This window comes from Microtus oregoni, unplaced genomic scaffold (genome assembly GCF_018167655.1).
Source record: "Microtus oregoni isolate MIOR12 unplaced genomic scaffold, Mior012 000000F_ref0000247, whole genome shotgun sequence".
Lineage (NCBI taxonomy): Eukaryota > Metazoa > Chordata > Mammalia > Rodentia > Cricetidae > Microtus > Microtus oregoni.
In genome coordinates, this window is record NW_024543059.1 from 85,807,915 (window position 1) to 86,086,320 (window position 278,406).

Sequence of the window (278,406 nt, forward strand, 5' to 3'; positions counted from 1 at the left end):
GTTTGCTTCTGTTTCCTCTTAGGCCGGTACCACTGCATCAGGTGTGGTGCTCAGTCTCCCCCAAATTACCATATTCCAAAATCACGTGTTGAATGTGATTTGTGCTTATCTCTTCAACAGACATTCAATTCCTCTTTAATTGTTGCATCCACCTCTAGATCGTGCTTGTTGGAGTTCCCAAACTACATTCACCCTTGTAGCCGTCCTTGTCCACTCACTCCCAGCCTCTGCCCTCCTTCCACCCCATTCTGGTGATAGAACCCTGGGCCTTGAGCTTGCTGGAAAGTGCTCCACCACTGAACCAAGTGTTCCAACTCCAGGTTTTTGTTTATGTGTTTTAGTATTTGCTAAAACCTTTTCCCACCATCTTCTCTCGCCAGTCCCCTACTCTTTGTTTTCAAACCCTTGTTCCATACTTGTCATTGTTTCTTTTTCTTAAGTGTTTTTCCAGTCCCAAAATTATTAACATTTTTAATAAAATTGCATGCATCCCATAAACAAATTGGATCAGTACTAACATGTACAGTATATTAATCTTATAACCTAAGGACTTGACTGTCTATGCTCTTTTTCTCCTATACTTCCTGGTTCTTCCTAGTGTTTATGCTAAAGACTTCTGTGATAGTTTTGGTTTATCTTAATACTAAACTGGTTGATCAGAAAAAGAAATTAAGATTCAACAGACATATAAAGTTCCTACTACGTGACTGACTGTTTGTATTACAGGTATTAAATATACTTTCTAATGAAAATACTACCCTAAGTCACACAACTAATGAATTATTGGGGCAAAATTCAGTCCCTAATGTACAAACCAGAATTACTCTTTCATGGATCCTTAAGATTGCAGAATGGTATACGTGCCTTCTGGCTTCCTCCCACCGTGTACACATGGGTTATCAGCAGCCCCTGATGGTGGGAAGCATTAGATCCTATCCTGATGGATAACTTTGCAAATAGAAGTATTGTATCAGAGATGACAGGAAAGTCAGAGGCAACAAGGAAAATAGCTAAGAGGTAGCACAGAGCTCAGAGTTGGCACTAGACAATTTCAGCCAGGAGTTAGATCTCATGGTTGGTGTGCTTAAATAATAATAATAATAATAATAATAATAATAATAATAATAATAATAAAAAATCAAGTTCTTTCTGTGGAAGTTCACTAGCAAATATAGCACTTCTGCAAATGTTCAGGTTAAGCCATTTATGGTAGTTAACATACTTTGAAAGTAGGGAACTGTCCTGTTGTTTTGGGACAAGGCCAAACTCTGGAACTCACTGTGTAGCCCAATCTGGCTTCGAACCCATGACAACCCTCCTGCCTTAGCCTTCCAAGTGCTAGGATTGTGGGCGTGTGCTGCTATGCCTAGATGCTGCTAAATTCTAATAGACATAATGTGAAAGGAGTGCTCCAAAAATGGTTTATCTTCGAACAATTTGAACGTAGTTGAAATCAGCCTGTCTGATTCACCTCGGCTTCTTCACACAGGGCAAGGGTTACCTCATTTCCTCCACCCTGGCTGTGATAATACGGTGTAATACGGTGTAAAGGTATCTGTTGGGGTTTGTGCTTTTCTGTCATTGATTTCTTCTTTGCTTCCCTGACTCCCTTTTTCCACTTCCCCCCACCCTTATCTCTAGCAATATTTTCTCACTACAGGAACTGTTGACATGAACCCTAACACACACACAAGCACACACACATATGCACACACGTAAACAAGAAAGAACAAAACCCCAAAATAAAACTACCTGTATTTCAACCATAGATAATGCTAAAATTCTGACAATGAAAAAAATTAAGTAGATTATTAAATTAAGCAATAATATATAGAAAAATTTTCTAAGCTTATTTAGGTCTCTTTGGATAAGAATGTCTATTAAAAAGTACTTGAGAACTGAATTCTTGTCACAAAGACAAGACTACAATTGCCTTTAAATTTATGGAGTAGGAAGCCAAGTAAACAGAAGGGAGGTACTTTCCTGCTTGCAGAATGTTTACATCGGCGATGCAGAAAGGCCAGCTCTGCCCTCAGGACTGTAAGATGTATAAGCATTTTGATGGATCATGCCTGCTTCATCTCCCTCTAGCTGAAAAGGAGTGCAATTGTTTACATTTTATTTGTGACCAATCTTGCAATCCCTCGGGTAGTCAGGGCACATGTGCTGCAGAATCTTTCAGGACTGTGACTTGGACAAAGGATGTGGCTCACTAGTAGAGCTCTTGCCCAGCGTGCGTAAAGCCCTGTGTGTGTTTAAAATGTTCTTTTTAAAAAAACTTTTTTTTAAAAAAAAAAAAGTATTATTCTATTCTATGTATAAGTGTTTTGCCTTCACTGGATGTCTGTGCACCGTGTGCATGTCTGGTTCTCTCAGAGGCCAGAAGAAGGCATCAGATCCCCTGGACCTGGAGCTGCAGACAGTTGTGAACTGCCATGTGAGTCCTGAAGTTGAACTCGGGTCCTCTGGAAGAGCAGCCAGTGCTTTTAACTCCTGAGCCTTGTTGCCAGCCTTTACTTTTTTTTTTTTTTTTTTTTTTTTTGGATTTTTCGAGACAGGGTTTCTCCGTAGCTTTTGGTTCCTGTCCTGGAACTAGCTCTTGTAGACCAGGCTGGCCTTGAACTCACAGAGATCCGCCTGTCTCTGCCTCCCGAGTGCTGGGATTAAAGGCGTGCGCCACCACTGCCCGGCCAGCCTTTACTTTTATTTTTTTAAATTGTATCTGAGTATGGATTTGTTTGTGTAGATGCAGTAGCCAGTGAAGGACAGAAGAGGGCGTTGGATCGTCTAGAGCTGGAGTTAGAAGTTATTGTAAACCACCGACTTAGAGGGGAACTGAGCTCTGGAGCCATTTCTCCAGTCCCGAGGCCCTGTTTTTAATGCTTAGCACCACTGTCAAAGAGAGGTCTATAAGCGTGGTCCTTCTTTCCTGGAAGAATTATGGTATCAAGCTTTATCAAACAAGATAAAAGGCTGGGTAGTGGTTGGCACACGCCTTCAATCCCAGCACTGTGAGTTCAAGGCCAGTCTGGTTTTACAGAGCTAGTTCCAGGACAGTCAGGGCTGTTACACAGAGAAACCCTGTCTTGAAAAAATGAAAATTAAAAAAAAAAAACACTTCAAGATATAAAAAAGTTATCTTCATATCAATTTCTACTTAATGTGAAGAGATGTCTGTCTTTGTGTTCTATTGCTGTGAAGGGACACCAGCAACTCTTATAAAGGAAAAACATTTAATTGGGGTGGCTTACATTTCCAGAGGTTCAGTCCTATGGTGGCATGCAGGCAGACGTGGTGCTGGAGACAGCTGAGATCCATATTTCACAGATGTTGTGGAACAGTTGTGTAATGATGCAAGGATGTGCTGCATTCTTTTCTGTTGCATTTGTTTAGCTCTGTAAAGCTGTGTTATTGTGCCTGCCTAAACACTTGATTGGTCTAACAAAGATCTGAATGGGTAATAGCTAGGAAGGAGAGGGCTAGATGGGGCTGCCAGGCAGAGAAAATAAATAGGAGGAGAAAGTGAAGCTCAAAAACTAACAGCGAGGATCAAGAATGAGAGGAGGATGCCAAGAGCCAGCCACAGAGTAAGAAGGAAGGAAAGGTATATAAACTAAAGAATGATAAAAAAAAAAAAAAGCCCAGAAGCTAAACAAAGAGAAGCAGAATAGCAGAATAATTCAAGTTAGAATAGCTGTCTAACTAAGGACAGGCATTCGTAAGTAAGAATAACTCTCTGTGTATTTATTTGGCAGCTGGATGGCGGGCCCCCAAAGAGTAAACACACACACACACACACACACACACACACACACACACACACGTTTCTGAGGAATGGGGTTTAGGAATCTAACAATCGGGCCGAGCAGTGGTGGCGCACACCTTTAATCCCAGCACTCGGGAGGCAGAAGCAGGAAGATCTCTGAGTTCGAGACCAGCCTGGTCTACAAGAGCTAGTTCCAGGACAGACTTCAAACCATGTCTCATTTTATGTGCTATGAGAAAATGGGAGGAACCAACCAAACCAAACAATATGGCTGCTTCCAGCTGGCCAGGGAGGTACATAAAGCAGGATCTGATGTGTGACTTTCCCAGAGAAATGTAGAAGACACATCCATTATAGTATAGTGCCAGCAGATCAAGGATGACTCCTACAGGTCCAGATTGCTGAGGAAATTAATTGGTTATGGGATACTTATAAAGTCGCGGATGATTATAGAAGGTTGCATTCATTTGAATTCACTAAAATCTCACCTATATGAGTCCTATTTTAGATTCTAAATATAGTACATAATTAATATAAATTTGGACTCAATGTACAACCTAGTGTCAAAACAAACATGATTATGGGCTCAGTATAAGCCACAGGCAGATCAGGTGGTGGTGGCACACATCTTTAGTCCCAGTATCCAGGAGGCAGAGGCATGCGATCTCTGAGTTCGAGGCCAGCCTGGTTTACAGAGTGAGTTTCATGACAGCCAGAGCTACACAGAGAAACCCTATCTCAAAAAATAAAACAAACATTTAGAAAATACACAAAACTAGATACCATAAAAGTAGTGTATGTGTTCTCTGCCCTTGCCTTTATTCAGATTCTTCTGGTCTTGGTAAACACTGTGTGACTGTAGGAAGATTGTTTTGCTGAGGTCTGTCATGTAGAAAAGCTAAATGACAGCCTGCTGCAACACTCCACCCCTTTCTCTGACTCTTGAATGATTTCTGTCCTCTCCTTCCGGATGTTTGCTAATCACTGGAGGGGATATTATACGGTAGCTTATTTTGCCTACAATTAAACAGTGAGTTGCTGTTTTATGGGTGCAGAGATACTGAGGAGGAGGAGGAGAAAAGAAAGGAAGAAAGGAAGCTAACTTGAATATTAGGTAAGCGTTTGATTGATTTAAATTAAAGAAAGTTGAGGCCAATTTAATAAAATTACTGGGGATGGAGTGTAGCTCATAGCAGAGCGTGTTCTTAATACAAAATCAGGCCCCTTGAACTGACTGATAGGTGAATGGATGGATAAGTAGGTGGATGAGTAGACAGACAGACAGATCTCAGTGGTAAAGTACTTACTTAGCATATGGATTTGGTTCTCAGAACTAAAGGAAGGATACCGAAATTTTGGCCCATATCTCTATTTTGTTTTCTTAATTTTTTTTCATGTATATGTCTGTGTACCCACATGTGTTTATTTGTGCCACACACGCATATATACAGTAGCCAAAGCGGCCAGAGAGCACTGAGTCCCCTAGAGTTAGAGTTATAGGTAGTTGTAAGCCATTCAGTGTGGAAGCTAAAGGCCAAATCCCAGGGTTTTTGCAAGAGTAGTAAGTGCTTTTAACTGCTGAGACATTTCTCTGCTCCCACCCCTCCCCCATTTTGTTTTTGTATCAAGCAGTGGTGACACTGGGATTCTGAAAAATAGAAATATTTCAGGGATGGACAAGATATTAACAAATCTCTAGTAACTTGTAGGGAATAACATGTCTGAATTTTGTATATTAGTAGCATTGTAATAGCCTAAATCAAGTCCCTCTTCTGACTTGACATGAATGCAACCAATAGTAGCATATTTAATAAACCTAATGGTTTTAGTAACTATTTTTTAATAAGAAAGAATGTCTTTGGGATTTTCAGGTGCCTTCTGAAAACTCAGTTTTAATTGCCAACCTTGTGTGACACAAGATTTGCTGTTGGGAAGGAGAGCCGGATGTCAAAAGCCACCATGCAGCCTGAACACATGAATAAGTCAGCAATGGGCTACTAGGAAAAAAAAATACTTGGCTACCTGTTCAACCAAATGACAATAAAAGATTTAGAAAGTACACAGAGGGCACAATGACTGTAAAGAACCTTTGTTCTTTCCAAAGTGGGAAGGCGTTTTCTCTTTAAATAATCAAGGGCATGATAAAGTCAACATTAGTCCAGGAAGCTATATACAGGAACTTTGTCCTGCAGAGAGATTATTTAGGCCAAACCTCTTCTTAATGCAGGCAAAGACTCTAAAGGGATTTTAAAATGATTTATGTAGTTATTATTCTTTTTAGACACCCTCTCACTATGTAGTTTAGGTTGGTCTGGAACTCCCTACATAGACCAGGCTGGCCTCAAACTCATAGAGACCCACCTCCCTCTGTCTCTTAAGTGCTAGGATTAAAGGTGTCCACCACCACACCTGGCCAAAACAAGGTTTTGTACTTTAAACAGATAGAAAAATCAATCCCAGTTTTGTATCGGTATAATAGTGGATGTCAAAACTCCTGACATTATGAATAAAACCATCAAACTAGAGTCAACTTTAAAAAGAAATTCCTTTCCTATGAATCTTCTGCAGCTGTCTAAGTCCACACAGGGCTTTTCCTACATCTTCCTCTTCATTATGAAACAAAGGTACGTTTTACTTTAGCTCAGGATTACTCTCCTGTATATCTTACTTAAAAATGTTCCTCTCTACCATGCTTTTCTTACAAAGGGTCTTACTCAAATATATTGTGATTTGTATCCAGAGACAATGAGGGAGTATATAATGTGACTATAATACAGAGTGTCTTTAGCAAACTAACAGAGCATATAGATATATATATATATATATATATATATCATAACTTCTATAGTAATATGCGCCCCAAAGTCACAAAAATGGCAACATTCATTAGCAGACCCAAGTGTATAACCTCTCTGTATCACATTAAAGGGTTCAAGGTCCAAGGTCTGCCTGAGTCACATGGCAAGTTCAAGACCAGCTTAGGCAACTTAGAGATACTCTATCTCAAAATTTAAGAACAAATTTTAAGATATTTTACATGTAGTGATGGCAGGAAAAATAGAAATGAAACAGTCTGCGAATTACAGGGAATTAATGGGAAAGGGAAAACTGGGTATGGGGGAAATGCTCAAAGTACATTAAACACTTGTATGAAAATGTCAGTGAAGTTTGGCTGCAGAGCAATGAACCACAGAGCTCAACAAACCCACGTGGAAGTTTGACTGCTTTGACTGGGAGGAGAAAGTGAAGGGCCCAACAGACAGGTGTAAGCTTACTTAAATAGCTGGGCCGTGGGTGGTGCAAGCCTTTAATCCCAGCACTCGGGAAGCAGAGGCAGGCAGATCTTTGTAAGTTCAAAGACAGCCTGGTCTACACAGGAGTTCCAGAACAGGCTCCAAAACTACAGAGACTGTCAGGAAAAAAACAAACAAACAAACAAAAAGTTGGGGAGCTTGAGCAGACCCACATGCAGCCACGCAATACATGATGTAGTGTCAGAGGGCACCTGGGCTGAATGCTGGTAGGCTGCCAGCCGATGGGGGCCGGGGTCAGCATAATGCTGGAATCCTAACAGTCCTTATGTGTAGTAGGAAGCCCCTTGTTTGTTCCCAGCAGATCAGCCCCGAAATAATCACACAGAAACCATATTATTTGCAATACTGTTTGGCCAGTAGCTTAAGTGTATTTCTAGCTAGCTCATATCTTAGCCCATCTCCATTAATCTGTGTATTGCCACAAGGCTGTGGCTTACTGGGTAAAGTTCTAGCATCTGTCTCTGGCTGAGCTACATGGCTTCTCTCTGACTCTGCCTTCCTTCTCCCAGCATTCAGTTTTCTTTTCCTCACCTAGCTCTACTCTACCCTATTGGAGGCCAAGACGGTTTCTTTATTCATTAACCAATGGTATTCACACCATACAGAGGGGGAAGCCCACATCACTTATGTAACTCTATAATAAAAAAATTTAAATTAATCTTTTATACATATTTTTATGATCTGTAGCGGCGTAAACGAATGCAGACAAATTGTAAAAATATATATAGTTTTAATGTAGAAATAGACTTACAGAACCACCGTTCCCGCGGAGACCAGGAAAGCAGAAGCGAGCGCTCGGAGCTTGCTCGCCAAATTTATAGGCAGACATTAGCCCGAGGCGAACACGCCCCCTAAGGGGCGGGACTTATCCCTACATCTCCCCTTTTTGTCTAAATAAGACAGAACTAAACCAAATACAACTACATACAATAACAACAAGTAATAAATATAACAAACAATATTAAGAACAAAAGCTTTGCTAAACATTCTATCTCAAGGAGTCCAAATAATGTAAAGAGTAACTACAATTATATAATCTTCAACTCAGTCAAAGATCTGAGAAGGGAATAAACACTACTCAACAAACGAGATATATCCAAAATGTGCAACAATTGACAGAGACAACTGACTACCTGGGCAATCACCCAAAGTCTCGTTTGCAATGTTGAGTCAACCAATTTTGGCTAAGGCCTAACATAACTGACATACCATTATTAAAGGCAAGGAACTTTTCAAAACTATCTTACCCTGTCTTGGCAGGATATGACAGTCCTGTTTTATCCATTGATGCACGCTCTGTATCTGTGTCAGTGGTTGAGGTATGGGCATTTCTTTGCCCAAAGGCCAGTTCTGCCAAATAGAAAGGCTCCAGGTGGAGTGTCTTTGGTGCTCAACATTCTCTCGGGAATAGAGCGGTGTTGCCAGGAGCAATTGTGTCTCACTATCACGAAACTCTGAGTTAGATTAAAGGCCATTTTCTACAGCTCTTTGAAGGGATTGAAGATTATCTATCTATACTGAGTATAATCTCTATATATCTAAAGAACCTGATTAGTCTGATTATAAATGACAAACTTAGATGACTATTTATCTATATAATTCTCAATATCTATCTAACTTAAAGACTAAGACAATAAACAACTGTGTAACAAATGAGGATAATGACCTCCAAATATAAACACTGTACAAATATACATTGCAATATGGCAAATATACATCAATACACAAACATTATATAAGTATCTTAATCAGAGGTAGAAATGTACATTGCAATATGGTAAATATATACAATATATATATCAATACAATATATGTCAATACATAAAAATGTTTTAAACAGACATAGAAACATGCATGCATACAATAGTCCATATAATTTAACTTTGTTTCAATATACAAGAATTGATACCAATATATTTGTCTAAAAGCAGTAACTCACAATTATAAATCTATTATCCCATCATTCCCTCTTTTTTTTTTTTTCAAAATGATCCTTGAGCTTAGAAAATTCCTCCCCCAACCTCCCAACCCCTAAATGATGTCCCTAAACCCAGGGGTAAACTTTACTGGGAGAGGGGACGTCGTCCTCTAGAATTACTTCCAGCTGTCATGGGGGCGATGTTCTTTCTGGGGGATCCTGTGAAAGTAAAATGATGGTTAAATTTCAAGATCAATGTCTTTTAAAATTGCAAATAGTCTCTGAGTATTTTGTGGAGGTCTGGCCAGAATGTTGTACAAGATGTGCACCATTTCAGCTAACCAAGTTGGGATCGTCTTGTGCAGCTGGTATCCAAAACAGGTCTTGTAGTAGCGTTATCAGTATCATGACGTCATATCAACCAGGTAGAGTTGTTGTTGTGGGGCCCCATCTTCTTCCTGGAAAGTTCAAATGTCAGTTCAGGAAAAACTCATTGTTCATTGTGAAAAACTTAAACATTAATCATATAGACATATATAGACATACATATATATTCAATGAAAGGCATGATAGATATACTCAATGAAAAGTATGATAGATATGAAGAAAAGCAAAGATGTTTTCTAAACTCATATTTCTTTCTGTCCCATATCATGGCTCTTGACATGAGACAGAAACTCCAGAAACTCTGGGTTTTTCTCTTACTAACAGGCTTGGAATTGGAGAGGGACTGAGCCAGAGTCCAACTTCAAAACCAGCTCTATATATTTATAAAGAAATGTTTAATAAGACATATAAATAAAAATTAATACCTACAAAATGTGTCCATCCATCAGTAATTAAATATTCAGGATCCCTCAATTTCTTTGAAGATGAGTATTTTCCTGTGGAGATAAGAAAAGAACCCTGCCCCCAACCAATCTGTATTTCTTACCATCAGTCTGATCACCATCCTTGCGCAAGAATTGTTATTTATCTTTTCCAAGTGGCTTCTCTTCTTCAAACCGAACCTTTATTAATTTTCATGGTATCCACAATTTTTCCTCACCTGTGGAGATAAGAGCAAAACCCCTTCCCCAACGTAGCACATATCCTGGCTTCCATTGTGAGGTCAGCACATCCTTGAAATAAACTGGTTGATTTAGTTCAGTAGACTTTTCCATTATCCAATGTCTTTCTGTAGCCGTTGTTCCCTTCTCATTAGCGTTGAGAAAATTCAAGGTTAACAAAGCATTATGTAGCCTATTTCTGGAGGTGTTTTCCACCCCTTTCTGTTTGTTCAACATATCTTTTATAGTTCGATTTGATCTTTCTATGACTGCTTGACCTGTAGGATTGTATGGTATACCTGTAACATGCTTGATATTGTAATAATCAAAAAACCATTTCATTTTCCTAGAAACATAAGCAGGACCATTGTCCGTTTTTATTTGTGTAGGTATACCCATGATAGCCATGACTTCTAATAAATGAGTGATTATTGAATCAGCTTTTTCTGAACTTAAAGCAGTTGCCCACTGAAAGCCTGAATAAGTGTCAATGGTGAGATGAACATATTTTAATTTGCCAAATTCTGCAAAGTGGAACACATCCATCTGCCAGATTTCATTCCTTTGGGTGCCCTTTGGATTAGCCCCTGCAGGCAGTGGCGTTTGGTTATAGAAAGAGCAAGTAGGGCATTTCTTTACAATCTCCTTAGCTTGTTGCCATGTAATTGAAAATTCTTTCTTCAAACCTTTGCTATTAACATGATGTTTTTTATGAAATTCAGAGGCTTGTAGCACACTGCCAATCAATAATTGATCAATTTCTGCATTACCTTGTGCTAGAGGACCTGGCAGACCCGTATGGGATCGGATGTGTGTTATGTACATAGGGCAAAGCCTGTTCCTGATCAAATCTTGAACCTGGAGAAACAATGAGGTTAGTTCAGTATCATCAGGTATAAATTCAGCAGTTTCAATATGTAAAATAACTCTTTCTGCGTATTGTGAATCTGTAACTATATTAATAGGTTCTTTAAAATCCCTTAGCACCATAAGAATGGCATATAATTCCGCCTTCTGGACAGAATTATACGGACTTTGTTCCACCTTATCCAAGTCTTCTGATTTGTAACCTGCCTTCCCTGATTTATTGGCATCAGTATAGAATGTACGGGCTCCAGTTATTGGAGCATCACGGACGATTCGAGGAAGAATCCAAGAGGTTCTCTTTATGAAGTTAAGCCTCTTGCTTTTTGGATAGTTGTTATTAATGTCTCCCCAAAAATTAGCACAAGCTCTTTGCCATGGTTCATTATCTTCCCATAATTTCTTTAGTTCATCAGCAGTGAAAGGCACTATAATTTCTGCTGGGTCTATGCCTGCTAGTTGACGAAGTCTCAGCTTGCCTTTATAATTAACTCAGAGACTTTTTCCACATAAGTTTTCAGTTTCTTACTTGGTTTATGTGGTAAAAAGATCCATTCCAAAATAATATCATCTCTCTGCATTAAAATTCCTGTAGGAGAAATTTTTGATGGTAGTATGACGAGAATACAATTGAGCTCTGGATTCACCCTGTCCACATGTGCCTGTTGTAATTTTTCCTCAATCATTGTCAGTTCCTTTTCTGCTTCAGCTGTTAATTCTCTGGGACTGTTTAAATCTTTATCACCATCCAAGGTTTTGTTCAAATGAATTATTAGATCAGGTGTTATTCCAATAGCTGGTCGTAGACTGGAAATGTCTCCTAACAGTCTTTGAAAGTCATTAAGAGTCCGTAGGCGATCTCTCCTAATTTGTGCTTTTTGTGTCTTAATTTTTTGCAAACCTATTTTATAACCTAAATAGTTAACAGAATCTCCCTTCTGAATCTTTTCAGGAGCTATTTGCAATCCCCATTTAGGTAAAAGTATCTTTATTTCTTCAAACAGTCTGTTCAAGGTATCCATGTTTGAATCGGATAACAAGATGTCGTCCATGTAATGGTATACTATAGATTTGGGAAATTTCTTGCATATTATTTGCAATGGTTGGTTCACAAAATATTGGCACAGGGAGGGGCTATTTAACATACCCTGGGGGAGAACGGTCCAGTGGTACCTCCTGGAAGGTTGAGAATTGTTATAAGTAGGCACTGTGAAGGCAAATTTTTCTCTATCTTCTTTTTGCAAAGGTATAGTGAAAAAACAATCCTTTAAATCAATAACTATGAGAGGCCATCCTTTTGGTAATAAAGAGGGCAAAGGAATTCCAGATTGCAGAGGGCCCATAGGTTGAATAACCTTGTTGATGGCCCTGAGATCTGTCACCATTCTCCATTTACCTGATTTTTTCTTAACCACAAATACAGGAGAATTCCAAGGGCTGGTAGATTCTTCTATATGTCCAGCATCTAATTGTTCTTGTACCAGCTGTTCTAAAGCCTGTAACTTTTCCTCAGCTAAAGGCCATTGCTTTGTCCATATTGGTTTCTCAGTCAACCATTTTAGAGGCAAGGCTGTTGGTATCTCTGAAGGGACATCAATTGCTTGTTCTTGTACAGCCCGAATGGCCGGTTTTCTCCGTTTGTAATATCTTTTAATATTATTCTCAGAAATATAGGCTCTAGATTTAGCAGGAATGTTAATTTCGGTATTCCATTGTTGTAATAGGTCACGACCCCATAAATTCATTGCGATATTGGCTACATATGGCTTTAATTTTCCTATTTGTCCCTCTGGCCCTATACATTCAACCCATCTCGTGCTCTGCCTTACTCGAGATAGGGTTCCAATTCCCAGGAGCTGAACATTTACATTTTGAAGAGGCCAATACGGATGCCAAGATTCTGGGGTAATGATACTTACATCAGGACCTGTGTCCAGCAGGCCAGTAATAAAAATGCCATTTACACACACTCTCAGTTTAGGTCTTTGATCATTTATAGAAGTTTGCCAAAACACACGTAACTTATCTTTCTGATCATTATTGCTTGTAACAGTAGGCATGGGGCTTCCTAATTGTCTGATGAGGCATGTTCTCTGCAGAAACTGGATATGACTGAACCATGTTTGCCATGGGGGCCTGTGAGGCCCCCCCCTCACGTTTCCCGACTGTATCAGGTTGCCTTGTCTATCTCTTGTAGACCTGCATTCATTCGTCCAATGTCTGCCCTTTCCACATCTTCTACATAAACCTGAAGGCTGAGTCCTCCTATTTCTGTTATTTCTAGAAGATGCATTATTATTATTATTATTTCTGAAAGATGCATTATTATTATAATTATTATTATTATTTCTGAAAATCCGTTGTCTACAATTCATTTTCATATGACCCATTTTGCCACAATTAAAACATTTGGTATTCTGGTGTCACCTTTTACCATTGGAAATTGCTTCTTCTACCCATGCTTCAGTGCCATAATCAAATGTATCAACACTGAGTGTATGCAAGACCCATTCTTCCAAAGGCGCTGATCTGAGCTTTAAAGGCCCCAAAATCCTTTTGCATTCCACATTTGCATTTTCATAAGCCAAAGACTCAATCATTATACGTCTTGCTTCTGGGTCAGATATCCCTATTTGTACAGCCTTAGTTAATCTTTGTAAAAAGTCACTAAAGGGTTCTCTCTGACCCTGTTTAACTCTGACAAATGATTCCATTCTCTGTCCTGGGTCTTGTACCCTGTCCCAAGCCCTTAAGGCTGCTGTAGTACACATGGAGAGTGTGTTTTCCTACAAATTAGCTTGTACCTGAGGATCGGAAAAGGGCCCTTCACCTAGAATTTGATCTAGGGAAATGTCAATTCCCTTCGCTTTTTCCTGCTGTTCTAAGAGTCTAGCCTCTTGCCTGAATAAGCATTTCCATTTCAATTGCGGTCCACTCTCGAGTACCGCAGAGCTCAGCTGGAGCCAGTCCGAGGGGGTTGCTCTGCTTGTCGTGGCCCAAGATTTTAGCATCTCTTTAACAAAAGAGGCTTGCATCCCAAAAGTCATGACAGCCTGTTTTATTTCCTTGAGATCATTCATACAGACAGGCTCCCATGTATCCTCCTTGATGACCCTAGGGTTTTTGGAACCAATCACCTTCTCTGTTGTTATTACTGGAAAGGCAGGTAGAGCTGTAGGTAGAGCTTTGTGGAAATTGTCCCGGAGAGACTTACCCACAGATGTAGTTAAAATTTGCCTTTCTACCCTTTGCTCTTCTTCATCAGAATTTAGAAATTCCTCAATCTTTTCAATTCTATTCACCATTGCCTTCTGCAATTGTCTGAATCGCCTGTCCAGAATTATGTTCCAAAGCCTTCATTGAGGATTCTAATGTATGAAGTTTGTCCGTTAGAGATAACATCTCATCTTTGGACATAATTTTTATGGCATAAACTGTGCCTTCTTGTATTGACAATCTTTTCGTCAATCTGTCATAAGCTTTAGACAAAATCCGATTGTCACATTCAGCAGTTTTGATTCTCTCAGTTAATGTTTCATTTCCTACAGAAAGGGACTGAATCTTATGGTCCAGATCAGCTGTTCCCTCTTCCATACTAATGAATTTCTCCTTAATATCAGCCACTAATGTTTCAGTTCCTACAGAAAGGGACTGAACCTTACGATCCAGATCAGCTGTTCCCTCTTCCATAGTAATGAATTTCTCCTTAACATCAGCCTGAAGAACTTCAAACTGATTCTTGAGAAGATTGTTATCAGCCTGGAGAACTTCAAACTGATTCTCGAAAAGATTGTTATCAGTCTGGAGAACTTCAACCTGATTCTTGAGAAGATTGTTATCAGCCTGGAGAACTTCAAACTGATTCTTGAGAAGATTGTTATCAGCCTGGAGAACTTCAACCTGATTCTTGAGAAGATTGTTGTCATTCTCAATTGTTTTTAAGCGTTCAATCTCTACCTTAAGAATCCTGGATTCGTCTCGTAAAGACTTTATCATATTTCTATTATCAAACCATTTGGTGCCAATGAAAACTACGAATCCCAGAAGGATCCATAGATGTGGGGCGATAGACACCTCTTGTAAAATCTCCCACATGGTACAATTAAAAAAAATTGTTAAATTCTTGAACAGTAATGTGTTCAGACATTTTATTTATAAAAGAAAAATTTTTTTACCTGCAATGATCGGTTCCTGCCAGTGGTGGTTTCTGTGTTTTTGGAGCCTGTCCTAGAACTAGCTCTTGTAGACCAGGCTGGCCTCGAACTCACAGAGCTCCACCTGTCTCTGCCTCCCAAGTGCTGGGATTAAAGGCGTGCACTACCACGGCCTGGCAGGCCTCAAACTCACAGAGATCCGCCTGCCTCTGCTTCCCAAGTGCTGGGATTAAAGGCGTGCTCTACCACTGCCTGGCCGGCCTCAAACTCACAGAGATCCGCCTGCCCTTGCCTCCCAAGTGCTGGTATCAAAAGCGTGCGCCACCACTGCCCGGCCAAGTCACTTTATATCAGACCAAATCTGACGCTGTGGCAGCTTTTGTTGCAAAACCGCAGGTACTTGAGCTTCTGCTAATTCAGGCAGTGGGGTTCCGCTGCAAAACTTAGCCAAGGCAGGCAGAATGGGACTGTGTCCCCGAGTATGTCTCGGACTCGGCACTGGGGCCTGAGTCACGAACTGAAAAACAGCACCCAGGAGGGTGCTGTGTTAGCTAGCGGCTACCCGCTTGAGTCGGGGGCAAAATAGCCCGACGTTGGATGCCAAAATGTAGCGGCGTAAACGAATGCAGACAGATTGTAAATATATATATAGTTTTAATGTAGAAATAGACTTACAGAACCACCGTTCCCGCGGAGACCAGGAAAGCAAGCAGAAGCGAGCGCTCGGAGCTTGCTCGCCAAATTTATAGGCAGACATTAGCCCGAGGCGAACACGCCCCCTAAGGGGCGGGATTTATCCCTACAATGATCATTGGTATTTTGCCTGTATGTATGTGTGAGAATATCAAAAGCCCTGGAACTAGAGAGACAGACAGGGGTTTGAGCTGCCATGTGGGTTCTGGGAATTGGGCCCTGGTCCTCTGGAAGAGCCACCAGTGCTCTTAACCATTGGGCCATCTCTTCAGCACCCTAATTTTTTTTTAAATACTTATTTATTTATTATGTATACAATATTCTGTCTGTGTGTATGCCTGCTGGCCAGAAGAGGGCACCAGACCCCATTACAGATGGTTGTGAGCCACCGTATAGTTGCTGGGAATTGAACTCATGACCTTTGGAAGAGCAGGCAATGCTCTTAATCACTGAGCCATCTCTCCAGCCTAGCACCCTAATATTTTTAAAATTCAGTGTTGGAGATTTACCACAGTATTAGAGTACTTGCCTAGAATATATAGGACCTAGATTCAATCTACAACCTCACATATGTACAGTATTTTTCTTTGGGCCACCAGCTTACAAATGGCAACAGGGAGACTTATTAATTATGAAAGCTAAGCCTTAGCTTAGGTTTGTTCCTAATTAGTTCTTATAACTTAAATTAACTCATATATTTAATCTACTTTCTGTCACATAACTCATTACCTCATCTCTCTGTATTACCCATCTCATCTCCTGTTTCCTCCACATCTGGCTGGCTACTCTACTCTTCTTCTTCACAGCATTCTCTCTCTGCCCCAAAGTCCCACCTATCTCTCCTGCCCAGCTATTGACTATTCCACGTTTTTTACACCAATCAGAGCAATATATCTTTACAGTATACAAATATCCCACAACATTTCCCCCTTTTGTCTAAGTAAAAAGGGAAAGTTTTAATTCTAACATAGTAAAACTATATATAATAAAAAACAATTATAAGGTAAGAATTACATTTACAATATCAGTCTATCTTATTTAGCAAATTCAGAGAAAATATCTTATTATCTACCCAGTCATCAGTATAGTTAAGGGAAGTTTCCTGCCCAGTGGTTAACTTTGCCAAAAAGAAACAAGCTCCATATGGAGGTTCTTTGATGTCTGTCATCCCTTTTTAAAGTAAATTGGTGCTTCCAGGAGCAGATATATCTCACTGCCATAAAAAGTCTTATGTTATTAAAATATCTTAAATGTCATACTCTGTAGGTCTCTTAAGTGTTTGAAGACCATCTATTTATTTAAAATATGTTTCTAACATACATGGATCTACGTAAGAAGGAGAAAAAGGCAAGATTTATTGAGTAGATTGGGAGCATGTGGGTTGCAGGAGAAGGTTGAAGGGAAGAAAAGTAGGGGAACAGAGAAAAATGTATAACATAATAAAACAATAAAAAATAAAATATGTCTATTTGGCCTTGAAAACATACCTAACATGACTATAAGTTTGATTGTTACAGATGACTAACTTCTAACCTGTATTTCTTTATTATCCAAAGTAGCTTTCAAGGATAATAAATTTAGATTACATTGTTAAGTGAGATGCATAGGTACAATACCTTAAACAAGAGTAAAAACATATAAACAGTATAACAAAACTAACCTTAAATTTGTATCAGCATTCAAAAATCCATACCAATGTAAAATATTGGAAACTCGTAGTTGTTTTTAGTTCAAAAATAGACTCAACAATCCACCATTTTATCCCATTATTTCTATATCTCCCTTTTTCCCTTCAGAAAGAGATCCCTGAATCTAATTTCCTTTGTTCAACTTTTTTCTTGACCATAGCCAATAAAAACTTATAGCCAACTCCCCTAAACAATGACAAACATTCATAACCCACTGAATTACCAAAAACCATCCACCCTACCTCTTTGGACTGTGCATGTCGTGTTTTCTAGACTGCTTCCTGGTGTCTGGGGATGATGGCATCTTTAGAGGACCCAAAGAAAATTGGGATGATGGTCAAGTCCTGGGAGAGCTAGCTGTATTATCTTTCTTTAGTTTCTGTTTGATGGGAAATTGTAGAGCTTATCTGAAGTCTTGGTTGGATAGCCTGTGAAGCTGGACCATCTTGGCCAGCAGCTTTGAACTTGCTCTGGATGCAGAATTTTGAGAAAACTGCAACAGAGGCAGTCTGAGAGGCGGGATCACTTAGGTTGCTTGTCTTTACTGATGTCATCTTTTAAAGATGACATATGTATCTATATTAGCAGAAGTATGGAATGTGAAGTGTCCATAAATCGATTTAAAATGCTTTTTTTATGTTTGAGCAGGTTAAAAGGCATCTGTTAACTTCCTAAGTTTGTTCTAGCATGTGACTTATTACCTCTTCTGTCCTGTTTCCTCCAAGACCAGCTGATAACTCCATCTTTTTCTTCCCAATAGTCTCTCTCTGCCTGGAATTCCCCCCATCTCTCCTGAGGAGCTGTTGGCCCTTCAGCTTTTTATTACACCAGTAACAGCAATACATCTTCACAGTCATGGTGTCTCTTCACAGCAATAGAAGCCCTAACAACCCTAACTAAGACACAGTCAAAACTCTTCTACATAGACTAAATAAATCCATTACTTTTTTTTTTCAGTAAACTGAAAGAGAGGCTAGACCTTTTGCAGAACTTCTGCTGCCTTATAAGAAAGCAATTGGGTGCAGGCATTGAGTATTCATGGGGAAAGAAAAGAAGTATTGTACAGAAGGTGAGCAGAGGTTATTGATGTTTTAGGAAACTTTGGGCTTGGCCCAGTGTAAAGGTCAGCTCATATATAAGAATGACTGTACACACTGCCCAGGAATCCTAGGCAAAGTTCTACTCACCCAGTAAGTGTGCATTTTCACTCTGAATTAATGTTCCTCCCACTTCCTTCCACTGTCTCATCTCTGGTCTTCGCTTGATAGTGACAAGAACCTGGTAATCCCAAGCCCAGGATTCAGGCAAGTCCATCTGAGACCTCTGTAGTTCCTGTCCAGTAGCAATGGTCCCAGGCTTTCAGAGGACAGCCACAGAACTGTGGGGATATTTGGTGAACAGCATAATCCTTGCACAAATGAACTTCATCTGCAAATGTATTGTAGGATTAGCTGAATAGAAGGGCAGTCTGCCCAGAGTCACAGCTCCCAGCCGAATCAGAGGCTTAAGAAGCCCCCTGCAAGCTTCAGCAAAATGAGTATATTACACCTGTCTCTGGGTGTCTGCAAAGGGAACTGGGGTCACTCTGTTCTGTTTACTGTTACATAAAGGAAGGAATTGCTGGTCACTCTGTTCGGGTAACTCACATATTTTTTTCCTAGTGTTTTGATTTATATTTAACTTTGACTTTGAGATAAAAAGCAATTTCTTGACTCTCAAAGGACTTTAGAGTATGTATCAGGTGATAAGGAAATTTTGATCAGAGTCAACAGTCCCAATGGTTGATCACCAGAAATGCAGGAGAATTTCTTCAGGTCCTCAATCTGCAAGGGCAGGGAGCTACCTCCTCCCAGGAGAGGGTCCCCTGGTACTCTAACCTAGATCAAGTGTATTATAACACAGGACCTGAAAGAGCAGCGCCAACACCAGCGGAACCCAAACAAGCAGAAGCCGCTTTTCTGGAGCAGCCTTTCTGGGCAGAGGAAGCAATAAAAATCAAATTCATTTCAAAATGCTAGCAGAGCCAACTCAAGCGTCAAAGGCTCACCTGACTACATGCTGTGCATTGATATGAAAGTAACCTAATTAAAATTCTTTTTTCATTTTTTATTATTTTTTAAAATTTATTTATTTAACATTTCCACCTCCTCCCATCCTCCCTTTTCCCTCTCACTCCTCCCCTTCCCCCTTGCTCTCCAGTCCTAAGAGAAGACAGGGTGCCCTGCCTTGTGGGAAGTCCAAGCCCCGCCCCCCCTCCATCCAGGTCTAGGAAGGTGTGCATCCAAACAGGCTAGGCTCCCACAAAGCCAGTACACGCAGTAGAATCAAAATCCAGTGTCATTATCATTGGCTTCTCAGTCCACCCTCATTGTCAGCCACATTCAGAGAGTCCGGTTTGATCAAATGCTCGTTCAGACCCAGTCCAGCCGGCCTTGGTGAGCTCCCATTACATCAGTCCCACCGTCTCGCGGTCCTGACTTCCTTGATTATGCTCTCCCTCCTTCTGCTCTTCATCTGGGCTTTGGGAGCTCAGTCCAGTGCTCCAATGTGGGTCTCTGTCTCTGTCTCCATCCCTCGCCAGATAAAGGATCTATGGTGATATTCAAGATTTTCGTCAGTGTGTCTATGGGAGAAGGGCAGTACAGGCACCCTCTCCTCTGCTGCCCACGGACCTAATTGGGGAAATCCCCTTGGACACCTGAGAACCCCTCTAGAGCCAAGACTCTAGCCAGCCCTAAAATGGCTCCCTTGGTTAGGATAACTTCTTCCCCGCTCCCATATTTAAAATTCTTTTAAAGAAAACTGTATAGCAGTAGACAATAGTGCAGCTCTTTGAAGTCTTATTTACTAATGGGTTCTTTCTCTTGAAGAACTACCCAAAACAAGCCAGATTCAACTCACTTGACACCTTGAAGGAATAAACAAGACAAAACTGGTTTTTCTTGCTCTTGACCTGTAATTCCTGTTCAATAGCTTTAGAAGCTATAATACTATAGAACAAAATATGTGTTAAAGGGATGGCTAGCCACCCGATTCTCTAAGCACTGAACTATGTTCTCTCTCTCTCTTCCCTCTTCCTATAATTTATTTTGAATAGAAGTCTTTATAGAATAGATACTATTTTTGGTAGTTTGAAAGAAAATGCCCTCAAAGGGAGTGGCACTTTTAGGAGGTGTGTGGCCTTGCTGGAGAAGGTGTGGTCTCGTTGGAGGAAGCGTATCATTGGGGAGGTGGGCTTTGAGGTCTCATATAGGTTTAAAACACTGCCCAGTGAGACAGACTACTTTCTGTTGCCTTTGGATCCGGATGTAGCACTCTTTTTTTTTTTTTTTTTTTTTTTTTTTTTTTTTTTTTTTTGGTTTTTCGAGACAGGGTTTCTCTGTGGTTTTGGAGCCTGTCCTGGAACTAGCTCTTGTAGACCAGGCTGGTCTCAAACTCACAGAGATCCGCCTGCCTCTGCCTCCCGAGTGCTGGGATTAAAGGCGTGTGCCACCACCGCCCGGCAGGATGTAGAACTCTTATCTCCTTCTCCAGTACCATGTCTGCCTGCATGCCGCCATGCTCCCTGCCATGATGACAATGAACTAGACCTCTGAAATTGTAAGCCATCACCTTGATTAAATGTTTTCCTTCATAAGATCGTTTCACAGCCATGGAAACACTAAGACTCTATCATAGCTCTGTCTTTTCTTTTTCTTCCAGTAGGTTTTCTAACTTCTGACATAATAACATAATAAGTCATTGAAATCTAGAAGCCACCAGCAGTGGTTCAGTATATAAAAGTACTGGATTATGTGTATACATATGCTTGCAGTATCAACTATACTAACTACTGTTTGATCTGGTCTTAGTTCCTGTGGCATGTAATCCATCCATGGTTGTACTTGGATGTGTAGGGCACTGAAATTAGAATATTACTTCTTCAAAAAACTAGTTTACAAAGGAGTGAGTTTCTTTACAATGTTTTCATATATAAGTAGTGAATTTATTTATTTTTGTTTTGAGACAGTATCTCACTGGCTAGTCCTGGTTGATCTAAAACTCCATCCACACCAGGCTGGTTTGGAACTCACAGAGATCCACACGCTTCTTTCTTCTGAGTGGGTGCTGGGATTAAAGGTGTATGTCATCATGTCTAACCCATTTTCGTTTCTTTTTGGACACACGTTCCTGTGTAGCTCAGACGGGCCTCAGACTCAGTATGTAGTCAAGGGTGATCTTAAGGTACATGCCGAAATTTTAGGTATATGCCTTGTGACCAACCTAAATTAGAATTTTCTGATAATGAATTTTTTAGTCTAAGTATAGGCCAAATATCGTATAACCAAACAATTGCTGTGTATGTGGAAATCAAATATAACTAGATAATCTATATTTTTTTCTGACATTTTCAGTCAAATATCCCAGAAATGTCTAATTTGTTTGACCCTAGCTATCCTTAAAGTTATTTCTTGTTGTTATTTGTGTCTTCAGTGTTAAATAGTTTTCCTTTTCAGGTCAGATGAAGGGTACTGGAGAAATGGCTCAGCGGCTAAGAACGCTGGCTGCTCTTTCAGCGTTCCCAGCTTCAGTTCTCAGAACTCTCATGCAGTTCACAACTGCCCTGTTCCGGGGATCTGACACCGCCTTCCAACCTGTTTTATGCAAAGCATGCAGGTGGAGCACAGACACACATGTAGGCCAAAGATACACGCACGTACACCGGAACACACACAGAGATCAGATAACGGAAACCAAAGCTAGTCTCCTGGCCCAGTGTACCAAACTGCTCTTTTTCTTTCTTCTGATTATTCACTAACACTTCTCATCTCTGTCCCTACTTTTGCTTCTGCCATCTCCTCTTTATTTTGTGTTCGTTTCTCCTCCGTCCCATTTTGAAATTCCTGCATTATAAATGTATCTTCTTTTCTTTTTTTGTTTTGTTTTTTTGAGACAGGGTTTCTCTGTAGTTTTGAAGCCTGTCCTGGACCTAGCTCTTGTAGACCAGGCTGGTCTTGAACTCACAGAGATCTGCCTGCCTCTGCCTCCCAAGTGTTGGGATTTAAGACGTACACCATCACTGCCCAGCAAATGTAATTTAAAAAAAATTTTTTTTTTAAAGTTTCTTTCTTCTTTAGGCATTCATGGTGTAAACTCTTGCTTGACAAATGAAGAAGGCCTGGGTTTAATCCCTAGCATTAAAAAAAAAATGTATGGACTTCCTGAGACAAATGAGGATTTGAGTTCCAGCCTGTCCCTTCAGTGTATATGGAAGTGGAAATTTATTTCATGTCTGTGAGCTCCGGGTTCACTTTCTGTGGGGTGCCAAGTCCTAATGCTTACTTTATCAGGCTGCTGTGAAAGTTAGAGAAGATAATGGGCAAACCAGTTAAGAGTGAATGGATTCTTACTGCCAGAAGAGCTTCAGGTTTGACTATGTGCTCAAGCTCTGTGTACAGACTCGCAGCTCATGGTCTGCTAACACTTGCTCTGGTGAACTTTTGAAGCGTTCTCACTTTATCTCTGATGTCATCATCAACCATTTCTGCTCAGCTCTGCCTAGTTCAGGAAATACATATTGAGTTTCTGGTTGTTGTTGTTGTTATTTCAGACAGGGTCTGGCCCTTTGCAACTCTCTATATAACCCAGGCTGGACTTCAGTTCACAAGGGTTTTCCTGCTTTAGCGCTGTAAGTATTGGAATCATTACTGACATTGTGCAGAGCCTGGGCCCTGGAGCCCCTAACAGGCTAGGCTAGACCACTTGTCCTCGGTAGGTCAATTAAATGGACAAGAAGCAGTAAAAGGTAGTAGAAGGTTTTATTCAATGTAACCACATTAGGTATGTTCGATGTATTTATTATTGGGGTCTCTCTAGTCCTGGCTCCCTTGGAAATTGCTAAGCAGATCAGGCTGGCCTTGAACTCACAGAGCTCTTCCTACTTTGGCCTCTCCAGTGCCGGAACTAAAGGCACGTTGTCCCATACCCGGATATGACCACATTACGAAGAGGAACAATCAAAGAGATCCATTGAACACCCAAAAGCCCATATTCAGGGTCTAAAATGAATTTAAGTTTAAAATGATTTATTTTATTGTTATGTGCTTTGGTGTTTTGTCTGCATGAGGGTTGTTGGAATTGGAGTTGAGACAGTTGTGAGCTGCCATGTGGGTAGTAGGAACTGAAACCGGGTCCTCTGGAAGAGCAGCCAGTGCTCTTAACTGCTGAGCCATCTCATCTCTTCAGCCCTGAAGCTTAAGTTTAAATAGAAGGTAAGAATTGTTTATAACTAAGTGGTTCTGGTCAAAGTGTGGTCACGCCTATCATTGGCTCATCGTTGCCCTGGCTCAAGTGTCTCCTGCAAGGTGTTTTGACAAATTGTTTGAACTGGGTGAAAGTTCTTCCTCTGGCTGACCCCAGCCTTCATTTTTTTTTTCTTTCTTCCAGTCTGAGATTCTTCTGGAAACTGTAATATCTTGGGAACCATTGTTTGAGGAGTCTAATCACTAAAGGGAGGGCACAAGTGCCTCTAGAACAACTTTGTTGCTGCCAGGATGGTTGTTACAGTATTACGTGTGCGCCCTTCTGCCTGGCATCCATTCTTTGTGTGACCCAAAGAGAGGGATGGGATTGGTCAAACACATTCTGTACACAGGGAAGCAGGTTATGGACTGGACTGTAAACTGTGGAGCCAGGAAAGGCCAGTGAAAGTATTACTTTTCTTTTAATTAGAAAGCAAGACATGCTCCAAATTAACAGACTCAGGAATGAACACGGAAACATCACAACAGACACCAAAGCAATTCAGAACGTTATAAGGGAATGCTTTGAAAACCTGTGCTCCATTAAGTCCGAAAAGCTAAGTGAAATGGATGACTGTCTGGGTTTATCACAACCACCAAAGTTAAAGCAAGAAGAGAGGAACAGCTAAGCAGACCTCTGGCCTCCTATCGTCATTTTTTTTTTTCTTTTTTTGCAGTCCTGAGGATTGATCCTAGGGCCTCATACATGCTAAGCCAGCATTCTTTGAGCTACCCTGGCTTCTCCCATATCTTTAAAGCAAAGTTGCCCAGGTTAGCCTTGAACTCCTAGGCTCTTGCCTCCGATTCTCGAGCAGTTAGGTCTACGGTTGCATTTTTGTACCACACCAGGCTCCTGACTTTGCTTCATGCCTTGGATTAATGGTGTAGACGGGACTGTTTACACTGCTTGAGGTTATTTTTCAGCTCCATGTCCTCCAAGGCAGCCAAGCACATGTCTCTGCTTCGTCATTATAAGTGCTTCTGGCTTTTTTTTTTTTTAAATCACTTTAAAGTTTCCTGCGGAAAAAAATGGAAAAATCTTTTTTTTTTTTTCTGACCAGTGTATTTGGGGCACTGAGCACGGTGGTATCTGCCCAGGACTCCAGCACTCAAGAGGTCAAGGTCAAAATGAATTACATATTTGTAGCCAACCTGGGCTATATAGCAAGTTTCAGGGCAGCCTGGGCTACAAAAGAAGATCCTCTCTTAAAACCAAAATAAAATAACAACAGAAAAGAATTTATGTTGTAAGGTATATTTTTCTTGCTAATATATTTTAAATTTTCCTTTTCCTTTATAATCACACATTTATGGACTACCAACTATTTTCTGGGTATTTGTTTACATACTATATACACATGCTGCTCATAATAGTGCCAAGTTGTAATTATCATAATCTAGGCACATAAAGTTTATTTTAAAAAAAAATGGAGAAAAGGTTCAATGGGAAAGTACATAAGGTACTAAAGCCTGGGCTCAATTTCCAGTAGTTTTGGGGGTTGGGGAGGAGAAAGGGTAAGGAAAGAAAGCAGATGTGATAGCTCAAGCTTGTGGTCCCAGCACAGAAAGGCTGAGGCAGGTCTTGCCAGAAGGTCAAGGCCAGCCTGGGGCCAGCCTGAACTATAACGTGAGATCCCGTCTTTTTTTTTTTTTTTAAAAAAAAGGTAAATATTGTATTACTTACTTTCTTTTTGCTGCTGCGGCAAAATGCCTGAGAAAACAACTTGGGAAGGAGGCCTATTTGGGTTCAAGATTGCAGAGTTTTTGGTTCAAGGTCACTTGGTTCTGTTGCTTCTGGGTCTCTGGTTGGGGTGTAGGTGGTGTGGCCTCTATTTACCAGAAAGCAAACTGGCTACAATGAGAGCCCCTGAGGAGAGGCCTGGGTAAGATACACCCTCAAGGTCAGTGACCCACTTCCAAACAGGCCTGTTCCACAATGTACTCTATTTCCTAATAATACCTTCAAATTTTTAATACATCAGTGGCTCCGGCCAGAACCTTCGCTATCCACTCCCTTTTTCCCAGCCTGAAGCTCATTCGTTGGCAACCAGCCTTTACCAGATGATGAACCTTAGCGGGCCTTTTAGATTCAGACCTAGTAAATACCAAAGTCTAGTTTGCATGCCATCATCCAGAAGTTTTCTGAAGACCGGATGACACGAAGATTTAAAGGGAGGTATTCTATGCTAAGTCATCTAATTTCATTTTTCTCTTGGTTGTTTCATAACTGTTCTCCCCTAAGTCATGGTTTTAATCATTTGCAATATAAAGAAGCATAAGCTTAATTCTAGGAGCATTGTATTCACAGGAAAGGGATAATAAATCTGCCATATCCGATGATCAAACCGGACCCAGAATATTACATTTCAACCTGCCCACCGCCAGCAGAGGCTACATAAATTAGAAGGTTTTAAAAAGTAGTGTATTTGAGATCCTTGCAGACAGGAATAAGTAAAAGGCTCTCCCATAAGGTGGTCTCTCTCTGTCTGCACCTTTGTCCTATTTAGTGACATTGAGCCCATTTTGGATTCCCGAGACTCTCCAGAGCTGTCCGAGTGGGGGAAGGGGGTCATTTCCAACCAAACAAGCAGGTTCCTAGACGAAGGTTGGTAACCTGCACCAGAGATAATCTTGTTTTCAACTCACTGGTGGTCATTTTTAGGAGCCAAGATCCGCCTCCCTGTTCTCTATCAGGGTTCTTTGGCCCAAAGGACTTTGCCCTTCCTTAAATTACGGGTCATCCTGCCACTTTCTGCAGCCGGGCTGTCGGCAGGGTCACCCTTCCTATCACGGTCCCGCGACCGTGAGGCTGTCACGGGGCTGTCCCGGTGTGGTCCCCTCAGGGACGCGGCCAGTAAAGCGCGAAGCTGGGGCCGCCCGAGCCGAGCCGGGAACGGCGTTTGCCTGGGCCGAGGCGGAAGCCGGAGCCTTTGGCGGACGGGACCGCGGGAACCCGGAAACGCCTGGGCCGCACCGAGGCGGCTGCGGCGACAGAGACGGCGGGAGCCGGCGGCGCTGCGGGTCAGCGGGCGCGGCGAAGCCGGCGGGCTCGGCAGCCTGGGGCGCCCGGCGTCGCGGAGTCCGGGGCTCCTGTGCGAGCAGCTGGCCGAGCCGCACGGCGGGTGAGCGGAGGGTTCTGGCGGGGGGTGGCGGGCGCCGAGGCTGGAGGCTGCGGGCTGAGGTGGCGTGGGGGGCGGCTGAGGTTCCCGGGCCACCTGGACCGCAGCTGAGAGCGGCTGCGCTCGTTCAGAGGGTGCAGATGAAGGGGAGCCTTGTACCTCCGGCCCGGACGTGCTGGAACGTTCTGGGTGGAGGAGGAAAAGGTCCAGAGGAGAGGGGTGTGGCAGGCGATGTGCCCGCAAGCTCCAGACTGGCGGGCCAAGTGCCCAGGGGGCCAGGATGGCGGCCAGTCCTCCCGTGGCCTTCGCTGGAGCCCCCTCCGCACCTGCGGTAGGGATGGGTCTGCCGGGCGAGGACACGGTGCTCAAGAAGCTACAGGGACTTCAGGAGATGGACAGGGTGCCCGTGGTAAGGTTCGAGCGAGGGCGATTGGTGTCTGAGAGGGTGTGTGTGTGTGTGTGTATGTGTGTGTGTGTGTGTGTGTGTGTGTGTGTGTACACACACGGTTTCAACTTAAGCCAACCAAAGTTTCTGCTCGTTCAAATGAATTAAGGGGTATTAAATGTAGTAATGGATCTTTCTGTAACAAGCCACTTATATTTTGTTTCTTTTGAGGAGCGTGTCCCTTCTTATATTCTATTAAATGTAACATTTAAACACCAGAGTTGAGTCTGTATAGGCACTTCGTTTGGTAGTTGTAGGTGATGTTTGGGTGTTTCTCACGTGGGCGTCTTAATGCCATTGCTACTAACTCAAGTTGTTTCCTTTCAAATGAATTCTAGTTTACATTTCTGACTAACTTCCTTTCCTTTATTTTACCCCCCTACTGTGGTTGCCTCTATTTTTTGGCCTCTTCCAGATTCTAATAACTTCCAAAGGGAACTTGTAGCTTTTAGCCTGTCTGCCTCACAACCCCTGTCCTGATTGCACGCGCATGCGTACGCGCCCTCTCAGGCCTGTCCTCTCTCCCCGGTGTTGGTACGTGATGCGGGGCGGGGCGGGGCGGGGCAAGGCGAGGTGAACCCCGTGGGAATATTGGGCAAGCCTTCATATCGCTGAGCTGTAACTTCAGTTCTTTGTAATCGCTTTTTAAAGCCGGAAATTTAATGCCGTTCTCTGGCACTTCTCTGGGAAATACTCAGCGACCATTTATTTATTTAGTGGTCCTGCAGATGGAACGTAGGGCATACTGCATGCTAGGTAAGTGCTTTCCTATTAAGAAATACCCCTAGCCCATAATAGATTTTTAAATAATTTAGGCAGTCATTAAAAACCCTTCAAAATTTAAACCCTTGCGTGACTTACCCCCTAAAGTTACTTTATCCAGCGCACGTTGTATGTTTTTAAGTTTTATTTGTTTAGTTTGAGATAGGGTTGTTCATATCATAGTCCTCCTGGCTGGCCTGAAACTTAATAAGTATCCCAGGATAGCCTCTAACTTGTGGCAGTCTTCCATTGGATCCTAATTATCTCTAAAGCAGGGTGATTATTGTTCCATTTTATAGATGGATATTGAAGATTACACAGGCCAAGTAATTTGCTCTAGGTCCTACTTCATTTGTGTTTGAAATGGATATAATGTGTATTTAAACATGTGCCTTTTAAAGAATTTAAATCCTGAGTTAATGTGGACAGGTAAGAGAATCAATGGAAATAATTTATGTTAAAAGCCTCATGTTATGATTCAGTAATAGCTTCTTTTCTTTAAAATTTTTGAAAGGTGAATTCCTACTTGACATTAAATAACTTCATGGGTTTTCCCCCAAAGTTCAGATCAATGTGAATTGGTTGCTTGGTATTAGATTTCAGTTCTAAAAACAGCAAGTGTATTCTAAATCTATTCAACGTAATTATCTCCATTAATGAAAGAGTATAATTCTCCAATAATGAAAGAGTGGTGTGTGTATTCTTTCTTTTTTTTAGACTTGTCAGGGATGGGTATAGGGTTGTATATCATTCAGAGCACACTTTTGCACTAGGCCTGCTATGTTTATACACACAAACATATATGTTTATATATGTATGTATACATGTGTGTCTATATTATAATTTTAAAATTTATTTTTTAAAAGCTGTTTTTAAACATTTATTTTCTATATGTGTTTTGCTTGAATGTATGTATGTGTACCATGTGCATATAATACCCTCAGAGGCCAGAAGAAGGTTCTGGATCTTCTGGGACTGGAATTACAGATGGTTGTATACCACCAGTGGTAGGAATTGAGCCCTAGTCCTCTGAAAAAGCAGTCAGTGCTCTTAAAACCTGGACCATCTCTCCAGCCCTGTTATATATTTTTAGTCATCATTTTAAAATGTGTTTTGCTGTTGGTATTTATGGCAGTGACTTTTGAAGCTAGAATATTAAGCAGCTTCTATAGTTGTTTGCCCAGAACTATTTATCAACCACATAGAAGCTACTATTTCAAATGAAAACAAACCAAACCAAACTGAAAAAAAAAAAAATGAAGATAAGTGACTGTCTTCTAGATTCGGCAATGCGGTAGAAATTAATTAGAGTTAATCTAAAATTGAAACTTTAGGTCAGATAAAAGCCTAAGAAGCAAGTTCATTCCACAAAAAAGATTTACATATGACTTTATATCTACTCTGTTTTTTTCTCCTTAAAAGTTGGATAAGATTTTTTTCTGGAGCCAGTGAGATAACTCAGTGGGTATTTTTATTTTGTGCATATGGATGTTTTGCCTAGATGTGCCTCTGTACCAGTTGTATGCAGAAGCCAGGAAAGGTCATCAGATCTCCTGTAACTGGAATTTTTATTAGTATTATTACTAATAGTATTATTATCTTAGCACTTCATGTACCTAAGTTTTACCTGCATTTATGTCTGTGCACCACTTGTATCCAATGCTCTCTGAGGCCAAAAGAGGTCTTTGGATCCCTTGGAGTTAGAGTTACTGACAGTGTGAGCTGCTGCCATGTGTGTAGTAGGAATTGAACTTGAGTCCTAAGGAGGAGGGGTCAGTTTCTTAGTCACTGAGCCATCTCTCCAGCCCCCTAATCTCACTTTCTTAAAGTGAAAAAGAAATGACACCTTCTTTTCAAATTAAATTATATTTAAATAAACAAATCGGTGTGTAGTGACTAGCAAGAAATCTGACATGTTATAGATGCTGAAGTTGTAGTTATTAGAAAACGTGAGAACCTTTATCTTCTGTGTATAGGAAGACTTGTTACCATCCTCAACTCTGAATGTTCCAGAGCTCTTTTTTTTTTTTTTTTTTTTTTGGTTTTTTGAGACAGGGTTTCTCTGTGGTTTTGGAGCCTGTCCTGGAACTAGCTCTTGTAGACCAGGCTGGTCTCGAACTCACAGAGATCCGCCTGCTTCTGCCTCCCGAGTGCTGGGATTAAAGGCGTGCGCCACCACCACCCGGCTGTTCCAGAGCTCTTAAGGAAGACTTAATTCACAAAGAGGTGATTCTTTATGGAGGATTTCAGAACTAAGGATATTGTCTAGGCCTTTGATAAATCTTAACACTGAGCAAATGCCTAATGTGACAGGGGCTGCTGATGAGGGAGTCAGGGAATACAACACTAAGAAAATTTCTATCATGTTGCCCAACCTAGGACAGATACATGGTCACTTCCTTAATCTTTCTGCTTTGTTTCCATTTGAGATGTGATGTATCTTTTTTTTTTTTTTTTTGGTGGTTTTTCATTTGTTTTTTTTTTTTTTTTGAGACAGGATTTCTCTGTGGTTTTGGAGCCTGTCCTGAAACTAGCTCTTGTAGACCAGGCTGGCCTTGAACTCACAGAGGTCCGCCTGCCTCTGCCTCCCAGTGCCGACATTAAAGGTGTGCGCCACCACCACCCAGCGAGATGTATCCTCTAACCTGTGTGGTTGATGAACAACAGTTCTGGGTAGACAACTAGAGAAACTGATTATATTCTAGTTTCAGAAGTCACTGGCATAATGTGTGCTGGATAAAATTCATGAGTGCTCTTGTAAGACAAGAGGGCAGGGGCAAGCGCTAGGTGTGCTGGAGGACTGGGGGATAGTCCAGTGGTAGATCATGTGCTTAGCTTACAGTAGCTCCCAGGACTACCAAGGAGAGGGAAGAGAGAAACACTCCCTTCTTTGCTTGTAGGTCTATAATTACAGGACTCAGATACTATCATCTCTTAGTGACGTTTCCTAAGTCTTCCAGGAAGGCTTTTTAAAAAGACAAATATTTGTTCAAAAAGTACACAAAGGAATGAATAGTTTGAGATAGGCAGTAGTTTATGACAGGAAATTTAGGTAGGACCGGGTTATGAGGAGCAGTGTAGCTCTGTTTGGTAAGGTGTCAGTTGGACTTTACAAATAAGGAAGGGATGTGGTTAAATGTATGTTTTCTTAAGCCACCTGCTGAATGGAGGGTAAGTTAGGATGAGTTTAAGCATATCAGATTATAGTACGTCTAAGCCTCTGAGACTGGTAGAGCATCTGCGTGGTGTCTTGCATTTTGATAGTGGCCAGTTAAACAAATTGATTGGTACAGTAGAGCGTGAGGGTGTTTGCTGAGCATGGTGAGGTTCTGGGTTCTATCTCTAGTGTGACTAAAAAAATATAGAATAAGTGGTAAAGAATCACTTTGTAACATTGGTAAAGTTTCTCTGATCCTATGGAAATGAATAATTCTATTTTGTTTTGTTTTTTTTCAAGACAGGGTTTCTTTGTATAACAGCTCTAACTCTCCTGGAATTCACTTTGTAGATCAGGCTGGCCTCGAACTCACCAAGATCCACCTGCCTCTGCCTCCAAAGGCATGTGCCACCATACTAAGCTCCTTCCTTTCTTCCTTCCTTCCTTCCTTCTTTCCTTCCTTCCTTCCTTCCTCCCTCCCTCCCTCTCTCTCTCTTTCTTTCTTTCTTTTTTCTTTTTATTTTTCAAGTTAGGGTTTTGTTTTTTTGTGTGTGTAGTTGTGTAGCCTTGGCTGTCCTGAAACTTACTCCGTAGACCAGGCTAGCCTTGAACTCACAGAGATCTACCTGTCTCAGCCTCCAGAATGCTGGGATTAAAGATGTGCACCACCACTACCACCAGACTTGTTTTTTTTTTTAACAATTTTTTTTTTATTGATTCTTTGGGAATTTCACATGTACCCTGATCCCACTCATTTCCCAGTCCTTTCATGTCTGCCCTCCACCCTTGTAACCCCACAAAATGAAATAAAAAAATTAAAACTGAAATTGAAAAAAAAAAGCATCTCACTTGTCTCCAGTTCCGCCATATGTGTACCACTTTGCTCCTCCTTCTTTCCCATGTGTCCATCACATATTTGTTTGTCTAGTGGCATTAGGCGCTGTGGTGTGTCATACAGTATACCATTTTACATAAACAGCTTTGCTTGCAAATGTTCATTGCAATGGTCTGCTTCAGGTGGCTTCTGCTATGCCATCAATACTGGACCCTCACTGACACTCCTCTCAGCTATCCTGCTGTCGCCCCAGTCATGGAGATCCTGTGGTTATGGTTCAGCCACTTCTCCCAAACCCAGGCCACCAGGGTCAGCTCTCCAAAGTCCATGCCATTGGGGCCAGCTCTCCTTGGCCCATGTCACTGAGGGTACCATCTTTGGTAGCTAGAGAGGGGTAGGATCAGTTCTCCTGCTGTGGCCGTGTTGAGGGCCAGCAAGGACACAGCAGGGCCCTTGGACATCAGCATGGCTTCAGGTGACAGCACAGACCATAGGCTTTTGCACGACTTTTGGTAATATGGACCAAGAGCATCCATACAGACCCTGGCTGCTGTAGGACCATGGAGGACCTAGACATAGACAAGACGTGGCCTGCAGCACAGGCCACTTGCCTCAGCCTGTTCCTCACTGAGCTGCAGTCTCCAGTTCTGCCACTATCCACAGCATTTGAACTGCTCAGCTTCCCTTTCTTGCTCATCATAGTGGCAGGATGTATTGGTGCACCACAAAGTCTGCATTTCTTTAAAGTGTTTATTGAACCAATATGAAATGCAGAGAATCTATGTACCCCAATTTTCCTGATAACTGACTGATTCATTTTTATTTTATTTTATTTTTTGAGACAGGGACTATTTAGTTCTGACTGTCTTGGAACTCCATATGTAGATCAGGAAGGTCTCAGATTCACAGAGATCCTCCTGCCTCTGTCTTTTTTTTTTTAAAAAAAGTTTTAACGCATTTTTTTTATTGATTTTTATTGAGTTCTACATTTTTCTCTGCTCCCATCTTTGCCTCTCCCCTCCCCTACAACCCTCTCCCAAGGTCCCCATGCTCTCAATTTACTCAGGAGATCTTCTCTTTTTCTACTTCCCCTATTTTTGTTTTTTGTGGGGTTTTGTCTATTTGTTTTTTAAGACAGTGTCTCTCTAAGTACCCACGGCTGTCCTGGAACTCACTGTGTAGATTAGGCTGGCCTTGAATTCAAAGAGATCTGCTTGTCTCTGCCTTCTGAGTGTTAGGATAAAAGGTGTGTGGATGCCATCACCCTAGCTGGATCAGTTCCTTTTAAGTACTGAAATTTACTTGTTTTCTGTACATCTGTATGCATGTCTATGTGCATTTTTGTGACGTGGATCAAACCCAGAGCCTTATTCATGGTAAGCACACATTTTAACACTAAATTATACTGCATGCACACGCACACACATTCCCCAAACTTAATTCTTACCAGCTTCCCTAACATTAAGAACTTTCTTCCTAATTTGATTGAAAAGTTAATTGGTTTTTAAAAATATCAGGTTTAAATTCCTACATGAATTTTTCTGTGGCTGCTGTAAAAATTAACACACAGTTTGGTAATTTAAGACAAGAGTTCATTCTCTTCCCAGAGGCCTGAAATCCAAAGTCAATGTTGGCAGGACTTTGCTCCCTCCAGTGGCCCTAGGCAAGTGTGCATTCTTTGCCTCTTCAGTTGCTGGTGACGACCAGCATTCCTTGGCTTGTGTCTGCAGGATTCCATTTCTGAAGACTAGCACCTTCAAATCTCCTGTTCCTTCTTATTGTCTGCTTGGCCTAAGATCTCACTGTAGTCTATCTTTGATCTTGTAAACTTCCTGCCTCAGTCGACTGAGTAAATTATAGCCATGCATCACTGTTTCAACTATTTTTTTCATTTAAAAATGCATTTTGTTTTAACAAATAGAAATTGTCTATACAGGGTATATAGCATAATGATTTTATGTATATCAGGGAATGATTTACTTAACATACTCATCATTGTACTGGTGATAATTTGTGTGTATTTGGAGGGGTGCTATCCTTGAGGGTTATTTTCAGCAAATTTTTCAAAGAAAAAAATATAAGCAGAGAACTGTGTTTTCTATGGATCCCCAGACTGATTTCTCTGTCTCGGGAGACTTTTTAAATTGATAGCAGGGCAGAAGTGTGTACACATACTGGGTGGGCAGGAAATCTGGGGACTGGACTCATCCTCACCCTAGCAATTGTCCGTGACTGTCTTCTCTTTCATTGGATAGCACAGTAAGTTGTGGGACTCTCTCAATGGCACTTTGACAAAGACTGCCTGGAGAGACGACTCAGTGGTTTAGAGCACTTGATGCTTTTGTGGAGGATCCAGGTTTGGTTTTTACCACTCCCATGACAGGTCAAAACTGTCAGAAAGTTGAGTTACCTGGGACCTGATGCCTCTTCTGACCTCCACAGGCTCCTGCATCCACATGGTGCACTGACATACATTCAAGTACATACACATATACATAAAATAAAAATTTACTAAAAAAAACAAACAAACAAAAACCCCTTTCAATGCTGCATCTAAAGTTCATGCCCACTTTACTGTTCTCCATCTGGACATTCTGTCTCCCTCACAGAGAGGGAGAAGCAGGCACATGTAAGCTAGTGGTGGTGAACTACCCGAGTCATCAGTTAGCTTAGAGGCTAAGAACTGTAAACTGGCCGGGCGGTGGTGGCACACGCCTTTAATCCCAGCACTCGGGAGGCAGAGGCAGGCGGATCTCTGTGAGTTCGAGACCAGCCTGGTCTACAAGAGCTAGTTCCAGGACAGGCTCCAAAACCACAGAGAAACCCTTTCTCGAAAAACCAAAAAAAAAAAAAAAAAAAAAAAAAAAAAAAAGAACTGTAAACTGTCACCAGGTGCCGCTGCAGTGGGGAAGCAGGGCACAGTGCTGCAGGACAGAACTCTTAACTTGTCTGTTTTCTTTGAGACAGGTTTTCCCTGTGTATCCCTGACTATTCTGGATCTCACTCAGTAGACCAGGCTGGACTCGAACTTACATAGATTCCCCCTGCCGCTGCTGGAATTAAAGGCTCTGTGCCACCACTGCCAGGCATTTTTTACTGTTTTTTTTTTTAATCTGAAAAAAATAAAATAAAATTTTGCATTACTGCAACAGGGAAGAGAGCTAAGAACAAGCTTCTGTGTGTAGCCTGCCATCCACAGAACGATCCCATTGCCTCTGGCCACTGGATGGGAAATCCATCTTTGACTTGTGAGCTCATGGAAAACATGCAGTCATTTGCGTAGCAGTTCATGTCAGTCCTGTAGGGCAGTGCCATCCCTGGGTCCAGACGTAAAGGTATTGCTGAATGGCATGCTGATTGCAGGGCTTGGGCTTTGCAAAACCTTCCATTTCTTCCTGTGTTCTCCCTTCACACTGAACTGCTGCATTTTCCTGACCTTGGCTTGTAGGGAAAGAGTGAAGCAGTCTTTGTCCACGTAACAATTTTGTTGTCTATTTTTCTCTCGGCCTCTTAACCGTAAAAGGAAGAGTAACAATATTGAATATCTAGTAGAATCCTGTAAGCATTTTTAAGATGCTACTCTGCTAAAAATAAGGTAGTTTTGAACATTTTTAAAAAAGAAACAATATTATTCACTGTGCTGTGTACTAGATCCTTGTGTATTATTCTCTTATGTCCACTTTTTTGGAGTTGATGGGTCTCACTCCGAAGCTCTGGGAGGCCTGAAACAAGTCTTCCAGAGTGAAAATAGACCAGGCTGGCCTTGAACTTGAAGTGATCTCTTGCCTGTCTGCCAAATGCTGGGATACAAGTATACACACTTGGCCTATCTTAATATTGCTAATTTCTTAATTTTTTTTTGATTTGTTTCTTGAGACAAGGGTCTCATGCATTCCAGACTGGTCTCAAATGCACTCCATGGCAAAGAAGACCTTGAACTCTTCCTGATGCCCCGCACCACTTCCCAGTTGTTGGGATTATAGGCTTGACCCATCATCCTAGCTTCAAGAGTGTTAATTTCACTTGCATTTGACCATAAAAAGGGTACTCTTTCCATAACCTTCTCCCCGTAATGAAACAAATGTAGGTTCCAGAGACCAGAATGTGGTATTGGGGGTAGTCAGCCTAGTACAAGTTCGGATGACTGAAATACAGAGTTTATAAAAGTAAGCAGAATATAGGACCCTGAGATCTGTAAGGCTTTAAATTCAATCTGCCTTTATTTCAGCCTCCCATAGGACCAGACTGAATTTGTTTTTTAGAAATGCCACGTTTGCTAAATGAAGCATGGTTTTGTTCCAGGACAGTGGTAGAAGTTTTCTGATTCTGTCTGGCTCTTGGGCTGTGAATTTGGGGCCCAGTTTTATTATCTCCAAGTTTTGTAGCTACTTAGAAGCTACCACTGAAAGCTCTTGTGCTCCTGTTGCCAGTACAGTGGTTGGTTAGCCAGTCCTTCATCATGCAGCTTCTGTAATGGAAGATGTAGCGAACTTTTCCCTCTGCATGACAAACTACCAGCATCTCCATTCCTGTTAACCTGGTCAGATGGGAAAAGTAATTCCAGATTCCTGTCATTATGATTCTTGTACTTCTGAGGAAGAGTTAAGGCCACATTTGTTCTCAATTACTGTGCCAGCTAGGGCTTGGTTGGGAAAAGAGAATCCTTGTGTTATGGGGTAGGACATTTAGAATAGTAACAAGGAAAATAAAGGTGAAAGAAGAAGAGAATTAATTTCAAACCTGCTCAGTGGCCATGGTAACACAGGTGTAGACTGGACAAGTCAGAGTTTCCAAAGAACTCTAGAAAGTCACATGTCTGCAATCCTGCCATCAGAGTAGGAACATGACTAAAGCTGGTGAAAAATTTATGGAGCACTGCCACCTTTGCAAGGAGGCTTAGAGTCTGATGGAGGCTGAGGCCACTGCTGCCCAGTGGGAAGAAGGGCTGACCTAGAGCAAGGAAGAGTGAGGAGACACTGGAACCTGTTGGTACTAGGTTAAACAACTTTAAATTAGTTATTTGTTTTGTGTTTATTTAGTGTGGCACATATGTAGAAGTCAGGACAGCTGTCAGGAGCTGATTCTCCCTTTTCATGATGTGAAGTTCCAGGGGTTGAACTCAGGTTGTCAGGCTTAGTGGTAAACACTACCCATCCAACCATCTCCCTAATTCTCCCTACATTAACCCTGGCAGTCTTCAGTTAAAGTCTCTTAATTCACACCTACCTCTTACCTGGTTATAACACGACCGCATACAGAAAGGCTTTGGGGGGATCTTTGGAGCTTATCTAAGTTGACATAGCTTCTCTCTCTTTCATTTTTACCCTATATTTCCTTTTCCTGCTGTAGCAGTTCATATATAGTTTTCATTTCTTTCCTCTCTTCCCCTTTCTCCCTCTCTCCCTTCTTCCTTCCTTTCTCCTATATCTTGAATTGTTTGGGTGTATCTTCCCTGGTAACGAATAAGGCCCTTGCAGAAACATAGTTTAGAATGTTTTGATTTTTACTGTGTACCCAGTGCTAATGACAGTGTCTGACCATACTAAGTGTGACTTATATATCTGAAGGCTTATTCCAATCTGGACGGTTGAGACTTGTTTATGTTTTTAAATTCTTGTCTCCTTAGTTTTGAATTTTTCATAGTAGTTGGTGTGTCTTGGTACTACCTGGCTTTTCCATTATGTTCTGTTCTTTGGAGGGTTCCTTTAACCCTTGTCTTTAGTGTGGGGAAATGAGCAAGGGGCAAAGTGACAGTGCAGAATAGTGCAGGGCAGGAGATAGTACAGGGAGCGTGTGGAGTTAGTTCACTGACGCATGGCCACACAATGCAAGGGGAAAGCTTCTGTTGTTAGGCCACATTGTTTTCTGTATCACTGGATGCTGAATAAGTTTTATCTGTAAGTTGGCATGAAATAGGTTTTGTATTTGTATAGCTAAAGAAATATTTGATTGCAATTTTGCTTGAATATAATAATGAAAACTCTGTAGTGTATGAAAGAACAAGTTAAAAATTGACAGACCTGTAACTCACACCAGTGATAGTGTCTTGTTTAAACAGACACGGAACACCTTGGGGGAAGAAAGGGCAGTGAGAAACAGTGAAAAGCTGTTTAATTTAGAATATACTAGGAACTTGTAGGCCAAAATGTCTACTGAGGATGTGGCTTAGTGGAAGATTCTTGACTAGCATGTGCAAGGACTTAGGTTCTGGATACAGCATAGCAAAACCAAGTTTTGCTTGGTGTAACGGCGTAAATGAATGCAGACAGATTGTAAAAATATATATACAGCTTTAATGGAGAAATAGACTTACAGAACCACCGTTCCCGCGGAGACCAGGAAAGCAAAGGGGTTAAAGGAGAGTACTACCACCAATCAGCCCCATGTTACTTTAAAAAAGGGGGTTATTGACCTTTTATGTATCTAAGCATAAATCAGCACAGGACGTACATCTGTAATCCCAACAGAAGCAGAGGATTGCTTCAAGTTAGAGGTCAGCCTAGTCTATATGGTGAGACCTGTCTGAAAACAACAGGGAATAGAGAGATGGCTTAGCCTTTAAGAGCATAGACTGTTTTTCCTGAGGACCAGAGTTCAATTCCGAGCACCCACAAAGGTTGTTCAAACCTTACCTGTAACTTCAGCCCCAGGGGAATCTGGTGCCTCTGGCTTCTGTGCGTACCTGCACTACTCACAAACACATACATATACTTAAAAATAATAAAAAGTAAATTAAAGCATGTTGGTGTGCTGTTTTAATCCCAGCACTTGGGAGGCAGAGGCAGGTTGAGTTTGAGACTAGCCTGAGTCTGATCTTATATATCAAGTTCCAGGACAACCAGGGCTACACAGAAACCCTGGCTCGAAAAACGCAAATAATAATAAAACAACAGCAATAACCCTCCTAAAATTGAGCTATAATAACATACTTTTCAGTTATAGAATCAAAGTTGATCATATCAGTATCATTAATTACTTCATTTCCTTCTCTTATAAGAACATTTTTTTTAATTTTCCCCAGTTATTATGTATTTCAAGAGCAGAATTACTTGTATTTTTTTGCATACCATATATACTTAAAATATTTCTATTTTAATATGTATGAATGTTTGCCTGCATGTATGTGTGTATACCATGTGCGTGCCTGCTGTCTGAGGGTGCCGAAGAGAGAAGCAGATCCTCTGAAACTGGCATTGTGAACTGCCATGTGAGTGTTGGAAACGGAACCAAAGTCCTCTCCAATAGCAGCAAGTGCTCCTAACTCTTATATCTGCAAAATTTCACTCCTATTTATACTCTTGAGTCAGCTAGAAGAGATACAAATCCAGTGTTAGATAACTCATGAGCTGTGGTGAATTTTGTCATTAGTACACAGTACAGGTTTATCTACATGGAAGATGGTGAACAAAAAAATAGTGACTGAGCTTAACATTTTCAAATGTCTTTGCTTTTTCTGTTCATTTATTTAGGAAAGCCTTAAAAGGTCTGCTTTTCCATCAGTAGTTGTTTTGGGCTAGTAGCTGATGTGAACTTAGATTTGCATAACCCTATGTATACATGTGCTTGTGTGTTATAAGGCATGGTTTTACTTTACAGCCCATACTGGCCTCCAGCTCACTGTGCAGCCATTCTCCTGCCTCAGATTCTTGAGTGCTGAGGTTGTAGGCATGTACCACTCATCGAGCTTGTGTCTTCATGCGTAATCTGTTGTGTTCTGATTTTTAATAGACTATTATATTGTGCTAATCTAAAATCAAGTTTTTGTTTTTACAATAGAAAGAAAATTTCAGCATATTTTTAATACTTAGTCTTTTAGAGTGTATGTTGGTTTTGTTTTTTTTTTTTGGAATAACATCTTGCTGTGTAGCCTAGACAGTCCTTATATTTGATCTTCCTGCCTCAGCCTCCTGGATGCTGGGATATATGCTACCATGTCATGAGTTTATTACATTTTTGACAACATTGTGTAAGCATGTAATCTATTGATTTTTTTTCTTTCTTTTTCTTTTTTTTTTCACTCCTCTGAATCAAACCTAAGGCCTCATGTAAATACGCTAGGCAAGTGCTTGTGCCACTTAGCTGTGTCTCTAGGCTTCCATTCCCCCCCCCCCGAAGACTATTAAATAATAATTACTGAGAATCTCTTTGAATTTGAAATATGTCAATAAATTTTTGTTCAAAATGTTTGTTCAAAAAGAAAATTCTGTTCAAAAAGAAAGTTCTGGTCAAGCCACCATCTGAACTCATTGAATCTAAATGAATGGAATTTAGACCAGTAATGCATATTTTCCTTCAAGAGATTTAGAAGTAATAAACTCAACTTTATAAATATTAAATGTACTCAGCTATTTAGATGAAATATGACAATTTATAAGCAAGTGCAAGATTTATTGATGAGGGCTTGGATCTGACCTGGTATGTCAGGACCTGAATTTGATCAGTCCAAACAAAAACGAAGGGGAGTTCTAAAAGAGAGCCTAACCAAACTAGAAACATTTACTGCCCAGAGGACAGGAAGGATTTGAGAGGTAGGAGCTACATGATTTCCATCACGTCACTGTGGTTTAAAAGGGAGAGACTGAAACACGCCTAAGCCCTGCATTTGAGAGTGTGTACACAGAAGTTTGGGAATGGAAAAGCAAAGTTATGAAAGTACATACTGACTTGGAAACTTCTTTGTTTATTGAGACAGTATTTAACTGTGTCCCTGGGTGGCCTGGAACGCTATGCAAACCAGCTGGTCTTCAATTTGTGGTGATCTCCTGCCACTTACCCCCAAGTGCTGGGATTACTTGCATGTACTACCATGCCTGGCCAGAAACTGAACCTTTTACATTTTCATTTGCTAATAAATGGGAACATAGTTGTTAAAATCCGTGTAGTAATATTCTTGGTAGCACAGAATAAGTACTAACTGACTTCTTTGAACATATTTGAAATCACTCTTAGACATTTTCTGTGGTGGCTGGCAACTTTCTTTCTTTGTAGAGAGAAAAGCACCATCGTGCACTAGCATTTTACCGTAGCGTGTACTATGAACCAAGAAGGCTATTAATTACATGAGCTGGTTTCTCTAATATCTAATTATGTGACCATGAACAAATTTTCATACTTCATTATTTTACTCATTTTTTTTTTCTTTTTTGAGACAGGGTTTCTCTGTGGTTTTGGAGCCTGTCCTGGAACTAGCTCTTGTAGACCAGGCTGGTCTCGAACTCACAGAGATCCGCCTGCCTCTGCCTCCCAAGTGCTGGGATTAAAGGCATGCGCCACCACCGCCCGGCCTATTTTACTCATTTTTAAAATGAAAACCAGTTATCTTAGATAGTTTATAAAGCATGACCCACTTCTAAAATGCTGTCCAGTTACTTTCCACTTCCCAAGTGTTGGCAGTTTAATAAGTATAGCTTATTGTGGCTTTACTTTTTATTTCTTTAATGTCTGCGAAGCCAGACATCTATTCTTTCTTGGTTCATTTGTCTTTATTATTGGTGAAATATCTTTTGACAATTTTTAAATTGATTTTTGTCTGTTTTTCTACATTGTAACAATTCTCTTTATAAATTACATAATATATATTCTGGATATAAGCCCAATATATAAATAATTATTGATACACATAGGTGTATATATACATAAATATACATATTTATTTATTTTTCACTTTTAACATGAGGAGGTTAAAGTAGATGTTGTTTTCAAGTATGAATGACCTACAACATGCTATCTTTGCATTGCAAATTAGGACTTTTTTTTTTTTTTGCTATTAAGGATTTACAGAAGTGAGGCAGAGGGGTTAATAAAGAAGTCTCTGTATTTGTTCCTGCAAGGTGATTCATTTGTATAGCAAAGAATTATATTAAGTTTTGTCTCTGAAATTCAAATAAAATATTTATGATAATATCTCTAGTGATTTATGTATGTATATTTAGTGGTAAACATGTTTTTCATTATTAAAATTTTATGCTTATAATTTGGCATTTGTTCATGTTTGGAGTATATTTAGAAGTGGGTTTGAATTGCCAAATTTTTTTTTTTAAAGATTTATTTATGTATTATATATACAGCATTCCTTCTATGTATGCTTGTATGCCAGAAGAGGGCACCAGATCTCATTATAGATGGCTGTGAACCACCATGTGGTTGCTGGGAATTGAACTCAGGACCTCTGGAAGAGCAGTCAGTGCTCTTAACCTCTGAGCCATCTCTCCAGCCCCAATTGCCAAATTTTGTAAACAGCACTTTTGCCTTCAAGAATAGTTTTCTCAGAGCTGGAGAGATGGCTCATTGGTTAAGAGCACTGGCAGCTCTTGAGAGGACCTGGGTTCTAGTCTAAGCACCCACGTAGTAGCTTACAACAGTTTGTGACTCCAGTTCCAGAGGATCCACTGCTTTCTTCTGGATGGTGTAGGTACTTCACGAATATGGCATACAGACGTGCATGCAGGCAAACACTCATACACATAAAATAATAATGACAGCATTTTTAAGGGGCTAGAAAGATAGCTCGGTTGTCCAAAATATTACTATTGCAAAAGACCTGGGTTCAGTTCCCAGCACTCACATGATAGCTCACAGCCAACTAATTGCAGTTGCTGGGGATTGCACACCCTTTTCTGAGCTTCATGGGCACCAGGCACACACGTGGTGCAATACATATATACAGGCAAAATAAATGTTAATCTTTTTAAAGATAGGTTTCTGAGCCGAGCAGTGGTGGCACACACCTTTAAAGGCAGAGACAGGCAGATCTCTGAGTTCAAGGCCAGCCTGGTCTACAAAGAGAGTTCCAGGATAGCCAGGACTGTTAAACAGAGAAACCCTCTCTCGAACCTCCTACTCCTCCAGCCCCACCCCAAAAAAGAATAGGTTTCTGTCTGGCATAATAGTTCATGCCTTTGATTCCAGCATTCTGGACTGTACTCCATTGCTCTGTACTTCTGTCTTATGATGGCACTTTTCTGTAGCTTTCTAATAAGTATGAAAGCTCAGGATTCTATTTAACTCCCTCAACCTGCTCTTTCCAAATTGTTTTCATTGCCCAGTCCTTCATATATGCATGTGCATCTTGGCAGCATATGACTTGTGGCTCCATTTGCTTCAAAGGCTAAGGCAGGAGAGTCACTTGAATCCAAGACTTTGAGACAATCCCGAGCAAAAAAGTCAGGTCCTGAAACTGACAACTTAAAAAGTATTACCAAAAAGGAAAAGAAGAAAAAAAGAAAGAAATCAGCTTTCTAGTTTCTAGTAAAGAAGAAGGTATCTTAGTCATTGTTCTATGCTGTGAAGAGACACTATGATCAAGACAACTCTTATAAGAGAAAGCATTTAATTGGAGGGCTTGCTTACAGTTTCAGAGGTTTAGCTCATGATCATCATGGCAGGGAGCATGGAAGCTTGTGGGCAGGCCTGGTGCTGGAGTAGTTGAGAGCCACATGCTAATGGAGGGGGGCAGGTGACACTGAGCCTGGCTTGGCCTTTTGAAACCTCAAAGCCCTGACACTTCCTCTAACAAGGCCACACCTCCTAATCCTTTTTAAACAGTGCTACTCCCTGCTGACTAAACATTTAAATACATGAACCTATGGGGGCCATTCTTGTTTGGTTCACCACAGAAGGCTATAGGGATTTTATTTGGAATTATATCTTTAGATCAATCTCAGGCAAAAGGTATAAGAAGACCTTGGGTGCAAAACACTGGCAACAACTATGCCTAAGCTGTTTGTTGGAAGATCTGAGTGAACTGTCTCCATGTTTCTGTAGTTATGGTGGTTTATAGAATTGTTGAAGCCTTCTAGATCTTTACTGATTTTTTATTCTCATTTTTTTTAGAAAAGTAGTTAAATATTTTTAGTTATGACTGGATTTATCTATGATTTTTCCTTTATTTCTGTTCATTTTGTTTTATGTGTTTGAAGCTACCATAATGGGGTACATATACCTTTATAATGGCTATAACTTGTTGGTCTATTGACCCTTTTGTTGTGGGATGTTTGATTGCACAGTGATGCTCCAAGACAGTTAATGAAGTTAAACTTTGAATCAAGGGTGGAGTCCACAACTACCTAACCAGAATTAGCCTTAGAGATTTTGGCTGGCCCAGATAGAGAGGCACAGGAAGAGATAGGGGGAAATTTGGAGAGATTTGCAGCCTTTTCAATCTCTGAAGGTGGAGAAAGAAAGTCAGCCAGTCGTTCCTCTGTTGCTTTCTTGATCTATCAGGTTTGTACTCCATTGTTTAACTCCCAAATTTTTATTAATAATAGAACAATTTAGGTAAACACTTCACTCTTTTACTACTATGAAATATTCTTCCAGTCTAGGAGTAATTTTTATATAAACTTTTGCTTGATATTAATATAAGTCCATTTTTGTCATAATTTTCTCCTGGTATCTTTTTCCTTCCTGCCCATCTCTCTTTCCTACTCCTCTTTCTTCCCTTCAACGAATCCCTTTCTTTTTCCTTTTTTGTGAGACTGGACTTCACTAAGTTGCCCAGACTGGTCTTAAGTGATCTCCCTAGCTTCGTCTCTCAAATAGCTGGGACTCTAGGTATCAAAGGACTATGACGGCCTAGTCCTTTTACTTTTGAACATATTTCTGGTTTTACATTTAAGGTGAGTCTATTGGGACTGGATTGTTGCTTAGAGAAAGATAGCGATCTCCATATGTGTGAAGGTGTAGGTTCAATTCCTGGCGTTACCCAAATCATATTTAAAAGAAATAATGATAATACTAGTAAAAGTCTCTTGGAGCAATGTTGACATATTTTATTGGAGTAGAAGGACCGTGGCTGTTGTTATTAGGGAACCTGGGTAAAAGTGCATGAAAACTATTCTATTTTTTGTCTTTATGACTTTAATATTATTTTTAAAAGTTTAATAATTTCTTGTTACTATATTTTTTATTCTTTGTGTCTTTCACATTATTCATCTCCATCACATTTATTGCCCTGTCCCTTCATATCCACCCTCTGCCCTTGCAACCTTATTCCCAAAATAAAATAAACTAATATCTAAGAGGAAAAAGAAATAAAGAAAAAGAAAATTGAATATTGTCATGCAAGCTGAAGTGTGACACAATGAATCACACAGTAAACTCTTTTATCCATATATCTTTACTTGTAAGTGTTCATTGCAAAGAGTCATTGGTCTGGTTCGAAGCCTCTGGTTTCTGCTACACTATCGATGCTGGGTCCTTACTGGAACTCTTCTTGGTTATCCTGTTGTTACCCTGTGTTGTGGAGATCCTGCAGCCTTGGGTCTGCAGGTCTGGTCTCTTTACATGCTCCAGTAGATCTCAGATGGGCGGATGTTGGTGTGGGTCAATTTATAACCCTGGTTCTGGGTAGTTGCAGGGTTGGTCAGCCCATTAGCTCTCCCTTATCCTCACCACCAGGGTGGGCTCTGCAGCACTGCCCTGGCTAGTTCACCTCTTGCAGTGATTAGCAAGGGGTAGGGCCAGTTCTCCCTCTTTCACGTCCTCAGGGTTGGTTCTCACACCTACCCCTTCAGAGCCAGCACTACTGTGTTACCTAAGCATGGCATAGGAGCCATTCTCCTGAGTGTTACAGTTGATGAGGGGCAGGGACAGTTCTCCTGCTCTTTATTTTTTGGTTTTTCTAGACAGGGTTTCTCTGTAGCTTTGGAGCCTGTCCTGGAACTAGCTCTTGTATACCAGGCTGGTCTTGAACTCAGAAATCTGCCTGCCTCTGCCTCCCAAGTGCTGAGATTAAAGGCATGCACCACCACCACCCAGTAACTGCTCTTATGACCTAAGGGTCAGCTCTCCTACCTACCTCAGGCGTTGCTCTCGCAACTTTGGGGCTGGCTCAACCACATCTCCACCAACAGGATTATTGTGTTGTCCAGATGAGGTGCAGGGCCTGCTTTCCCAAGTGTTGCAGTTGGTAGGGAACACGGACAGCTCATACATTCTTATGACCTCAGGGCCAGCTTTCCCACCTACCTCAGGTGATGATGAGGGCATCTCATCCCCATAAGCTGCCACACGACAGATGAGTAATGGGGACATCTCTCCCATGCTCACTACTTTGTGGCTGGCTCTATTGTGCCACCCAGGCAAGGTGCAGTGCCTGTTCTCTTGAGTATTTTGTTGCTGTATTTTTATGGTAACTTCCTTAAAATTCTTGTGACACCAATATCTGGGTTATTTTTTGTGTCATCTGTTGATTGTTGCCATTTAACCAAGTTAAGGTTTGTCTTGATTTTTGAACAATTGCCACGAGCCACAGAATTACTCAGTAATTAATCAGCCTCCTTTCACAAGGTCTACCCATCAAAGCCAAGGGCTCTGGAGGTTAGGCCAAGATGCAATGCGTGTTGGAATTATCATCTTGTGAATAAAGAGACGGTTTCTTGCTGTAGGTTTCTCACTGTAGCTTAACTCCTTTTGTTACAAATTCAGAATTTATCTCCCACAGTTCAGCACTATTTGATCATTTACTGGGCACAATTTCTCCAATGCATTTGGGGTATGCTGATTATATCCCCTAGCTATGTGTGAAAACAGTCACACAATCAAGAAACCTGCTTCCCACTACCAGGTCTCTGTTCTTTTCTTCAGTGTAAATTTAGAGATCTGCCTTTCTGCAGTTATCTTTATTGGCAGGCATTTGGTCAGTGTTTATGGTCCAGGCAAAAGTATTCCATTTAAGACATTCCCAGATATTCAAGGACATATGTTGTAGGAGATGAGGGCCTGCTTTTTGTCCCACCTGGCTCCTGCACAGCTAGCTTTACACCAGAAATAACAACACACAAATTGTATTCTTTTAAACACTGCTTGGCCCATTAGCTCCAGCCCTTACTGGCTAATTCTGATATCCCGATCAATCCATCTCTAATAAACTGTGTAGCACCGGTCTTAACTGGGAAAGATTCAGCATGTCTGACCTGGCGGCTTGCTTCATGGCGTCTGCCCGGGAGAGGGGAGTATGGCCTCTGCTCCAGAGAGCAGAGCTGTCGAGTCTGAGCTCACTTCCTCTTCCTCCCAGCATTCTGTTCTGTTTACTCCACCCACCTTTGTTCTAACCAATAAAATGGGCCAAGGCAGTTTCTTTATTAGCCAATGACCTTCCTCCATCAGACATAGAATTACCAAATGCCCCAAACATTAGCTGCTCAGAGAGAAAAAATAAGCGTGCCTTGATTTTACCTCATTTGTAGATAAGAAAGCAACGAAACTAGATAAGAAATAATAAAAGTAACCTTGCATTAAAAGATTCCTAACTCCTCACACTCACCTTAACCCAGTTTATTGATGACTTTAGTTCAGGATATTTGCTGCTTGTGTCTTATTCTTGGGAAAAATAATTAACCATCTCCCCACAGCCTGGAGAAAGACAAACCTCCACTGGTGCCTCTGATAGACATCAAGCCCTAGATCTGATCATTTAAAGGCTTGGGTCTCCTCTTTGTTTCAGCTGCTTAGAGTAAATGCTGTGAACTTCAGATCTAAAAGGCCTTTGAGCTTGCTAACATTTGACAAAAGTGCTAATGGACCAAGGGCTGCCTGGTTACTCAATGCCTGCAAGATTTTGTGGGTCTTTATAACTGGGTAAGAATAAAAAGAACAGAACATAAGTTGGAGCAGGAGTTGGAGCAGAAGCATCCCAGAAATTAGCAGAGATAAGAAGAAGAAAAGAAGAAGAAAGGAGGAGGAGGAAGAGAAAGAAGAATGTAGCAGATAATTGGTATTAGAATTGAGACAGAATTAGAGCTAAGAAATTATAGACAGGACAGAAGAACTAGACTAGAGGAGAACAAGGAAGAGAGCAATAAAGAGACATGGCTAGAAAGAATATGTTGTGAGGAGTTGGTTTGTTTTTAACCCCCAGATTTTAGTCCTTTCACTTTCTGTAGTGTCTTTCTTTTGAACCCTGAGAGGAAACTCTAGAGGCCAGACCTTTAAAGATTTTGATAATGAATATATTCATTTTGAGTTGTATCTTGAACACTTGTATATTATGAAACTCTGGCTCCTACTTAAATCTTTTTTATTCATTGCAGCTTGGGGGAAGAGTAGAAATTCTGTTTGCTGATACTCACTTTGTATGTGGCAGGAATGGCCAACAGGGAGACTCACAGTCTCTGCAGATTCTAGTGGGAAAGGGAGGAGTCACCACCTCTGCTCTCATTGGTTCAGGTGCTGGGAGTTAACAAGGCTTTCCCCTACAATTCATACAGTATTTAGCTGGAATGGTAACAGTTTTTAGGATGACTGTCTTTAGTCGTTTGATTAGAGAAACAGAGTTTTCCTCTGCTGTTTGTTGTTCTACACTGTTGGCAGTTCCTAATTATATGGCACTGTAGCACTTGGTAGAAAACACAGGTAACCAAAATCTCCAAGAATTCAATACTGCCTCATTTCTTGCCATATTTTTTCAGCCTGAGTTTTCTGGGAGGTGCCTTTGTCTTTGGTCCAGGCTTTTTGTTGTGATTAGAGGAAGCTTCTATCATCTTGTTTGGAACCACTATCTCTTGTTGGATAGTAGTTTCTGTATTTTAAATACAGAATACTGATTAACTTGCCCTGTTTATTTTGTTTTTCAGACAAATGAAGAGAAAACAATGTCTGCCAACCTAAAGTATCTTTCCTTGGGAATTTTGGTGTTTCAGACTACCAGTTTGGTTCTAACAATGCGTTATTCTAGGACTTTAAAAGAGGAGGGTCCTCGTTACCTGTCGTCTACAGCAGTGGTTGTGGCTGAACTTTTGAAGATAATGGCTTGCATATTTTTAGTCTACAAAGACAGTAGTAGGTATCTAGGGTGTTTTCTTTGCTTTTAATTTATTAGTTTAATTTTTATATATTTGTGAATATATTTGTAACTGCACATTTGATCTCTTGCATTATTTAATTTCTCCAGACATTATTTAAATTCTCTAAACATCTCAATATTAAAAAAAATATTAACACAGGGCCCAAGAAGAAGGCTTAGCTGGTAAAATGCTTGCCATGTGAGTGTGAGGACCTGAGTTTGGACCTTCAGCCCCCACATAAGTAGCTGGGTGTGGCTGTGTGAGCTTGCAGTTTCAACACTGGGAGACAGAGATAGAAAGACCTGAAGAACCTATTGACAAGCTTGAGTTCGGTAAGAGACCATGTCTGAAATAAGGAAAAGAGTCACTGAGGAAGACAGGCAACATCAACTCATGCATACACACACACACACACACACACACACACACACACACATTGAAATAGTACCAATTTTACTTGGTTGGTACTAAAGCTATTCTAGTGTTTTTTGTTTGTTTTGGTTTTGTTTTTATTTTTGTTTAGTGTGTGGGGTTTTTTTGTTTTTTTGGCGGGGGATAGAGTTTTTCTGTGTAGCTCTGGCTGTTCTAGAACTTGCTCTGTAGACCAGGCTGGCTTCTAACTTACAGAGATCTGCCTGCATCTGCCTCCTGAGTGCTGGAATTAAAGACATGTACCACCACCTCCTGGCACCAAAGCCATCCTGTTCAGTCTGAAATACGATCCATGCCTAGTTAATGCTATGAATATGAATCCAACTGCAGTCATAGTTTATTAAATAAAAAAAAAGTAAGTTCTCTAATTCTTTGAATTATAGAGAGTCTACAATAATTTTTTACTAAAGACTTTTTCTAGTTCCATTGACTAACCAAACAATGAGTCACTCATTTGGTACATTTAAAGGAGTTTCATTGGGATATAACTTATGAACCGTACAGTTAATTATTCTTTGGTGGTAGAGGTTGAATGTTGGGCTTTGCATGTCCTGAGCATGTGCTCAGCACTTGCTCTCACTTCGGGGTACATTCCAGCCTCAACTTAGCCTTTTGCAGGCAGGTTTTTGGGGGATTCAATTGTGAATTTTTTTCTTTTTTGAGACAGTGCCTTGTTATGGTATTTAAGCTGGCCTCAATTTCTTGATCATCATTCTTAGTCTTCTGTGTGTTAGATTAATAGGTGTGTGTTACCTGACTTTAATTTTTAAGCTGCAATAATGTGTGTGCATACACATGTGTATGTCTATGTGTATGTGACATTTACCCATTGCAACAATGCATTTTATATTAACAATGTTGTATGGCTATCACTATTTCCAAAACTTTCACAGTATGCTGAGTAAGAAAGTCTATGACTATTAAATAGTAATTCTGCATTCATCTTTTCTGCTTCTGAATTTATCTATTCTAGATATGTCATATAAAGTAGATTATATAATGGTGTTCTCCTTTTTCTGGCTTAATTCACTGGCATATTTTCAAAGCTTATGTGTCAGATTTTTGTTTTTTATACTATTTCATTGTATAATATACCACATTTTGTTTTCTTAGTCATATGTTGATAGACACTAGTTATTTATACCTTTTGGCTACCATAAACCGTGTTGGGATGAACAGTGGTTAATGCTACAATAGCTATACAAGTATCTGGAGTTTCTGCTTTCATTTTGGGGGGATAGATATTTACCCTCCCTCCCCCAAAGCAGAATTGCTGGGTCATTGTCATCTGGTTGTTCTTCATTTATCTTTTAAAAGAAATGTACTGCATGTATGTATGTGGTGGGTGTGCATGTACCATGGCATCTGTATGTAGGTCAAAGGACAACTTGTGGGAATCTGTTTTGTTTGACTATCCCAGGGACTGAATGCAGGTCATTAGGTTTGGTAGCAGGTACCATTACCCGTAGAGTCATCTTCCTAAAAATCTTTTTAAGGAATTATTAAACTTTTCCCACAGTATCTGTACCATTCTATTTTATTTTATTAATTTTTTCGTTCTTTATTTATTGTGAGGGTGTGTGTGTGAGTGTGTGCCATTGTGCAAGTGTGGAGGCCAGAGGAGTTACCACATGTAGGACTTCATTCTCTCCTTCTATCATGTGGATCCTGCAGCTTGAACTCAGGTTGTCAGGCTTGGCAGCAAGCTCCCTTACCTACCTACTGGATCATCTTGCCGGCCTCCATTTTATATTTTTTGCTGGCATTGTATGAACTTCTCATTTTTACACCACTTCTTTCTTCCTATTATACTCTTTCTTTGTGTGTGTGTGTTCAAACCTACAACCTCATGTATACCAGACAAATGGCTGTCCTCTGAGTTGTGCTCCAGTCCCTGCCTACCCTTCTTTATAGCCATTCTAGTAGGTATGAAGAGGTTTTCATTGTGGTTTTGACTTGCACGTCTCTAATTGCTAGTAATGCTGAACATTTAACATGACTTGGTTTTATGTATATATATATACACACATATCTATATGAAGGTCAGGAAAGAGGGCAAACACAGTTTTAGGAATGATTTTTAGATTAAACTGCTGTGCATATAGGTATAACAGTAAAATATGCAGAGAAGATAGATTTGGAGACAAATCAAATGATTTCTTTTGGATTCATGTTAAGTTGGAGATACTTATAAAGCTAAGGATGAGACTAGATAATAAGTACACTAGAGGATAAGAAGACCGTAAAACAGCCCTGGCTCTTTCCCAGCACTCAGAGGCCTGATTCAGAAGATGCAGTCAATAAAAGCAGGCTATGAAGAAGCTACCAGCAGGCAGAAAACCATGACAGGGGCTGGAGAGATGGCTCAGAGGTTAAGAGCACTGACTGCTCTTCCTGAAGTCCTGAGTTCAATTCCCAGCAACCACATGGTGGCTCACAACAATCTGTAATGAGATCTGGTGGCCTCTTCCGGTGAGTAGGCATATATGCAGACAGAACACTGTATACATAATAAATAAAAAAAAATTTTTAAAAATAAGAAAACCATGACAGCATAGCAAGACAGCAGGGAGGTTAGCTTTTCTTGCTAAGGTCTAGATATTACAAGTGCCTACTGCATTAACACTGGAGCCCAGGAGACCTTTAACATGAATGGTTGCATTGTGGCTAGATGTGCTGAAACCAGCTCTTTGTGAGCTGAAGCGTGCCGAGGTTTGTAGTACACCAAGGTGAATGCCAGGGCTGGAGAAGCAGCTTAGGTCGTACTTCCTAGTTTAGTTGCTTGGCATTAGTGAAGTCTTCAGTTCCATCCCTAACATTGTGGAAAGCTGGACCTGGTGGAACAATACCTGTTATACTAGAGCTTAGGAATGTGTTTGTCTTTGTGCCGTAGTGCAGGTGTTCCCAAAGGTCAGAAGTGCTGGATGGATCTTCTTGAAGCTGGAGTTACAGGTATCTTTAAGCCACCTAGTCTTGGTACTCGGATTCAAACTCTGGTCCTCTGCAAGAGCAATACTTTCTCTTGATTGCTGAGCCCATTTCCTGTCCCCAATTTTCTGGTTTTAAAATAAAAAACTGAGGCCTATAAAGAAGGAGCTTATGACTTCTTCAGAGCTACTTTACTGATATTTTCCCCATTTTGTATTCTAGAGTGTAGTGTGAGAACTCTGAATCGAGTGCTGCATGATGAAATTCTCAATAAACCCATGGACACCCTTAAACTTGCTATTCCATCAGGGATATATACTCTTCAGAATAATTTACTCTATGTGGCACTGTCAAACCTAGATGCAGCCACTTATCAGGTATCTAAGATACATTTCTAATAGTCTTTTTTAAAAACAAACAAAAATCCCTGCAAGCATTAATAATACTGCTGTTTTCTCTTTTAGGTTACATATCAGTTGAAAATACTTACAACAGCGTTATTTTCTGTGTCTATGCTTGGTAAAAAATTAGGTGTGTACCAGTGGCTCTCCCTAGTAATCCTGATGGCAGGAGTTGCTTTTGTGCAGGTAACTATTCAAGATAAGTATGCTTTTCATTTCTATCACAGCTTGAAAACTTGGTGTATTTTGCATAGGGAATATGGTTCTATTAGCCTGGCGGTGGTGGCGCACGCCCGCCTTTAATCCCAGCACTCGGGAGACAGAGGCAGGCGGATCTCTGTGAGTTCGAGACCAGCCTGGTCTACAAGAGCTTGTTCCAGGACAGGCTCCAAAACCACAGAGAAACCCTGTCTTGAAAAACCAAAAAAAAAAAAAAAAAAAAAAAAAAAAAGAATATGGTTCTATTACTTGTTGAGCAAGTAAATGCTGACAGATTTTTTTTTATGGCTTCCTGTAAGCAAATACTGCATTGAGAGTATGTGGCATAAATAAATAAATGTGCGAATAAATTTTTCGTAGTAAAGAACTGAACAGTTGGGCTGCAGCATATCTTTACTGACGGGGGCTCGCCTTGGTCCTCAGCACCACACAAACACACACATAGTTGTGTTTTGTAACCCTGGCTGGTCTGTAATTTCCTCTGCAGATGACTCTGTCCTCAAACTCTGGTAACTCTGCTGACTGCCTTCTGAGTGTTGAGATTACAGGCATGTGCCACCATGCCTAGCTTTTTTTTTATTACTTTTAAATTTGTTTGCATGTGTCTGTGGGTATACACATATTTGTATAGAGGCCAGAGGAGGACATTGGGTGTCCTCTATCACTTTTTGCCAGTTGCTTTAAGGCAAAGTCTCTCCCTAACCTTTTCATGGGTTGGGTGGAAGCCAACAAGCCCTAGTGATTTTCCTATTTCTGCCTACTTCTGAGCTGGGATTATAGGTATGCCCGGGGTGCATAGACCTAAACTGTGGTCCTTGTTATTACACAGCACACACTCTTAACTGCTGAGCTAGTTCTAAAGATATAGATCTCCATCTTTTAGACTTTAGATTTTTTTATTAACTTTATATGTATGTGTGTAAGCCTGCATGAGTTTATACTGTGTGAATTCAGGAGCCATGAAAGTGAGAAGAATGTGTCAGATCCCCTGGAACTGGAGTTACAAATAGTTGTGAGCTGAAATGTGGATGTTGGGAACCAAGGAACAAGTGCTCTTAACAGCTGTGCTATCTCTCCAGCTCCCCCCTTCCCCTACCCCCTACCCCCGACCCCAAGAAGGTCTCACCATATAGCATTGAGCTCACCACCTTCTCTTTCAGCCTGGAGAGTGCTGGGATTGTAGGTATGAACCAGAACGTTTGAAAAGAGAAAGAAAAAGAAAAATGAAGGAAAAATTCAAGAAAATAAGACTTGACACAATGAAACTCTGTTTCAAAAGCAAAACAAAGCAAAACAAACAAACAAAAAACCCAGCATATGAAAAAAAGAAGCTTAGGTTTTATAAGAACCGTGGAACATCTGAGATCATTGGTGATCCTCTGATCCCTTTAGCATCTACTGTCTTTATCGATACTGTTTTCCTAACTCTCAGAGCTTTCTAATGATTCCCTGTTCTTATTCTTCATGGAGTCATTGTTCCCAACTTTTGTATTCCTTTTTTATTTTGTATGTGTTTATGTGTATGATGTGTGTGTGCGTGTGTGCTTGGGAGTCACATGAGATAGCAGCTACACTATTAGTAGAGACCTAGAGTGTTTCTATCCTCATAGAAAGCTTACTGGGTAGTTACATAGAGCCAAGGGAGAAAGGAGACGGTCTCAAGAGTCAAGGCATTAGTCCATTAGTGTCATGTTGTTGCAGTAAAGGATAACTGAGTAGGAAGTGAGTCTTTCATTGTTAAAAGGTTTTAAGGGGACTGGAGAGATGGCTCAGTGATTAAGAGCACTGACTGCTCTTCCATAGGACCTGGGTTCAATTCTCAACACCCACATGGTGGCTCATAACTGTCTGTGACTATAGTTCCAGGGCACTCAAAAACATTACACAGTCACATACACCGGCAAAATGCCAATGTACATAAAAATGAAAATAAATACTTTTTCCATTTTTTTAATAAAAACATTTACTTTTCATTTATACACCAACCCCAGTCCCCCCTGATGGAGGAAGGTCATTGGTTAAATGAAATGAAACTGCTTGGCCCTCATTGGTTAGAAGATAGGTGGGAGGAATAAACAGAACAGAACGCTGGGAGGAAGAGGAAGTGAGCTCAGACTCCACAGCTCTCCTCTTGGGAGCGGACGCCTCAGAGAAACGCCATGCTCCCCGCTCCAGGGAAGATGCACGCAATGAAGCTCCGACCCAGGATGGACTTAGGCTAGAATCTTCCCGGTAAGCGCACCTAGCTGTGCTACATAGAATATTAGAAATGGGCTAGTCCAGGTGTGAGAGTTAGCCGAGAAGAGGCTAGATAGAAATGGGCCAAGCAGTGATTAAAAGAATACAGTGTCCGTGTAATTATTTCGGGGCATAAGCTAGCCGAGCAGGCGGCCGGGGTGCTGGGAACGCAGCCCTGCCGCCCTTATTACTACACCCCCTTCTTTCCCCTTCTCCTATTTCCCCTCCCCCTCAAATAAACAATTTTTAAAAAGGTGTTTAAGCCTGTGTGGTAACCCATACCTATAATCCCTTCACTTGGGAGCTGAGGCAGGATTGCTGTGAGTTAAAGCTATCCTGGACCATGTAGTATACTCCCCCACCCCCACCTCTCCAAAATTTGTTTAACATTGAAAAGTCTCTGGTAACGATGAAAAGGAAAAAAAACCAGTGGAGTTTTATTTTATCCATAAAGAAGAAGATTGTGTCATTTATTGGAAAGTGTAGAACTGGAGATTATTGTATTAAACAAATTAGGGTAGACTCAAATAATGCATTTTTAAATTTGAAAAAAATCTAGATTAAGGGCTGTGCCTGGTGGTGCACACCTTTAACCCTGGTACTAGGGAGGCAGAAGCAGATGGATCCCTGAATTTGAGGCCAGTGTGGGCTACAGAGTGAGTTTGAGGACACTCAAGGATATGTAGAGAAACTCAGTCTTGAAAATCCAAAAAAAAGAGAGAGAAGGAAAAATCTAGATTTATAAAATGATATGAAAATAGAAAGGGGCTAGTTTGAAAAAGACAGTAGGTACCCACAGAGAATGGGTAGCAGTAGTTAAAAGATGTCAATTAATATACCATGTCATTAACATCAAGATCATGTGGGTACCAGGCCTGGTGTAGTAACTTTACAGTCTTTCATTTTCTGATGGACTATATTTTCCTTGCGGAGTTTTTGGTTCCCTCCCTACCAAGCTTTCTTTCTACTGTGCCTGATTTAGCTATCCTCTTCCATTGTAAGTGCTTTTGCTGGTGCAGCACCATGGTGTACTTGTGGAAGTCAGGGGACAACTTGTGAGAGTTGCTTCTCTCCATCCACCATGTAGATCCGGAAGCTCGGACTCAGGTTGTCAATCATGGCTGCAATGTCACTGCCCTCTTTAGTGTTGTTTTTATTTTTATTCAGTGGCCTTCAGATTCTCAAGAGGTGAATTCTAAGGAAATTTCAACGGGCTCGCAGTTTGTAGGCCTCATGGCAGTTCTCACAGCATGTTTTTCAAGTGGCTTTGCTGGAGTTTACTTTGAGAAAATCTTAAAAGAAACAAAACAATCAGTATGGATAAGAAACATTCAACTTGGTAAGTTTTAAAGAGTTTCTAATAATATGTAAACTGGGCGGTGGTGGCGTGCACCTTTAATTCCAGCACTTGGGAAGCAGAGGTTGATGGATCTCTGTGAGTTTGAGGCCATCCTGATCTACAAGAGCTGGTTCCAGGACAGGCACTAAAGCTACAGAGAAATCCTGTCTCGAAAAACAGACAAACAAACAAACAAGGCTTTCTAATATGTATTTATTATTGATTAATTATTCATTTATTTTTCATACTGACCACAGTTTTCCCTACCTCCTCTCTTCCTTTCCCTCCCTCCCCATTTACCCACCCCCTCCACTTCTCATCTCCGTACAGAAAAGGGTAGGACTCCCATGGGCATCAACAAAGCATGGCACACCAAGTTGAGGCAGGACCAAGATCCTCTCCTGAATCAAGGATGGGTGAGGCACCCTAGCATGGGGAATAGTTTCCCAAAAGCCAGTTCAAATGCCAGGGACAGGTACTGATCCCACTGCTTGGAGCCCGACAAACAGACCAAGCTACACAACTGTCATACATATGCAGAGGCCGGGTCAGTCCCATGCAGGCTCCCTAGCTGTTGGTCTAGAGTTGATGAACTCCCAGGAGCTCAGGTCAGCTGTCTTTGTGGGTTCTCCCATCATGACCTTGACCCCCCCTTTACCCCTCCAACTCTCACAATCCCTCCTCCCTCGCTTCAACAGGATTCCTGGACCTCTGCCCAGTGCTTGGCTGGGAATCTCTGCATCTGCTTACATCAGTTATTGGATGAAGGTTCTCTGCTGACAATTAGGGTAGTCATCAATCTGATTACAGGAGAAGGCCAGTTCAGGCACCCTCTCCACTATTGCTAGGGGTCTAAGCTGAGGTAATAATCCTTGTGGATTCCTAGGAGTTTCCCTGGCACCAGGTTTCTCCCTAACCCAGAAATGGCCCCCTATCAAGACATTTCTTTCATTAATCTTTCTTTCCATCCCTCCCCCAAGCTGCCCAACCCAATCTTTTGTGTTGCAACACCCCCCTTCTTCACGCTACCCCTAGTTTGCCCAAGAGATCTTTTCCATTTCCCATTCCCAGGGAAGTCCATGCCTCCCTCTTTGGGTCTTCCTTGTTATTTATCCTCCCTGGAGCTATGAATAATAGTCTGGTTATCCTTTATACTTAATATCCACGTATGAGCGGATACATACCATGTTTGTCTTCTGGGTCTGAGTTATCTCATGCAGTATGATTGTTTATAGTTCTATCCATTTGCCTACAAATTTCATGAGGTCATTGTCTTGTATAGCTGAGTAATACTCCATTGTGTAAATGTATCACATTTTCTTTATCCATTCTTTAGTTGAGTGGCGTCTAGGTTGTTTCCACGTTCTGGCTATTACAAATAATACTGCTATGAATATAGTTGAGTAAGTGTCCTTGTGGTATGACTGAGCAGCCTTTGCGTATATACCCAAGATTGGTATAGCTGGATCTTGAGGTAGATTGAGTCCCAATTTTCTAAGAAAGTGCTATAATGATTTCCAAAGTGACTGTGCAAGTTTGCACTTCCACCAGCTTTGAAAGAGTGTTCCTCTTGCTTCACATCCTCTCCAACATAGGCTGCCATTAGTGGTTTTGATCCTAACCATTCTGACAGGTATAAGATGATATCTCAGACTTGTTTTGATTTGCATTTCCCTGATGGTTAAGGATGCTGAACAGTTGTTTTCTTGGCCATTTGAGATTCTTTATTCAGAATTCTCTTTAAATCTGTACCCCATTTTTTTTAATTGGATCATTTGGTATTTTAATATCTAGTTTCTTGAGTTCTTTATATATTTTGGAGATCAGCCCTCTGTCTGATGTGGGGGTTGGTGAAGATCTTTCCTCATTCAGTAGGCTACCGTTTTGTTTTACTGGCAGTGTCTTTTACCTTACAGAAGCTTTTTAGTTTCAGACGATCCCATTTATTAATTGTCAATCTCAGTGTCTAGGCTACTGGTGTTACTCTGATATGTATTTCTAAATAACTGCATCAGTCATGTCTGGTGCTGCACACCTCTAATCCCAGCTCTCAGGAGGCTGAGGCAGTATCAGCATGAGTTTGAAACCAAGCAGGTTACATAAGGAGACCCTATCTTAAAAAGAAACTGGACAAAGATTTATGTTCTTACATTTGTAGATTTCCCTAAGTCTTTAAGTGCATGGGTTCTGAATGCAAAGGTGCTGTTGTTACAAAGAACTGGTCATGGCCTTGCCCTTAGAGAATTGTATTTGAAATCAATGGCTTCCTTGTAATATGGAAAAGTAGGTTGATTCTCAGGGTGTAGCTTGCTCCTGCCCTCAGTTTTGGAGTCCTGGTGTGTTTATCCTTACTGCTTCTTCCTTTGTGAAGACACTACAAATAACTTACATATTTTACTCCTAAAATGGAAGGTGTTGGACATGAAATGATTTTCATCTCTTTTAAAGACATCACATGATGTTTTATTTCGGTGTAATGTTTTGACTTTTTACTGTAACCTTTTTCTTAAGTGATGGCAAATAACTTAGAAGAAGAAAAAAAAACCAATCAACTAAACCAAAAAACTTCCTTTATTGTAGTAATTCCCTTTGAACATATGCTTAAATTATTTATGATACTGTTATTAAATTCTTGAGTAAGGATTTGGACATTAATTTTATCCTGGTTTATATCTTGGATAGCTACATATAAAATTGTATATATAAGAGTGGCTTATTTGTACATCAGAATGTTCTATTGTATGTCTCTTTCCTTTGTCACCCCAAAGTTTGGGCATTTGAGAAATAAACACCCAAACGTGTTTTCTGTTAAGTTGATGTCTCTTGATCTTAGACATATAGGCCTCTCTAAGTCCTATACAGTAAGTTGTGCTTTTTAATAGCCTAGGATTTCACGTCAACACTTCCAAGTTTGAGTAAAGTCCATAATTCCAGTCATTTTCAAGTAAATATGGTCATAAAAACCCCAAACTTAATTTTGTCACAATTTCTAGACTATTTTAGAAAGCTATCTCTCCTCTGATAACATTGAATGTAAGTTTTTTTATTTTTATTTATTTATTTGGTTTTTTGGGACAGGGTTTCTCTGTAGCTTTGGAGCCTGTCCTGAAACTAGCTCTTGTAGACCAGGATGGCCTCAAACTCACAGAGATCTGCCTGTCTCTGCTTCCCAAGTGATGGGATTAAAGACGTGCGCTACCATTGCCCGGCTAAACCTTGAATTTTCTTTTTTTTAAGAAAATATTTATTTATTTATTATGTGTACAATATTCTGTCTGTGTGTATGCCTGCAGACCAGAAGAGGGCAGCAGACCTCATTACATATGGTTGTGAGCCACAATGTGGTTGCTGGGAACTGAACTCAGGACCTTTGAAAGAGTCGGCAATGATCTTAACTGCTGAGCCACCTCTCCAGCCCAAATGTAAATACTTTTAAAGCAAAATTTAATTGTTCTGCTTGTCCAAAAGACAAATTCACAGGCTTGAAAATATCAAGCAGTTTGATTTGTCATTTCATAAAGAGTGGTTAAAAACCTTGGTTCTGAAGTTACAGTGCTCAAATCTGGAGTTCATCAGTTATCCATGTGCCCTCCAGAAAGTTACTCAACTTTTTGTGCTTCATTTTTCTCATCTGTAAAATGTAGTTCTTAGTTTTCATACCTCCCTCATATGTTGCTATGAGGGTTAAATCCAAGAATTCATATATTTAGAGTAAGTATCTTATATATGCGTACTATATATGTAGTCATATACATCTGCAAAAAGAAAAGAAGAAGTAGTCAAGGTCTCTGGGTTGCCTTAAAGTGTGTTGAATTGTGTGATGAAAGACATGTCAGAATTTATATTAGGGTGTTTTTTGATATCTTATTCTTTATTTTGCTATGATAGCACAACACTCATGAAAAAAAAAAAGGTAAGCCAAACTGGGTTTAGAAAGAATATTTGTAAGTCAGGATCATAAAATAAAAATTTGAAACTGTAATATTTCAATAAGGAAAGACTGACAAATAAATGTCAGCCAACAAGTAGAAAACAAAAACCTTACCTGTGCCTGCTAAGATGTTTGAATAAGAATTTATCCTCTATAAAAAAACATAGATGCCAAAGCAATTACTTTTAGCAATGGTTACAAATGTAACAAACAAACAGAAAAACTGGTTGAATGAATAATCATTTTGGTTAGATAGCATAGTTGAGGTTATGCTTTGGAAGATAGAAAATGTGAAGTAAAAGAAGATCCAGAGCCACACTGCCTGAATTCAACAACTATTGAGTCCATTCTCTTGTGTGAGCCTGGGCAAGTTTCTTCATCAATAAGATGAGCTTACAAGTGTCTCCTTTAGAGATTTGTAGTATGTTAGTGTCCGTAAAGCATTTGGAACAAGTGTTACATACATATCTGATAATATTATTAGACAGTAGACTATATAGCCACTATAAGAATGTAGTACGTCTATTTATATATACTGACGTTATACATATCCTTGTATGCTGTTAGACAACTTTCTGTCACCGTAACAAATACCGAAGATAGGTTAGTTTATAAAGAGATAAAGTTTGCTTTGTCTTAAAATTTGGGGACTTCCAGCTGTTGGTCCATTGACTTTGGGTCTGTGGCAAGGCAGGACATTATATCAGGATGTGTAAGACAGAATAAGCTATATATTTCATGGTGGCCAAGAAATAAAGATAGAGGGGAAGAGACTAGGGGACCCACAGTCCTGATCATGGGTATGCCTCCAATGACCTAATAGGGAGAAAAAAAGAAAAAAACAATTCTTTGACACGTGGAATCTTGGGGGGCTTTTGAGCTCCAACAAGTACTTTGTTGGTTTAGTATTTGTGAAATTTTAATTTTATAAATTAAAATTTAAAATGCCTTTGGGCATATTTTTAAAGTCACATGCCATGCTTAATTTTATACTCAAAATGAGACACATTAAAAGATTAGAGCTTCAGGGCGGTGGTGGCACATGCCTTTAATTCCAGCACTTGGAAGGCAGTGGTAGGCGAATCTCTGTGAGTTTGAAGCCAGCCTGGTCTACAAGAGCTAGTTCCAGGACAGGGTCCAAAGCTACAGAGAAACCCTGTCTCAAGAAAAAAAAGTTTAGAGCTTGTAAAAACCATCACCCGTATCCTCTTCTACAGCTGTACTGTAAGATGTGGTCCTTGTAGGTTTCCATAGGCCAACAGTGCTCCAGAAATCTTAGGGTCTGAATTTCACTGAGCCAGTTTTCTTTATCAGTGAGACTTAATAGTAAGTACAGAACCTGATGCTGGCTTTGACCAGTTTTTAGAGCGGAGTATTAGGTAACAAGTATTGTATTTTAAGGATATCTTAACAATAAAGTTTATTATTTCAAAAAATAGTTGCAAATAACATCACACATGGAAAGTAGGCCAAAGACTACGCAACTCAGTGAACTCACAGTTAAAGTAGAGTAGGTATTTGGAACAGAAGCTGTGGTGCTTCACATTGGATTTTACACTTTTACTGTCAAGTGTATATTATTTAAATATATAATTTATTTTTATTTTGTGTTCATTGGTGTTTGCCTGCATGACTGTCTATGTGAGGGTTCAGAAGCCCTAGAACTGGAGTTACTGACCGTTTGTGAGCCACCATGTGGGTGCTGGGAATTGAACCCAGGTCCTCAGAAAGAGCAGCCAGTGCTCTTAAGCACTGAGCCATCTCTCCAGTTCTCAAGTATATTTTTATGTAGTTATGCACTTACTCACTACTAAAATAAAATAAACAAATTAATCTATGACAAAATTAGAGCTAGAAAAACATTTAGCTTTATGTCCTCTTTCATAACTCGTATTCATTGCTTCATTCATTAAAACTTATGTATGAGCTTTCACATATATAATTATGCATTGTCTCATAAAAATGTGGTCATAGCAATAGGAAAAGTCAAGATACAATGAAATGGGGGCTGGGGAGATGGCTCAGAGGTTAAGATCACTGGCTGCTCTTCCAGAGGTCCAGAGTTCAATTCCCAGCAACCACATGGTAGCTCACAACCGTCTATAATGAGATTTGGTGCCTTGTATAGGAATGTAGGCATATATCCCAGAATACTATATACATAATAAATGAATTTTAGAAAAAAGATACAATGAAATGCTAAAAGCAGGCATTTTACGAATATTTGAATGAATCAGCAATCTAATGCTGTAAGGCTGTTAAATTATTTTTTAAAATAGTCTTATGTCTCTTTGCTTATGTATTTGTTTTGTAGTCATCATATAGTAATATGTATATTTTTTGTTTATATATAAATCAACTGAATTTTTTTCTTTTGTTTTTTCAAGACAGGGTTTCTCTGTGTAGCCCTGGCTGTCTTGGAACTAGCTCTTTAGACCAGGCTGGCCTCGAACTCAAAGAGATAGGCCTGCCTCTGCCTGATTGAGTGAAATGTTTTTAAAGTATTCAAAGTTGCCAGGTAGTGGTGGCACACGCCTTTAATCCTAGCACTTAGGAGGCAGAGGCAGGCAGATCTCTGAGTTTGAGGGCAGCCTGGTCTAGAGAGCTAGTTTCAATACAGCCAGGGCTACACAGAGAAACCCTGTCTTGAAAAAATAAAAAGAAAATTCAAATGTCATCAAAAAGAAATACTTAAGTTTTACCCCAGTACCTGGGAGACTGAGGCAAAAGGAGCAAGAGTTTATGCTGCCTGCTGAGCCTCAGGTCAGCCTAGGATGCAAACCAGTAACCTGCCAACTGGAGCAGGGGGAGGAGAAGGACTGTCAACAGGAAGAAATTTCTTCAGAAAACCTGCCATATGACCTTTGCTTTACTTTCTTTTAGGTTTCTTTGGAAGTATATTTGGATTAATGGGTGTATACATTTATGATGGAGAATTGGTATCCAAGAATGGATTTTTCCAGGGATATAATCAACTGACGTGGATAGTTGTTGTTCTGCAGGTAAAGAATATGTCTTTTGTTGTTGTTGTTTTTGGTTTTTTGTTTTTCAAGACAAGGTTTCTCTGTAGCTTTGGAGCCTGTCCTGGAACTAGCTCTTGTAGACCAGGCTGGCCTTGAACTCACAGAGATCCGCCTGCCTCTGCCTCCCAAGTGCTGGGATTAAAGGGGTGCACCACCATGCCTGGCAAGCATATGTCTTTTATTTAATGCTACTGAATATTGCTTCAGGACAGAGAATTAAAGTGGGTACTAGTGTTGGTATTTAAGGGGTAAGGAAGGTCCTTCCTATTTTCATCATATCTGCTTTGTTCAGAGAAGTTAAAATATAACTGTTCTTAATGCCCTCATGGATGCTGATTTTCAAAAGAGGTCATGAATAAAACTCCATGGTATTTAAGTTCAGTGCCATGAAATGCAAATATTAGTGTTGTTGTTGTCACTTTTAGATTTATTTACTTTTATGTGTATCAGTGTGTTGTCTACATGTATGTATATTCACCAAACGTGTTTTATGCCCATGCTAGTTAAAAGAGCGATCAGAAACTAGACCCTCTAAATGTGGGTGACAGTTGCATGGCCGAGGAAGACTGTGGGGCCACTGACACTGGCACAAGGACTTATTCCTACTACTTGTACTGGCTTTTTGAAAATCCATTCTGTTTGGATGGATACCTTGCTCAGCCTAGGTGTAGTAAGGAGGGCCTTGAACCTTCCCCAAAGCATTGTGCCTTATCCTCTCTGAGAAGTAGATGGAGGAGGGAAGGTGGAGGGAATGAGAAGAGGAGAGGGAGTGGGAACTGGGATTGGTATGTATAATGAAAAGACAGTTTGTTTTCTTTTTTAAAAAAATAAAATGAGAATCAATGTAAATTAAACAACTAAAAGGGAGTGTAGGGAAGAGAGGGTCAGATCCCCTGGAACTAGAGTTTCAAATGGTTGTGTGCCACTAAAGTGAGTGCTGGTAGCCAAACGCATGTCCTCTGGAAGAGCAACCAGGGCTCTTAATCTCTGAGTCATCTTTCAAGCTCCATGAAAATGTTAAGTTTTATAATTAAATAGTTATGTGACATAGTGGTGGGCACTTTTAATTCCAGCACCCTGGAGGCAGACATCTATGAGTTCAAGGCCAGCCTGGTCTACATAGCAAACTCCAGGATAGTTAAAGCTAAGAGTAAATATAACTTTGAATTTTTCTGCTGCAATTATCATTGCATAGAAAAACTGTGGTCAGTCCTTTAAAGATGGAAGATGCTGCTTGAGATAATTGTGAAAGTTCATAAACTTCATTTCGTATTTACATGTTAGAACGTTTTTGCCAAATATCTTCAGTGTGAATATGACTTTGTTTAGGAATTGAATAATTTCATCTCCCAAAGTACATCTTGACATTCTGGAAAATATAAAAATGAAGGGAGAACTTGTTTTCCTCAATGCCTACTTTTCTAGACCTGGAAAGTAGAGAAGGGTCAAAGGGTAGTGCTGTTTCAAAAGTAGGAAATGGGGGAATGGAGGTGGCACATGCCTTTAATCCCAGCACTCAGGAAGCAGAGGCAAGTGGATCTCTGTGAGTTCAGGTCCAGCCTTGTCTAGAATTCCAAGATAGCCAGGGCTACACAGAGAAACCCAGTCTAAAAAAAAAAAAAAAGTAAAAAGGGTGTTTTCATTTTTATAAAAGAAATAAAGGATACAGAAGAAAAATTTAGAGAAAATTGAAAGTGGAGGTATGGTAAGCATAGAGAACTTATATGTGATGTTTTTAATCCAGTTACGAGGAACCTGTCCTTTAAAAGAGGACTAAAGGATAAGAGGGTTTTTTTTTTTAAGTTTAAAAAAAATATATTTAGCACCAGGCAGTGATGGCACATGCCTTTAATCCCAGCACTAGGGAGGTAGAGGCAGGCGGAGTTCTGTGAGTTTGAGGCCAGCCTGGTCTACCAAGTAAGTCCCAGAATAGCCAGGACTGTTACACAGAAAAGCCCTATCTCGAAAAAACCAATGTGTGTGTGTGTATGTGTGTGTATGTAGCTTGTATTGAACCCAGTGCCCTCATACCTTCTAGGCAAGTACTTTACTACTGAGCTACCTGTTACTTATTAAGTTTGTTTTTTTGGTTTTTTTTTTAAAAAAAACTTGTTTAATTTTATGTCTTTGTGTGTATCTGAGTGTATGTTGTCCATCATGTACATGTAATGCATGCAGTGGTCAGAAGAGGCGTCAGAACCTCTGGAACTGGAGTTACAGATGGTTGTAAACTGCCTGATATGGGTGCTGGGAACTAGACCCAGATCTTCTTCAAGAACAGCAAGCACCCTTAACCCAGCCATCTCTCCAGCTTCTCCCATCTCCCATTTGTAGGTGGACACAATCTAGAATTTGAGAATGATTTGGTAGAAGGTTCTTTATATGCTGTGGGGATAGCTCAGTGGTAGAGAATTTACCTACCATGTGATAGGTTGGGGGTTCAGTCTCCAGCACTGCAAAAAAACAAACCAAACTGTACACCTTGACAGCAATAAGAGGTAGATTAGAACGGGAGAGAAGCTGGGCAGTGGTGGTGCACGCCTTTAATTCCAATATTCAGGAAGCAGAGGTAGGGGGACCTCTGTCGAGTTCAAGGCCAGACTGGTCTACACTAATTTCCAGGACAGCCAGGACTGTTTCACAGAGAAACCCTGTCTCGAAAAACAAAAACAAAACAAACAAAAATAGAATGGAGAGAAAATTAAAGAAGGCAAAGAGAAGACTGCTGGAAAGATAGTAAAAAAGGGTTTTTATGCAGATGTAAACCTCGTGTGCACTTGTCCTTCAGCTGTCCAGACAAGTGTTTAGCTACTGAATTTGGTGAAAATAGACTTTCTGTAACTGACCGAATTCTATTTGATGGTTACGTTGAGGACTATGAAACAAAACTGGGGGCTGGAGAGATGGCTCAGTGGTTAAGGGCTTTGCCTGCTCTTCCAAAGGTCCTGAGTTCAATTCCCAGCAACCACATGTGCTCACAACCATCTGTAATGAGATGTGGTGCCCTCTTCTGGCCTGCAGGGATACACACAGACAGAACACTGAATACATAATAAATAAAATTTTAAAAAAAGAAACAAAACTGTGAGTCTGTTGTTTTTATGTTAATATGAATCATTTGCTAGGATATAATTAGATTTATAGAACAAGCCTTAAACCTTCCCCGAGAAATGAAATTGTTGTGAAAAGCAGTTTTGTGTTCATTTAAAAATTATTCTCTTAAAACTTTTACAGGCACTTGGAGGCCTTGTAATAGCTGCTGTCATTAAGTATGCAGATAATATTTTAAAAGGATTTGCGACCTCCTTATCCATAATATTATCAACAATTATATCCTATTTTTGGTTGCAAGATTTTGTGCCAACCAGGTAAATACTCTTTTCTATTTATTTTTTTTTCTTTTTATTTTTACTCTTTCCTGTATGTCTTATTTTGTTGTTAGTATTACCATGATTCCATTTAGGTTTAATTATTTATATAATTTTCCAAAAGTTTAATAAATGGCCACTCTATGCCTGCAATCACTCTGTTGGATTCTGGAAAAAAGAAACATATGAATGAGGTGGTTATGTTCAAGAAAGTCACAGTGACTAGAAAGCCAAGCACAAGACAAATTATGAGTGTCAACAGAAGTATGTATACAACTCATTAAAGAAGGGGCTCAAATCATTGGAATAATCATATTATGATAGGTTTTCTGTTTATAAACAACAAAGAGTACATAACTGATCAGAGTAACAAATATTCAAACAGTGTAGTGATTAATCACAATGCTATAAGCATTAGAGTAGCTCACTCTAGAGGAGTCTTGGACAGTAGACCCGAAGCATTGTCAATAAACACTTGTTAACAGAAAGGAAATTGTGACTGAGAGACTAGTGTCTACCGTGACGGTGTCATGGAAAAATACATGGAGTTATGGGCCACATTTCTAGAATGGATGGGAAGAGTGTGGAGGATGTTGTTGTTTGGAATACCCTGGCACATAGGAACTTTGAGGCTAGCTTGGGCTACATAGTGAAACCCTGTAACAAATAGAGCAAAACAAAGCTTCTGTTTTTATAGGAAGGGTAACGATGCTGACTCTTGTCCTTTTGGTTTTCTTTCTTTTCTTTTTTTGACTTTGAACCATTAATAGAAATCTTTTTTTTTTATTTTATGTACATTATCTTTTGCCTACATGTTTAGTTCCAGATCCCTTGGAACTAAAGTTATAAGCAATTGTGAGCTGCCCTGTGGGTGCTGGGAATGGAACCCTGGTCCTCTGGAAGAGCACCCAGTGCTCTTAACCACTGAGCCATCTCTCCTGCCCCCCATTAATAGAAATTTTAAAGCCAAAACTAATCCATGCTTCTGGCAGCTTAAAAAAATGTATATATAACAAGTTATGATTGCTAGTGGGGGTTATATCCAGTTTCTATGAAGTAGATTGTATCTCTACATACATAGAATCAAGAGGAAAACGTGATTCTGATTTCCTTCTTGTTAAACACCCTGTAAATATTCGTCCTGAGCTTTGGCTATTATTACCTTGGATTCTGGACTGAATTTACCTAAGTTTTGTATACAAGAATGAACTTTTCCTTCTACTCTTTGTTTTTTAAGCTCTGGGCGTTTTCTTCCTGAACGAATCCCATACAGAATATACATTAGGTGAGGCACTGCACTCTTTTCAGTGCAGTGGATGAGAGTGCAGGCTTAAAACCTGCGTCTGCACTCCGTCCTACCTCCTACATATTTGGGACTTTTGGGCAAGTTTTTCAAGTCCTTTAAAAGCCCTTTCCCCAAAGGTACAAAGTACTTAGCCAAGCACCTGGAATACAGAATGTACTCAACATTTATTGCTGTTACTGGAATATATTTCTTTCCAAAATTGCAATTGTTTTTATATTACATATATAGAAAGAACTTAATTTGCTTTTAATCTAACTTGATCTTTTTCTTTTTCTTCAACCTATTTATAGTGTCTTTTTCCTTGGAGCCATCCTTGTAATAGCAGCTACTTTCTTATACGGTTATGATCCCAAACCTGCAGGAAATCCTACTAAAGCATAATCATGTACTATCTTGAGCTGGTTTTTCACAACGGTGCCCTAGGAATCTCAACATTAATCGTGCACAGAGGACTTCAGCAGATTCTGTGAAGATATCATCATGCAAGTCTGATCATACTGTTCAAATGATTTGAAAATGTGTAGACTTCAGGATGAAATGTGTACATCATCTGGAAACCCAAACTTGGAAGTGTGTCCAGGGAGTAGGGTTAGAGGGATACTGGGAGGGGCCTGAAGTCTGAGCTCATAACGACTCCACCCTTTTGGTTGCTGCAGAACTGTCCAGTGCAGCCTTTGGAAGAGCACACAAATACAAAAACCAATGTTTGCAAGGTAGATCTACTTAGTCTTATCACATGTTTTTAATCTTACTTTTTCTGTACAGATATATCAAATTACATGGACTATTCAAAGTTAGAAAATTATAACTGCCTATAAAGCTGTGAACAAACAATATAATTTAAAACCATTTTCATGTATCTGGGATTTTTATATTCATAGAAGATTGCTAAGCAAATGATTGCTAAATGTTATTTGTTAAATTACATAAAACTTGATAAAGTAGTAGTCTGGGTTTGATTCATATTTAAATTTAGTGTAGAGAGAATCTATTTCTCCCTTTGTATCTTAGACCATTTATTGCTTTGAGACAGCTGAATGCAGTTTGGTTCTTTATATGCTGGAGTAGCCAGTGACTTTGACACTAATGAAGTTTTACCTATCATTTTCCAGTTGTATTTCTTTTCCATATTTAAGAGAAATTCTTAGTATCACCTTAAATTGAATTTGTGTGTGTTGCCGTTAAATTTTTAATGAATTTAAAGGGATTAAATGCTCATTTAATAATTGAAAATAAAATAACAATTACTGTCTTATCCCCATGTGGAGAAATCTGAACTATGAAGTATATACTGTATATAGTTTTGAAATGGAGAATTTTCTTGTTATTCTTCAGTAAGAATTTCTTTCAATCTGTCACTATTGACAGAAGCAACAATCAAAAAAGTAGTATTAGTCATATTAGTGAACCAAGAACAAACTGACTTTCTTACAGACATTTCCTACTGTCATTTTTTTGTTTGTTTGTTTGTTTTTTGTGTTTTGTTTTTCGAGACAGGGTTTCTCTGTGGTTTTGGAGCCTGTCCTGGAACTAGCTCTGGTAGACCAGGCTGGTCTCGAACTCACAGAGATCCACCTGCCTCTGCCTCCCGAGTGCTGGTATTAAAGGCATGCGCCACCACCGCCCGGCTCCTACTGTCATTTTTATTGTTGTTGTTACTTAAGGCAGGGTCTCATTATGTAGACCAGGCTGGCCTCAAACTCACAGAGATCTACCAGCAGCTCTGTCTCCCAAGTGCTGGGATTAAGGGTCTGGGTCACCCTGCCCATCTCGCTACAGTATTTTAAGTAGCACTATAATTTAAATTCAAAGGCTATTTAGAAATTTTTAAGTCTTAAGAGCCCACCATCCCTAGGAATAACATGATCATGTGTCTGGAAGAGATGGCGGCATTCTGAGTTCCCTCACTCTGTCCCCATGAGTGATGCTGGGAAGGAGCAACCGTTTGCTCTAAAATAGTACATTTTGTTTCTTTTTAACACTGGAGTTGAGGATACAAATTATGAGTTATTTAATAAGCTGACTCAAAAGAGAGAATATATTAGAAATAGTAAAATGAACTGGGAGAAAATAATAATTCTATATTTGGAATATAAGTTATTTAATTATTGACTATATGCAGAATTACCTATTGAATATAAAATGTATTTTACTTTATTTTTTCATTTATATTGTATATATATCCTAAATGTTTGTTCTAATAGATACAAACCTATAAGGAGATGACAATTTTTTTATGTAGTTCTAATAGATTTTGTTAAATGGAGTTTGACTCAGAAGTACTTTTGTTAAGTACTGTAAGGTACCCTTGGCTAACTTGGACTGGCTGTTTGGTCTTGCTAGTGCAGATGTACTCTCCACAGTGTACATGCCTGACCAATTCCATTCACTTTCAAAGTACTTGAAATTACAGAGTGTTTAAAGTCATTGCATCAGCAATAACAGAGTAATACCAGGTTTATGTTTTTCAGTGACCACCCTATAGAGATTGAACAATTGCATTTTGAGCATGGTGTAAGATACCACAACATTCAAGCTATGTCCTAGGACCTACAACTAAGTGCAGCCTAGGTCTTGCAAATAGAGAAAATTCATGAGTACAGATCCATGTTCAGTTCACATTAAAGTGTTGAGTGGGCAACTGTGCTAATACAATGTGGATTCACAATTAATGGTTACTTAGATCTAGTCTACCCCTGTCTTAACCCTACAATACAAATAAGTTACTGGGTATCAAGGTTGTTAAAGTAATAATACATTTCAGGTGTCTGAAAATTTTTATTAGGTATCATTTATATTGTTCTTTTCTAGTCAGTTAAAAATGTTATTGGGCTGAATATATAGTTTAAAATTTTATAAGGAAATAATCACACAGGGAAAAATGGCTTGTAGACTAGATTGTATCATACATATTGATACTGAAGTTTTGTTTAATGTGGGTTGTTTTGATGACATTCAAAAGTGCGATTGTGTCATGCTTTTATAATAACAGATTATTTAAATTTTATGCTTTTAAAGGTGTACTTGTTTCTCAGCTATTTTCACTGATATGGAATGTGTGAATTTATGGAGAATGAGTGCCAGCTCAGACCCACATTAAAGTTAGGCAGAGAGCTTGACGCACCAGCAGGCCCTTGAGTGCAGCATAGCGGCTCTTTACTGAATGCTTTTCCAGTTGTAAGTTACTTTTGTAATAAAATACATAGTTTAAAAATGCAGAACCTAAATGTTTACCTCAATTCCTATGGAATCCCACAGAATTTCATAGAAAGAAAAGGCAGTTTGATATTTAAACCAGAATATATTAAGAAATTCCAAAAGAAAATTGACATTCTGCACTGAACACTTAAGTAGAATACTGACTATTCTTACAAATCAAGTTAGTAGACTTTAAATGTCTTTATGCAGTCATTCAACTGAGATGTTTTGTTTTGTTATGTTTGTTTTGTTTTTGTGGCAGGGTCTTACTCTGTAGCCCTGGCTGACCTGGAACTTGCTATGTAGACTAGGCTGACCTAGAAATCACAAAGATCTGTCTGCCTCTACCTCCCAACTGAGAGGATTTAAGGTGTGTGCTCTTAGTCCCATGTGAGCTTTCTTTTGTTTTTAAAGAATGGCTTTGGCATCACTCATTCTATTTAAACATTCATTGTAAAAAATATTTAATTTCTAGAGATATAGCTTCACATTGAATTTTAAAAAGTGTTTATATTATATTGAAAGTCATCTCAAGAATCTCCAAGATATTTAAAGTAGTTATAGGGCCAAAGAAAATGCACCTTTACCACAATCTGGTCCTATGTGCCTTGCTTTACCAAATAAATACCTGACTTTTTTGGAGACTATTTCTGTAATTTACAACTTTAGATACATACTTGAAATTGGAATTTTTTTTTAAAAAAATTGAATAACTATAATTCTAGCTTTTGGTTGTTTCAACATTTGCTCTTTAAGTACATTATTTAGCAAACGGATACTAAGTATCCTATCAGTGTATCTGAATAGCACTTGTTTAAGTGATTTGTGACACCTGCACTATGGTTCAGGTTTGAGACATTCACAACAGTCTATAAATGTCTGTTTGTTGTTTTTTTTCCTGTAAAACATAATTTGCTGTGATTTGGAACAATATTTTTTAAAATAATTTTGACTCTAAATTGATCTATGTCTGTACTTCATTTACATAAACTGATTCTTTGGGGTTTGGGAATGTGACTTGTATGTTTAAATTTTTATAAATTCAAAGAAATGTATAAACTGGTATTTTATTAAGTGACTTTTTAAATGATAAATTCCTCATGTCAGTTTTTTGTATCCATTATTACCTATGTTTAATAGATAAGGGAAATAGATTCTTTTCATAAATAACTATATGCATTTTCCTATATTTCCGCTTTCCCTTCTCTTTTCTTATGTTTTTTAATTTATTTTATTCAACATACATTGGTGTGAGGATATCGGATCCCCTGGAACTGGAGTTACAGGCGGTTGCAGACTCTCATATAGGTGCTGGGAATTGAACCGGGGTCCACAGGAAGAACAGCTAGTGCTCTTAACCACTGAACCATTTCTCCAGTCCCCGCTCTCCCTTTTTACCTGTGTGTGATTAATCTGTGGATTAGTTTCTTATTTTTGTATTTCAGAAGTGACTTGCTCATCTTCATCTCCCGGTAACTTGGTATCACATGTTATTCTGTTTCCTTTTCTTTGTTTTAGCCAGAGTACTTAGAATTTCTCTGACTACATAGTGATCACAGCCCCAAAGGATTTTCTTTGAAATAAAATACTTCTTTGTTGCTGGACAGTGGTGGCACACGCCTTTAATCCCAGCACTCGGGAGGCAGAGGCAGGAAAGTCTCTGTGAGGTCCAGGCCAGCCTGGTCTACAAGAGCTAGTTCCAGGACAGGCTCCAAAGCTACAGAGAAATCCTGTCTTCAGAAACAAAAACAATACAACAACAGCAACAATAAAAAAAAAAACCTGTCTTGAAAAACCAAAAATAAATAAATAAATACTTCTTTGCTGCCAGTGAGGTTCAGTTGTTACTTTGGACCTTTCCTTCTCTGCCTGAGTGTAATCGCTTCTGTTGTGACACCCACATTCATCCCCACTTCTACTCTGATGTAGCCACACATGGAATACTTTAACAGCAAAGAAAGGATAAAAATCTCAGCATTTTACGAATGAAGGTATTTTTGCTAAGTTCTCATGAAAAGCAGTAACTGAAACTCAGATGTTACTTTCTGTGCTAGAGTATTTCTTCTTAGACTGGTGAGATAGCTCAGTGGTTAAGAGCATGTACTGCTCTCCCAGAGGACTCACATTAGGAATCCCAGGGGATCTGAGGCCTCTGTGTTCCACCAACTCTTGTAGCCACATGCAAACACACCTACACATAATGTAAAGTCATAAAATCCAGGCATAGTGGCACACGCCTTTATTCCCAGGACTTGAGAGGCAGAGGCAGGTGGATCTCTGTGAGTATGAGGCCACCCTGGTCTACATAGTGAGATCCTATCTCAAGTAAATTAAAAAAATGAATAAATAAATAAAAGTTTGCAAGGCATGGTGGCATACAGAAGTAGTAAGTTCCCTTAAGTATGAGACCATGCTGGTCCATATAGGGAGTTACAGTACAACCAGGGCTATGTACTGAGACCCTGTCCCACCCTAAATCTTAAAAAAAGATGCTGCTTTTGCTAGAAGCACATCACAAGCTAGATGTGTTGGTGCAAGCCTGTAATCCCAGCCTTCTGGAGGCTGAAGTCAGTGTGGGCTACAGCAAGTCTGAGGGTCAGCCTGCGTCTCCCAGTCTCATCTTCCTCCATCTCCTCTCTTCCTTCCTCCTTTCCTTTTCACTTTCTTTTTAATTATATCTTTGAGAGTCGTTTCGCCCTTTATTTGTTATTTGTCTCTTTTTTTCCTTATCAGTTAAATTTTATTTTATTTTAAAAATTTGGGGGTTTTGTGTGTGTATGTTTGGTTTTCTGAAGCATAGTTTCTCTGTAGCTTTGGAGCCTGTCCTGGAACTCTCTGTAGAACAGTGTGGCCTCAAACTCACAGAGATCCTCTTGTCTCTGCCTCCTGAGTGCTGCGATTAAAGGCGTGAGCCACCACCACCTGGCTTTAAATATTTGGTTTTATGTGACATTTGTCCCTTCAGTGACTTTAATCTTGCTGTGAAGGACTGTGCAGTGTAGACGTGAACAATTCATGGGCTATATCAGTGAACTCACAAAGATAGTATTGTTAAAGAACTCCTTTGATTGTTGATTTTAGTTTTGAGATAGGGTCTCATGATTTAACCTGGGTTATCTTAAAGCTATGTAGCTGAGACTAACTTCAAATGGCCCCTGCTGCCATAGCCTTCCAGGCGCTGGTCTTCCCTATCACACCAGCCAGAGCATTTAAAATAATTTTTTAAATTACATTTTACTTTTTTATGTGTATTTTGCCTGGATGTAGATCTGTGCGCTATTTTCATACCTGGTGCCTAAGGAGGCCAGAACAAGGTCCTGAACCCCAAGGAATTGAATTTACACACAGATAGTTGAGCTATAACATGGTAGGTTCTTAGAGTTGAACCTCAGTCCTTTGGAAGAGCAGCCAATGCTTTTAATTGCTGAGCCATCTCTCCAGCCCCCTTAAACTACGTTTAAAAACATTTTGTGTGGGGGGGAGGGGCGTGCTATGGTGCCAATGTGAAAGTCAGAGAGGACAGTTTGTGTGTATAAACTTGGGCTCTGGGATCCGCTTTAGAGCATTAGGCTTGGCAGCAAGCACCTTTACCAACTGAACCATCTCACCCGCCCCAGTAAACAATTCTAATATGTTTTAATTCTGCATACGAGCATATGTCTGTGTGTGGATAACTGTATGTGAGGTACCAGTGGAGGCCAGAAGAGTGTGTCAGATGCCATGAAGTTTGGATTACTAGTGGCTACCAGATGTGGCTGCGAGGAGCCAAACTCGGGTCTTCTCAGGAATAACTACCTTTAACCACTGAGCCAGGTCTCTAGTCCCATCTTTTTAAATTAAGTTTTAACTAACTTTTCATTTTGAAACAGAAATAAAAGTTGAAAGATTAACATATCACCCAAATGTAACTTCTAACAGCTTTCAGAACTTGGCCTCGGCCAGGACATACCCCTAAGTGTTTTTGTGTGTATCCCCCCCGAAATAGCCTTCTCCTTGCTCCTCAGTTCCTTCGTCACACTTAAGGAAACTCAGAGTTTACCAAGTTCAGACCACAATGGTTCCAGGTGCCTTAAAAATGGCTTTTTACAGATTTTGGCTTTGAAGGATACAGTTGAAGTTTGTATTTGCTATTTAGTCTAAAACACTGTTCCCCAGTGTCTACTCTTTCTCCAGGACAGGACTTTTGGAGACTCACAGACTCTCATACTTCCTGTGTGGATGTCCTTTGCTTGACTTAGTTTCTTTCATATTTTATTTTATTTTTATTTTATTTTTTTTTTAGCTTGAAGCCAGGTCATAGGCTAAACTAGCTCTGGGTTAATGTCTTAGGCAAGAATATTTTACTTTTTTGTTTCTTTTAAAGTCTGGTCTCTCTATGTAGTCCTGGCTATACTGGAACTTGCTATGTAGACCAAGTTGGCTTGAAAATCACAGAGATACACCTACCTCTGTATCTGAGTTCTGGGATCAAAAGTCATAGCTCACAATATTCAGCTACAGTTCATCTTTTTATTAATTGTTTTTTAATTTTTTTTAATTATTTTTTATTTGTTTATTTTTGTTTTTTACAGACAGAGTTTCTCTATGTAACAGTCCTGGCTGTTTGGAACTTGCTTTGTAGTCCAGGCTTGCCTTTAATTCTGATGTGCTTGCCTCTGCCTCCTTAGTGTTGGGATTAAAGGCATGTGCCACCACTGCCTGGCCAATTCATCTTTTTTTTGGGGGGGGGGGGGTTTCGAGACAGGGTTTCTCTGTGGTTTTGGAGCCTGTCCTGGAACTAGCTCTTGTAGACCAGGCTGGTCTCAAACTCACAGAGATCCGCCTGCCTCTGCCTCCCAAGTGCTGGGATTAAAGGCGTGCGCCACCGCCGCCCGGCTCAATTCATCTTTTTAAGACGATGCATTACAATCAGTGTTTCCAACTGAATTTATGGGTGGGGTTTTTGCTTTTATTTTTAGAAAAGACACATTGTATCCTGGAGCTCTCTGAGCAACTAAGGTAGGCCTTAGACTTGTGTTCCTTCTTCATCTGCCTCCTGAATGCTGGAATTACAGGCACTAAAATTTAGAATTATATTTTCCTTTTTTCCTGAGACAGGGTTTCTCAGTGTAACAGTCCTGGCTGGCCTCAAACTCACTGAGATCCAACTGCCTCTCCCTTCCAAGTGCTGGAATTAAAAGTGTGCTCCATTACCGCCCAGCTAAATCATTGTTTTTAGTTATATCTGACTATCGTCTTAAAATGAAATAATTTGGCTCTTAATGTTAACATATTCATGTCTTGTTATGAGTTTAAATGCTACAAAACTAGTATTCCAATGACAAACCTTCTCTGTGAAGTTCAAAGTGTATTTGCACTTTTATTATTAGAATGTAGCCTGTCTGTTGCAAAATGACCTTGGCAGGTCCCATGGTGGGTGAGGACCATGTGGGTGAGAGACAGACAAACATGTCATACAGAGTTTGAGTGTGGAGTTTATTGAGATAAAGAAAACGGGAAGGGAAGAGAGAATGAGAGAGAGAGAGACAGACAGATAGAAAGCTGCCTCTGTAGAGACAATGGTAGAAAGGAAGAGAAAAGAGAAGCAGGAAAAGTCCTGCCTGCCCCTTCAGAGGAAAGGGGGGGTGGCCGGACACCAGGAGTGGGTGAAACTTGTTTCTTTTTTTTTAAATTTTGAGACAGGGTTTCTCTGCAGCTTTCTGGTTCCTGTCCTGGAACTAGCTCTTGTAGACCAGGCTGGCCTCGAACTCACAGAGATCCACCTGCCTCTGCCTCTGCCTCCCGAGTGCTGGGATTAAAGGCGTGCGCCGCCACCGCCCGGCTGAAGCTTGCTTCTTAAAGGGACCTTTGCACCTGCATACAAACTAGGACCCTGGGTTGGCCAGGATGCAAGCAGGGTACATCCTGCCAGATGACAGGCAGGCCAGCATAATGCCTGAATCCTAACACTGTCAACTAAAGATATATATTCAAAGGATGTATTTAAAAGTAAATGTTAAGGTCAGGCATGGTAACACACACTTTTGATCTCAGGATTCAGATAGAGGCAGGAGGATCTTTGTGAGTTCTGGTGTGACCTAGAACTAGTTCTAACCAGCCAGGTCTACAATGAGACCCTCTGTGTTTGGGAGTGGGAGGAGGAGGGTTAATGGAAGTCAGGTCTTCTCTTCAGGTTAATAGTGTGATAAGAATAGGTTCACTAGTTTTGTATCCAGTTTCGTAAATTTAATCCTTTATTATTGAATATGCAAACCATTTAACCTGATTTAAAGGTTTAAAATATGTGAGGCAAAGAAATAGTTCACAGAGGAGTCTGCTGAGCTCTCATGCCTGTCCAACTCCATTCCCCAGCACCTTCTGTGGGGAATAATTTCTCCCAGCTTATAGTTCTGTTTCTGAAAGGCGAACATATGTGTGTCACTATATTTACTGTGGTTCTTTTCCTACACAACCGTGTTCTCCGTTCTGTAAGGCTTTTCAGAGGTTTATCCATTCTCAGTGATCACCTCAACACCCACCATGCTTTCTTTTGCTTTCAGAGCTCCTTTTGTTGTTGCTGGTCTAAACTTGATTTGTTCCTGTTGACTCTCACCAAATTGTGTGCTTCTATTCAGTGAACACTTCCACATGCACCCCCCACCTCCTCCCCCATTCTAGTCTTTTTAGTTGTGGCATTTCTTTTCTCTGTGTAACAGTTCAAGCTGTCCTGGAACTTGTTCTGTAGACCTGGCCTTGAACTCAGAGATCTGCCTGCCTCTGCTTCCTGAGCGCTGGGATTCAAAGTGTGCACCACCACTGCCCTAGTTGTATTATTTTTATGTGTTGGGAACATACAGACATACTTCAACCCTAGGCTAAGACAAGCCGATGGACACTGTTGTAGATACTCAAATGGCTTTGAATAGCTGGCCAGTAGCTTTAGTATAGCTAAAGTATGATTTTTTAGAGGTTATGAAAGTTGGAGTAACCGTACAATACTTTTCTTTTTTTGGACTGGCTCTCATGTAGCCCACGGCCTTGTTACATTGGTCAGCCTTGAACTCAGGACCAATCTGTCTCTCCATCACAATTGCCAGAATCCCAGGTGCATACAACAACACCTAGTTTACAATAATAATCCCAGCCCTTCATGCCCATCCAAAGTAAGATCCTGGAATTACTTAGGAAGTCTGTCCCACTATCAACAGCTTCCAGTTAAGACTCAAAGGTTTCTATGTATGAATTTTATTTTTTTCTTTTTTCTTTTTTTATTTTTCTTTGAATTTTATTTTTAAAGTAAGTATAATAAATTATTACTCATCAGGTCAAGATGTTTCCTGTACCATGCATGACATTGGTTTGGTTTCCATTTCTTGTCAGCAGGGAAATAGAAGGAATAAAACATCCAATCAAATTTACTCTTTTTATTTTGAAATTTCCAGAGAAGCTGCAGTAACGCACACATTCACTTGGACCCTATACTTTCTCCTTTACCTTGTCTATTAGTTCCTTACAGCCACGGAAACAAAACAAACAGCCCCAAAGTTTGGTGACCTGAAACATCTACCCCCTCAACTCATTTTAAAGACAGTCTCATGTATCCCAGGCTGGTCTCAGATTTGCCCTTGAATTTCTGATTCTGCTGCTTTCACCAGGGTTCAGGCATGCACTTCCATTCTGGGTTTATCCATCATTGGGGATAGAATCCTCAGCCCTGTGCTGAGGGTAGGGACTCCACAAGAACTGCATCCCTAGTCCAGTACTGTGACTAAGCTGGGTGGTCCTAGGTGAAGGTCTCAGAATTGTAGTCAGGCTGTCTGCAGTCAGCTCAAGACTTGACCAGGGCTAGAGGATTTACTGCCAAGATGATCATAGGGGTTTTCAGCTCCTTGCCAACTGCACCTCCATAGCACTTGTAGTCTCATGGCATTACCAAGTGACACCCCCTGACTTGGAGTGAATGAAAACCCTACCAAAACCTTTTATGACCTAGCCTCTGAAGTCACTTCACCTCTGAAGTCTGCTTCACCCTGTTAAAACAAGGGCATCACCAACCAGGCCACACAGCAGGAGAGGGAGCCTAATCCACTTCTTCCAGGGAGGGCTCTCTTGTCTGTGAACTTTCTTAGAGCCACCACATCCAGGTGCACTGTTCGCCTGCCCGTTTGCTTTGTCACCAGCTTCCCTTCATGGAACAGTTGGAGGGTGGATAGCATGCGTTGTGCTCCTTCACTAGCTAACACTGAAGGAAAAGCTTTTCAAAACAATTGCTAAAATCAAAATTTTGCCAGGCATGGTGGCACATGCCTTTAATCACAGCATAGGAGGCAGTCAGGAGAATATCTGAGTAGGAGGCCAACCTGGTCTACATAAGCCCCTGCTTCCCCCTCCTACCAAAGTTCGCACTGTGGTAGTACTTTATATATTTTTTGTTTGTTTGTTTGTTTTGTTTTGTTTTTAGAGACAGGGTTTCTTTGTGTTGCTTTGGAGCCTGTCCTGGAACTCGTCCTCTATACTAGGCTGGCCTCGAACTCAGATCCACCTGCCTCTGCCACCCCAGTGCTGGGATTAAAGGCGCCGGCTTACTTTCTATTTCATATTCAACTTATATCCATGCTGTTTCTAATAGTCTTCTAGTCAAACTGATTTCTATAAACAAAAGTGTGACATTACCTTGTTTAGATTGGTGGGGCGGGTGAAGGGGCAATTGTCCCGGGACTGTGTGTGTGTGTGTGTGTGTGTGTGTGTGTGTGTGTGTGTAAGCCAGCATGACCAAGCTGAGCATCAGATCAATAGCTAATCCAAACAACAAAACAAAACAAAATACAAAACAACCCTCTACGTACTACCAACCATTCCTGTAAAGCTGTTTCTGTTGCCTTCAGTTCTGTTTCGGTGGGGAAGCAGTTGATGCGGATGCGCATAGTTTGGGACGCCTATTTAGAGGTTCTGAGAAACTCTTTGTCAGATTTGAGCAGGTTATAACTTTTGAAACTTGAATTCTTTCATCTGAGAAGGAGAAACAGTTATCATACCCGCTGCTCAGCACCTTAGAAAGAAGGGACTAGCCAGCTAGTCCAGGGACCTGGCCCCACCCGGCCCCAGGACACCTCCCTGCCCTCCGTTAGTGCAGTTTTGAGGGGCGTGGCCGCATGCGGAGGCGGGGCTGCGTCACGGGGGCGGGGCGGGCGACTCAGCCCATCGCACGATGTGACGCGCCGCCGGAGGCAGGCCGGGCCCTCAAGATGGCGGCGTGCGCCCGGAGCGGCTCGGCCCGGCAGTAGTGGCGGGACAGCACTCGCCGCTGGGGCCTCCCGCCCCCTGAGTGGCTGCTGCAGCGCCGGGAGTCGAGGATGGTAAAATGACCCAGGGGAAGAAAAAGAAACGGGCCGCGAACCGCAGTATCATGCTGGCCAAGAAGATCATCATTAAGGACGGAGGCACGGTGAGTGTCGGTTCCGCGCCGCAGGGCGGCCCGGCGTGGGCCCAGCTTCCGCGTTCGCCGGCCCGGGGAGCACCCAGCTCGACCCACGGTCTCCGCGGCCGGTCGCGGCGTCTCGGGGGCCTGCGGCCTCGGCCCACGTGCACTCGGCCGCGGGGAGGAGGCGTCGGCCCCTCGGCAGCTCTGCCAGGCCCAGCGCGGCGCGCGGGGAGGCCGAGCAGCCCTGAGCTCCATATGCTGTGGCGGGTGGCCGCCACCGCCGCCCGCTGGGTCAGGGTACGTGCGTTGTCCCGTCGTGGTCGCCGGAGCCGGAGCGGCGGCTCGGAACTCCTGGGCTCGGGGACCCGGTCGGGGGCTGGGCTCGGTTCCCCTCCCGGCGTCGGGAGCCTGACCTGACTACCTGGGGCCTACACTCTCCTTTAGAGAAGTCATCACCTTGTGCCTCAAAATAACAGTCTTTAATTTGTCCTGATGGAAGGATCAGGGAAAGACTCTTTGAAAGGCAGGCGGGCTGGGGCTAAAAGATGTACCTTTTTAGCTGATCCTTATTCTTGGTAAACTTTATGCAATGTGCAGTGGGTTACCAGAAGAGGATATAGGATTTGTAACTGACAAACGAGCGTACACTTTTGTTGTGCTGAGATTTCCTTGCTGTTACCCTCTGCTCTTTGCTGGATCCTTTGGTATCACGTTCGGAAGTAGAATGGGAAAATGAGATGTGTCTCTTTCCCGTGAAGTTGCAGACATGGTTTCTTTCATTCCATTTGTTTGTAATTTAATGGAGCCTCGGTCAGTGCTAGCAAAGCACTAAATATGTAAGTAGGCCACCACCGAGGATTTGCCGAATTCAGCTTGAATTAAATGACAACTTTCTTTTGACATTTCAGATCATGGCCTAGTCCAGCTGCCAAAATTTAGAGAGCTTGGGACATATGGAACGATTTCAGAATATGTTTGGTTAACTGTCAGACTTATTAGTTGTCATAGCTTTGACATTTATTGAAAAAAAGAAAATTCAATGTTTTCCAGATCCTTGTTACTGTACCTGATTAAAATATTACTTTAATCTCATGAGTTCAAATTACCTGCTCTGACCAAGTTGGTAGGAGCTATATTGTAAGGATATTGTTTTCCGCTGTAGAAAGACATTTTTTGTTGGGTGGCATTGTTTCTTTTTTTGATTTTCGAGATAGGATTTTTTTTTTTTGTGTAACCTTGGCTGTCCTGGAACTCTGCTCTGTATGTAGACCAGGCTGGCCTCGAACTAACGGAGATCCGCCAGCCTCTGCCTGAGCACTGGTATTAAAGGCGTGTGCCACCAATGTCTGGCGAAAGACAAAATTTTAACAAAGTGCATTTTATAAAGCCAGATGACATTTAAGATCAGTATTCTTTGCAAAAAGACAAGAATGAAAGATTAAGGAATACACCTAAATTGTACTGTTATTGCCTCTTTCGAGGATTTTGTTTTGGTGTGCTCTGTCAGTGTGTTTTTTGTTTTGTAGTGAGCTGGGTCAGCCCTGCAGCATACTCATCCCATACTCTTCGGTTAGAAGAGATCCATGTAGCTCAGGATGGTTCAAACCTACCATCCTGCTTCTGCCTTCCAGGTGCTGGGATTACAGGCCTGTGCTACCGGTACTGGCAAGAGGCGGATCTTGCTTGGTTGTTTAAATCTTGCTATTTATGAAGATAGAGCAAATGTCTAGGTTGCCTTAATACACAAATAGCACTTTTCACTAGTCACAGTGTAATAACTTGGTGGTAAACTAAATCAATGGCTACTTTTCTTGAGGGCTGAGGTCTTAGAGCATTGTCCTTTCCCATCTTGCTATACTTTGTTTTTCTTTCTATTCTTCTTTTTTTTGAAAAAAAAGATTATGAGCAGGTGGTACACATCTTTAATCCCAGCACGCCTGAGGCACAGACAGGTGGATCTCTGAATTCGTGGTGGACCTGAGTTCCAGGACAGGGCTCCACAGAGAGGCAAGAAGAAAGAAAGAAGAAAAAAAACCTAATGTCCATGCCTGGTGCCTGAGCAGGTCAGAAGAGGAGGGGGTCACATGCTCTGGATGTTGAGTTACAGGTGGTTTTTCACTGCCATGTCAGTTTTGGGAACCGAACATGGTATTTCCAAGAGCAGCAAGTGCTCATAATGACTAAGCCATTCTTTTTTTTTTTTTTTGGATTTTCGAGACAGAGTTTCTCTGTAGCTTTGGAGCCTGTCCTGGAATTGCCTCTCAAGTGCTGGGACCACCACCCAACCCATTTTCCATTCTTAAGAACTGGTACTGTCAGCTGAGCAATGGTGGCACACGCCTTAATCCCAGCACTCGGGAGGCAGAGGCAAAGGCAGGCAGATATCTATGAATTCAAGGCCAGCCTGGTCTCCAAGAGCTAGTTTCAGGACAGGCTCCAAAGCTATAGAGAAACCCTGTCTTGAAAAATAAAAAAACAAACAACAACAATAACAAAACCTGTTACTGTCTCCACAGTAAGAGCTTTGCTTTCCCCATTGAATCCCACTGGGCCTTTAGTATGTGGGTATATGGCTGGCTGGATATGTCTGTGTGTCTGTCTGTCTGTCTGTCTGTAGTTTGATTCTTCCTCGTCCATGTGAGTGTTTTGCTTTAAGATAGCATTGCTTTTCTGCCTCTACATGTAAGTTAGACTACCATTGTGGACATTGAGGTTTATTGTTATTTGGCATGTGGGTGTTTGGCCTGCATATGTCTTACCATGTGAGCGGGGTGACTGGAGGTCAGAAGCAGCCATCGCATCCCTTGGAACTGGAGTTATTATTGGTAGTTAGCGGCCATGTTGGTGCAGTCCTCCCCACTCTTTCCCACCTCTGTTTTGTTTTGTTTTGTTTTGGGACAGGGTTTCTCTGTGTAACAGCCCTAACTGTCCTCAAAGTATCTCTATAGACCAGGCTGGCCTCCAACTCACAGAGATTCACCTGCTTATGCTTCCCAGGATTAAAGACGTGTGCCATCATCCTCTATCTCTGGTTTTTGCTTTTTGGGATTTTCTTTTATTGATATTTATTGAGCTCTACATTTTTCTCTGCTCTCCTCCCTGCCTCTCCCCTCCCCACTTCAATCCTCCCCCAAGGTCCCCATGCTCCCAATTTACTCAGGAGATTTTGTCTTCTTCTACTTTCTACTTCCCATGTAGATTAGATCTATGTAAGTCTTAGTTTCCTCATTGTTGTCTAAGTTCTCTGGGATTGTGGTTTGTAGGATGGCTTTCTTTGCTTTATGTTTAAAAACCACCTGTGAGTGAGTATATATGGTAATTGTTTTTCTGTGTCTGGGTTACCTCACTCAAAATAATGCTTTCTAGTTTCATCCATTTTCCTGCAAAATTCAAGCTGTCGTTATTTTTTTCTGCTGTGTAGTACTCCGTTGTGTAAATGTACCACATTTTCCTTATCCATTCTTCAGTTGAGGGGCATTTAGGTTGTTGTCAGGTTCTGGCTATGACAAAGCCGCTGTGAACATAGTTGAGCACATGTCCTTGTGGCACAATTGAGCATCCTTTGGATATATACCCAAAAGTGGTATTACTGGGTCTTGAGGAAGGTTGTTTCCTAATTTTCTGAGAAATCGCCATACTGATTTCTAAAGCTGCTGTACCAGCTTGCATTCCCACCAGAAATGCAGAAGTGTTTCCTTTTTCCCCACAACTTCTCCAGCATAAGTTGTCATCAGTGTTTTTGATCTTGACCATTCTTTCAGGTGTAAGATAGAATCACAGAGTTGTTTTGACTTGCATTTCTCTGATGACTAAGAATGTTAAACATTTCCTAAAGTGTCTTTCAGCCATTTTAGATACCTCTGTTGAGTTGAGAGTTCTCTGTTTAGGTCTGTACTCCATTTTTTTTTTATTGGTTTATGTGTCATTTTGATGACCAGTTTCTTGAGTTCTTTGTATATTTTGGAGATCAGACCTCTGTCTGATGTGGGGTTAGTGAAGATCTTTTCCCATTCTGTAGGCTGTTGTTTTGTCTTGTTGACTGTGTCCTTTGCTTTACAGAAGCTTTTCAGTTTCAGGAGGTCCCATTTATTAATTGTTTCTCTCAGTGTCTGTGCTGCTGGGGTTATATTTAGGAAGTGGTTCCCTGTGCCAGTGTGTTCAAGTGTACTTCCCACTTTCTCTTCTATAAGGTTCAGTGTGGTTGGCTTTATGTTGAAGTCTTTGATCCATTTGGACTTGAGTTTTGTGCATAGTGTACTTCCCACTTTCTCTTCTATAAGGTTCAGTGTGGTTGGCTTTATGTTGAGGTCTTTGATCCATTTGGACTTGAGTTTTGTGCATGGTGATAGATATCGGTCTATTTTCATTCTTCTATATGTTGATATCCAGTTATGCCAGCACCACTTGTTAAATATGCTTTCTTTTTTCCATTTGATATTTTTTGCTTCTTTATCAAAGATCAGGTGTTCGAAGATGTGTGGATTGATATCTGGGTCTTCTATTCGGTTCCATTGGTCCTCCTGTTTGTTCTTATGCCAATACCAGGCTGTTTTCAGTACTGTAGCTTTGTAGTAGAGTTTGAAGTCAGGGATTATGATGCCTCCAGAAGTTCATTTATTGTACAGGATTGTTTTGACTATGCTGGGTTTTTTGCTTTTCCATATGAAGTTGAGTACTGTTCTTTCAAGGTCTTTGAAGAATTTTGCTGGGCATTGTGTTGAATCTGTAGATTGCTTATGGTAAGATTGCCATTTTTACTATGTTAATTCTGCCAACCCAAGAGCATAGAAGATCTTTCCACTTTCTGGTGTCTTCTTCAGTTTCTTTCTTCAAAGACTTGTCATACAAGTCTTTTACTTCTTTGGTTAGAGTTACTCCGATATTTTATGCTATTTGTGGCTCTTGTGAAGGGTGATATTTCTTTGATTTCTTCCCCAGCCTTTTTATCATCTGTGTACAGGAGGGCTACTGATTTTTTTTTTTTTTTGAGTTAATCTTGTATCCTACTACATTGCTGAAAGTGTTTATGAGTTGTAGCAGTTCCTTGGTAGAATTTTTGGGATCACTTATGTAAACAATCATATCATCAGCAAATAGAGTTTGACTTCTTTTCCAATTTGTATCCCCTTGATCTGAAATAATTACATTGCACATATATATTATGTTTTCTTTATCCACTCCTCTGGTAAGGAATAGCTAGGCTCCATAACTTAACGAATGTCAACAATGTTGCAGTAAGCACTGATCTGCAGATATCTGTGATGTGCTGATTTGAACTCTTCTGAGTAGTAACAAGGAGTGGTAGACCTGGTCTTGTGGCAGATCTGTTTAGTGTTTTGAGAAACCTCCATACTAATGACCAGAATAATTGGAGTACCTTACATTCCCACCAGCAGTGTATAAGGATTCTTTTTTTGGTGGCATCGTATCTAGCGTTTGTTTTGTTTTTGTTTTTATTTTTTAGTTTTTTTTAACCCCTTACTGAGTGTCAGTTTTATTGATGAAAGATGGAATTTCAATGTAGTTTAAATTTGCATTCTCTGATGATTCGTGAGATTTAGCATTTTTTCTACTGTTTATTGAATGTTATCTTCTGATACTGATTTCATTGCTGAACTATTTTTTTTTTTTTGGATTGCTAGTTCCCAAATAACAACACTGAGACTTATTAAGTATGAAAGGTTGTCCTTTAGCTTAGGTTTGTCTCAACTAGCTCTTATAACTTAAATTAACTCATTTATTGTAATCTACATTCTGCCACATGGCATTACCTCTCTTCCATGTTGCATCTCCTAATTCCTCTTCTTGTCTCACTGGCATCTCCCTGCCTCTCTTTTCCCCAGAGTTCTCTCTTTTCCTGGAAATTTTGCCTCTCCGCTCCTACCTAGCTATTGGCCATTCAGGTCTTTATTACACTAATCACAGAATATATATTCACATGGTGTTTGAATATCCCGCAGCAGATTTACTAGTTAGGTTTTTTCTTCTTTTGGTTTTTTGAGACAGCGTTTCTCTGTAGCTTTGGAGCCTGTCCTGAAACTAGCTTCTGTAGACCAGGCTGGCCTTGAACTCATAGATAACTGCCTGCCTTTGCCTCTGCCTCCCGAGTGCTGGGATTAAAGAAATGTGCCACCGCCTCCTGGCACACTATTTAGGTTTTTCAATTTTTTGTGTATTCTACTTGTTACTTAATGTGTCAGATGTATAGTTAGCAAGAGTTTCCTCCCATTCTCTAGGTGGCTGTCACTGTGTAGGTTTATTTCTGGCCTCTCCTTTCATTTCTGTTTAACTATATGCCTATTTTGTGCCAATACCATCCTGTTTCTTGTTAACTATCTCTGTCATATAGTGTGAGATCAGGTATGCCCTAGCATTGGTCTCGTTTGAGGAATGGCATTGGAATTTTAATGGGGATTGCATTGAATCTGTAGATGGTTTTTTTAATAGGATGTTCATTTTCACAATATTAATTCTTATAATCAGTGGTCATGAAATGTCATTCTATTTTCTAGTGTCCACTTAGATTATTTTCTTCAATGTTTTCATATATAGTTTTCTTTTACTTATGTAGTTATATTTACTCCAAGGCATTTATTTTACATGTACAGGTGCATTACCTGCATGTATGTGTACCACATTCCTGCCTGGTGTTCTCAGGGGCCAGAAGAGAGATCGGATCTCCTGAGATTGGAGTCCAGATGGTTGTGAGCTGCTGTGAGGGTGCTGGGAATTAAACCTGGATCCGCTGCAAGAGCAGCTAGACCTTACTTGCTGATTCATCTCTCCAGCCCCTGTATTTTTATTCTGAGACAACAGTAAATGGGGTTGTTTTCCTGTTTTTTTTTTCTCAGAACATTATTATTTATAAATAGGAAGGTTAACCAGGCGGTGGTGGCACACATCTTTAATCCTAGCACTCGGGAGGCAGAGGCAGGTGGATCTCTGTGACTTCAAGGCCAGCCTGATCTACAGAGCAAGTTCCAGGACAGACGACAAAGCTACAGAGAAACCCTGTCTCAAAACCAAAAATAAATAAATGAATAAATGGAATAAATAAATAGGAAAGTTACTAAATTTTGTATGTTAATGAAAATGTTTATCAGCGCTGAGAGTTTTACCTTTAGGGTTCAATTTAAAGAATTACATGGTTTGCAATTAGGAATATTTGACTTTTTCCTTTCCTTTTTGTTTCCCTTTTGTTTATCTTTCTACTCTAGCTAAGGCTTCAAGCACTGTATTGAAGATGCGAAGGAGGTAGACACCCTTGTTTCTGAATTTAGTAGAAAAACTTTTGAGTTTTTCCCCATTTAGTATTCAGAGTTAAGAGTAGGCAGAAGAACAGCATGAGTAACTGTAGAGTAAGTTACTAAATGTTAAATTATGCCTGTGAGCCAGGTGATGGTGGCGCACACCTTTAACTCCAGCACAGGAGACAAGCTGGAAGAACCCTGTGAGTTCAAGGCCAGCCTGGTCTACAGAGCTAGTTCCAGGGCATCCAGGGCTATTACACAGAGAAATCCTGCCTCGAAAAAACAAAAACAAACATACAAAAAATTATGTCTGTGTATCTATTGACTACCATTTCGCCAGTGAAAGTAATGACAGAATAGGTGCATTTGCTTTTGAAGGGTCTGTACATAGCAGTAAAACTCTTAGCTCTGAGTTTTGTTGCATATAAAGACATGGTGACCATATTAAAGTTTCTAAGATTAAGAAATAAAACTGAGAATGGTGGCATTCATCTAAAACTAGTGCATTGTTGAGGGTGAGGCAAGAGGTTTGTGAAGCAGAGGATTAGTTTTGAGCTGTGTGAAACCTCGTCTCAAAGACACAGGAAAGGAAAGATGATTGGATTAAAATTAACTTGTGACAGTTCAGAATGCATCCTGCTATTGTTATCTTCTGTGATGTAAATTAACACTCCTGTAAAAGGATGTGAGCTACAGTTATTCACATGAATTATATATTTTATTAAAATTTTAATATTTTATTAAAATTTAATTTTTGTTAGATTTTTTATTTAGACTTATGTTTACTGTGTGTGTATGTCTGTATGCTTGCATGTATGTCTGTAAGCTATGTGCTCTGGTGCCCAAGAGGTCATAAAGGACACTGGATTCCCTGGAACTGGAGTTGGAGTCACAGACTGTTGTGAGCCATTGTGTGGGTTCTGGGAATATAACCCAGTCCTCTGGAAGGAAAGCAAATGCTCTGAACCACTGACCCATCCGTCCAGCCCAAATTCACTTTTTTTTTTTTCCTAAGATCTTCATTGGTCTTTTTTAAGCACAGGGATTAAAAACATGGGATTAGACTACTGATAAACTAGATAGTTCTTTGTATTAACTAAAATCACTTCATTGTAGTGAATCCACAAATGAAATCATTACACAGCAAGATTAAGGTAGCCATTCAAATGCTTCCCCAGTTGTAACTCACATCCCGGTGAATTTCTATACAGTTAGAGTGGCCATTCTAAAGCTGAGGAACGTCCATTAAGGTTTTATACTTTCACTATCTATATTATTATTATTACTACTACTACTGTTGTTATTTATGAGTGTGTGAGCATGTGTACATGAGTGCACACACGTGCCACTGCATTTGTGGAGATGAGAGGAAAAGCCTCAGGAGTCTACTCTTCCACCTTTACCTCTCCTTCCATCTTTATCTGGGGCCTTGGGGTTTATTGCAGCAGGTGTTTTTACCAGCTGAAACCACCTGGTACATTTTAATGCCTTTCATTGCCTCAAAAAAGGAGAAGGAAAAACAGAAAAACCAATCTGACAATTGAAACCAGAAAAGTAGCTTTATATCCTCTTCTGTGACCCCTGTGTCCCTTTGCCTGCAATTGATTGTTTCCTCATCACCTAGTATTACCTTCTCGTAGCCTCCTTTCTATTTATTTATTTATTTAGGTTTTTTGAGACAAGGTTTCTCAGTAGCTTTGGAGCCTGTTCTGGAACTAGCTCTTGTAAACCAGGCTGGCCTCAAACCCACAAAGATCCGCCTGCCTCTGCCTCCCGAGTGCTGGGATTAAAGGCGTGCGCCACCACCACCTGTTCTTGGTAGCCTCCTTTCTAAATGTTACACTGTACTGACATACGTACACTATAAACTTATAGGTTCTTGAAAGCAAAGAAATGGACACAACCTAGATGTCCACCAGCAGGTGAAAGGGTAAGAAAAATGTGCTCTATATACAAAGTAGAACATTCTATTATAAAGAAAATATGGAATTATGAAATTTACAGGAAAATAGAAGGATCCAGAAAGTATATTAAAAGAGGTGACCCAAACTCGTGGGAAAAAAAAAATGTGCATTCTCTGTCACATGCAGATCTAGCCTATAATGCATATCTGTGTATGCATGAAAATGTGTAGTTCTGGATAGTAGCTTAAGAAGATAGACTCTCAGCCGGGCGATGGTGGCGCACGCCTTTAATCCCAGCACTCGGGAGGCAGAGGCAGGTGGATCTCTGTGAGTTCGAGACCAGCCTGGTCTATAGAGCTAGTTCCAGGACAGGCTCCAAAGCCACAGAGAAACCCTGCCTCGAAAAACCAAAAAAAAAAAAAAGAAGATAGACTCTCACGTGGGTCAGGGACTTCACTATGCAGGTGTGGATAATTTAAACTCCCAATCCTTTTGTTTGTATCAGATGCAGGGATTCTAGAGGTGTACCACTGTGCCAGACTACTTTAGAGATTTATTTTTAAAAATTTAAGGTGGACACTTTTAGTTCTAGCCCTTATGGTTCTACAAGAGGATCTCTGTGAGTTTAAGACCAACCTGGCCTACAAAGCAAGTTCTAGGACAGTTAGAGCAGTTCCAGGGAGAAACCCTATCTCAAAAAACAAAACTAGAACAAAAAAAAAATAATAATGTGTATGAGTGTTTGCTTGCATGTGTCTGTGTACCATATGTGTTTATTGCCCATGGAGGCCAATGTTGGATCTCTTGGAGTTGGAGGCAATGTTAGCCTTTGTGTGTTGCTGTCTTATGGGAATTGCTTTGTTGGAAATACCTAAAAAGTAGTTGCTATATTGTTTGCAAAATGAAGTGTGCTCAGAGAAGCAGAGCTCCAGATATCCTCCTCTTACTTCTTCTACCTTCTACTGTGGAGGATGACTGCCACCCAACCTTTTCTTTCTGCTTTTAATGAGAATAGTCAGTGTCTAGACCCAGTTCCCAGTGCTTTCTACTCCACAGACAACAATGGCCCCAAGCTATTGCCTGAGGACAGAGGATCTTTATAGACCCACATATCTGTTAAACAGCTCTAAGAATGTTTATTTCCTTTTGCCTCCCTATCATCAGGATTGGTTTCAAGACTCCCCTCTCATGCCAGAAAATGTTAATTCTCAATCCATTTAAATAAAGCAGCTTACTATTTGTATAACATAGTAGATAAGCAGCCTCCTGTACACTTCCTTGGTCTCCAGATTACTTGTGGTATCTAGTGCAGTGTCACTGTTAAATGATGGCTGGTATATTTCTTAGGGAGTGATGACAAAATACCCATTCATGTTTAGTAGGGCATTAGTTTACATGTGCAGTTGGTTGAATCAATGGCTGCAGAATCTCTGGCTATGGAGTACCAGCTGCACTATCTTTGGTAGGTGTGTGGCAGGCAGCACCTCTATAGCTTATCTTTCAGCATTTGCTTTAGATGAGCGTATGTGGATAAGTTAGCAAGCACTTTTCTAAGATTATGTATTTTGTTCAAACAAATATTATTAGGAGTACTGCTTACTAATATAATCATGGTATCTGCCAAAAGTTGCAGGTTATTGTAGTGTAACTTGTTTGTGGCTGCCAAAAGCTTGAGGTTTGAATAAAACAGATAGCTTTTTTGAAGTAGTGTTCTGACAAGTATGATTTAAAATTTTTCAGTTATTTAAAAAGTACAAATTGTCATTAGCATGGTTTCAAGTTGAAAGTGTGAGTAAAAAACTAAGACTTAAGGACTGGAGGTCTAGCTTGGTTGTGGAACACTTACTTGTCCAGCATGTGCAGGCCTCTGAAGTTGATGCTTAACCTTCCAAACTAAAGAGTTGCTGCTTTTAGCGAGGGTGCATCAAGATCCCCAAAATCGGTTGTCTTTTGAAAGCAGATGTTGTTTCTCGTCTTTCATAGTGGCATGACTTTTTCAAGGTATAGAAGCAGTTAGGAATTCCCCTATGTGAAATTTTTTTTCTTTTTCTTTTTTTTTTTCTTTTTTCTTTTTTTTTTTTTTTTTGAGACAGGGTTTCTCTGTAGCATTTTTGGAGCCTGTCCTGGAACTAGCTCTTGTAGACCAGGCTGGCCTCGAACTAACACAGATCCTCCTGCCTCTGCCTCCTGAGTGCTGGGATTAAAGGCATGCGCCGCCACCACCCAGCTTGTGAAATGTTTTTTAAAATAATGAGTGAAGCACTGTGACACTAAGACAAGTCCTGAAGTAGGCTCCATCCTATTGATGACCACGTGGATCTAGTTGGCGGTTTGTAAGTTTTAGTTTTACCTTCTTAATGAGTTCAGTTTGTAGGCATTCCTATAATATTGCTGCTTAACTTGATGGAATAGCCACACCTTCCCCACTAATTAAAAAGGGGTGCAAAAATGGGTCTCCGTTAATAAACCTTTTTTACTTGAGACCTCTTTTCTCCTGAAGAATTTATGCACTCTGATACATAAGTGTATAAAGGAAATATACAAATTAAACTTAGTAGAGTCTTTGTTTTCTATAATTAAGGCAGTAGTTTTCTTTTTTTTCAAGATTTTATTTATTTATTATGTATACAGTATTCTCAGTATTCTGTCTGAATGTGTGCCTACAGGCCAGAAGAGGGCACCAGATCTCATTACAGATGGTTGTGACCCACCATGTGGTTGCTGGGAATTGAACTCAGGACCTTTGGAAGAGCAATCAGTGCTCTTAACCACTGAGCCATCTCTCCAGCCCAGGCAGTAGTTTTCTGTGAGAGCAGAAAGCACTGCAGATCATAACACAGTTGCAAGTCTGAGTTGAGGTCTTGGCAGCAGCGTCACGTAGGGCACTACTAGCATCTTGCATGCCACTGAACTTACAGCTGTTAGCCACTGAGTTTACATAGCTGCCCAGGGAGTATCTTTAGAGTGTTGTGCTGTATATCACAAACACTGGAAAGAAAACAACATTGAAGTCTGTTTCTTCTGAATGTTTATTGCCTTTATTCTGTTGTAGAGTTGAAAACAGTAAGTTGAGCTGCTCTTAGTCCAGGAGTGTGTGTAGGCTACCCCTTGTCAACTAGCAACCACATGACAGTTGTCAGTAGGAATTAAGGTATTAGATATTATACACCAGTCACTCTGCTATGCCTTAGGATACAAAAAGAAAAAATTAATTTCTGTACCTAGGAAAGTGATATACTGTGGCATTCATTGTATGCCCACTTGGGCTCTGGAGTTGTTTCCCCAAAACACACACTTTTTTTGGGGGGGGGGTCTTCATGACAGGGTTTCTCTATGTAGCCTGGGCCGTACTGGAACTTGCTCTGTAGACTGGACTGGCCTTGAACTCACAGAGATCCACCTGCCTCTGCTTCCTGAGTGTTGGGAGTAAAGACATGAGCCAACAATGCTCAGCTGTTTTTTTAATTAATTTTTATTTTATGCATATGGGTGTTTTGACTGTATATATATCTGCACCAGGTACCAGAAGAGGGCATTGGATCCCCTAGAACTGCAGTACAGATGGGTGGGTGCTGGGAGTCAAACCCAGGTCCCCTGAATAACAAGTGCAGTTAGCCCCTGGAGTTTCTTCTTAAGTTGTATGTGTGTTCGCTTGTCTTTGTTGTGACAAAATGTCTGGGAAAACAACTTCATGATTTTTTTTTTATAACAATTTCAGAGGCTTCAAGCCATAATCTGTAGCTCTATTGCGTTGAGGCCCACGTGATTAAGTGAAACATCATAGCTGAGTTTATGTGGTAAAGCAAAGCAACTCATCTTAGGTTTACAGGCAGCAGAGAGAGACAAAGAGACAGGAAGGGACTAGTGTACCCATCAATAGGATATGGCTTAGTTTCCCCAACCAAGTCCCACTTCCTCATATGGCCTGTTGACTATGTACTCAACGATGGAGGAACATGCTGCTGATGAAGCTCACTCTTTCATGAACTGGTTTCCTCTCGGTAGGACTACCAGTGGTGGACCAAGTCTGCAGTTCATGAGCTTTTATAATCTTAGAACTCATGCATAGACTATATGCTGATGTTTGCTGAACAATTGAGATCTTACATAAAGTGGTTCCTAGCCATGGTCCTTCAACACCCCTCCCTGAAATTTCAGGTTCCTCTGATTTCTTGCTTGGAATGAGGGTATAGGACCTTAAATTCTGTAGGTTTAGGAGATACATGTATTGTTTTAATGATGATGCCATGTGACAATATCAAGAGCAATGCAGCATTTCAGCATGTACAAAAATCTAAACTCCTCAACTTTTGTACATGGCTGTTAAATGTGTTTGAAAGCCTCGGAAGTGGCACATGTTGGTTTGTGTGCAAATCTCATCTGAAATATTCAAGTTGGTTAAAGAGTCCAAACAACAGTTTAGACTAACTATTCCCATTGTTAAGTAGTGCGTGCTGTATGTTCTTAGTGTTGACTATCGTCACCATGAGTTATTCAGAAGTTCACCGTTACTCTTTTAACATTTGAAAATAATGTCTTTCTACAGCCTCAAGGAATAGGATCCCCTAGTGTTTATCATGCGGTTATTGTCATCTTTTTGGAGTTTTTCGCTTGGGGACTACTGACAGCACCCACATTGGTGGTAAGTGATCTTTAATGTGCACATCACTGTTTCTATAGCAGACGGCCTGTTTTTCTTTCCATGGTTAACTAATAATACTACCTGATCATTTCTGCAGAAGTGACCTATATTTACTGCTTTAGCTGCCTCTTCCAACCTTTACATAGCCCTTAGCTGGGTGGTGGTTCAGGTGTGTGAATGGGCCTGTCATTGGATATGCCCAAGTAGAGGCTTAATCACTACTGTTGGGTAGAGGAGAAAGATCTTTACATTGATAGGTTTAGGGAAGGTGAAATTTAGGGCCCATATTACTCAACATAATTATTTTGAGGTAAATTGAGTAACTCTGTTTTCCCAAGACAAGTTTCATTTGAGCTCAAGATCTACAAAGACTAAAAGGGATGTTACCTATGTTTCTGAGATTTGGAACCATGGAAGATGGTTAATTTTCTCCTGCCAGTGCAGGAAAAGGAAATAGAGACAGGTTCCCAGATATGGAGGAGTCTGTCTTGAAAAGACAATTAGTCTATAGCTTACAGAGTCTCAGAGTAGTCTTTTTCTTAATCTTGGGTGTATGGGTGTTTTGCCTAACCGTGTGTAGTACATCATGTGCATGCCCAGTGCCGGTGGAGGTATTAGGTCTACTCGAAGTGGATTTACAGATGTTGTGAGCTCCCACGTGGTTCCTGGAAATCCATTCTGGGTCCGCTGGAAGAGCAGCCTGTGAATGCTCTTAACCATGGAGTCATCGTCGTAGCCCACTAGAAAAGAACTTGGAAGCAGTTGGCTTACTTGTGCATGTTCACAAGTTTGGTCATTGTATACTCAGGAGGCTTCAAAGATTGTTCATAGAAAAATTAAATGACCATGGAAGGAGAATGCAGGAGTTGAAAAATGTTTCCAGTCCATATTGTTTGGCAGATTTATCTACACATACATAATAACAGTTGCCTTTGCCTTCTGTGTATAAAATATTGATGTTTCACACGGTTACTTTGAATACACAGGCTACATTCATCTTCAAATAATTGGTTTTTGTTTATAATAAACTATCATTTAAAGTTAGAATGGTTCTCTCAGTAATGTACTATAATGAGTTATAAGTATGCTTATTTGGTACATTTTGATTGAGATCCTTTTCCTTTTAAAAAATAGAACTAATTTACTTAACTGTATTATTAGTTCTTCACACAAGCTGGGTAAGTGCCGTTCTGATAACATGGTTTAAGGGCTCAAATATAACATGTTGAAGACTATGCAGAATCTATGCTTCAGTTCTTGGGTCTTTATTGTAACTGACACAAAAATAATCTCAGCTGGAGATAGGGCTCAGTGGCTAAGAGCAGTTGCTCCTCATCCAGAGGTCCCTAGTTTAATTCCCAGCACCTATGCTGGGTGTTTAAAACCTCCTGCAAATGCCAGTTTTAAGAGACCCAACATTCTCTTCTCGCCTCCATAAGGTACCCAAGCATGTGACAAACACGTACACATAAAAATATCCATTAAAAAAAGAAAAAGATACCTCAAGCTAGCATTGCCTTCCTTCCTTCCTTCCTTCCATCTATCCATCCATACTGGTGTAGGATTGGTGTAGGGCCTCATGCATGATTATCAAGAGCCCTACAACCTCCAGTTGTAACTTTGCTATTTTGAAGTCAGTCAGTTATTATTATCCCCAACAAATGATGGAGAGCCAGTGCTGCTGACTTAGTAGATACTGGAATATCTTCCCTCCTACTCCCCTCCAAGTTGTGATAAAACATAAAACCCCTTGGTTGGGATCTGCTGATTTAAAATCTTAAATATTCATTTAAAAGCAAGCAAACAAACAAACATGATTTTTCTCATCATTGAGCTTCTTTAATTCACATTTGACTTGTTTTTCCTCATCTTTCCTTCTATCCTTCTACCAGGTGTCAAACCCAGGACCTTGTCCATGCCAGGCAAGGGCTCTACAACGGAGCTGTACTCCAGTCTTATAAGTTTCTTGTTTGTATTTACAATGAGTATGTTTTCTGAGGTTTCTTGTTGTTGACCAGAAGAGGAACTAAAGGAAAGGGAAGATTTCTGGTTCTTGCAAGATGTCCGTAACTGTAACAGCGTTTCTTCCCCTTGTGGCCATTCCCCGTTGTTTTTACAGAGACAGGCAGCACTGTGAAGCATTGGCTTCCGAGTCATGTGAGAGCTCAGTCGCTCCATCTGTAAGATTTCATAGCTCCATGCTAATCTGGAAATTCGTGTGAAATAAAACTAGATTGTGTTAGGAAAGGTTGCTTGAGCTGGGCAGTGGTAGGTAGATCTTTTAGTTCAATGCCTGGTCTACAGAGTGTCTCCAGGACAACTACACAGAGAAACCCTTTCTTGAAAACCCGAGGAGGGGTTGTTTGAAAATATTAATGTAGAAATTTTACCAAGACAAAAATATAACATGTGCTTTTTATTTTTTAAGGTATTGCATGAAACCTTCCCTAAGCATACATTTCTGATGAATGGCCTAATTCAAGGAGTAAAGGTATGATCAGTTGTTTGTCTGTTTGCCCATGTACACATGGATATACATATATACATACATAACTTTCGTATATATAATTTTGTATACTGATTGCCAAATCCCTGAGTTAGAAGTTTTTATTACTATATAGTGTATAATTTGGGCTATATTCTTTTTGCACTATCAGTTTTACATAAGATTGACTTAGATATAGGCAGCTGTGTATAATCATTTTATATTTCCTGTCTTATAATAGAATTCTTGTTCCAGAGGTTTCAGTGCTCCTATAACAATACAAATTTAGGGACTGGAGAGATGGCTCAGTAGTTAAGAGCACTGGCTACTCCATCAGTAGATCATAAGTTCAATTCCCAGCAACCACGTGGTGGCTCACAGCCATCTATAGTGGGATCTAATGCCCCTTTGGCATAAGGTTGTACATGCAGATAGAGCACTCATACACATTAAGTAAATAAATAAATCTTTAAAAGAATACAAATTTAAACAATATGGATAGCTATGAAAAAGAAAAAATTTAATCCCAAACCTTTCATCCATACAGCCTCCTTACCAGTATAACAGTATAGGTAACTAGCCCATGATAGTTTTCTGTTGCTGGTTTAGTTCCTGTAATTGGAAGTACATTAGCATTTCATATTTAATACCCAGGCAGAAGCCAATACATGATCTAGCCAGCCTTTGGAAATTTTTTTAAAATTTATTTATTTATTAAAGATTTTTGTCTCTTCCCCGCCACCGCCTCCCATTTCCCTCCCCCAATTAAGTCTCCCCCCCCCCCCCCCCCTCAGCCCGAAAAGCAATCAGGGTTCCCTGTCCTGTGGGAAGTCCAAGGAACCCCCACCTCCATCCAGGTCTAGTAAGTTGAGCATCCAAACTGCCTAGGCTCCCACAAAGCCAGGGAACTCACCAAGACCAGCTGGCCTGGGTCTGGAAAAGCCTGGGATAAAACCGGACTCTCTGAACATAGCGGACAATGAGGACTACTGAGAACTCAAGAACAATGGCAGTGGGTTTCTGATCCTACTGCCTTTGGAAATTTTAAAACAATGTGTAGGCAAGAAATAAGTTACTGTTGATTGAAAGTTTAATGATTTATTTATTCTACAGGTAAAGTTCCTTTTCCTTTTTTTTTTTTTTTGTTATAACAAAGTGGTTCTTTTTGGCTCATGTATCTACAGCATTTTTTTTTTAACTTGAACTTGTAGGGTTTGTTGTCATTCCTCAGTGCCCCACTTATTGGTGCTCTTTCTGATGTTTGGGGCCGGAAATCCTTCTTGCTGCTAACAGTGTTCTTCACATGTGCCCCCATTCCTCTAATGAAGATCAGCCCCTGGTATGTACATGCTCAATTCTGTGTAGCAGCTAAGTAACTATTTCTGTTATTGCTTTCTTATCTTTCTTCCTGTTTTTTTTTTTTTCCTTCTTTCTCTAGACAGGTTCTCTCTCTAGCCTTGACTGTCCTGGAACTAGCTCTTGTAGACCAGGCTGGCCTCGAACTCACAGAGATCTGCCTGCCTTGCCTCCCGAGTACTGGAATTAAAGTCACCACGGCCCAGCTGTTAGTATTTTCTTAATGGCTTCTTTATTTCTTTTACTTTTCTTGGCCAATTTACTTATCAGTGTATATTTTAATTTTATTCTTTAGTGTATTTATTCTTTAATACAGATTAGGCTCAAGGGAAAAACAATAGTACCTAAGTAATGGTCATGAGGATTTGGAATTAGATGCTACTATTGGAAGCATCTAGACCACCAGCAAACATGCTTTAGGATTTCATAGCCCAAATTTCTTTTTTTTTTTTTTTTTTTTCAAGACAGGGTTTCTCTGTAGCTTTGGAGCCTGTTCTGGAACTAGCTCTGGTAGACCAGGCTGGCCTCAAACTCACAAAGATCCGCCTGCCTCTACTTCTGCCTCTCAAGGGCTGGGATTAAATGTGTGCGCCACCACTGCCCAGCTACATAGCCCATATTTCAAAACAGTATTTTTGAGAGAAAGGTGTTACCTTTCTATTCTTAAGTAGGGATTTTGTACAGTTCATCACTGTTAATTAGGAATGGATTTTACTAGTAAAGCCCAAAATTGCTAAAAAATCTGTTGCTCAAAACTTGCTTTTCTTTTCCTATCAAAAAGATTTTGGGGCTAAGGGTCTAGAGCTTGAGTATAAGTTACAGTGGACAAGACGTCGTTTCTCCAGTCTTCCGTCCTAAGCTGTCTTAGCAATACTGAAGCACCAGCTGTTGTGTCAGCCGTAGATGGCACTGTGGACAATATGGCTACACACTTTTTTGTTTTTAATTTATTTATTCATGTACTTTATGTATACACCAGAAGAAGGAATCTGATCCCATTATAGATGGTTGTGAGCCACCATGTCATTGCTGGGAATTGAACTCAGGACCTCTGGAAGAGTAGTCATGTGCTCTAAACCACTGAGCCATCTCTCCAGCCCCACTTTTTTGGTTTTTGATATGTTTTGTTTTGTTTTACAAACTGGACTTGACCTCTAAATCCTGCCCAGCCCCAAAGAGTGCTGTGTTACATGCACCATAGCCTTCAACGCCATCTTCTCTTAAATCCAGCTTTTACTTACATAATGTATATCTCTGGTCAGATTTCAGGCATATGTATGCTTCTGTTAGAAGAACATGTTAGCCTCTGTGATAAAAATTAGGATTATAGCCAGGAAAGTGACACACCTTTAGTCCCAGCACTTAGGAGACAGGGACAGGTGGATCTCCTGACCTCTTTGGTCTTCCTGGTCTATAGACTAATTCCAGAACCGGCAGGGTTACATGGAGAAACCCTGTTCTGTGTGTGTGTGTGTGTGTGTGTTTTATTTTTCACTTGAGAAAGAGGACAATTTTACACACACAAAAGAACAGCAAATGCTCTGAACAAGCAGGGTAATAGTTGTTTGTCTGAACATTGATTCTTTGTGTGCTCTTTCTATTCCATGGTGTAGATGTATATTTCCAGTGAGTATCTAGAATTATTTAGGGGATTTGTAGAAGAGTCTTCTAATTAGTTAAGAGTCAAGCTTTGAAAACCAAGCCTTTGATGAATACTAAAGATGCAATTGAAATCTTACCAAAGGAATCTAGGGGAAGAGCTAAAAATGAATTTTGGAAAGGAGTGTGTTTGGAAACATTTAGTAGCAGTAATGTTCTGGTGGAATGATAACATGAAAGTTTATAATGATTGAGCAAGACTTAAGAAAACTAAATGTCGCCATTACAATAGGTTTTTTTTTTTTTTTTTTTTTTTTTTTTTACTATTAGCTGACTAGTTTGGAGTCATTTTTAGTAAAATACAGCTTGTCTTTCAAAATGTGTGTGTGTTAGTGAGTGAGTGTACACTCACCCATCTGGATTCATGTGGAGGCCAGAGAGTATTATTACTGGGCTGTTAGTGTCAATTATTTCTCCACTGTGATTTTTGAGGCAGAGCCTAAATCCAGAAAACATGCTCTTTATGCTAGATTTGACTGGCTGTTGAGCTCCTGGGATCTGCATGTCTCCATGCTCCAGCGCTGGGGTTATAGATGCTCACCTCTACACCCATTTTTACCTGGGTGCTTGGGGTCTGCACTCAGTTCTTTTGCTTGTGCAGCAAGTTACTTACCTACCCACTGAGCCACCTCCCCAACCCCTTGTTTATTCTTTGTAGTAACTGTCTTAATTTTATAGACACTGCCATTCAGGTTTCTTCAGTTTAAAGAGTTTGTTTCACTAACATTTGAAGAGCCAAAAACAACCGAAGGGAAGCATGCAGCTCTGTTTAGGCTCACTGTAAACGTGTGGTGGCTTGTTTGTCGGTCTCTGTTGTCAGATTTTGTTTCTGTACGATACTTGGATAGAAAGTGGTAAAGAGTAAGACATCAGTTTTTAGCTTGTTGCTGTTCATACACTTTCACAGTAACTGGCCTAGGATTATAGATGCGTTCATTCTTGCATTGTCCTAGAAAGTTTTTGGCTGAAATGCGCCATTCTTACTGTAACTAATAGACATGAAGGAACATTTTAAGTAATGGTGATTGTTCTAATAATTTTTTCTTGGTTGCCTTTCATTCTTAGGTGGTACTTTGCAGTGATCTCTGTTTCTGGAGTTTTTGCAGTGACATTCTCTGTTGTATTTGCATATGTAGCAGATATAACTCAAGAACATGAACGAAGTATGGCTTATGGTCTGGTATGTATACTTTTTTCTTCCAGCAGTCTTTTGTGCCTGCTACAAAATACCTTGTATTAAGTGTCCCTTTCTGCAGGAAGTGCTAATTTATAATTACTCATTAGATTGTATTTAGAAGTCCTTTCAAAGTTGTTATGGTACATGCCTGTAACTCAGGATTAAGGAAGCTGACACATATTAACTAATTGACCTTGGCTAATTAAACAAGATTACATGAAAGCCTAGAGCCATATAAGCTTTGACAGTTACCACTTGGAATATCTATAAATGGTGTCAGAATTTAAATGATTGTATTCTTGTCAGATTTTTTGTATTGGAATTCTAAAAATAAAATATAATTGCTACTCATTTAATAACTCATTGAATTAATCTAAATTATAATAGGCTAACATCTAGGTCAGGGTTCGGTAAACCATTTCTGAGGCTTTGTGAGGCATGTACATTCTCTATTCCATTGTGTTGTCTATGTTAGTATGTGTACGTCCGCAACTCTTTAAGAATGTAACAACCTGACAAGTAAGAGAGCTTGCTACCATGCCTGATGGATTGGGTTAGAACTGGCTCCTGCAGGTTTTCCTCTTACCTCCACATTTGTGCCATGGTACACCCTCCTTACATACATACCTTATAAATTGAATGTAATACCTTCCTAGCTCATGTGACGCACAGGCAGTTGGTTGTCAGTACCTGAATAGGTCTAGTGACTAATTGCAGTCTGTTCTCCTCAACCTAGAAATAAAATGGCCACCATAACCATACTAATGTGCTGTTATTTAAATAGCTAGAAGTAGGGCAGGGATGAGTTTCAGCAAATACGAGATACATGTGTGATAAATAAGGACTAGGTATTGTATCTCATTGACTTTTAGTTCCATGAAAGACTGATTTCTAATTCAGAAGTATTGCAAAAAATGGTGTTGGGAGGCAGGCTTTGGAGAAGGTGTAGGGAATATGTAGGGGAAATTCATAAAAAGTACGAGTGGTTTCAGTTGTAGGGTTAAATCTTTAAAAATGATAACAAGATTGATGATAACCAAGATTAAAAAACAAACAGAAAAACTCCAGCTTTATTGAAGTATACTTAAAATTCATCCATTGTATGTATATAGTCAATGAATTTTAGTAAGCTCATACAGCTTTCTCACTATCACCATAATAGATTTGGAGTTTAGGGTTACATGGAAGAAACTAGATTTTCCCCAGCTGAAGCCCTTTTCTCTCTTTTTTTTTTTTTTTTTTGGTTTTTCGAGACAGGGTTTCTCTGTGGTTTTGGAGCCTGTCCTGGAACTAGCTCTGTAGACCAGGCTGGTCTCAAACTCACAGAGATCCTCCTGCCTCTGCCTCCCGAGTGCTGGGATTAAAGGCGTGCGCCACCACCGCCTGGCTTGAAGCCCTTTTCTCTTTTAGATAGGTCCTTACTATGCCCAGACTGGGTGACTTCTGTCTCTGTACTGGCATTATAGACAAAAACTACTGCACAAAGCTAGCCAGAGCTTTTCATTCAAAGTTTTCCAAGCCTGGTGTGTTCATGTACACCTTTAACCCCAGGACTTGGAGGCAGAGGCAGAGGTGTCTGTGAGTTTGAAGCCCAACCAGTCTACATAGAAATTTGCAGGCCAGCCAGATATATATATATATATATATATATATATATATATATAGAGAGAGAGAGAGAGAGAGAGAGAGAGAGAGAGAGAGACCGACCGAGACCCTTTGAAAAGAAAAAGCAACAAAAAGAATTTTGCAGTCTAGTTACTTCTTAGTTTGGGGTAAGGTCAAGTGAAGAATTTCCCACCTTTAAAGGCATGATCCAGCAAATGATACTAACATAGTGATAATGTGGATCTAGAGTCGGGCAGTGGTGGTGCACGCCTTTAATCCCAGTGCTTGGGAGGCAGGGGCAGTGGATCTCTGTGAGTTCAAGGCCAACCTGGTCTACAAGAACTAGTTTTATTAAAGCTAGGGCTTGTCTCAAAACAACAACAACAATCAATCAATCAATAAAAAGAAATAATATGAATCTAGAGAAAGGAGAAAGTGATCTTTGTAGTCCTTTCTCATTCTGCCAGAAAGAAATGGTCACAAGCTGGTAGAGCTGACAAGGATAAAATACAAAGGAACCCTGATTGGGCCTTTGTTCGCTGCTTTGCAAGTGTGAGCTCATCTTGATATGCACAGTGAGAGTGCCTTTGCCCCACAGGAGTACTGGAGCTCTGCTTCTGCTGTGCTGGCTCCCTAATGAGACACCACTGCTGTCTGATTTTAGAATATTCCCATCAATCCAGGGAACACTCTCAGACCCATTTATCATTTTTCCTCACTCCACCCTGAGCCCAGACAGCAATCTGCACACTCCGTCTCTGTGCTTTTGCCTTTGGTAGACATTCCATACAAATTGCATAGTGTAAGACAGTCTTTATGTCTAGGATCTTCCCCTTAGCATGTCTTAAGGTTAACCTGATCCATCCATCCATCCATCCATGTTGCTGTGCACTGTTCCTTTGTTTGGCATAAACTACATTTTGTTTGTTGAGAGGTGACAAGTTTCTTGACGGTTGCTTGAATGTGTATCATAATAAACATTTAATTATCTGTTTAATTTTGATGAGAGAGAACAGAGCGGAATTGGATCTCCTTGTAGCAGTGGGTGATGTTAGGCTGTGCTGAGGATGAGCAGGGCTGACAGGAGGGGCATGTGCAATGCTCTGGGCTCCTTGCTTCTCAGCTAAATGAGCTTTTAGTTTCTTGTTGGTTTGCGGGTCTGTTTTTTCCTATGAATTTGTCTGTGGTTATACATGCAGAAAAGGCTCCACAGTTTAAGAAAACATTTGAGAGGCTAGTACATCTTCTTAGACAAGATCTTCCTGCAGGCTTGGACAGGAAGTGTGCAGCTGCAGCTGGCTTATAAAGGAGGATGGTGAATGGGTACTGTAAGGGGGTTCCAGATGATCCCCCAGTTTCTGTTTTTGATTGCAGGTTTCAGCAACATTCGCTGCCAGCTTAGTCACCAGTCCTGCAATTGGAGCTTACCTTGGACGAGTGTATGGGGACAGCTTAGTGGTGGTCCTTGCTACAGCAATAGCTCTGCTAGACATCTGTTTTATCCTGGTGGCTGTGCCAGAGTCGTTGCCTGAGAAGATGCGGCCAGCATCTTGGGGAGCTCCCATTTCCTGGGAACAGGCTGACCCCTTTGCAGTAAGTTTCTCCTTGGTAGAAGAATGAATATTTGGCTGGGCGGTGGTGGCACACGCCTTTAATCCCAGCACTCGGAGGCAGAGGCAGGTGGATCTCTGGGAGTTTGAGGCCAGCCTGGTCAGGGACAGGCACCAAAAATGCTACAGAGAAACCCTGTCTCGAAAAACCAAAAAAAAAAAAAAAAGAAAAAGAAAAAAGAAATGAATATCTGATTCAGGCGGATTATGAGTACTTCCTTCTTTCTGATGCTTTTTCAAGAAAGACCCTTAAGGCTTATTTATATATTTATTACAACCAGGTTCTCAGTGTGTAGCCCTAGTTGGCCCATTATTTAAGATCATTCTGCATTAGTCTCCTGAGTTCTGCAATTATAAACATGAGCTACCATACATGACTGAAGATTTATTTTTTGAACATTTTGGGATTTTTTTTTTTTAGACTAGTTTGGTGGGGATGAAGTAAAGACAAAACTAGTAGTGAGGTTTTGACTTAAGTGTACGTTGGTGTTTTTCCTATTCTAGTCTTTAAAAAAGGTGGGCCAGGATTCCATAGTGCTGCTGATCTGTATCACGGTGTTCCTCTCCTACCTACCGGAGGCAGGCCAGTACTCCAGCTTCTTCCTATACCTCAGACAGGTAAGGTCCTACTGCAGCGGACTTGTCGTGTTTAGTGCTGTAAGGACAGCATTTCATTTTCAGGGAGCTGGACTCATCTGTAAAACCAATGCTTGTCCTAGTTTGCTTTCTTCTTGCCAAAAGCAGCTTGGGGAGAAAAGTGTTTAGTTTATTTAGCTTCTACTTCCATGCTGCAGTCCATCATTGAAGGAAATAAGGGCAGAAACTGAAGCAGAGACCATGCAGGAATGCTGCTTGTTGGCTTATTCCTCAAGTTCATGTTCAGCTACCTTTCTCATACCTCCCAGGACCTCCTTGCCCCATGGTGGCACCACCTATAGTGTATTGGACCCTCCCATCAGGCATTAATCAAGACAGTGTTGCATAGACACCAGTCTATCTGATGGAGACATTTTCTCAATTATGTTTTTCTCTTCCTGGATGACTCTAGTTTATGTCAAATTGACAAAACAAAAGCACAAAACAACTCCCCCCCCCAAAAACCCTACCAATACAATGTAATTTTATAAAAGTAGCCAACAAGAATTTTTTTCTTTTTTGTTTTGTTTTAGTTTTTGAAATGGAATTTTTCTGTGTAATGGCCAACAAGAATTTAACCTCCTGTTCATAGTACCTATTTCTGCTCCCCATCTTTGGTACTGGGGGTAAAACCTACAGCCTCATGTTGCAGTTATTTGTAAAGTGATTTTGGGTGCTTGGTAGCTAAGTATAGCTAAATAAACGGGATTTGTTAAGGCGAAGAATGTATTTTACATATAAAAAGCCATTTTTCTGAAGAATTCTTTGTTTTTTATGTATAATAAGTAAATTAAAATTTGAATTAAAGGTCATCAATAAGCATGTTTCTAGTCATTTAATATTAATGTACAAATAGTAACACTAATATGTTTGCTATGCTCCTTTTTCATTCATTTTACTTGTTTTGGAAACCTTCTAGATAATGAAATTTTCCCCAGAAAGTGTTGCAGCCTTTATAGCAGTCCTCGGCATTCTGTCCATTATTGCACAGGTGAGTTCCTGTTGGAGTGATTGCATAGAGGGGAGCCCATCCTCATGCAGTGATGGCATGTTGGGAATGAACCTTTTTGTTTTGGAGATGGGGTCTTTCTATGTCATCCTGACTCTTCTGGGGGTCACTATGTAGACCAGGCTGGCCTCTAACTCACAGAGATTCTTCTGCTTCTGCCTCCCAAGTGCTGGTCTCTGAACTATAGGTTCAAAAATATGTTAGTGTAGCTAGTAATTGATGAGGATTTAGGGTGGATACACATTAGTGATATATAACTGTGAAGTCACTCATCAACAAATAATCACTGGATGTCTATAGTACAACAGGCTAGAACAGTGGAGTCGATCCCTGCTGTTTAGTTTACATTCTAGGGGATGACACATGAAACATTAGTTGTGATTAAAAACTTCAAAGAAAGGGAAGAAGTGGTAGAGAAACTTGGAAAGGTTTTATTTTATTAGTAATAGGAATTTGGGGAGTGCTTGATGTACAAGGTGGCATTTGGCCAACGATATGGAGACTGTAAATGCAGGAAGAGAATTTTAAGTGGTTGAATGATGGGAGTAGTGCCCCAAGGGTGAGAGTACTTGTGTTTGAGTAAGAAAGTAGAGGTCTGGTGTGGGTAGGGAAAGTAGAGGCTAGCAAGTAAATCCCAGGGGCTCCAGGAAGCCCTCGATAAGCTCCAGGTAAACAGTGATTGCTGGTGTGGAGGGTCTTTTAGTCTTGTGTGAGAGATTCTCATAGCAGCCAGTCAGCCTTGGTAGTTGTACACAGGATGTGACCCCAGGAAGGGAGGAGACCTGTGTTTCTGGATTTTGTTTCTGACTTGAATGACTCCTCACGGCTTTAAGAAAGCACATTCACCTTTTGTTCCCACTTGCAAGGCTATAAACAGGCCCGCAATGTGCAATGTTGCTGAGTGGGGGTCTCTTTTTGTACCCTTTCCTGGATTAGGATTTATTGGTCCCTCCTGGCTTCTAAATTGAGAAACATGAATTCTATAATCAACAATGACTAGTTGCCTGCATACAGTGAAGGACTTTATAAGCAGCTTCCTTAGCCTCACATTCCAGAGAGTGCATGCCTCTGCACACAGCTGGCCCTTCAGCCCCCTGCCAACTGTGTGTGCTGCCAGCCTCCCGTGTTCCTATCTGAGGCTGCAGGAACTTCATCAAGGTGAATGGTTTTTAGCAGTGCTTTCCCTCTGGGGTGCATGATGAGTTCATGTTCTGCCCTGTGAACCTCTGTAGAGCAGTGGTTCTCAACATGTGGGTTGTGACCCATGGGGGGGGGGGTCACATATCAGATATCCTGCATAGCAGATATTTACATTACAATCTATAACAGGAGCAAAAGTACAGTTAGAAAGTAGCAAGGAGAATAATTTTATAGTTAGAGTAACCATAACAACATAAGGTCACAATGCTTGGAAGATTGAGAACCACTGATCTAGAGCCTTAAGAGGAAGCAGGACCTTTGAGATGAAAATGCTGTGTTTAGGGATAGTCTTCAGAACACTGTTCCAATTCTTTAAACGTTGCTTTCTTCACAAGAATTGGATGCCACGGTGTATGCAAAGGGGCGCAGTAAAGTACTGAAATAGCTGCTTCATTAGGGGGACAGTTTTTATTGTAGATAAGAAAGAGCAGCCAAAGTCATCTGGAAGAGTCCAGAGCAGAGAAAAAGAAACAGAGTGGGCATGACCAAGGCTAGGGAAGTGGGAATAGCAAGAGATAGCCAGAGAGGGAATAGAAAGTAGTGGTTGTAAGGAGGGTAAGAAGTTGGGGGTGGGGAGGGAAGGGCTGGACTGCGGGAGCCTGGAGGCCAGCATGAGCTTTGATAGGCAGCCACAGGTACATGTCAGTGATATTGAACCATAGGTCCCTTCTGCCAGAGGCAAGGGAAATGACTCCTTCTGGAAGATGGAACATTTTCACAAGTTTCTGAGGTATGCTGGCATTTATCTTATGACCAGAAATCCTTTTATAATTCAACTTGAACTGAGCCAAGACTGTTATTCCTGGACATATGAACTGCCTAAGACCTAACATAGTCTTGAGTATACTCAAAAGTTTTCTTTTGATTAACTAAATTCTGTCTCTCATACATTGTATATAAGTAGAGCAGAAATTCTTGTTTCTAGTTCTTTGAATGTGTAAGTTGACTGTAATACTGTCCACCATGTCCACACATAAACAATAGGGACGTGCATTATGTATTGCTTTAAAAGAAAATAACAAAATCTTATTAGAGGAAATAAAATATGAAGTTTTTATATAATTGTTAGGTTGAAAAATACTAGCTTTACCCAGATGTTTGTTTAGTGAGTTGAACTTCTGGCAGGAAATTTTGTGGATTGGCTAGCAAAGAGTCTAATCCCACAGGGTGGGCAGACCCAGGGCCTCGATCCTGGATGCTCTTCACTTTTACCAGGCTTAAAGAAAGCTAAGTCCTCAGATCCTCCAAGAACTTGGTATGGTGGTAATGAGTTATTATCTAAAAGTTCTTCTAGGAACCTTTTCTGAGGCAAGGACTCATTTTAACTCTTGCCAGCCTAGAACTCAACTTCAGACTAGACTGCCTTCAAACATAGTTCAGTTCTCTTCCTGACTCAGGCTCAGATCACAGCCCAAGTCACCACACCTAGACATACTGACGTTTGTTACCACACCTCAGAAAATGTTAAGTAATTCCAACTTACACTTTGTAATTATTTGTGTGAGGAAGTAATGAGTGATTATTGGTACCACTTCTACAGACTTATTATTTTGTGTAGTGTGTTCAACTTTTGTTAGAATATCAAAATTGTTTTTGATGCCCCAATCCATGCTGAATTTCAATTAGATTTGAAATAGAGGAATGTCCATCTACTCACTAAACCATTTATTAAATGTTTCCTATGTGCCAGGGACCGCTCTCAGCACTTCATCCAGTGTTGAATTCTGAAATTGCTGCTGTTAGCTCCACTTGGCAAGAGAAAACAAAAGTAGACATATCCAGGGTCTCAAAGATCATAGTCCAGCCTGTTTTTCCAGTCTGTGCTCTTAAAACTTTCCCAAATCATACTTACTAAACTTTTATACATTTCATAGAATCTTCATGGTTTCAGCAGCAGGTTTTAGATGAAATTGTGGGTCATCACTGGGCTATTGGATTGCAGTCTGTCTTAGTTACTTTTGTATTTTTGTGATAACACACCATGACCAAGCCAGTTTATAGAAGAAAGAGTTTAATCTGGGGTTCACAGTTCTAGAGGGTTAGAGTTGATGATTATCATGGCATGGAATATGGCAGCCAGTAGGCAGGCATGACGGTGGAGCAGTAGAAAGAGCTTACATCTGGTCTACATGCAGGAGGCAGAGTGTGGTTGTAGACTTTTGAAATCCCAAAGCCCACCCCCAGTGACATTACCTTCTCCAACAAGGTCATACCTAATACTTCACAAACAGTTCCACCAACTGGGGACCAAGTATTGAAAACAGATGATCGGATGGGGCCATTCTCATTCAGACCACTTGGCCTTGAGGCTTCATTCATGCTGTCACAAATTGGGCATCTCCATCAGGAGCCTAGAGTTCTTTGTCAGCATTGGTCCTCATTGCAAGTATACTAAGGGCTTAGAAAACTGGACTCAAGTATTGTAGCTCTAGTAGCTCTAATTCAGAATGTGTTAGTCTGTAGCACTGAGCTCTGAACTAGTTGGGGCAATTACTGCTGAAAACAGCCACACTGGTGTAAACGATACTTCATCAGAGTGAAAGAACTGCAAAAACAAACCAAACTTTGTGGTAATCATATGTGTGTTTTTCTTCTAGACTATAGTCTTGAGTTTACTCATGAGGTCAATTGGAAATAAAAACACCATCTTATTGGGTCTGGGATTTCAAATATTGCAGCTGGCATGGTATGGATTTGGTTCAGAACCTTGGTAGGTATAAATATTGTAATGTTCATTTTCTCATTTTTTTAAAAATATTTATTTATTTACTTATTTATTAAAGTATACAATATTCTGTCTGTGTGTATGCCTGCAGGCCAGAAGAGGGCACTAGACCCAATTACAGATGGTTGTGAGCCACCATGTGCTTGCTGGGAATTGAACTCAGGACCTTTGGAAGAGCAGGCAATGCTCTTATCCTCTGAACCATCTCTCCAGCCCCCTCAATTTTTTTTATATTCTTTGAAAAGTTCTTTTATTTGCATGATGTATTTTGAGTACCATAGGCCTTTACTACCTGCCTCTCAATCCTCTTCCAACCTATAGTGGCATTTCACTTGTATCTTAATAAGTAAAGCTTGCCTGAAGATCAGAAAAGTAAAACAGCCACACTGGCCAGCCTTATAGACCAGCCAGCAATGAAACACACCTTTAATCCCAGTAGCCACACTATTTCCCCAGTAACCGGGCAGTGTGTGACTTTAATCCCAGTGATGCATGCCTTTAATCCCAGCCCTAGAGAGGATTTTAAGATGGGAACAGACAGCTCCCAGTCAGTCTCATTCTGAGACTCCTTGGAGACAGGATCACCATTTCGGACTGAGGTCGAGGTAAGAACCAGTGACTGGCTGCTTTGCTTTTCGGGTCTTCAGGTTGAACCCCAATTTCTCCCTCTTGAGTTTTTATTGTGCTTCACTAACCGCATAGACACTCGTTTGCGGTGTGTGTGAATTTAGCCCACAATGCAGTTAGTACTATCCACACATGCATGGCATGGTGTAGGGCATGGGAAGCCTACCCATAGCCACACCCCATCAAAAGATGTTTTTGTGTGCTTTTGGTTTTTGAGACATGTTTCCTTTTTTTTTTCCTTCTTTCTTTTTAAGCTAAGGCTGCCTAAGCCTCACAAGGGCGAGAACTCCAGGTGTGCACAACTTTGCCAGCTCCGCCCTTTTCTTCCTTCCCAGCTAAGCCATTGACTTCAGTCTGTTTCTTGTGCTTCAGAGCATGCATAGTAGTTTCCCACATAAGTTTATATATTCTAGACTGGCTAAATAGTGGCAGGTTTTTTTTACATGAGATTATTAAACTATTGAATCTGTAAGGGCTCATTTAATCAGTTTTTTAAAAAAATAACTAGGAAGCAGCACAGAATTCTGTGGCAACAAAGACAGCCTTCTATCTCTTTTGTCCTTCCAGTTATGGGGAAAGCGTTGTAGTGTTCCCCTCTGGCAGATTGAAAGTGAGCACACTCCACTTCATTCCATTCTGGCTTCCCCACCAGACTTAGCTTTTCTTGCAGGCTGATGTTGGTCGGGTTGGGCTGCCTACCACTTTGGGCTTGGGTATTATTAGTAAACACTAAAATGTGTTTAGTGGGTGACGTATTTTCCAGTCCAGCCTTTGCAGAGGACCCACAAATGTGAAGTATTTCTTTCAAACAAGAAGCCAGGAACTTCCAGCTTACTACTCTTTATACTTTAGAGATTATATCCAGTCAGTGATCTTTAAACCGAAACACAAATCCATGTGAACTTTGAATGATTGCTGGCTTCAACATTTAAATACACTTGATGTTTCTTATTAATTTTATGTATAATCTTCAAATAGCCTCTCAGCTTCCCACAGAATGTTGCAATTTTACAACAAAATACCACATCATCTTTGTGAACAAGTAGTTACTGTTTCCAGAGCACACAATGCTATGACTCCAGAGCCAATTAAGAGGAACAGAGAAAGCACACTTCTCTTTTCTGGGCCACAGCCATTGCACAGTCAGGATGACTTGGTTTGCTTGACAGGTAAAATGGAAGCAGTATTAATTTTTGTTTTGCCACTTTGATTACAGGATGATGTGGGCTGCTGGGGCAGTCGCAGCCATGTCTAGCATTACCTTTCCAGCTGTTAGTGCCCTTGTTTCACGAACTGCTGATGCTGATCAACAGGGTGAGTTGCTAGGCACTCAAAGTAGTCTTCTAACTTTGCTGCCTGTGGTAAAGCAGATTCTGAGGTCCTAATTTCCAGTGGCTATTGTCCCTTGTCTTTCCAGTACTGACTGAGTGGCGTTTGTGTCATTATGACAAAATACCCAACAGAAACAGCTTGAAGGGTTTATATTGACTATAGAGTTTTGTTTTTTCATGATCTGTTTATTTTGGTTTTTTCGAGACAGAGTTCCTTCACTTTGGAGCCTGTCCTGGAACTAGCTCTTGTAGACCAGGCTGGCCTCAAACTCCACCTGCTTCTAACCTCCCAAGTTGCATCACCACCACCCAGCATGATCTATTTTTAATATGCATTGGTGTTTTGCCTACATGTATGTCTCTGTGATGTAGTTGGATACCTTGGAACTCGAGTTATAGACTGTTGTAAGCTACATGTGGGTGCTGGGAATTAAACCCTGGAATAGCAGTCAATGCTTTTAGCCTCTGAGCCATCTCTCCAGCTCTGGTTATAGAGTTTTTAAAGAGTTTAGTCCATGGTTGCTTAGTCTCATTGTTTGTGGGCCCAGAGGGAAAAATATGTCTGCAGGGGCATAGAAGCTACCCACAAAGAGTAGACAGGAAGAAGCCAGGGACAAAATACATTTCCAAAAATTCACCCCAGCGTTCTGGTTCGAGGGCCTCCCCCAAATAGGGGAGTACCAATTCAGTGCCAATAAGGACTGAAATTCAATATATGAGCCTGTGAGGGATGGTGCGCGTTCATGTCCTGATTTACTAATGAAGTTTCACTGTCATTTTGATATTGTGATAGGAACCTTAGGCTGTAAACTGAAACTGCACTTTTGTTTCTTGGCCACCCAGACCCAAATTATCACACAGAAACTATATTAACTACAAAGTTTGGCCAATGGCTTAGGTGTATAGCTAGCTCATAGATCTTAAATTTAACCCATTTCTCTTATCTATGCACTGCCATGAGGCAGTAGGTAGGTACATGGTGTCTCCTCAACTCCATGTGCTTTCCCCCACTGTCTCTGTTCAGATTTCCTGCCTGGTTTTACTCTACTAAGCTATTGACCCAAATAGCTTTATTCACCAACCAATAAAAGCAACACATATACAGGACATCATTAGGGTTTGTTGTAACCCTTTAAAACTCTGTAGCTTCAGTTATCAAGACATCAGTAAACATAAAAAGGTTCTGTGGTAGGAACATTGTTGGCATGCTAACAGAGAAAGGGTCCTAACAGAGGTAGAAGAGTGACAGTGATTACTTAGTAAAATGCTCACTTAGGAAGGAAAGGCAAGGTGAAGCTAAAGAAATTGAAGTGAAACTCAATAGTATAGATTTGACTGAGTAGGAAACTGTGTGGGGTGGTTTTTAATGTGCTTAATTGAGTTCCTGGATGATTTAAAGCCAAAAACCTAGTGCTTTTGCTACCCAGAGTTCACCCTGTTAGGTCTGGGCTTGCACTTATACAGGGCGGTGACTACTTATGGCTTCTTGGTAGCTTTTAATACTCCTAGAGCAAGTTGTTAGTATCTGTTAACAATCTCAATTTAGATTGATTTCACATTTGTAGGATAATGTGCTAAATGATTTCTTTAAACATGTAGGTGTTGTTCAAGGAATGATAACAGGAATCCGAGGATTGTGCAATGGTCTGGGACCAGCCCTTTATGGATTCATTTTCTACATATTCCATGTGGAACTTAAAGAACTGCCAATCACAGGTTCAGACCTGGGGACGAACACAAGCCCTCAGCACCACTTTGAACAGGTAATTCTTTTTTTTTTTAATTTTTTTTTTTAATTGAGAAAAGGAGAAAAAAAAAACATAAACAAAAAACAAGTTTCCACTTCCTTCCAGCCTCCCATTTCCCTCCCCCTCCTCCCACCCTTCTTCCCCTCCCCCCACTCCTCGAACAGGTAATTCTTACCTTGCATGTTAAAATGTTCTATTTATTTGGCTGGACTAAAGGATGATTTTGAAAACAAGCTTTAAGCCGGGCAGTAGCAACTCATGCCTTTAATCCCAGTACTCGGGAGGCAGAGGCAGGCGAATCTCTGAGTTCGAGGCTAGCCTGGTCTACAAGAGCTAGTTCCAGGACAGCCAGGACTACAACACAGAGAAGAAACCCTGTCTCGAAACTCCACTTCCCCACCCCCCATAAAAACAAAAAAAAGCAAGCTTTAATATAAAACTGTTTCTGGTTTTTTTGACACAGCCTCACTATAATTCCAGCTTGGCTGGAACACATTGTGTGGCCTGTGCTGATCCTTCTGCCTCAGCCTTCTGAATACTGATTGAGATTACACATGAGGTATGATGCCCATTCTAGAGTTCTTAATTTACTTTGAGGTCAAATGAAACCCCAAATGGATTGGCGGTATAGGCCTGCTTATAGAGTGCTTGCCTAGCATGAACAGGCCCTAGATTCAGCCAGACATTGTTAAAACAGAGTCCTTAAGACGTCTCTTGAGTACTTATTTGCAAAATTGTCTGTGCATACTTTTTCCTCTAAGAATGAAAACCATATAAAATCCTACTTTGTCATTGTGTGTGATGGCATGGTAGCCATTTCTCCACTGCATCCTACTGTTTTCCTCCGACTCTGTAGTTGGTGTCACAGTTGTCACCCATCTCTAGATGCAGTCGGCTATGCATGTTTGTTGCTGTGCTTGCTTTATTTCCTGCTTTATAACAGAAATTACCAACGCCAAGCCACATGAACCATTGAGCCAATACAAACAGCTCTTCGGTTACCTTGATTTAGCAAGAATTTCCTGCAGCCAAGCCTATTTCCAAAATTTAAAAAAAAAAAAATTTGTGGGTCATATACAACAAAAATTGACAGTGCAGGGTTTTATGTCAAACTGAACGTGATTTGGAGTTAAAATAAAAATTTGTCTACATATTTTTTGTGGTTAGCAATATTGTATTTTTGAAACAAAAAGGTATTGATTCTGCAGGTGTTAATATGTGTAGCTTTGCTTGACCCCAAGGTTCCTGTCTTCCTCTTGGGACTAGATTGATGGAAGTGCACGAAATGTGTTTACAGGTTCTGGGCCAAAGTAACGCACAGTTGTCCAAGTTCCCTCTGCCAGCTTTGTGTACACGACTCTCCAGAAGCATTTTATAACTGTTGCTTTAATGAAGTCACTAATTTTAGAGAAAAGTCTGAGCACCAGCTGGTGGTTGCACACGTCTTTAATCTCACAGGAGGATCTCTGAGTTGGAGGCCACCAGGATATCCAGAGAAACACTGTCTTAAACAAACAAACAAAAAACCTAAGGAAAGAGTTGCTAAGCAAATCTTGGGGAAAGGGGAGTATCTGTACAAGAACCCTAACTATTGTTTCTTCCTCAGAATTCCATCATCCCCGGTCCCCCCTTCCTCTTTGGAGCCTGTTCGGTACTGCTGGCTCTGCTCGTTGCCTTGTTTATTCCGGAACATACTAATTTAAGTTTAAGGTCCAGCAGTTGGAGAAAACACTGTGGTGGTCACAGCCATCCTCACAGTACACAAGCGCCAGGAGAGGCCAAAGAACCCTTACTCCAGGACACAAACGTGTGATGACTGAAATCAGGAAGACTTTTCTATCGGCACCAAGGTCTTAGCTTTCACCTATAGTTCTGGATGTACATTCCATTTCCATCTACAATGTACTTTTAAGATTGTCTTAAGAAATACCTGCATGAACTCCGTGGGAACTAAAGAAAGAACCGGACAGTTTTCCAAAGATGTTACAATTTCTTTCTAAAAGAAACCTTTTGTTTATTAGCACCAATCTCTTGCCACTAAACTGTTTTATTATACATCTTTAATTAAAAGCTATATATGTAACTCCGCTGTTAGCACGTCTCTGCTACCATTTCCTTAAGGTGTTGCGCTTTTACCGTGCTGACTCAGTGACACAGTAGGTAGTATGATTGTGGACCTGTTCGCTTTAACATTGTAAAAGCCTGAGTCAGATTGTAATATTGTAAAATCTTGGGTCAAATAATTCAAAGCCTTAATGCAGATGCACTAGAATAAAGAAATGGTAAAGAATTATTTGCATTTTAAACAACAAAACTTGTGAAAATTGTAGAAAACCAGAATCATGTTCTGAGCCTGTTTGCCATAATTTTATTTAAAACATTATTCACTACTGTTTTTGAAGTAAGAAAATATCAGCCACTTAGAATTGAAATTGGGATGGTCAGAGAGCCTATACATCTATGTTCTGCTTCTTATACCACTATTCTTTTGATGTTTGCATAATCATAAGGACCTCAACACTTGAATACATAATTTAAAAATTATATAGTAAAGCTGGTAGCCTTGCAAATGTCAATGTGCTATCTATATGTAGATAAATATATATAGTGGCCTTTCAGGACTGTCACAGTAACACTTTATTTACAGAGCTAATGTTTGTCCTAAATTTTCAGGACCCTAGAAGAGAGCTTTATACAATTAACTGATGTGAATTTCTCTAAAGTGTATATTTTTGTGTCCAGTTATATTATTTAAAAAAGTGTTACTTTGTAAAAATTGTACATAAAGTATTGTATAGTTTACACTGTTTTCATCTTGTGTGTGGTTACTGCCTAATGCTTTTTAAACTTGGAGCATTCACTATGATTAAGGTCTCAATATGTAAATATTCTGTTAATAAAATTAAATATTTTAATGATTTTTTTCTTTTTAAAAAAGTCTTGATCTGTGAGTCCCTGTAAGGCCTGTTTGGGCTTTTATTTGTTACCATAAGCATTTTTACAGAAAGAAATCTTAACTTACCTCCTCTGTAGTTCATTTGTTTGCCCTCACCTCACCAAAAAAAAACCCTGAAGTCAAAAATGCAGTGTTTGCAAATCAACTGGAAATACTTGGATTTCATAAGCACAGGCAATACGAGACAGACAGTCTTTAATTTTCTACACATACAGAACTCTGAAGTTTGTACTTTATTAACAAAGGTCACAGTTCTTAGAAACATCATTAACAGCAACATTTTCATTATTAACACATGTACAGTTATACACCACAAAACAATCTGAAACAAAAGTTGAAGAGGTAGAGCAAAGAATTAGCGCAGTCTATGTGCATGTACACTTAGCCGCTGTGAAATGTGCTGTCCTATCTTGGAAATGTGTGTTTATAAATAGTAAGGGTGGGGATCAAAAAAGCTACATGTCATATATCCCTTCCAAAACCTGCCAACCCCTTATGTATATATTACACAGTATTTACAACAGTCCTGCATTGCCAAGACATTTCTTTCTTTCCAAAATTAAGTGCTTTCAAGTAACAATATTATTAATCATCACTGGATTTTGAATTACACCCTTTATTGAAGATAGCTGGCAGTTGCCAGCATCTTGAAAGTGAGATTAAAAATCCGTCTTCCTGTGGTCCTAGTAAAGTTGACACATCACTACCTTGAAGTGTCTTCAGCTGTGTAAAGTACTTGGGGAAAAAAAATGCTTTTTAATGTTTATGAATGTTTTGCCTGCGTGCCTAATGCACTCAAGAGACCAGAGAGGGAAACAGGTCTTTTGGATCTCTAGTTACAGACAATTGTGAGCTGCCATGTGGGCAATGGGAATAGAACTCTCAGTCCTGGAAGAAAGCCACCAACCACTGATCCCGTTTCTTCAGCCCCTTGAGACCTTTTAAGACTATCACATGATTGTTAGCATTTTACAAATAAGATTTGGGGTCTTAGTAGGATTTTAATGTCCTTTGGGTAGTTGTCAATAAGAACACAATGGAACCTTAAGGTTAAAGATTTGTGTTTTCTATGTCGGTTCATACACGGGTATTTATTTGCACTAGTGCAGTGTGTGCCAAGGAAAGGTTCTCTCCAAGAGCAATACAAAAGGTCTTAACTACTGAACCATGCATGCTGTTGCTTTTTGGGTTTTTTTGTTTTGTTTTGTTTTCCTTTTTTGCAAACTACTTAATTTCCAAGGAATAGTTCTTAGGAGATTTAGTAGTGAGAAAGAAAATTGTAAATTTCAGTAGTTAATTTTCCTTCTGTTATCAATAGTGCAAATTTTGGTCTTATAAAAATACTATGAATATTCATGATGCCATTATACTGAAGGAATTTTGTACTCTAAAGTCAGCCCAGATGACTGACTAAAACAATTTAGCCATGTGAATACAATGTCCAAATTATTTTTACATAAAATTACTTCATAGATGAAATGTTTCAGGGAAAAGAATTTACTATGAATACTTAATTCATTTCAGCGATTTAAAGTGCTTAAGAGTGTCACTGGGTAGGTATATCAACCAAACTCCAGGGTAGAGTCCATAACCAGGAGTGCTTGGCTAGCACAAAATGGGCTCCACTGTTGTGGTTTGGTATTTTTGTTTGGTTATTTGTGTTTCTTTTTGAGGGAGAAAATACATGAAATTGGGTGGGTAGGGAGGTGTAGACCATCTAGAAAGAGATGGAAGGGGAAAGAATAAATCCAAATATATTGTATGAGCCAGGCACCTGGGAGAGGCAGGTGGATCTCTTGAGTTCAAGGCCAGCTTGTCTACAGTACAGGCAAGTTCCAGTGTACAGAGAAAAACCCTGTCTCAAAACAAAAACAAAAACAAAACAACAAACTTTAAAAGTATAAGGACTTTGGTGTAAAGATCAATAATCACAGATGGAAGCTATTTCTCCCAATTCTCAGGTGGCAAATTAATAATTGCTATACTAATAAACGTGATAGCATGAATCACAAGCTTTCTAGTTACTATTCCCTTGTAGGGCACATTTTTCTTTAGGCTGTTTCTTATTCAGACCAAGTGGTAAGAATCTGATAAAATTCAGTGATATTTTTAAAAACAAACATTCTGTTTACAGAATAAAAAATACCATTTACTCAGAATCTTTGACAATCTCCTAAGTTTGTAAATGGTAACAGTATTACAAAGGATTCAGGTGATCTAACAGGAACAAGAAAAATTGGTTTTGTTGTCTAAACTGTCAGTAAGAAGTGAAAGGTGTTGGATTAACTATTTGGTAATTGTCCAGGGAAATATGCTGAAGATGAAGAGGGGAGAACTGTGGGTTTGGAAGATGTCTGTAATGCTCCCATTATGCCATCTTTCTGATGGTCTGCAAAAGAGGATAAAACACACAACCTGTTACTAATTCAGTCTTAAGACACATTTAGTTAAATTGTACCGTGTGTGCCCAGCACAGACATCTCCTCACCTGAAGTACTAAACAGATTCTGGCTGAGTCCACGTAAAGGAATGCTAGCTTCTCTTTTCTTCAAGTATTTGGATTCCAGTCCTAAATTTTCACTACTTTAAAAAAAAAAATCTTTAAGTCATTTTTTAAAAATATTTATTTACTTATTATGTATACAATATTCTGTTTGTGTGTATGCCTGCAGGCCAGAAGAGAGCACCAGACCTCATTACAGATGGTTGTGAGCCACCATGTGGTTGCTGGGAATTGAACTCAGGACCTTTGGAAGAGCAGGCAATGCTCTTAACCACTGAGCCATCTCTCCAGCCCTCTTTAAGTCATTTTAATGTTCATTTTCTATGTGTGTGTGTTGAATGTCCCTAGTCGAAAAATTCAGTATGCTCAAATACCATAGTACAAGATTTTTTGATCACCCACATGATGCCACAAGTTGTCAACCCCAACATCTGTTGACCATTTGACGGATGGCTCAGTTGAAACAGGTGCACCAAAAACAAAACAACATATAATATACCTGTGGGCTGTGTATAGGAGAAACATCAATCTTTTCTTTCAGGCTTAGGTCACATCTAAGTATGTATTCCAAATATTCCAAAATTCTAATGCCTCAAAAGCCTGAAGTACCACTGGCCTCAAATGTTTTGAATAAAGGACACAGCCTGCGTATTCTTCACTGTTTTTTTAAGCCAATAAAAAATATCTATATATAATGAATTCCTTCTGAAAAAGGATTAAACTTTAAACTCTACTAAGAACTGGGATGAGGACTATCTGAGAAGTGAAAATTCTGTTGAGTACCATAAGATTTTATATAATGGCAAACACAGAGGAAAGAGATGAGAAAATACAGGAGAAACCAGCTTATATGCTGAGAACGTTATCTTGAGTTTATTGGAGTCAATAAAACATACTATTAGAGCCGGGAGGTAGTGGTGCAGGCTCAGCACTTAGGAGGCAAAGACAGGTGGATCTCTGAGTTTGAGGCCAGCCTGGTCTACAAGAGCTAGTTCCAGGACAGGCACCAAGGCTACACAGAGAAACCCTGTCTTGGAAAAACAAAACAAAACAAAAATACTATTAATACCATTAGAACAAAAAAAGCATGTAAGTGACACATGACAGAAGAAAAAGGCATAACTGATTTGAAAATATCATTAAAAAAGTCTGCATGTATATTTATTTTTCTGTGTATGAGTGTTTCGCCTGCATTTCTATCTGTGCATATGTTTGCAGTGCCCTTGGAGGCCAGAAGAAGGCTTCATGTCTCCTTTGGAGTTACAGAGGGTTGTGAGCAGCCAAGTAGGTGTGAGAATCAAACCCAGGTCCTCTGGAAGAGCACCAGTTAACCATCTCTGTAGCCCTCTTTCTGAGACAGCGCCTGGGCTTTCTTGCACTAGAGATCTGGCCATCTCTGCCACTTGAGTGGCGGAATTAAAGGCATGTGCCACTATGCTTAGCTTTAAAAAGGATTTCTATGTACATACCCAAATATTTACAAGAACAGTCTTTATAAGAAAATCTAAGAGGAAATCCTATAGTTTAAAACCATATAGAGGAGAAGTCACTTTTTCACAGGTAAGAGTAACTCACTGAGTACTTACTTTTCCTTCTCAGCTGAACAAGGCCTGCTAACAGCTGTTCCTGGCTGCGCATCTAGCGATGAGCTTGGTTTTGTAAGCTGCAAGTTAAACTGAACCTGTGGAGAGAACACAGCTCATGGACTCAGGACTGAGGCTGAGCCAAGTGCTTAGTTTTAGTTCCTGATAAGTCTAGATAATAAAAATAAAGGTTTGGCCTATATTTTACAGCACAAGCACATTCTTTTGATTCTTAAAAAGAACCTGACTTTTCCTCACAAAACAAACCTCACACGACACTGAGATGAAGAACACAAGTGATTCTCCTAACGGGTACTTTGACATGAACACTAATGTATTAAGGTCAATTACAGAACCGAAACTAGCCAAGCTTTAGTTAGTAGCACATGCCAATATCCCATGTGCTGGAGGGATCAAGAGTTTGAAGAAAGCTTGGGCTACATAGCAAGGTTCTGTCTTGAAAATAAGAAAAAAGAAAAGAAAACAACACAATTAACAACAGCTTTACCTTTTGTATTCTGAAAACCATGCCTTCTAAATGACTATCGAAGACTGCTATACTTATTTAAAAATTCTAAGGTATTTGAATTTAAATTGTAAAATAACCAAAATTAAGAATAACCAAATAAGAATACTATCACACAACAAACAATACCAAGGAATAAAACTTAAAGAAACAAAACTACTATAAAACTTGAAAGCACTGAAGAAAAAAATTAAAACATTAAGTAGTGAACAATTTAATATAGCTAAGATATCCATTCTACTCAAATTCATTGGCAAACTTTCCATTAAAATCCCAAAGACATTCTTCCAAGAATTAGAAAAAGATTCTAAACTGTATGTGGAAGCACAAAAGGCCTAGCAGAGAATGCAATTTTGAGCAAAGAGCAAAGCTAGAGGCGTCATTATATTGATTCCAAGGCACACTACAGAGTCACAGTAACCAAAACACCACTGCACTGGCACAAAAGGAGACACACATACCAACGAAACAGAAGGCAGAACCCAGAGATAAACCCATGAAGTTACAGTCCACTAGCTCTTGCAAAGGTGCCAAAAAGACACACAGGAGAAAGGACATCCTTGTCAGGAAACTGTGCTGGGGAATGTGGATATCTACTTGCCAAAAGACTGAACTTAGCCTCTTGCCTTGTATAAATATCAACTCTGATGGATAGAAAGTTCTTAATGTAAGACTATCAACTCTGAAATAAAGGGAAAAAAACACTTTAAGACACTGGACGAGCCACAACTGCATGGGAAAAAAAGTGAAAACTGACAAATGGAACTAAAAATCAAAAGTTTCTAAAGGCACAAGAAGCAATCAGCAAAGAAACAGTCTTCAGAATGGGAAAGAACATCTGTTCTCATCTAATCCACAGAACTCCTGCCCAGAATACACACACCAAAAATTCAACAAAACAAGGAATCTAATTTAACATATACAAATGATCTAAATAGATACCAAAGAAATAAAAATAGCCAATATGAAAAAACTGCTTAATGATTTTAGCTATCAGGGAAATAGAAAAGAGAATTAAAGTGAGGTAACTTTCTGCCCCAGATAGAATGGCAATTATCAAAATAAAAACAGGCAAATGCTGAGGAGGATTTAGCAAAAAGGAATTCATACCCTATTGCTGACAGTTACTATAAAAATCAATACAGATGTTCTTCAAAACAACACACATGGATTTACTAGGAATTTATTTCACTCTTGGGTCTACAGCCAAAGGAATAAAAGCCAGAATACAAAAGAGATAAATAAATGGAAACCAATGTTCACCACATCACAGCTCTACAGCTAACACAGAATCAGCCTAGGTGCCCATTAAAATGTACAAAAATATGGTGTGTATGATCACACACACACACACACACACACACACACACTGGAGTATCAAATCATTTGTACAAAATTGATGGAAATGGAGGATATTACATTAAGAAAAACGAGCCAAACAAAAGTATCTCTATCACATTTCCTCTCCTTTGGGAAAGTAACACCAACAATCCTCAAAATCAAGACAAGGGAGACAAGGAAAAGACGCAAAATACAGGAAGCAAATAAGAACAGGGTAAACCTTGAGAGCATACACAATGACGCTGAAACTAAAACAGTGGTGGCATGTGGGCACAGCACATTTAAGAAACAAGTTATGATTCTCAGCATCAAATACATATTACAAAATAATCTTAGGAGCAACACGTGCACAATCTGACTCCAACCAGTGAACCAAAGGGGTTCTGGTCACAGGCCACAGAATGGTCACTAAATTTTGCACAATTGGGATAGATATAAATGGCACAGCAAATCCTATAAAACCAACTGACACAGAAACAGTCTGGAAACAAATCAGACCTTAAAACTTCAATTGAGTAAGAATCTCTTTTAATTTTTTTTTTTTAATGATTCCTTTTTATTTTTTTATGTGCATGGGTATTTTGCTTGCATGTACATCTGTGTGAGGATATCAGATCCCCTGGAACAGGACAGGAGTAACAGACAGTTGTGAGTCACTGTGTAGGTGTTGGGAATTGAACCATGGTCCTCTGGAAGGGTAGTCAATGCTCATCTCTTCTTTTTAAAAAGTCTCTTCTTTACCATCTGAAAAGAATCTAGAGTATCACAATAAACTACTTAGAATAGAATCCTAACTACTTAACAAAGAATCAGGAAAATCTAAGTGACTTGCTTTATTGAAAGAGAACTCCAAAAACACCACCATAGGATTACAAACATCAGATTGCAGGAAAATGCTTTAAAGCACCTATTATAACCATGCGTTTAGCAGAACACTCATGAAACAAATGTAAAAAACAGAATGTAGAACTTGAGGGTATATAACTCAGTGGTAGATCACCCGGCTGGTGAATGAAAAAAGAGATAAAAAGGAAAGGAAAGGGCATGACTGCTGCTAGGCATGGTGGAGGAGAGAGTTTACTACAGATATGCGGGAGAGCACAGCCAGAGGCAGGGACATCTGGAAGCATCCAGAGTGGGCATGACCAGACTGAGCTGGGCCATGTGGGAGATGGGGAGGGGAAAGGAGAGAGGAGGTAAGATGAGGCAGGGGGGAGAAGAAAAGAGGCAAGGGGAGCCAGGTGCAACAGTCAGGACGCCAAAGGTCCAAAAGGGAAGGGGCGGGTAACCAAAATGTCTGGATTGATTATATAGGGAAGAGCCTCTGGGGGAAGGGCAGTTCAGTCCCTGGGCTGGAGAGTTCAGGGTAGAGGGTGGGGTATGCCTGCCATCCACACCCTTTAACAGGTAGGAAATGAGGGATGCTGGGAGAACCTGGCAGCCACGTCCAGCTTTGATGTTAAATAGGCACCTCAGCTGTTTGTCCAGGGTTTGAAACTTAACACCTGATCTGCACAAGGTTCTAGATTCTGTTCTTGGTACTAAGGGGGAAAAAAGAAAAGGAAACAAATAAGAATTTTAAAACGCCTTTAATCCCAGCACTTAGGAGGCAGATGCCAGTGGATCTCTGTGAGCTCAAGGCCAGCCTGGTCTACTAAGTGAGTTCCAGGACAGTGAGGCCTGTTACACAGAGAAATCCTGCCTCAAAAAGCAAAATAAATAAATAAATAAAAATAATAAAAATTAAAATACCCAACTAAGCACCAAAATGTTAGTCATAATAATGATGATCAAGAAATGAAATGGATAGAAAAAAATCTTTGCTAATAAATCAAGGGTGAGAAGATTGTGTCTCATACCACTTGCAGCCATGTTGCCAACTCTATTTTAGAATTTGCTGGCTATAAGTGTGCCCTATAGACATAGAAATTCTGACAGGAGAATAAGAAAATTGATTTTCTTATTTAGTATGATTTTAGCAATCTTTCTTCAGCTTGCTGACTTGGCAGAACAATAAATAAAAATGGAGAGGTAAGTGGAAATAAGCCAAGTTTCCATAAACTGATATATAGTGTCCCAGGCTTTTTCTTTTTGGGCAACCAATCAGCTCCCAAATCATGACAAAGAGACTTATTATTAGTTTTAAATGCTTGGCCATAGCTTATGCTTTTTTTTCTGGCTAGCTCTTTTTCTTTAATTTAAATTAACCTGTTTCTCTTCATCTACAATTTGCCTTGGGCTTTTTACCTTTTCTTTCCGAAATACTTCTATTCCATCTAGCTGGCTGGCCCCTGGTATCTCCTCCTTTCTCCCTTGTTCTCCACTCATTCTCTAGTTCTCTCTTTTTGTGAGCCTAGATTTCTCCTCCTACATATTCTCTCTGCCTGCCAGCCCCACCTATCCCTCTCCTTCCTAGCTAATGGTTGCTCAGCTTTTTTATTAGCCCAGTCAGGTGTCTTAGACAAGAAAGGAGAAACAAATGCAACCTATTTTTATATAATTAAACAAATACAGCATGAACAAATGTAGCACACGTTTATACAGTTAAAGGAACACTCTGCAGCATAAACAAATGCCTAAAGTCATGCTCCACAACAAGCTAGTCTCCACAAACACTTGATGCCTGTATTTCCTTTAAGCACACTAGACATTTAGTATTCATCTAATGCATTACCTACCAGTTAGTAGCTGACCAATCAAACGCACTTTTAAAAAGTGAAAAATTACTCATATGCCAACAAGTTTTTGGAATCTTTCAAAACAGCTCATTTGGCTACCTTTGGTCCTGAGATCGGATGGCTGGTGTTTTTGGCAGATACTACAGGAGGGAAAGCATTCTGGAATGCAAACGCAGAAGAGACAGGATAGCCAATTCCACAGCTTGGGTAATTTAGTCTATTATCAACCTAAAAACCAAAATAAAAAATGATTGGAGATTAGAAATATACCTAAATTATAATCTGAAATATGCTGACCTAAAAGGCAAAGTGTCTGCTAGTAATAATTACTAGTTAATAGCAGTATCTCAGAGGCCAATTTTCTCAAAAAGTCACCACAAAATGGTGCTTTTAAATAACCAAAGGCTAGAACTTCTTGGTCCATCAGGAGGGCCTTCCAGACTAGCTATGTAAGTATGGGTCAAAGAACCTCCTGGGTTTACCACTGAATGGCGTTAACACAAAGCCTGCCAAGGCATGTCCTTTATCTAGTCCGACTACAGAGAAGGTGGAAGTGTGAGGACTCATCAACAGTCATAAAATAATTTTGTCAGACAGAATAAAAACAAGACTACTGTCTTTTAGCAGAAAAACTGAAACAAATGTGTGATTCTACTAATTTTAGTATCTTGTCATGAGAACAGTTTCTTAAAAGAGGCCACTTGAGCGCCTCTAACACCAGTGGCAGGACTATAACCCCTTACAGTTATTTAACAGCACTCATTGAAGAGTCAAATTTTCTAAGCTTATAATTTAGCCCTAACCACTTCTTTTTGTATCCCTTTCCAACTGAGCAGCAGTCTTTTCCAAGCTTTCCACAATGTAGTACAGTTTGAGAGTAGATTAAAAACTCAATTAGACATCTAAATTTAACAATAAGTGGCAATCCCTCATAGCCAGCAATATCCCTCTGGTGTACAGCTGGGGTAACTGTTCTATGTGATGGGGCCTGCAATAAGCGATCATAGAGCCTCAGCAAGTGTCGGAGAAAGTGGGACTTTACCATGGACTGCTAGCAAACTGCTAGGGAGTAGAAAAAAGGTGGCCGAGACTCTACTTATGTCTTACTGATTAAGGCAGGGGAGTGTATTAAGGCCGAACTGTTAGTGGTCAGAGAAGCCACAACTACAAACGTCAACCAGGACAGAAAGCTGTCTGGCCCTTTCTGTAGCCTAGCAGACTTTTGTCTGTGTTCAGATATGATTGAAGAGTGCTCTTGCTTTTGTGTTGATTCATCAACAGACCACATCTGATGATGATATTCTTTGTAATTGTTATGTTCAAGAGGAAAGCCTAGGTCTTTAACCATAATAAGCAAGCGCTTATTAGCCTTGCCGTCTCTTAACACCAGGCCACCTCCGGGATCTAAAGAGCTGGCTTTCTTCTTCCTCCCATTCCTTGTGAGGCAAAGACAAAAAATGTCTCTCATGATAAAATAAGTCTATGTTAATATGGCTGCCTCCCCACTTTGTTTACTGACCAAATCAATGTAGGCTTTTCTCCACAGTAGTTCCAAACCTGAGCTTGATTCTTAACAATCTCTCTATCTGTGTGTTCATGTGTATTTAGTTTCAGTACTTAATAATTATTTCTATAGAAAAGACTTATAAAGTGTGCCCTTTACACATACTTGATATAGGTATGAATAATTTGCATTGGTATGGATTTTAAGGTCAATTTTATTATATGTATATGTATTTCTGATCTTGAGTAAGGTGTTGTGATTGTGTAGTTCATTTTTAAAATGTAATGTATAATTAAGAAATATAGGTTGTTAATGGATAATCATCGATAATAGTAAAGCTTGTAGTCATGTTGTTAGATTTTCTAGATATATAGAGATATATTTCAGAAAGGCATTCTTCATATCTCTCAAAGGCTGCAGAATATGGTATTTAAAATATTTTAATAACTTAGGACTTTTCATGACAATAAGACATGTCTGCTCCTAGCGGCACCAAGCTACTTCAAGAGGAAGATGGACATCGAAGAGGATCCTTATGGAGTTTGATAGCCATTTGGGCAAGAAACTGCTCTTGCCTGGACTGTTGCATAAAATGGACACAGAGAACCCACAGAGAGAGGACTGCTGAACTTGCCTAAAGGTGAGATGGTCTTTCGGGGTTCCTGACTCATGAAAGAGTCTGCGAGACATTCTGCAGGACACAGCAGATAGTGACTGAACTGTCTTTGGAATTTCCTGCTTGATGAAAATGTCTGCTGATTACTATGGGCCTGAAGGCTGAAGATGGATGCCCCAACGGTACAAAAGAACTTTGGGTGACTGTCCAGGCAGTGAGATGTCTCTGTCATTTCTAGAGTTTTCTTATTTCTTGTTTACTTAGGTAGTATTATATCCTTCTGGAGTCTTTGATGGAGTTGAAGAATGAATAGATATAGTTTTCCTTAGTTATGATAAAAGATAAAATAGATATAAATATTGTAACTGTGATTCTTGCTTAATAACTGTTTTGCTATATGTAATTTTACTATGTTAAAGTTAAAGCTTTCCTTTTTTTTTGTTTAAACAGAAAAAGGGGAAGTGATGTGGGAGTGTCATATATCAATCTGTTGATTTCATTGGTTAAGCAATAAAGAAACTGCTTGGCCCTCATAGGTTAAAACATAGGTGGGAGGAGTAAACAGAACAGAATGCTGGGAGAGAGAAGCTGAGTCAAGGAGTCGCCATGATTCTCCTACCGGACACAGACGCAGGTTAAGATCTTCCCTGGTAAGACACCCCGTGGTGTTACAGGGATATTAGAAATGGGTTAGATCGATATGTAAGAGCTAGCCAATAAGAGGCTGGAACTAATGGGCCAAGCGGTGTTTAAAAGAATACAGTTTCCGTGTAATTATTTCGGGGCATAAACTAGCCATGCAGGCGGCCGGGGTGCTGGGGACGCAGCCCCGCTGCCCTTATTTCAACACATACTAACATATAAGTACACACACACACACAGTCACCCTATTTACAAACACAGAGGCATGAAATACAGTCTCTGATTAAAATCATGCGTGTGTAAACTGCACCTCCTGGGAAGGAGCTGCGGGACTCCAGCAGCGTCACTCACGTCATCTGACTCTTACCACATTCAGGCCAGGAGAAACCCCACTTCTGATGGTGGTGCTGCTACAACGTGCAGGTGGAGTGGTAGAGGGTCCCAGTGTGTCTTGTTTTCTTACCAGCTGGTTTTCATTTAGTTCTTTGTTTAGCCACGTGATTACTTAAATAGGAGAACAAAAAGCAGAACAGAATTTCATTTTAGATTTTATTCTTTTGAATAATTTAACGTAATTAAATGATAATTAGGCCTTTCCTCCCTTTGGTTTTTTCACACAGGTTTCAACCACGCAGGCCAAGTTAATGCTCTTTCTGCCTCAGTCTCTCACGGGCTCAGATTCTAAGTGTCCAAGACCACACCAACTATCAGTAGTTTTTGCAATCCTACAGCTGCTTTACACCAGTCACACAACATAAACTTGGGTACATGTTTGTAGTTAAAGATGCCTTTTTTAACAACCAGCACATGAGAATTCTTATTGCTTTCCAAAGCATATACTTCTACAACTCAAAGTCTGAATGTTTTTGCTTTTAGAACAGTATCTTATTCTATGCCTGATGCCTAGTTCTTAGAACTGAGAAAAGGTTCAATGACAGTTAAATCTTGCTAGGCATGGTGTCACATGCCTTAATCCCAGCACACTCAGGAGGCAAGAAACAGACAGAGCTACACAGAAAGCCCCTTTCTATAAAACAAAATAAAGCAAACTTAAAGCAATATATGCTTTAATATATTTAAGCAAACTATATGCAATAATTTCATTTATCTGCACTTTTACTAATTCAGATAAAAATTTCAAGTTAGCAATGAGGCAAAAAGCCTCATTTACAGAAAAATATAACTTACACTTTTCATTATTTTTTAAAAGTTGTTTACTTTCTTCAAGTTTCTGAACTGTAGTTTCTAATTGCTCTTGCAATTTGCATACCTGAAATATATCAATCACAAGTCAATAAAAGTTACAGACTAAAGAAATGTATTATACTACTAATTACATAACTGACAACTACTGAAACCACTAAATTAAGTTGGGCGGTGGTGGCGCACACCTTTAATCACAACACTCAGGAGGATAGGCAGGCGGATCCTGAATTTGAGACCAGCCTCGTCCTCAGAGCGAGTTCCAGAACATCCAGGACTACACAGAGAAACTGTCTCAAAAGACAAATATCCACTAAATGAAAAAAAAGATTCAACTATGTAATTAAATATCTAAACATTAAAATAGGAGAATATATACCCAATTACCTATCCAATCTGTATATATGAGAAGCAAGTTTTAGATTATTGATTACTAACACTGCAAACTAAAATGAGTTATTAACATCTACCTACTCTAGTGGGCTTTTGTTTAACAACAACAACAACAAAAAAAAAGGCTAAAGCAACTGTCTTCATACAACCAAGCTGAAGTTTTACCATCTATGGGGGAAGTTCACTAACTCTCTATGCAAAGCAGGCACAACCCAGAGGCAGGAGACAGTGACCACCTCTTGCTCTTTGGCTCGAAGAGACTGCCCGGCATCCTGCAACTCCTTTCGCTCCTTCTGTAGCATCTCTTCCTTCTCAGCCAATAGTTTTTCTTGCTGAATAGTAACTGTATTCTTCAGTTTCAATTTACCCATGAGAGTTTTAAGATCCCCTTGTAACTTCTTGATAATTTCATTTGCCTACAAGAGAGCCTCATATGAATATATTTATGCAAGTCAATGAAATATTAACATTCTGCTAAATATTTCAAAGCGAACCTTCAGAAGTTCTGCTGATAATGATTTTATTGTAGCTTCAAGTTTTCCCAGTTGGACCTGATTTTTCTCACCATTTTCTTCTAAAGCCACCTGATATAAAAAACAAAACACAAGTAAGGCATTGTATTGATTTAGGGAAAGCATCACTAGTAAATGTGATCGATTTATTTTTAAATTTTTACAAAAGACCTTTTGTTCTTGGATTGTATCGAATGCTTCTTTTGTTCTCAGAACAAGCTGGTCTTTATCTTTGATTTCCTGTTCTAAAACTGCCACTTTTGTTTGTAGCTGGTTAATATGCTTTTCTTTCTCATGGCATTCAGCATCCAGAGTACAATTCTCTCTTCTCAGAGAAAGGACCTCTTGCTTAGCCCGCTGCAGCTCCTGGGGTGGTTAGGAAAAGAAATTATTACACACTTAAAAGGAAAATAAGTCAATTGGTTATTTAAAACTAAGGTATCTTGCTTGGGGTCAGAAAGATGATTCAATGGATAATAAAAGCACTGGCTGCCCTTCCAGATGCAGGTTCAATTCCCAGCAACCACAAGGCAGCTCACAACTGTTTCTAACTGTTGAGTCTCAGGAAATCTGATGCCCTCTTCTGGCCTCCGCCAGGTACATACATGGTGAAAAGACATACATACAGGCTAAAAGGCTAAACATCCATACACATAAAAATAAACAAAAATTTTAAAAAGCAAACAAATTACTCATTACCTTAAAAAAAAAAAAAAACCCTTGCCGGGCGGTGGTGACACACACCTTTAATCCCAGCACTCGGGAGGCAGAGGCAGGCGGATCTCTGTGAGTTCGAGGACAGCCTGGTCTACAAGAGCTAGTTCCAGGACAGGCTCCAAAGCCACAGAGAAACCCTGTCTCGAAAAACCAAAAAAAAAAAAAAAAAAAAAAAAAAAAACCTTTCTGCTGAGTAGTGTTGGTGTATACCTTTAATCTTAGCACTTGGGAGGCAAAGGCAGGCAGATCTCTGTAATTTGGAGGCCAGCAAGTTCCTGGACAGTCAGAGCTATTACACAGAAAAACCCTGTACTGAAAAACAAAAACAAACAAATGATGGAGGAAGGTCATTGGCTAATAAAGGAACTGCCTTGGCCCATTTTATTGGTTAGAAGATAGGTGGGAGGAGTAAACAGAACAGAACGCTGGGAGGAAGAGGAAGTGAGCTCAGACTCCACAGCTCTCCTCTCGGGAGCAGATGCCTGAGAGAGACGCCATGCCCCGCTCCCGGGCAGACACACGCCATGAAGCAAGCCGCCAGGTTAGACATGCTGAACCTTTCCCGGTAAGACCGGTGCTCACAGATTATTAGAGATGGGTTGTTCGGGATAACAGAATTAGTCAGTAAGGGCTAGGGCTAAAGGGCCAAGCAGTGTTTAAATGAATACAGTTTGTGTGTTGTTATTTCGGAGCATAAGCTAGCCAGGCTGCCGGGGTGCTGGGGATGCAGCCCCACCACTCATATTACTACAAACAAACAAAATCAAACTTTCCAAGATGTCTTAAACACCCAAAGACAGGGGCAGTGTGACTATCTTCACAGTACTCAGAGGCTGAGGCAGAGTTAGTATAACCTCGAGACTAGCCTGGGCTACATAAATCTTATCTTTGGCAAAAGAGCAGTCTTTAGTAATTTTGAGTTTCTAGTATGTTTTTTAAAAGCCACGAAAATCTCTCCAGTGGTGTATGTAATTTATAGATTTAGATACAACTTTAAAATATACTTCGAGTTCAATTATACCAAGGAGAAAACAAAGCAATTCTAATTTATGAAAAAAATTACAGGCTGGAGAGATGGTGCAGTGGTTAAGAGCACTGGCTGCTCTTCCAGAGGACCTGAGTTCAATTCCCAGCACCCACATGGTGGCTCACAGTCATCTGTAATGAGACTGGGTGCTCTCTTCAGGCCTACAGGCATACATGCAGGCAGATCACTGTATACATAATAAATAAATCTTTTTAAAAAATTACAACTACTTTTTATTTTTTTTATGTGTATGTCTTGCTGCATGTATTCATGTGCACCACATTTATGCCTGGTGAAGGTCAGATTTGGAACTGTAGTTATGGATGGCCATAAGCCACCATGTAGGTGTTAGGAATCAAACCTGGGTCCTCTGCAAGAGCACCAAGTACTCTTAAATGCTGAGCCATCTCTCTAGCCCAGCCCCATCCTGTGTAATTTATTATCTATTTTTTATAATATATTAAAATTTCTGAATTTCTCTTTGGATTATATTTAAAGCAAGAAAAAAATCAAATAGTAACTGTTAATTAAAAATAGATTTTGAAAAAATCTAGAATAAATCACTTCTCAAAAAGATAATAGCAACCCATATGTAACTAAGTCCTAAGTAATATCTAGGGAATTATTTTAACAAAAATGTTTAATTTTATAATGAACAACGATGGTTTCTGGAGCAAATCTAGATATCAGATAGACTTGACTTCAAATCGCAACACATGTACAAGGCAAGTGCGCAAATACTTTTATAAACTTTCTTGACATGTGTGCACTCAGTTTTAAACACACATGCACATACAAATAAATGAAATTTTAAACAATCTCTAATGCAGGTTCCTGGGAAGGAGCTGACATAAGATCACCCTTCAGATAGTCTTTATTGGGAAACAAGGTCCTGACGAGCCTGAAAAGGGAGAGAACACACAAGTCTGAGGGGAGCTAGGCTGGGACAGGTACAGCAGGATAGGGGCCTTGACAGGAGACAGACCCTTTATTCTCAAGAACAATGCAGGTCCTGACTCTTAATGATTCTCAAGGGGTGAGCAAACTGCAGACCATATGACCTAGTCTGATCTGGCCTCTGGGCCAGGGTGCATGAAAGCAGGAACTAGGGAGGACCATGAATTTCTCTTACAGCAACAAGTGGGAGCGGGTGCAAGACACAGCCCAGAAAGCTTATCTATTCTGTCCCACAGACAGAGCAGCAGGGGTTCATGGCATGATGGCTGTGAGAAAAAGCCCTGTCATCTAACATAAATCCCCCAAGGACTTCAAAGCCCTTATGTAAAATGCTGAGCATATTGGCTGGACACAGTAAATATCCAATGATAATCACTTTAGGGCATTAATGCCTACAATGTTTAACGTCACATAATTATGAAACCGAGCATTCAGAGATAACAAAGTTCCTCAGGCAGGAGTTCTACTTTGCAAGTGTTCTGGCTTCATCTCCCGCTGAAGGCACTACATGGAGAGGTTCTGGAAACACGAAAGTGGGGCTTACCACAGCAAGTTAAGTTGCAGCGACTATGTCCTCAGAGCTGTATTGTGTCATGCCCCTGTACTGTTACAGTTCCCTACCCACTTCCTGTCTACTAGGAAAAGAACAGCCTCTTTACCACATTGCATCAAGTTCAAAGTACAACCAGAATGAAGCCTCTGAAATGCTGAGCCAAAACAATCCCCCCTGAAGTTGCTGATATCAGTATTCTATCACTGATCCAAAGATAACACAATGAGGTTATATAAAAATCAACATAATTAAGATTGTTCATAAACTGGCCCATTTGGGGGTTTAGACAGTATTATTATGAAGCCATTAGCCACCCAAGGTACCAAGCCTGAAGTCAGGCTTTATTCTGAGCACTAGAGAGGCTGAGGCAGTTGGATCTGAGTTCAAGGACAGTCAAGGACACAGAGAAACACTATCTCAAACAAACAAACAAACAAACAAAAAATCAGCCAACAGTGGTGCTCGCCTATAGTCCAGCCTCTAAGAAAGGTAAAGTCAGGTACTAGACTAAGCTCAGGAGTCTGACACCAACCTGGAGAACACAGAAAACCCTGTCTTAAAAAAAAAAGAAAAAAAAATCTGAAAATAACTTCGACTAATGTTAAGTAGCAACTATCATTAGTGCCAAGGCATCCAACAAATGTGCTGTGGCAAGCACCAACACTGTTTAACCTTCTTGATGTGTAGGGTATGAAGCTCACTGTAGAGCACTTGCCAAGCATGCAGGAAGCCCTGGTTAAATCTCAGCAGAGCAAAAACATACATTCCTGGGTGCAGAAGGAGACAGGCAAATAACAAATGGGTTATAGTCCTCTTCCTTCCCCTTGTTGGCTGTAGGATCTGAAGCAAATAACAATAAAAGTCTGCAGTGCAGCCCAATTATCTCTACAATGAGGATAATAGCACCTACATATGGGGTTAATTTCTGCAGGTCACTTCCACAGTGTCTGTCATTACCCTGCACATGCTCAGTAAGCATTAGCTATTGTCTAGCAGTAGAACGCTCAGTGGTCATTCAACTTCACCATAGCCCTGTTGAGACATGGACACTGCACTAATATTAGAAGATACACTGAAAGAATCTGGGAGATGCCCTTTTATTTAATATTTATTCAAACAGCAAACTAAAACACCCAGTTTATCTCAGTTCCTTCTTGAATTAGCACTTTTATCGCATCTGCTATCCCTATTTTCTCTACATTGAGATGAGTATGGCAGGGCCAAGAGATCTCTGCAGAGCACCCAGGGAGCACACCTGCTCAGCAGTAGGTGCAAAGTGAAAGCAAGGACTCCACCTCAGCAGTCCCTAAGTGGGATAGGAAGCAGCCAGCACTCTACCTCTTCCACACCAGCAAGTTTCGCTTTCACTTCTCTGACAGTGGCATCTCCTTTATACTTCTTCTCAGTGAGGTCTTTATTAGCTGCCTCTAATTCAGACAATCTGTTTTGAAGCTGGTGGATATTTCGTTGATGGAGGGCTTCCAGCTCCTTTTTCTGTTGCTCATGCTGCTGCTGGTACTGAACCTGTGCCTATTATAGAATGATATGTCAAAGAAGAAAGAACAGAAACAAAATTAGGAAAAAAAAAATCAAAAGAAAAATAGTCATAATTTCTTCCTCATTTTCAGATGTCCCTGCTTAGAAAAAGTCAGTTTCAATTACAGATATCATGAAAGAAAGTAAGGCAAACAAAGGTATATTTAACACTATTGTCCTGTTTGTAATTCCCCCGACACTCAAGAGGTATAAACCCGAGGAGCAGAGCTACAGTCATTCGCTGCTACACAGCAAATCAAGACCATGTAGCTTGGACTACACGAGACTCTAAAAAAACAGAGTAACCAGAATGGTGGAGGCAGAGTAGATAGTCTCACTTTTATAGAGTAAAAATATATAAAACCCCCAGTCACACATATTGTTTAATAAGAATGTAGATGAAAGAAAAGGTGGGACCGAGGTGTGGTGGTACACACATTTAATTCTGCACTCAGAAGGTAATGGCAAGTGAATCTCTGTGAGCTCCAGGAGAGTCAGGTTCCCCAGAGAGACAGAGAGAGGATGCATTGACACTGCTGTAGCCGTCTGCACTAGTGAGTGCATCTCTGTCATTCAGAACGCATCCTTTGACTGTCATTTACCTTACGGCTCATTCCTGTACCATGTGTTTTATCTGTATTGTGATGTAGACTTTTCTTGCTATTATTCCCTAAACAACACTGTACAACAACTGTTTACATGGCATATACATTATACTAGACATTATAAGTAATCTAGAGATGATCCCAAGTATAGCTAAGCACAAGTTATATATATAATAGCACGCCACTTTATAAAAGGGACTTTTGAGCTTCTGTATTTTATTTATATATATATATATATATATATATATATATATATATATATATAAAATTTCAGACCCTTATAGATACTGAATGACACCTGTACCTAACAAAAAATTCATGTTTAGGATATACAAATAATTCCTAAAAATAAGTAAGAAACAGAAGGCCCGACCTCCCCAGGAGCAGCCAGTAGGCCCAACAGGGAGCACCAAGCAACCTCTGGCATGACCTGAACCTTGGCCCCAACTCCACCACAAGGAGCAACCATCTTAGACTTGGACTCACTGGCACCTGGAGGAGTGACCACTAGAGACACAGCCCCAACTACATGACTTGGAGGAAAAGATGGGTAGACAAGAAGGTAAAAGCACATGCAACAACACAAAGAACAACATGACACCTCCAAAAAATAGTGATTCTACAACAGCAAGACTTGAACACCACAACACTGATGAAGCAAAACAAAATGATCTAAAAAATAACTTTAGGAAAATGTTTGAGGCACTTAAAAGAAGAAATGAAAAATTCCCTCAAAGAATTAGAGAGAAAAAAAATTGGAAGAAATCAACAAATCCCTTAAAGAAAACCAAGAAAAAGCAATCAAACAGGTAAAAGAAACAATTCAGGACCTGAAAACCGAAATAGACAATAAAGAAAACACAAACCGAGGGAGTTCTAGAAATGAAAAATTTGGATAAAAGGTCAGAAACCACAAATGCAAGTATAAACAGCAGAATACAAGAGATGGAAGAGAGAATCTCAGGCCTTGAAGATACAATGAAGGAAACATTCATCGGTCACAGAAAATGTTAAATCAAACAAAAGCTTAACACAAAACATGCAAAAAATATGGGACACCATGAAAAGGCCAAACCTAAGAATAATAGGGACAGAGGAAGGAAAACTCAAAGGCACAGAAAATATACTCAACAAAAATTGCAGAAGAAAACTTTTCTAAAAATAAAAAGGACATGACTATGAAGTTACAAGAAGCCAACAGAACACCAAACAAACTAGACAAAAAAAAGGCGGGGGGAGGGGGGACCTAGCCACATAATAATCAAAACACTAAACATACAGAATAAAGAATATTAAGAGCTGCAAAGGCCAAGTAACGTATAAAGGCAGACCTATCAAAATTGCACCTGACTTCTCAAGGGAAACAAGGAAAGCCAGAAGGTCCCGACCAAACATTATGCAGAGATTAAGAGACCACGATACCCAACAAAACTTTCAATCACCATAAAAGAAGCAAACAAGATATTCCTTGACAAAACCAGATTTAGACAATACCTAACCACAAATCTAGCCCTACACAAAATACTAGAAACTTTGTGTAGAAAGAAAACTCCAACCCAAGGAAGTCAGCTACACCCACAAAAACACAGACAATAGACAATCTCACAGCAGCAAATCCCAAAGAAAAAAAAAGCACACATAATAACATCAACAACAACAAAATAACAGGAACTAGCAATCACCAGTCATCAATATTCCTTAATATAAATGGATTCAACTCACTTATAAAAGACACAGGCTAACAGATTGGATACAAAAACAGAATTCATCCTTCTGCTGCATACAAGATACATACTTTGACCTCAAAAACACCTTAGAATAAGGGGTGGGGAAAAAAAAATCCAATCACATGGACCTAAGAAATAAGCTGGTGTAGTTATCCTAATATCTAACAAAATAGACTTCAAACTAAAATCAATCAAAAGAGACAAAAAAGGACATTTCATATTTTTCACACACAAAAAAATCATCATGAGGAAATCCCAATACTGAACGTGCATGCCCCAAATGCAAGGGCACCCTCATATGTAAAAGAAACTTTACTAAAGCTTAAATCACACATTAAGCCCCACATACTAATAGTGGGAGACTTCAACACTCTACTCTCACAGGTCTGCCAGACAGAAACTTAACAGAGAAATAAGGGAACTAACAGATTTTATGACTTAAATGGACTTAACAGACATCTACAAAACATTCCATTCAAATATATATATATATATACACACACACATACATACACACATAAAACTTCTCAGCACCTCATGGAACCTTCTCAAAAATTGACCACATACTTGGTAACAAAGCAAACCTCAACAAATACAAAAAATTGGAATAACCCCACATACCTTATCAGATCACCATAACTTAAAGTGAGATTTCAACAGCAACACTAATTTCGGAAAGCCCACAAACACATGGAAATTAAACCTGAATCACCAATGGGTCAAGGAAAAAATAAAAAAAGAAATTAAAACTTCCTAAAATTCAATAAAAACGACTTCACAACTTACCCAAACTTATGGGAAACAATGAAAGCAGTGTTAAGAGAAAAATTCATAGCACTAAATGCCTACATAAAGAAGCTGGAAAAATCCTGCACTAACGGGAAAAATCCCGCACTAACGAATTAACAGAACATCTGAAAGCTCTAGAACAAAAAGAATCAAATTCACCAAGAAGGACTAGACAACGGGAAATAACAAAATTGAGGGCTGAAATCGACAAAACAGAAACAAAACAATACGAAGAATTAATGAGACAAAAAGTTGGTTTTTCAAGAAAAATGAACAAAATAGACAAACCTTTACCCAAACTAACCAAAGGGCAGAGAGAGAATAACCAAATTAACAAAACCAGAAATGAAAAGGGGGACATGACAACAGACACAGAGAAAATAGAGAATCATCAGGTCATACTTTAAAACCTGTACTCCACAAAATCAGAAAACGTAAAGGAAATGGACAATTTTCTGGATAAATCAAGAACAGATAAGCAAATTAATAGACCTATAACTGCTAAAGAAATAGAAACAGTCATCAAAAGTCTCCCAACCAAAAAAATCCCAGGGCCAAATGGTATCAGCACAGAATTCTTTTTTTTTTTTTTTCATTTGTAGGCTGGAGAGTAAATGAATAGAACAGTGTTTTCTATCCAGTCATTTTCCCCAGCCAGCTTCAATGTTCCAAAGTTTAATTACCAGAGCAGGGAGGAGACCCTGGGCTGAACTCAACACTTTGGGAATCAGCACAGAATTCTACAAGATTTTAAAAGAAGAACTAATACCAATACTCCTCAAATTGTTTTATATAATAGAAACAGAAGAAACATTGTCAAACTCTTTTTATAAGGCTACAGTTACTCTGATATCCAAACCACACAAAGACACTACTAAGAAAGAGAATTATAGCCCACTCTCACCCATGAACATTGATGCAAAAATACTCAAAAAAAAAAAAAAAAGCAAGCTGGCTAACCGAATCTAAGACCACATTAGAAAAATCATCCGCCATGACCAAGTAGGCTTCATTCCAGAGATGCAGGGATGGTTTAACATATGAAAATCTGTCAATGTAATCCATCAAATAAATAAACTGAAAGGAAAAAAGAAAGTACATGATCATCTCATTAGATGCTGCAAAAGCCTTCGACAAAATACAACATCCCTTCATGATAAAAGTCTTAGAGCAGGGATACAAGGAACATACCTAAACATAATAAAGGCAATATACAGCAAGCTAACAGCCAACATCAAATTAAATGGAAAGAAACTCAAAGTGATCCCAATGAATCATGAACAAGACAAGGTTGTCCACCGTCCATATCTATTCAATATAGTACTTGAGGTTCTAGCAAGAGCCATAAGACAACTAAAGGAGATCACGGGGATGTAAATCAGAAAAGAAGTCAAACTGTCACTATTTGCTGATGATATGATAGTATAAATAAGTGACCCCAAAGATTCTACCAGGGAAATCCTACAACCCATAAACACCTTCAGTAATGCAGCAGGATACAAGATTAACTCAAAAAAATCAGTAGTCCTCCTTTATACAGATGATAAATGGACAAAGAAATCAAAAGAAACATCACCCTACACAATAGCCACAAATAACATAAAATATCTTGGGGTAACTCTAACCAAACAAGTGAAAGACCTGTATGACAAGAACTTTAAGTCTTTGAAGAAAGAAACTGAAGAAAATACATGAAAATGAGATCTCCCATGCTCTACAGTAAGTAGAACTAACAGTAAAAATGGCAATCTTACCAAAAGCAATCTACAGATTCAATGCAATGCTCATCAAAATCCCAGCAAAATTCTTCACAGACATCAAAAAAACGATACTCAACTTCATATGGAGGGAAAAACAAGATAGCCAAAACAATCCTGTACAATAAAGGAACTTCTGGAGGCATCACAATCCCTGACTTCAAACTCTACTATAGAGGTACATTAATGAAAACAGCCTGATAATGACATAAAAACAGACAGGAGGACCAATGGAATCATCTCAAAGACCCGGATATCAATCCACACACCTACGAACAACTGATTTTTGACAAGAAGCTAAAAGTATAAAATGGAAAAAAGAAAGCTTATTCAACAAATAGTGCTGGCATAACTGAATATCAACATGTAGAAAAATGAAAATAGATCCATATCTATCACCATGTACAAAACTCAAGTCCAGATTCTGAGATTCCTGGAGGCAGGACCACCATTTTCAGACTGAGGTTGGGAGTCCTGCCTGAAGCTTGTCAAGTAAAGCACCTCTGACTGGACGGCACAAGGCAATCCCAAAGGAAAAAGAAACCCAAGTTTGGGGATCAGTAGACCAGCAAGAGGTGCAGCTGAACAGCTACGGGCTTCTCCCATAGACCCAGAAACAGCCCTAGGAGGAGATGAGGACTCAAGAGAAGATGTCTCAAGCTTACAAGAGGAAGTGGACCTAAGAGACACACGATAGAGGTCAGAAAACAGTCCTGCAGAAGGAAAGCTAGCAAAAGGAGCTCCACTGAGCTCCAGAGCCTGCATACACCCCAGAGCACAGGAAGTAGTAAGGGCAAAGCCTCCAGTCAGTGTTGGGTGGGGTCAGCCTGAGGCTCTTTCAGTGAAGGGGAAGCAACTGGAACCTCTAGCAGATCCTGAATGTTGGTTCTGGGGCAGTAGCCTGCCTGAGCCTGAGGTACAGGGCTCATGTCTTGACCAGAAACCTCAGCTATGTCCAGGTAGCCTGTGGCAGGCTGCTAGGGGTAGCCAGGATGGGAAACACGTACAAAGCCCTGTACAAAGTCCTTGCCAAAGACATCACTAAAGCAGCACTCTAGAGGCAAAGGCAGGCAGAACTCTGTGAGTTCATGGCCAGCCTGATCTATGTAGTGAGACCCTGTCTCAAAACTAACAAATGAGCATACCTGTGCTCAGGCCAGGGGTGACTTGGTCCTGAACCCCTCAAACAATGATGGCCAGGAGAATGCTGTGGGAGGTGGGGCTACACAAGGAACTGACTTATCCCAGGGTAGGTGGAGTTCAGGACTCAGGGGAACAGGGAGGAAGATGTGTCAAGGGAGGAGTTTAGACTAAGTTGGCATTGGAGGACTGCTTTCTCTATTGGCTATGGCTTGGTGCCTTACTCTACACAGATCTCCTTGGAAGAAGATGGACATTCAGAGGAGCTACCCTGGACAAGGGGTTGGAATCCCTTGGGCTCACAGGACAAGAGGGGACATTTTCCCAAACAACAACTTTTGGACTTTGGCTGGGGCCTCACCAAAGAGCCCTGTAACTACTAAGCACCCCTCCCTCTGGGGTGTGCCCTGCCCCTCACTGACTTACACCAAGGAGAGAGGGGAAAAGGGAAGAAAGGAGAGACACTGACTACAGAAGGAAAAGGAAGCAGTAGAGGAGGAGAAAAGCCACATAGGAGTGGGTGACAGAAAAGCCCAGAGAGGTCAGACCTATGGCAACTCTGGGGTCGGAGGACATCAAGAGAGGACAGGGTGAGCATCAGAAAGAGTGCCCCAACACAGAACCCAGGGGCAGGGAGCCAAGGGGGTGAGCTGGCTATGTCCCATGGGACCTACTGGCCATTCGAATTCTCAGGGGGTCGAGCTGGACCTGGGGAACTCGGGGACATGTGTGAGCATGAGGCCTCCATCAAGTCTGGGGAAGAACAGCTTTCTGACCTCTTTGCCATGAAGCCAGCACCTGAAGCCCGAAGCCTTAAGGGCCCAGAAACCCCTTCATTCCCCCACTACCTGCCAGCTGACCCTCAGCCACTTGCATATCTCTCACATACATTTGGCCCAGATAGGAAGGCTTTGGGGCCTGGCATTTACAGTAACCTGGAGAGCTACAACCCCAGGGCCGTGTCTGTGAAGGAGGAGCCTCGTGGGCCAGAGGGCAGCAGAGGTGGCTACAATCCCCTGCAGTACCAAGTGGCACATTGTGGGCAGACAGTGGTGCACCTTTCCCCAACCCTGGCAGCATCTGGGCAGCAACTACACGTCCTCCAGGCAGGCCCCTGTGGCTGCTGCCTCTCCCTGCAGCCCCCTTCTGAAGGCTCCCTCCCCAGCTGGGCCCTCACACAAGGGCAAGAAGGCAGTGTACCGATTACGACATGAACACAACATAGCAGAGCGCAAAAGCCAGGACAAGGCCAAGAGGCGCATTATGGAGACACAGCAAAAGATGCTGGAGTACAATGGATGAAAATGAGCATCTGTGTAGTCTGTGGAGCAGCGCACCCCTTCGTAACCTCTTCTGCCAGATCCCTGAGGCCGCCAGCCTTATCAAGGGCATGGGGGGGGGGGGGCTGCAGCTGAGTCTGCCTGGCAGACTGTGGACACCAAACCCTGCTGGCCCTCACCCTCCTAGGTCCCCAGAGTCCTGAATAGGCCAAGCCTAAAACAGGGATCATGAACAATGGCAGCCAGTAGCTGGGAAGGTCAGGACCTTAACGATTCTGTGGCTGAATAAACTACACTGTGGCTTGAAAAAACAAAACAAAACCCAAAAAACCTCAAGTACAAATGGATCAAAGATCTCAATATAAAATCAACCACACTGAACCTCATAGAAGAGAAAGTGGGAAGTACACTTGAATGTACAGGAGACCACTTCCTAAATAAAACCCCAATAACATAGACACTGAAAACAACAATTAATAAATGGGACCTCCTGAAACTAGAAGCTTCTGTAAAGCAAAAGACACTGTCAACAAGACAAAAAGACAGTCTACAGAATGGGAAAAGTTCTTCACCAACCCCACATCAGACAGAGGACTTATCTCTAAAATATACAGAGAACTCAAGAAACTTGACATCAAAAGGACAAATAATCCAATAAAACTATGGGTACAGACCCAAACAGAAAACTCTCAACAGACAAATCTCAAATGGCTGAAAGATACTTAAGGAAATGTTCAGCATCCTTAGCCATGAGAGAAATGCAAATCAAAACAACTCTGAGATTCCATCTTACATCTGTCATATGACCAAGATCAAAAACAATGATGACAGCTTATGCTGGAGAGGTTGCGGGGTAGGGGAACACTCCTTCATTGCTGGTGGGAATGCAAACTGGTACAGCCCCTTTGGAAATCAGTATGGCAATTTCTCAGAGAATTAGAAAACAACCAGCGATATCACTTTTGGGCATATACCCAAGGATGCTCAATCATACCACAAGAACATGTGCTCAAATATGTTCATAGCAGCATTATTCATAATAGCCAGAACCTGGAAGCAACCTAGATGCCCCTCAGCTGAAGAATAAAGAAAATGTGGTACACTGACACAATGGAGTACTACACAGTGGTAAAAAAAAAATTAATGACATCTTGAAATTTGCAGGCAAATGGGTGGATCTAGAAAAAAGATATTGAGTGAGGTAACCCAGACCCAGAAAGACAAATATGTACTCACTCATAAGTGACTTTCAGACATAAAGCAAAGAAAAAACCAGGCTACAGTCTCCAACCCCAGAGAACCTAGACAACAAAGAGAACCCTAAGAGAGACATACACAGATATACATAGGAAGGAGAAAAAGACAAAATCTCCTGAGTAAACTGGAAGTGTGGGAGTCATGGGAGAGGGTAGAAGTAGAGAGGGGAGGAAGGTAGGGGAGCAGAGAAAAATGTATAGCTCAATAAAAGAAAAAAGGGGGGAAAAGTAAGAAAAATACTAACAGGTCAATTTAATAATAGTAATACTGAATGGGCATTGCATAATCAAGTTGGTCAATATGCATATGAAAAATTTCATTATTATGTGATAATGTTATTATTGACCTATATAGGGGCAGTGTACACCTTCAATGGAAAACACATGCCTCATTAAACCCCCATCATTTCGCAAGGAAAGGGAGTGTACACCTGCACAGAAAGACATGTAGTAGGTTGCTCACATCAGTTTAATATTGAATAACAAAATATCACAAATAATTCAAGGTCAGTCAACAGGAAAACAAGTCATGGTCTAGTCATATATTAGAATACTATACGATAATAAAAGGCAATCATACAATTGAATTTCAGAGCTGTTATGCTGAGGGAAAGAAATGATATAGAAACATACTATTTGATACACTGCAGAACAAATAAAACCAAGCACTGACGGCAGCAGTCAGAAAGGTGATGACTCCATATGGTAATCTGAATGAAAAGGATCCCCAGAGGCTCATAGGGAGGGGTATTATTTACAAGGATTAGAAGGTGTGGCTTTGTTGGAGAAAGTGTACTACTGGGGACAGGCTTTGAGGGTTCAGATGCTCAAGCCACACCCAGTGGTTCACTCTATTCCTGCTGCCTGTGGATCCAGATGCAGCTACCTCTGCAGAACCAATTCTGCCTGCTTGCTGCCATCCTGATAATGGGCTGAACCTCTGAACTGTAAGCCAGCCCCAGTTAAATGCTTTTCTTTATAACACTTGCTATAGTCATGATGTCTTTTCATAGCAATAGAAACTCTAACTAATACACCCCAATAAGAGTAGTACACAGACTGGAAAAGCATATAAGGGAGACTTGAAGGGTTATATAATAATCTAAAATTTATTTGAATTAAAGTTATACTTATAAAAAGTCTAATTATATCCTTAACAGCAAATAACTAATATTAAGTACATTAAAAATTTATTATTAAAGTTATAAAATCAAGTTAAGAAATCTCACTACGAAAGAGCAAATGGAGTGAAAGTCAAAAAGTAATCCACAGAAGAAATAAAAAGGTAAAGTCATGTAACAAGATGCTTAGCTTCATACAAAGATTTCACAGGAATGGACGCAAACCTTAGTGCCCATCAGGGGCAAATTCAAAGATGACTAACAGTATCAGGAGCACAGGGAAATAAGCGCCTTGGGATTCCCAGCGGGCATCATTGTTCAGGTGACAAGTATGTATCAGTGAAATTCTATATGGGTGGATGCATTACAATGTGAACAGGAAACTCACTGACAACTCACAGTAACCAAAATTTCAAAGCATTTAAAAGCCTACTAGTATTAAAAAATAAATAAAGTCTACCAGTTTGATAAGTAGTTAATTTAAGTTGTATCTGAATGACGAATAATAGCCATAGCATTAAAAAGGAGTATTTGAATCGATAGAGAATGATATCTTAAGATTTTTTTTAAAGTTATAATCAATATATCTAATAAAATTTTATTAGCATGGAATAAAACCCCAAATGTATATCTATAACTTACATTGTTACAAATTTATAAACAAATATTTGTAAATTGCATACCATTCATATATACATAGAGAAAAATCTAGAAAAAGATATCAAATTATCTGCACTGAGTTGAGAATCAATACGATGACCTTAACAGAGGACCATCAGGTCACCCAGGAAGGGTGAGGCTGATGGCTGGGAAGTCGAGCAGAATAAAATGCCTAGGATGACTATATAATCTCTGAATGAAAGACTTTGAAAAATAAGCTTTCAATTTGAATTTCACATACTTGTTAGATGTTTGAAAATTTAAAGCATGCATTTATTACTTTCATAGTTAATGAAATAACTAACTCTATGACATTTTCCAGTTACCTTTAACATTCTTACCTGCAAGGCTTTTTCCTTCTCATTTGTTAACTCCTGAGAATGCTTATTTGCCAATGATGCTGTCTGTGAGGCCCATTCACTCCGCAGTTTATCTAATTCTTGTGTTTTCTCTGATAACGTCTATAATAAAGGTCAGTAAATGTTAACAGGATAGTCTCTTGAATATGTTACACTTCAGACAAGGGCACTGGAAAGGAAACTTTGGCTTTCCAATGCATACTTAACATTTTTCCCACAGATTAACTTAAAGACAACAAGACGAGAATAAAAAAGATGACAGGTGGGGGCTGGAGAGATGGCTCAGCGGTTAAGAGCATTGCCTGCTCTTCCAAAGGTCCTGAGTTCAATTCCCGGCAACCACATGGTGGCTCACAACCATCTGTAATGAGGTCTGGTGCCCTCTTCTGGCCTGCAGGCACACAGGCAGACAGAACACTGTATACATAACAAGTAAATAAATAAATATTTAAAAAAAAAAAAAAAGATGACAGGTGACGCTTAAACCACCTTTAAACTTTTAATTTCATCCAGCTCTTCAGCGCCAAATCTTTTCCTCTGACATTAAGAAACCTGGGTTTATTAAGTCTCAACTAAGTTTACTTCTTATACCTAAGTACAGTAGCATTGTCCCCCCCACAGGGACCAAGTTGTACAGGAGTATTTCCTGCCTACAGCCATGTTGCTTAGCAAGTACTTTCACCCTAGATTTCAAAGATAAAGGGCAAAGTGTAGTGGCCATGACCAAAACCATGCTAAGCCCGTCAAAGGATTAATTCTAATCTTAATACTGGAAAAAAGGAAAGAAGGATGGAAACTAAAAAGTCATTTTAAGCCAAACAAATAAATAAAATGCAAGGGCCAACAAGAGCTTCCACCGAGTCTGATGGCCTGCGTTTGATTCCTGATACCTATGGCAGAAAGAGAGAAACCCAACTCCCAAGTTGTCCTCTGATCTCCACTCACATGCCATGGTACACACATGCCTACACACAAACAGAAGCACACATACAATAAATAAATGAAATAATTTTTTAAAGGAAAGAATAAGTGATAGATACTAAGCATTGTCTTACTTAATGATGACTTAGAAAATATGTCATATGTTAGGGATGGCAGAGTGGAGTATCTAAAAGAAAGCATCCACTTAAGATAATTAACTAATAGGGGAAAGGGACAAAGATGAGATACCATGGCAATATACACTGAAAGAACATACACAAAGGCTTGTGTTTAATTTAAGAAAGAATTCAGAACCAATGTCTGGATGACTTACAAAGACAAATTGAAACATGAATTACCTCTTGTGTAATGTGCAGTTGCCTGGTAACATCGTCTAGTGATTTAGTCAATGATAATTTTTCTTCCTATGTATAAAAATAAAATTATGCAGCTTACAATTTAATACAATCATCCATAGCCAAACTATTCAAAGTGTAGCAAAATACAACACCATCATCATGCAAAGAGCCTATTGGACGTGCAAAAACTCAGGCCTTCTAAAAAGGAACCTGCATTTTCATAAGACCCCAGATATCTGTGCACCGTGAGTACTAGCTATGCAATGATCTAACCATTTAACTAAAATCTTTTTTCCTTTTGTTTTTTTCTTTGGTTTTTCAAGATAGGGTTTTACACAAAGTTTCTCTGTGTAGCCCTGGCTGTCCTAGAACTCACGGTATAGACCAGGCTATCCTCAAACTCACAGAGATCTGCCTGCCTTTGCCTACCAAGCACTGGGATTAAAAGTGTGTGGCACTGCCACCCAGCCCCTGAATTTTTCTTTCTTAAGCAGCAACACTACACCATCCTTGTGCCACAAACTTTATGCAGCATTTTACAATATTCAGAACATGTTCATATACTTATTTTCAAACATATTTGCTAGCTGATGTTGGATATAGTATGCTAAGATGTGTTACTTTTATGTTGCATTTTTTTAACTCTGTCAAGCTGTGATACTTTGCCTGTCTAGAATACCTGATGGTGTAATAAAGATCTGAACGGCCACAGTAAGGCAGGAGAAAAGGTAGGTGGGGCTGGCAGGCAGAGAATATATAGAAGGAGAAATCTGGGAAGAAAGAAGTGGCCAGAGAAGGAGGAGGACATCAGGGGTCAGCCATCCAGCTACACATCAATCCACAGAGTAAGAGTAAGATTTACAGACGAGAATAAGAAAAGCCCAGAGGCAAAAGGTAGATGGGGTAATAGAAGTTCAGAAAAGCTGGCAAGAAACAAGCCAAGCTAAGGCTGGACATTTATAACTAAGAATAAGCTTCCATGTGACTTATTTTGGAGCTGGATAGTGGGCCCCCCAAAAGAGCCAAAAATAAAAAAGAGTAAAAAACATTGCACTGCTACTACAAACTGATACAATGGTGACATGGAATTCAGGTGTCTAAGGCCAGAGCAAAGCACTAAGTATTCTGGGCCCTAAGTTTCTCTACTGTGTGTCTAGTTCTAGACTTACAACTATAGGTAGTAGCTAAACGAAAACCAATAAAATTCACTACAAAAAAAAAAAAGAAAGGGCAATATGGGTCCTCAGCAATTTATAAAGTACTCAGTTTAAAAGAGTGACTTAAGTTCAAAGTCTTACCTTGCTGCATTTCAGACAGCCTGCTAGAAATTTCTTTATCTCTACATCATTTCCAGGTAAAAGCTTTAATGACAGGTGAATAAGATGCTTGAAAGGATTTGTTTCCACGACATTTAAAAATACTGGCAAGTTATCCAAAAGAGTCGCTGAAGAAATGAGCTGCAGCAGAAACCTTGGAAGAGAAAAGTCACATTATGGCACGCAGAACTGTGAAACCCTGTCGCTGCATCACGGACTCCAACTCGGGCCATGAAGCAGGAAATTAAAAATCATAGGGGATGTGTGAAAGAGGCTACAGAAAAAGATAAACAGGAGTATGACAGGGTGCTGAACAAAAACAGTCCTCGAGTTCATAGCAGGAGACAAAAGAGGAAACAGAGAGAAAGCAAAAACTAAAAACAAAAACTCAGCATACCACAGGGGAGACCAGAGTACCAGCTCCTTTACTCTGGCAACTTACGTTTAAATTAAGGATTATCCTTTTCCCTGTAAACTCTCAGAATGATCACATAGCCTTGACTCACAAGACAAAGGTCTTTATAGAAGAATTATACCTAATAAACATGAAAAAAGTGTGTGGGGGTGGGGGCACGCAGCGCAAGCCTTTAATCCCAGCACCAGGGAGGCAAATCTCTGTGAGTTCAAGGCCAGCTTTCACTACAGAGTGAGTTCCAGAACAGGCTCCAAAGCTACACAGAAAAACCCTGCCTCAAAAAACCAGAAAAAAAAGCCGGGCTGTGGTGGCACACACCTTTAATCCCAGCACTTGGGAGGCAGAGGCAGGCGGATCTCTGTGAGTTCGAGACCAGCCTGGTCCACAAGAGCTAGTTCCAGGACAGGCTCCAAAGCCACAGAGAAACCCTGTCTCAAAAAACCAAAAAAAAAAAAAAAAAAAAAAGAAAGAAAGAAAGAAAGAGGGAGAGAGAAAAGAAAAGATGAAGATTAATAAATAAATCTTGGTAAAACTTTAAAAGCTACATCAAACCATGTAAATTAAGGTTCAAATATTTCTTATTTTAGTCAAGATTTCTTTTTTATTTTATTTTATGTGCATGGATATTTTATCTGTATATATGTCTGTATGAGGGTGCTGGAGCTCCTGAAACTGGAGTCACAGACAGTAGTGAATTGTCATGTGGGTGCTGGGAATTGAATCCTGGTCCTCTGGAAGAGCAGCCAGTGTTCTTAACCGAGCCACCTCTCCAGCCCCCAGTTAAGATTTCTTAAAATTTGGGGTTTAACTGAGCCCTAATCCCAGCTTTAAATAAATAAATAAAGGGGGATGTTTGTGATACATGGAAAATAACTTTGTATCAATCATCTCTCAAAGAGGAGTCTGTGTAGAGGTCTAGTGCCATGGCACTCCCAGCCTCACCTTGGAGTCTCTTTCACATGTTCCAGGGTACACTGCTGAAGGAGGTCTATAAACTTCTGTGGAAAAGCTAAGAAGTCCACCAGGAGACCTTGCTGCAATTTTAAACTATACAGAAAACAGAAAAACAGTTCTTCAGAAACTTAATTACTATCTTTAGTTATCATTCATAGACTGAAATATTCTTTATTTACTAATGTCATCACTATTTAATGTTACGCCTAAAATCCGAATCCCCAAAACATCACCAGAAGATTGTATCCGCTGCTAAAGCAAAGAGTTAAAAAATAAATAAACAGGGAACTTTTGATTTGAATCAACCTTATCTAATGGGAGTTGAGAAAGTCATCAAAATTCTGAGCCATTTAATATATAATAATATAAAAACTAATAATCTATAAAACATTTATCTTTCAAAATACTCGGTCAATAATTATAAGACAGTCAGTATTCCCAGAATAACTTATCATCTGAACAGGTATATGCTTCAAAAAAGAACAGTGTAAACACATAAAATTCAGAAAGTAATTCCTAGACCATACATAGGGCCAGCAAATAAGAAAGTACTTACCTTTGAAAATCTTCCTCAGATATAACAAGGTTATACAGAAAAAATGGATCTGTATCATCAGTCAGACGGATGACTAAATCCTAAAGAAAAGATTACTTTTTAAAAAAATGTTTTCAGTAGATCTTTTGTAAAAGTGAATTATTCAACATCAATTTATTAGTTGTACGTCAGAGTCCTGTTTGCTGGTGCTGCTTAATTTTTCTAGTCTTGAGAGAGTGAGCATCTTTAAACAGGGGCAGACATTCGGCTCCACGAGACCTGCATGGGGTGTGCAGAAGCTGGCGAAATGCTGGAAGTTAGGGCATCTTCTATGAGGTCAGATAAGGGGAGAGCAGCTTTGCACTCTGGCACCACGGCAAGACTCAACGACTGTATTTTCAATTTCCCTCAACTTAACTGGTCTGGTATTTCAAAAGTAGCAAACACAATCAGCAAAACTGACAATCATACACAAAAAAAGGAAGGGGCTTTTGTAGCTCAAATGGTGAGTATCAGGTGACATGTTTCCAGGGCTTCCCAGGAGGCCTCCCACTCCAGCTGCCCACTAAAGAGACAATCCATGGGTTTCCTTTTCTAATGAAATGGGTTCCTTTCATAAAGACACTTGCCAAGTTGTTAAATTCAAAGTGTGACAGAAATCACAGCTGACAGGTAGGTACACAAAAACAATCAACTTCAGAGAAAACTGGCCCAAGATAAACCCATACCTTGTAAGAGGAGCTAACAAAGAACCTGAGGAAAGTCTACTCATTTCTAAGGAGCTACTAGGGGCTTGGAAACATTGAAGCAATTTATTAACGAGGCTTTAAAAAAAAAAAAGAGGTGCCATATGTAAGATTAACATGTAAGAATGTTACTCTCTGTTCTAGAAAATTGACAAACTGGGGGCTTACCTCAGAACAGCCTGTGATCCAGTAACCTCTACTTAAGTACTTCTTGAAAGTTGCCTCAGATGCTACTGAAAACCAACGGCAAGCCAAAAACTACAGTTCCTGCTAACTACAACATGCTTGCATGTGTTCAGGGAAAGTTGCAACACAGAAAACACATGCTACACTTAGTCCTTTGGCCTATATCTTTAGTGCTGTCAATTTTTTTTTAAGATAGAGCATCAATTATATAGCCCAGGTTGGATGCCAAAGAACTCTCAATCCTTCTTCTTCCTCTTGAATACTGGGATTATAGGCATGGATTCAACTCAATTTTGAAGTTCACATCAAATTCACATTCTAAATCAAAATGTAAAATAAGCTAATCTTTTAAATGCTCAGAGCATACACAGATTGTTACATCAACCCCTAATTCTTCTTGGATTTAGTAATACATAGTATAATTAAATTTAAATGGCTGGCTTAGATTTCACCACCTTATGCTTGCAACAGTTATAAAATGACCCAAAAATTTAAAAAATGGATTTAACAAGAGTCATCTTTTTTAAACTCCATAATTTTATTATAATAGCAAAAAGACCAGGAGAGCACAAGTAGTTCACCACTAGCATAAACTGGACAGCAGAATTTCTCATGTTAAGGGAAATGCAAGAGTCAGCATATGTGGAATACAATGGATAAGCCTCGCCTGGTAAAACCACCTCAGTGATTATAGGATGACTAAGTATAGGTAAGTACAGATCTCATTTTCTTAAAACAAAATAAAACCACAACAATAATTACATCACACAAATGCTCATATTTCAAAAGGAACTAGATACCAACCTTTCTGTGCACTGGATTAGAAAGTGACTGTAGTTCAATGCTCACTCTGACACTTCCTCTCCTGAGAGGAAGAAAAGACAGGAACAACTCAGAAATGTTCAAGGGACATGAGTTCCACTACCCAAACACCAGTTAACTATCCTGACCACAAGCCTCTCCACAGGTGTCCTCAAGCTTATGAACAGGTTCTAGAATGTACACTGGGCACGGCTGCTCTAATAAATAACAAGTAATCCTTAATGGAAGGCTTAATTTTTGTCACTTTTAAAATGAAGATGCTGTGGACTAAATGGGGAGAACAATCAGGGTGCCTATTGCTTGTATTCTGGTAACTTACTGCCAGATTCTAAATGGCATCTACTAAGAAACAGACCATCAATTTAGTAACAACTGTTTTTTTTTACGTTTATTTATTTATTATGTATACAGTATTGTGTCTGCCTGCAGGCCAGAAGAGGGCATCGAGTCTCATTACTGATGGTTGTGAGCCACCATGTGGTTGCTGGGAACTGAACTCAGGACCTTTGGAAGAGCAGGCAGTGCTCTTATCCACTGAGCCATCTCTCCAGCCCTAGTAACAACTTTTAGATCTGAAAATTACCACTGCAATGATCAAACTGACTTACAGACAGATACTATCTTAAAAAGTTAAAATATTATAATATTTACATTATTTTTATACTCAAGGAAATGACAATCACTATCCTGTTACATACATTAAGTATTTTAAACCCAAAAACAAATCCACATAAAACATTCTCTATGCATTATATTCACGTAAGTATTTTCAACAAGTTTACTATTATCTGCTTCATTCACTCTGAGAGAGTGAAGCCACAACACTCCACCTACTATGCAGTATCCATTATGAACAAGGATAACATTAAACTGAGGAACAAAATAAAGATAAAATTAGTGAAAAACATTTACATATCTCAAAACTATTCTGCTAAATTCAGCAACAAGGGCCTTTCTTTGATATGTGTGTATATGTGTGTGGGGGAGGGAGGTAAACAAATTTGTGGTGGTTTAAGTATGAATGGCCCCCCATAGGTTCATATGTTTGAACACTTGATCCCAAGTTAGTGGAACTTCCAGAAGGATGAGGAGCTGTGACCTTTGGGAAGGGGTGTGTCACTGGGGATGGGCTTTGAGGTTTCTAAGGACTTGGACCATTCCCATTGTGGTCTGTCTCCTGCTTGCCCTCAGATGTTGCTTCAGCGACCTGCTACCTCCCACTCTGCCATCATGGAACCTAATTCTGAAATTTAAGCCTAAAAGAAGCATTTCTTCTATATGTTACTGTAGTCATGGTCTCTTATCACAGCAATGGAAATGTAAAACAAAACTGAATCTGCTCAAGTTTAAATTCTTCTAAAGATTTGGTTTAAACTTTTCCATATTCTACTTATCTACAACAGAAGTAAAAAGTATAGACAGACACAGCAACTGACAATGGATGGGGAAAGTGGAAAGGGACAAGATTCAACTGCTAAGATCTTTTTTAAGCTTGGATTTGCCATTCTATATTGTTTTAAAATGTATCATTTTAGCCAGGTGGTGGTGGCACATACCTTTAATCCCAGCACTCAGGAGGCAGAGACAGGTGGATCTCTGTGAGTTCGAGGTCAGTCTGGTCTACAGAGCGAGTCCAGGACAGGCTCCAAAGCTACACAGAGAAACCCTGGAGAATCCCTGTCTCTAAAAACCAAAAAAGAGAGAGAGAGAGAGAGAGAGAGAGAGAGAGAAAAGAAAGAAAAAAAGAAAACATACACACAACCAATGAGAAATAAAGTTTCCTTTATCTACGTTTAAGAATTATTTGATTTGGATATTCTCTCTCTGCCTTTTGGTAAGTTTGGATAAAGGTTTGTCTATTTTTTTGATTTTCTCGAAGAACCAACTTTGTCTCATTGATATTTTGTATTGTTTTCTTTGTTTCTATTTTGTTGATTTCAGTTCTCAATTTGATTATTTCTTGCCATCTAGTTCTCTTGGGTGAGTTTGCTTCTTTTTGTTCTAAAGTTTTCAAATGTTCTGTTAATTCACTAGTGTGGGATTTTTTTCCAGCTTCTTTATGTAGGCATTTAGTGCTATGGACTTTCCTCTTAACACTGCTTTCATTGTGTCCCATAAATTTGGGTATGTTGTGTGATCGCTTTCACTGAATTTTAGGAAGTCTTTAATTTCTTCCTTTATTTCTTCCTTGACCCACTGATGCTTCAGGTGAGCATTGTTATTCAATTCCCATGTGTTTCTTCACATCAGAAAAAAATAATGACATCTTGAAATTTGCAGGCAAATGGATGGAGCTAAAAAAAATCATATTGAGTGAGGTAACCCAGACCCAGAAAGACAAATATCAATCACATGTACTCACTCATAAGTGGTTTTTAAACATAAAGCAAAGAAAACCAGCCTACAAATCACAATCCCAGAGAACTTAGACAGCAATGAGGACCCTCAGAGAGACATACACAGATCTAATCTACATGGGAAGTAGAAAAAGACAAGATCTGAGTAAATTGGGAGCATGGGAAGCATGGGAGAGGATTGAAGAGGAGGAGAGCAAAGAAAAATGTATAGCTCAATAAAATCAATTAAAAAAAGAAAAACCCAAAACTACCTCTAGAAATATGTGGTAGGAAAATTTGAGATTGCAGCTATAGCATCTCAAGCCACAAATCTTATTTGCTGTATTAGAAAGATCCATGATATAAGAGCATTAAGACAAATAAATAAAATCCCAGTGAAATACACTACTTATCTTGAGGCCACACCTTAAACATTGTTTGTAACTGAATAACACCCTCTAAACCAGTCAGATCTAGCCAGGTTGGTTTACTTATTTATTTTTAAATAAAGATCTTAAACATTAGACACCGGAGCTGGAGTTTAGCCCATTGCTGCCATCTAGAAGCTGTGATCTTATCCTCTTGGTGCACAAAAGACAAAAGCTACCATAAGCCAGGTACTCTGCTGGGTGCTAAGGATACAAACAGAAGCAAACACAGTTTATGTCCGCAAACTGAAGTCAGACCAAGTTACCTAGATTTATCTGATTGTTTAGGACTCAAGAGACCGAAAAGAAGAGCTATTAATGTCTACTGAGTGCCTACACTGCTGGATACCTGAGAAAGAGAGAGAGCACGAGAGAAAGAGAGAGAGACAGAGAGAGAGAGAGTGCTATCCCAATCCATAATAATCTTGGTGGTTATTTCCCTTACAGAGAAGAACCCAAGGCGCACCACAAAGCCCAAACTTGAACTTATCTCTTTACTACATAATACTACCTAAAAAATGATTAAAGACAATTAATCTCAATTAGGCACCCAGTTTTATAGTTGGTTTCAAACTCAGAGCGTCACCTGCCCCTGCCTCAATGCTAGAATCCCACCACCCCTGGCCATCTAGTCAACTTTCAAAGATCTTTACTGGAAAGGGATTTAAGCTACACCTTGGGGCTCTGGGGAGATGGCACAGAAAGTGTCTGCCACACAAGCATGAGGATCCGAATTTGATCCCCAGTACCCAAATTAAAAGTTGAGTGTGGGACTGGGGAGACAGCTCGGTGGTTAAAAGCACATACTTGTTCTCTCACAGTCTGCACCCCAGCCCACACCAAACAGTCCACAAAGGCCTCACTCCAGCTCTGAAAGACCTGGCACTCGGCTCCCTTTCCAGGCACATATGCTCACTCCCGCAACACCCCCCACATGCTAAGATATAAACACGCCACACACATCCCACATGCTAACACACACACACATATGCTAACACACACACACGCACTAAGACACACATACACACACAAATATTTTTTTAGGTCACTGTGTTTGTATACATCTGTAGCCCTAGGAGTCGGGACAGTGTAGTGTCAGGAGATCCCCAGGGCTCACAGGCCAGCCAGTCTAGTCAATTAGTTTGTAAGGTACTACGTTCAATGAGACCATGTCTCAAAAAATAAGGTGGAGAGTCAGCAAGATGAGTCAGTGGGAAAGACACTCGCTCCCAAGCCTGACAGGCTGGATTCCATCCCTGGAACCCACAAAACCTACACGGTCAAAGAAGAGAACAGACTCCTCTGTTGTCCTCTGACCTCCACAAGCACACTGTGGCACACATATCCTCCCCTCCCTCCTCTCCACAGATATTAAATATATACATGCAATTTCTTAAATAAAGAATTTTAAGGTGGAGACAATTTTTAAAAAGATACCAGAAGCCAACCTCTGGTTTTTACACTCATTCATATTCATACACATATTGACATTGCACACACACACAACACACGACAGAAAGACAGACAGACAGACAGACACACACACACACAGACACCTTGGGAGTCATGAAAGAATGACTACCCAAGGCAGAGGGAAGAGCATGAGTGGAGCTACGGTAGAGAGAGCACAAGGCATTAAGAGGAGCTAAGTTCCTCTGACCATGGAAGAGAGTTTGGAGATCAAAACAAAAGAGCAGGTGGCTATCCAAGGCTGGGTTTAGAGATCTCACCATTTCTCCCAGATAGGGTACCCTGAGAGTTACACTACCCTCTACCCAACTGCCTTCCCTTCCTCTATGCCTTTATTATACTTTATTAGACTACTTATGCAATCACACCTTACTAATAACTAAGGTTTAGGGAATATTTAATATATACTAGTTGCTATTATAAGCACTTTGTATGCATTAAATTATTTCATCTTCAATAACAATCCTATGAGGTAGGTACTATTATTCTGAATTTTAAAATGAGAAAAAATGTTAATAAACTGTGTAAGATTGGGGCTGGGAGTACAGTACAGTGGTAAAGTCTATGATAGCATTTTGCAAGGACTGAAATGAGTCAATCCACAGAAACACACACACACACAGAGTAAACAAACTGTCTTTAGACTTAAAGATTCTAGGTTGTCCTTCCTATAGGTTAGGGGTTAGCAAAATTATTCTGCACGAAGCCAGAGAGTAAATATTTTAGACTTTGAAGACTGTAGAGTTTCTTCTATTGTTGCTGAGGACCGACACGCATCCTACAATAAAGACCACAGAGCTATATTCCACTAATACCCCATAGAGTTACTCACTGAAGCCCTTGTGCAGAAGCAACCACACAGTTGGTAACAGAGAAGGATGCCTGTGTCCCAGCAAAATCTGATTTAGGAAGAGTGGTTGCTCTTTGCCACAGCTGATAGTAATATCGGGTTTCTAAACAAATTTTAAAAGCTGAAATTGGGTTTTAACATGGTTAACTCTGACTACAAAGTGTTGGAGACGAGCTGAGCGTGTCAAGCTTCGAATCACAAGTAATGTCCCATATTGCCAAACAGAAACAAAACAAACGCACAACTGTGAGTCCTACGTGTCATTTTAAATTGTCTAGAGTCACATTAGAAAGCCCCTAGCTTTGAAAGTAAATTTAATTTGAATACATTTAACCCCATATACTCTAAAAATAGCTGTAATGGATAATCACCATAACATTGAAATTTACATTCTTGTTACTAGCGTGTCTTCAAAATCTACAATCAATTTTTATACTTAGGGACATCAGTTTGGAGTAGGTCACGCCTAATAACTGTATGTAGATAATGGCCACATACTGGACAGCACAAACTAATCACCAATTAGAGACTGGGAGTTGTGTAGATCATTGTACAGCTTGCTGAGGGAAGGCATAAGTTCAACGGCCAAAACCAAGAAGACAATGAAAATAATCTAAGGATTCCCTGTATATGGCTGATGATCTCAGCCCATTCTGACTGCTTTGCCAGTTGGTTCTGGACCCAATTCTAAATTGTAAACCATGGTTTAACTAGCAACTCAATAATCCGATGTCTTCATTTTTTTTCAGGCGATATTTCTTCACCGTTTAGTTTCTACATACACTTTCGCGCCTGATTTCCAGTGAAATCATATGGGCATGTGCTAAATCAGTTTTACAAATGAGCATACAAAATTCACAGAAACTAAATAACAGCTAAAAAAAAAATATTGGTTAAAACGGGAGGAATCAGATCTCACTTCTAATCAAACCTATCTGAGCCTTGATAGCATCACCTGTGATTAATGTTGCACGTTTGCATTTGTCTGTGAGACAGGTTTAATGTTCTCTACCACACTGTTAACTTCATAAAGACCATGGGACCCCAGGGGTCCAGCTTTCCGCGTTCATAGTATTCACTGACTGAACAGAGTTCCTGACTTTCCAGTGTTTGGGGTTGGTTAAATGTATCTTTGCTTTGTAATTGACGTGCAGGTGGAGCCCAAGAATATCACTGAAAAAAACAAAAACAAAAAACAAGAAACTTTTTTTTTAATTGAAGTTCTAAAGCTTCACTCCCACTATCCTTCGAAGGAGATCGTGAGCGAGGGGCTGGTGCGGACCCTTCCCTCAAGTCGTCGTGAAGCTTCGCAGAAAACTAACTGCAGGGGAGAGGATCCGAGCTCCCACCCAGAGAGAGCAGGCAGGGGCTCGGTCCCGCTGAGAGCCAGGACCTTAGAGCGAGGGGAGTCGGTTTCCCGTTCCCTCGTTCCCTTTCGTCGAGTCCCCTCCGCAGCCGCCGACTCGGCGACACACAAAGGTAACCCTGGGGTCCCTTCCCACGTCCCGGTGGTCAGTCCGCCACGGCCGCGGAGCGAGTCCCGCTGAGCCCGGCCGCCATCTTCCCCATTGGCTCGACCCCAACCGCCACCCGCCGGCGCCCACAGGCGCGGCCCTCACCTCTCCTCACAGTCTTTGCATTTCACTTGCAAGGGGACAAGGTCCTGGAACAGAACTTGACTCATGTCGGACCGCTGCCCCGACGGCTGTGCGAAAAAGCCCAGCAGGCCTGGGCCTCAGTGCCAGTTTGTAAGAAGTCCCCGGCCTGACAGAGTTTAAGTTTGGCGCTCAGCTCCCGCGGAGGAGGCGGGGAACGATAAACACAGGGAACGTAGGAGGTTTGGCCCTCGGCAGCCACCATCAGCTCCGTCCGGCTCAGGGGCGCGAACGCGCCGCGGTGGTTGCGTATATCCGGTTATTAACCCGCGAGGTGGGACGCACGCACCCACACCGCCCCCAGGCGGCCATGTTTGTTAAGGGCAGGGGACCATAGGCTGGCGGCGGCTTGGGGCCGGGTGCGGGGCGCCCGACAGCCGAAAGGATCGTGGCTTATGGAGGCCCCCGCGCCGCCCTCGCACGCGACCGCTTTACCAGCGGAGGGCAGATGCAGCTACTTCGTGGAGAAGAAGAAGCGCTTCTGCAGGATGGTGGCGGCCTCGGGGAGAAGGTTCTGTGGTGAACACGCTGGCGCCGCGGAGGTCAGGTACCGCCCCACCCTCCCGAGAGTTTCCGGGTCTGTGGGTGCAGGAGCCCGGCCTCGCCCCCTCTGACCGGTTCCTGCCTCTGTCCCACGGACTCTCCCGCTTTTCCGGCTGTAAATGCAGCTCTGACATCCGCGCGGAGCCGTGATGAGCCCCCCCCCCCCCCCCCCCCCCCCGAGGAGCCTTGTTTTCATGTCCTGAGTAACGCGCCCCTTGAGATGCTCTTTCAGATCTGTGGAGCCAGCCTCCCGTGCTTCTCTTGTGCTCAAGGGAAGTGATTCTTTTTACAGAGTAGTGTTTGAAGTCACTAGGTCTTACCATCGGGGCTTTAATTATTGTTTTATGAACGATAACCACGTGTGAATGCATCAGGAAGAAACTTGGAAATTTTCTTACTTAGACTTCACCAGGAAACACCTTATGAACTTGTGATATTGTTCTGGGATGGAAAAGGAAAAAAATATTAACGCACATAACAATTTTAATTGAAAAAAAGCCGTTGAAAGCAAATTGCACTGTTTTTTAGGGTTTTTGTTTGGTTTTGGGGGAGGCAGCAGACACTTGGTGGTAATGTAAGACATTTCCATTGTAAGTGCAGAGCATTAGTAGCTTCTAGTGCCTAGAGAACCAAGGACGTTGCTAACCTACACATCACAGGACAGTCTCATCCCCCTTTTCACCAGAAAAGAAAACACCTCAATAACAATAGCACATGATATACACTCAAATAGTAAATTTTTAAAATGCTTTTGTGTGTGTGTGTGTGTGTGTTCTCTGATTAGGCTTTGCAAGTTAGAACACAGTCCTACTTACTTTGAAAGTTAATTTTCCTGTTTGTTCTTGAGGCAGGGATCTTGCTATATTTCCCATGATGGTCTTGAACTCTTTCTCTCAGAGATTCTCCTGCCTGAGCCTCCCAAGTAACTGGTCTTCACCAAAGAACCAAACTGGAAATTAAGTTTTAAAATCTGTACATAAGGAAGAAATAATGTTATCTTAAAAATACTGAATAATTTTAACTTTCCCTAAAATTTAATGTACACAAATTCATTAACATACTGAAATTAATTGAAATAAAATTGAGAAAAAATAAGAGTAAATATGTGGTCAGTTTTTTCTGCGTGGCTTAGCATTATACTAAGCAGTGTTATTATCTTGCTTTTAAAAATTCAACTTTCATAAACCTTAGGAAGTAAATCATGCTGTTATTCTCATCTTTTGCATGAGCCTCTGTAGGGCCATAGGTGTAGCAGCTAATAGAACTGAGACTCACACCTAAGCAGTCCTGCTCGTCTCTAGCTTTAACAATTGTACCATAGTGCTCCACACACGTTCATAGCACCTGTGGAGTACAGCTTTAACAATTGTACCATAGTGCTCCACACACGTTCATAGCACCTGTGGAGTAGAGCTTTAACAATTGTACCATAGTGCTCCACACACGTTCATAGCACCTGTGGAGTACAGCTTTAACAATTGTACCATAGTGCTCCACACACGTTCATAGCACCTGTGGAGTACAGCTTTAACAATTGTACCATAGTGCTCCACACACGTTCATAGCACCTGTGGAGTACAGCTTTAACAATTGTACCATAGTGCTCCACACACGTTCATAGCACCTGTGGAGTACAGCTTTAACAATTGTACCATAGTGCTCCACACACGTTCATAGCACCTGTGGAGTACAGCTGCCAGTGCTCGCTGTTTTCCTTTAGTTTCTCCCGGTGCCTACAGTTAAATGTGTATAGCTCAGAATATTGTGACTAGCATACTGAAAAGTTGCAACGCTGGTGAATATGGCCCGTTCTAAATTGTGTCACGCCTCGTTTTTCCTCACATATTTTATTTCTATATTTATTGAGACAGGGTCTCAGTATGTAACACTGACTGGCCTTTGACTCGAGATCTGCCTGCCTCAGCGCTAGAGTACTGAGACTCAAAATATGTTCCTCCGTGCCTAGCTTTTCCCCATATTTTAACAACCTAGACTTAAATATGCATTTTAAAATCAACAACATAATTTTAATGGGCAACATTTTCCAAAATTAATTAAGTATTCAAGTATTATGTATGTTAGCACAATTTAGCCATTTATACTCAGTATATATGTATTTCAAAAGATCATTTTATACATGATAAATATTTTACAGTATTTTGTTAGTTAATCTGAAATAAATGGTTAACATCTTTTCTTAGTGGTGCATATAATGACTGCACCAATTTTTAGCAGGTATCATCTGTGATGCAAAATTATATACATAGGCCAAAACAGTATTTTTTTTTTTACAGAAGCCACTAACAGTTTTTTTTATTGTTACGAACATGACCTGATCTTGCTTATTTTTCATTATGAATTTTTAAAGTTTCCTTACCTTGTTTTGGTAATAGAGATACACTGTGGGTATATCTAACAGCTGAATGTAATAAACTGTATATATAAGTAAATGTATCCATTTTAATTTATTAGGAAGAGAATGCTCGGAAAAGAATCTTGTGTCCTTTAGATCCAAAACAGTAAGTATTTAGATCAGATAAACGTTTTGTTGTCGTTTGGGTTGTGTGTGTGTGTGTGTGTGTGATGTACTAGAAACAGTAACTTCAAAAGACTCATTTAAGATTTTCTCTCTCAAATTTTCTCTTTAAATTTAGCACAGTATATGAAGACCAACTAGCAAAACATTTAAAAAAATGTAACTCAAGAGAGAAGCCAAAGCCTGTAAGTGTTTGAAATGTGTGGTATGTGGTGTTTATATCCAGTACTACTTAGTGTTATAAGGAGCAGGTTGAATTTGGCAACCTTTAAGTGGCCAACTATTTAACTTCTCACTTGATAACTGTACTTTTCTTCCCTCCTTCTTCCCCTGCTTCCTCTTTTCTTTTTCCTTGTTCTTGTGTTTTGTTTGGGATTCTGATTGGTTAGATTAGAGGCAGGCTTCACTGAGTAGCCCAGGCTGACCTGAGGCTCTTCTCCTTTAGCTTTGCAATTACTGAGATTATTGGTTTGTGCCACCCTGACCAGCCCAGAATTTTGACACGTTTTATTTTTGGTTGCTTCTTTGCTTTTGAGGTCAGGGATGGTGCTGTGCTGCTCAGGCTGGACTTGAGTTCATCTCAAACATTTCTCATGCCTTCCCTCCAAGTGTATGGTGATAGGTGTATGCCACCGCCCCCAGCTTGATAGGGGTGATGGGGCAGCAACAAGAGATTTGGAGTCTTTAGAATTAAGGTTGTAAAGACTTAACTGCTGGGCATCTTTGAGATTCAGACTCAGTATAGAAATAGTGGGCCTGAGCTAGCACCAGTCCAGATGAGTCTTTCACAGTGTTCACCCAAACAAAGGCTGAAAATCCAATTTCTGTTTGGTAACAAAATACGATAGGGTGACGGTAGATAACTATACAGAATGGTAGGTAAGTATATTTACTTAATGAAATGGAGCGTTTTACAATTTGTACTCCAATGTTGGGCTTGTTGTTCATGTTTTAGCTTTGGTTTTTTGAGACAGGATTTCTCTGTGTAGCATCCCTGGCTGTACTAAAACTTGCTCTGAAGACCAGGCTGAGCTCTGTCTCTCAAGTTCTGGGATAAAAGGCATGCGCCACCACTGCCCAGCAGCATGTTGTAAACCTCAAATATATAATATAAAATTGATTTTAAATGTCAAAGACATTAAAATAAGAATAGAAAATTTTTAATGATATAAAGTAAAATGTTGAACACATATAGTAATGGTTTGACCATCAGCTATCAACCTGATCAATATAATTGATGTGTATGGATATGTATCTCTAAATATCTACAGGTAAAGAAGTTAGTTGTCAGGCAAAGTGTGTTTATTTAATTGGGAGTAAATAGCAGAGAGCACACACTATGTTGTCACACGTTAGCTTGTCGCAGGTTTATGGATGCCAGCAGGAAATTAGGAGACTCCTGGGTCAGAGACAGAAAAAGGCTGAAATGCCTGTCATCAATGCCTGCCGTCAGGGGCTCTCCCACTAGACTACACCACGTCTGGGAATTTGTATTATTCACCTCATGGAAGCAGTAAGGGCATCTTTCTCAGGTCAATTATCCTTGTCTCTCAAAGCCTATAGACTTAACTCTGGAACTCTGTTGGGAATACTGCATATGCAGTGACTTTCCCTGAAGCTGAGCAGCCCCGTCTTCAGGAAAGACTTTTTTCCCTAAATTGGGGCAGTGAGCAACCCTACCTCACCTGTGCTCCATAGGAAGACATTTTTCTTTATTATACTGTACAGTAAGTAAGCCTGCTGCGGGATCTAGGAAGATGCTATTTCCACCTAATGAGGGTGGTTGATACGCAGCTGTCCTTGAAAGGCTAGTCTGGGGCACAGTGAGACTTGTAGGAAATCAAAGACCCGGCAAAAGTGACTCCCAGGAGCACTTCTCAGTTTTGTTTTGTTTTTGTTTGTTTGTTTTTGTTTTTAAGAGGAGAAAAAAAAGCAGAGTTTCACTATGTAGACCTGGAGCTTACTATATAGACCAGGCTGGCCTCAAACTCACAGAGACCTGCCCCAGCGTCTTGTCTCCTGAGCGCTGTCTCAAAGGCTTGCGCCGCCACTGCACCCAGCCCTCTGTTCTGTCATTTTGCTACAGATATCCTTCCACATTGTCAGATGTCTCCCAGTTGAGAAGCACTGCTGTAAGTGGAAAGTAGTTTAGCTGCCTGTGACATCTCATATCTGTAATCTTGGCACCTGGGAGGCTTAAGCGAGAGGATTGCCATGAGTCCAGAGCCAACTTGGACAACATAATAAATTTTAGGCCAGCCTTGGCCACCAATTGAGCTTCAGTGTGAGATCCCCTACTGAAGGGCAGACATGGTATTTGAACAGCAAGGTAACATAGAAGAGAAGCAGTGACCTCCTGTCCACCCCTTTAGGACTTAGCTCCTTTAGTAAAGAGAGAAGTTAGTCTGATCCCACAGGCCTAACTCTGGGGGACCAATGGACCAGACTCGGCCATCCACCCCCTCAGAGGCCAATCAGGTTGTGATGAAGTTAGAAAACATTTTTCAGGGAGGCTGGAGAGATGGCTCAGAGGTTAAGAACATTGCCTGCTCTTTCAAAGGTCCTGAGTTCAGTTCCCAGCAACCACATGGTGGCTCACAACCATCTGTGAGGGGTCTGGTGCTCTCTTCTGGCCTGCAGGCATACACACAGACAGAATATTGTATACATAATAAATAAATAAATATTTAAAAAAAATTTTTCAGTATGGTCTCATGTTTTGTGCTGGTATTGGTGACTACACAGGAGAAAAGCAACAGCACCATGAACGAGGCTGACTGACCTTTACCCGGGGCTGGTTCAGTGAGGTCCTATGGCTCAGGGAACATCTTATTCCTTGAAGTAGGCGCTACTGTTGGTGGTGCTGTTCTGGCTCCAGCCGAGGAAAGATAATGCTTCCTTTTGAGACAGCCTCCTTTGCTACCTTAGAGTAACCTGCTTCCGAGACTCCCTGTTCCTGGGTTTTATAGTGTGTCTTTCTTTATCTTAGTATCTTCATTCTTAGAGGTGAATAAAAGGAGATGAGCCTTATATTACTAGTTTTCAAATGGAAAGGCCTGAGGTGATTAACATGTCAGTTCAGCAGGGGTCTTGCCCAAGTCTAAGGTAGCACAGGCAGAGCCATTCTCCTGGTTCAGTGCCTGTCAAACCTCTGCTAGACCCAGGAGAAGAGCTGGTGCTTCTGCCACGAGCAGCCTTTAAGTTCTGTGAGAAGGCTTTACTTCAAGTACCTTCCTCTCCTATGGGTCAAGTTTCAGTAGGCACATGGGTGGGGCATGTGTTCGGGAAAACTGAGTGCGATAATATTTGGTGATTGAGTTAATGTGAGAAAAAGGTGATGGTGGGGGAGGGTGAAGGGAAGAAGCAGTTTTTCAGCTTCTTTATTGTGAGCTTTGTATTAATATGTTATGATTTTGTTTTGTCAAGGATTTCTTTATTCAAGATATAAATGCAGGATCAAAGCATGAAATGGAAATTCCTGAGCAGTTAGTAAGTATATTATTTAATACTTAACTCCTTGTGCATTGACCGTTCCCCGCTTTTGTTTGGAAACATCTGTTGTTTTGACGTGAAGGTGTATTTTCCTATAAACTACTTTTGTTAGTGATTGTTAGTTCCCAGACCAGCTTATGTCCCATAGCACACTGCAGTGTGGTTCTGTTGTGAGCTCACTGAGCCCAGTCCTGACCCTGAGGGATTGAGGGCCATTAAAGTACCTCAGCACAGACTGAGTGGTGCCTTCACCGTTGGGCAGTTCCCATGGCTGCCTGGGAACAGAGTCTTTAAGGAGAAGACCTTAAATTGCCATGGGTCTGCCCAGTGTTAAGCTTCTACTCATTTTTGTTGTGGTACTTTAAGGCTTGTTTTGACTACATTTATTTAGTTTTATTTTTGTATATAGGTTCCATTTTCTTCTCTATCTGAAGAGCAGTTGAAAAACTTAATTAAGAAACTGAGGAAAGCAAGTGAAGGTAAGCCTGCCTAAAGTTGCAAGTTCAAGTATTTGAGAAGCACTAGGTGGTGTATGAATTGATACCTCCTGTTCGTTATTCAGAGTCCATGTCTGGCTGCTTAGGCTATAACGTTTTTTCTTTGAACAGGCTTGAATTCTCCACTTAAAGATCACATTATGTCCCATCCAGCATTATATGATGCCCTTAATGACCCTAAAAATGGTGATTGTGCTGTCAAGCACCTGAAACAGCAGGTATGTTTCAACCACAATAACTTAGCCTTTGTTTATATGTTTAATGCTAACGTCTCATCTGTGTGATGAGATGGCTCACCAGATGCAGGCACTTGCTGCTAAGCCTGGAGTTCAGTCCTCTAAACCTAATGGTGACAATCAATTCTTATAGACTGTCCTCATGTTTATAAATAAAAGTAATTTTTAAAAGCTAACATTCTAGCTAGACTTGGGAGTACGTGCCTTTAATCCCAGCACACCAGAGACAGAGACAGGCACATCTGAGTTCAAGGCCTGCCTGGTCTACAGAGTGACTTCCAGGACAGCCAGGGCTTGAAAAAAAGTATTAAAGATACCTATTTCGGTGGTGACGCATGCCTTTAATCCCAGCACTCGGGAGGCAGAGGCAGGCGGATCTCTGTGAGTTCGAGGCCAGCCTGGTCTACAAAAGGAGTTCCAGGACAGGCTCCAAAGCTACGAAAAACCAAAAAAAAGACAGTAACTAGTTTTTTTAAGTGGACAAAATGCCTTTATTCAAAATTATATGTGAACATAAAGTAAAAATTTCAGCATGAAATATCTGAGTACAGATATTATTTTAAAGAAAAAAGGAAAAATGTCTTAGCCTTTCAGAAGTTATCAGTGAAAACATTCTGTCTTGGGTAGAGATTATTTTGCTGATTTTGAATTTGAATCGAATTCCTTTACTCTAGTTTATAAAATAATCCTATGGAGTTTGCAGGCTTCTATTTTAGGTAACATTGAAAAATTAAAGTTACTTGGTCCAAGAAGATGCTTTGTTGAGTTTGGAGCAGGAAAGGGGAAATTATCTCACTGGGTCGATATTGCCTTAAAAGATGCTGAAAACGTTCACTTCATCCTGGTAGAAAAAGTGACCACAAGATTCAAGGTAAGTAAAGCCATTGTAGGAGCTTAATAACCAAACATATTCTTTCCCTGTAGGAAAAAAAAAATGATAGGAGCCTGTCTCTTAAAATGAATTTCCTTTTTTATATATTTGATTATAATTTTTGCCATTATTGGTTCTAATTGTACTGGTTAAACTGAAGGTAACTTTTTAAATTTAAATATTAATAGCTCATGATCTGTGTTCTTAAAATTGTTTGCAGAGACAGGAAAATCTATGAACAGAACCAGGTTTCAGCTAGGAGTTAAGCCACGTCCTAACCTTACCTTTGCCAGTGCTTGCAGACTTCCTTCACTAAATTCTTCTTAAGCATATTCTTGGACACCGTGATAGGCATACTGTCTATGCAGACAGATATTGATAAGGCAGCTGCGCTCTTTAGGTGTGCTTAGAAAGGAGAGCTAGATGAATACGTAAGGAAAGTGTTAAAGACAGGAAGTTCTGCCCCGTATGTGCTATCAAAGGAAAACGGGATAGTCTTGGTTAGAGGGAGGCAGTGGAGAACCATGCAGAAAAGGTGGTGCCTGTGATCATCTTGAAAAATGAATTAGTATTTGCTGATAGGGTGTGAGAAGCACTCTGGGAAATAAGAACAGTGTTACCACATGCCTGGGGTAACAAAGGAAGCATTTCTGTGTGATGGAAATCCAAGGCTTTAGGTAGACTGTGGCTGTATGAACTAGGAAAGAGAGCTGGTCTAGAAAGGCCTCCTGTTGTACGCTCTTGGTTTTGTCCTGTTCTGTGTTAGAGATACGGTGAAGATTTGGTTCTTGCTTCTAAGCGGCTTCCATGCAGCGTTTTAGCTCTCTAAGTGTGTTATAGCGATGAGCAGTACTCATGCCACAGGAACATGAAGGCAGGGAACTGGTCTCAGTCTTCGCCAGTTGTCACGAAGTTTCTAAGGATGATTTTTTAACTTTCTGTGGAGCTAGAGACATGGCTCAGTGGTTCAGAGTGTGCACTGCATTTCCAGAAGATCTGAGTTTGGTTCTCAGCCCCAGTATCAGGCGGCTCACAGCTTCCTGTAATTCCAGCTCTAGGAGACCTAACACCGTCTTCTGGCCTCCTTGGGCACCACACACAGATGGCACATGCACACACACACGTAAAAACGTGTTTTAGATGCTATCCTAGGAAACTGTAAGACTATTTCAGAATTTTAAACTAAAAATAGGAAGATTAAAAATATGAAAACTTTTATTCAATAATACAAGTAAGAAATGTACTGGAGAGTAAAGGCCATTCTGTGGACTTTATAAGAAAGAAAGAATGATAAATGTTACTACGGTGGAAGTCATAAGACTTGCTTATTTATTATTCATTGTTTTTAAGCGAGCAGTAATCTGGGATAGTTTCTGGCTTAACTGGGCACAGGTATTCTTGAGGAGGAAAAACACGAGTTCAGTTCTGTGTGGGTTTAGTTTTCTGTCTGCATGTTTCTGAAGGCTTGTGCCTGTGATTTAGTGGGACATATTTTGCTTAGCATTCATAAGGTGCTGGGTTTGAATGCCATTAAAAAAAAAACTTTTTGTTATTTTTATTTTTCCAAGACAGGGTTTCTTTATGTAGCCCTGATTGTCCTGGAACTAGCTCTGTAGACCAGGCTGGCCTCGAATTCAGAGATCCACCTGTACTCAGCCTCCTGAGTGCTGGCATTAAAGGCGTGCCGTGCCACCACCACCACCTGGCTGAAAACAAAAAACTTTAAAAGGGGGCTGAGGCTGGAGCTCAGTGGTCAGTTGCTGCCATGGCATGGATATGGTCTGCCTTCAATCTCTAGCACTGTTGAAAAGAGAAAAAAAAGCGGGGTGGGGGAGGGGGTAAATGTAGCTGATGATTCTTAGATCTGGACCAGTGTGCATAAGCACGTGGGTGTAATGCTTAAAATGCTGTATTTAAAGAAAGTAAGAAGAGTGAGCCACAGTAGAACCAGGGATGATAAAGACGGAAACGCTGATAAGTAACCATAGCCACTTAACCTCTGTGAACCCTGATTTCTTTGCGAATGGGTTGGTAATAGTTATGGGGTAAGAGAAATAATGTGGCCAGGCACACACCTTTAACCCCAGCACTTGGGATGCAAAGACAGGAGAATCTCCATGAGTTCAAAGCCAGCCTGTTCTACAGAGTGAGTTCCAGAAGAGCCAGGGCAATCATAGAAAAACCCTGTCTGGAGAGACAGACAGACGTGGGATGTGGGATTCCCGTCTGTATGCTGTGAATACGATTGGTTAATTAATAAAGAACACTGTCTTGGCCTGTTAGAAGGGCAGAACTTAGCGAGGTGAGGAAAACTAAACTGAATGCTGGGAGAGAGAAGGTGAAGTTAGAGAGAAGCCATGGAGCCCCACTGGAGACAGATGCCGTAATATTGCCCAACATTACCCGGTAAGCCACAGCCATGTGGCAATACACAGATACTAGAAATGGGTTAAATTAAGATGTAACAGTTAGCCAATAAGAAGCTAGAGCTAAGCCGGGCGGTGGTGGCGCACACCTTTAATCCCAGCACTCGGGAGGCAGAGGCAGGCAGATCTCGTGAGTTCGAGGCCAGCCTGGTCTACAAGAGCTAGTTCCAGGACAGGAACCAAAAGCTGTCTCGAAAAATCAAAAAAAAAAAAAAAAAAAAAAGAAGCTAGAGCTAATGGGCCAAGCAGTGATTTAAATAATATAGTTCCTGTGTGATTATTTTGGGGCTGAGCAGGCAGGAACCAGCAAGTGGCCTCCTTCAACATATATGTATATAATAGTAGTAACCAGTAGAATTTCTAGCCTTTTAAAAGGGATGTTGTTATTTTTGAGCTTTCATCCAAAATCTAAACCTTGAAGTTGTTCATTCTCTGTAACTGAAATTTGAAAACAAATAGATATTTTCATAAAGCCTTTTTTTTTAAACATTGAATGCTGATTCAGTAATGTCCTGTTTATGCAGGTAGACGGTAAACACAGAAGAAAGAACTCAGCGTTTGAAAGACTTCAAATTGATATTCAACACTTGTGTCTAAGTGAGTCACGTAACTCTTCACTGCTCTACTGCAAGTCAGACATTCCAGACTTTGGGGGCTGTTAGAATTCTGTTCTCACAGACCTGAGCTTCAGGAAGAACAAAGTAATACTAGTGCTTTGGTAATACAAGTATATGTAACTTAATAAACATAAATGGAGTGAGGATTGAAACCTACAAATTATTTTGTTGCTGGGTGGTGGTGGTGGCAGCAATATACACCTTTAATCCCAGCATTCAGGAGGCAGAGGCAAGCGGATCTCTTTCAGTTCAAGGCCAGCGTGGTCTACAAAGTGAGTTTCTGGACAGCCAGGGGCTGTTACACAGAGAAACCCTATCTTGAAAAAGAAAATTATTTTGTTATATCAGCCGTAAGTGTAGTTGATAATGCAGGAAGTTCAAAACTTTTGATATGTTTTTATATATTGCTTCCTTGTACTTTTAAAATTAATTTTGAGTAATGCAGTTATGATGGCGCACACTTTTAATCCCAGCACTCAAGATGCAGAGGCAGGCGGATCTCTGTGAGTTCCAGGCCAGCTAGGGCTGCGTATTAAAACCTTGTCTTAAAAAAACTAACTTGGAAAAAAAAAAAAAAACTAACTTGGAGTATTCAAACTAGCCTTCAGACCATAGTTAACAGGACTGTCAAAATCATTAGAGGAAAAGAGATAGTTCTTTGTGTAGCTAGTATATAAATCATAGGTCCTCAGAATTCTGTCATAATGAAAGTAACTTATTGCTATGGAATTAATAATCCATACACACACATATGCACACCTACACATGAACACAAATGCAATCACATGCATACACACTCACACATATATATAATTGCATACACACACATATGCCTCATGGTTGTTCTCTTTAGTGCCTTTTCTTTTTACATCTTCTAACATTTTTCTTTTTTTTTTCTTTTTGGTGTTTTGAGACAGGGTCTTCCTATGTAGTCCTGACTGTCCTGGAAATCACTGTAGACTAGTCTGGCCTCAAACTCACAGAGATATGCCTTCCTCTGTCTCCTGAGTGGTAGGATTAACGGTATGCACCACCACACCTGCCTGTTTCATATTTTAAAAGAAAATAATGCAACATTTACAAATATTTTTCCATCCACTAATTTTATTCTGGTTTTGAGAAGCAGCCAAGCATTTGTATAGAAATCGTATTTTCTTCTGCTTAACTGAAGCCAGGAATGTTATGTGTTTACTCAGGTAATTCCATCACGTGGGAGGCTGAGGCAGGAGCATCACCCCAACTACATAATGAATTTCAGGCCAACCAGTAATACATACGAGAAAGAAGAAAGTCGTTTGTTTGTTTATCCGAATATTTTTCTATGTCATATACTAAACACAGACACATTCTTAGGTTGTATATTGGATTCTGTGAGAATTTTTTCCCCCACATCTTTCATCTCCAAAGTTCAAAGACTAAAAACCTTTCTTTTGGAAAGACACTTTAATATTTCTATCATAAGCAAACTAACCTAATTCTTACTGTTTTTGTCTCAGACAGGATCCCTGTGCTAAGAGAAGGAAGACTGCCTGTGGTAGGGATTGGGAAGCATCTGTGTGGGGTCGCAACAGGTAAGCCAGACACACAGTACCCTCTAAACTAACACTGAGCTGGAACCTAGATGGCCCTGCCATCTCGGGGGGCCGCTTAGGCTCTCATTTAACCCATGTAACAGCTTTCTAAAGCCATTTCATCCTGGTACAGGAGGGAAGCATACACCTTTGGTTCCTTTCATCTAGCCCCTGCCTCTCAGAAACCTGACCCTACAGAGGCTGCTTCCCCTTTTCCACCCCCTCTCCCCTTTCGCTCTGCTGCAGGCGCCTTCCCTCAGTGAGGTTCAGCGTCCTTCTCTTAGTGCTTCCCCTCACCAGGGCCATTCCTTCCATTGTTTTGTGTTCCCCTTCTTGAAGTATTAATATTTAGACCCTTCTGTGACACACAGTGTTCTTGTCCTCCCCTTCTTGAAGTATTAATATTTAGACCCTTCTGTGACACACAGTGTCCTTGTCCTTCCCTTCTTGAAGTATTAATATTTAGACCCTTCTGTGACATACAGTCAGTATGTGTCGGAGTTCACTGTTGACCAACATGAACCATGGCTATTTTCTCAAAGGCCATGTTGACCAACATGAACCATGGCTATTTTCTCAAAGGCCATGTTGACCAACATGAACCATGGCTATTTTCTCAAAGGCCATGTTGATCAACATGAACCATGGCTATTTTCTCAAAGGCCATGTTGCTCCAACCATTCCTAGAATTCCACTGTTACCTGTTTGAAAAAACTGCTCATCTGTGAGCTCAACTTTCTCCACGTTTTTGGAGCCTCCTTAGTGTTATCAAAATATGCTCTGCATAGCTGTTCCTTGTTTTCTAAGTATCTGTTTATATATCCAATCACACTGCTGTGCTGGGATTCTTTTCAAGCTCATTGCATTTGCTAATACAATTCTTGCTATATGAGAGAGACTCTGAATATTTGAAATGATCTTGACCACCAGCTTACTGCCTCTTTTTTCCTTCTAAGAAGAAGGTTTTTAAGGTCACTATGAAAGAGTTTGTGATTGCCAATGTTCTCTTTGTTTCTGAAATAACTTAATTCTTTTAATAATTTTCTGATTATAATTCTTTAAATTATGTTTAAGTCAAATGTAAATAAAATAGCAAATATATTTTGTTAGAAAATAAGTTGATGGACCTGGATGAAGTAACATGCCTCTACTCCCAGATACTCAGGAAGCTGAGGCAGGAGGATCACTGAGCTAAATGATCACTTGAGTTCATCCTCAATCTGGGCAACATAATGAGACCCGTTCTCACATATGAGAGAGGAAAAGACAGAGAAACACAGACAGATAGTGAATTACCAAATTAGCTATCACTTTATCCAAATAATGTTGGTTATTTATTATTATTATCATTATGGTTATCCCATAATGTTGGTTGGCATGATTAAAATTTATTGTAAAGATCACATAAATTATATCCCTTTTATATCATAGGGTAACAAATTTTAGAATATCATTTGTTTTTAATTAATAGAGTATGATATGACAATCTAATCAGATAAAATATAAGTTTCACAGCATACATTTGTGTTCTTTCCCATATTGCCAGCTATCAGTATGGCAATTTAGGGAGGTTTAATTTGGGTTTTTTAATTAATTTATTTTTATTGTATATGTATGGATATTTTGTCTGTATGCATGCCCAGTGCCCACAAAGGCCAGAAAGTGCCAGATCCCCAGGAACTGGAGTTATAGACAGTTGTAAACCATCCTGTGTGTGCTGGGAACCAAACCTGGGTGCTCTGCAAGAGCAGCAAGTGCTTCCAACCATTGAGCCATCTCTCCAGCCCCTACTATGGCAGTTTTATTTCCTGCATCCTCAGTGTTTTGTATATACAAGGCATTTAGCAAATATTTGCTGAACAAATGCCTGTGTACAATAAAACTATTTGCCTGCTTTTCATACTGAAACTTCCTTTTCTCAACTTTTTTTTTTTTTGTCTTGTTTTGAGACAAGGTTTCTCTGTATCTTTGGAGCCTGTTCTGGAACTAGCTTTTGTAGACTAGGCTGGCCTCGAACTCACAGAGATCCACCTGCCTCTGCCTCCCGAGTGCTGGGATTAAAGGCGTGCACCACCACCTGCCCCTTTTCTTAACTTTTTAACGCATCATTATTTATTGTGACAAGCTTACATTTCAAGACTAATATCTTAGCCAGGTGTGCTGGCACACACCTGTAACCAAAACACCAAGAGATGGAAGCAGATAATCAGAAGTTTGAGGCCAACATCAGCTATGCAGAACCGATCTCAAAACAAACAGATACAAAACCAAAAAAACTAGCTTCTTGAACCTGGGTCAGTCTCTAAGCTCCTTTGTTTCTTCCTTTGGAGTTTCTTAAGTGTATAACTTTAGTTGGGATGGGAGAAATGAAAGACAATGCAAATAGTTGAACAAAAGTTTTTTAAATCATAGGGCTTAAACTTCCTTCAATTTTATTGGGAAGTAGTCTTTATGGAAAATAAATCTTAGGAAATTAAGATAGGATGGCCAATTTGAGAAAAATGTATAATATATGCTAGAATCATTACAGTATATAGCTAAATAGATTTTTGCTAGTTTGTGTTGTTTGTTTTGTTTTTAACCACACTGCTTAAGAAATCTGAAGAATATTTTTAAAGATGACGTGGTTTGGGGCCATGTCGTTGTGTTTGCAGACCTTGCATTGCGATGTTTGGTGGAAACCTATGCTGCCAATTTTGAAGAAAGGACTGAAGAACCTTTAGCCAAACGCGTCAAGAATGATAAAACAGAAGAAGAAAGTAATGCTTTGTCCAAGGAAGTAAGTGAAGAAGATACCCCAGAGACACGGACCCCAGTGGCTGGCATTGTCATCGCACTTTGTTGTCACCACCGCTGTGACTGGAGACATTATGTGGGCAGAGAGTATTTCAAGGCACTAGGCCTCGGGGCAGAGGACTTCTACTATTTCCAGAGAATGAGTAGTTGGGCTACATGTGGAATGAGAAGGACGTCTTTGGAAGCCTCAGACACTACTGCAGAGAGAAAAGATGACCAGAATTATGACAGCGAAGAGCATGATGAGAGAGGAGACAGACCCGCAGATGGCAGCACTGATAGTGTGCCCGGGTAAGGACGACGTTTACAGTGCACCACATGGAGGGGAAATACTGTAGTCCCCTGATGGCCCCTGTGGGTACATCTCAGGACCTCTCACAGATGTCTAGAACCTTAGAGAAAACAGAACCGACTGTGCGAGTTAGCGTGGCAGTCCAACTGTCAGTCTAATAATCGAGATGGCTGCGCCATTGACTAGTTAGTGAGTAACACACAGTGTGGATGTTCTCGACATGATCATGTGCTAGGCCAAGTTCATTCCCCAGGTAGGAGGGAGTCGGGTCAGAATGGCAATACCAATGGTTAGTTTGGGGAATTTTCATTTCAGTATTTCTAGACTGTGACAGACCTTGGGCAAGAAAAACCAAAAAAAATGAAATTGAATAGTTGCTTCTTGGTCTTTTGGCCAAGATCAAGTACAGAAAATAAAACTGAATAAGAAGGATTCTTTTTTCAGATGAATGCTATCAGCAGTTTAGTTAAGAAAATACAGTTTACAATCTAATTTTGGAGCAGGCTAAAACACATTTTAATTGTAATAATCAAAACAAGACTGGGAAGCAAGAGACAGCACCTCATGACCTGCTGGCTAGTTAGCAGCTTTGTAGTGACTGGCAGTGCCGAGCTTCTTAGGAACGCTTACAAAGCTTAACTCCCCATGTGTTTATTCACTGTAGAGTTCTGACTGCTGAAGAGAAGGAGAACATAGGACATCTTTGCAAATTGCTGATTGACCAAGGCCGACTCGAGTATTTACAGCAGAAAGGCTTCAGCCCTGCCTTAAAGTACTATACAGACCCATCAGTGTCTCTGGAAAATGTGTTATTAACTGCCGTACCAGCTCATCTGTCACCACAGGAAGCAGCTCGGTAATGGAAAAGAAACGTAAACACCACTTGTCTTCTGCAAACAAAAAAATTTAATCCTTTTTAATTTATATTTTTCTATTCACAAAAATATAAATAACAGGGTATTTTGTTTGTTTTTACTTCCAAAGTCCAAACAGAGAATTCACCAAGTTCTCCATGTATTCCTTCTCAGCAGAGCTCTTTGACTCACTTTATCCATCAGAATGTATAGAGGGACTGGCCTCTGAGTCACTTCACTTGGTCATCTGAAACACATACAATACATGAACACATAATTACAGTATAAGCCAGGCGGTGGTGGCACACGCCTTTAATCCCAGCATTCGGGAGGCAGAGGCAGGCAGATCTTTGTGAGTTCGAGGCCAGCCTAGGCTACAAGAGCTAGTTCCAGGACAGGCTCCAAAGCTACAGAGAAACCCTGTCTCGAAAAACCAAAAAAAAAAAAAAAAATTTACAGTATAAACTCTGTATTCATTTTTAGGTGTATTTGATGTTTTATTTTTTGAGCTTCAGTTGTATTAAGCGATGCCAGTTTAACAAAGATCAATCTTGAGTATGGGGATTTTTTTCAGTATGGGTATAGAAAGAATAATTGCACTTTTCTCAGATGCAGACAAATTTAGAAATGTGGAAATTGGCAGATGACGTCACCATCAAAGTGCCAGACCCGTGCCTGTATTTGTACTCTCAGAGTCTGTCCGTGACTCCAGCCTGACGGTGATGATTTCAAGGGGAAAATACCTTACCTAGTTCAGACTTCTAAAGACTGTTGTTTGTAAACATAAATCACAAATCCAATTTGAAAGTTGCATGTAACTTCTAAAGTTAATCAGTATCCTGTATCTTTTTTCAGCCTCTTGTGTATAAATTAACTATTTTTTTTTAAAAAACAGCTTCTCTCCTGTTGGGGAAAATTGTTTTTGTTTTCTCTACTGAGACGGTATCATTTGGTACTCCTTGGCCAGCCTAGAACTCAGACATCCCCCTGCGTCTTCCTCCTAAATGCTGGGATTAAAGCATGTGCCCATGCCAGCAGGAAAAGTAATTGAATTAAAATACAAATTAGATTATGAAACCAAAACCTCACATTTAGGCTTTATGTAACTGATAAGTAGTTTTTACATACAAGCAGATATTAAACCAGACATGTCATAAGACTGTTTCTCTTCCACATCTTACCCTGGGTTTGTTTCTGCATTCGTTTGAAAACATTTGAGTTGTTGGTAGATGTGCAAAGACAGATTCAGAATGACACTGAGATAGCTATTTGTATTTGGTAGGCCTGTGACTAAGCAGGAAACCAAACACATTTTAACTCCTGGCCTTTCTGTTTTACTTTAATCTCATGTGTCGTCAGAATGCCTAGGTTTAAATTCCAACCCTACCACCTCTCAGCTTTCAAGTTACTTAATCTCTGTGCCTCAATTTTCTCCTCTTAAAATAGGAATGTTGATAACAGTAATGGAGCCTACCTCACAGGGTTGTGTATATCACATGAGATAGCCAGGGAAACCAATTGGAATGGTTCCAAGCACAGAGTAAATACTAGCTAGGTATAATAATATTACATGAGTCTATTTTAATATAATAGGTGTTTGTTATTTTTATTTAAATTGTTGCTTTTTCTATTTTTTATATTTTTAAAATATAACAATTTTATGTCAAATATTGTTAATGTACATTGATTCTTCTTTGGGGGGGTTGAAATACTACTTTAATATCTTAACTGTTCTGTAGGTCAAAATTCCAGTGTGATACCACTGGGTTAAATGCAAGGATTGCCAGAGTTTTACAAGATGGCAATATTCTGTGGATCCATCCTTTATCTCCAAAGCCAAACGGTTTCTTGAGTATGTCTCAAATTGTACTTCTCTTGAATTTGCTATTGGTTTCTTCTAAAGTTAAGCTTTATGATGACATTTTATATTCATAAATAACCCAAGAGATTTTTCTGTATTTCAAAGCCTTCTGACTAGGAACTTTAAATTACATCTATAACTCAAAGAGGGAACATTTGCATATATTCCAGAGATTAAGTTCATTGATATTTTTAAGTTAATAACTCAGATTCTCCAGTCAAGAGAACATAAATGAAGATAATTCATTGTTTAAGAATTAAATCCTTATGTCATAAATGTCATTTGTATCGAAAAATTGTTTTGTATCATTAAAGTTTATATCCAGAAATGGAGAGATGGCTCAAAGGTTAAGAGAACTGACTGCTCTTCCAGAGATCCTGAGTTCAATTCCCAGCAACTACATGGTGGGTCACTGTCATCTATATTGGGATCTGATGCCCTCTTCTGGCATAAAGTCATGATTGCAGATAGAGCACTCATATACATAAAATAAATGTCTTTTTTTAAAAAATTATGTCCATAAATAAAAAAAAAATCTAACCAGCCTGGTCTACAGAGCTAGTTCCAGGACAGGCTCCAAAGCCACAGAGAAACCCTGTCTCGAAAAACCAAAAAAAAAAAAAAAAAAAAAAATCTACAGTGGGTATAATCTCGGTTCTGTTTCAGAAGACGTACGGCATACCTCATAATTCTATTTTTTCCTGTGAGCCATTCATTTCAATTATGTTCTGATAATGGTTCTGAGTACATTACGGGGAAATAAGTTTCTTCTTTGGGTGCTAACCTTAAGTCAAGATTACAGTTTTTCTAATGTCTTTTTTTTCTTGTCTCACATAAGAATGTGAGCTAGCACATGATAAATCATTATTTCTTGCCTTGCAGACTGTTCGGCTTAGCTGGCTGCCTTGAACTGCACGTCCACAGTGCATTGTACATGTCCCACGTCAGACTCACTGCTAACACTGCAGCTCATCCTCAGTCCTCCCTCCTCATTCTGCATATCAAACCATATTCAGCACCTCCTTCATTCCCCAGTGGAGCACTCCATCCGTCCCGAACACTGGTTTCCATAATTAATTATCCATTCTGTCTCCTGCTTGCCTAATACTTCATGCAGAGCCACAAACTGCTTTGAACTGTTGCCAGCCCTTCCCCAGCTTGTTCACACTGTTGCTTCCGTGACCTACAGCAGCACCAGTGACCCCTGAAGTGACCCTTGCTAAGCAGCCTCTGGGCGTCGGGGAGGGGGTTCCCAAGGGAAAAACTGTGACTGTTCCCTCTGCTTGTGCTCCTTTTCAAAGTAGCTGTTTGGTGCAGGGAGTGAGTTAAAATTTCCCTTTTCATCTATGGATTATAGATGAAATTATACTTTTAATAATTACAAGGCCAAAGTTTCTGTTTCTATGCTATTATTTCACTGTTTTTATTAAGACAGTGCCTTTGCCTTATTCTGATTTTGTTTTAATTTTAAAACGTTTTCCTTGATTATAGAAATGTTTAATTCTAAATTATGAGATGAAGTGGTTGTAACCTGTATATTATACTTTATATTCTAACTATTGAATAAAGTCCGTATTTTTCACTCCCAAATCAAATTATTTTTTAATTATTACTTGTAGATTATAGAAAAGCAATATAGAGGAAGGTCTGTTTATACTCAGCCTGGCATGCCTGCCAGTTGATCAACAAAGGTAATGATTCTTTAAGAATCAGATTTGGGGCGCTGAAGAGATGGCTCAGAGGTTAACAGCACTGGTTGCTTTTCCACAGGACCCAGTTAAATTCCCAGCACCCACATGGCAATGATCTTAACACTAGTTCCAGGGATGTGATACCCTCTTCTGGATTCTGCAGGTACCAACATGCATCCAGGCAAAATAATAATACACAAAATAGTTAACATCTAGGCAGAGGGTGTCGCTGGAGTTCAGTGACAGGACACTTGCTGTTGATTTGAGCTCTGGTACTGGAGAATCGTGCTTAGAGAGAGAAAGAACTAGAAGTCCATATTCCTACACTTGAGTGTGCAGCAAGTGCAGCTGACTCCATTTGAAAGACCATCTTTACAGCTCCTCTCCTACATACCAGAATGATGGCCGGAATCAACATTCATTCATTCTTTCAGTGTTGGCCAGTTTGATGGGAAAGATAAGATAGAATGGAGAATCCCCAAAAGGCTTAATAGAAAGAAGTAAATTGTATCCACATTCTCTTCCAAAGCTATTTAACCCGTGTTGTCTATAAATCCGTACCTGTTCTCCGTGACTCTTGTATATATGCATGCATGAACTGAAGTCCAAACAGCTCCCGTTCCTCCTCTCCTTCTGTGATGTCACTGGGAGGGAGGGTCACTTCCAGTCTGAGCGGGTTGTCTCGAAAGTTGACAAACCTAGAAGTTCACCAGAAAACAGTATTTCTATAGGTGCCATAGAAGTGTGTGTGCATTTATTTCCCAGGAGAAAGATCAAATGACAGCGTGCTGAATTACTATTTTCCACTGTTCTCAATAACTGATTATCTTGCCTGGGACCTAATATACCCAAGAAGAAAAAGTATCTTTTCTCTCCAAAGCTCACAAAGGCAACTATTAGCTCATAACATGTGTTTAATGTGATGAGAGCAAGTATCATATGATTAATGCTATGAATATAGTTGGTGACTGTATTTATGGATGGATACCGTAACCATGGAATGCAAACTGAAGTTGCTGGATAGGCCTATGAATGAAGAGCTTCTGTTGTGGAGATTTTGAGTTTGGGTGTCCATTGCCTTGTTCCATCAGAAAATTATATTTTGGAGAGAATTTTCTTGGCTTTCTAATAAGTATCAAAAAGAAAAAAGTCTGCTTTCTCTAGGCTGATACAATTACCAGTGCCTCCTCGTAGTTATCCAGAAGGAAGATGATCACTGTTTCGTTCTTTGGGTTTTGTATTGTAGAGCATTTGTTAGCAGTATAAAGAGAATTTTCATCATATTGTCACCAACAAAAGACATTTCTTTAAACTGATAAACCCCAGTACCATTTTAGTTTCAAGAATTATTTTTTGAGGGGTGAAGAGATGGCTCAGTGGTTAAGAGCATTGCCTGCTCTTCCAAAGGTCCTGAGTTCAATTCCCAGCAACCACATGGTGGCTCACAACCATCTGTAATGAGATCTGGCGCCCTCTTCTGGCGTGTGGGCATACATGCAGGCAGAATGTTGTGTATATATAATAAACCTTTAAAAAAAAGAATTATTTTTTGAATAATCTAGATTGCCGTTACATGAATCACACGTATGAAACTATTAAAACATTATGTTTAAAATATACACTCTCAAGCTGAAGAGATAGCTCAGTAGTTACAAGCATTGGCTGCTGTTACAGAGGACCCCAGTTCAATTCCCAGCACCCACATGGCAATCCAACCCTCTGTAACTCCAGTTCCAAGAGATCCAATGCCCTCTTCTAACCTCCATGGGCACCAGGCACACAAGTGGTGTGCAGGCAAAACACCTACACACAAAAGGAAAATTTAAATATACATACACATCATTCACGACCCAGGTGTGTCAGTCAGGATCTGGGTTCCTCCGCCTTACCTCCAAGGGTAAGTGTGCCATGCTGCAGTTAAATTCTCTCACCTCAGATTTGCCATCTCTTCCATGCAGCCTGGAATATCTTGCAGCTTATTGTTACTGAGAACAAGAGTCCCCAAGTTTTTCATATTTCTGATCGATTCTGGCAGGCAAGCTATTTCATTCCTCTGCAGCCACAATGTGTGTAAACTTTGCATTCTGGAGAATTAGAATTTTGTATATTAGATCCTTGAATATAAAAATCTGGCCTCATCAGATTATAATGTTTAACATTCAATTGTTTAATTAATTTACTTCATTAAATTAATTATTTCGCATTTAGCAAAATGCATTTATTTGTTTAACAGATTTCATTCTTTCCTGTTACCTAATTGTCAGGGAACTCACTAAAGACCAGCTGTCATGCCACGGCAGAAATGAGAACATTTACACTGCATGTTTTTCATAGTTCTCTAAATAAACAGCTGTAAATGTCACTTAAGATGAATCTTAAAAATCAGGAACTGATAATATGCCTATTTTGGGCAAGGTGGTATAGACTCAGGTCAAGATTCCTACGTTCAAAGCCAATTAATGTCACTCACTGAGACCTGGGCATAGGTGACAAACATCTCTGTATCGGCTCCCTTGTCCTTTAGTAGTGTACACAGAAGTGCCTGGCATGCACCAAGCAGTGTGGTTACTGTGGCATGTTCTTGGTAATGTCTTGAAAGCAGTTAGTTCTCCCCTTCCCAAATCCTTTGCATATTTGGGAGAAATGAAACTAACCCACTGGAAGACTAAGTTTTGACCCAGTTGGGTCTTTTGTAATTATCATGGGCTCCTAGTTGTTCGGTTTATTGTTTCTTATTTTTCATAGGTGGCTTTGAATTTTTGGTAGCATAAAGTAACCCATAAAGCATAAAGTTACCTTTCTAGACTGTCAGGGAGTTGTTGAAGGCTGTTGCTTCCCATATCCAGCCACTCGAGGGCAGGCATGTTCAACACAGCCAGAGGGATTGTAGTGAAGTGGTTCATACTCAGATCAAGGTGGGTGAGTTTTAGCAGTCTGCTGAGCTGAAGAAGAGAGTGGGTAACACTTGAGCTTTGTTTAGACACAGGAATCCACAATGATCAAAGCAGAAGGATAACAGAAGCTGGGCATGGTGGCACATGCTTATAATCCCAGCACCAGCACCGGAGCCAAAGGCAGAGGACATCTCTGAGTTCAAGGCCATCATGGTCTACACAATGCATAGACCTGTCTCAAAAACAAACAGAAGCCTGGGCTCCCAATAAAATAGAAATTTTTTATTCAAAGACAGTTTATCTTCCAAGATGACCATGTTCCAGGGTTCATAGGACCTGTGTGTCAAAAGCATCGCCACCTCCAGAAGCATTTCTTTTTTTTCTTTCTTTCTTTTTTTTTTTGTTAAAATTGTCACATCTCCCTTTTATTGAGCTGATTTAGTATCCATGGGAGACCAGTTCTAAGACTCTGGACAATTCTCAGATCCTTGAGTAAATAAAAATCTCATAATAGCTGCGTGTTAATTACACACTGAGACAATGGGGATGTTCTATCGGGAACTCACCAAGGCCAGCTGGCCTAGGTCTGAAAAAGCATGGGATAAATCCGGACTAGCTGAACATAGTGGACAATGAGGACTACTGAGAACTCAAGAACAATCGCAGTGGGTTTTTGATCCTACTGCACGTACTGGCTTTGGGGGAGCCTAGGCAGTTTGGATGCTCACCTTACGAGACCAGAAGCATTTCTTGTGTTTACTTTCAGCCAGCTGCTGAGAGTTATATGGGAAAACTTATTCTTTAAGATAACGGTTACCTTACTGGCTCACTCACACTTGCGATCTCAAACGTCTAACTCACTCGGCCACAATTCTGAGCTAAAGTGCAGTGAGTGCCTGCAAATTTTATGCCATACAGCGCTGGGCTTAGCTTCAGAAAAAAGATTGTGTTATTGTGGTGATGTCTTCCGTCACCTGACTTCTCAGAGCTAGTGCTGTCATGACTATGCATGTTTCTTTATATTGTGTTACTATATGGAAGTATTTGCATTTCTAACTCATTATATTTTTTCAGGAAATGTATTGTTTTATGTTTATGTATATTTGAGGATTATATTGGACTGGCTTTTGTTTTTTTTTTTTTTTTACTTTCTTTCAAACTCTTACTGAGATTTTGGTTTTGTGTGTATCTTTCAGTTTGTTGGGAGAGTATCAGTGTAAGTCCTAGCTGGTCAGGAACGTGTGGCCTCAAACTCACAAAAATCCACCTGCCTCTGCCTTCAGAGCACTGGGTGTAAAGGTGTACACCGCCATGCCTGGATTCTCTCGTCAGTTTTAAAATGTATTCATGGGAATGCTTAGAGTGCCATTTTTTTTTACCTAAAATATCTGTTAAGTTATTTCCATTCCACACTTTTATTTAATTGGCTCACAGTTGTACTTAAATACGTGAATGATTATGATAGCAACCACACAAAGGCAGTGCCATTGTTTCTGTTTTATGAAAATCGCTCAGAGATCATGTAACTCAATGGACTCAAGTTCTTATAGACCTAAAGTCTGAAAGTTCCTTCCTCTTTATCCTTACTGGGAGTTTGAAGATAGATAGAAGAATTAGCATCTACAGAGCAAACAAAAACAGCCTATCCACTTGGCTGCCAGGGTTCTGTATTTTGAATTCCTTCTGTACCATCTGCACCATGAAGTGCACAAATACAGAGTTTTGTAGCTAGTGCCAAAAAGCAGGATGAGGGCTCTGAGGAGACGGCTTAGTGGGAAAGCTGCTTGCTGTGTAAGCGTTCCGACCTGAGTTTGGATTCTCAGCACTTAAGTGGAAAGCTGTATATGCAGCAATCTGAAACCCCAGTGCTGGGAAGTAGAAATGGAAGGGTCCAAGGGGCTTGTGGTTGGGGAAGACACCTGAGAACATCTGGCCGATGCATACATACATACACATACACACATAACAGGTACATACATATACTAATGAGGTAGGTACAATTTAATGTCTGGCAGAGAAATCTTCAGTTGCTGACCCCTCAGTAGTACTAGGGTACTACTAGTAGTACCTTTTTATTGTTGTGGTGTTTTTTTCCTGAGGCAGGTTTGCATTCTGTAGCCTTAGCTAGCCTGCAACTTGCTAGCTGAGAACTCAAAGAGCTCTAACTGCCACAGATACTTACTATTACTTACAAATGTTTGACTGGAAGCTCAGGCTTACTACTACCTAACTCTTACACTTAAATTAACCCATATTTCTTATCTATGCTTTTGCTACGTAGCTCATGTATTGTTAGCTTATTTTCTGCACATCCTGCTTTTTCCGTGACTGGCTGGCACTTCCCCTGATTCTGCCCTTCTTTATCCCAGTATCCTCAGTTTGATTGTACTGCCTAATTTTATCCTGCCTTGTGATAGTCCAATCAGCTTCTTTATTAACCCAATCATAGCGACATATATTCACACAGTGTACAGAAGGATTATTCCACAGCATTTTCCTCCTTTTGTCTAATTAAAAAGGAAGGTTTTAATCGTGAAGTGATAAAATTATATACAACAAAAATCATTGTTAAAAGAATTACAGTTACAATATTTAGTCCATTTGGATTTGACAAAATTAGAGGAAAAAATTCTGTTGTCTATCATGTCTTGGTGAGTCTAAAGTTTCATACCTATGCTTTGGTGATACAGCTGTCTGTGAGTCCTTTCCGCTCCTGTAAGTAACCCCAATAAAACTAATGCTTCACCAAGTTGAACTTTGGTGTTATCTGTGTTTTAGTCTGTTGTGGCCTTCCTACCTAGGGTGAGTAGACATGTGTGTTGTCTATCTCCAGGAAAAGTCTTGTCACATGATAGTACCTGTCTCCTGGAGAATCTAAGGTGAAGAGAATGGCTAATGATACATCCCAGTTCACATAGCTTGTTAGTGACAGAGCCTATCAGAAACAAAGTCACAGGTTTTAGAAAACTTATACACTGGCCTTTCTACATGGATAAATTGTTTCTATCAATTTACTTTCCTTGTTTTTTCATTAAAATAGTCTAACATGACGAAACACATGAGCTATGTTTGCAAAAGCAAACTAGGAGGAGCTGATTACTATTAGTAAGATGCCCAGTGGTTTTGGGAAATAAAAGTCTGATGTACTCAAATATAAAGTAAGAAAATGGAGTTGTACCTTTCTTTTGTTTTGAATTTTATTATTTTTCTTAACTCTTGTCTTGCAGTCATTGTTTTCAAGGCAGAAAAAGCATAGACATTTCTTGCTGATTCTAAGAGCATTAATTTGAAAGGTAACAGAGATGTCTTTGTCAGCTCAGTTTAACCAATCACAAGACACCAAGTCAAAGGCCTTTCCAACCTGCTAGCTTACTTTTTACTTGGTAAAGCCTAGAATGCCGGCGTGAAGCACACTCCCTCCAGTTCGTGGCATACTCTTCCTGCCTGTTTCGGGAGTGAGCATACCATGAAAGCCAACTAGGACACGAGATTTTCTGTTCTCGCTTTCTGTTCTTCATAGCAATCACGTGCATATTCATTCAGAAAAGCATGAATCGGATTCAAATTCACAGACATCAGACATCATCAATACCTCTAATCCCAGCATTCAAAAAGCTGAGTGAGAATTGGAAGTTCAAGGTCATAGTGAGCTCCACTGTGAGACTCTGCCTCACAACAGACAGAGGCAGTGTCTAAGTGTGTTTTAAGATAAATAGTTAAACCAGCAATATTGTTTAAAAAAAATATATACAGACAGGTAGAGAGACAGATAGACAGACAAAAAAGCCTCAAGGTCCAAGGCTATAGCTCAGTAGCAGTTTGTCTGCTCGGCATGCTTGAGACCCTGAGTTCAACCCCTAGCCGACGAAATAATCAAGCATGTGTGAGGAACCACTACAGGAACCTAGGCTTCTCCTTGTTATGGGAGCTTAAAGTTCTGCCTTCTCTCCAAAGAGATAATAATGCAGAACAGTAACAACAATAGAGGAACCTTTTATGCCAAGTAGAGTTTGTTCTAAAAAAAAAAAAAAAAAACTTGCCTTCTGCTAGAAAATGCTTTTCACTAAGAATGTCTTTCCTAAAACCAAATTCATAACAGTGCTTCACGAGTTTTGTTTTATTTTGTGTTTTGCCAACAGCCACATGCCCGAAAAGCAGACTATTAGTAGAGGCAAACAAAACAGACATTGGGACCTTCTGACCTCTGGAGGGAGGTCACTTAGATCTCTGTTCACAGCCAGTTCTAGCTTCTCCAAGCTGGCACAGTTGCTCAGCTCTTTGGGGACAGTCTTGATTTTGTTGTAGCTAAGAATCAGTTCCTGCAGCCTGGTGAGCAGCCCTGCACAAAACAACAGCAACAACACTGAGTAACAGCAATACACAATAGGAAGGAGGCGGACTTAGTGCTTCCTGACACTAAGTGCTGCTTACAGACTTCGCTTATTGGCAAAGTCAGTTATTCGCGTCTTCAAACCAGGGGCAAATTTCTCATGCCATAGGAGAGGTCCTGGGATTTCCATTCTGCTTTATATATACTGGATCAAGGTGACTGTGGACGGTACAGAACCTGCCTCGCATGTACCAGACCCTGGGTGAAGCCCACTCTGTGACTCTGGCAGGCTCCGCCCTTCGTCCCAATTCCCTCTGCCTCTCTAAAAACCGTTAGATTACATTCCTAAAGCTAGCCACAAAGGTCTATTCCCTTATTGAGCCACTCACTTCCTCCTCCTAAGGCCTTCTACCAAGGGCCAGCAATCAAAACTCACCTTTGACTCACCTAATTAACATTCCCAGTTAAAATTAAGTACTTCGCCCTAACACAGGGTTTCTCATTTTGCCTTTATAAACCACCATTTGCCTATGGACCACATCTGTCTCTCTATCCAGAGACAGTTCTTTGTCCCATACCCATGCCCCCTTTCCCTCATCCCCTACCCTTTCTGTTTGTTCTCTATCTCCTTTTCCTCCACAGCCTAGCCCATTCCAAACACAGGCCTCCCCTTTTTCTCTTAAGAATTATACTGGCAAGGTCATGTCCTGCTGTTTTCTGCCTGAGTCAGGAAGCAGCCAGTCTAACTTTTCTTCCCCCACTTCATAAAGGATCTCTGTGAAAATAGGTGTTTGGGTGTAGTTTGTACCCAATCTGGGTCCAGGAGGGAGCCCCCGCTGTAGGGGAGGCCCCATCATTGGGCTTGGTCTCCAACACAAAACCCCAACACAGAACACAACATCCTGAGCAATTTTTCATTTGGGAACATTTTCTCACTGTCTAATCAATCTTTCCCCCTTTATTTCCTTTAGTGTGTTCTAAGATAAATAGTTAAACCAGCAATATTGCTTTAAGAATATACAGCATATTTCCAAAAGCTTTTCTCCCCTGAAATTTTGTCTATCACCCCAGTATAAGTTTGAATCCCCTGAAGCATTACGTTAGAGGAACTGTTTACAGTTTTCTCAAATTTCAGAAAGAAGATCTTTATTCCACGCATTTGAAGCGGCAGGGTAAGGGGGTCTGAAAGAAAGAAAAAGCACCTTTGGCAGGTAAACAAAATAACACAGAAATAAAAGCAATCCTTACCAATCCCTCGGGGGATCTCTGAAATTGTGTTTCGAGATAAATCTAGCACAATGAGATTCTGGAATCTTCCGATGAATTCAGGAATTTTCAACAAACCCGTCCTATGAAGTTGCCATTCTTGTAGGTGATTCAGTTTCAGCAAAGAAGAAGGGAGAGTCTAAAGTGGAAAACGTGTGGACAATCATCACATTGTCTGGATTAGTCTAGCGCAGTGCTGCGCCGCTACGATAAAAGATTGCCTGGTTTATTCTAGCTTTGTGCGCACTGCTGTGATATTACGGGATGTAAAGATGCGCTTGACGATAGTTTTCCCTTAATTGGTGACATTTCCAGATGCTTTGGGCTACATCACTCAAACCTTGACTTTTATTATTTTTTAATTGTTAAAAAATTTATTTTCAGTTTTTTACAAGTTATTATTTATTTCATCGTTTATTGCTAAACCTTCAAATCTCAACCATAGTAGAATAAACAAAAATATCATATTTTGACTAGTAATGCACACAGATCAAGTCTGTTCTAATGAATGATTCTGTAGTATTTATTAGACTATCCAAGAGCACGTGTATAATTGAAAATGAGAATATTCTGAAAAACCATTTTAGTAATTTGAATTTCTCTTCCACTTCTATTATTAAGTTTTTAGGAGTTTGTTTGTTTTGAGACAGGATCTCTCTACAGACCCCTGGGTGTCCTAGAACTCACAATGTAGACTAAGCTGGTATTAAACTCATAGAGATCCACCTGCCTCTACTTCTGCCTCCCAAATGCAGGGGTTGAAAGTGTGCGCCACCGTGTCCAGCCTATTTTATAAGGTTTTTCAAACCATTTTTTTCTTTAAACTCTGAACTCTATGCCTTTTCCTTTCAAGCCTAAAATAAGCTAAAAGTAAAATAAGAAAGTTAACTAGGAAACTGACCCCATAGCTAATGATAACTCCAGGTATGAAAAACAAACACTCAGGGGCTGGAGAGATGGCTCAGTGGTTAAGAGCACCGCCTACTTGTCCAAAGGTCCTGAGTTCAATTCCCAGCAACCACAAGGTGACTTACAACCATCTGTAATGAGATCTGGTGCCCACTTCTGGCCTGCGGGCATGCATGTAGTCTGCCTACGGTGTACACAATAAATAAATTTTAAAAGAAAGAAAGGTTTTGAAGCCCTTGTAAGAGTTAGTCTATCTGATGTAACTAAACACACATATGCATGTGTGCTCATACACATGTGAGGGAGAGAAATGCCCCCTTCCATTCTGGAATCTAAATTGATAGTTTAGCTATGTGATTTGAGTTAGCCTGGCCATCACCGCTGTAGAGCACGCTGGGATATCTGCTGACTGGGAGGATTTAGAGACTAAGTCTCACAAGGGATTTGAGTCCAGGTGGGATGGAGCAAAGAGACTCTCTGATAAAAAAACAGTTCATGCACTTACATTTCTTTTCCATTGTTCACGCTGCCCAAATTCACCTGTTCTATTAATAGACTCTCGAACTCTCCTGGTCTTCAATACAGTCTCAGATCCTCTCAGGCCTTCACACAATTCAGAAGCTGGCCAACCAAGAGCTGCTTCTAGAGAGAGTGCTTACCTTCCACTCTTCTTTCTCTATCTTCAAGATGACTCTTCCGTCTTCCCTGGTGACCTTTTCTTTCAGCTTGGTTAAGCTTACCCGGTCTTCCCAGATGCGCACCAGCCTAAGACACCGGGACATAGTTTAATTCATAGGCAGCGACAAGAGCAGCAACACAAAGTCCACCCAAAACAACGGACACAGCAGTGAAAGGAACAGAGGCCATGCAAATTAAAACATAGCCACTGGTCCCATGCTAGCCCATGCAGCAACCTTTCACCTGATTTCCAATACCATTGACTCCGTGGTCACCATGGCAGAAAGCAGTCAGGCAGGGCCATGGTTCCTCATTTTTCCCAAACAGTTCTGTTAACTGGAGACCACTCACTCAAACATATGCGCCTATGCGGGTCATTCTCGTTTAAACCACCACATCCTCTAACATCTCTTTTGGGTACCTGAGCTGCTCAAGATGGTTCTTTTTGAGTAAATGATAGCCTCCCATTTTCTTAAGGGGCTGGCCCTTTAACAAACTTGCTTTTCTTCATGTTCACCCTCTTCTCCTCATACTGAAGGCCTCTGAGCCGTGAGCAGTGTCTTAGATTTACTAACACTATTGGTTCAAGGTTGCTTTATTTGTTTTGGTGCTGGCGATAGCACAGCGCCTTGCACGTACTAAGCTCAGTCCTAAGGTCTTAAGAAGTATCACAATTCTTCTTATATTCTACTTCTAATAGCATCAGTGAGATATGATTCATATGTTATAAAATTCAACCATCTAAAGTATACAAGTCAACGATTTTATCTGTAAATTCACAACATTGTGCAACTGTCTCCACTATCTAATTCCAAAGTATTTTATCATTCAAAAATCCTCCTCAGTCCTCATTAGCAGACATTCCTCATCCTTCCATTCCTTCCTGGACATTGCTAATTTTTTTTTTTTTTTTTTTTTTTTAAAGATTTATTTATTTATTATGTATACAGCATTCTGTCTGCATGCCAGAAGAGGGCACCAGATCTCATTACAGATGGTTGTGAGTCACCATGTGGTTGCTGGGAATTGAACTCAGGACCTTTGGAAGAGCAGCCAGTGCTCTTAACCTCTGAGCCATCTCTCCAGCCCCTTGCTAATTTTTTTTTAAAGGTTTATTTGTTATATATAGACACAGCGTTCTACCTGCATGTATGCATACACGCCAGAAGAGGGCACCAGATCTCATCATAGATGGTTGTGAGCCACCATGAGGTTGCTGGGAATTGAACTCAGGACCTCAGGAAGAGCTGCCAATGCTCTTAGTCACTGAGCCATCTCTCCAGCCCCCGCTACTTTTTTTTTTGTACCTATAAATTTGCCTGTGCTGTGTTTTATGTAAAAAGGGCAATATATAAGTGTGCCTTCCTGCTTAACACAATTCCAGCTCATCGGTGTTGTTACTACTAACCAGCAATGTGCTTCCTTTGATGGGAGGATGGCACTACTGTGTGGGTCTTTCATATGTGTTTGTCCATCCATCCCCGAGTGTATGCTTTGCCTCTTCTGTATCATGTTGCTAAGAACATTTGTATGCATGCCTCTTTGTGAACTGGTCAATAATGATAAAAGGCCATTGTTTTTGGACCAAGCTCTTGACACTGAACCTCAACAAATTAGACTGAAAATTGAAATAAAGCTTTGTGGTAAGAATGGGCCCCTTAAGCGCATATATCTGAAGGCTTAGTCATCAGGGAGCGGCACTACCTGAGAAGAATAAGTGTGTCCTTCTTGGAGGAAGTGGTCACTGGGCATGGGCTTTGGAAGCCATGCCCAGTGTGTCATTCTCTTCTGCTGCATGCAGATTCAGGTGTAGAACTCTCCGCTCCTTCTCCAGCACCATGTATGCTGCACACTGTCATGTTCCCCACTAAGATGATAACGGACTAAACCTCTGAAACTGTAAGCAAGCCCTAATTAAGTGCTTTCTCTTAGAAGAGTTGCCTTGGTCATGATGTCTCTTCACAGCAATAGAACAGCGACTAAGACAAGCCCCATGTCACAGAAAGAAAAGAGTTCTTTGGTCTTCTGAAAAATCACGGCAGGAGCCGGGCGGTGGTGGCGCACGCCTTTAATCCCAGCACTTGGGAGGCAGAGGCAGGCGGATCTCTGTGAGTTCGAGGCCAGCCTGGTCTACAAGAGCTAGTTCCAGGACAGGAACCAAAAGCTATGGAGAAACCCTGTCTAGAAAAAATTCCAAAAAAAAAAAAAAAATCACAGCAGGTGACAGCCACTTTCCCCACCAAAGTAGTTCCCGTTGGTTTAGGAATGAATTTCCCTCAGCCATAATCCTAACACATAATCCTCAAGGTAGCATGAGGTAGTCTGATATGACCCAGCTGTTAATTTTTATAGTTTTGTCTTCATGTCTTGGTTTTATAGGAAAAAATAGCTTTGGAATGGCCAAGCTGCCTTATGTTCTGTGATTTTTCTTTTTTCCCCAGCCCCTTCCTGTATCTAATAGCAATCTGTTCTTATTTGGTTTCATAGAGTGAGTGCTGCCTAACTCTTGTTGAGCATTCTGCCTATTGGAAATCTTTTGAAACTGGAGCTATGGGGACAGCGGAGTTAGTAAAAAGGGCCGGAGTCCAGATCCCCAGCACCATGACATATCCGGAACTCCAGAGGAGGAGAGATGGGAGATAGGAGGATGCCCGGGCTCATGGGGCAGCCAGCCTAGCTGAGTTACAAGTTCAGTGCGAGATCGTGTGATAAAAATTATCATAATAATAAAGTGGGCAGTGACTGAGGAAAGCACCTGTGTTTACACGCTCACGCTCACATGCACACACGATGCGCATAGGCATACAAGCATCTAAGGTGGAGAGTGACGGAGGAGGGCGGAGGACATCCCCACTTTCCTGATCTCCACTTGCATACACACGTGTACGCTTGCACATGCCAACATGAACACCTACACACACATGCACATGCCCTCCCCTGCATATACATATCTTTAAAATTAATTGCAATTTGACCTTCCACAGATTGTATATTTTTATTTCCAGGACTATATTCCTAGGAGAATTTCTGAGCCATGTTATAACTTCCTGATGAACCAACGGAACAGCATAGCCCCAACTTCACAGTCTGACTACCTGCTCTCCACAGGTAGAGACTCCTGTCTCACTGTGTCTGCTGACCTCCAACTCATGGTCCTCCTGCTTCTGCTTCCCAAGGGTCCGAATTACAGGCATGCACCACCACACCTGGCAAAATCAAGTTTTATCATGATATGACATGATTTTGCAATGGAATTGTTTTAAGGTTAATAGAAAGTGGTTTTTGAGGTTGTCATGGTATTTATTTCCTGGAGAGATAATCCGAACACTTGGGAGATAGAAGCAGATGGATCTCTGTGAGTCCAAGGCCAGTACCTCTCTCTCTTATACACACCCAGCTCCTTCTCCCTCTCCCTCCCTCCCCCCCCCCTCTCTCTCTCTCTCTCACACACACACACACACACACACACACACACACACACACACACGCCCAAAGGGAGCTAACTGGAGGGCTAAACCACACACAGGAGTTGGCAGAGGGAGGTGAACAGAAGCTGAGCCCTACAGGGTGGAGTTGGTGCTTTGGCTACTTTTGCAATCACCACCCCCACAGTTGAACCACTAGAGTTGGACTTTCTGCTATTTTTTAAAAACCTGACATTAGCTATTAGCTATTTGCTTTATGAATGAGAACTGGAGGGAGCCATGTGGTATTCACAAAGAAAGGAGGTATTCTTACAAGGTTAGACTGAAAACCAATCTAACACCCATCAGGAAAGTAGGTCAAATGTCAAGATTTCAGAAGAAATGAGAGCCCAATATTAAAATACAGCCCTCCCTCTATTAAGAAATCATGTGATCCAGAGGGGCCCTGGCTGTAGCTCCCAGCCATTCAGATAGGCTGGGGACTATGTCCACCTTCTGCTCTCAGGGGCAGCTTGAGGTGTTTAGTGGACACAATCCTGAAAATTAGACTGTCCCAGAAGCCAGACTTCAATGGGTGGTGCAGGAGAATTGTCTGTATTCTGTCAATCATGTTATAAATAAATGCTGATTGGCCAGGTAGGAAATATAGGCAGGAAAATCAGACAGGAAGTAGAAATGATGTAATGAGAACAGGAGAATTCTGGGAAGGAGGAAGTTGATTCCTCCCACTCCTGCCCAGACCACTGGAGCAGCAGGATGTGATCTGTCCTACTGAAAAAAGGTACTGAGCCACATGGCTAATATACATCAGAAAAATGGGTTAATCAAGATGTGAGAGTTAGCCATTGAGAGGCTAGAGCTAATGGGCCAATCAGCTTTATAACTTATAGAGATTGATGTGTGATTTTTCTCTGGGACTAAACAGCTGGGGGGTACCTGGTGGGAGGACAAAAACCCCAACAACAAGCAGGCTTGGCCCCTGTTCATGTTACAAATGGGTGTTAAGTGGGTTTGTTTTCACATGCAAACATCCTCTTGTTCCTCTTAACACTTAATCCCATCTGAATCAGTTATTTCCTTAATTAAGAAAACTTCCAGATGGCTGGAACAATGGCTCAGTGGTTAACAGGACTGGCTGCTTTTCCAGAGAACTAGGGTCCGATTCTTCAGCACTCACGTGACAGTTCGGAACCACCTGTAACTCCAGTCCCAGGGGGTGTGGCACCCCCTCTCTGGCCTCTGAAGGCACTGCATGGAAGAGGTACACAAACGTACAGGCAGGCAAAACACTCATGCACATAAAATAATAATAAAGAAAAATGAAAGACTATTTTGGGCGTGGGAGAGATGGTTCAGTTGTTAAGAGCACTTGATGCTCTTCCAGAGGCTCCAGATTCAGTTCCCAGCACCCACATGGCAACTAGCAACTGTCAATAACTTCAGTTCCCGGGGACTCAGTGCCCTCTTCTGGTCTCCATGGGTACTGCACACATATGGTAGACCAACCTGCAGTCAAATGCTCATATATGCAAAATAAAAATAAAGCGTCATAAAGAAGATTATTTTGTGTTTTCTATCAAATTCAGTGGAGCTCTTGCTAAATGATCTTTCTATAATGACGAGATTATAAATTTCCACTAATCTGAGATAAAATGCCTTAGCATACTTGTGCTGAAAGTCCTTTTCTCGTTTCACATCTTCATTGTGTTTCTTTATCCTTTCTTCCCAGACTTCCTTTGCAGCATTGACGGCCCCGGTACAAACCAGATTTTCTGTCATGGTTTTTCCACATCGTAGTCAAGTCGTCTAGTTCATTAAGCGTTGAAAAGCTGGGTCACAGGCCGCTCAGAAAAGACCTACCTGTGTGAGAGAGGAGGAAGCATCCTGCTTCAGAATGCTAGATACCGTAGCAATCACAGTGGTGATGTTCATTGAGCAATTGTATTTCCCCAAACTATATTTATTTTTCACCCACCCATCCCTTCCTTCCTTCCTCCCTCCATTCACTGTTTATTCAGAAATAGGGTCCACCGTGTTGCCCGGTTTGGCCTCAAGCTTCTGGGCTGAGGCGGCCCTCCTGCTTTAGTATCCTGCATAGCTGGAACTACAGGCACACACCAGTACACCCAGATAGTCTACATGTGTTTGGACGCCATATCTTACTTTCAACCCATGTAAAATATGATGTGAGCATTTTTGTTGCCTTTAATGTTCACATGAGGAGACCAAATCTTAACAGAGCATATGTAGCTGGGCCGTGGTGGCACACGCCTTTAATCCCGGCACTCGGGGAAGCAGAGACAGGAGGATCTCTGTGAGTTCGAGGTCAGCCTGGTCTACACAGCAAGTGCCAGGACAGGCTCCAAAAGCTACAGAGAAACCCTGGGGGGGAGGGGCGGGGAGAGCGCACGTGGTAGGGGCAGGAACTGTTGCCCAATCTATCTCCTTTGCTACCTTGTCATTCATAAAAATGAAAACTTGGAATTAGATTTGCATCCGACTTGAGAAAGCGATTAAACAACAGATTCATAAGTCTAGGGCCCTGAAGAGGGCTCAGCAGGTAAAGATGCTTACCCCCAAGTCTGACAACCTTCAGAGGATCCAAGCTCCAGCTGTGTTTACCATATAGAGCTTTCACACGAGATTAATTAAACCTGGTTTGCTTTGTTTTCTAAAGATGACTAGAGAGACAGCGCAATGATTAAGAGCATTTGCTCCTCTTCCCAAGGACAGAAGTTTGGTTCTTAGCACCCACATCATGAAGCGCACACACACACGCACATGCACAAACACGCACATGCACAAACACACACATGCACTCACACACACACGCACACACACACACACTATATACACAATATATATATACACACTCACAGAAATGCAAACATGCATTTCAAAAATAAATAACTTTTTAAATAATTCAAGAGAAAGAGTATCAGAACTATTAGGAAGTAGAAAGTGGCTCACAGAGAAGACAGAAAGTTCAAAAAGGCCACAGGAAGTGCAACTGTGGCCAGAGTCACTACATGCATGCATCAGTGTGTTGTAGTGAAACTCGTTGCTTACACTTAACATGTACCAATTAGAAGAAAGAAAAAAAAGCAGTTAAATAGTAATAATAAGATGGAAAAAAACCCCAGGAAATCTGAATGACCAAAAAAAATCATAAATTGTAGCAAACCTTAGGATTCTGTAGATTAAACCATAATAAACCATGTACACACATCCTGTCAAAATATTGATCATAGCCGGGCGGTGGTGGCGCACGCCTGTAATCCCAGCACTCGGGAGGCAGAGGCAGGCGGATCTCTGTGAGTTCGAGACCAGCCTCGTCTATAAGAGCTAGTTCCAGGACAGGCTCCAAAAACCACAAAGAAACCCTGTCTCGAAAAACCAAAAAAAAAAAAAAATATTGATCATAAGAGACTGACTCTACCAAGTATTGGTAAAAGTCTGAGTGAGGAACTTTCCCCTGGTGCTGTGCATCGGTGGTACTGTGGGTTGGTTGTAACTACTCTGGAGAGCACAGATGGTATGTAACATGTATACATTCCCATGCAATAACAGTAGAATAGGCCGTCCCTGTGAAATGTGAACAAGTGTCCCCCAAGAATGAATGACTTTTCAAAGTAGCAGAATGACAACGATATCGATGGTGGTGGTGATGATGGTGATGATGATGGTGGTGGTGGTGATGATGATGGTGGTGGTGGTGATGATGATGGTGGTGATGATGGTGATGATGATGGTGGTGGTGGTGATGATGATGGTGGTGATGATGGTGGTGGTGATGATGGTGGTGGTGATGATGGTGATGATGATGGTGGTGGTGGTGATGATGATGGTGGTGATGATGGTGGTGGTGGTGATGATGGTGGTGATGATGGTGATGATGATGATGGTGGTGGTGATGATGGTGATGATGATGGTGGTGGTGGTGATGATGGTGGTGGTGGTGATGATGGTGGTGGTGGTGATGATGATGGTGGTGGTGGTGATGATGGTGGTGGTGGTGATGATGGTGGTGGTGGTGGTGGTGATGATGATGATGGTGGTGGTGGTGATGATGATGGTGGTGATGATGGTGGTGATGATGGTGGTGATGATGGTGGTGATGATGGTGGTGGTGATGATGGTGGTGGTGATGATGATGGTGGTGGTGGTGATGGTGATGATGATGGTGATGATGGTGATGGTGATAATGATGGTGGTGGTGATGATGGTGATGATGATGGTGGTGGTGGTGATGATGATGGTGGTGATGATGGTGGTGATGATGGTGGTGATGATGGTGGTGATGATGGTGGTGGTGGTGGTGATGATGGTGGTGATGATGGTGGTGGTGGTGATGATGGTGGTGGTGGTGATGATGGTGGTGGTGGTGATGGTGGTGGTGATGATGGTGGTGGTGGTAATGATGGTGGTGGTGGTGATGATGGTGATGATGATGGTGGTGGTGGTGATGATGGTGGTGGTGGTGATGATGGTGGTGGTGGTAATGATGGTGGTGGTGGTGATGGTGGTGATGATGATGGTGGTGATGGTGATGATGGTGGTGGTGGTGATGATGGTGGTGGTGGTGATGGTGGTGGTGGTGATGATGGTGGTGGTGGTGATGATGGTGGTGGTGGTGATGATGATGGTGGTGGTGGTGATGATGGTGGTGGTGGTGATGATGGTGGTGGTGGTGGTGGTGATGATGATGATGGTGGTGGTGGTGATGATGATGGTGGTGATGATGGTGGTGATGATGGTGGTGATGATGGTGGTGATGATGGTGGTGGTGATGATGGTGGTGGTGATGATGATGGTGGTGGTGGTGATGGTGATGATGATGGTGATGATGGTGATGGTGATAATGATGGTGGTGGTGATGATGGTGATGATGATGGTGGTGGTGGTGATGATGATGGTGGTGATGATGGTGGTGATGATGGTGGTGATGATGGTGGTGATGATGGTGGTGGTGGTGGTGATGATGGTGGTGATGATGGTGGTGGTGGTGATGATGGTGGTGGTGGTGATGATGGTGGTGGTGGTGATGGTGGTGGTGGTGATGATGGTGGTGGTGGTAATGATGGTGGTGGTGGTGATGATGGTGATGATGATGGTGGTGGTGGTGATGATGGTGGTGGTGGTGATGATGGTGGTGGTGGTAATGATGGTGGTGGTGGTGATGGTGGTGATGATGATGGTGGTGATGGTGATGATGGTGGTGGTGGTGATGATGGTGGTGGTGGTGATGGTGGTGGTGGTGATGATGGTGGTGGTGGTGATGATGGTGGTGGTGGTGATGATGATGGTGGTGGTGGTGATGATGGTGGTGGTGGTGATGATGGTGGTGGTGGTGGTGGTGATGATGATGATGGTGGTGGTGGTGATGATGATGGTGGTGATGATGGTGGTGATGATGGTGGTGATGATGGTGGTGATGATGGTGGTGGTGATGATGGTGGTGGTGATGATGATGGTGGTGGTGGTGATGGTGATGATGATGGTGATGATGGTGATGGTGATAATGATGGTGGTGGTGATGATGGTGATGATGATGGTGGTGGTGGTGATGATGATGGTGGTGATGATGGTGGTGATGATGGTGGTGATGATGGTGGTGATGATGGTGGTGGTGGTGGTGATGATGGTGGTGATGATGGTGGTGGTGGTGATGATGGTGGTGGTGGTGATGATGGTGGTGGTGGTGATGGTGGTGGTGGTGATGATGGTGGTGGTGGTAATGATGGTGGTGGTGGTGATGATGGTGATGATGATGGTGGTGGTGGTGATGATGGTGGTGGTGGTGATGATGGTGGTGGTGGTAATGATGGTGGTGGTGGTGATGGTGGTGATGATGATGGTGGTGATGGTGATGATGGTGGTGGTGGTGATGATGGTGGTGGTGGTGATGGTGGTGGTGGTGATGATGGTGGTGGTGGTGATGATGGTGGTGGTGGTGGTGGTGGTGATGATGATGGTGGTGGTGATGATGGTGGTGGTGGAGATGATTGTGATGATGATGGTGGTGGTGGTGATGATGATGGTGGTGATGATGGTGGTGGTGGTGATGATGGTGGTGATGATGGTGGTGATGATGGTGATGGTGGTGGTGGTGGTGATGGTGGTGGTGGTGATGATGGTGGTGATGGTGGTGGTGATGGTGGTGATGATGGTGGTGATGATGATGGTGGTGGTGATGGTGGTGGTGATGGTGGTGGTGGTGATGGTGGTGGTGGTGATGGTGGTGGTGGTGATGATGGTGGTGGTGGTGATGGTGATGATGATGGTGATGATGGTGATGGTGATAATGATGGTGGTGGTGATGATGGTGATGATGATGGTGGTGGTGGTGATGATGATGGTGGTGATGATGGTGGTGATGATGGTGGTGATGATGGTGGTGATGATGGTGGTGGTGGTGGTGATGATGGTGGTGATGATGGTGGTGGTGGTGATGATGGTGGTGGTGGTGATGATGGTGGTGGTGGTGATGGTGGTGGTGGTGATGATGGTGGTGGTGGTAATGATAGTGGTGGTGGTGATGATGGTGATGATGATGGTGGTGGTGGTGATGATGGTGGTGGTGGTGATGATGGTGGTGGTGGTAATGATGGTGGTGGTGGTGATGGTGGTGATGATGATGGTGGTGATGGTGATGATGGTGGTGGTGGTGATGATGGTGGTGGTGGTGATGGTGGTGGTGGTGATAGCAATAAAGAATTAATGCCTCCTGGAAATTTACTTTTGCATGAATGTCTTCATTTAGCAGGTCCAGGATGTTTGGCTAACCTTGTCTAAATTACAGATTTTAAATTAAAATTACTCAAGGAGCATGGGGCCACACAGAAAAAGAAACAGAAAAGGGCCATTAGAAGAAAAAAAATAGGGTTGCTATGCCATTAGAAATATGCAGAAAATCACTAGGATGGGGTACTATCTCTAAGGAAGGCATGAAGCCCACACACAAGAGCTGACTGGGAAATCTTTCTACAGTCAATAAACCTTGCTGTGAGCCATAATGGTACATGTCTGAGGCTGAGGCAGGAGGATGGCAAGTCTGAGAACAGGTTGGGATACATAAAAACATCCTGCCAAAATAAGAAGGAAGAAAGAAAGGAAGGGAAGATGGATAAAAGAAGGAAAGGAAAGAAGTCAGGATGGATAAAAGGAGAAAGGGAGAGACAGTGGGAGGGAAGGAGCCTTAGAGAACATGTACTAGTGACCTAATTCCCTGGGCATGTCACCTATAATTTATGTCTCAGATGTTAACAAAATTGAAGTGACTACGAAATACTTTCAACAACATAAAATAAAAATAAAGAATGTAAGCTATCCCCATATATGTATTGCTTTATTCTATATAAACTCACATTTGTTAACTTATTCCATTGTTTGACATTAAATATTGGTTGTCTCTAATATTAGTTTGCCTAAAACGAAAGATCTGCATCAGAGAGCAACAAGCTCATAACAATGCATTTCTGCATTTAGCTGCTTTGTGGAGGAAAAGCTCTTAGCAGCAAGGGAAGCATGCAGACACCACAACAGGAGTCTGCTCCCCAAAGTTTAAAAAAGTCCAAGAATACAATCTTAAATTCTTGCTTCCGGGAAAGCCTATCTCTTACGTCCTAGAGAATGAATGTGAGCGGCCAGCAATCCCCCAAAGGGCTTTAAGTTAAACTCAAGCTCCGTTCTCCATTGGTGCACTTACGCACACAGTGGAGTCGTCTTTGGCAGTTCACTTATGCAGAAGCAATGGAGGCACTGGTTATGGGAAAGCACTTACCCTTGGGGGAGGCTGCAGCCAACATACCCAGAGCTCCTGGTTTCCAGCGAGAAACACGAGGTGGATCCAAATGACTAAACTGCTCTGTCGGGCTGTAACCACAAGTGAAAAGTAATGTCAGCCGAGTTCTAATTATAGCTCACGGACAAGGCTGAGAATAGCAAGAATCACGTGGGGCTTCTGTGCAAAGGTTCAACTGATAACGTCTGCGAGTACGTTGTGTTAGAAACACTAGGAAACTTTCAGGGAGAACGAGTTCCTTTTTATTTATTTAATTTTAAAGTCTTACGTTTGCGTGGTTGGTGTGTATGCGTGGCCGTGCACCACATGAACGTAGCGCCCAGCAGGCCAGAAGAAAGGTATTGAATTCCCTGGAACGGGAGTTAGGGATGGTTGTGCGCCACCGTGTGGATGATAGGAATTGGCCCTGGATCTTCTGCAGGAAGAGCAAACTCTCTTGACCGCTGGGCCGTCTCTCCAGGCCCAGGGAGAGAGAACTGTTCCTAAGCCCTAGAAAAACATTCTTTCTAAAAGTCTTTCCACCTTTCATGATTTTAAAGATTGCATGTATTTCATAGAATGTAATGCATCTATTTGAAGCAAAGCGACTTTAAAATACGCTGATCTGCAACAGAACAAAGTCTTGAGCTAAAGGCACCGATGTGTCAGATAAATGAACAGGAAAGGTGTGTCGGGGAACCCCAATTTATGCTGAACCTGTGCTTCAGTTTGGGAGCGTGCCGAAGGTTGAGTCAAACCATGTTCAGGCCCTTGCCTCTTAGGTACACTCACAAGTCTGGGGCTTCAAAACTAATTAACTTTCGGTTCTTACCTCTCAGAGGTCATCGACAGGACTTAATTCCATGTTCTTAAGAGTTATACATTTAGTTTTTTAAATTTGTATGCATCTGGACATGGACAAATTTTAAAAGATAACAAATATCATTGTTGCACTAGATTTACACATACACAATTGTTCAGTGCTGGCTAGAGCGGAGGCCCTTGCACACGCTAGGCAAGCTCTCTACCAATGAGCTACGCCCACGATTCTGTAGAACTACTTATTATCATGTTTTGCTAACATATATTGTTTCGTTTTTTTTTTTTATTATAACATTGCCTCCCTAGAGACCAGCGTAGTCTAGATGAGATCCTGGAGATAGAGACAGATTGAGACATTTATTCCCGTATTGTTTCCCAAAAGATATACTAATAAACACTTCCCACCAGTGAATGTGAGCGTTTTCCACTTCCTTCCCAATACTTACCTTTCATCTGATCTTCCTGTGTCCATCCCCTGAGTGCTAGGATTGCAGGCATGTGCCACCATACTGGGTTATAGGTGATGCTTCATGCAGGCTAGGCAAGCGATTCCTCAGCTGAGCTACAACCCTAGCTCTTTCCCATATGTTGAATGAAGTGTCGTATGTATAGTGAATTCAAAAGGGAAGTTCATTCTGCTTTATATTAGTGGCTGCTTTCAGTTCCATGGAAATAAAAGCTCCACGGATTAAAGACCTTTCACAAGAAAGTTAGTGTGAACTACGTAACACCGTTTTCTGATACTGACCCGACTTTAGAGTAAATTTTATGATCAGTTTCAAACAACAACTACAGTTGTTTTTTTTTTTTTCACATTTTTAAAAACTCTATGGAGAACTTTCCTATCTATAAAAGTAGAAGTTACGGGAATTTTATTTTTATACTCAGCATCATAATCTTAAAGTTTCTCTTAGTGTGTTCTAGAAGTAACATTCTACTGAAGATGGAACACATTTCATTTGGCTATTTAGTTTTCTTTTTTTTTTAGATTTGCTTATTTTATCTCTTGTACATGGCTGTGACCTGCATGTATACTTGCAGTGCCCACAGAGGCCATAAGAGGGCGCCCGACTCCCTGGAATTGGGATTGCAGGGTGATGTGAGCCACTATGTGGGTGACTGAGAAAGGAACAAGTGCATTTAATTGCTGAGCCATCTCTCCAACCCCCTAGCTTTCAGTTTTTCAGCTAAGGGTCTTCCTGTGTTATCCTGGTTGGTCTGAAGCCCCTGGCCTCAAACGAGTGCGCTTCCACAGGCTTCTACACAGCCAGGGCTGTGGGCGCATGCCACCAGGCCCGGTTTTTACAGTCATTTGTAATATACAAAAGAACTGTATGAGAAAGGATGCAGTCAGAGATTTTAAAAATGATGCTTTTGGGAGCTGGAGCGATGGCTCAGGGGTTAAGAGAGCTTGCCGCCCTGTGGGTACCATTCATGTAATTACGTTCTTGCAATCCCTTTTGATAATTCTGGACCTAAGATAAGTCTAGACCTTTTATGAGCACATCCTGAAGCAAATTTCAAGTTATATAGCTTGCCGCCTGGTATGACAGTACTCCTCTGAGGGTGTGGATGACTGAGACCCCTCATGCTGTCTCTTGGAAGGAGGCCAACTCAACCTACCCGCTAGGAGTGAACCTCCACCTTGGCCCAGCTTCCCCCACATATAACCTCTTATTTTTCTTCCTTTTGTTTTCCTGAGAACTTTCTTTTCAGCTGTTAGAACCTGAATTCTTGATGTCCACTCACTCGCTCTCATTCCCTATCTCCTGTCTCTTGTTACCACCAAGGACAGCTGTTGCCCATGCTTTGAATTATGGCATTCCTCGGGGTACTCCGTAAAAGCCTGATATAGATGCCCTCTTCCTAGCAGAGCTGTGTGTGTTCATGTCATGCTTTAGTTGGTTTCCCCGTTTTTTTTCTTTTCTTTTCTTTCTTTCTTTTTTTTATTTCTATTTGGTTTTTCGAGACGGGGTTTCTTTGTGTAGCTTTGGAGCCTGTCCTGGAACTCATTCTGTAGACCAGGCTGGCCTTGAACTCACGGTTTTCCCTTTTTTTTTGTTTAATATTTTATTTGTATAAATATATATTAAAACTTATGTGCATTGATGTTTTGCCTGCATGTATGTCTGTGTGAGGCTGTCAGATCTTGGAGTTACACAGAATTGTAAGCTGCCATGTGGGTGCTAGGATTTGAACCTGGGTCCTCCAGAGGAGGAGCAGTCAGTGCTCTTAACTGCTGAGTCATCTCTCCAGCCTGCTCCCTCCAGTTTTTCTGGATTTTCTTTGTTCTCTCTCTCCTCTCTCTCTCTCTCTCTCTCTCTCTCTCTCTCTCTCTCTCTCTCTCGGATTTAGGGAAAAAACCAATAAAGGTGGGGGGAAAAATCTTCCTTCCAAGAGCTTGGATGGAGAATTTCTGAGGCCTTGGGACACAGTAGGTCCTAATATTAGGTCAGATGGTTTGTAAGGTAGGATTTATGAGGTAGACTAGAGTTAAGGAGCACGTGTAGGAAAGGAACAAAACCTTTCTGGCTTCAGTGCTTTAATGCCAACTCTAGGAGTGCACCAAGGGCTCTGTTCACCAAGACTCTGCCCAGGGTGTCTGTCCACCCCCGCCCTAGCCTGGCTCTGCCGCTAGGACCCCCCGATTTTGTACAAGGACGTGTGCTCTCCCCGAGGCCCAGCACACAAAGGAAATGAATTTTTCACCATTCTTAAAGGAAGACCAACGAGACAAGGTGTTAACAGCGGGGAGTTGGGGTGGGAGTGCTCCAAGTTGATCGGGTAATGTAGGAAACATCTTGAGCCTATCACACTGGATCTTCAGGTGAGTGTGTGGCACGCTTGTCTTCCCCACAGCACTGCTCGAATGGGAAGTGAGTTTAATGATGGGATGACCATCTTCGGACTCTCCCCAACATGAACAGCTTCTTTTACATGGCTCACAGCACCTACTTGCTTGTTGTTTTTCCATCATGGTGGTGTAACTGTAGATACTTTTCTGGCTATTTAATATCTGTCACCATCACTAGACGAGGCGTGCATTGTATGAACAATGGTTGGCTCCCTACTAAAACTATAGTAGTAGGTATTTAATTGGGGGTAGTGGGGGCTGGGTCTCACTATGTAGCCCAGCTGACCTGGAACACACAATCCTCCTGCCTCAGGCCACCAAATGCCTGGATTATGGTTGTCCCCAATCTCAGCTCAATGTTAAGTATATTAATATGTAATAAACATGCAATGATATACACACAAAACACAGAAGTCAATCAACGGAAAAACAGCCACCCGAGCACCAACACTGCAGCAGAAGAGAACGGATTCCTACAAGCTGTTCTCTGACTTCCACATATGCATTCCCCCAACATTGAATAAACAGTAAAAAATAACATGCACAGTGAAATTATATAAAGTGTGATAATGTAGACTGTTTATTGACATATAAAGGTGTCTGTAATATAATGATAAATTTTAAAAAATCAAATTATAAAATAGTAGATACATTATCTCATTTTTATAAAAGAATCCCTATGTATACAGATACATACATTATAAGGTTGACAGTGCTAAGATTATAGATAGTTTGTTACGCCCCATACTGTCTGTAGTTTTTCCTTTTCTCCAGAGGAGTCTCGCTAAGCAGCCTCGCATGGCCTTGAGCTCAGGAGCCTCCTGCCTCAACCTCCCAACAGCAGGGATCACAGGCCTATGACACAAAGCCTAGCTCTCAATTGATTTTTTTTTCTGTTAATTTTCTTTATGTAAAAACAATGATTTCATAATGTGACTTTTCAAATAAACAGCATTTGCTTGATTTACAAAGTATTTCAATTTTGGAAAAAAAATCAAGGAGGCATTAAAAATGACCGTTTATCTCCTATCACGAAACTTCAATTACGCAAGTAATTTTGTTATGATATATTCAATTAGATAATATTAGAAAAAAACCAAAAAAACCCTAGATTTCAAAATTTTAAATTTGATTTAAAAAACAAAACAAACAAACAAAACAAAACAGGGTCTCTTTATGTGTCCCTGGCTGTCCGGAAACTCACTATGTAGACCAGGCTGGTCTCAAACACACAGAGATCCCGTTGTCTCTGCTTCTTAAGTGCTAAAAATAAAGGCGTGCCCAGCCTTGAATTAGATTGATCCTCATGCTATCTGATTGAGATGGACCTTTATCAAGATGATCATTAGTTGTGTTTCTGTATAAACTAATTTTATGTCCACAGTTTCCAATTTGACCCTTTACCTGATCTCGCTCCTACTGAGGATCAGGAGAAGAAAACAGATCCCACGTCCCTTTCTTTTAGCTGACGATCAATAAAATTAAAAGTCAACAAATCCCTAAGCATAAAAAAAAAAAAAACAACAAGCCAATGGTTGTTGTATTTATGGTATTTTACGTCACAAAGTGAGTGTGAAAAGTCAAGTATTTCCCAGCAAAATGCCAAAGCATTGCCACAGCTCTAGAAGTCTACCCACTGCAAACAGTTACCAGGGACAGCCTTATGGGCTGTAAATTATAGTTCAGACCATATTGTAACTTCCCCCTTTAAATAAAGCTAATGTCAGCTATCAGACATTACAAATGATACTTTGTACCCAAGGGGAGAGTATACACCTCATCCTCTGAAAAGATAAGCAGAATTGCACTTATTTTGCAGAACAGTTATCATGATTGTAGGGAAATGGAAAACACTGGCATAAAAGCTGCTTTCCCCAGTGAAGTGTAATTTAAAAAATTAAAAAAGAAACATGGCAAATACCACACATATATTGCTACTTGCCTTTTAGTAACATTAATTTTGCTTTGTTGCCTGTTTCAACTCATTGACACAAAGATCTCAGCACCATATTGAGAGGTTACCTTCTGACCTACACAGTGTGATACCCCAAGAGAACCATGACGCCATCATTCATTTCAGCAAAGAGCCTAACGTGACAGTCATAAATACTGTGCCTTAGAGCCTTAAGCAGGTAACTCAAATCACTTCTAATGCAGCTGTAACAGGAATACGTGAGGCATACAGCAGCTTCCCGTACTCTTTGGAAATGCGTAAGTTCAAAGTTGTTGTATGTAACATTATTTCAGATCTAGCAGCATAAATGCTGGGTTTTCCAGGTAGGATTTCCACAGATTAGAGAAGCGTGACATGGTGGCTCCGTCAATGATTCTGTGATCAGCTGACCAGCTCACATTCATCATTTGTGCTTTATAAACTTCTCCTTTCTCGTCAAATCGGGGAAGAGCCTAGAAATAATGGAAAAAACAAAAAATAAACAAGGGTAAACTTTTCCTCTCTCAGAATGGAAGGAAGATCTGCCAAGAACAGCATAAGGTTCAGAAACTCCCTGCCAATGAGTGGGCATCCACCAGGGCTTCTGAAAATGCTACCTCCTATTTCCCCTACCCTAAGGAGATCATGTCAAGGTATCTCCTGCCCCATATATAATATTTACATTAAATTTTATCCAAATGTCAAATAGTTAATGTATTAATCACCATGTGCTAAGTCATCTTACAGACTCTTAAAAAAAAGACAACTTAGATAAGGAAAATATTCTTCACTGAAGGCAGCGTGGAAGGAAGGCACATGGACACTGGTCAAGGAGCTGGGGCTTGATGGGAACAGAAAATCAGTCTGACAAGTTCTGTGGGGTCATGGTGTAGGACAATTGTCTGTATTCTGCCAATTATATTTTAAATAAAATGCTGATTGGTCAGTAGCCAGGCAGGAAGTATAGGTGGGACAACCAGACAGGAAGTAGAGGTGGGTCAATGAGAACAGGAGAATTCTGGGAAGAGGAAAGCTCAGTCTGCAGTTGTGACCCAGCTACAGAAGAAGCAAGGTGTGAATGCCTCGCTGAAAAAGGTGTGTGCCACCTTTTTCATGTGGCTAACACAGATAAGAATAATGAGCTAATATAAGTTGTAAGAGTTAATAAGAAGCCTAAGATACTAGGCCAATCCGTTTATAACTAATATAGACCTCTGTGTTATTTCTTTGGGACTTAATGATTGCAGGAACCAGGCAGGACAGAAACCTCAGACAACAGGGTCAGGGCTGTTGGACTGAAGAGCTCTGTAGGGATATTTCATTTTTATTTTAATAAGTAAAGCTTGCCTGAAGATCAGAGCGCAAAACTGTCACACTAGTCAGCCATACAGGCCAGGTAGTGGTCACACACACCTTTAATCCCAGCAGCCACACTAGTTAGCCACAGAAGTCAGGCAATGGTAGTGAATGCCTTTAATCCCAGTCCTAGAGAGGAATATAAGGCGGGATGAGACAGGAACCAGTCTTTTCAGCCTGAAGATTTCATAGAGGTAAGAGCTCTCTAGTGGCTGGCTGCTTTGCTTTTCTGATCTTCAGGTTGAACCCCAGTATCTGTCTCTGGGATTTTAGTATTTGTTCTACAGGGTTCTCTAACAGGCACTGCAAACATAACACCAGCAGGTCTTGCTGTCCTTTTCCTCTCTCCTGCTAAACTGTTAGATTACATCCCTAAAGCTAGCCACCAACTTCTAGTCCCTTATTTGGCCACCAACTCACTCCTGACACTGATCACCAAGTTCCAGCTACCCAAACACCGAGGTCCAGCAACTAGAATTCATTATTCGACCACTGGCTAACATGTCCAGCCAGGACTTAGCAATTCCCCTAACACGGACTTCTTTTCTCCTTAAAAACCACTCCTGCAGAAATACCCGCTGTCTGCCTTTGTTCTTGTTTTTGAGGCAGTTGTCCCTCCAGGGTAATGAAATCTCCTTTGCATTGAGAATTTGGTGTCTGGGTGTGTTCTATGCCAACTCCAAGGCCCTTTCAGTCACTGACAGAGAGCATGTCATGAAAGGCAGGGTTTCTCCATCTTAAAAACAGAAGTCCCAAGCCATGACAGGCAATTCTGAGAAAACAAACATAAGGGCTCTGGGAGTAGCTCACTGATAGAGTGCCTGCCTAGCATGCACACAGTTCCATCCTTGCTACCAAGAAGCAAAGAATAATGCAACAAATGCGTGTTAGAAATCAGCTATTTGGGCCACAGAGCCGGCTCAGCATGTGGATCACACTTCAGATCCCAGTGCTAGGTAGTGACCTGGGTGGGTCCCTACACACTTGTAAGGGCCAGCACACAACAGGTGCAGACGAAAGGGCTGTGGAGGTTTGCTGACTGCCAGCCGAGCTGAAAAACTCAAGCTCCAGGTTCCGCGAAGAGAGTGATAGAGAGGGACACACACACACTTTAGCCTCTGAGCACACAAGAGCCATGCACACACACACACACACCCCCCACATCACACACAAAACAAAAAACCTTGCTATTAATAAATAAGGAATGTACAAAATGCAAGTTCTAACTTATTATTAGATTTAATAGGCCCGGCAAGATGGCTCGGCAATAAATCCGCATGCTGCCAGGGTCCACCACCTGGATTTGAACTTTAGAACCGACAGAGTAGGAGAGACCTGATTCCTGAAGTTGTCCTCCGAGCTTCACACAAGTGCTACGGTGTGTGTGTGTGTGTGTGTGTGTGTGTGTGTGTCTAGCACTCTTGCGTGTGCAGAGCAATCATGCACACACACAGAGAAGGGAGTGAGTCACAACCCTATAACCCTATTCTAAAAGTCCTAAGCCAGGGCCACGGACCAATTTTTGGAGTCACCTAGGTTCTTGTTCAAAATACAATTGCCTTCAAGATCAAGAAATCAGCATTTTGCCAGGTGTGGTGGCACACACCTGTAATCCCAGTAGGTGACAAGTGGGGCAGGAGGGCCCAGAATTCGAGCCAGCTGGAACTGTACAGTGAGCTCTGATCTAACTCAAACAGGGAAGAAAGAGGCATACTGAGCCAGACTTCACAAACTCACACTAAAAGGCAGAGGGAAACCCTCAGTGCTGAGTCTTCATGGTCAGTCTTCCAGCTTGCTCAGACTGTCTCGCAGCTACTCACTGTACATACCTTAATTGCTCCCAGGGCCCCGATGGCTACTTCAGGTGGCAATATCACTGGCTTGGCATAGGTCCCACCAATCTGAAAAGAATGGGAAAATTTAGCTTTCAGGGAATGCCTGGTAGATGACGGGTGGAATTTTATTTGAGTATATGATCAGAAGTGCATGCAAGTTACACATACATTTGAACACCACGACTTACTGATCCAATGTTGGAAAGAGTAAATGTCCCTCCGGTAAGGTCAGTGGTACTGAGCTGACCTGAAGAGCCCAGTTTCTGGAGGCGGTTCAGTTCCAAGGCAATCTCAAATACAGAGCGGACCTGAACATTCTTCACATTGGGGACGATCAACCCCAGCTCAGTATCCATTGCTATCCCAATATTGTGTGATGCCTACGAAATAAAAATGACCCAGTAGAACTTTTTTTTTTTTTTTTGGTTTTTTTTTCGAGACAGGGTTTCTCTGTGGTTTTGGAGCCTGTCCTGGAACTAGCTCTTGTAGACCAGGCTGGTCTAGAACTCACAGAGATCCGCCTGCCTCTGCCTCCCAAGTGCTGGGATTAAAGGTGTGCGCCACCACCGCCCGGCTAGAACTTTTACTACATAGATTATGACAAGAACAAACTCCACTCTCTTCTACAACAAAGATGCTGACTGTATCACCAAGCGAGGCATGTGGTGCGCTGCAATCTCAGTATCCGGACGCTGATGGAGAAAGACGGACGGTTTGAAGCCAGCTGTGCCATATGCCCCAAAATCCAAAAGGCCAAGAAGACAAAACAGTCACCATTTTCTCTAGCGTAGAAGTCATTGAGAAGAAATAGTTTGCGGGGATGAGACGGCACTTTGGGTAAAGGCATTGTGCCGCCAGCCTGAGTTCAAACTCTGAACCCGGGTGAAAGGGGAGAGAAACTCTGGCAAGTTGTCCGCCGACCTCCGCTCACGTACCAGTTTCCTCCCAGCAACGAAATAAATGTAAACTTTTTAAAAAGGGTAATTTAACCGAGCTTAAAAGATTGTTTTAGAAACAAAAGTCACTTTTTAAAATTAAAAATTATATTTGTGTGCATATGTGTGTGTGTACATACAAACACTGTGACATACGTGTGTGTGTGTGTACATACAAACACTATGACATGCATGTAGAGGTCAGAGAACTGGCAGGAGTCAGTTCTCTCCTTCCATCATAAAGATTCATATGCTATTTACAAAAAACAGTGCTAAGGATATATTCAAAAGAATGAAGGAACTAACCATGAGTCATCATCATTTTTTTTTTTTGTTGTTGTTGTTGTTTTGGTTTTTTGAGACAGGGTTTCTCTGTAGCTTTGGAACCTGTCCTGGAACTAGCTCTTGTAACCCAGGCTGGCCTTGAACTCACAGAGATCCGCCTGCCTCTACCTCCCAAGTGCTGGGAATGAAGGCATGCGCCACCACTGCCCAGCTCATCAGATAGTTCTTTAACAACTAAAATATTTGCTGTAGGCCACTTATTGAATAAATGACAATATCACATCTATTGATGTGTGATGACAGCCACAGTATAGTAAATGGAAAAGAGAAAAGCAAATTAAAGTTTGTATTACTTAAATGAATTAATTCATGGAAGAATATCAGAATGAGCAGGGAGTAACTGAGGCCACAGAACTGAAGGCAAACATTATTTTCTCTTAAGTTTTTAAAATAAGCTATATCAGGAAAGATTATTAGGCATGCCACAATAACTTTGATCAGATTGCTTGGATTACCTAAGTGTACCTTTTGTTTCTGTGTTTTGCTGATGCTGGAAAAGCACTCTGCTACTCAGCCACCTCCTTGCAGCCCCTAGCTTACTGCTAGCTGAGTATTGCTAATGAGGAATGAATATAGAGATCAACATTGCAAGAATTCTGTCTTAAAAAGCTTTCACTTCAAAAAGAAGACTTTGCTCAAACTGGATTCAAATGTATTATTAATAATATATTACTTTAAAATATATTATTAATTACTGTCTTTTGGGCTGGAGAGCTAGGTTAGTGGTTAAGAGCACTTGCTGCTCTTCCAGAGGACCCAAATTAACTTCTTAGCACCCACAGGAGGCTCACAACAGTCTGTAACTCCAGCTCCAGGTGAAATGATGCCTCTGACCTCTGCAGGCACCTGCACTCATGAGCACAGGCCTCATGCAGAAATACACTCCTACCTACACATACTTTAAAAAAAACAATTGCTCTTGTGGTGGTCTGAAAGAAAATGGCCCCCAAAAGGAGTGGCATTATTAGGAGGTGTGGCCCTGTTAGAGTAGCAGTGGTCTTTTTGGAGGAAGAGTGTCACAGTGGAGGCGGGCTTTGAGGTCCCATATATGCTCAAGATACTGCCCAGTATCACAGACCACTTCCGGTTGCCTGTAACCAAGATGTAGAATTCTCTAGCACCATGCCTTCCCGTATGCCACCATGTCTTGCCATGATGATAATGGACTAAACCTCTGAAAACATAAGCTGTCACCTCAGTTAAATGGTTTCCTTTATAAGAGTTTTTGTGGTCATGGTGTCTCTCCACAGCAATGGAAACCCTACCTAAGATGGCTCTTTTTCTTAAAGTTCCAGAAATTTAAGCTTGCGAGAGGAGACTCTTTGGAGGTGTTAAGTAGAGTGGGTTTTAAACAGAGAACCAGCAGGGCCTGAACAAAGTCATCACTGAACAGGGGAAACAAACAAGGCTAACGGACTGCACTTCAGCTTAACGGCTTATGCGATGCCTGCCGGTCCTGTCCGGAAAAGGGTCGTTGAGCATCCTAGAGGGCTCTAACCTACAAGCACATGAGCACCCTCTTCTAGTACAACGGGATTTTCACAATGCATGGCCAACCTTGTAGGTGATGTTCTGGCAGTTTTCGTCCACAGAGGCGTTGAGGATGGGAAACTGTAGCAATCCCAGAGAGGCGGCCTGTTGAAGAGAAAGATAACACAACATGAGCACTCTTGCCTCACGCAGGCAGAGGGGACTGAAAGCAATAGGAGGCAGAAAGGGAAGCAGGAAAAGAATTCTTAATTCAAGGCTCCACACACGCCTGGGTTCACCACTCCCACCCGTGTCTCCAACAAAGGTGAAACTAGTTTGCCAGCATCATTTTATTTTATTATTTTTGGTTTTTCGAGACAGGATTTCTCTGTGGTTTTGGAGCCTGTCCTGGAACTAGTTCTTGTAGGCCAGGCTGGTCTCGAACTCAGAGATCCGCCTGCCTCTGCCTCCCGAGTGCTGGGATTAAAGGCGTGCGCCACCACTGCCCGGCCCCGGCATCATTTAAAAACAGATGGTGAAGTGGCCAGGTCACCTGCAAACATGAAGGGAATTTCCCAAACATCCATGCTGCCAAAGTACCAAGAAAGACATCTCAATCCCAAGTGATTTCCTCACTTAACGTGTAGATTTAGATTTTTATGAGAAGCAAGCTGATAGCTCAAAAATAAGCTAGGAATTCAAACACAAAAAGGCAGGTAAGCCACCTCTCTGTGTAGAAAGAATATGCATTAATGACTGCAAGGTGACCCTGAAAGGCCAGTGTGCCACAGGTGTCCTTGGCCTAGTCAAGGGCGGAGCTGGCGCAAATATGTACTGGAGCCCACCTTGCTGGCACAAATCCCTGTTTGCCTCCTTTAATCTCTCCCCTACTTTTCTTTATATCATTTCTCTCCTGCCCATATGCTGGAGAACCACTGAGGTGTCTGGAGTCTACATCTGAACTGATCTGATATTGATAACGCATAGATATTTGAAAAATGAGGCCAGGTGAGATGCCTCATGCCTGTAATCCCAGCACTTGGAAGGCTGGGACAGGACTGTAAATTCCAGGCCAGCCGGGGCTATCTACTGAAACACTGTTTCAAAAACAGCAAATAAAACAAAACGATATGGTAGGGGGAGACACTGGATGGATGTTTCAGGTAAAACTGTATAATCCACCAACTATGTGTATAGCTCGATGTGGTTAAAACAGGGTGAGGTTTTGAGGAGACAGGAGGGGTAGCTAGCAGAAACTTGTATGCCACACTAAGGACTTGGGAAACTCTCGTGGAATACTAATTTACATTTGTTACATTGTGTTACATTTGTTTATGCTGTAGAACATTTGTTTAGTGATGCAAAGATGTGTTGCATTCTTTTATATTGCATTTGTTTCATTCTGTGAAGCTGTGTTACCTTACCTGTCTAAAACACCGGATTGGTCTAATAAAGAGCTGAACAGCTCTATAACAGCAAGGCAGAAGAAAGGATGGGCAAGGCTGGCAGGCAGAGAGAGAACAAACAGGAGGATAATCTGGAGATGTAGGAGCAAGAGGAGGGAGAAAAGATGGGGCCAGCCACCCAGGCACATAGCGAGACACAGAATAAGTGGGAAAGTAAGAAGTAAGAAGAAGTAAAAGCCCAGATGGAAAAGATGGATGGGATAAGTTAAGGGAAGCTGGCTAGAAAGGAGCCAAGCTAAGGCTGGGAATTTATTAATAAGACTCTGTGTGTGATCTATCTGGGAGCTGAGTGGCGGGTTCCCCAAAAGAATAAAGAAAACAAGCAACAACAGGAAACCACCTAAAGGAACTGAATGGAAACTACTGAAGAGTCAGGAAATGACACCATTTGCGTGAAGGGTAATTCGTCTTGGTAGACTGTGAAGGAAGTCCAGGAGGAGCCACGCTGAGTGAGAGGCCAGACCAAAACAGACCTGAGCAGACCAGAAATCCGGCTTTTCCATTTGCTAGGTAATGTCCATGACAAGATTCTCATCCTCTCTGAGGCCTCTTCTGAGGAATGTGGAGACGGTAATCTACATGTTTGGGGTACTCTGAGAACTAAGGGGTAACTGCAGTATGCTTACCCAAGCCTAGCACACACTGCCAGCTGCTCAAGGTCAGCCAATGGTCTCAAGGTCAAGCACTGGAAACCGTCCTCAGAAATCCCCCGTGAATACTCTGAATACATGGAAATGAACTCCTACGGTATTGTGCAAAATCTCAAACAGAACTTTCCTAGGACCCTTTCAGAATGAAAGGCTTTCCTCAAATATCACAATTCTCTTCCTAGTTTGAAGTGGGGGAGACGGCTCAGTGGGTGCGGGCACATGCTGTTCTTGCAGAGGACCATCACAGCTTGGTTCCTAGGACCCAAAATGATGACTCCCAACTGGCTGTTAATGCTCATTCCAGGAAATCTGATTGATATCTTCTTCTGTCCTCTGTGGGCACTTGAATGAACACACACACAAACAAATAAATAAATAAATTGCGTATGCCTTTAATCCCCGTATTTGGGAGGCAGAGGTAGATTAATCTCTGTGAGTTTGAAAGCAGCCTTGTCTACATATTAAATTCCAGGCCAGCCAGGGCTGTTTAGTGAAACCCTGTAAATAGATAGATGGATGGATAGATAGATAAATGAATATTGGGCTGGCGAGATGGCCAGAGCTGTTTAGCGAAAACCTACACAATAAATGAATGAACGAACGAACGAATGAATGAATATCGAGCTGACAGGATTGAGTGAGGCACTTTCCTCCAAGCCTGACAACTTGAGTTGGATCCTTGGGACTTACAAGGTTTTGGAAGGAGGAATCTGACTCCTGCAAGTATCCTCTGGAGTGCACTGGAGCATACAAACATACAAACGTACATTCGTGCACACGCATGCATGCACACAGACGCACACTAAATAAATAGATAAATGTGACTTGAACATAAAATTAGTCTTTAAAAAAGGAAGCAAGAAGATAAAAGCACAACATAGATTTCAATTGTATAAATTCTTACGAAGCAGAGAGATGGGTTTAGACATTTTTTTATCTAAGTCTGACGACATGTTATAAAGTAGTATAGCATTAGTAATCTACTATTTCTTTTTTTTTGAAGATTTATTTATTTAATGTATGAGTGCTCTATCTGCATGTACACCTTTATGACAGAAGAGGGCGCTAGATCTCACTATAGATGGTTGTGAGCCACCATGCGGTTGCTGGGAATTGAACTCAGGACCTCTGGAGGAGCAGACAGTGCTCTTAACCCCTGAGCCATCTCTCCAGCCACCTAACCTACTATGTCTTTACAAAACAAGTGGCAGTGTCCTCTGGGGCTTCTCTTGGAAGGGGTGAAACTCACCTTTAAGAAGAAGGGCATGAAGGAGAGTTTGATTCCCCGAGCCAAAGCAACAGGTTTTAACTCTTCCCGAAGCTTAACCAGTTCAGTAAGGTCAACCTCATCACAATAGCCAAAGTGGGGAATCTTCAGAGCTGCAGACATGGTCTTGACCATTGCTTTTTGGAAACCTAGAAGAAACCCAATCCTTTTATATAAATCTAATAATATGTTATTTTCTATACAAATTAGAGAAATGGGATTGCATCATTATAATTCCACAATGGATTTGCACTTTTCTGCTAGTAAGAATTGACAGCTGGGCAGTGGGGGTGCACACCTTTAATCCTAGTGCTTGTGAGGCAGATGAAGGGACACCAGCCCACTAAGACATGGCTCTGGCAGGCCTTGCCCTTCCCCCCAGTTCCTTCTGCCTTGCCAAGGTCTGTTCCCTTGCTTGCTTGCTTTCTCCACCTGAGTCTGACCACCAAGGCTCAGCTATAGAATTATTGAAGTCCAGCGATCAAGCCCCCTTTGGCTCACCTAATTAACAAACCCAATCAAGATATACCACCCCATCCTAGCCCATTCTAACCCTGCCCTCCCCTTTTCCTCCTATTAAAAAATTACACCTGCAAGGTCCTGGATAAGAAAGCAGCCACTTTAACTTTTCTTCCCTGGTTAATAAAGGATCTCCGTGAAAACAGGTGTTTGTGTGTGGTTTGTACCTAATCCAGGGTCCGGGAGGAAACCGATGCTGTGCAGGGGTTTCCTTCAGCAGAGACAGGCTGATCTCTGTGAGTCCGAAGCCAGCCTGATCTACATATTGAGCTCCAGGACTACATAGTGAGACCCTGGCTCAAAAAGTCATCAGAAATATTACCAATGAATACACGTCCTCCGAGGTGGCTGCCCTGAAGCAGATTAGGGCTGCTTCCTGTCACTGCTGTCACCATTACCTGTTACGGGCTCTGTCCTGTCTTTGCCTGTGAACACCAGAGGCTTTGATACTGGCGTGGGAAAGGGCCTGTCTTTGGCTTGTGGTGGAGGCGGTGTTATTTCAGCTTTTGGTGAGGGAGGCAATATGGCTCCCGTCTGCTTTTCCAGAAAATTAAGAATATCTTCTTTAAGTATTCTGCCATCTTTTCCGGAGCCGACAACTTCACTCAGCTTAATCTAAAGTACAACACAGATCGAGCATCAAAGTTTAAAAGTGGAGTATAATCAATTAAAGGTAAAAACTCTTGCCCAAGAATGTAGTTTGAGGAAGCAACATTTTCATCATTTTGAGAGAGAAGCTTCAAGATCCCCGTGTAAGTGGCTGTCACTTTTATGTACACTGTTGTTCATTTGCCCATTTAAATCTCCAAGTCTCTCCCATTTTCCTTCCTTCCTTCTTTTTTCCTTCTTACCAGGGTCTCACTGTGTAGTCCTGGCCAGTCTGGAACTCACTGTGTAGATCAGGCTGGCCTTGAACTTCAACAGATCCGCCTGCCTCTGCCTGTGAGTGAGGGGATTAGAGGTGTGCACCATGCCCTGCTCTCTCAGAATTCTTTTTTTAAATGAGCTTTTATTTCTTTATTTGTTGTGTGTGTCTTGTCTGCATACAATCGGTGTATCACTTGTGTGCCTGGTACCCAAGGAGTCCAGAAGAGAACTTCAGATAAGGACCAGAGTAGAGCTAGTTGTTAGCTGACATGTAGATTTTGTGAATCGAATCTGGGTCCCTAGAAGAGCGGCCAGGTATCTTAAGCACTAAGCCATCTTTCCAGACCTTCTCCTGTAATTCTTAGTGCTTAGTAATTAAACCCACTATTTTGTATAATAATTACATATTGGTTTTTTTAAAAAAAATATGAATGTGATAGATGGGTGCCTAGACCAATCGTCGTCAGAGAGACTTCCTCAGGCAGCTGATGGAAGCAGAGGTAGAGACTACAGCCAAACATTGGGGAAGAGAGTCCAAATTGGAGATCTCCATTGCCCCCACCCCACCTTGGAGCTCAGGGAATCCCAAGGAAGAGGAGGAAAATTGTAGGAGCCAGAGGGGTTGAGGACAGTAGGAGAACACAGTCCACAGAATCAACTAAGCAGGGCTCATAGGGGCTCTTAGAGACTGAAGCGGCAATCACAGAGCCTGCACAGGTCTGTGCTAGGTCCTCTGCATATACAAGATGGTTGTGTATGTTGTTGTTTTTGTGGGACCCTCAACAGTGGGAGTGAGAGTGTCTCTAACTCGTTCGCCTGCTCTTGGAACCCCTTTCCTCCTACTGGGATGCTTCGCCCAACCTCGATATGAGAGTTTGTGCTTCAGGTCTTACTGTATCTTGTTATGATGAGTTTGGTTGATATCCCAGGAGGCCTGCTCTTTTCTGAAGGGAAACAGAGGAATGGATCTGGGAGGAGTGGAGGGAGCAGAAACTATGGTTGGGATGTAGTGTATGAAAGAAGAAGAAGAACAACAACAAAAACAATAACAAAAACTACGGCTGTGAAAGAAAAGGTACAGACAAACCGGGTATGCAAACATAATCTTAGCATTTAGGAGCAGAGGCAGGAGTACTGAGTTCCAAGCCAGACTGTGCTACAATAGAAAGTTCCAGATGAGCCTGGAAAGCATAGTATCTACTTAAAACTTCACCCCTAAAAAGGGGAAGAGGTGTAGATGAGTTGTGGAGTGTTTGCCCATGACCACACCAGGCAGAACACATCAGAGAGTATGCCCTTGGATAGTTCCTCATCGGCAGGAGAACTATCTAGATCTATAGTAACATTTCTACAAATCAATTACATACAGGCATGAGACAGACTTTTGTTTTTGTTCCCATGGTAACAGCTACTTTCCTCAGAAACTCTCTGCATGGTTGGGCAGAGTGGGAAGAACTCAGGCTGGGTAAACAGGACTCTCCTCAAATGCCCAGTTCTGTTATTGACTTTAGGTTTGGACACGTTAACACACCTCTTTGTCCTTCTTCACCAGCAAAATACCGAGAATCCAACCACCCTGAAGGGCTATTGTAGGAGTCAGGGATATTGTGTACAGTTCCTGGCACACACACACGCTTAAAATAATGAATGCAGTGACTATTGAGGCAGCCAATGGTTGACACCTTTGGTTCTGAGATGATTGATCTCCCGTGCAGCCAGCTGTGTGACTTCACCGGCCCTTCTGACCTGTGCCTCACAGCAGCCCCTGATCTGGAAGGTTAACTGAGACATGTCAGAACTTACTAGTGTCAGGGAGCCATGCTGCTTGGCATTTTACCTGCCATACAGTTACAGAGCAGGCTATGGTTTGGGTCTTCTGCTCAGCAGGGTGTGGTAGTGAATACCTGTAATTCCAGCGCTCTGAAGACCGAGGTAGGAGAGTAGAGTTTATGAGGACAGCCTGGGCTATGGAGTGATTTTGAGGTCAGTCTGGACCACATAATGAGATCCCATCTTAGAAAAAAAAAATGCAAACATACATAAAAATAAAAAATAAAATAAAAGGTGTGATGTGGGATTCCCCTCTGTATGCTGTGAATACCACTGGTTAATAAAGAAGCTGCTTTCGGTCAAGGGCTTAACAGAATATAGCCAGGCTGGAAAAGATAGAGAGAGTAGGTGGAGTCAGGGAGATACCTAGACAGACCTCTGCTGGAGTCCGCTGGGGATGCAAAGACTAATAAAGATGGGCTAGTTTAGGATACAGGAGCTAGCTAGAAATACGCTTAAGCTATTGGCCAAACAGTATTGCAAATAATATAATTTCTGAGTGATTATTTGGGGCCTGGACAGCTGGGAACGAATGAGTGGCCTCCACCAAAAAAAGTGGTTCTAATTTGCTGGTGTTAGGATGTGGTGGAGACTCTGAGTTGGAGTCTACTGGGTTACTACTGGTGTATCACAGAGAGCAAGCCTCCTTCCCGCACACTCTGCCGTGACGTGCTGCACTAGCACAGGCCTAAAGCGTGGGGCCAACTGCTCAGCACCCGAAATCTACGAAACTGGAGCCCAATTATGCATCTTCTTTATTAGATGGTTTCTCTCAGGCATTTTGCTGCAGTTACGGCGAGATGACTGGCACCCGGATGGAAAAGACATGACAAATCTCCTTGTTGCAGCGCAGCATCTGGCAGAATTTTGTAAGCAAACCCAAGCCTGTTCCATTTTCAGCCTCTTCTCTTCGCTAACCCGAGAGCAGGAGCTGAACGTGGTGGTTGTGAGCCACCCACCGTGGGTGCTGGGAGCAGACCCTGCATCCTCTAGAAGAGCAGCAGATGCCCTAACAGCTGGGCTCTCTCTCCTGTCCCCTCCCGAGTGCTTTTGTGCCATGGTCACTTGACTAAAGTGACCACGCTCATTAATTCCAGCTTGAACCATTTCTCTCCCAGAGACTGGTAAATGTATATACTTTCTGTGTAATTTCAAACTTCAGTTTTAAGACTTACATTGTTTTCCATTGCTAGACGACGAACAGCAGGTGTCGCAAGTGTTTTCTGGCCTTTTATCTCTTGGTGAGTGTGCTCTTCGTGGGACACAGCAGGAGTTTCAACAACATCTTCTTCTGAATCTGGAAGCAAGATGGGAATAACCTCAGCCAAAAGCATCTCTTCAAAGAACTCAGTGGCGGGGCTGGCTGGACGGTCAGGTCAGTAGAGTGCTTGTTGGGCCTAAGGCCCTGAGTTCAGATCCTCAGCACGCATGTAAATGTCAGGCATTGCAGTGTATGTCTGTAACTCCAGTACTGTCGGGGGTGTGGGGGGGAAGGGGGCGAGGCAAACATTCTGGAGCGCATTGCCCAGTGAGCACTGGACTGAATGGAGGAGCTCCAGGGTCAGTCCTCAGAATAAGGCGGAAAGTGAGGAAGACATCTGATATCAACCTTTGGCTTCCACATGCACGCTCAGGTACACACATGAGTATACAACACACACACACACTAGTGATCTATAACTAAAACTGGGCCACTTCGGATGGGAAAACAGGGCTCGAGGGATACTGTTTGGGGGTAGACATTGTGACAAATAAAATCTTACTGTACAGGTTTTTGCTGTGGTATTGATCCAAAGATAATCAAGTATTACAGAAAATCCTTCCAGTTTTTCTAATTTTCTGTTCTAAATCCCCAACCCGGGTTCTGTTAGAATTATCCTGTTTATGAGACAGAGTTTCTCTGTAGCCTAGGATAGCTTCAAACTCACTATGTAGCTCAAGCTGACTTCGAACTCACAATCCTCCTGCGTCCACTGCACAAGTTCTGATATTATAGTGTGTGCTGCCATGCCCGGCCAGGGCTACTTTATTGGGATTCAGCAACCAAAGGACAGCAGCGACAAATGCAGCCAGAACACATTTACCCTTTAAGGCTTCCGTTTCGATGTCGATCAGTGGCTTCCCCACGTAAGCGATTTCGTCTAGATTGTAATAGAGCCTCTTAATGACGCCATCGTAGCGGCTGGTGATGGTGACAGAGGCCTTGTCACTCTGAACTTCACAGATGCTGTCAAACTGAGACACGGTATCGCCTTCTTTCACATACCTGGGAGACAGAGACAAGGACACGTTCACATGAATAGTCATGATTACAAGTCGTCCTTGCACGCTCATGGAAATGCCACACTGTCACATTAAAAGCCACCTAGCCCAGCATTGATGCCGAGATGGCACACAAAGAAATGTTTTAGAAAAGATGAAAATGACTTTTAGAGTTTCTTTGACAATCCCCTAACAAATGTTAAAATTAAGAACCCAAACTAAAACCTGTACCTTCAGGTTTAATTACATTCAGGTTTTCTGCTTGATCCACTTTTTTTTTTTTTGAGAAAATAAGTTTTAAAATTTTACATTATTTCCTCTTGTTGTATAATATTACATAATGAGTATCCCTAATTAGAACACAAAATCTGAAGCTTTTTTCTGTCCAACAATGAGGCTCAAAACCCTGGATTCTGGATGCTCAAATGATGAAGCCTAAGCAAGTGTTCTATAATCTATGATGTAAAGTCGGAAGTAGTTTTGGTAGTAAACATTTCAGATAAAATATATTCAGCCTGCATTAGCTGTGTATCCGACTTAAAGGATGAGCAGTGTTTAGATATAAACAACAATGACAACCATGGCGTCTTCAATGAACCCTTGGTGATTTAAACTTGCCCGGTGCCATCTTCTTCTGCCTAGCACAGCTGTAGCCTAAGAAACAAAGAACTAAATAATGTTCCAAAATTGAAGGAAGTATGGGAAAACAATGTCCTGTCAGGTAGAAAACAGTAATAAAATGGCAGAAATAGACACATGACAAAGCACACCAAATTTTGCGGTTCAAGACTGACTAAAATAAAAATTTACTAGAAGGGTTGAGTGGCTGATCCATTTGGGTAAAAGGAAGAACCAAGGAATCTGAGGATCAGCTAATTTTTTTTTTTTTTTTTTAGTCTGAGGAATAAAAAGGAAATGTGGATCGAGCTTAGAGAGTCTGAGACAATGTCATAAAGCATACAAATATCATGCTGTATCTCAACAGGAAAGGAAGAGAAGTAGTCAGAAATGAGCCAGGTGGTGGTGGAGGCATGCGACTTTAATCCCAGTACTCGGGAGTTAGAGGCGGGCAGATCTCTGTGAGTTCGAGGCCAGCCTGGTGTACAAAGCGAGTCCCAGGACAGCCAGGACTGTTACACTGAGAAACCCTGTCTTGTAAAAACAAAACAAAACAAAACAAAACAAAAAAAAAAAACGTTGAGCATGGTAGCATAAACTTGTGATCCAGCACACAGATGGCTGAGTCAGAAAAATCATGAATTTGAGGTCAGCCTGAGATACCTGGTGAGACCCTGCTGAAATAATGGCCTAAATGTTAACCTGACAGTGCCGGAAGAAAACACAGCAATGCCCTACATGACAGAGGTGCAGGTCTAAACTAGACTCCATTTGCCCAAGAATCAAGGCCAACAACTGACAAGTGGGACATAGAACTAAAAAGCTCTCCACAGCCAGAGAAACAACCACCTGAGTGAAGAGGAAACCCACAGAATGAGGGAGAATCTTTGTCAAGCCATAGATCTGGCACGAGATTAATATTGCAATTAAATAAAGAACTCAAAAGCAAAGAGTCAAAAGGACCCATTATTTGGGGCGGGGGGGGGGGGGAGGGACAAGTGGGACCTAAATAGAAAGTTCTTAAAAGAATTAAAAAAAAAAATCTCAAAAAAATGTTCACTGTCCCTAACAATTAGGAAAATTCAAAGCAAAACTTTGTGAATTCATCTTACCCAAGTCAGAATGGCAAAAATCAACAAAACAATTACCAAGGGATGCTGGAGGGAGTGTAGGGGAGAGGGGCCCCTCATTCACTGTGGGTGGGATTGAAAACTGGTTCAGCCACTTTGGAAATCTCAAATCTGTGGAGAATGTTCAGTCTACCCTACAACACAGCCATATTCCTTGGCATATGCCCAAAGAAGCCAACATCCTACTTCACAGACACTTGCTCAGCATGTTCATGGCTGATCGCTGCTCCACTCACGGAGCTGGGAAATGGAAATAACTCACATGTCCTTCATCTGATGAGAGGATAATGAAAATATGCTACATATACACTATGGAATGCTATTCAGCAGTAGAGGAAAGTGAAATCATGAACTTTGCAGGTAAATGAGAGGAAACAGCAAATATTATATTGATTAAGGTAAACCAGACACAGAAAGACAAGCATCATATGTTCTCTTTGACCTGAGGTTCCAAGTCCCAGATCTTCAGATATGAGCACATATCATGGAGTAACTACACCATCAGAGTGAAAAAGGGACCATTGCTAGGGTGGGAGAGTTGGGGAGCAAAAAAATAATCAGGGACAGAGGGGAAGAGCAGGGTACAAGTGATCTGATAAGAAAAACTGAAAAAAATTGGGGACACTAATCAGGGAGGTGGGAGGGAGATAAATACAAAGATAAACTCAAAGGCGGTAACAGCCACACATATCAAAATAAAATAATTAAAAGAATTGTGAAGGCAGGGTGGCAGCCACTCATCTTTACAAGGTGATCCCATCACTCAAGAGGCAGAGGCAGGAGGATTACAAATTCAAGACCAGCCTAGGCAAACTATCAAGACAACCCCCATCTCAAAAATAAAAACTAAAAAACTAAACTATTAAATTTGGAATGAGGGGGATAGAGTCTCTCTGTGTAGTGCAGGCTTACCTCAAACTTGAGATCCTCCAGCCTCAATGTAGCTGAGAAAACAAGGCCTGGTCTTAAGATTCTCATTAGGAAAAAAATAATTTCCTCTTCTAACAGCCTTAACCCCCTTCCTATGCACGTGGATCTACAAAATTAATAAGATAGAAATTAAGAAGTTAGGGCTGGAGAAATGGCTCAGTGGTTAAGAATGTTGGCTGCTCTTCCAGAGGACCTGAGTTCAATTCCCAGCAACCACATGGTGGCTCACAGCCATCTACAATGAGATCTGGTGCCTTCTTTTGGCATGCAGGCATACATGGAGGCAGAATGTTGTATAAATAATGAATAAATAAATCTTTTAAAAAAGAAATAAAGGGACTGGAGAGATGGCTCAGTGGTTAAGAGCATTTGACTGCTCTTCCAAAGGTCCTGAGTTCAACTCCCAGCAACCACATAGTGGCTCACAACCATCTGTAATGAGGTCTGGTGCTCTCTTCTGACCTGCAGGCATATACACAGACAGAATATTGTACTCATAATAAATAAATAATTTAAACAAAATAAAAAAGAAATAAAAAAAGACCCAGAAATTAAGAAGTTAATTTTTTTTTTCTCTAAGACTTGGTCTTGAAGCAAAGCATCAATAAGTCAAAATGTACGCAGTTCTTCGGAAAGGTAAGGCATTTCTACGTGTTACATTTTATTTGTGCTAACAGCCACTGTGAGTTGGGAGCGCCACAACTGTTACCTGATTCTACACCATAAGAGACAGGTGCATCACGAATTTCAAAACCAGGCTGTCCTGAGTCCATGGCTCGCCTCACAATCGCACAGCGCCAGGAAAGACAATTATAAGGAAGGCTGGTTCCTAAAATCCTCTGCTTACAAAGCAAAGAACGCTAAGTAGAGGACATGACAGTCACTGGCCTCGGTCCAGTTCTTTAAAGACTATGTGAGCCGAGCAGAGTGGAACATAACCCCAGCACTGAGGACACAGGAGGCAGAGGCAGGATGGCAAGTTGGAGGCTAGCTTGGTTATAGAACAAAACCTTATCTTGGTTATGGAACAAAACCTTATCTCTTTATTCAAGTAACTGCTACTTCTAAAAACCTTAAAACTTAGTTTAGTGCCAAGAGGCAATGTTTTTCCAAAAGATTAAAGACACAAAAGGATGGAGAATGTCAAAGGCCGTAAAGGATTTCTTCCTTTTGTTTCAAGCAACCATATGTGCATCTATACTATTTTATACTATATAATTTTAAAGTTTTTGTTTTAATTGGAGGGAGGCATGTAAGTATGTAAGTACAAAGCATGCAAGTATGAGACAGAGGCACAGGATCCCCCTAGAGGTGAAGTCACTGGCAGTTGTGAGCTGCCAAATATAGGTGCCAGGAGTTGAACTCAGGACTGCTGGATGAACAGAGCATGCTCTTAACCACTGAGTCATCTCTCCAGTCCTAACTGTTTTAGGGTTTCAGATTTTTTGATTTGTGCCTTTCAGGTAAAGTATCTTAAAAGCCCACAAGCAAAGAATGTCAGGTAACACGAACCAAGACTGCTTCCTGAAAACCATGTTCAGTATGGTAGAGAGTTAGGTAACAGGATTGTTTTAAGATTTTAAGAAGGAAATTGCCAGTTCATACATTAGATTCTTCCAAATTCATGTGGGCTGGGGGTGTGACTGAGAGGTGCCCCGTTTGCAGGCTTTGATTATTTATTGCTCTGCCCTGGTTTTATATCAACTTATCATCTCTTAGAAAGTAATCTCTTTTGTAGTTGAAACAAAGAGTAGACAGTTAAAGGATTTTTTTTAAAAAAAAAAAAAAGAGAAAGAAACGGACTGGAGAGATGGCTCAATCATTAAGAGTATTGGGTTCAATTCCTGGCACCCACATGGTGGCTTACAACCATCTGTAACTCCAGTTCCACAAGATTCTATACCCTCTTCTGGCCTCTGAGAGCACAAGGCACAAACATGACACACAGGTAAAACACACACACACAATAAAGTAACAATCATTAATAAATCACATCAAAGAAAGAGACTTGAGGAATAACTTCTGCTACCAGCATATCAATGAAGAAGTTTCCCAATTTGAGTCTTATTTTTCGCATCTTCAATTAATTTTACATTGACTTAAAACTACTTTGAGACTAACTTACCATTCTTTAATAGTTACTTCTCGAATCCCTTCTCCAATGTCAGAGAGTTTGAATTGAACAACCTGCCCCTGTAGCACTTCAAAAATAAATGGGAAATGATCTCATTAAATATGTATCATCAATAGCTACTTTTATTTCTAAAATTAGAATATGTTCTCAAGTAGAGGCAAAAATTGTCTATAGACAACCAAACCAAACCAAAAAAAAAAACCCAAAAAAACAAAAAAACCCAAAAACAAAAAAAACTAAAAGCCCAGCATTTTATAATTTTTGTTACAGAATTACTCCAAGACACAGGTCTACCTCCACAGAACTCATGTTTTCCAGCTTCCCAAATAATGCTCTTTGATAGGGTTACAATGTCTCCCCTATGAAGCTCCTGACCAATTGAAACAATACTGATGTACCAAAAAGGCCTGCATGGGCTGGAGAGGTGGCTCAGAGGTTAAGAGCACTGGCTGCTCTTCCAGAGGTCCTGACTTCAATTCCCAGCAACCACATGGTGGCTCACAACCATCTGTAATGAGATCTGGTGCTCTCTTCTGGCCTGCAGGCATACATGGAGGCAGAATGCTGCATACATAATAAATAAATAAATAGCCTGCTCTCAACGAGATCTCTCACTCCAATAACTGTCTTCGATACTTATGACTACAACCAGGCCAGTGTTTATCTAGTAGCCTTGGAATTTTTTTATTTTCTCCTGCCCCCTTTTTAGGTTTTGTTTGTTTGTTCTTTTGAGACAGGGCCTCACTGTGTAGCCCTGGCTGTCTTGGAACTCACGCTGTAGACCAGGCTGGATAAACCTACCTCGGCCTCTTGAGTACTGGAATTGCAGGTATGCGCCATCATGCCTAAACATTTCCAATATGTTCAGATTATGTTCTGCCAAATTATCCAAGACTTTCCTTTCCTCTCTCCATTAGACAGAGTAAAAGAAACTTAAAAAGATGCTGAGTGACAGAGACAGTAGGTACTGAAACATACACCCTACTGATAGATCCCTAGAGCACACAGGTGCCCCAGTGATAGATCCCTTGTATACAGGTGGTCACACTTCCTGAACAAATACTCACAGCAGTGTGAATGAATTAAATACTATGGTTACTCTCATTTTCCAGATGATGAAACAGATGAGCAACTTTCTCAGCATTGCACAGCTAATAATATATAAACACGAAGCCAGGTGGCAGTGGGGCATGTTTTTAACCCCAGCACTCAGGAGGAAGAGGCAGGCAGATCTTTGTGAGTTAAAGGCTAGCCTGGTCTACAGAGGAGTTCCAGGATAGCCAAGGCTACACAGAGAAACCCTGCCTCAAAACAAAGAAACAAACAAACACCATGTGGCCTGCAGTTGATAAACAGACCTAAAGTTCAGGAGAAGAGCTTAGAGGATGAAGCAGGGAGTTGCTGTTCCTCCTGCAGTAGCCTCTACTTTCTCTTTCACAGTGATCAGGGTTAGAAACTGGAAATCCTGGCTTGAGCAGAGTGAGTGAGGTGGAAGAAGGCTTGCCTCCACATCACATACATATACACATTCTCTCTCTCTCTCTCTCTCTCTCTCTCTCTCTCACACACACACACACACACACACACACACTCCACCTATACAATTACCAAAATAAATTACATATTGTATATTTGGTGCAAGGAATAAAAAACACATATGGTGTACATTTGTGTACATATATGTGTGTATATGTATAAACAGATACAAATCGTTTTAAAAGCAGGTGAATGTAAAGTTTATATTGTCTGAGACTATTGAGGATAACAATATAAAAGCATGGAAAATCAGTCAGAATCTGCCTAGAATTTCCCCGTTTTCCATTGCCAGGGCCCCTGTATCTGCTAAAAACTTAAGTATATAATGAAAGCTAGGGTTCTTTGTCAGGGTTCTTAATAGGCCAGCAGGAAAAAAAAGCTCTAATGCCCTTGCCAAATCTAATACTTGAGGCCTCGAGTTATCTACAGAGGCTGGGCAGATAGGAGAAAGGTAAGTAGATAAAAGCCAGGGAACTCTCTCTACTCAGGGGCAGTCGGGGTGATTGCATCATGCTGTCGTAACAGCGGATTAAGTTTCACCTCACAAACAGAATGACTGTGCACCAGGATATAAAGATGCTTCTATTAAGTCAGCAGTTCACCTGAACTGAGCAGGTCACATCAGTGCCAATGACTGCACCTAGAAAATCAGAGCATAAGGAACAGATGACCGGGTATAACCCAGTCCCAACAGTACAAGGCACTAGCATTCAGGGAAACTATAAGTGGAGGGGGAAAGAACAGAGGGAATGTGTATATGCAAATTACATAGAGGTGGGGAGATCCATGCTGGAAACACAGGATTAACTCTTTTACTTTGATAAGTCTTCAATTACTAAGAAAAAGAGTCGATTATTCGACATGCTATTTGGGGAGTGTACTCACCAGCTGCTGTTCTCAGGGAGTGATGTGGTTGACTATTTTTGAGCAAAGGATAACCGAAGGAACACACGCATTTTGGCCTCAAAACATGTACATTATTACATGTTTGAAAATAGCGAACACAAACCTATCAAAGAGAAAACAAAACGAAAAATGCATTACAAATCCTCAGAGGCTGGGAGTTAACCTCACTGGTAGAGTGTGTGTCCCATACGTAGAAAGTCGTGGGTTCACACACACACCCCCAAAAGAAAAGTATAAACACACTGAAATTCATTCAGTTCTGTTGTAGGCTGACACTCATATCGATAATGAATTAGATAGTCAAATTCAGAATACTCAGCAGCAGGAACCATGAAACCGATTATTTTCCAAATTGCTGCTGTCCCATTAATCAAAAGAACTCAAGCTCAATCAAGGAGAAAACATGGACTTAAGTCACACCCACTGAGACACATACAGTTATTTGTATGTTTAAAACACTGTCCCGATTCCCTACACTCCAGGGAGTAGATAGGCTTAAGCTGTTGAAACTCCTGAAATAATGCGGCCAAGGAAACCTGGAGCTGCAGAGGGACCTCAGCGGCAAAGCACTCGGCAAGCGGGCAAACTGCCCTGAGTTCATTCTAGGACTGAAGATAATAACAAAAAGCTCCACAGTGCTTGTTAGCATTTAAGACCAATGAAAAACAAATACTATGTCCAAAAGTTCTGTTTTTCCTCTCAGTACTGGGGGCTGAACCCATGGCTTCTTGGCACACTTTACCGCTAAGCAGCCCAGATAGCTTGCTTGCTTTCTTTTAAAAAGATATTCCCTTTTACTTTATGTGTATGAGCGTTTGCCTATGTGCATAGTATGTTACTATGTGCAGCCTGTTGCCCAGAGAAGCCAAAAGAGGGAGTTGAAGCCTCTGGAGTCACAAACAGTTGTGAGCTGCCCTGTGGGTGCTGGGAACTGAAACCCAGTCGTCTCAAAGAGCAGCCTGTGCTCCAACCGCAGAACTGTTCTCCAGCTCCCCCCCTGGTTTTCTTATTACTAATTGATAGATAACTCTCTTAACTATCTGCATAATGCCTTAGTATGATTCAAGACATGTTAGGCCTAAGTATACTCAACTTGATATATCAAAACCTAAATGTCCTTAACTTAAAATTTATTCTTAACGTTAACCTTTCAATGTTATTAATATCCAATAACTACCTTACCTTTTAAACAACAATAATTTCTAGCCCTTTTTTTTTTGAGAATACTGGTATGTATTTAAAACTTCTATTTATACAGAAGTAACTTTTGCTTGGAGAACATCACATTAGTTTTGTACATTGGTTATCTGTGGTCTGGCAGCAGGTTTCCCTATGCTACCCACACTAGTCTTGAACACGGGGCTCAAGTGATCTTCCTGCCTCAGCCTCCCAGACAGCTGGGACTATAGGCACATGCCACCATACTTACAAATCATATTTTAATATGTATTTATAAGTAAGGATTTCATTCTTTTTCTAAAGGTAAGCAATATAAAAATCAAAAGTCTTGGGCTGGAGAGATGGCTCAGCGGTTAAGAGCACTGACTGCTCTTCCAGAGGACCCGGGTTCGATTCCCAGCACCCACATGGCAGCTCACAACTGTCTGAAAATGCAGTTCCATGAGATCTGACACCTTCACACCAACAAACATAATAAAGTTAAATAAATAAGTAAAAAAAAAAAAGTTTAAAAAAAAAATCAAAAGTCTTGACTATAGAATATATTTAAGTTCATAATTTTAAAAATTATTTGTTTTATTTTATGTGTATTGGTGTTTTGCCTGCATGTTTGTATGTGTGTCACATAAATGCCTGGTATCTGCAGAGGACAGAAGAGGGGATTGGATGCTCTGGAAGTGAAGTCAAGGATGGCTGTGAGCCACCGTGTGAGTGCTGGGAACCAAACTCAGGTCCTCTCTGAGAGCAGGAAGTGGTCTCAACTGCCGAGTCATCTCTCCAGCCCCTAGATTTAAATTCTTAAGTGACAGTTATTTTTTATTTCAGAAGGCAAAGAAAAACTGGTGGTTTCTTTCTTAAATTACATATTCTGTCTTTACCATAAAGAGCTCATCCTAAATCATCTCTTTCCCCCATATGTATGTGTGTGCATATGCATGTGTGTAGTGGGAGCTGCAAGGCTGCATTCCAACTGCCCTGACTCCCGCATGGCTAGCTTTATCCGAAATAATTACACGGAAACTGTATTCTTTTAAACACTGCTTGGTCCATTATATCTAGCCTCTTCTCGGCTAACTCTCGCACCTAGACTAGCCCATTTCTAATAATGTGTGTAGCATCCCAAGGTACACTTACTGGGAAGATTCTAGCCTACGTCCATCCTGGGTCATATTTATGTGTGCAGATGCACATGGAGGCCTAAGGTTGATATTGACTGTCTTTCTCGAATACAGTCTTTAGCAGGGTCTCTCACTGAACCCGGGGTTCACCATTTCAGTTAGTCTGGCTAGCCATCTTGCTCTAGGCATTCTGTCTGCTTCCCACAGGCAGCTTCCCATTCCCACTTGATAACTCACTTTTATAATACCTATATTTAAATCATTATTTTATTATACGCGTGTGTGTCTATGGTGAGTGTGTGTCATGAGTGCACAGAAGTGGATGTCAGAGGACATGGGTTCCAGTGATCAAACTCAGGTCCTCGGAGGCTCTTTCCCTGCTGAGCCATCTCACCAGTCTCTATGCCTATATTTAATTCTTATTAAGAGCAACACTGAGGAACCACAAAGCCTAACTAAAATCCTTTGAGTTGACAGCTCACAGAAGAGCAGATATCGACTGGAATCTCTTCTCCAAATACCCTCTCTTGTTTGTCTTTCCTTTCTCCTTCAACATTCTCAACCCTGGCTCTCAAAATTACAAAATTACAATTACAAAAAAGAAGTAATTGCCTCTGCCTCTTCAGATAGAAAATAGAGATACCTAGTGAAAATTATAAAGCATACAAATTCACCTTGATTTAATACTATACTTCACACTTTAAAACCCTGGAGGAGAATTAGCCTACAGAAGCTCTCCCTTTAACAACACAGCTCTCACCGAGGAACTACTAATAGACGGGGTCAAGAGCTAACCAATTAAAATGTACTGGGTGCTTTCTTGCTATGTACCAGGTACCTGAAGATTTCATATCCAGTGCTTTCTCTCCAGCTTACACTGTCACCCTCACAGGAGGTGAAGTGATCCAAGGTCAGATTGCACTTAAAGCTCTGAAGACAAGTAAACCTGGTGTCAAAGTCTAGGCTCTTCCTACCACATGGTGTTGCTAGGAGAAAGAACCCTTTCTTTCCAAGCTATAATCTAGGAGAAACAATTCTTTCTTTCTCCCAAGCAGGGTCACGTGTGCTTTTATTATTTGTAAGAGAAAAAGACAAAAGACAAAAGAGAAGTGTGTGTGTGTGTGGGGGGGGGGGTTAGCTTGACCTTGGGAAGGTTTAACTTGGGTTTTGCACAGCAAGTATGAATAATAAGGAGCAGAAGGACACTTCTAAGGCACAGGAAGTGATGTAAGCACAGAAAGTGCAGCAAGATTTGGCTTGATCAGATTTGGAGAGGAAAGCAGTGACTATCAGAATGGTTGCTGGGATCTGGGAATGTCAGGAAGGGGTGGGAATTCATGTTTCGGGGGTGAGGTCCCAGTACAGACAGGACTAACGAACAGTCTACCTAGCTCATATGATAGGTTATTATGGGTAAGGTCTGGAAAGGAAGACCAAGGTGGGCTAACACATGAAACGTGGGCTCCTGCAGCTGACCAACAGGACTGAGAAAAGGCAACCGAGTTGCAATGGGCATTATGTGATTATCAGCCATTGCATGGCTTTGAAGAGAAAGAGGGGAGAGATTAAAAATTAGCGGAAGTGAAGAGATTAAAAAACAACAGAAAGGAGAAAAAATAATTTTTCAAACCTGAGAAGGCATTCTCATACTAGTTAAGAACAGGAAGGTAGGGGTTATTTTTCCTACTAACAGTGCAAAGTGGTAGAAAGAGACTGACCTTTGGTGTCCTACTGAATGACAGTACCAACTACCGCTCCTTCTTCTTCTTTTTTTTTTTTTTTTTTTTTTTTTTTTTAGATACTACATAGCCCGGGAGGCTGGAACTCCCTGTACAGACCAGGCTGTCCTCACTTACAGCTCAGGGACGGAAAGCATGCGCTGCCATGCCCAGAAAAGCCTCAGGTTTTAAAGGACAAACTGGCGGAGGTTTCTGTTTGAGGCACCAATGTATGATTCCTGGAGAAGCAGGAACCGGACACAAAACCCGCACTCCTGTGAATAACTCATCACAGGCGCTAAGCTCTCCTCCCTTACAAACTTTTGCAGAAGACAAAAAACCAAACAAAAACTTCTTTTACTGAGTCATGAACAATACCTAAAAGACACAATTCCACTGAGATCATCTGGCCTAACGTGCCTGAGATAATTCTAATTTATACCTAGTGATTCATCGTATCAATAATTTAATGTATACAACTAGAAAAAAAAAGAAGGGAGGCCAAAAATTTTAGCTGATTAATATAATAAAGAAGTAAAAAAAAAATAGTTCACATTACTTAGTATTTTGAGCAGGAAGACAAATACCATTGAGAAATGTACCACAGGGGCCAGTGAGGTGGCAGAGGGAGTCAAGGCTCTTGCTCCCAACCCTGAGGATTTGATCTCGATCCCCAGGACCCAAATAGTAGAATGAGAAACCAGACTCCTGCAAGCTGTCCTCTGATTTCCACACGTATATCATGACACTTGTGTTCCCCACCACACATACAACAAACAAATAACTATTTTAAATTCCTTAGAGTAGAGTTGACTAAACTAGGAAGCAAATGTACGACTCCTAGCCAAGCAGGAAATCAGACACAAAACCCCTTGCATATGTCTGATTAATTTATCACAGGTACTAAGCCCTCCTCCTTTAAAAATGTTTGTATAGGACAAAAAAACAAAAGACGAGCACTGAGTGGTGGCACACACCTTTAATCCCAGCATTGCAGAGACAGAGAGTTCGAGGCTAGCCTGGTCTACAGATAAAGAGTTCCACGACAGCCAGGCTGTTACACAGAGAAACTCTGCTTTGAAAAACAAACAAACAAAACAAAACTTCTTTTACCGAGTCATTCGATGCTCTCAGAGTATGCGGAGTACGAGGATTGTATAGAGAAGGAAACACATGCAATCCCTGCCACGTGCAATGCCTAGTGGTGGAGTTTGATTGTAATTGCCCCCATAATCTCATAGTAACTGAAGGGTGAACTTCAGTTGCTGTGTGGCTCTGTCGGAGCGGGAATGGCCTTGCTGGAAGAAGTGTGTCACTGTGGGGGTGGGCTTTGAGGTTTCCTATGCTCAGGATACTGCCCAGGGAGTCAGTCCATTTCCTGTTGCCTGCAAGATGTAGGACTCTTAGCTGTCCCTGCAGCACCACATCTGCCTACCTGCAACCATGCTCCCCATCATGAGGAAAATGGACTGAATTGTAAGCGAGCCGGCTCAATTAAATGTTTCCTCTAGAAGAGCAGCCGTGGTCCTGGTGTCTCTTCACAGCAATCGGAATCCTAACTAAGACACTGGTAGAATAAGAGATAAAGTGGAGCACACAGGCCATTAACACAGCTCCGGCAGGGTGTGCTAAGGGAACCTCTGGAGAGCGTTAGCCTGAAGTAAGACTGCAGATTGAGTAGGAGTAACCCACAGGATGAGAAGTGTTGCAGATGAGGCAAGAGTCTTCAAGACAGAGGAAATATATGAGCAAAGGTCTGGAATCAGGAGCGCACACTGTGTGCTCAGCGGGTTGTTTAACAGAATTCTCTGAAGTTGAGTGTGATCAGGCCAAATCTAGCTGCTCCTGCTCCTGCAGCCCTGCTAAGCAAATTCTTGCATCACTTCCTGTGCCTTAGAAGTGTCCTTCTGCTCTTTATTATTCATACTTGCTGTGCAAAACCCAAGTTAAACCTTCCCCAAGATGGGCACGGTCAGAGTTGGAGCTGGAATGAGCAATGTGTGTTTGTGTATAAAAAGTGTTAGTTACTTTTACTCTAATCTTATTTCATTGATGTCCAGAAAAATGGTAGAATGCAAAAAAAAAAAATTATTTTCAAGAAAATGGGCTGGGTGGTAGTGGTGCGTGCCTTTAATCCCAGCATTCATTCGGGAGGCAGAGGCAGGAGGATCTCAGTGAGTTCAAAGCCAGCCTGGTCTGTAACCGCGTAAATGAATGCAGACAGATTGTAAAAATATATACAGCTTTAATGGAGAAATAGACTTACAGAACCACTGTTCCCGCAGAGACCAGGAAAGCAGAAGCAAGCTCAGTGAGCACACTCGCCAGATTTATAGGTAAACATTATCCCTACACTGGTCTATAGAGCAAGTTCCAGGACAGTCTCCAAAAAGCTACAAAGAAACCCTGCCTCAAAACTCCCTTCCCCTGCCCACCCCCCCCCCAAAAAAGGAAAAAAAAAGTGGATGGTAGAGCAATCATCATGTTAAGTGACACAGACTCTCTTCACAAAGGCAGATACAGAATGTCTCATAAGCTGGGCGGTGGTGGCACTTGGGAGGCTGAGGCAGACAGACTTCTGAGTTCAAGGTCAGCACGGTCTACAGAGTTCTAGGAGGTCAGAGAAACCCTGTCTTCAAAAGCCAAAACAAAACAAACTGGGGGGTATGAAAGTAGAAGAGAAACAATTAAGGATGTGGAAAGAGAAATCAAAAGAGAGTGGATAAGAAGAGAATAAAGTATAGAATGAACAGGTTTTTTTGTTTGTTTGTTTGTTTGTTTTTCGAGACAGGGTTTCTCTGTACCTTTGGAGCCTGTCCTGGGACTCCCTTTGTAGACCAGGCTGGCCTCGAACTCACAGAGATCCACCTGCCTCTGCCTCCCAAGTGCTGGGATTACAGGCGTGCGCCACCACCGCCCGGCTCTGAACAGGTTTTTAATAAAGAATGAAGCTTGAGGGGTTAGGGAAGCCAGATCACAAATTTCCTAGGTCATGTGGCTTATGGGCATCTTTAAAAAAAAGAGTTGTTTTAAGCAAGAACATGGCATGATGTAATGCATCCCTTACTTTATAAGGTCATCATGGTCAGCCTATGAGAAATGAATCACAAAAGGGACAGATCAGAGGCCAGAGGCCAGTTAGGAAAGACTAAGACACCTGCAATTAAGAATGAGGCAGTGAAGAGTGGATAGATTGCTTCAGAGTTAGAATCAAGAGAAACAGGTTTGAGGGTTCTATTCCAGAGCCCAGCGGCTGCATCCATGAGGCACTGTGGTACACTGTGTGATGGCTGAAGGCTAGCTTTCCAGGCTCCCTGGTGCTAGCAGTAGCCTTGGAACAGTGTTCTCGCTGGTTAGATCAGCCTGGTGGGATTCCTTCCTTCTTCTAGCCTTAACTACTGAGGGAGTTGCTGCAGCTTCTTAAGGCCAGATGGGAAAGGTCGGAATGAACTGATGGAACATCAGCCCTGATAACAACTGTCACGTATGTCACCTGTCATTTGTATGCATAGATGATGTCCTGTTCATCCAGTGGATTTGTATTACTTGGGATTGAAAAACACCTCATATTGTTCAATTGGAAATCTCTTGGACAGAATAGCCGAGCCTTTCGTAGACTCATTTGAAAGACGAGGGAACATCAGGAAACCATTAGCACAGCCAGCAAATATATCCAAAGAAGTGGGAGAGACGATGCAGGAAGTAGGGAAGGTACAGAGGGCCAAAGCCAGCGCATTTAGAAAGGAAGCAATTGGAAGCAATCACACACCACTGTGAGAACTCTATCATTTCGTGATTTAGTCTATGTGGGCACCTTCTGCTTACACAAACCAAATGGCTTAGCTTATTACCCACCTAAGCTATATGCCAGTTCTTATGCTACAAACCTGTATAGCATGTTACTGTACTAAACACTGCAGGCAACTGTAACACCATTGTGTCTGCATATTTACACACATCAAAACATGGGAAAGGTCATAGGAAATGTTCAGATCTGCCATAATCTTATGGGACCACTGTTGACTGAAAAGTCTTTGTGCAGTCCATGACTTTAAAATAGTATTTAGAAGCTGGAGAAAGAGAACAATGGAACCAAGCAGCAAAAGATCTAGGAAGAATAATACTGGGAAGCTGATGTCTGAGAAGCCAAGGATGGAGAACTCTCAAAAGAAGCGCCACCAGAAATGCCTAGTAAGGTGCTGTGACAAGGGGCCTGTCCGCTGGCTACCTCCTCTCCCCCTTCACACTGTCCTCACTCAGTGCCCTCCAGGGCCTCTCTGAGCCCCACTCCTCCACAGGTGTCACCCCCATGCCATAGTAGCCCTGGGCACTTGTTCCATAATAGCACTTCCCTGATGTAGTCTAAAGCCATGGCTTTATGTCTTTCCCGGCCTCCCTCTCGCCTCTTCCCCTCCACTAGATTACAATCTCAGGAGGAAAGGGATGGTGTCTGTGTTATATTTATATCCCCAGTGCCCAGTACACACAGACAGCAGGCTGGGAAAAGGTTTTGTGGTATTGGGAGGCCATCACTGCAGGAACATCTAGGGAATGGGAAAGGTCGGTATCCAATACGTAACACAGTTAGGAAGAAACGGGATACTTAATGAGATACATCCACCGTTACTGCTAAATGCTTGTGCGTGAGGGGGAACTGAAGGCAAACGGAGGTGGTAAATTGATAAAAAAAAAGTTGGAACGGCATGTAGTGTGGACCTGGGAGAGAAGTAGAACTCCAAGTGAATCTCAAACTAGAGGGCAAAGTTTTTTTCTCTTCTCTTCTTCCCCACTAAAAATTGCCTGAGGTCAGGTTAACAGTGCCTACATCTGACAAGGGGTGGGTACACAATAAATCCCGAAAGATTGTAGCTCTGGGTCTGCAGCGCCTGTGACAATGCCTGGCATCAAGATGCTCAAGCAAAGTAAGCAGGTGAAAGGCAGGGTTGTGGGCACCGCTGGGAGGAACGCTAATCGCCACAGGAGCGCGCCCAGGGAAGAGCAGAGTTTGTTCCCAGCCTCGCTGGTGCGCCACCTTCCCTACCCTTCTGTTTGCATGCATCTTTCCATCACTTACTCACGGGACGCGTGGCACTCGAAGAAGAAAGCAACGCACCACTTCAGGTGACAAATAACTGCTAAACCACTTCTTTTTAACGTCACACCCACTCAATCCTGCTTACCAGTCTGACAGCGTTCTGGCTCCAGGTCCCCAGCACACGCGTTGCAGCCATCTTACTCCGGAAATAGCCACCGGCCGCCCAGCTGGGAGAGACGCCTCCTCCAAGAGACCAATCCTGAGACGCGAGACGCACCCCCCTGAGCGGCCAATAGGAGCGAAGAAACGAGCCTCCCACCCAGCAGCCAACCGGGGCGCGAGGCGGGGCCGGTGGCAGCCCCAAGGCTCTGCCGAAGAGTATTAGCGGGAGAGGTAGAAGTGGGGGAGGAGGGAAGCTCAAACGGCCAGGTGCTGCTGTGCAAGTACACACGCATCAACAATCACCTTTTTAGTTCAGATAATGGAAAGAAATCACGTTTAGGGACTGCAGAGAGGGCTCTTGGAGAGAACCCAAGTTCAGTCTCTAGCACCCACATCAGGCGGCTCACAACAGCCAGGGGATCCGATGCCCTCTTCTGGCCATCTCTAAGCACCTGCACCACCTAGACACACCCAGGTGTGCACACACACACATACATAAACAATTTCTTTAAAAAAAATTAAAGGCACACAAGAAAGGGGACTCATCGAAGACTTGAGGAGTCAGTAGCAAAATGTCCTTCTTGGTGTTGCGCTGTAACGACACTGAAGGCAGAAAAATAGGACATTTCTATATTTTGTAGCAAGGTTCGGAAGGATGACCTTTTCCTAAGTCCATACTGGAACATTTCTCCATGACTAGCATCTCTTCCTCCTGTGAGTGTCCTTGAGGTTGTCAAATTGGCTTCTCACATCTAAAACAAACACGCCGTCACGTCGTCTTTCAGTCTTAGAGAATGTGGTGGTCAGAGGCAGCAGCCTAGCATGAGAAATGAGTCGCAAACCTATAACCTTTGAAGAAATGTCAAATTGAGCATAAGTGGAACCGTAAAGGGAACATCAGAAACCCAGCACCAGGAGGGTGCGCCTGGGGCCGCAAGGAAGAGATAGGGTATTGTGAATCAAAGGCCAGTCCGCCTGACCTACATGGTGAGATCCATTCTTCAAAAAACGAACAGAGCGAGAAACAATGAGAGGGAAGCAGAGCTTTCTTCCATAAGCGGTGTATATAGAAATGTACACATTTACTGTACAAATGTCAGTGACATCCAACTGTTCTTGTTCCTTAAAAATCTGTACCAATGTCTAAGGGATTAGAGGGAATAAGATGGGGGAGAAAGCAGAGGCAATATTTCCTCAGCATTGGAAAATCAGTGGTTGCTAAACAATAATCCCAGGCTTTTCACAACTTGCTTAACTGCACATGGACACACCATTTTACCAGTCAGAGTAACACGTACAGCTACCGTAGGCGATAAGTATGAAACATTGCCTTTATTAGAAATTCTGCAATAACAGGATGTGCTGGCGCACGCCTTTCATCCCAGCGCTTGGGAGGCAGAGGTAGGTGGATCTTTGTAAGTATGAGGCCAGCCTGTTCTACAGAGTGAGTTCTAGGACAGCCAGGGCTGTTACACAAAGAAATCCTGTTTCAACATACACACACACACACCCAAAAAAACCTCTGCAATAATCAAAAGAACTTAATTTTTAAAAACTTTTTGCATTAAGCTTTCTATAGGCACACTGAATAGACTTAATCCCACATGCTCCTGCTTATGCAATGAGAGACAACAGTTGTTCCTATGAAGTGACTGAGTTCCACCTGACTGATAACTATATAACCTTCTCTTAGGTCTCCCTTAACTCTTTCTTATTTCCAAGAAACAACTAGGTTACTTCTTAACTTTATCATTATATCTCAGTAGATACTGTTCCCATATCTGATTGTGTTCTTATCTTTGTGCCCTTGTTTTGGAACCTACTCACTAGATCAGAATGGGTACCTCTAACAAGCATCAAGTGACGCAATTCTTGACCAGCCAATGGCGGTTTTGGTTAGTAGACTGGGAGTGAGAGAAGGAGGAAGCAAGGGAGAAAGGAAGGGAGAGAGAGACAGAGACAGAGAGTAAACCTAGGATCTTGTGCAAGCTAAGCAAGCATGCTACCACTACCATCGAGTCTCAGCCCCAGCTATCTGCCTGTCTATCTACCATGTTTGAGACAGGATTTCTATAAGCTGTCTGGGTGGCCTTGAGCTTACGATTCTACTTTCTCAGCCTAGTTAGTAGCTAGGATTACAGGTGTGAGCCACCAAGTCCAGCTCAGCCCCCTCCCAGAACCACCTCTGTCCCAGCACTAAAATGACATTTGAAATGACAAAAAAAAAAAGGAATTTTGAGACAGATAATGTTTATTTTCAACTGTAACTTAGATAATGCTAGATTGCTTTGCAGTGTGATTATACAAAATAATTTGTGTAATACCTGTATATGGGAGTATTGTTTCTCATTTGACAGACTTAAAAATATTTAACTATAACAGTGTTATGGTATTAATTTAAAGCTTCTTAATTTATAAGTTGGGCAGGTCTAACATGTATTGGTTCTTTCTTTTTTTCTGTTGGCTTTTTTTTTTCAAGACAGGATTTCTCTGTGTAGCTTTTTGAGCCTGTCCAGGCACTCACTCGTAGACCAGGCTGGCCTCAAACTCACAGAGATCCGCTTGCCTCTACCTCCCAAGTGCTAGGATTAAAGGCGTCTGCCACCACCGCCTGGCATTTCTCTTGTTTTTGTTTTTGAGACAGTCTCACTATGTAGCCCTGGCTGTGCTGGAACTGGTATGTACACCAAGCTCCCAGAGACTACCTGCCTTTGTTGATGAAAGACATGTACCACCCACACCTACCCTGGTTATTGATTTTTCAAATGCTTCCTTCATGCTTTTAACCTTTTCCCTTATTTTCTTATTAATTCTTTTTTTTTATGGATATGGTTTCATATGGCATCCCCTTTCCTTGAATATGTACCATAGTGGCCAAAATAGGACCCGTTGTGCCTACTAGGCCGACTCTACCAACTGAGCTGCACTCCCAGACCTCCGGGTGATTTTTCTCATTGACTTGAGTAGTGCTCTCTAAACTATGCAATAACTTCTGTAAAGCTGCGACTCCATGCTGCTTTTTTGGTTTGACAATTTCCAGTTCTCATATACACAATAACCTGAGAGCTCTAACTTGAATGATCTTGTGGGGTTTTGCTTGTTTGTTTGTTTTGGTCTTTCTTTTTCATGACATTGGTATTATTTCTGATTTGGGACTGTTGTAAATAATGCTGCTTTTGACAGACACAAAAGACAAAAGCCCTGGCTGTTCTGTAGACCAAAACGGGCTTGAGCTCAGAGATCTACTTACTTTTGCCTTCAGAGTGCTGGGATTAAAGGGGTGCACCACCACACACAGCTGGTGTGTCAAGTCTTGAGTCTATCAATTTGTCTGAACTTAAGCTTTAACTCCAACTAGAGATCTGGGGATTCTTTAACTTGACTCACATTGCTTTGTTATCCTGTGTCATCTTATGTAATGTTTACAATTTCTCAGCTCATCATTTTTTTTACTATGTCTCAGACTTCCCTTTGGAGACAACTTTTATTTCTGAAGCGCACATGTTTAGGGTTTTGTTTTGGTTTTTGGTTTCTGAGACAAGGTTTCTCTGCGTAGCTCTGGTTGTCATACAACTTGCTCTGTAGATTAGGCTGGCCTCAAGATCAGCGATCCCCCTGCCTCTGTTGAGTGCTGTGATTAAAGGCATGTACTACCAAGCCTGACTGAAGATCTGTTCTTTGGAAATTCACTTAGAATGTATATCTAGAGCTAGACCTGGATCCCCGACTGGTCAAAGACAGGAACACCAACCCCAAGCTTTTATTGTGGTCACCAGCATAGCACTATACAAGCTTATTATTATTGTAAGAGTTATTAGGGCCAGAGCTGATGTCCCGGAAACCCTAATGGGCGAGGCTCAGCCACACATCTGCAATAAACCATTCTAAGAGACTAAGAAAGGAGGGGGAGGGGACGGGGAGAGAAAAGGAGGGAAGGAGGGAGAGAGATAGTCAGTGTAGTCACATTTGGATGAGATAAGGAATGAGAAAATCTAATGACCCTTGTGATTGGTTGAATGAATATGGCCCCCAAAAGGAGTGGCACTATCAGGAGGTGTGGCCTTGTTGCAAGTGTGTCACTGTAGGGGTGGGCTTTGGGTTCTTCTATGCTCAAGCTACTTTCAGCGTCACAGCCCATTTCCTGTTGCCTTTTGATCAAGATGGCGCCAGTACCACATCTACCTGCATGCCACCATGTTCCCTGCCATGATGATCATAGACTGAACCTCTAAACTGAAGCTGCTACCTCAATTAAATATTTTGCTATATCAGAGCTGCTGTGGTCATGGCGTCTCTTCACAGCAATAGAAATCCTAACCAAGACACCCCCCAAGTTCATCTTTGTAGTTTAGGTTTGAAGTAGATGGCTGGAAGTGTGTATAGCTAAGCAGTTCCACCAAAGTATGGTTCTGCCCATCACCGATGCAACATGGTCTCAGATTTAGTCTCTCCTGCAGGATGGTCTGATGAATTGTCAGAACTGTGTAAAATCTCTTCCTTGCAGACAAATTCTCTCCCTGGCTGGCTTTAGCCTCCTTTTTCCAGCACGAGATTCCCAGGAGAATCTCAGTTCCAAATGTCTCTGTAGACTTTACTTATTCCTGTAAGGTCGGTTACAATGTTATCTATAGTTTATTGGCTAGTTTCTTTTTTTTTTATCAAGTCAATTACATCTTTGAGTGTTTACTTCTCTCTTTTTTTAAAGTTTATTTATTACGTATACAGTGTTCTGCCTGCATGTTTGCCTGCAGGTCAAAAGAGGGCATGGGATCTCATTACAGATGGTTGTGAGCCACCATGTGGGTGCTGGGAATTGAACTCAGATCCTCTGAAAGAACAGCCAGTGCTCTTAACCTCTGAGCCATCTCTCCAGCCCTCTTGGCTAGTTTCTTTCTTTTTTTTATTCAGTGGGTATGATTTTTTTAAATTTATTTATTTATTAAAGATTTCTGCCTCCTCCCCACCACCGCCTTCCATTTCCCTCCCCCTCCCCCAATCAAGTCCCCCTCCCTCATCAGCCCGAAGAGCAATCAGGGTTCCCTGACCAGAGGGAAGTCCAAGGACCACCCACCTCCATCCAGGTCTAGTAAGGTGAGCATCCAAACTGCCTAGGCTCCCCCAAAGCCAGTATGTGCAGTAGGATAAAAAACCCATTGCCATTGTTCTTGAGTTCTCAGTAGTCCTCATTGTCCACTATGTTCAGCAAGTCCGGTTTTATCCCATGCTTTTTCAGACCCAGGTCAGCTGGCCTTGGTGAGTTCCCGATAGAACATCCCCATTGTCTCAGTGTATGGGTGCACCCCTCGTGGTCCTGAGTTCCTTGCTCGTGCTCTCTCTCCTTCTGCTCCTGATTTGGACCTTGAGATTTCAGTCCCGTGCTCCAATGTGGGTCTCTGTCTCTGTCTCCTTTCATCGCCTGATGAAGGTTAATATTCAGGAGGATGCCTATGTGTTTGTCTTTGGATTCACCTTCTTATTTAGCTTCTCTAGGATGGCAAATTATAGGCTCAATGTCCTTTATTTATGGCTAGAAACCAAATATGAGTGAGTACATCCCATGTTCCTCTTTTTGGGCTCTTGGCTAGTTTCTATACCATACTTCTATCTTGTTCACTTCCTTCTACCACCAAAAGAATCGAGAATGGTGCAAACAGATCAGAGCCAAGAATTCACAGCAGGAGTTTGAAATTAGAAAGCACAAGTGAGGGCAGAGACCCAGCTCTTTGGTAGAGAGTTTATTTGGCACGTGTGAAACCTCCACATCAGTCCCTAGTACTGTGACAGGTAAATAAAAAGCTTTTTTCAGAGGAGGTTATGTTTCTGCAATAGGAATCTATAATGTAAGATAATCAAGGTACCACAGGGGCTGGAGAGATGGCTGCTTTTCCATAGGACCCAGGTCAGATCCTCAGCACTCACTTGGTGACTCACAATCTTCTGTAACTCCAATCCTGGGGAATTTGATGCCCTTTTCAGGCCTCTGTGGGCACCAGGCACTCTTGTGGTGCACAGATACATGTGTAGGCAATACACCCATACACATAACAAAGTAATTTTTAAAAGTATTCTGTTCCCAAAGCCACAGTCTTGCCTCGACTTCTCATTATTTTTTGCCTGTAAAAGTACATCACTGTTATCTCATCCTTTGGGTGCTCAGGCCTCTAAATTCGTGGTCTTCATACTGATAAGGGGCTTATGCCTTTCCCTCTGGTTAGCAGACTATGAGACAATGAAGTTTTTCTAAGAGTCTCACGCTTTGGGACAAAGGAAAGGCTGGGGTCACATGCTGGCGGGGATGGGGTGGGGTGGGGAGGAAGCTTGTTTCTCAGGGAGAGATTTAACAGTTCTGAAATCGGCTAGAGCCGGGCGGTGGTGGCGCATGCCTTTAATCCCAGCACTCGGGAGGCAGAGGCAGGCGGATCTCTGTGAGTTCGAGTCCAACCTGGTCTACAAAGGGTGTTCCAGGACAGGCTCCAAAGCTACAGAGAAACCCTGTCTCGAAAAACCAAAAGAAAAAAAGAAAAAAAATGAAATCGGCTAGACCACCTTGCAGGAGACACTGAGTCAATGATGGGTCAGTTTTGGCCTTGGCCACACCTTGACCAGAATTACTTAAGTTATTCATTTCTGTTGCCCTCTACTTAAACCTAGACCTGGTCTATTTTTTCCTCTTCCCAATGGAACCATATTTAATAAATCTCCGTTTTCTGCTCTTCATTATTACTCTCTCTTTTTTTTTTTTTTTGGATTAGCTACTAAGAAGGGATGGCTGAACCTACTTTGTTAGGGTTGCCGGAGCCCGGGCTCTGATGATAAACAATTTAAGTAACCGTACAACCATAGCTAATATTCCAAATCTCAACTAGGAGTACTGCCCTGATTAGTATCTTGGAGCACGTTCTAGATTGGTTTAAGTAATCTATGTGTTTCCAGAATATTGAGTCAGAACAGTACAGAAGTAGTGATGTTTACACCACGCAATTCAGGCGATTCAGACTCATTTCCTAAGTCTTTCAGGTACCCAAGGACGCTGGAGAAAGCAGAGCAACACACGATTGTGGGGAAAGTTAAAACACCAGCATGAGGGACAACTGAAGAATGTACCTGTTGGGAAAAGGTCTTCTGGAACCTGAAGGTTTGGCTGTGTCACCCCCTTGCGGTCAGCCCAGATCCCTGAGTTAGGGAATATAGGCCAACAACTCTCTGCGCAGCCTCTTTTGAGCGCCGGGCAGCGAGCATGCGTACAGACGGCGGGCCGGGTCCACAGAGGGATTTTATTCCAGCAGGGAGGCTTTCTCCTGAGGCACTGATTCTTTCTCCTTCCGGCAAGTTCGGACCGGAAGCGCAGTGTCGGGACTGCGGGCTTGTCGGCGCCCGGTCCTTTTTCTGTGGCAGGCGGGGCGTGGTCGCTGCGGGCCCGGCTCACGCGCGTCAGCAATGGAGGGGCAGCGGGTGGAGGTGGACGGCGGGATCATGGAAGGGGTAAGTGCGGCCTTGTGTGGGGCTGGGGCGAGGCGTGGCGGTGGGGACCTCCATTCAACAACTCTCGTTTCTTGTCCCCGGTGCTCTGCAGGGCGGCCAGATCCTCAGGGTCTCCACCGCCCTGAGCTGCCTCCTGGGCCTCCCCTTGCGCGTGCAGAAGATCCGTGCGGGCCGCAGCACACCGGGCCTCAGGTACTGCGGGCGCGTGGGGAGTCGGGACCCTGAGTCTAGGTCGCCGGGCCGGGAGACCGGGATCGGATCCCGGGTTGTGGGGCAGAGGATGCCCGGGGCAGCGTCCAGAGTGCAGCCCTCGCCCGTCTTTCCCGTCCCTAAGACGGGCTGCGAGTTGTCCTTGGGACGCATTGAAACACGGTAGTTTGTCACTTGTGTTTCCCTTAGATTCGCTCTCATCTAGCCCAGGGTAATCCCGAACTCCCTAGATGGGAATAATAACCTTGAACTTTTGATTCTCCTGTCTCCAATTCTCAAATGCTAGAATTACAACTCTGTGCCACCATGCCCAGTTTATATAGTTCTGGGGATGAAACCTAACGCTTTCTTCATCCTATGCACCACCACCGAGCCACATTCCTATCCCCCAATCAATCCATCTCGTTTTATAAGAATAGCAGTCAGATTGTTAGCACACACAATAGTGAGGGTTCATAGCTTGCCTTTAATTGTAGCTTTAAGGGGTCTTATTTAAACAATCCTATTTTGTGTGGGTTGAGGCCTCAACATAGGATTTAGGGGGTGAGAGGTGTCATGGGTTGGTTATTTAGTAGAAGGCAAGCAAGGCTGGTAGCACGTAGGTAGTTCTAGTTTTCTTTTTATGCACACTTGGAATTTGTAACAGTTCCTGGGTGTGTTTGTAACCTAAATAACCAGTCTTGAGACCTTTAAAAAGTTGCCTATAAGCAGTGAGTCTAAGTGCGTTAAAAACCCCAGTTGAAGCTCTGCCATTGAAGACACGGTACTTGCTTTCTGGCCATTGCTTCTGTAGCGGTTCCGTAGAGTGGGGTGTTAATATAGGCAGTCTGATTGCACACGTTTTGATGCAGTATTATGACCTGAAGGCCTCAGCATTTATCTGGACTGGAAATGGTTCGCGATTTGTGTGATGGGAACCTGGAGGGGGCAGAAATCGGCTCAACAGAGATAACCTTCACACCGGAGAAGATCAGAGGTGGAATCCACACGGCGGATATGAAGACGGCAGGGTAGGTCGCACTAGTGCTCCATCCAGGCTTCAGTTCCGGCGGGGTTTCTAATGCTTCCTGGGGGATGCTCCTTAACCCTTTAGAGATCCAGTTTTCCCCCCCTTAAAATGTAAATAATAGACCTTCCAAGGTTCAAGACAGTGGATGTGAAACTTTGAGTGCCTGCTTGTTGAGCCATAGCATTCATTCATTCATTCATTCATTCATTGAGACCGGGTTTCTCTGCGTGGCCTTGGCTGTTCTGTATCTTTGTACTTGTTGAGTTATAGCATTTATTCATTTATCATCCATTCATTTATTTATTTAATTTTTTATTGAGTCAGGATTTCTCTGAGTAGCTCTGGCTCTCCTGGAACTAGCTCTGTAGACCAGGCTGACTTTGAACTCACAGAGATCCTCCTGCCTCTGTCTCCCAGGTACTGGGATTAAAGGTTTGCCCCACCACTTGCTGGCCACATTTTTTTTTCTAATATTTTTGGTGGTGCTGGGTACTCAACAAAGGCCTCACAATCAAGAGGCTGAAACCTTTTATTATTGATTTATTACCTCAACCCAGTTTGCTTATCACCTTTCTAATTGGAAATATTTCCCTGAGATTCAGGATTCTACCCTTTAGACACTGGAGTGTTCTGACTTCTGCATTGTCTGAGCCCTAAGTCCCACCAGTGTGCAGTAACGAGTACAGCTGTCCTGAGAATCAAGAGACAGTACAGTTAAGCGTGTTCTGCCTTTTCCTTAGGAGTGTGTGCCTCTTGATGCAGGTTTCAATGCCTTGTGTTCTGTTCGCTGCTTCTCCATCGGAACTTCGTTTGAAAGGCGGAACTAATGCTGAGATGGCCCCACAGATCGATTACACCATGATGGTAAGGGGCGGCCTCGTGCTCTCTGTGTAAATATGTCTGCAATATCTTTGTGGACATTCCTCCTCAGGCATGTTTTCTAATTCTGTTGCAGGAGATGGGACAGATTAAGGTTCACTTTAGAGTTTGTATTATAAATTAAGATAGTATCCATACTGAGTCTTTTTTTTTTTAATTTTTTTTAAGATTTATTAATTATGTGTACAATGTTCTGTGTCTATGCCTGCAGGCCAGAAGAGGGCACCAGACCTCATTCCAGATGGTTGTGAGCCACCATGTGGTTGCTGGGAATTGAACTCAGGACCTTTGGAAGAGCAGGCAATGCTCTTAACCACTGAGCCATCTCTCCAGCCCCCCTTTTTTTTTTTTTTTTTCTTTTGGTTTTTCGAGACAGGGTTTCTCTGTAGCTTTGGAGCCTGTCCTGGAACACCCTTTGTAGACCAGGTTGAACTCAAACTCACAGAGATCCGCCTGCCTCTGCCTCCCAGGTGCTGGGATTAAAGGCGTGCGCCACCACTGCCCGGCTTCCCATCCTGAGTCTTTAAGGGCCTAAAAGTATAATGATATAAATTGTATCAGTTATTATATAAATCACCAGTTTTTACTTTAGTACTGGTGTTCTTATGGGGGGAAAGTGGCACAGGTTGAATGTAGCACTGAAATACCAAGTGTGCCAGACTCTGAGCCAGTGAGATGGCTCATTGGGTAACAACACTGGCTGTGCAAGTCCAGCGACCGAGTTCAGCCCCAGAACCACAGCAGAAGGCCAGAGCCGACCGCCCCATCAGTGCCGTGGTGCATGCACCCTTCCCCTGGGGCACAAGTGGAGCATTCCCAGCTGACTGCATGTGATGGGAGTGATCACAGCCCAGGTGCCGGTGACATTCACTCATTCCTTCAGAGTCTGTGTATAGCGTGTGAGACGTGAGTTTCATGTGTGCATCCCATCATCGTGTGTGTGCAAATGCTACAGAATCTGAGAAAGTCAGAAGCCCAAAGCTCTTCTGGGTCTGAGCATTTGCAGGTGAGGATATTCAATCTGTGTTAATTTTTTTCTCGAGGTTTATTGTGGCATAATTCTTTACAGTTAAATTTATTCCTTTAAATTTAGTTTTAGGAATTTTTTACATATAGGTACATGTGAACCAATTTTCATAGCTAAGATGTGGGATAGTTTTATTTAAAAAAAAAAAAACATACTCTTTATGGGTAGCTAGTCCTGTTCCTAACTCCTGGCAACCACTTTTCCATTTTCTTTTAGTTTTGCTTTTTTCACAATGCCATCTAAAGTAGTAATGCGTGTGTGTGTGTGTGTGTGTGTGTCTTTTTCCCCTCTTTTCAAACAGGATCATTATATCCCAGGTTGGCCTTAAATTGCTGTGTAGGGAGGGTAACCTTGTGTTTCCAATGCTCTGCTTCTACTTGCAGGTCTAGAGTTGCAAGTGTGCCCCCTATGGCCAGTTTTGCTGGAAAATGACTTCGTGCATGCTAGCCAGGCATGTTGCCAACTAAGCTCCGTGCTAGTTCCTGGGTCTAGATTTTTTCACTTACATGATAAATTTGAGACTCAGTGTTACTGAAGTAAAGGCCAAGTGGTTTTATTCTGTATAGGAACCAGTTTGTTTATCTGCTCATGAGTTGGAGGTCACTTGAGTTGCTTCCATGTTTTGGCAATTTTGAATAAATTCACTACTAAGATGTGCAGACACTGCCAAAATATGTTTCAGCCCTGTCTGTCCTCTTTGTTACCTGTGAAAGCTCCTGCATCCCACCGAGCATTCGTGGCTTCTGTGCTCAAGTTCCCCTTACCCCGCTCCACATCTGAGTGTTTGAAGTGTTTGGGTGCGGTGGGACCCAAGGCTTTACACGTGTTAGGCAAGCGCTCTGCCCTGGGCTGCATCACCACTCCTGTCTTTGAAAAAAGCAAAACAGAAATTTAGTGCCGTCCATAGCTCCTACACACATGGAGACAATCTAGAGAAAGGAGCCAAACTCTCAAGTAGATCGCATGTGTTTTCGTAGGCTTTAGGCTTAATTACCGTCGTCTTGTGAAGCGCTGCCGTTATGATGGACGGCATCATCTTTTTAGTGTGCTGAGATGTGTAATGAAGGTCACTTCCTCTTTACCTAGTAATTCACATAGAGGAAACTGCTCAGTCTAAGCCACTGTGGAAGGTGACTGTTAAGGTCTTTGAGCATAGCCTTGTATAAACTACGATTATCATTGTGTAGCATCTAAGGAAGATACTCTTAGAGCAGCGGTTCTCCACCTGAGTTGCCGCAACCCCCTTTGGGGGTCAGATATCAGATATCCTGCATGTCAGATGGTTACATTACAATTCACAGCAGTAGCAAACTTACTGATATGAAGTAGCTTTGAAGTAATCTTTGGTTGGGGGTCACCACACAATGAGGAGTTGTAGTAAAGGGTACAGTATTAGGAAGGTTGAGCTTCACTGCTTTAGAGGATGGATTGATAAATTTTACTCAACTGTTATGTTATTTAAATGTTGCTTGGGAAGAACTTATGATATCATGAAAAATGTTCCTAATATGAAATGAGAATAATGGAGGGTAAAGTGTCGATCTGATAGATTCAGCATATTGAGAAGCAGTGTATAGTGGAAGGCTGTTCACTAGCGCCCTCTTGTGTCCCTTTGTGTGCACTGTTGTTACCACCGGGAGGACTGGTGTGTGGAGTGTGCGGTGCTGCCCTTAGGTAGACTTGTGCAGTCCTGCTCAGTGCTCAGCTGTGCACCGGACTTCTTGTATGCACGGTAGAATTGCTCTCGGTATTGCTGTTGTCCTTCTGTATCTGTAGCACCTACAGACCAGCTTACTGCATGGCTTTTTTATTTAATAATTGAACTTGGTGAATCTCTGCACACCAGTGGCTAAAGTAACAATTGACTTTTTCAGGTTTTCAAGCCAATCGTTGAGAAATTCGGTTTCAAGTTTAATTGTGACATTAAAATGAGGTGAGTTACTCAGTCTTTAGTGTCCCACCCCATCCTTCCGACAGCAGTGCTGGGGACCCAACGCAGGGGCTTGTGTGTGCCAGGCCAGTGCCCTGTCAATGAGTTATATCCTCGGCCCTTAATCTTTTTCATCTATTACAAGTTCCGAAATTAGTGGAAAAGTTATGTTTAGAGAACTATTACTCTGATACTGTTAATGTGTTATGTTTCATGATAAGTTTCTTTTTCTTTTCTTTTTTTTTTTTTCTGAGACAGGGTTTCTCTGTTTAACAGTTCTGGCTGTCCAGAAACTCAGTCTGTAGACTAGGCTAGCCTCAAATTCAGAGATCTTCTTGCCTTTGCTTTCTGAGTGCTAGGATTAAAAGTGTGCACCACCAGCACCCAACTTCATGATAAATTTCTTACAGAAGTAATTGTACTTTGTGGCTTAAAGGTAAACTGTAGAGCTACGGGACCTTATCTGATACCCGTGATGTTCATTTGTTCACTGAGAGAAAAAGTTTCATGGGAAGATTTCCTTAGCTATTGCTATGTATTATACATGCCTGTATTATCCACACGTGTGTTCTCCACTCCTGTATTATCCATCACTGGGTTGTCCGCATGTGTGTTATTCACACCTGTGTTAGCCATGACTATGCTATCCACACCTGTTTTCACCCGTGTTATCCATGACTATACCACCCACACTGGTGTTATCCACACGTGTGTTATTCGCTCCTGTGTTATCCATGTGTGTGTGTTATCCGCGCCTCTGAACAGGCAGAGGAGACCCTGTGTGGACACCTGCACTAGGCTCTCTGGAGTCATGAAGAGGCTGCTCCCCAGTGTAGTCAGAGTTGACGTCCTAAGAAAGCCCGACCTTAGGGATATGTCTGTAAGGTTGTCCTCTGCTCTTCAGTGACAATGTGAAAGATTTGTCCTGCAGCTTAATACTCCATGGTCTTAATGCTCTATGGTCTTAATGCTCTATGGTCTTGATGCTCTATGGTCTTGATGCTCTATGGTTTTAATGCTCTATGGTCTTAATGTTCCATGATCTTATTGCTCCATGGTCTTGATGCTCTATGGTCTTGATGCTCTATGGTCTTAATGCTCCATGGTCTTGATGCTCTATGGTCTTAATGCTCTATGGTCTTGATGCTCTATGGTCTTGATGCTCTATGGTTTTAATGCTCTATGGTCTTAATGTTCCATGATCTTATTGCTCCATGGTCTTGATGCTCTATGGTCTTGATGCTCTATGGTCTTAATGCTCCATGGTCTTGATGCTCTATGGTCTTAATGCTCTATGGTCTTGATGCTCTATGGTCTTGATGCTCTATGGTCTTAATGCTCTATGGTCTTGATGCTCTATGGTCTTGATGCTCTATGGTCTTGATGCTCCATGGCCTTAATGCTCCATGGTCTTAATGCTCTATGGTCTTGATGCTCTATGGTCTTAATGCTCTATGGTCTTAATGCTCTATGGTCTTGATGCTCTATGGTCTTAATGCTCTATGGTCTTGATGCTCTATGGTCTTGATGCTCCCTGGTCTTAATGCTCTGTGGTCTTAATGCTCTATGGTCTTAATGCTCTATGGTCTTAATGCTCTATGGTCTTAATGCTCTATGGTCTTAATGCTCTATGGTCTTAATGCTCTATGGTCTTGCCCCAGTTTTCTCTCTAGTTTCACTCCCTCCTACTTTCAGGTTGCCTGCTGTCTTAAACTGCTTTGCCCCTTTACATTCATGTTATTATATCCCCTGCTTACTTAAAAATTAGAGATCTTTATTTATTTATTTTTTCGAGACAGGGTTTTTCTGTGTATCTTTGGCTGAGACCAGGCTGGCCTCTAACTCACAGAGATCCACCTGCCTCTGCCTCCTGAGTGCTGGGATCAAAGGCATGCGCCACCACACTCGGCTAGAAATCTTATTTAAAAATAGAAAATTTCTATTTGAACCATCTTTGGATGCTTCACACTTATTCTTCATCTGTTGGTACCTCTTTGCAGCCATATTTTTAATCTTAGTAGATTGTAAACTACGTCATCTCCTAACTACTTGGAGCGTTGTAGGGTTAAGACAGCCCCTTTAGGGGGCGGGGTTTGCCTCGGGCGAATGCCTGCCAATAAATGGGCGCGCAGAGAGGCGGCTTAGCCCCTTTTCCTTCCTACCTCCTGTGCCACGCGGGAACTTCGGTTCTGTAAGTTTATCATTAAAGTGTGAATATTCCTTAATATCTGCATTGCATTTATTTATGCCGATACAGAGCGTAGCAGTTCTCAGCATCTGCAATAAATGAATAGAACTGAGGTAAAATTTTGTTAGTGTTGAGTGGTTATGTATTGATCAGATATTAATCTGAGAGCTTGTCATATATCAGTTCTGATTTTAAGCCTGGAAAACAAACCAGTAGAGCCGGTGTCACAGAGAGTATGCTCTCAAACAGCACTTTGAATAGTGAGGAAAATGTTCTGCACTGTCTTCAGTGGTTGTCACTGCCATGTACCCATTGAGCCCCTGAAATAGTCTCATGTCGCTGGGATGATGATTTCTCTTTGTCCTGTGGGTTGTACCCAGGGCCTCGTGTTCACATGCTAAGTCAGTAGTCGTGTGTCTCTTCAGACCACAGAGTGGACACCCGAGACTGCAGATAGGAGTCAGGCCTTTCCATGTATCTCCACAATTTACATATCGTTTGGTATCATTCTTGTGACTGCAATGTGTTGTCAGATTTTACTTTGTCATGTACTCAGTTATGGAGAGGTATTTGTTCTACTTTTCCTAGGGGCTATTACCCAAAAGGGGGCGGTGAAGTCGTTGTCCGAATGTCACCAGTTAAACAGTTGGACCCAATAAATCTGACTGATCGTGGCTCTGTGGCCAAGATATATGGGAGAGCTTTTGTTGCTGGAGTTTTGCCACTAAAAGTAAGTTGTCTTAGTGCTCTTAGAAGTGTATGGACACTTTGATAGTGCTACAACATTCAAGTTTTTGAGAATACTCTTTGTTTCTTTCAAAATAAGAGTCTCAGACACTGAGGTTTTGTTTGATTTTTCTTTTCTTCTTCTGAGGTTTTTGTTCTTGTTTAAAGTAGGGTCTTTTGAATAGCCCAGGCTTCCTGGAACTTACTGGGTAGACCAGATGGTCTTGAACTTTCAACACTCTTCCTGTCTCTACCTCTAAAATGTTGTTAGTTTGTTTTTTCAAAACGGGGACTCACGTAGTTCTGATATAGCTGATGATGGCCTTGAACTTACAGGCCTAGGAAATCCCAGGATTCATGTGAGCTGGGCAACACGCTCCCCCCTGAGCTACATGCCCACCCTGAGAACTTTTATTTTTAATTATGTTTATTTCTTTTGTGTGGGTAGGGATCGGGCTGCATTCCAGGGCACACGTGTGGAAGTAGGTGGCAGCGCATGCCACCGTGTGTGTGGGGACAAAGGCCAGCCCACGGGAGCCCACTGGACCCATTTCACTCCCTCACCATGTGATCCCTGGAGCTCTGACTCATGTCACAGGCTTGCCAGCAGGTGCCTTTACCCTCTGAGCCATCTCAACCAAGGTGGCCCAAAAAACATATTTATTTTGTTTGTTCCGTTTTGTTTCAGATAGGGTTCACCATGTAACTCTGACTGGCTTGGAACTCACCATGAACATCAGGCTGGCTTCAAAATTAGAGAGTTCTACTTGTTTCTGTCTTTCAAATAGTGATATTAAAGGTGTGCCCCATCCTGCCTGGCAGAATTTTTTTTGTTTTGTTTTCTTTTTTTGTGGCGATATTTTTTTATGCTATAACAAATAAAACTTGCCTGAAATTCAGAGTGCAGAGCTAAGCAATAGAGGCTAGGCAGTGGTAGCACACACTACTAAGACCAATTAGAATTTGTGCTATAGTGTTTTGCTTTTAAGCTTTGTTGTTGTTTTGTGTATGTGTGTGTTGTAATTTGTTTGTTTGTTTGGTTGGTTGGTTTTTCAAAATAGGGTTTCACTGTGTTGTATAGTCCTGGCTGTCCTGGATCTCACTCTGTATACTAAGCTAGCCTCAAACTCACAGAGATCCCCTGCCTCTGCTTCCCAAGTGCTGGGATTAAAGGCATCCACCACTGCCCAACTTTTGAACTTCTATTATTTTTTTTTATTTATTTACTTAACTTTTTATTATGTTTGTTGGTGTGAAGGTGTCAGATCTCATGGAACTGCATTTTTCAGACAGTTGTGAGCTGCCATGTGGGTGCTGGGAATCGAACCCAGGTCCTCGGGAAGAGCAGTCAGTGCTCTTAACCGCTGAGCCATCTCTCCAGCCCCTTGAACTTCTATTATTTTTTGTGTGTATTTTGCATGCTATATGTTTCATGTATATGCAGTGCCTTATGAGGCCAGAAGAGGGCATTGAATCCCTTTGGGACTGGATTGGCAGATGGTGGTAAGCTGCCATGTGGGTGCTTGGTATCAAAAATGGGCCCTCCGGAAGAATAGACAGTGTTCTTAACTGCTGAGACATTGTTCCAACCCAGTGTTCTTAACTGCTGAGACATTTTATTTTATCCTTATTTTATCCTTATGTGTAAGAGTTTTCCCTTCATATATGAATGTGTACCGCATGTGTGCCTTGTGCCTACAGAGGTCAGAAGAGGATGTTAAATCCTCTGAAACTGGAGTCAAGGGTTGGCTGTTAACAACCGCGTGGGTGCTGAGAACTGAACTCATATCCTCTGCAAGAACAGCTTTTAACTGCTGAACCATCACTCCAGTTCCCCAGAACTTAATTTGGATGTCTTTTCTTTTACATTTTTCTTAAGTCAGAGCTCTCTCTGGAAGTTTTTAAATGGTGCATGGAAAAGCTGACTATGTATAATTTTGTAGGATTGAAAGCAATTGTGAACAGCCAGAGCTACACAATACAGTCACACCCTATCTCAAAAAACAAACCAAAAGAGAGGGGGAAAAAAAGTTTAAAAACTAATTGTCCAAATAACCAGTGATGAATTCATTTCCTTTTCTGATTTTCCAAAATAGGTAGCAAAAGACATGGCGGCGGCAGCCGTGCGCTGCATCAGAAAGGAGATCAGGGATCTCTACGTCAACATCCAGCCTCTGCAGGAGCCCAGGGACCAAGCGTTTGGCAACGGGAGTGGAATCATGTGAGAGCATGGACTTAGACATTTCCTGATGTCATTACCATCAAAGAGTTGAAGGACTGTTGCTCAGTTTAGGGTTTTACAACATATTTGTAAGGGAATTTCCACCTAAAACAACAGTTTAGTGAATTAGTGTGGTTATTTGAGGGAAGCTTGGTGTCACATGGCAGTACTTCCCAAACTCACGAGACAGGGGTTGAGAGTCAGAAGTTTGAGGGCACCTTAGACCTAGGCTGCACAGTGTGTTTGAAGGTAGACTGGGAGCTTTATCAAGCTACTGCCTTAAATCAAACGTAAGCAAAACACCAAGAAAATGAGCATTGTGATTTTGTTTCCTAAGGTATTTTGTACTTTGTAGACGTTTATCTGTGGGTCCCATGATCATAATTCAAGCAACTCCAGATAAAAGTACTTGGGAAAAACAAGTTTCTGTTGTAAGTGTACAGATATTTTTTCCCCTTGTCATTCCTTAAACAGTACAGTGTAATGACTGTACAAACTGTGCACTTTGCAGTACGAGTCTAAGTAATCTAGAGATGATTCAGAGTACAAGTTTGATGCCAATGTTACCTCAGTTCTCTTTTGTTTTTTGAAATAAGGCCTCACGTAGTATAGTCTGACTTTGAACTTTGTGTATGTTGAAGGATCTCCTTGAACTCATGATCCCCCTCCTTCCCTTCTGGGAAGACAGGTGTGTGCCACATGCTCAGCCTGTTATTTGGTTTGTTGAATCAGATCTCACTCTGTAGTCCAGGCTGGCCTCAGATGGTCCATAATCCTGGTATCTCCCCCGCCCCAAGTGCTGGATTACAGGTGTGAGCTAGTTGATACGATATTGTTTAAATAAAGGACTAGGACATCCTTAGATTTTAGTATCCTCGTGTAGATCCTGAACTCCCCATGAATACTGAGGGACAATTGTAGTGAACTTAAATTGTTGTTGTTTTTTAAGATTTATTATTTTAGTTACATGTATGTGGGTGTAGGCATCTATGGAGTACAGAAGGGGACACTGAGTTCTTAGCACTTGTGAGCTGCCCTATGTGATGCTAGGTACTGAACTTGGGTCCTCTGCAAGAGCAGTTTTCTTAGCCACTGAACTCTCTTTCCAGCCCCCTGAATTTAAATATTTAAGCTAATCAGAAAGTAATCTTTGAAACTAACTCTAACAGGAATATTTCCAGTTTTTTAAAGATGCCTTAAGTATGAAACTAATTTACAAATACTTAGTGTGGTAATGATGTCTTCAAGTTACAAAAATTCTTTAATTGATGTTTTTGAAGTGTAGAAGCACAGTGTTTTGTGGATACTTAAATTTCAAGTCACCTTATTCAGAAAAGTACAAAGGTTAAAGTAAGCGCTTGCTGTCTTTGCAAGTACTGTGTAATAAACCCTGGAACACAGGCAAGTCTGCATAAAGACCTTTTCATTGCAGATGACCATAGGGTGCTTTCTAACACTGAGCTGGTAATGACCCAGTTAATGACAGAATACGGGTAGGGGAGGGGGCGGCTTTCTTTACATGCGAGTACATTAGAATCTGCAGACTTTGCCCAGCGCCACTGTCTGGGAGGAGTTTCACTACTGCAGTGAGGTGACCAGATTTAATATTGCCTGTTTAACAGTAACTAGCCTCTTGTGTTACATTGATGTGAAAGTTAAAAGTACTACTGTGTGGGTAACTACCCTCTCTTCCTCCTGTGTAGTTAAAGTAAAGTACTACTGTGTGGGTAACTACCCTCTCTTCCTCCTGTGTAGTTAAAGTAAAGTACTACTGTGTGGGTAACTACCCTCTCTTCCTCCTGTGTAGTTAAAGTAAAGTACTACTGTGTGGGTAACTACCCTCTCTTCCTCCTGTGTAGTTAAAGTAAAGTACTACTGTGTGGGAACTACCCTCTCTTCCTCCTGTGTAGTTAAAGTAAAGTACTACTGTGTGGTAACTACCCTCTCTTCCTCCTGTATAGCATTGTTGCTGAGACATCCACTGGCTGCTTGTTTGCTGGATCATCGCTTGGCAAACGAGGTACAGTGAAGGAGAGGGTTCTATAATTCCTACTGTCACTAAAAAAGTCTCTCTTCAGGGTAGACTGTTGAGAATGATGAGTGACATTTTAAAGATAGCACCAACTATTAGAGTTAACAAATTCTTCGTTTCTCCCAACTTTGTATTTTGAGAAAATCTCTCCTAGGTGCACCAGTTGTGAATATTTAGCTATGTGTTGTGTACATTTCTGAACGGTTTCAGTGTTCATTGTGGGTGCCATGCCTCAGTCATGAACTGCAGCAGGCATTCCCAATACCCTCAGATTCACAGTGTTAGCCTTACACCTGAGGAATTTGTTACACAGACATACCCACACATTAACTTAAGCAAGTTGCCTAGGAACAATGTTGAATTTATTTATTTATGTTTATATAGTATTGACCTATCATGGTTATTGACTCTTTTATTCTACTTTGTTACTTTATTTGGTTTTCTTAAGACAAGGTCAGCCCTCATTGGCCTGTTAATCACTGGGTAGCCCAGCCTGGCAATTCTGCAAGTGCTGGGATTGCGGGCATGTGCCACTGTGCCCAGCTTAGTTTGTCTTAAGTACAGAATTCTCTGTTTGCTTTTTCTTTTTAATTCTCACAATACTGACATTTGGAAAAGTTCAGAACATTTTTCTCAATAGAGTTCCTCATAGTTTGCATTTGTCTGGTTGTCTTATGCTCAGGGCTTTCCTGTGGACATTGTGTGTACTTGATTATATATATGATCCAGTAAATGTAAAGACATAAAATACAAACAAAATTATCTTATTCTGAGCTTTTAAGAAATTTTTATCTGGAGCCACAGATTTCTTTTAAAGAATATAGAATTTGACTTTTATTACTTCTGATAGACTTATTTTGTATTCATCTTTGTACCAAAGACTTAGAATGTCTAGGAAAGTAGGAACCAGACGAGCCAGAGACGTGCTCACAATGATTTAGAACCTGTTCGGATCTTCGTGTTTGGGATTTGTTGTTGTGTGCAATGATATCTTGCCCTGAAGCCCACGCTGACCTCAGACCTAAGCCTTGCCAACTTCTGGGCTCAACAGTGAAAGACTAAACTTTAAATGGTTGCTCTGAGAATGTCACCTGTTCTTTTTTAAGATGATACTGAAAATCCTTCAATTCCGATGAGATTTTCTGTGACTAATTATAACTTGTGCAAATCACAAGTTTTAGATTGGAAGCTGAGGTATGGCTCTGGGTTATAGCTTTGTCATAAACTGGTCTTAGATATTTTTCTACGCGTTTGTTTCCTAGTCTTTATGGAAGGCTGTATTATCACAACACAAGAAGGAAGAAATGAATGATTGCAAAGTTCCTTGCAAAAACAAAAAAACTGGCCTTATAATTAATTATTTAAAAATTAATTTTATATATGTGTGTATGTGTATGTGTATGAGTGTTTTGCCTACATGTATGTCTGAGCACCACTTTCGTGTCTGATACACAGGGAGATCAGAAGAGGGTGTTGGACCCTATGGAACTAGAATTACTGTTGTGGGTGCTGGGAATTGAACCTGGGTCCCCTGAAAGAGCATTCAGTGCTCTTGATTGTGTATCCTTCTCCAATCTTTGTTATTTTGGTTTTGTACTTGTTTTTCACAATCTTGGATAAGCTACGGCCTCACACATGCATTGAGCCACGCCCCCAGCCAGCCCTGAGTAGTGTTTGTAAGCAATGCATACCATGGAGCACATGGGAGGCCAGAGGAGTCTTTCAAGGGCCAGTTCTCCATTTTCACCGTGTGGGTTTTGGAACTTGAACTTGGGTCATCAGACTTGGCCACAGGAGCCTCTCTACTGACTGAACCATCTCACTGGCTCCATAATTAGTATTTTTTTTTGATATTCCACAAAATATATTTTAAAGTGACAGTGAAGGTCATTACATATTGATAAAGTAAGAAACCCAACAAGAGGGTGTATAAACACATATTCTTGTCACATTGGTGTACCCAATTTTATAAAACAAACAAGAGATAGAGCTCCCCAATACTTCGGGTGATTTCAATACATGATTATTACCTATAGACAGGTCATCAAAACAAAAGTAAATAGTGAAACCACTATATATAAATAATTGGACTGGACTAACATCTACAGAACATTTCAAAGAACATCAGCAGAGAAGAACACATTCTTTTTTTTTTATTTAAATTTATTTATTTATTAAGGATTTCTGCTTCGTCCCCACAACCGCTTCCCATTTCCCTCCCCCTCCCCCGATCAAGTCCCCCTCCCTCATCTGCTCGAAGAGCAATCAGGGTTCCCTGACCTGTGGGAAGCCCAAGGACTGCCCACCTCTATCCAGGTCTCGTAAGGTGAGCATCCAAACTGCCTAGGCTCCCACAAAGCCAGTACGTGCAGTAGGATCAAAAACCCATTTGTAGTTATAAGGGCGGCGGCGGGGCTGCGTCCCCAACACCCCGGCCGCCTGCTCGGCTAGCTTATGCCCGAAATAACAACACACAAACTGTATTCATTTAAACACTGCTTGGCCCTTTATCTTCTAGGCTAATTCTCACATATTAATTTAGCCCATTTCTAATCATCTGTGTGTAGCACCCCTAGGTGCGCTTACCGGGAAGATTCTAGCCTATGTCCATCCTGGGTCAGAGCTTCATAGCGTGCGTCTGCCCAGGAGCCAGGAGCATGGTGTCTCTCTCAGGCGTCTGCTCCTGAGAGCAGAGCTGTCGCGACTGAGCTCACTTCCTCTTCCTCCCAGCGTTCTGTTCTGTTTACTCCTCCCACCTATCCTCTAACCAATAAAATGGGCCAACGCAGTTCCTTTATTAGCCAATGACCTTCCTCCATCATTTCCCCTTTTTCGGTTTAAACAAAAAAAAAAGGCTTTAACTTTAACATAGCAAAATTACATATAACAAAACAGTTATCAAGTAAAAGTTACAATAATCTTTATCATAACTAAGAAAAACTATAACTATAACTAACTATTCTTAACTCTATCAAAGACTCCAGAAAGATACAATACTACCTAAGCAAACAAGAAAAAAGCAACTTTTAAAACTCTAGAAATGACAGAGACATCTCGCTGCCTGAACAGTCACCCAAAGTTCCTCTGTACCGTTGGGGCATCCATCTTCAGCCTTCAGGCCCATGGTATCCAGCAGACATTTCCATAAAGCAGGAAAATTCAAAGTCAGTTCAGTCACTATCTGTTGTGTCCTGCAGAATGTCTCACAGACTCTTTCATGAATCAGGAACCCCGAAAGATCACCTCACCTTAGGCAAGTTCAGTAGTCCTCTCTCTGCGGGTTCTTTGTGTCCAGTTTATGCAATAGTCCAGGCAAGAGCAGTTTCTTGCCCAAATGGCTATCAAACTCCATAAGGTGCCTCTTCGATGCCCATCTTCCTCTTGAAGTAGATTGGTGCTGCCAGGAGCAGAGTGTCTCATTGTCATGAAAAGTCCTAAGCTATTAAAACATTTAAAATGCCATATTCTATAATCTTTGAAAAATATGAAGAATGCCTATCTAAAATATATCTCTATATATCTAGAAAATCTAACTAACATGACTACAAGCTTTACTATTATCAATGATTATCCATTAACAACCTATATTTCCTAATTATACAATACATATTTAAATGAACTACACAATCACAATACCTTAATCAAAATCAGAAACACATATATATAACAAAATTGACCTTAAATCTCTATCAATAAAGCAAAATCTATACTAATGTAAATTATTCATATCTATATCATATCCCCCTTTAAATGTAAAAGAACATTTATAAACATTTTTTTGGGAATATGGGCGCAGTTATTTCTCTCCAAACTGCTTCCTGCTGAATGGGGGCGTCGTTAATTAGGTCTTTCATGGTATAACCTGTGTGCTAGTTTCATCTCAGTTGGCAGTTAAGCAAAGCAATTTTCTGAAGATGTTCACTGCAACCCTTCAGGAGGGCGTGGTCCATCATACCAAATCGGAATAGAAGAAATGAACAGCGTCTCATCCTCTGTGAAAACAAAATAAGAAACTCTTTTCCAAGTATCATATCCTTAGATCCAAATTTAAAATATCTATGTTGGATTAGTTCAGCAGCATTTATAAATAAATATCTTTTAGCAGCTGTTGCACCTTCCTCAGTATTCAAATAATTCAAAGAGAGCATAATAGCATACAGTATCAAGATTCTCTGTGTATTTTCCATCTTTGTTCGTTTTGTTTTAACCTCTATTTTTGTTTATTTTTACTTTTAACTCTTTGCTTTTCGAGACAGGTTCTCTGTATCTTTGACCTGAAGTAACTCTGTAGACCAGGCTGTCTTTGAACTCTCAGAGATCCGCCTGTCTCTGCCTCCCAGGCATTTGGGATTAAAGGTGTACACTATTACACCTTGAACTCACAGAGATCTGTTTGCCTCTGCCTTCTAGGCACTGGGATTAAAGGCGTGTGCTACCACACACAACAACTCTCTTCCTTTTTTTTTTTTTTTTTTTTACTTTAAGAACTTTAAATTTTAGTCTGCATATATTTTTAACACACTTCAAACCATTTAGAAATTTTGTTTGTCTTTGAATCTCTCTTTACTGTATATCTCTCTTTTTCTGACCACAAGAGCCTTTAATTTACCAAGCAATCTCAGTAGGACTAAAGGCGTGGCTTTGCCAGCTAGATCTAGTCCATTTCTTAGCCTTCCAGCCTCATGGCGGATATACAGGCTGTAGCCATGTTTACTGCAACAACTGTATGGCATTTCAAGGTCCCTGCCAGCAAGTGAGCTACAACAGACAACACTCAAGTCCTCTCTCGGTAGCCGGCCCTCCTGCCTCAAACAGTCAGAGTTTGCCCTGGCAGGATGGCCCAGAAAGCCGGCATTTTTAAACGGCGCAGCTTTTTTCCTGCTATGGCTGAAAACCGAAAAGCATGTGTTCAGCTTTTTGTCAACACCGTTTAAGTGTTTCGTGGCAGGACCTCTTAATGAGCTGCAGGCTTTGCAGCTAAAGCTGAGTCAGGAAGCCTCTCTTAGATGAGGCGCTTGCTTGCCTCTAGCAAGCAGAGTAGAACCGAGAAATTGCTGCTACCAAGAAACCAGGCACAATGCTTTCATTTTGTTCTAGAATTACTTCCCAAGCTGTCTCAGGCTTTATGTGGAAGCAGTTGTCCACGTGGGTGCCATATGTAGTTATAAGGGCGGCGGTGGGGCTGCGTCCCCAACACCCCGGCCGCCTGCTCGGCTAGCTTATGCCCGAAATAACAACACACAAACTGTATTCATTTAAACACTGCTTGGCCCTTTATCTTCTAGGCTAATTCTCACATATTAATTTAGCCCATTTCTAATCATCTGTGTGTAGCACCTCTAGGTGCGCTTACCGGGAAGATTCTAGCCTACGTCCATCCTGGGTCAGAGCTTCATAGCGTGCGTCTGCCCAGGAGCCAGGAGCATGGTGTCTTTCTCAGGCGTCTGCTCCTGAGAGCAGAGCTGTCGCGACTGAGCTCACTTCCTCTTCCTCCCAGCGTTCTGTTCTGTTTACTCCTCCCACCTATCCTCTAACCAATAAAATGGGCCAACGCAGTTCCTTTATTAGCCAATGACCTTCCTCCATCACCCATTGCCATTGTTCTTGTGTTCTCCGTAGTCCTCATTGTCCGCTATGTTCAGCTAGTCCGGATTTATCCCATGCTTTTTCAGACCTAGGCCAGCTGGCCTTGGTGAGATCCCAATAGAACATCCCCATTGTCTTAGTGTGTGGGTGCACCCCTCGTGGTCCTGAGTTCCTTGCTCGTGCTCCGTCTCCTTCTGCTCTTGATTTGGACCTTGAGAAGAACACATTCTTAACAGCAGCCCAAAGAATTTGTTTTCAAAATGTTCACTTTTTTAAATTTGTTTTTATTGAGCTATATACTTTTCTCTGCTGCCCTCTCTTCCTCCCCCCTCTTCTTCTACCCTCTCCTATGATCCCCATGCTCCCAATTTACTCAGGAGATCTTGTCCTTTTTTCTACTTCCCTTGTAGATTAGATCTATGTATGTCTCTCTTAGGGTCCTCTTTGTTGTCTAAATTCTCTGGGATTGTGAATTGTAGGCTGGTTTTTCTTTGCTATATGTCTAAAAGCCACTTATGATGGGAACACCTAATTTTTTACAAAGAAGCAAAAATAAAACGGAAAAAAGAAAGCATATTCAACAAATGGTGCTGGGCATAATTGGATATTAACATATTGAAGAATGAAAATAGATCCATGTCTATTGCCACACACGAAACTCAAGTCCAAATGGATCAAAGACCTCAATGTAAAACCAACCACACTGAACCTTATAGAAGAGAAAGTGGGAAGTATGCTTGACAAAGCTGACCACTTCCTAAATATAACCCCAGTAGCACAGACACTGAGAGCAACAATTAATAAATGGGCCCTCCTGAAACTGAGAAGCTTCTGTAAAGCAAAGGACACAAGTCAAGAAGACAGAATGGCATCCCACAGAATGGGAAAAGTTCTTCACTAACCCCACATTAGACAGAGGCCTGATCTTCAAAATATACAAAGAACTCAAGAAATTGGTCATCAAAAGAACAAATAATCTAATAAAAAAATGGAGTACAGACCTAAACAGAGAACTCTCAAAAGAGGAATCTAAAATGGCTGAAAGACACTTAAGGAAATGCCCAACATCCTTAGCCATCAGAGAAATGCAAATCAAAACAACTCTGAGATTCCATCTTACACCTGTAAGAACGGCTGTGATGAAAACCACTGATGACAACTTATGGTGGAGAGGTTGTAGGGTAAAGGGAACACTCCTGCTGGTGGGAGTGCAAATTGGTACAGCCCCTTTGGATGTCAGTGTGGCGATTTCTCAGAAAATTAGGAAACAACCTACATGAAGACTCAGCAATGCCACTTTTGGGTATATACCCAAAGGATGCTCAATCATGCCACAAGGACATGTGCTCAGCTATGTTCATAGCTGTTGTCTGGAGGTTTCTGTTCTGACTGGTTTCTGCCGGCGTTAAGCCCCAAAGAAATCACACAGAGGTCTATATTAGTTATAAACTGATTGGCCCAGTATCTCAGGCTTCTTATTAACTAATTCTTATAACTTATATTAGCCCATTATTCTTGTCTATGTTAGCCATGTACCTTTTTCAGTGAGGCAGTCACATCTTGCTTCTTCTGTGGCTGGGTCACAACTGCAGACCGAGCTTTCCTCTTCCCAGAATTCTCCTGTTCTTGTTACCCTGCCTCTACTTCCTGTCTGGTTGTCCCACCTATACTTCCTGCCTGGCTACTGGCCAATCAGCATTTTATTAAAATACAATTGATAGGGTACAAACCATTGTCCCACAGCACATAGCAGCATTGTTTGTCATAGCCAGAACCTGGAAACAACCTAAATGCCCCTCAACCGAAGAATGGATAAAGAAGATGTGGTGCATTTACACAATGGAGTTCTACATGGCAGAAAAAAAATGGCATCTTCATATTTGCAAGCAAATAGATGAATCTAGAAAATATCATATCTGAGGTAACCCAGACCCAGAGGAACAAATATAATATGTACTCACTCATAAGTGGCTTTTAGACAAAGCAAAGAAAAACTAGCCTACAATTCACAATCCCATAATTAGTGTTTTTTAAGCAGGTACCAAACAACTTATGTTTCCTCCACTTGTTCATCGACACATTGGCATTTCTCAAGTTTCAGAAGATTAGATAACATAGACGCTTCCCAAAACGTGTATTGGTTAATTAACATCCAGGGCCTAAAAACAGGTACCTCAGTGCCAATTGGGATGTACCATTTGAACTCTGGGATAGAATTTTGCTCTGTAGCCCAGGCTGGCCTTGAACCTGGAACAGTCCTTTGTAGGTTCTCAAGTGCTGGGATTTCAAGTGTGTGTCACCTTATTTAGTTCAGTTAAACTTGATGACTTGGAGTAATTTGTTATTTTCTTTATTATTGCACCTGCTATTTTAGGTGTGAATGCAGACAAGGTTGGAATTGAAGCTGCTGAAATGCTATTAGCAAATCTTAGACATGGTGGCACTGTGGACGAGTATCTGCAAGACCAGGTAATGACAATGACACTTTCAGGATCAAAACCATCCTTTCTGCTAGCTTTGAGCATAATTATGTTGAATACAAATTTCTTTAATTGTGGTATCAAAATCCAAATACTTCTGTCTCATTCTCTTGGTCTCAATGCAAGGTATGTCTAGATATGTCTGTACTGGAACGTTTTGTTTTTCTTTTATTTTGAGATGGGATCTTGCTTTCTAGCTCAAGCTAATTTGGAATTCTCAATATGCACTTTGTCTCTTGAGTGCTGGGATTATAGATAAGTGTCACCATACTTGGCTTATAGTTTTTTCACATGTTATTTAATTACAGAAAGTCCTATTCCAATCATTGAAAAAGTTTTCTTTAGAGTTTATGTTCCTGGAATTTCAGTGCCTGCCTTTCTTGGCCTGTCTTTAGCACACCTGCCTTGTTCTCAGTCTGTCTTCGCTTAGTTCTGGAGTGCTTTTTCTTCTTCTAGCCGCTTTGCTAGCTAGTTGCTGTTGTCTTCTTGTCAGTTTTAAAGTGCTTGAGGCTCATGTTTTCTTACCTGTCTTTCCTTCCTTGGTTACCTTTTCCAGTCTCATGACTTAAGTACCAATCAAATGGTGACACCCCCAGATCCGTCACTGCACAAACCTTTTTATGTGCTCATTTGTTGTTTTCCTGTGCCTGTCAATACCTCGACTAGGTTATGTCACCTCCTCAAACTCAGGAGCAGACTCACACTGGGAAGTGCTCTTGAGTGTGTACCTCCACTCTTCTTTTGAGGCAAGGTCTAGGTGTGCACGCCCAGGCCTGGCAGAGATGTTCCTATGTTTCACTGTCTGTGTGTTTTCCTTTCTACCATATCTTTCTCTCAAGTCACCAGTTTCTCTCCTTTTAGGAGTGTGCTCTCAGGCTGTCTGCAGTCTTGTGGTTGATCCTCAAAACAAAGAAAAAAAGGGAGAAAGAAGAAGAGGGTTTCTTCAGGATTTCTTGACCATTTTTTGGGGGACAGTTTTCCTTATGTTTGGTCATTTCTTTCTTGCCTAAGTCCATATCCCCAGGATTCTATAGTCTCCATTTGCCTTTTAAAATGCAATTTTAAAAGAGTAGAAAGATTTATCATGTATGCCAGCTTGCAGAAATATTTGGTCTAATAAGCATAACAGTGTCCAGCTCTCTATTTTATTCTGAAACATAAAATTTTAAAAGTCAGTCTTGCTAAACATGTATTAAGTCACAGACTCTGGTTGACACACAATCTCTGTCACCATCTAAAACTCCTGGAAATGTGGAAATTATTCTTTTAATTTCTTTTTAAAGCCATTTTGATTTCTAGTACCATTTTCCTTAGCTGTAGAATTTGGAATTCTAAATCTTAGCATATTTGTGAGATTTTTCTTCTTTGTTCTTTTTTAATAGCTGATTATTTTCATGGCACTAGCCAATGGAATTTCCAGAATAAAAACAGGACCAGTCACACTCCACACACAGACTGCTATACATTTTGCTGAACAACTAGCAAAGGTGAGTGTCCTGTTAGAATGACTAACTGGGTTAATAAGCAGGAAACCCTGTAATAATCATGATTGGTGCTGCTCGTGGGCTCCCTGGATGGTGGGCTCTCAGCTCCCTCAGCACCGTCTCTGTGTGGCTGCCTGTGTAACCATGGTGAGTGCCTGTGGGTAAACTGAGACGGAGAGTAGATTGTTGGAGGTCTGCAGCTCCTGTTCACAGCCTGGGTTTTGAGCACACCAGGAGGACATTTTTGAAGGCCCGGTGGTTCCGCAGCTGTGAGTGAAGACATTCTGCTGTTACTACTGTGTGAGCTCGTGTTTACACCTGTTCTTCAGGACTCTTCACTTTAAAACCAATGTTAATTTCTTTGTGGAGAATCTACAAAGTATTTTCTCTGGCTAGTAAAGCCATTGTTGTGTTTTCTTCCTTTTCAAATTACCTCTCACTGTGTCTTACTGTGAATACACACAGCTTCTTCTTTTCCTTATCCAGTACCATAGCATATTTTTATTTTGGGATTTCTTTTTATTTCTTGCATGATTATAGTTTAGTTTTATTGAGTCAAGGTCTCAGTCTGTATTTTGGGCTGTCTTTGAACTTCCTAGGTAGACCAGTAGTACTTGTGGCCCTCTGGCCTCAGTCTCTGGAGTGCTGGGTTACAGCAGGAGCCACCACACCCACATGTTATATTCTCTGTAATATAGTTCTGTAAAATTTATGACTCAATTTTATGAGGTTGCTGACTTTTTTGAAATTATAAAGTAGTTCACATTAGGCATGGCAGTGAGCACCTGTAATCCAGCATTTGGGAGGCAGAGGTCATTTCTGTCTACCTGGCACATTTCAGGCCAGCCTAGGCTATAAGACATGACTCTTTCCTAGGGCAGTGCTGGCGCATGCCTTTAATACCAGCACTTGGGAGGCAGAGGTGAGCAGATCTCTATGAGTTTAAGGCCAGCCTCATCTGAGAGTTCCAGGACAGGCTCTAAAAGTTAAAGAGAAACCCTATCTCAAACACACACACACACACACACACACACACACACACACACACACAAAGATAGTAACTCTTTCAAAACAAGAGCAATAAAAAGATTATAAAATATCTGCATTGCATTCTCTAAAAATATTTTTTAATTGAAAATAGTTATTTTCATACAAAATATTCTGATTATAGTTCCCTATTTCATCTCCTCCCAGATCCTCCCCACCGTCTCATGGTTCCAACACAACACCTTTCTTAAGGAAACAAACAAGCAAATAAAAAGACAAGAATAAAACAAAATGAACAAACTAACAAACAGCAATAATAATATAATAAAATCATAATAATAATAACAAAGAGAAAAGAATAAAAAAGAAGCAAAGAGCACAAAACACATACACACACCCTAGAGAATATCCTTCATGAGCCAGACATGGTGGTGCATGCTTAGAATTCTAGCACTTGGGAGGAGGATCATAGCTGAAGGCCAGTGCCAGTGCTATATAACAAGACCCTGGGTCAGATGCCCTCTTCACTTCCTCTGTCACCAAAAATAATTCACTAGCAAAGGTGAGTGTCCTGTCAGAACGACTATCCGGGTTAATAAGCAGGAAACCCAGTAATAATCATGGTTGGTGCTGCTCGTGGGCTCCCTGCATGGTGGGCTCTCAGCTCCCTCAGCGTCCGTCTCTGTGTGGCTGCTTGTGTAACCAGGGAAATAAAGCATCACAGCTGGGGAGGTACACAAAGCCCGTCACCCCGCTTTTTCTTCTTTACAACTCTTCGCAACTTCTACTCTAGTTTTGGTAGTTGCCATTGTAAGAAATAGATGGGGTTCAAGAAAAGCCTGGTTGGGAGAATTGAAGGCAGATGGTATCTGGTGACAGCAGTGAATTAACTATTTTATAATAGCCTTGATTCCCTCGTTTCTTGCTTTTTGTGTTTTACTGTCCTGGGAATCCAAACCAATGATTTGTGCATGTCGGGCAAGCATCTGTCACTGAGCTTCATCCTATTAGTATTAATAGTTTTAAATTTACCTTTATTTTATATTTAGGAATGGTTTGCCTGCATTTATGTCTGTGCCACATTTGTGCCTGATTCCCCGGGAAGCCAGAGAGGGGTCTGCTCTCCTGGACCTGGAGTTATAGGTGATTCTCTATGTGGGTGCTAGGATTGGATCTGGGTCCTCTATAAGAACAGCCAATGCTGTTGAGTGCTTAGTCATCTCTTCAGCCCCATGCTGTATTTACAGTTACTACTCTTCTCCATCATAGATCGATGATCTTAACTAGGTGGTATCAAGTTTTATTTATTCTTTGTAGCCTTCAGTTTTATAATATATTGTATATTAACACTTAAGTACGCTTAACTGAGTAGACACCCCTGAACTGGGGTGTTTGTGACTTTTGTTTGTAATTCATCTCTGTGTGTGTGTGTGTGTGTGTGTGTGTGTGTGTGTGTTTGAAATAGGGTTTTTCTGTGTAGCCTTGCTGTCCTGGAACTCACTCTGTAGACCAGGCTGGCCTTGGACTCAAAGGTCCACCTGCCTCCGCCTCCTGAGTGCTGGGATTAAAGGTGTGCACCACCACACCCAGACTCTTTGTTGTATTTTAACTGGGTAATTTGGGCTAATGTATCTTTATTTTTCTGTGGTTCAGTACGACTAAGTCATTTGTAAAAATATGGGACTTGAACTAGATCTTTTAGGCTTTGTAAGTGTGGTTAAGCATAAATTTGAAGTGATTTCCCTCTTACTTGTGTTTCATATTTTCATGTTTGTAATTTAAAAAATGCAGCCACACATAAGAGTTTGGCTCTGTTGCTCTGTGTTCAGTGTTTGTTCATTCCACAGTGACTTTTAGATGCCTGCTTGTACAGCACCCAGTTACATAAACAGAAACTGAAAGCTTGTGAAGGTTGCTGGTCAGTAAGACCACAGGATGATGGTTTCAAGTTGCATTTTAGAGACTCCTAAAACTTAAGGATTTGAAATCCCTTTGCTAGAATCTCAAACCATTTGATTGTTTTTACTTACATTCAGTTTTATTAAACGGAACTACATTTACCTAAAATGATTCTTCCAGAGCATAGAGACAAATCACATATTTCAAAGCCAGCTTCAGCTAACAAGTGAGAACGAGAGTGTTAAGCTCAATGATGGAGGATGTTAGTCACCACAGCCCTCCACCCCACGTACCCTTCTGAACTAGCGTCTTGAATTATGTATTTAGAGAATTAAATTGGCAGGAAAAATTTAGTGAGAGCAAATAATGTCATATCTGACAGGTAAATGATTCAGACCTGTGTTTTAGAAAAACAGAGGGGAAGAGAAAATGTGCCAGCAACAGTCGATGGCGTAGAAGCTACACTTGCCACGGCTGCACGTGTCTCTGTGCTCTTAGTCAGTGGCCGTGGAGGGGAGCCTGATTCCTCTGTCCTAACAGACAACAGTCAACAAGAACCATGGTCCTCAGACAAAATAAGCTACTGAATTTCTTCACAAGTCACTTGATTTTTGTGTGTGCCTTCTTCAACAAATGGATTTGATGTGAACGCTCTTCCTTAACTTGGAGTTCTAGGACTGTGCCTTCGTCCTCTACATGTGTCCTTACGTACTAATATTCTGCTTCCAGGCCAAATTTACTGTGAAGAAATCAGAAGAGGAAGAAGATGCCTCTAAAGACTCTTACATCATTGAGTGTGAAGGGATCGGGATGACAAACCCACATCTCTAGGGTATTTACTCCCTGTTGCACTAACTGATTTATATGTGCTGTAGCACAGAGCCTACGAAGGAAGATACTGCAGGGCTTGGCTGACTTTGGGGATGAAGTGCGTCAGTTGCTGAGACTACTTCCTCGTGGTCGGCACAACTTGAATATCTTCTGATATATAAACAGTAAAAGACAAAACTTGCTAAATATAATAGTAAATTTCAATATTAAAGTATTGAAATCAAATGCTGTTTATACCCCAAATATGTGCTGCGTCTTCTCTCTCTCTCTCTCTTTAGTGTAATAAATTAAGCAAGGGACACAGATTTGATCTCTAATTTGTGTTACTAATGACCTTCCCTGCAGTTTCACTTTCTGTAGTTTGAGCTACCCTAGGGTCAACTTTGGTCCTGAAATATTAACTAGAAAACTCAACATAAATAACTCATCAGTTCTGAATGCAACTCCTTTCTGAGTAGCATGATGAAATCGTATACCTTCTGCTCTGTCCCACCTGTGATGTGGATCATCACTTTGTCCAAGATATCAATATTATGTATGCTGCGTACTTGCCCGTTACAGACTTAGTAGCTGCTTGCTTATCAGATCAATAGTTGTAGTGTTACAGTGTTTGCCTTCAAATGACACTGGACCTGATGAGGGCTCCAGTGTGCAGGAACAGTTGAATTGACCATTCAGGTGTACCCCAAGGAGTGTTTCTGTCAAGTTCACGGCACACCATTGTAACCCTAGCAGGTTTGTCAAGTCCACGGCACACCATTGTAACCCTAGCAGGTCTGGCCGCATTCGTCCCAAACATGTCTGTCTTGGCTGGGAGTATTCCAGAATAGTTGAGTTCCTTTAGAACAGAAGTGTGCCTGCATCGCTCTCTGCTACTTCACACCTATCCTGCATGTAGGATGTGGCTCAAGTGAACCCCGTCTGATGTTTTAGTTCAGTGTGCTGTGTATGTCAGTGTTGTGTGTAGTTCATGAAAACGTGGATGGACCTTACCTAGTGATGATAAGTCAAACATTGTCCAAGTCAATTCAGAGAGACTGCTGAAATACATCCAGGAAGTTTGGATTCTTATGTGTGGACCAGTTTGCGGGAGCAGAATATGGTCATTATCCTTACCAATGGTTTCTATAGCCTGGGATAGTAGATGTAGTTTGCTTCATAGAAGAATAATTAATTACATGTTCACAACATAAGTAAGCCTTGTAAGGTGCTCACTCTGCAATAATCGAGATATGAGGTATAATTTTATCTTTCGAGTAAAGCTTTTAGGATTATGGTAAAGCGGGGTCTCCTTCAGGTTGGTGTGACCCTTTATGCTGGTCGAGTGCCGTCAGCAATGTTGAGGGAAGCTGGAGTGCAGCCTGGGCATCTGAGAGTGAGATGTGAACTCAGCAGCACTAATGGGGAGATGCTTGATGTGGGTGGGCGCCGCTGTTGAACCTCAGTTTGTCAAAAAGGTAGGACAACTGGAAAGTTTTGTTGCTCTCAGGAAGCTGAGTCTACACTTTTCTAAAACAATTCAGCTCCTTTTTTATTTCTGTATGTTCTTAAGAGACCAGCAAATACAAACAGTTGTGTGGGTTTGACTCTCGGTGCAGCTCTTTAACACTATCAGGCAGGTCCTCATACAGTCCAGGTGGACGATGCACCTATTTAGCTGAGGCTGGTCTAGAACTCAGTCCTCCTGCCTCCACCTCCCAAGTAACATTACAGCACTAACTCCATACACTAACTTCATACCCTTTAAGAGCATTTTAGGGACTGCAATGTAACTCGGTGATAAAAGTGATTGCAATGCATTCCTTAGCCCCTGTGCTGAATCTCATGCCCACAAAAACTACAACTAATGTTATTTAAACTCATAACCTTGCTTTTTACCAAGCCTTTGGTTTCTGTTTGCCTGCGTGGGGAGTACATTTAGAGAACTGGCTTTCAGCTTTCCCTGCTTACATATTTCTTCCTCAGAATGAGGTGCCTGAAAGCAGAGCAGGTTAGTGGGTTCTTTTTAGCTTCTCTTTCATAACCTGCTCTTCTTCCTCTTCTCAGAAGTTACCACCCCATTCTAATATTGCTATTATTTTATCTGCATTCTCCTAGACTGTAAGAAAATCTCCAGGGCACTAGAAATAAAGACTTGATTATTCTCACAGCCTACTCAAAGATACACACTTGTGTCTCTGTATACTATGTAATATTCAAAGATACACACTTGTGTCTCTGTATACTATGTGATACTCAAAGATACACGTTTGTATCTCTGTATACTATGTGATACTCAAAGATACACATTTGTATCTCTGTATACTATGTGATACTCAAAGATACACACTTGTGTCTCTGGATACTATGTAATATTCAAAGATACACATTTGTGTCTCTGTATACTATGTAATATTCAAAGATACACACTTGTGTCTCTGTATACTATGTAAAATGAGCGTCAGTGTTTACATGAATGAATGAGCATCATTGCAACAGTGCATCTTTAAATAAAGCTAATGTTTATGATTATTAGAAACATTTACAGAAGCTCGTTAGGTTATTTATCTGTTGTGCATGTGAGTATGTGGTATATGTGTGTGTGTGTTGCACATACGTGTATGGGTGCTCCATCTGTGCCAGTGCCCAGGTGGGTGACAGGCTGACATCAGGATGCTTTCCTGAACTTGGAGCCGAGTGGTGGTGGCTCACACCTTTAATGCCAGTACTTGAGAGGCAGAGGCAGGCAGATTTCTGAGTTTGAGTTCTACGGAGTGAGTTCCAAGACAGCCAGGGCTACACAGAGAAACCCTGTCTTGAGAAACCAAACCAACTAACCAGCGAAACAACAACAACAACAATAAAAAGAAACCCCAAAACGCAACAAGCCAAAACCAGAACGAACAAAAACCCACTCCCACTAAAACATGGAAGTTAAGCTCTCTGGAAGAGCAAAAAATGGTATTACCTCTGAGCTGTCTCCAGAGCAGCACACCAGCTCTGTCGCCTGTGTGCTGGGGTCTTAGTGTGGATCCCCTGTTCGCACAGCAGGCACTCCACCTGTGTGCTGTCTCCCCAGCCCCTGATAGAACGGTTAGCTTTTAACAAAACAGCTGATCTTTGGAAGTATACTGCCGAGTGTGAACCAATCACGTCTTTGTTTCCCTTCTTCCTGCCAGATGGAAAAGTGATAGGTTCTCTAATCTATAATCGATAGCTGATGAGTAATGCCCACAGCTTCAGCCCCATGTTTGCTTGATAACCTTTCTGCTCTTATCCCCACTACGTTTTGCTTCCTTCCAGCAATCCATCTATGATACCTGGTCTTATTTTGAAAACAGAAAGCCACACCACTTAGTAACATACATAGTTCCAATAAAATTTTCTTTCTTTTCCTTTGTTTCTTCTTTTTTTTTGTACTTTTTAAAAATTTATTTAACTTTATGCTCTTTGGTGTGAAAGTGTCAGATCCCCAGGAACTGGAGTTACAGACAGTTGTAAGCTGCCATGTTTGTGCTAGGAACTGAACCTGGGTCCTCAAGAAGAAAAGCCAGTGCTCTCGTAACCACTGAGCAATCTCTCCAGATTCTTTTATTTTTTTTTTTATTTTTATTTTTTAGATCAGGCTGGCCTTGAACTCACAGAGATCCATCTCCCTCTGCTTCCCAAGTTCTGGGAATAAAGGCATGCGCCACTACTTCCAGTCAAAATTTTATTTATGTTTAGTAATTTTAGAATATTTTTTATGATTGACTGGTTAACCTTATCAAGTCAATGTTTAAATGTTTTGAATCTGGTGTTTACTGAAAAGTTTAAATTTTAAAAATGTAAAATAATGAACATATATGGAAAATGCGCATACAAACAGACACCCAAAAAAATGGTCTGAGAGATGAGTATCTGACTTCCCTTAGTCCATCTACAGCAAAGGAGGGAGGGAGGACTGGGATGTCCCTGTCTCCTCTGCTGTCCAGATCTAAATAGAGCAGTAGTGAAAGTATGTGGCCTTTGTAGATGTCAACAAGATAGATATGCTGATATGTCTTTTGTTAGCTCAAGCTAGAGTTATTTGGAAAGAGAAAACATCAATTGGGACATCACTTCTATCAGATTGGCCTGTAGGCAAGTTTCTGGGGGCATTTTCTTGATTAATGGTTGGGAGGGCCCAGCATACTGTGGGCAGGGCCACCCCAAGGCAGTTGATCATGACTTGTATAAAAGTAAACTGAGCAAGCCATTAAGTGCTTTCTTCCTTGGTGTCTGCTTCAGTTCCTGCCACCAGGGTCCTGCTTGAATATCTGTTCTAACCGCCTTCAGTGATGGACTGTGATGGGAAAATATGTAAGCCAAATAAACCCCTTTCTTCCCTAGTTGCTTCTGGTCAGTGTTTTGTCATAGCAATACAAAGCTAGAAAGTGGAATAAGGCAGATATTACATGGTGGTGATTATATGTATGCATATAAATGTGCATATAATGTACGTATGTAAATATACATTTATTTTGTCCTAGTTTGCAGTGCTAGGCATTGACTCCAGTGTGTCCCACATCCTAGACAAGCTCCACCACTGAGCTCCATTCCCATTCTGGAGACTTTCAGAGGTGCATTCTCTCCTTCAACAGTAGTACTACCTCTCCCTTTCCTGTCTGGGCCCTAGCAGATATCTGTGGTCATAATTGGACAGCAGTATGGACACTTCATTTAATATATACAAAGTTCAAGCACTCTACAGTGCCTCAGCAGGAAGTCAGAGGACACAAATGCCTGGACCATTGTGAACTATAACTTAAACCCACTGTTGACCAGATACATCAGACTATTGTACTGAAAGAGTTTGGGAGACAGGAAGGAGTTCAGGGTAGAAACTGAGGCAGTTGTCCTTCAGATTTACTCATGTAGCTTAATTTGAGTTTTCTTTACTATTGTGTTTTCACGGTCCCCAGAGTCAATCAGGATCAAGATGCTAATTTTGGGTCTGGCCGATTCCGAATATATCATGTGTTCTTTTATTATTTGGTATCATAAACAGGTGATCTTATACTGGAAACTAGTGATGTAGTTACTGTAAAGTTAGAACAAAGAAGAGACATTGAGGTAGCCAGCGGTCAGAAAGTGCAAGCCTCAGTCAATACTCTTAGGACTAGAAAGACAGAGGGTGCTGGGTGGTGGTGGCGCACACCTTTAATCCCAGCACTCGGGAGGCAGAGGCAGGCGGATCTCTGTGAGTTCAAGACCAGCCTGGTCTACAAGAGCTAGTTCCAGGACAGGCTCCAAAGCCACAGAGAAACCCTATCTTGAAAAACAAAACAAAACAAAACAAAAAAATTAAAAAAAAAAAAAAAGAAAGAAAGACAGAGGGTGCAGGTGTTGACTCTAGCTAGAACAGAGGAGTTTGGAAGCAGGGCTCTTTAGGACCGACAGGTGTCTTAGGAAAGGCTACTTTTCAGCAGGGCGATGGGGCCTCAGAGCTCTGTGGCTGACATGCTGGGAAGGTGTAGAGCACAGTAGGAGGTGATTCTTACTGTTAAAGGGATAGCAAAGGTATTCTGAAGGTGTGGCAGGGAGGAAGATAAAGGCTGGAGAACCTCAGCACCACAGTTTGTGGCTGCACCAGTCCCAAGAGGAACTGGAAGCAGGAAAGCCTTTCTTCCCCTTTCCACCCAGGCCTTCCTCTTTTCAGAAGTCCTAACTGTAAGGCATGTGTTAAAGAGGTCTGGAAATTATAGACAGCATCTCAATCATGAAGCAGCATTTTGAAAGGTATGCTTGGGGTTAAGAGGCAGTAAATAGCCAGATCTATCTTCCCGGACCATGCAGCATCTGTGATGGTTAACCTAAATTGTCAGCTTGACTGGATCTAGAACCACCATAGAAACACACTTCTGGTTGTGTTTGTGAGGGTGGCCTGGCTAGTTTTGTGTCAAGTCGACACAAGCTGGAACCTCAATTTAGAAAATGCCTCCATAAAATCCAGCTATAGTTACCGAGCTGTGGTGGTGCACACCTTTAATTCCAGCACTCGGAGGCAGAGACAGGTGGATCTCTAAGTTCGAGGCCAGCCTGCTTTACAAGAGCTAGTTCCAGGACAGGACAGGTACCAATGCTACACAGAGAAACCCTGTCTCGAAAAAAACAAAACAAAACAACAAAAATCCAGCTGCAGTGTATTTTCTTAATTAGCGATTGATGGGAGAGGGCCCAGTCCATTGTAGTTAGTGTCATCCCTGGGCTGATGGTCCTAGGTTTTATAAGACAGCAGGCTGAGCAAACCATGGTGAGCAAGCTCGTAAGCAATCCTCCATGGCCTCTGCATCAACTTTTAACTCCAGGTTTCTGCCCTGCTTGAGTTCCTGTCCTGACTTCCTTCAGGGATGGACTGCAATATGGAAACAAAATCCAAATTAACTCTTTCTTTGCCAAGCTGCTTTGGTTGAGGGCATTTTATCACAGCAGTAGAAGCCCTAACTCAGACAGAGGGTATTTTCAGACAGGGTTAATGGAGGCGGGAAGGCCCATCTTAAATGTGAGCAGCACTGTGCCATGGGCTGGAATTCTAGACAGAATACAAGGGAGAAAGCGAGCTAAGCAGCCACTTTCATCACTGCGAATCCTACAGCGGGCTGTGCCCTCGGGTTGTGCACCACGAGAAACCCTTCCTCTATTAAGTTGCTCTTATCAGATATGTGCTCACAGCGAGGAAAGGTGAGGAATTCAGCACCTGTTTACATGCCTCTGACTTCATAGAGTGTTGCTTTGGCCCAGTGAGACACAACCACCCTTTCCACAAAGGTGTCTCCGTAGCTTTGTCTGGGTGCTGTCTGCTCTAAGCAGTCCCGCCCGGGCACTCTAAAACAGTGTGATTTGTAAAGTTAACTACAGTAACAAGACTTTAAAAAATCTTTTTTTTTCTTCTTTGAGAATTTCATATATGTTTATAATGTGTCTTGAGTATATTCACTCTCCATCTTCCTCTCCAACTTCCCCCGGCTTCTTTCACATCTCCTTCCTAACTCATGGCCTCCTTTTAAATGATCTGTCTGTCTGTCTGTCTGTCTGTCTATCCATCTATCTGTCTATATCTTTTATCTATCATCCACCTATCTCTCTCTCTCTCTCTATCATCTATCTATCTATCTATCTATCTATCTATCTATCATCTATCTATCTACCTATCATCTACCCATCTATCATCTATCTACCTACCTGTCTGTCTATTTATCTATCATCTATCTATCTATCTATCTATCTATCTATCTATCTTCTATCATCTATCATCTATCAAATATCTATCATCTATCTATCTATCTATCTATCTATCTATCTATCTATCTATCTATGTATCTGTCTATCCTTTTAACCCAATGAGTCTAATTAGTACCACTGTACATGAATGTGTGGTCATCCACTGGGACATGAGCAACCTACCAGCAGCTACACTCCCAAAGAAGAGACTCTTCCCCAGCACCCCTCAACTAACAAGCAAGGGGTGGCTCTTGAGAGCTCCTCTTCCCTCCCACTGGAATTTTTACCGCACCTGATGTTGTGCAGGTAACGGCAGCTGCTGTGGGGCTCATACGTTTCAGCTGTGCCCTGTCTGGGAGACAGCACTTCGCATCCTGCTCCCCACCCTCTGGCTCTCCCAGTCTTTCTGTCCTTGGTGTTCCCAGAGCCTGAGGTCAGGTGCGGGAGTGGATGTAGTTGTCCTGTCTGGTGCCACGTATTCACTGCTACTTATTCTCAGCGCTTTGAACAGCAATGAGTTTCCTGCAGGCCAAGTCTGAGCTCTCTGAGTGGGTGGTATCTTCAGCAGAAAGGGTCTGGTTATGGTGGGAAGTCAGGAGGAACGACAATAGCTTGTATTGTTTGCAATGCCACAGGGGTCTTCCTGACTGGAAGTAGTAACAATCCTGACGTAAAATACAGGTGGACAGTAATAAAGGAGAGGAGAAACGCAAACATCAGTATACACAGAACAAGCAAGGAAGGCAATCTCTGTAGTTGCTACAGTCCCGCGTTGTTAGGTTAGCTACGCAGTCCATTCTTAGTAGAACTAATTCAGTCCTTCACTCCCAAGAGTCTAAATATTAGTAGTCATTTTATACTTACTGCCGTATTTGCCTTAATGCTTAGTGCTGGGTTTGATAGGACTCACGGGCACCTCAGAGATGTCCTAGGCTGCCGACATCGGCTTCCCTGCCTTCGTTGTCACGGCAGCCACTCAGTTTACCCTTAGTAACTTGGAACAATTTTCCAGCAAAGATGACGAGCCCTTCTTTGTTGGCTGGTTTAATAATACAAAAAGCTCAGTGTGGCCTCTGGAAATTTCGTCTTCTAATTTAGTGGCACCATGGTTGTGACTTCTGGAGGAGGAACTCGAGTCAACTATAGTGATTGGTGTTACGGGATGAGAAACACGGGTTTGTGGGTAGGAAATTAGCTGTGCCGGTGGAGGAGTCTGTCCCCATTTTGCTCCTTTGTCCGGGCAGTACATTCTGGCTGTG

At 41.3% G+C, this 278,406-nt stretch overlaps 7 protein-coding genes, 1 non-coding gene and 1 pseudogene across 14 annotated transcripts; 5 read left to right on the forward strand and 4 right to left on the reverse strand.

Moving 5' to 3' along the window:
• The first annotated feature begins 26,468 nt into the window (after positions 1 to 26,468).
• Slc35a3 (solute carrier family 35 member A3) lies at positions 26,469 to 69,269 on the forward strand. 3 transcript variants are annotated; one of them, XM_041654900.1, is made up of 8 exons: positions 26,469 to 26,849; positions 48,620 to 48,824; positions 52,412 to 52,566; positions 52,654 to 52,776; positions 56,215 to 56,386; positions 63,201 to 63,319; positions 66,575 to 66,708; positions 68,305 to 69,269. In XM_041654900.1, exons 2-8 carry the CDS (start codon positions 48,638 to 48,640, stop codon positions 68,393 to 68,395), a joined length of 981 nt encoding a protein of 326 aa, XP_041510834.1. In that variant the 5' UTR covers positions 26,469 to 26,849; positions 48,620 to 48,637; the 3' UTR covers positions 68,396 to 69,269. The 3 variants fall into 3 exon arrangements, with proteins under 3 accessions (XP_041510834.1, XP_041510827.1, XP_041510840.1); XM_041654893.1 differs by lacking the exon at positions 26,469 to 26,849 and adding an exon at positions 27,110 to 27,255; XM_041654906.1 differs by lacking the exon at positions 26,469 to 26,849 and adding an exon at positions 27,916 to 28,047.
• An 11,150-nt stretch (positions 69,270 to 80,419) lies between these two features.
• Positions 80,420 to 116,513, forward strand: Mfsd14a (major facilitator superfamily domain containing 14A). Its single transcript, XM_041658513.1, has 12 exons — positions 80,420 to 80,636; positions 94,313 to 94,408; positions 96,837 to 96,899; positions 98,105 to 98,232; positions 100,974 to 101,088; positions 104,065 to 104,283; positions 104,805 to 104,918; positions 105,856 to 105,927; positions 109,743 to 109,855; positions 111,714 to 111,811; positions 113,428 to 113,591; positions 115,183 to 116,513. The coding sequence occupies exons 1-12, from the start codon at positions 80,553 to 80,555 to the stop codon at positions 115,387 to 115,389; spliced, it is 1,473 nt and encodes a 490-aa protein (XP_041514447.1). The 5' UTR covers positions 80,420 to 80,552; the 3' UTR covers positions 115,390 to 116,513.
• Positions 116,514 to 116,755: 242 nt separating this feature from the next.
• On the reverse strand, positions 116,756 to 158,634 carry Sass6 (SAS-6 centriolar assembly protein). Of its 2 annotated transcripts, XM_041650302.1 has the most exons (17): positions 158,475 to 158,634; positions 151,754 to 151,814; positions 150,039 to 150,118; positions 149,471 to 149,575; positions 148,096 to 148,267; positions 146,798 to 146,863; positions 145,500 to 145,619; positions 134,626 to 134,817; positions 130,205 to 130,399; positions 130,016 to 130,105; positions 129,758 to 129,937; positions 129,114 to 129,195; positions 128,293 to 128,429; positions 125,263 to 125,391; positions 120,622 to 120,716; positions 119,021 to 119,115; positions 116,756 to 118,921 (listed from the first exon to the last, which is right to left on the reverse strand). In XM_041650302.1, the coding sequence occupies exons 1-17, from the start codon at positions 158,537 to 158,539 to the stop codon at positions 118,815 to 118,817; spliced, it is 1,971 nt and encodes a 656-aa protein (XP_041506236.1). In that variant the 5' UTR covers positions 158,540 to 158,634; the 3' UTR covers positions 116,756 to 118,814. The 2 variants fall into 2 exon arrangements, with proteins under 2 accessions (XP_041506236.1, XP_041506244.1); XM_041650310.1 differs by lacking the exons at positions 116,756 to 118,921; positions 119,021 to 119,115; positions 120,622 to 120,716 and adding an exon at positions 123,121 to 123,240.
• On the reverse strand, positions 138,539 to 138,670 carry LOC121454996. The gene has a single exon (XR_005975402.1). It is a non-coding gene; the product is annotated as a small nucleolar RNA SNORA36 family (small nucleolar RNA).
• LOC121452319 lies at positions 141,498 to 142,324 on the forward strand (annotated as a pseudogene).
• Positions 158,635 to 158,735: 101 nt separating the features above from the next.
• Positions 158,736 to 178,683, forward strand: Trmt13 (tRNA methyltransferase 13 homolog). 2 transcript variants are annotated; one of them, XM_041654939.1, is made up of 12 exons: positions 158,736 to 159,052; positions 161,526 to 161,572; positions 161,708 to 161,774; positions 165,016 to 165,078; positions 165,491 to 165,560; positions 165,690 to 165,796; positions 166,518 to 166,685; positions 169,636 to 169,708; positions 171,225 to 171,299; positions 173,954 to 174,386; positions 175,052 to 175,243; positions 177,985 to 178,683. In XM_041654939.1, exons 1-12 carry the CDS (start codon positions 158,906 to 158,908, stop codon positions 178,205 to 178,207), a joined length of 1,665 nt encoding a protein of 554 aa, XP_041510873.1. In that variant the 5' UTR covers positions 158,736 to 158,905; the 3' UTR covers positions 178,208 to 178,683. The 2 variants fall into 2 exon arrangements, with proteins under 2 accessions (XP_041510873.1, XP_041510881.1); XM_041654947.1 differs by lacking the exon at positions 175,052 to 175,243.
• On the reverse strand, positions 175,276 to 200,195 carry Lrrc39 (leucine rich repeat containing 39). Of its 2 annotated transcripts, none has more exons than XM_041654960.1 (9): positions 200,079 to 200,195; positions 193,962 to 194,155; positions 188,852 to 188,957; positions 187,266 to 187,422; positions 185,890 to 186,026; positions 181,590 to 181,735; positions 180,725 to 180,877; positions 179,355 to 179,491; positions 175,276 to 175,488 (listed from the first exon to the last, which is right to left on the reverse strand). In XM_041654960.1, exons 2-9 carry the CDS (start codon positions 194,072 to 194,074, stop codon positions 175,472 to 175,474), a joined length of 966 nt encoding a protein of 321 aa, XP_041510894.1. In that variant the 5' UTR covers positions 194,075 to 194,155; positions 200,079 to 200,195; the 3' UTR covers positions 175,276 to 175,471. The 2 variants fall into 2 exon arrangements, with proteins under 2 accessions (XP_041510894.1, XP_041510904.1); XM_041654970.1 differs by having other exon boundaries at positions 193,962 to 194,151; positions 200,079 to 200,121.
• Positions 200,196 to 204,311: 4,116 nt separating this feature from the next.
• On the reverse strand, positions 204,312 to 237,009 carry Dbt (dihydrolipoamide branched chain transacylase E2). Its single transcript, XM_041660058.1, has 11 exons — positions 236,939 to 237,009; positions 227,723 to 227,846; positions 225,293 to 225,368; positions 220,312 to 220,493; positions 219,403 to 219,524; positions 215,929 to 216,145; positions 214,994 to 215,160; positions 211,716 to 211,793; positions 209,067 to 209,258; positions 208,873 to 208,944; positions 204,312 to 206,160 (listed from the first exon to the last, which is right to left on the reverse strand). Exons 1-11 carry the CDS (start codon positions 236,987 to 236,989, stop codon positions 205,993 to 205,995), a joined length of 1,449 nt encoding a protein of 482 aa, XP_041515992.1. The 5' UTR covers positions 236,990 to 237,009; the 3' UTR covers positions 204,312 to 205,992.
• Positions 237,010 to 244,210: 7,201 nt separating this feature from the next.
• Positions 244,211 to 270,151, forward strand: Rtca (RNA 3'-terminal phosphate cyclase). 2 transcript variants are annotated; one of them, XM_041658823.1, is made up of 11 exons: positions 244,211 to 244,437; positions 244,529 to 244,629; positions 245,514 to 245,657; positions 246,397 to 246,520; positions 249,437 to 249,495; positions 252,269 to 252,410; positions 254,503 to 254,627; positions 256,589 to 256,647; positions 264,620 to 264,714; positions 266,108 to 266,212; positions 269,825 to 270,151. In XM_041658823.1, the coding sequence occupies exons 1-11, from the start codon at positions 244,393 to 244,395 to the stop codon at positions 269,924 to 269,926; spliced, it is 1,101 nt and encodes a 366-aa protein (XP_041514757.1). In that variant the 5' UTR covers positions 244,211 to 244,392; the 3' UTR covers positions 269,927 to 270,151. The 2 variants fall into 2 exon arrangements, with proteins under 2 accessions (XP_041514757.1, XP_041514764.1); XM_041658830.1 differs by having other exon boundaries at positions 244,423 to 244,437; positions 245,499 to 245,657.
• The last annotated feature ends 8,255 nt before the right edge of the window (positions 270,152 to 278,406 follow it).

Bases quoted from the DNA above. Each gene is read 5' to 3' on its own strand.
- Slc35a3 (XM_041654893.1), top strand. From the start codon at position 27,127: ATGGCGGCCAGTCCTCCCGTGGCCTTCGCTGGAGCCCCCTCCGCACCT. The intron at 27,256-48,619 runs GTAAGGTTCGAG...TTTGTTTTTCAG, and splicing joins AGATGGACAGGGTGCCCGTG to ACAAATGAAGAGAAAACAAT. The intron at 52,567-52,653 runs GTATCTAAGATA...TTTCTCTTTTAG, and splicing joins TAGATGCAGCCACTTATCAG to GTTACATATCAGTTGAAAAT.
- Mfsd14a (XM_041658513.1), top strand. From the start codon at position 80,553: ATGACCCAGGGGAAGAAAAAGAAACGGGCCGCGAACCGCAGTATCATG. The intron at 98,233-100,973 runs GTATGTACATGC...TTTCATTCTTAG, and splicing joins CTAATGAAGATCAGCCCCTG to GTGGTACTTTGCAGTGATCT. The intron at 104,919-105,855 runs GTAAGGTCCTAC...GAAACCTTCTAG, and splicing joins TCTTCCTATACCTCAGACAG to ATAATGAAATTTTCCCCAGA.
- Sass6 (XM_041650302.1), bottom strand. From the start codon at position 158,539: ATGAGTCAAGTTCTGTTCCAGGACCTTGTCCCCTTGCAAGTGAAATGC. The intron at 130,106-130,204 runs GTCTTTTGTAAA...TTTTTATATCAG, and splicing joins ATACAATCCAAGAACAAAAG to GTGGCTTTAGAAGAAAATGG. The intron at 129,938-130,015 runs GTTCGCTTTGAA...GCTCTCTTGTAG, and splicing joins TATCAGCAGAACTTCTGAAG to GCAAATGAAATTATCAAGAA.
- Trmt13 (XM_041654939.1), top strand. From the start codon at position 158,906: ATGGAGGCCCCCGCGCCGCCCTCGCACGCGACCGCTTTACCAGCGGAG. The intron at 165,797-166,517 runs GTATGTTTCAAC...TGGAGTTTGCAG, and splicing joins TCAAGCACCTGAAACAGCAG to GCTTCTATTTTAGGTAACAT. The intron at 166,686-169,635 runs GTAAGTAAAGCC...CTGTTTATGCAG, and splicing joins AAGTGACCACAAGATTCAAG to GTAGACGGTAAACACAGAAG.
- Lrrc39 (XM_041654960.1), bottom strand. From the start codon at position 194,074: ATGACAGAAAATCTGGTTTGTACCGGGGCCGTCAATGCTGCAAAGGAA. The intron at 187,423-188,851 runs GTAAGCACTCTC...TTTCCACTTTAG, and splicing joins TAGAGAAAGAAGAGTGGAAG to ACTCTCCCTTCTTCTTTGCT. The intron at 181,736-185,889 runs GTCAGAAGGTCC...TCTCTTCTTCAG, and splicing joins TAAGTGACCTCCCTCCAGAG to CTCAGCAGACTGCTAAAACT.
- Dbt (XM_041660058.1), bottom strand. From the start codon at position 236,989: ATGGCTGCAACGCGTGTGCTGGGGACCTGGAGCCAGAACGCTGTCAGA. The intron at 220,494-225,292 runs GTAAGTTAGTCT...TCTGTCTCCCAG, and splicing joins GAAGTAACTATTAAAGAATG to GTATGTGAAAGAAGGCGATA. The intron at 206,161-208,872 runs GTATGTACAGTG...CATTATTTCTAG, and splicing joins GGGCCCTGGGAGCAATTAAG to GCTCTTCCCCGATTTGACGA.
- Rtca (XM_041658823.1), top strand. From the start codon at position 244,393: ATGGAGGGGCAGCGGGTGGAGGTGGACGGCGGGATCATGGAAGGG. The intron at 254,628-256,588 runs GTGAGAGCATGG...CCTCCTGTATAG, and splicing joins GGCAACGGGAGTGGAATCAT to CATTGTTGCTGAGACATCCA. The intron at 256,648-264,619 runs GTACAGTGAAGG...CTGCTATTTTAG, and splicing joins ATCATCGCTTGGCAAACGAG to GTGTGAATGCAGACAAGGTT.